General features: G+C 36.1%; 1 protein-coding gene across 2 annotated transcripts; it reads left to right on the top strand.

Moving 5' to 3' along the window:
• Positions 1-46,514: 46,514 nt before the first annotated feature.
• Positions 46,515-284,446, top strand: LOC105227319 (semaphorin-2A). Of its 2 annotated transcripts, none has more exons than XM_049452246.1 (16): positions 46,515-47,208; positions 121,451-122,704; positions 232,293-232,380; positions 239,335-239,386; positions 248,353-248,421; positions 249,078-249,182; positions 254,912-255,049; positions 256,024-256,156; positions 257,668-258,024; positions 268,316-268,544; positions 270,811-271,147; positions 271,487-271,650; positions 277,697-277,849; positions 279,023-279,131; positions 282,178-282,256; positions 283,716-284,446. In XM_049452246.1, the coding sequence occupies exons 2-15, from the start codon at positions 122,518-122,520 to the stop codon at positions 282,247-282,249; spliced, it is 2,193 nt and encodes a 730-aa protein (XP_049308203.1). In that variant the 5' UTR covers positions 46,515-47,208; positions 121,451-122,517; the 3' UTR covers positions 282,250-282,256; positions 283,716-284,446. The 2 variants fall into 2 exon arrangements, with proteins under 2 accessions (XP_049308203.1, XP_049308202.1); XM_049452245.1 differs by having other exon boundaries at positions 249,075-249,182.
• The last annotated feature ends 3,912 nt before the right edge of the window (positions 284,447-288,358 follow it).

Here is a 288,358-nt window from a genome sequence, read left to right as displayed (position 1 = left end):
ATATGACATGGTCATCTGATCATTTGCTGAACCTTATCACCTAGTTGGCAGAAAATCTACTCAATCAATTCAAAACAAATTGTTAGCATACAATCAAGTTCTAAAGCCAGTTTGGGCCTACGGAGCCTAGCTGTATAGCAAGCATTTAGCGCTTTCAAAGTAAGATACTAAGGACTTTAGATAATGCTCCTTTGGTACGTTAGATCTGCTGACCTGCACCGTGATCTAGACGTGAATTCAGTGGTAAATGAAACCTCCAAAAATTGCAAAGTCTCACGAACTGAGGCGTTAATGAGGAAGCCTCCAGACTCATCGAAACTGCTGGGCGAGAAATTCGGTTGAAAAGCAAGAAGCCTTTCGACCTAGTTAGAAAAAAAGTATTTCTCAATAAACTTTATTATTTTTATATACTACGTACAATTGCAAAATAATAAAAAAAAAGTAAATAAAGAAAAAAACCCGATCAGAACTTTATATCCGAAGGTTGTAGCGCTGTCTTAGGTAATGATCTGTGCAGCAAACTTTTTCATACAAGGACATAAAATGGATGAGGCAGTGCGTATGAGAGCTATGCTATAGTAGCCTGATATCAGCGTATCCGACAAACGAATAGGGAAGAAGAAATGTGCAAAATTTTAAACTACCTTCTAGAAAACATGAGGGGCTGGTTGGAATATATACAGACAGAGGGAAATGGATAAATCGACTTAGCTCGGCACACTGACCACTGGCATTAAAAATTTCTATAATTTTACGTTTTTGTGCGAAGCATTTATTTTGTGTTCTTTGAGGCAAAATGTTGGATATGTATTTTTTTATGTCCACTCAATATGAAAAATTTTGCAATAATCAGTTTTCAAGATTTGCGGCATTAAGCGAATTTTCCACAAGAATCTTCGAACATGTCTCGATAAACAGGGCGACGGTGGATAAAATCAACCACATATCCTCACGCATTATCAGAGAGAGAATTTGAACTCAAACTAAAAAAGGATGGATGGCGCTGGGGCACGTCATCCACATGTGGGACTATTAACAACTACATGAACTGAACAAATATGGCTGATGAAGTGGGCGACGGAATCTATTGCGCGTAGCCAGACATCAGGTGATATCTTAAGCTGACGGAATACTGCAATATCTCGCATGTGATCAGGAAAGCTGCTAATAAAGTACGAAATGATCAAATAACTTCAATCAATATATACTACATACAATAGCGAAGCGGTAATTAAAGTAATAATCTCACAGCGAATTGCGTCAGAGGTTCCGCTTAGAAGGAGGAAGCAGCAACTATGGTGGCAGTCGGAAAGTGAGTGCACACCTATTGAGTTTTGGACCATAAGTACATTCCAAAACACGAAATAGCTGATGAGATTGTTAAAACTGTCACCACCTAGATGCCAAATCAGTACAGGAAAAAGCAAATGGCTGAAAACGATACGTCATGAACGTTCCGAAAGTGCTGTCAGTGTGAGATGGAATTGCCTTAAGAGCATCTAGGTGCAATTGTGCATAAAGAAACGGAAGAAAAACAACCAAAATTTTTGCTCACACGGTCCAGAAACCGGATGTAGACTCAGCCACAATGTTTCGGGCATCAAATGCAAGCCGTTTTGGCAGTATTAACAATGACCCATGTACACAGAAGGTGCAAGGAAGAAACCTGGAAAAACTTCTCTACTTCAGTCACAAACATTTTTAGAACAATGACATCTAAATATCGTCACCTGAAGTGCGAAATATAACGTAACATCACTTTTCGGATTCTGTACAGGAGTAAATTAAACTTCCGTTTAATAAAAAGGACCACTTGAGATATTGAAACAAAATTTTCAAATCTGAACTAACATGAAACTATAAGTATATTTTAGAAAAAAAAATAAAGAAATTAAGCAAATTTTATAGTAGGTGTCTTACGTTATTTTGAATTTTCATTTCTGAAACAAAATAACGTATGATCAATCTAAATTTGTATTAAAATTAAAAATTAGAATATTAATACTTTTTTTAATTTTAAATAAAAACAGTTGCAAGTTTTTCATATTTCATGTTATTTTTATTATTAATATGTACTTATGGTACTAGAAGAAATTTAAGTATTTCAAGCTAAAAAATGAGAATAACGTTTAATTATTATTTATTAAATAACTAATTATTCAAAAGGTACATTATCATAAAAGTAATAACAGTCTGCTGGAATTAAAGCTTCTAGGTCCTGCAGATGTTGCCATTTCTTCATAGTTATTGTTAAACTGTGTAAAAGCATGGACTGCTGAATTCCCAAAAAAGCACGGGTCTGATCACTTGGATCATGGAGTCGCTAAACCGAACTCTGGCGGCTCCTTCTCTACCCATATACCGAGGGAGTTGTGGGTGGGAAGAAGCCGTTGGAGAAAAGGGTTAGTGAGCATTTTCACGGATGGGTCAAAGGTGGAGGGGTCTGCTGTCAGGAGCTGCCTATCAACTCCAGTTGATTTACTACTCCGGAGTGCAACATCCTTCAGAGAAGTGACCATGGACTCAGATAGCAGGGCGGCGATTCCAGCCTTGAACTCATTAACAATGAGAGAATTCAGAGCTGATCGAAGACCTAACCTCGCTATCAATAGCATCGAGTGTCTTTGTGATAAGAATGATATGACCAGACCAGGAATCGCAGGAAATATGAGCTAGCAAGAAGAGGCACCCTAGAACCGCTATAGGTAGAATGGGAGCGGATCTGTGCTCCCGTATCTTATTCTATTACTGAATAGCTGGGCGTCGCGAAAGCTTGGTCAGCGCTGGGCCACAATTTTTACACAAGCTCTCGTCATTGCCTATTGGCTTCTACGCAGTAAGGCTGTGAATCCTACCAGACGCCATCTGCAGAAGCTGTATGGAAGAATATTAGGTGGAAACAACTCAGCACTTCCTTCTTGGCTGTCGTGCGTTAGGGAGGTCAAGACTTAATCACTCGCGGGCGGATACCTTCAGATATCCCACCGAACTGGGAGGAAGCGTTTTGTTAATTTATAAGTTCGAACACAGGGGTTCTTCTTTTCTACGGACTCACAAAGGGCTACATATATGTATATAGTAGTCCACGTCCGATCAACCATGTAGCCTAAACTAACCAAAGCACATTGAACTTAATCACTAAAAATAAACATAAACAATAAATAAGGGCTAACTTCGATATAAAAAATAAACAAACACTCTGTTATATTATATTTACATACATGAGTGATGATACGTTATTTTGTTTAACGAAATCAAGCACTTGATGATACGTTTTTTTGAATTTTTAATATAGCTTGGGTATTTTTGATCTCAGAAGCTTAAAATTTGTGACACATATGTAATATGATATGGTGAATAGTAATCAGTAAAAAACTCAATTTTGAATTTTTTGATGATACGTTATTTTGCATTTCGGGTGACGATATATAGTAATTTGTCAAAATTCAATTTTCTTTTCAAATGTTATTTTGGTATTTTTATACATGCTGCTTCAACTAGTACACCAAAGTCTGCTTAATATCTTCGAAAGCTAGCAAAATATTTGATTATAAAATTCTTTGCAAAAATTTGCTTAAAAAAACGGAAAACGAAAATTTGAGAAATGGAAAATGAAAATTCCTCGAATACTCAAGAAACCTTTTGAAAACAAATCTATTTTTCGCAAATGCAAATAAACGTAAACTAACCCCTCCATTTACACACTAGAAGAAGGGATTCTTATGTTTACAAGTACATATGTATGTTTGTGTGTATTTGTTAGTTGTTTTGGCTTGCATGTATGATTTCAGTTTATTTGCTTCTTTGTTTGTTGTAGACTTTCGGATATTTGCTGATGTCATCGCCAAATCCAATTTTTCTTTGCAAAAGATGACCTAATCCTTGCACGAGTGGAACACATCCGGTTACTATGTGTGTATGTGTATATTAGTGAGTTGGTATGTGTGCTGCTGCCCACTCCAATTTGCAACCCTTTAACTGGAATGCAAATATATTTCAAGTGCGATAGCGTTACACATGGCTATGTACACAAGCAAGTGGGTGCCCCTTGAAGGCTGCTACAATTTCGCATGAGCAGTTGCACTCCGTACTTAAACAAAACTCTCACTTTCATCTAAAGGACATGCATAAACATATGTATATACATATACATGTTCATATACATGTCCAAATACATGTACATATACATATACATACAAACATTTATATATAAATACAAATAGTATAAACGAAGCATGCAGGACATGTGAAAGTGCTCGAGTTTATTTATGTTCTTTTGCAAACAGAAATGTTTATGTGTGCGTTTGCTTGCTTATGAGTGAGTCTGTGCACATAAAACATTTAAATTTCCTAATACAAATACAAAACAAATCGTTTTGGACATGCTCTTTCTATTTACGCACACATATACGCATACATATGACTGTGAAGATTATTGTTGTTGTTGAATTATATCTCTAATACCAAGGCGACAAGCAATAAAAATTGTTTATACAATATTCTGCTGCTTGCAAAAACAACCTGTGTTTGTTGGTATGTGTGTGATTTTATTTTTATGACATTTTTGCCTCTTGCTTTACTCTGTTCGTTTTCAGCCACTGGAAATCCTTAACGGAAGCACCTTTTGTAATTTTTGATGTGACAAGTGGGATACAAACACACACACACACAAGCTTAGACATTCGCATACAAGTAGTTATGGTGTCAAGCATGCATGTGTGTGTGTGAAAAACTTGTCCGGTCCAGACAGATCGACAGCATAGCATAGCAGACGGCAGACCTTCACTCATTTACTTGTATTACACATCACACACCTTTCTTTTTATACACAGATACACAACCATAAAATAAACTTACTTACAAACGTACGCACACATGCATAGTCTTGCATTAAACCAGTGTGTCCCAGTTCTGCATTTGCAATATTTATTTAGGCTTCTCGCTAAGGCACACACACACAGAGCTTTGATTGCATTTAAACATTTATTGCATATTTTTATTCAGAACATTTTTATGCCACATTTTTGTTGGACTTACTTCTGGTCTTTGTGGTTGGCCTGTTTCTTAATCTGTGCTTACTATTGTTTGCAAATTTCATCCAGAAGACATACATATGTATGTATGTTTATGGTATAAATTGTTTTATTTGTAGTTGCCGAAATATTTTTATAACATAAATATTTGCCAGTAAGTCAATTTTCAGATTTGTGTTGTTAATTTATTAAAAAATACTTTTCTCTTTTGAAAATAATCAATATTGTTTGTCTTGAATATATAAATTTTAGTGAAATATTTAAATTATGGAGTATCAGAGGATATATTTCTTTAATGAAATTTCAACTTAATTGGATGCCATAAAATTACCTAATATTTAGTTTTAGAAAATATTCGATCGATTTCAATAAAATATTTAAAGTCTTTTACTCCAAAAATATTTCAAATATTTTTGGTCTCCTTTCACAGTCAAAAAGATACCGTGTGTAAAATGTTTTATGTAAGGTAACACTTTATAAAGTATATACCGACAGTTAATGAAAGATTCCGATCTATCTCCTTCGCGAGCCGATAGAAGGAAGCTTTGTCCTTGATGCATTGTCAACAAAGTTTCAGTTGCCGTTGATTTTTTGAAAGTGAATCACGTTAAACGCCATGAGTGCTAAGTACGCGTCGCGCTGCGAAGCTGTGTTCCTTTGCATCCACCCTATGGGTCCTAAAATGTCGCAATCAGCGCCTGCTAAATACATATATGAGAAAGTCGAAGGCATTTGTACAGAAGTGGATACAGCGATATATAGTGGCTAAAAATGTCGATGATTTATTATACCAGATGGTGGTTCGATAGGAAAAGTGAACAAAAAAGATGAAAAAAGGATAGTGATTCGTGGAATCCTGCTTTAACACTGCGGTAAGAACAAGCAAAATTAATGGCAAAAGGTTTAGATATATCCAGCGAAACTATCCGAACCTTTCTCCATACTTATGATCTGAAATGGCGCATACAATGAAGAAGCCTCTGTTGACTGAAAAACTTGCGACAAAGCAACTCGCTTGGGCGTATGAGAATATTGATAGAGATTTTGAAAATATCATTTTTACTGATGAATATTCTATATGAGCACGTTCTGTCCTTACGCGAGCCTGGTTAACTTTCACCAATAGGCTTGTTCAGCGGACCGAAAAACATGGAATAAAGGAGCATCTTTGGGGCTGCTTCTCAAAGCAGGGATTCGGCACTTTGTACCTCTTTACTGACAACCTAAATGCAGAGAAATTGATAAAAATCTACAAAACGGCTTTACTGCCACATGACAAACGATGGTTCGTCCGGAAAAATGAAGATTGGATTCTGCAGGAGGACAACGATCCTAAACACCGCAGCAAGCCGAGTTTAAAATATTTTTTTCACAAATTTCATAATTTCTTTGTTAATAGTGTATGTTTGTAACAGTAAAGAATACTAATAAAATACTTAATTTTTTATATGAGAAAAAAAACTGTTGAGAAAAGGCTGTTTTTTATCTGAGGAAACTCATGTAACCCCTTAAACGATACGAAATAACGATAGAGACAGTGAACGCCCTAAAGGGACTGTAACCTACGAAAACATCAAAAAAGTACAGAAATGAATTTTCTATGATCGTAAGATAAAGTTGTTTGAGATAGCAGGCACTTTAGAGATATCAAACGAACTTATACATCATATCATTCATGAATTTTTTATTATGAGAAAGTGGGATCACTTTTGACTAAAAACACTGACGAGTTGATGATTCCGAACAGTGTTTGGAGATGCCAATCGTTCAAAAACGTGAAATTATCTGTTCATCGACGTGTTTGCTCAATAATACATTAATTGATGTGATATGTGGGAAGTGGCACTGTCTTGTTGAAACCAAATGCCGCCGAGTTTACGGGCTTCAATTTCAGTCATCAAATAGGCTTCATTTTTGAAGATTTTTGCTTGCGATGACCCTCATCCCCGAACAAAATTTGGTTCGAAAACGTCAGATCTTCTAGGAACTTTTCAAGAGACCTAAGAGCTAAGCTAAACTAAGCTAAGATGTCGCTTGGGAAGAACGTGCGGCTTCAGTTCTGGCACAAACTCTACTTCGTACTGTTTCAATTTAAGATCTCGACGTAAAATGCGCCAAATCGTTCTATACGTCAGTCCGAGTTGCTGCGAACGGCGCTAAGAGCCAACGGTGTTCACTTACGCTCTCTGGCACTTCAATTTGGCATAAAAATATCAGTAAAGAACTTTGGAACACGTTATTCCTTAATATTTTCAAATAACCTATTTAAACAAAACACAAGGACAGCAGCCACACAAGCTCTTTCTAAATATATACTGTTATGCAAGTACTATCAATTTGGCCAGCCATAGGCTTGAGGCCTCCAATAGTACAAAGGCGAATACGGAAATGTCCACTGTGTAAGGCTATAAAACTTCAAAAAATAAAATGTGGCAGATACAACAAACATTAAAAAGACGGACAGGATATGTAAACGTATGAATACACACATATGAGTGTGTGAACAAAGTAAGTGAAAAGGATTGCCACTAAAAGGATATGTTTATGTCGAAAGTTGGCATAAAAGTTCAAAACAACAACCAACTAACATATTTCATTTATATTTATGCAAAATTGAAAGAGGCAACAACAAAAACACACACACCCATAGGCACAACAACACTTGAACTTGAGCTGCTTAAATGAGAGATTGAATTACAGGAGCAGAGCGTGTGGCGGAGAGCACATAAAAAGCATAAAAAGCGGTGGACTTGTAAAAGGTCACCAAGGCGTGAAGTGGCCAGAGAATGAGCTACTAACAATAGAAAAAAGTGGAAAAATTGAAAAAAATTCAATGGTGAAAACTGTGCGGCAACTCAAGAGGCGCCAAGGATGCGCTTAAATTTTGTTATGGTTGTTGTTACTGCCTGCTAAGCAAGATATATGACAAACATTAACGATCTGGGCAAATGTTAACACATCTTGGCGGCCGTTACACTTTTCAAAAAGGGCTGTTGACACATTCAGTGCCCACGAACACACACACACACACAGCAGCAACGTGCATTAAGAGGCAAGTGAGGCGGCCATTTTCTGCCATTTTTAGAAAGCTTTAAATTCAAATGGGATTGGAGAAATTATTGTTTTGACATAAACAGATGAGGCGCTGAGCGCACATTAAGGGATACGCTGGCGCGCCTAGAAGTATGCTGGCTGCCGCTTATGCACATTCCACTTACGGCCACCAAACACCCGCACACACAAGCCATGTGTGTAAAGCGAGTTTTTGTCATGACTACATATGCGAGTAGTTGTTGTTGTTGCTGTTGGTGCTTTTGATGTTTGTCGACGAGTTAGGAGCGAAATTTCCATTTTTTCTAAGCGCCACGCGGTCTCCCATCCTTTAAAGTGGCAAGCGAGTTTTCAACGCAATTCATATTTAAATTTATTATTATGTCGTTAGAGTATGTTGCTTTCTGCGTGCGTGTTTTTTTTTGTGGACTTTTGATTTTTGTAAATTTTATAATGCCGCACATGCATGTGGCAGACGCGTACGGCAGTTGAAAAGGGGTGCGCAGCAGACTATGTGGCATGTTGAAGAAAACTTTGTGCAACTACAGTCGCACATGTGTGTTTCTTATATGAATTTATATAATATATTTTTACAAATACATGTATTAGACGGCAAGTCGTTGATTTTTGTAAGTGTGTGTGTGAGTATAAGCGCCTGCTATTGAAATTCCTTTTTCAAAAACTGTCTTAATATTGCTACATTTATGTGCAACATATTTTGGCAACAACGATTTTTAGTTATTTTTTTATACGGTTAGTATTACCCCAACTGTGTGAATGGTTGTTGTCTGAGTGATGGAAATTTTGAAATTAATTTTTAATATTTTCCATGTTGAAGAGGGTATTACAATGTGTTGCTTGAGTTTAGCAGCCGTATGACGGAATTAAATTAAGATTTTTCATAACAAATGCATTATTTATTGAGAAGATTTATGTCTAATACGTGTTTAATTACGAGTGATCCAAGCAGAGGTAATATCGCGTCTGAGTCGTGTCAAGCTGTCAAGTTATTTTTATTCAATATTATTTGGCATTTTATCATGAAAAGGCTTATACCCGAACAACGTTTACAAATCATTTAACTTTCTTACGAAAATTAACGTTCTATAAAGAATGGGTTTCGCGCGCTTTCTCAACTTATGGTCAGCCTAATAGGTCTACTGAGCATACATACCATTCGCAAAACCATCACCCATTCGGCAGTTATCTTTACTGGGATATTTAACTGAGCTGCTCTCCCGCTTTTTACCAGTTCGAAACACCTGTATTTTGTATAAGGAAGATTAGTTCTGGGAAAAACTCATTTTATTGATTGGTCACATTTTCGAACAATTCTTTACAGAGGGTGCCAAAACCGCCAATAGCTCTCAATATAAGCTCCTTTTGAATCAATTAGTTATAAACAAGCATACTAATTGCTTTAGACTTAATTTAAGAGGGATGTGTAAAACTCAACAGTTTTTCATGGCCATCATTTTGAGGTGAAGGTGTTAAGTTCAATTGACAGGCAGACCGCAGCAATTGCTGTGACACGCATTTTAACGCATTACAAGTACTTGGGTAAATAAACGCCTGCACTGGCTACCCAGCGAGCCAAAAGGTAAATGTTTGAGATAATTATTATGCATGTATTTTCTATACAGAAGTGTTAACAGAAACAAAGTCGTCAATATCAAATTTTTTCTGCTTATTCTGTATAATCGTAGGTTACCTTTTATATTTCGGGAATAGGCCACCTCAATGATGCAATCTGGTAACTCACAATTTTATCGTAAAGTTTGACATTTTTTTAGACATGACCGGCATTTGTGTGGCTTACACTTACTTAAAATATTCATCTCGACCAAGAAATAGAATTAAAACGATAATATTTTCGTTTGATTATTTTGTACAGGTTTCGACGTGGATTTCGTCAGCAACAGTGAGTCGATGACATTAAGCAAAGTTTTGAGGTCGTAGATCACTTAAGACGAATTTCGCGAAGGTCATCGAAAATCAGTTGTTTTTCCGTGAATTAGTCCGAAATTAAACAAAAGTCGACTGTATAGGCGTTTCTGTATCAGTCGAATCGCACAAAGATTATTGGCGCAGGAAGCCAATTGTGGCCTGTTTTTTTTTTGGAAAAACGCAGAACAGTAAATTGTGAGTGCAACACAACCAAATCAGGAAGCCCAACCGCCCAAGACGTATCACTCTTCAACACGGCAATTCGAGCTCCCAATCATCGACTGATACAACAACATTTTTGAGCACTTAAAACATCAATTTGATGAGTCATCTGCCATATTGACCTGAGTTTAAACCGAATAACTTCTTTTTATTTCTTTTTTCGGCTCCTGTGAGGGCGGCTAATGCACTTAGAGCGATTCGTCTTGTAGGGCGATGGTAAAGCGACTATCGAAAGTTAATATTTGTTTTTATTCTCTAATCCCGAAATCACCAATGTTCAAAGTTGTCTCAAAGCGCTTTAGGTGAAATATTTCATTATTTTCTTATGCTGCCCACGTTATGCATGGCTGACAAAATTTCGCTATATTGAGGTTAAAATGACGTGGACCTTATACCTTCCGGCAATCGGAACGTGATGTCGATACTTGTGGATTTTTCTGTCTATAAATATTTGTGACCACAAGGGAACTGTCATATCAAGATCCTGTCAAAGTGGGATTCTCGTCACCTTTACCGCGAAGTTCAGATCGGAACCTTTAAAAGAAGACCAGATCTAATTAGAATTAAAAGAGCTTCCTCTCTAAAAATTTTCCAACAATTTACTTCTTAGTGTTTGAAACTTTCTAGGTCTTTTATCTTGTAGTCCGAAGGAAACATGAGTATGTGAGGAATCCAGTCAAAAGGCCAAAGACTTCGAGATTTTCAATATCTCAAAACTACTTTTGCACCCGCCATTTCTGTTCGCTGGGTTTCACCACACTTATGCCTCAAGTGCTTGCATACGAACACATGGGCTTACGCATTGCAAAAAGGTGGTGAAAAACATGGAAAAAACAACTTGAAGCAACTTCATGCAACCACTAAACGTAAGCGTTGCACTTGCCACCGGGATATAAAATGCATTTTAATGCCAAATAAAAACGGAATGACACTGAAAAGCGTTTCGAATGCGTGGGGAAATAAACCGTTGCCGCCAACGCCAGGGTGCCTTAGGGTAAATGCACATTGCCGGCACGAAGAATGAGCCGCCGTTGAGCGGTATTATGGGGTATTTGGTTGCGGTGCTTAAGGTAACAAAAGACGCGTAGCGCAGAACTAAACTTAAAGCAGGCGTCAAAATGTCTACCAACGAAGTGGAACACAATAAATGCTAAACAACAAAAGCAAACAGAAAAAAAAACGGTAAATAGGTGCAGGAGTGAAGTGCTGCAACACGACCACACAATAATGCAACAGACAGTCAACAGTCACATGGCGAAACGTAGACACGACGGCGGCGGTGGCGGCAACCGCACATTTGAATGGCAAGAAATAGCAAGTGAGCGCTATAACTGTGAGCTGTGCGGTATGCAAGTTTCGCATTACCCGCAAAGGACATGCCAAGTGGAATGCCACTGTCTGTTAGATAACTGCAACGAATTGCATGCCGCTAAACTTGTTGTTGTTGTTGTACTACACACGCTTGCTGTGCCGTTAATGCCATTACTGCTTGGCACAAATGGTATGCTTGTTGTTGTTGCAGTTGGTAATCCAGCCGGCAGACAGGTTAAATACGCCACAAGGACACGCCGCATGTGTCGCCGCTGGGATGATAACTGCCACAATAAGAACTTTATGCTCGTTCGCTAGTGTGCCGGCAATGCCAAAGCCGCCGCAAACAGACTGGAAAAGCTGCTCGACGTGCTGCTCAGCACCAGAGAGGAAGAGCTGAGCGCTTGCCGGAAAAAAAGTGCAAAATCCAAACAAAAAAGTGGCAACACAAACAAAACCCGAACTACAAGATGCGTGTGGCAATACTTTGCGACAACATCTAATAGCAAAGTTTTAGAGACCGCAGCGTTGAAGAAAACACACGAAGTCGGCGGCGCTACACGATACAACGATAATGGCAATAAACAAATTGCCAATTCGGTGTTTTCGCTCGCAGCTACTTGTCTGCGGTCACATGTTCATCTGCGCTGGTATGAGTTACGCATACGTTTGTGCGCGCATGTGCTTTGTTTGAGCTTTTGTGGCGTCTCACCCGTGTAGTTGCATCTTGGAATGAAACTTTGCGGTTTATCAACATGTCATGTGTTGTTTGACTTCATGCAGAGTTTTTCGTTAACTAGCCTCATTTAATAAGAAAGAAGACAACAGCAGCTCCAAAGCAATTAAACGACGGAAAAGGTGTCGACAGAGGACAAAAGGGGTGTTAGAAGATAATAGAGGCAAAATACGAAAAAATGGGAGCGGAAGGAGAAGAGGTAGCAAAAATTGAAGATTCTTTTTTTTTTTTTTTTTAAGAGTTGCTTTATATTACCTTCCGAAAAATTTGGCAATTCAGTTATCAGACATTTTTTTTTATTTAATTTTTAATTTTATGATCATAAGAAAACATCAGTACGAAAAAATTAATTGCTCAGGGTATTTTTTTATCGGAACTACTACAAAACCTTTGTATGTATATGTTTATTAAAATTAAAACCCGATGAAACGAGCTGCCTAGGCGTAAAGCTGCAAAAGTCATGTGCAAAACGGTAGATCAGAAGTACACAAAATTTCTATTACCACTCGATAGAAGATACTGTAGAAACGTGATCGGAATACTAATTGGTCACTGCCTAGTGGCGACACACGCCCGCAGGATTGGGCAAAAAGATCGAGAAGCATGGCACCAGGGAAACGATGGATCATCTCGTATGCATTTGTCCCGCATTGGCAAGAATACACTACAAGCATCTTTGGTCCCCACGGTACGCTGGAGGAGGTATCGATAGAGAGGGCACAGCGTCTGCCAAAATTCGCGTCAAGCGCAGACATTTTAATGGATGACTGCTCACCATGGACCTAGTAACTGAACTTCATCTGGTATCGCAAAGGGCCAAAACTGGTCTGCGTGGCTTATTGGCCTACAAGATTAACTTAACATTGTAACTATATGGATTATATACATTTCCAGCCACGGTTAATTACTCTATAAATTACAACATTTTTACTTTTTTAGCTCCATTCAGTATAAAATAACAATCATAATTATGCGGGAAAATCTATAGTCATTTAGTCAAAACCATAAATTTAGTACTTTCTCGAAGAAGTCTGAGTTTCCAAAAATACCAAATTTTAATTTATGAAACACCCATTGACGCTACCCCACCATATACCATATGCGACTCAACTCTAATGTAGTCAGCAGCAATGTTCACTCTTCTTCGTAGCATAAATTCGTCTGGGTGAAATCGCACGCAGTTGATTATGAAAAGCTAGAGTTGATTCAATACTCTAGAGGGATAGGTGTACAGTTATACCCTGAACTGGGTTAATTAAGTTTACTAAGAACATGCAAATGGAAACGTCAGATAAACTGAGTCGATTTGCCCAAGCCCGTCTGCCCGTCGCTATATAAGCGAACTAGTAATTCAATTTTAAGATATCGTTTTAAATTTCGCACATGTTTTTTCCTCTCCAAGAAGCTGTTTATTTGTCGGAACCGCCGATATCGGATCACCATAGCACATAGCTGTCACATAGGGTGGGTCATCTAACGTTTTAGAATTAAATTATCTCTATTTCGACATTGGAAACGTCAAATACCATTCGGAAAGTGACAGATATTCAGTAAAAAGTCTAAAATTTACGAAATGGGTCGCTATTCACAGTTCTACAGTTCGCAGATTGGGCAGAAGATCGTTTGACCGAGGATGGTCAAAATCAAAAAATCATCTTTTCGGACGAGGCTCATTTCCACCTCGATAGTTACGTTAACAAGCAGAATTGTCGCATTTGGGGCACAGAAAACCCACACGTAATCGTCGAGAAGCCTATGCACCCAGCACGAATCATTGTATGGTGCGGATTTTGGTCTAGTGGAATCATCGGCTCATTTTTCTTTGAAAATGAAGAGGGAACCGCCGTTCGCCGTGGTGAGCGATATCGCGCAATGTTAACCGAATTTTTCTTCAAGCAAATTGAAGAGGAAGACTTGGACAACATTTGGTTCCAGCAGGATGGCGCTACGTACCATACAGCAAACGCTACACTCAATCTTTTACGCGCAATTTTTTTAAGACGGCTAATATTAAACCTAACCACTTCGGAAGGTTCGCCAAAGCTGTATCTACCGAGATATTTAAATCGCAGTTTGGCAAAAGACACTGATTCGCACTATTTCAAGTATTTTAATCCCGATGGATAACTGTTCAAATGAATAACGAATAAAATACTCAATCTTATCGAGCAAATTCCAAGATTCGAGCTAATTTGTCGCCCAAATAAGTAAAATTTTGTATTCTACTCAACACCCCACCTGCTTCTTGTTTTTTACATTCTAAATGCGCACCCGTCGTCTTTTTCTCACTTTACCGCGTTGAATGTGTCATGAAATTTGGTCGCATTGACACCTTCCGATTCCAGGAAGTAAGTAAAAGCCGAAAATACAATACACAAAGGGATCATTAACACGTGACTGTGCCACAAGCGAACACGGCAAAAAACTTACGAGCCCAAAAATGAAAACCGTGTAACAACAGCCCAACAATTGACAGTTTCAGCACACCCCCACTGCCAACTCTTCCCGCAACAGCGCATTAATTTCATATGAAGCAGCGCACCGGCGTTAACGGTAAACATAAATAAATGAAAATAAAGTAAACACTGTAAAAAAAAAAATAAATTAAATAACAACAACCAAAATGTATTGAAGGAAAGTGTCAAATTTTTACAGTTGCACTTATGCTTGCAAGTGAAATTATGGCATGCCACCAAGGAATGCCACACTCGCCCTCAAAAGTTGACAGGTAAACTTGTAGGTGTAAGTATGTATGTGTGCCTGTATTTGAATTGTATGAAACACGCCAACAATGACAGCACAAAAGGTGAGTGCGAAGTGTGAATGAAGTAGCCAAAAATTAAAACCCAACTTCACACCTTTGTAAGGTTTCATGGCAGCACTTCTCGCTTTCCTTCCTTTCCTTCGGAGGGCAAAATATTATGACAAACAGCGAGCTAAACAAAGCAACGCCTTTTGCATATACATACATACGTATACATATGTGTGTGTAGAAAGATATGGTTTGACAACTCTCACTCCATTCAGCGTCGATTTTTATTTGCGTTTATGCTTTTATGGTGTTCGTATTGCATTAATGTGATTGTGTGTTTGTGTTTATGAAAGTGCGAATTTTGTTACCTTTTATACACTCTGAGGTGGTAAAATTTTAATTACGTCGTAAAATTTGGCAATTTTTGTTGTCATACATTGTGAAATATAGTATGGAGTGCCTTCTATAAAGCTTAGTGATGAGCAAGGATAAAGTTTGTTGTTGAAAAAAACAAGGTTTTAACGCAAACAAAGTTCGAAAAGTGTTTCAAATATTTTAATTAAGCAAAATAGTATGTAAATAAAAAAATCAACACTATGTATAATCTAAGCTTCTTAAATCACTTTCTATCTTTTGAAATTATTATGACAGGTGAAAATAGAAAGCACTAATTGAATTAAATCCATATGATTTTCAGTTACCCCTAACTCCAAAAAAGAGCGTGTGTAAACTTGATAATCAGATCTCGGGTCATTAGTTTATGAGTTATATCATTTTGTGCTGAAGCAACTTTTATGTAAAAAAAATTTTGCTTTTTTAAGTGAAAAAAAGTTGAAGCAAAAACTTGGCTTAATCACGAGTTTCGGATACTTCTTCAGGGAAATAAACCATCAAGGAATTGTTAAGACGTGGTGAAACGAGTTCTGAAGACGGGAGCGAATAAAAAATATTTCATGTGCATCGCAAAATACAGACACCATGACCTTTCCAGCCGTCTGCTGCGTTTTTACACGCTTTGAAAAGTGGTTCATCGTGTGCAGTCCACTCGGAGGACTGTCAACTAGATTTCAGAGCGAAATAATGAATCCATATTTCATCCATTGTCACATTTCGATGCAAAATCTCGTGTTTGTTGCACTTAAACATCCTCAAAAACAGTCCCACAAGAGATTGTTAACTACGAAAACATCAAAAAAGTCCACAAAATCACTTCAGGTGACTGTAAAATGAAGTTGTTCGAGATAGCAGGCACTTTGAAGATATCACCACAAAGTTTACAAAATATCACCTACGAATATTTGGGTATGAGAAAGTTCCGTGCAAAGTGGGTGCCGGGTCAGCTCAGTTTTGCCCAAAACAATGACGAGTTGATGGTTTGGAACTATTTTTGAGAAAGTTTAAGTGCAAAAAACACTACATCTTGCATCGAGATGTGACAATGGATGAAATATGGCTTCATCATTTCACTTTGAAGTCTAGCTGACAGTTATCCGAGTAGACTGTACACTATGAACCACTTTTTAAAGCGTGGAAAAATGCAACGGTCGGCTGGCAAGGTCATGGTGTCTGTATTTTGCGATGCAAATGGAATAGATTTTATTCGCTACCTTGAAAAAAAAAGGAAAATCAATATAGCACAACTTTATTTGGACATTTGAAGCACAAATTCTTCGAAAATCGGCCGCATTTGAATATAAGGAAAGTGCTGTTTCACCAACACAATGCACAGGATCACAAATCAGTGATAGCGATGGCAAAAATCCATGAATTGGGCTTCAAATTGCTTCCGATTCAATTGTATTCCTCAGATCTAGCCTACAGAGACCACTTACAGTTCTCAGATCTGAAAGTAATGCTCAGTGAGAAGAATTTTTCGTCGAATGAATAGGTGATCGCCAAAATTGAAGCCGAAATTAAAGCAAAGTACTAATGTACTATAAAAATGATATGGAAGAGTAGTAGGGTCGCTATAATCAGGATATCGCCTTGAAAGGAACTAAGATGAATAAAAAAAACGAATTTTGCCAAAAACAATGTGTTTTACTATGGTAGGCCGGGGATTTTTCAATGGACCTATTCTAATAACACTATTCGAGAAATTCGGTTTTTTTCTGGGATTTTAATCAATTAATTTTTTTCTGCGAAGTTAGGCGCTAAGATTCTAATAGAGCATAAAGTCGGATCTTCGACACTCCATTGTCACAATTTGTGGAACGCTTTCTTTAAGGGTGTCTAAATTAATTGTTGGATAGTCGAAAAAGTCTTTTCGCATTTCTAATGAAACTTCTATTTATTATTTATATTTTGGCCATTTTTCCGCTAGAGACATTATTCCATCAGTGTACAACTATCCTGGTTTCTCAGCGAAAAACTATGACAAGTAATATTCACAGGCCTGTTTTGAAGCCAACTCTACTCCATTAAAGGAGTTCTGCATCAACCGAAACAAATAGGTGTCCGATGGTGCAAAGTCAGGGCTATATGGTGGATGCTTCAAAACATACCAGTCAAGCTTTTCCAGTTTTTGCCGAGTCATCAAAGATGTGTGCTGGTAGAAGACAGAGCTCTTTCTGTTGATCAGTTGTGGCCATTATTTTTTGCCTTTGCTGGCATGGCAAAACAAAAAAAAAATATCAAAAGCAGCGATATGTAGTAGGTCTCAGAATTAACGTCGGCAAAACCACTTCTACGTAGAACTTCCAACTCGATGGTATAGAACTCGAAAATGGTAAACTTGAAACGTAGTGGTACAAAAGAAGAAGAGAAGTGATACTTTAGAGGTCAATGCATTGTGCATCAGAATACTTATATTGAATGTGAGTACAATTGAAACTAAATTCTAAATATGTATATGGTACTTGAAAATATAAGTGAGAGGTAAAGTAAAGGATGATCAATCATGAATTGGACAAAAATTATATACAGTGTAAAAATAACAATTTTCTTCCAAGCCACAAGAGGACTTGTGCATTAGTCTTCCAACTTATTTAGAAATTTTAGGGTATGCTCTGATGTACTGGGAATTTAAAAGGTTAACACTAAGCTTGACTGAGAAAGTTGAAATGTTCAATAGCAGACACAAAATTTTGAATTGTTGTTCCCTAGACTACCTAGTAGTTATATTGTAACGGTACATTTTTTAATATCAATATTAAAAATTTCCTTACTCAATAAGCGAAGGGTTCTTAACTGCAATTTCTTAATCAAAATTTCAGACAAACGTAATTTAATTTGCTCCAAAAACACTTAAGTAACTTCAACAAAATTCACAACTGCCTTTAATTAATTTACTTGTAATTAAATAGAAATTTTCGGAGATTTTATTAATTCGTCTAACCGCACTTCATAAAACGGAGAAGCTGCATGGCTGCACAATGAGCACAACAAACGTCTATTCAACTGCCAAGATACACAGACATACGCACACGTATACAAGCATACAAAGATGAGCCGTTGCAGTGGCCACAGAAGTTTATTAAAACTCAGCAACCTTATGCGAAGTAAATTAAACTAATGCTTACCAGCATAAAGACGGAGTTAAGCAAACGAAAGCGGATGCATGCCACAAACACAAACAAATATACATATATATATGTATGTACATAAGGATATTTGCAAATAAGCACAGGAAGAAAGAAAAAGAAGAAGAAGAAGATTAATTTCACGAACGAGCGCTGTGAGCTTTTTATGCGCTTACCGAGATGCTACCAGTTTACAAGCGTGGAAAAAGAGTAAGCGAAGCGTCAACAACAACAATAACAACAGCTGTTACTATAGCAACAACAACAATGGATACAACAAAGACGCAGAGTTAATAAAATTTCCGCTTTATACTCACAACTGCATGCCAGTATAAGTGCGCGTTGTTGTTGTAGTTGTTGTTGTTGTTGTCGGACTCAAGTAATAGTGGTCACGTGAAAGCAACACTTAGCCAGCCAGCAGCTGCGCGTATCATAGGAGCCACAAGAAAGTTGCAGCGCAACAGAGCCACCAGCAAGCGCTCGAAGACTGAGTGCAACTGTAAGTGGCATAGCGAGAGGGAGGAGGGGGCCGTTGAGCGTCAATGAGGGTGGAAAGTGAAAAATTTAATGCGTTAATCTTGATTCTAATAAATCTTGAAGTTGTTGCCACTTTTTCACTTTGCCAACTCTCCAGTTTTTTTATGATATGCAACACTGCGCATTTGTATGTGTGTGTGTGTGCATATGTATTTGTGTAGGTAAGTAAGTGTGCGTGCACTGATAACTTTATTGGCGACGGCAGAGTCATTATGAACCGCCGCTTACCGCGCAGCTCGCTCGGCCGCAGGCACGAAAGGGTTAGAGGCTATTCGGCTACGCCACAGATAAACACACACACACACACACACACACACAAAAACGCATATACATATAAATTCAAAGTTTACATGCTTAACGGTATTAGTTTAAGCCAATTTAACTACTTGCTCGTCTGCAGAAAGTGCATTTGTTGGTTGCTTCACACACACACACACACAGCTAAAACGGCTGGTTATATGGATTTGCGGGCTGCGGGGAGCGCTCACATTCCGGGGTTAAGTGCAACGCATTAGAATTTCCCTAAAGTAATGAAAAATACCCGTAAGTTGGTTGCTTATTCTCAAAACTTTGCCGTAAGCGGTCCCAAAGCAGCGCATTTCAGACGCTCGCACGGGAATGTGTGTGTGCGTGTGTTGGTGGAAGCGTGCCGGCGTAGGGCGCAGCAATGATGCGCGATAAGGCGCTTAGGAAACGGCAAGTGAGTTGGCTGCGAAATAATTTTGTGTTTATTTTGTACGACAGACGGTAATTACACTTGACGCTTTGAGTAAACGTGCTGCACTCTTAATTCCCTCCCTCCCTCATCTTATAATGTTTTTTTTTTTTTGTTTTTGAGTAGGGGGGCAAAAGGAAAAATTAGACGATAAGTTTTGTGCAACAAAGTAAATATAAATTAGCTTATCAGGGTGACTATTGGCCAGTTTCATTAACCCTTTGGAGGCGTTTTTGAAAGCTAAAGGCTACAGAAATTGAACTTTGGTGACCAGAAATATTAATTGATTTTGACAGACATGGCCTTAATGTAGCAGAGAAAATATTTGCAAGATGTTATTATTCTGAAAAGGCCATTATTTATATTATTAATATTTTTTTGTAGAAGCATAAAAAGTTAAACTTAAGCCTTTTCCAGAGTGTCTGCAAGTAATTGCAATAGTTGTTTGAGAACTTTAAAATGTGATCTAAGCCAATGATTAAAGTACCTCCGCGCCAATTCTCGATTAACTGTTCAGAAGCCACATCAAAAAGATCAATAATACATTCTAATAAGTTCGTTAAGCTTTATTAGCGTGGCTTTCACGGACAGACGGACGTCCCTATATCTATCTCGATTAGTTTTAGGTGATACATACAACCGTTGGTGAACAAAAATATTATACTCTATAGCAACATATTGCAAGAGTATAAGAAATGTTAACTTCAGCTGGAACACAACTATAACGCTCTTAACAGTGACAGTACTCGTAGTATAAAAGCGTATAAACAGATCTGTATCTTAATTTTGTTCAACCTCTTTGCATGCCAGCTATCTAATATAGTAGTTTAATTTTAATAATATATGTTCGAAGATAGCATTGCTTTGGGTAATAATGTATGCAAACTTTCACGATTTAGATTGATCAGTTGGTATTGCAGCTATATACTATATTGTTTCGATCTGAATAACTTATTCCAAGATTGTAGCGCTATATCAGACTGTGAAGACAATTCGTGAAGTAAAAATGTTTTTAATACAAGAACTTAATTTTGATCATTGAGTTTGTTTGACAAGTATATTCTGAGGGAAAAGATACCCGCCGAAAGATGACAGATAGACTAAATCGACTCCGATCGTGACTTTTATCATTTATATATATTTTTTAAAGGGTTTCCAATATTTCTTTACTTATATAAGACAGAGATTTAGGGTAATCTTAGTTTCAATAACCTAGAAATTCATTCGAAGAAGTAAACCTTGTTTATTTATATTTATGGTAATTCTTGTAGGCAGACCGGATTCAGGCCGGCATCATAACATAGACGAAAGATCTAGTGAGTCCAATAAATGTAGGAGTAGAACAAAATGTATCCAGATTGCTCAGATTAGCCGGAATAGGAACCAGGGAAATGTACTACCACCAATCATATTCTTCTATTCATATGATATTCTGAAACAATTTTAAGGAAAAGCAATCAAGCTATTCTAATAACTGCTAAGTTCCTTTACACAATTACCATCGTGATAAAAAAAGCTCCAAAGGTCATACACCAAGTACGTGATATCGGCTAACCCAGAGGTAAATGCCAGTATATCGGATATAGTATTCTTTTTACGGAGGTACAAGATCTCGTCATAGAGATCCCCGAGACGTAACGGGATAGAGTTAACAACTAAGGATTATACCAAGTACCTGGGAGTAATTTCATACAGCAAACTGATGTGGAGGATAAATGTGTAAAAGAGAGTGAAACAGTCTAGCGCTATGCTCTACGCATATAAGAAGATGCTAGGGTTAACATATCGCTCTTCACGTGATCTTATGAATTGTTGTTACACAACGGTGGTTAAGCAAATCTCGGTTTACGGCGCGTTAATATGGTGGCCCATTGACAAATCTTGTTAAATCTTATCCAGAAAGCCGTTAGAGCAAATACAACTCGCCGTACTATACCTAACGGGAGTACAAAGAATCACTCGAACAGTTGCACTAGAAAGATTGCTTAATCTACCTTCGTTTGGTTATGCAGTCGAAAGCTTTGTAGCGAAAACAGCCATAAGATTGTCGGCGTTAGGTGAATTTTTCCCAATGAATAAAATATACCACATATGTCGCCCAAGTCAGTCAGATTAGGGATGAGGAGGGATGGTGCAGAAGCACGCGACCATTAGCGGAACTTTTAACATATACACCGACTAATCAATAATGGCTGGTGGGGTGGGTGCCTCGATCTATAGCGTAAAGCTACATCTCCAGCGATCATTCAAGCTTACGTAATACTGCAGGATCGCCAAAATCATGGGTAAGGGTGAGGGTTGTTAGCCTAGTTACTGGTCACAAATTTCTGGCACTTGCGATCCGTATGGCCATTAATAACGATGACACATGCAGGAAGTGCAGGGAAGAAGTCAAGTGAGAGTAAGAGGATCACCAACTCTACTTCTGTCCGGCCTTATGTAGAACTCGGTTTAGTTATCAAGGAACTTCGCAGTTCAAGAGACTAGTTAAAGTATCAGTATAATTTTGCCGTCTTCCTCACCTTCGTCACTGTAAACTAAAAATACTCTATGCACCTCCAATGCTTATGTATAAACAGATTATTGATTTCAATAAATCAACAGAGTTTTTTTTGATATTTTTTTTACAAAGTTTTGCCGTTGATATATGAACATTGTAGGTATCAAGTGAAATTTTCGATACGGAAGCCCACAAAAATTTCTGTCTAGATCAATACTCTTGCAACATGTTGCTACGGAATATAATAGTTTTGTTCTCATAACAGTGAAGTTTTAAAAAATCTGAATGATCGGTTTTATGGAAGATATGTGATACAGTTGTCCGGTTTGAACAATTATGACAAATGACCAATATCAAAAAATTTTATATAACCCCTAAAAATGTTCGCCTTTAAAATCGATGGCTCGAAACCTGTTTTATGCACATAGTCTCTTAGACGAAGTTGTTCAGAATGATCCCATTGACTCACTCTAAAGGGATATGTTTTTTAGATAAATTTGATAAATATTTTTTGAAAAAAAGTGTGTCTTTAGGTTAATTGAATTATCTATATTTCGACATTGGAAACGTCAAATACCATTCGGAAAGTGAGAGGTATTCAGTAAAAAGTCGAGAATTTACGAAATGGGTCGCTTTTCACTATTTTACAGTTCGCAGATTGGGCAGAAGACCGTTTGACCGAGGATGGTAAATTTTACCGAAAAATCATCTTTTCGGACGAGGCTCATTTCCACCTCGATGGTTACGTTAACAAGCAGAATTGTCACATTCGGGGCACAGAAACCAGCACGTAATCGTCGAGAAGCCAATGTATGAAGAAGGAACCGCCGTTCGCCGTGGTGAGCGATATCGCGCAAAGTTAACCGAATTTTTCTTCAAGCAAATTGAAGAGGAAGACTTGGACAACATTTGGTTCTAGCAGAATGGCGCTACGTGTCATACAGCAAACGCTACACTCAATCTTTTCGTCCTATCTTCAAAATTTAAAATTTTATATGGCCCACCCTATACTATGAAAAATGTTTCTTATTGAGAATACATGTAACCTGAAAACAAGTACTTAAAAAATTGACCCCAAGCGTTGTATCAGACTATATTTTTCTCGATATCGATAACAATTTTGTATTAAAAATATATAGCATGTTAGTCTTAGAGAGACGACAAGTGCTTCCTTTTGTATTTGTTCAACGCTTTATGATTGACATTTTAGATATAAATCAGTTACCGTCAACTTGACCCAAATTTTATGCTAATTGAGTGAAATTTTATACCATTTCTTGTATTTAAAATGCAAATATTCTCTTGGCAACTCAGAATTGTTAATTCTTATTTGGTATAATAGATATTCTGGCCATCTGCTCTATCTCAAGGCTTTATGTATGCAGGTATCGTATAAACATCGTATTCTCAATCAATCATATTGTAACCTGAGACCGTGGAATCTTGATATACTATCATCCCTTTATAAGATACTTATACTTAAAAATATATAAAGGGTTTCAAAACAACATTTGCCGCATATACTTATACACTCTCCGCCAATTAGAAATAATTACCTTAGAACAATTTCAATTCGCCACTTAACCCATAATTATTTACGCAAAGAAAAAAGCTCCAAAGCATAACAAAATAATTATTAATGCAGGCGTGCATAATAATGCATATTAGAAGTACATACTTATGTACATACAAATGCATAGTCGAAAAGCTAATTAAATTCCTTGTCCAACGAATATACGCACAAACACACACATGTACATTAAGTGGCAGAGATTTTGTAATGCGCCCTTTGTAACAATTCATTACAGTTAAGTGGCAATTTCCACATGCATTTACGTGTCTGTATGTATGCAAATGTATATTTAAGTGATTGCAATAAGTAATGCACGGACCACACGCACACACACACAGACATATGCCGGCATTTAACGCCAGTGTCGCCACCACTTCCACACACACACAGAGCGAGTTCTATTGAAAGTTCTCCCGCCGAGTGGACGCCGTGAAGGACTTTTGTGGTGGAAAACAAAATGTCAGCGTGACAGTTGTCATGGTCAAAGTTCGCTGCATACTTAACGAACGGCAACGCATTAGCCAAAGTGTCATTAGGCAGGCGAGCAGCGCAAATAAGAGTGGCCAACTGTGCAACTGTGTTTTTGTCGTTGCCGTGGCCGTCGCATGTAGGCGTTGCGGTAAGACGTTGTGTGTCATAAGGAAACGGCAGAAATAAAATTTAATTTACGTAATTTGCATGAGAAATGACGGTTGGCGTAACCCTTTTCACTTATTCATGGCCAGTTGCACGCTGGCTTCTCGCGTGCGCAGGAGGTGGGGGCTTGGACGCGTGGTGCGCTTTTGTGTGTATGCGGTAAGCAGTGAACGCCTCAAATTATGCATTGCATAATTTCTTATGTACAAATTGAAATGCAAGCTGTTTCCGTCGGCAGCCTTTTTTTATTATCTCATGCCTTGCGTTCTATTTTTAACGGTTGTCAAAACAAATTTAACAAATTTGTTATGAGCCACAAACAATGTGGTGGCGTGGCTGGAGGTGGGTACTTAAGTACTGCCACGTAAATGCATTGAGTGAGTTGTTGTTGTCTTTAAGTTTTTGGTATTAAAAGTTAGACAAGGCAGAACCATGCTGAAAGAAAATATTTGGCAGACTTATTTTGGTATTTTATATACGAATTTTTTCCAACTGATGCCATAACCTTCTTATCACATTTCCGGACACGAACTCGTTTCAAAGCCGAGCAACCAGTTCACACCACTCTTTAGCCTTTTGTTTTGATTCAGGATCATGGTGATAGACGCGAGCCTCATCCATAGTGATGAATCGATGCATAAAACCCACTTTTACCTTCTTCTCTTTCTTCATTTTTAGTTTTATGACTTTCTTCGCTTATGGTTTTTGTGGATTTCGTTTCACTCCCTGGTTATATAATATTATTCACACCATTTATTATATTTTAATACGGTACTATTGCTTTACTTTCATTTTATTTCGCATTATTTTAATTTTTTATGTTTCATCAATGTTCCGTTTCCGTTTCGTTTCGTTTCATTGCCATTTCATTTCGTTTCATACCACTTGTTCCTCAATTATAAATTATATGTATTTCTTGACGTTCCATGTATCAAAATTTTATTTCAATTACATATTGTTTCATTTCCATACCATTCCATTTCATTTTGCACCACTTGTTCCCCAATTACAAATTTTGTGTAATTTTATTATATTTTTATTTTTCATTTCACCTCCCACAATTATAATTTTGATTAACCAGAATTTATAGCATGCCATTAGGCGCTTGAGATTAATCAAATTTTAATGCGTGTGAATACATAATTTTTTGCTTAACAAAATATTTTATTACGCGCACAATTTAGCAGAATTTGTTAAATGTCAACTCCGCCTCCCACGTTTTTGCCAAACCGAAAGCGTATGTTGAATTATTTCAGCAGCGCCACGCCTCCCTCTATGAGCGCAGCATCCATTTCGCAGCCATCAAGTTGACAAAGGAATGCACATAAATTTGTTTAGCGAAACGTATATTCGCATTTAAAAATGTGCGAGTTTTACCTGCGGCAAATAAGTTGTTGCTGTAACCCCTCCCTCATTTGCCACCATTACACTGTAGCTATTGCCATTTCTTGACGGCCAACGGAAGTTAACGTCTGCCCGTTTTTCGTTTCAACAAAATGAATTTTACACATTTTCTCTCATTCGCTTTCGGCTTTTCAACGCTCCCGTTAAGTTTCGCTTGTTTAGGGTCTGCGAGTTTCACTTACTGTCGCATCACTTTCGAAATGAGTGTTATATTTCTTCATGTAAATTGGCAAAATTTACTTTCATGTACTTCGCCTTTACCGCGCTCACCCCCTCTCTCTCTTCTGCGTATAACTGTTACAAGGACATTAGCCAGAAATTTGTCATTTAGAAATGTGAAACGCAGATTTCCACCGTTTTCACGCTGCTAAAATTTATTTGTTTGCTTGATTTGTGGCAGTAATATATGAAGGTATATTTGTGTGTACCGTTATTGCCGGGACTTCATAAAAATTCTTTTTGCTCATAAACGGAAATGTATTCTAATTTGTGTGCCTTTCCGCTCGCACTTTTGTAACAAATTTCCAACATAATGACAATTTTTCTAAGACGTCGACGGTGTGTGGACTGGTTATTAAAATTTTCTGAAGGTCATTAAGTCGTTGCACAATAAAAGAGCTTAAAAGGGTTATGTTGGGTTTGGAGTGATGTGCGAAATTAAAAATGTGGCTAGGAGAGGGTCTGAGTTTCTTGAAAGAAATGGATATTAAAATCCACAACCAGAAAATCCGTGTTTAAGAGAATTATTTATTTAATTTAAGGGCATTAGCAATTCGATTTTCAATTAGTATGGGGTTATAGGATTTGTTTGACCGAAGCCATTAGAATAAACCCCAAAAATATCAAGATTTAAGATTTAATTATGCGAGTGTTCCATACACCTCAATTAATGACGCAAACATTGAAAGAATCTAAAAAACGGCGCTTGAAATCATCCCGTTAGCATCTAAGAGGTAGCATAAATGTCAATATCTCATATGGAGCGATCCAATACATTTTGCTTAACGGTTTGGATATGTAGCGTGTCAAGGTCCAATGTAGTGATCTACATCCGGCCAAGAATTTAAACTCTTTAGTATTCTCAAAAGATATTCCGGTAGTGAATTATGCTAGCCGTAACGATCCGTGTGGTATCTAAAAACTGCTATATACTTAATCATTAGATAATACAAATCTATGAAGCTCTTTAAGCCTTCCATAATTTCGTAGAGACGGCTAATGTCAGTTTCCGTCATGCCTGCTGCTTTGTCGAGGGTAAGATTACCGACATGTTTCAGCCTCAATCAAGAAGTTTAAACTTATCGACAGTGGCCAGAAAAAACTGCCACGATTGTGGCAAGATGAACGTCGCTCAAGTTAAGTAGGACAAAATCCTTTTGTTGCACATAAGCTGGTATTCGACCTGAATTATGGTCCAATAAAAAAATTATTTTAAGATGAAAATTTGTTTTAGATCTCCGAACTTTGCTCACTAGCAGCTAAAAATGGGATTGGGTGTAGCCAGGTTTATTAACTTTGAGTTTGATTAGCTTATAGCCATTATTTATTATTATTGAAATAATCCGGATTAATTCAGGACTTAATGAATATAACTCCGTTGCTGACTCCCATTTAATCAATATAACTATAAAAGGATATCCAATAAACTCTCCAAAATCCAAACGTGTCCATTAGGGAACAGTTGACCATACTTGATTTCACATTACATTAGGATCTCCTTTATCCTCTTCCGATCTAGCGCTGCCTCTATGGATCTCGTGTGAGACAAGAATGCTGTGATCGAAGACTAGCACTTGAGTAACTGCTCTTAGCAAGGTTAATTTTGTTGCAACCACTGAAGTTTTAACTAATCCCAAATTTTCAAAGTTGTATAAAAGAAGGTGAAGTAGAAAAATCCAGCTACTTTTTCCTCATTGTCCGGCTTTTGTAAAGCTGAGGTTAAAACATTTGGGCAGCCATACGAAATCTAGCTCGATAATGATGATCATGATCAAAATCGAGATGGTCACCGATTCCGATTTTCACAAGATGTTCAGTTATTGTTGACATATGGCTCTAATTTCCCCAAAAAATTGTCGAAAATTTGGACTCTTTGCTGGTATTTATTTAAGCCAGCCCTGGCGGTCACTTGTAACACTTATAACATAATGTGTAACGCTTGTCTTAAAAATAAAAGTAAATTCTTGCTCATAACATTAAATTATATGCGTTATATTTCTGATAGCAAACCTCACGTCTAAAAAGGCACCCTTTACTCTAACTAATTAAAATTACGTTAGACTCTAATTTCGAAACTCAAATATCTCATTCATTCTTATTGGACGCAATTAAATTCAAGCTTAAGCACACATAAGATCAGCACGTGTTTCATTAGTAATCTCCAATTACACTTCCTTATTAGCCCAAAATGATGTGTCTACATAATTCTGCATTGAAGTGAATACTATTCCTGCGGTTGATTTATCTTTTTCGCTACAACAAATCAATTTCCTGCCCAATATTAGCAGCATAATAATCCACAATTACACGTGGCACCACAAACCTGATAACAATACGCATATCAATGAGGCATTCCACATGTGTTCACGCACACGCTCCACGAGACACCTGACGTGGCTTGGCGTGGCGCACCAATTACGCTCCATTGCGTACAAATCGTGCGCGCAGACTTAAAATAATAAATTTCACCTATTTCAACAAATCGCTAGAAAATCATTTAAGATGCCAAATGCCGAAAAAACTTCTGCCAAAAGCAGAAAAAATCAAGGAGCGCACAGAACGCGAACACGAAGGAGCAAAAATAACAGTTATCGACAGGAATGCCAACAATGTCGACAGGCATATCCGCCAGGCATTCAAGCGTTTGCGGCAAGCTCCACACAAAATCGTGTAAAAGTCTCCGAATTCGAGAGAAAAATAAAAAAACGCGCCGAGAAAGGCTGCGAAGCAACAATTGCAAAGACGGGCTGAGGCTGAGGAGTTGGAGACAAAAACAAACGGCAAAGCAATGAAACGGTAATGATTCGGCAATGTGAAACGACGCAAAGACAAACAACGCGAAACGATTAATATTCATTCTGTGTCGCGCGTATATCACTTTTTATTTCCTAGGCGAGCAATAAACGTGCGACTGCTGTTGGAGCGGTAAGCATAAGAATGGCATAGCGCAGAAAAGTATACTAACATTTTTGATATTTGGTCAACAGTGCAAAGCTTTTAGGGATTTTTAATACATTTCGGAAATTTAACTTAAGAAAGAGCTAAAGAGAAGATACTTGTGTGTGTTTATTGTTGTCAGCCGACAAATGGAAGATTCTAAAAGTTTTTGATTGGCTTTGGAGCGCTGATATGTTTTAGAAACCGCTCTAATATGCCAGCATAATTTCTTAGCAAGACTGCCGACTGTAAAAATTTCTTAATTGATTTCGAGTTGCCTTCGCATCCGATATATTCTCCGGAATTTACCCCTCGAGCACTGACCGCCATTCACAGTAGAGCCATTAACATCTTCATCGATACCCTCTCAGCAAACAGCGTTCTTGGAGTCAAACCGCCTGCCATTGCAGACGGAGACCTCGAGTTGCCATGATAATCTAGAGTTATCCTTGCGCAACTTCGATCTGGGTACTGTAGCTGGTTCAACTCCAACTTATTCATAGTCATCTCCGATACACTAAATAGTTGTCCAGAATGCAACGAGTCTTCGCTTGGCTCTAATCACTTCTTTGCATGTCCAAAAAACCCCGCTCATCTAGCACCCTTGAAAAGCAGCCCGCTCTAATGGCCTTTATAAAGCCAGATGAAAAAATGCAGTTGAATATTAGCTATCGGCAAAGCCCGCTGAACTTATTACAAATATTCTTAGGCGTTTTATTTGTATTTCTCCTACTTAACGTGGATGTCTAAAAGAATGCCTTGATCTGGCAAATGCGACAAATTCGAAATACTGATTTGATTTTTTCTCATCTTCTTCCAAACAGCTGAGCCAGTAAAAGTTTTAATCTTACAGAATGAATTTCGATCCCACAGTGTCCAGTTAGAACTTCTAAATTCATTCAAAAGTGGTTTTCGTTGACAGCGATGAGTTCACTAGACCTCACCATTCTTACCTCCTATAAGGTTAAGAGCTTTGAACTATTTTTTTAATTGCAGTCAAGGCACTCTATTTTTTAAAAGTACAATAAAGCTTATTTAGAGTCCAACAACTCCCTCATCGAATTCATCGAGACAATTTTGATTAAACATCATATGGATAGTTAATCTTTATCTGAGTTTACTTTTTTAAAGCAATAAATGAACGATAAGGGAGCTAGATGTCAATTTCTCCAGGGCCCGGAATTCTCAGCGAAGTCAACTGCTCTGCGACAATTTAAAATGTATAAATTATCAATAAATTGATGGATCAGGGAGCAAGTTTCATACTTTCCGGATCCCAGTTTAACCTTAACGGTTCTTTTTGAAAGGTGCATAGTGCGAAATACACAAATATATATTTTTTATATTTTAAATTGATACCTCAAATAGTTTTTGATTTACAGTTTTCCAAAGTATCGCAAGGTCAATCAGCTTCCTTAGTTCATGCTTAAACTGTTTTCCTCATTTTTTTCTTTTCTAAATTTGCTTGACTTATTTTAAACTATGCGGCCCGACGCACAAAAGTATGCATCACCTAAACTCAAGTATAAAAAATAAAAATATTTTAAAGAAAACTTTTCGTTATTTTTCCAATTACTTGTGTACTCGCTAATTCGTTGCTTCGTTGATTTGTACCTTATACTGCCACGCCCAGTCGTTTCAACGCTCGCCATTACTGCTTGGTAATTGCATACCTTGCCACCAAGCATACATATCACATTACGCAGACACACTCGAGAAGCGAAGCACACAAACACGTATAGCTCACACACACACCCACACGTTCAACGTGCTTTTACGGCGCGCGCCACGCATACAAAAGCGATGACAAAAGCTGTTGTTGTGAAATTGGATTCCAGCATCTAACATCGCATTGTTATGAGAAATGAAAATTGAGAATTATTGGCAGCACGGCGATGCATTGAAGCGTCTCTATGAGCGCCAGTCAGCCAGCCAGTCGAACGGAGCCAAGTCAAGCATTGAGCCAAACGACCAGTTGCCATACGAAACCGCCTGCATCATCACTATATTCTCCGTTCACATTGTTGTTGTTGATGTTGTTGTACATTTTTGGCGTACACATGGCATTTGTGAGTGTGTGTGGGGCCTCCGGGGTACACATCCCTTCATGCATTAAACTCTCCATTACATTTCGGATTTTAACAACGTTTTCCACGGTGATGATGTTGCACAAACAAACATTTGACTTGTTGTGCTGCCAAAGCGCGTGTCCAGCACAGGTGTTGCCTTGCATTGTATTCGTATGTGCTGTGCGCGATGTCTGCCGTTATTGCTATTTTCATTATTGTTTAAAATGCTTTGCAGCTCCGTTGCTTTCCGCTTCTTTTCCTCCTCAACTCTTTGTTGCTGTTACTGCATACGTTGTTGTTGTAATGTTGGAATTGATATCTCGTTAGTTCCGTTGTTGATTTTTTTGTTGTTGTTGCATGTTGTGATGACTTAAGAAATTATCCGAATTTCAGCTGTTGAATGACGAATAGCTGGTGATGGGCGCGAGCGGAGAAGCCGTTTGAGCAATTTACAGTGGGTTGGTATGGGATAAATTTTCCATAAAAATTAGAAAATTGATGAGCAAGTGAATAATTATGGAAGAAAGTGAAACATTGCCTGAAGAAAAATTTATTTGGTAAGAAAGCTCTTGGTTGTTTCTTATCATCTGACATGGACAAAAGAAACCTTTCACGCGATTCTGCGTCTACGAATAGGAACGACTTTACTCGTATTTTAGCAGCTCGTTGAGGCCATGCTTTGTTACGGGCTTGTGTCAAATTTTGTCAGTGTGTTCAGAAAGGTTTGCCAATTCAGCAAGTCATGTGTTTTCGGGCATAGCTCGGTGGTTTGGCAAACACCGACTATATGACCCCACTTGTCAACTGGGAAAGAAGGTTCAAAATAAACACACAAAATGACGGCTGGCGTAAAGGTATGTTAGCTATGCTCAACACTCTAAACATCTATACGGATGGCTTGAAAATGGACGATGGAATTGGTGCTGAAATATATTCTCCAGAGTTAGACATAAGGCAATCTGTTAAGTGGCCGGTCTTTGCAGCCAAATCTAGAGTCAACATCTACGTAGAAAGGCAGAAACTTCGTATCGCATAACGGCCAGAAGTGTCTTGGGAAGCAGGGCAGCAGTGGAAAGTGTTGCCAGAAGTAAGCAACTTCACCTACATTGGCAACTACACCTACACCAGGCCACAAAGTCATCGAGGGCAACGAAATAGTGGACGAGTGGACGGCCAACATCTTGACAGAAGCATGGCAAAAAAATCAAAACCCGATAGAACGAGCTGCCCGGGTCCAAAACAGCAAAAGTCATGTGCAAAACGGTAGATCGGAAGTACACAAAATTCTTATTGGCAGTCGATAGAAGAGACTGTAGGAACATGATAGAAATACTGCTTGAAAATTGTCGCGTTGACAACAGAGAGAAAGAGCAGAGGGTCTCAACATTTATTATAGATCGACTCAGCATATTTTGGTTATTGTTTCTGGGTAGGAAGCGTGTCAATGATAAGCTTGTAACAAAAGTCCAGAAACTTTTTCCTTAACGTGGAAAATCCAAAATTCGTTCATTACATGCTTTTTGGCTAATTTACCATTTTTAAATAGATCAATTAGTGACAATATATAAAAAATATTATTTTGATACCAAGTTAACAGTGTTTTTTAACAGTTTTGTTCCCAGAAAATTTTTCAAACACATTGCCTTAAAGTTACCCACTGTGGCCCAATAAAATACCTCCAAATAAATACCTCCTATTTCATTTGGCTGCCATTCGTATGGGACTAAACGAATAAGCGAGAGCAGCTAAATGACTTTGGTTTCGTGTAACCCACCCAAACTGCCCCCGAGGAGTCAACACGAAAACAAAAACAAAGCCAAAAGAGTTGGAAAAGAATCGACGTCAGCTGGTGTAGCGATACCGCCTCCTCTCGTTACAACAACAATATGGCAAAGGCGAGTCAACGAAATTCACGCCATTTAAAACAACAATGAACAACGATATACGTAGAAACGCTGCTGCCCGAGAACGTGTAAAACAAGATGGACCGTCCCTCAAATTACTGCAGGGATCAAAACAAATGACTCGAAACAAAACCTAGCACAGCGAGCAAAGGCGGTAGACTAGTAGGAAATACAACAACAACTACGTACAACAACTATGAGTGCGAATATAAATACAACTGCAGCAATAACAAGTTAGCGTCAACAAAGACAATAAGCCAGTAGATAACAAAGGAGTCAGTACAATAACAAATGCAACAATATTGAAGAAGGAGACGAATATTTTAAGCCAAGGAAAGCACAGGAAAGCAAGCAAGGGCTGGCAAAGGCAAAAGATTCGTGGTGCTCCTGAAGATGAAACGTAGGAGCAACCGCAGCCTCCGAGTCCGGGTCCGTAGTCGTTGAATGAATTATAAACGATTCCTCAAACGTTTATCCGTGAGCAATAGGCTGTGCACGGGGGCGGGGGCGGCAATGATGTACCTACGTAAGCTAAGGCAAAACTGCAACAAAAACAAAAAAAATATCTGCTTTTATTTAGAGGTGTTGAGTTGAGCAGCACCTAATAGCGAAGTGGCGAGTAAGGCTAGCAGGCGGGGGTGTGCGTGTTGGTCAGATAAATGCCGCATCATTGGAAATTTATTTGTGCGCTGCGCTGCAGCTGTAATGGCTCATTTTACTTGCCGCCTGCTAAGCCAGCCAGTCTGCTCAGCCGACTAGTCAGTCACTCATTCATTTGTGCAAAGCGATTTAGTGAAGGTGTACGAAAGGCGGAGGAGAAACCAGCTGAAGATAAATGTGCTAGGCGTTTGTGTCGCTAGACAAATACAACATGAAATAGTTGGTCATCCGTAAGAGTCAAGGCGGCATAGAGCGTTGACAACAACCACTCGTTGGCGGTGGACGACAGCCAACAACTGCAAATATCATGGCTGTAATATTTATTTGCTTCGATTTGCTAGTCAAGTTGCTGCTTGTCGGTCTGCCAAAAGTGCTGTGTTGCTCGTTGTTATTGTTATTCAATTGTAGTCGTTTGTTGCTCATATATTCTGCGTTTCACGCTCGACTTTATCGTTGTTCACCACTTTGCTTTGCTTAGCCTTTCTTATTATTTATCAGCATAATCAGCTTGTGTTGGTGTATCGTTTGACTTTAGACGAATTGAATCACTTTACCTTTGACATTAGTAATGGCACATTACTTTATAAAGTAACAGAAGTTGCTATTTTGAAATAAGAAAATGTGAAAAATTTTTTGAAGTTCATAGTGCCAAAATTTTTGAAGATTTTGATAGTGTTAGTTTTAATAAGCTAATTGAAATGTCCCCAGTCTACCTTAAGAAAACATATTTTTTGGTAAAATTCGATTTTATTTATTCAATATGGTGTCAGCCGACTGTTGAAGCAGGTTCATCGGGTGCAGTCCACTTGGATGACTGTCGATTGGATTTCGTAGTGAAATGATTGAACCACATTCCGTCCACTATCACATCTCGATGCGAAAACTCTTGTGTATTACACTTGAATATTCTTAAAGACTGCTCTGAATTATCAACTCCTCATTGTTTTTGGTCAAAAGTGAGCTGGCGCGGCACCCACTTTGCACACATCTTTCTCACAGCCAAATATTGAATATATGAATGCTATGATGTACACGTTTAGTTGATATTTTTAGAGTGCCTGCTATCTTTACGGTCCTCCAAATTTATTTTATGGACGTTTTTGATGTTTTCTTTGGTAAAAAAATCTTTTGGGTGTCCACTGCGTTGTTCACAGTGGTCGCTTTACCACGTCTGAACTTAGCATACATATTCTTGAGGGTTGATTTTCCTGGGGTAGGGTTGGGAAACTCGTTATCAAGCCATGTTATTGCTCCAACTGTATATTTTTCCTTCAGAAAACTAATAAGTACATTTCAACTCGCGAAATTGCTTTTTATCAAATTGTTTCCCAATAACGAAAATTGCTTCACTCAAAATGATATAATTCATAAACTAAGGATCCGACAGCTGTCATATATCTACACGCGGTTGAAGGTTAAGACTAACTAAAAATCATATGAATTCAGTTCTATCTATGTCGTCGTATCTATGTCATGCCGGAGACATTTTAATTGAGCTGTTAGAGTTAAGAAAAATAAGTATTCCAGAAATCTCAACTAAAGTCCTAATCAATATTTTTCTCTCGTATGATTTATAACCTTATTACATTGGCGAGCCCAATAGACTTAGCTTATTTCAGGAGAAATGTTGTTATCATTAAAAAAAAGGTTCTAGTCCTTGAGAGAATTGCTTGGCTTCACTTCGAAACCCAATTAACTTGAACAGTTAAAATTTGCGTTCAAATTGAAGAGAGGCAAAACGTGAATATTGACAATGAGACCAAAATCGTCATAATGAGAAAATATGAAATCCGCGACGCCATATAGTATACCACCAACCAAGCTTCAAGTAGGAAAAGTTGTGGAGGATCATTCTTTTAACAATATGAAAATTTAACCAAACTGAAAATATGGTGAACGAATATCGCACTTTATCTACGGAAAAGGCACCCCTGTTGACTTGTTTAGAATTCTGTGTGAGGTCTTGAAGTCAACTCTATAACATTATTTTAAAAATGGAAAGGTCTACCGCTACCAAATATTGATTATAAGAGGGTTGTCTTTTAAAGGGTGATTTTTTTGAGGTTAGGATTTTCATGCATTAGTATTTGACAGATCACGTGGGATTTCAGACATGGTGTCAAAGAGAAAGATGCTCAGTATGCTTTGACATTTCATCATGAATAGACTTACTAACGAGCAACGCTTGCAAATCATTGAATTTTATTACCAAAATCAGTGTTCGGTTCGAAATGTGTTTCGCGACAAATTTTGTTCAGCGATGAGGCTCATTTCTGGTTGAATGGCTACGTAAATAAGCAAAATTGCCGCATTTGGGGTGAAGAGCAACCAGAAGCCGTTCAAGAACTGCCCATGCATCCCGAAAAATGCACTGTTTGGTGTGGTTTGTACGCTGGTGGAATCATTGGACCGTATTTTTTCAAAGATGCTGTTGGACGCAACGTTACGGTGAATGGCGATCGCTATCGTTCGATGCTAACAAACTTTTTGTTGCCAAAAATGGAAGAACTGAACTTGGTTGACATGTGGTTTCAACAAGATGGCGCTACATGCCACACAGCTCGCGATTCTATGGCCATTTTGAGGGAAAACTTCGGACAACAATTCATCTCAAGAAATGGACCCGTAAGTTGGCCACCAAGATCATGCGATTTAACGCCTTTAGACTATTTTTTGTGGGGCTACGTCAAGTCTAAAGTCTACAGAAATAAGCCAGCAACTATTCCAGCTTTGGAAGACAACATTTCCGAAGAAATTCGGGCTATTCCGGCCGAAATGCTCGAAAAAGTTGCCCAAAATTGGACTTTCCGAATGGACCACCTAAGACGCAGCCGCGGTCAACATTTAAATGAAATTATCTTCAAAAAGTAAATGTCATGAACCAATCTAACGTTTCAAATAAAGAACCGTAGATATTATGCGTTTTTTTTTTTTTAAAAAGTTATCAAGCTCTTAAAAAATCACCCTATATATTTCGGGATTAGAGCAAAATCGAATATCGTTTTATTGCTTTTGACAATATTCTTCATTAAGATCCACACTCTTTCCATGCGTTTGAACCAATTGTCGAAGCACTTTTGCCAGTGAGATTGAGGTATCTGAACGCATCAACCACATTTTCAGATGGTTGTATACCACTCAGAATTTACTGTTCTGCGATATTCTAGTGTTGACATGTCTAGTTTTTCAAAAAAAGGGCATGCAAAAGCAGACTGTTCCAGGCTGAAATTAGGTATAATCGCCAGAAATTGAATTAGTCATCGTTTCACAATTGCTGAGGTAATCCACTTCGAAGGTCGTAAAATAATAATCGTGGGAAAATGTTCGCGATTACATTCAATTTTTTTGTGAGGTGAATATTTTAAATTACTGTAAACAACACAAATAGCGCTCGTATGTCAAAACGTTCCGAGTATGTATAACATCAAAAAATGTCAAGCTTTACGTTAGTTGCCAGATTATTACACTAGGGTTACTAAATCCTGTGAAAAAAACTTTAGATACGTAGGTTATATTATAAATATTGGATAGACATTGGTTGAATTTTTAACTGGAGATAAGTACAGTTCAGTTCTGGATGATCTTTGGCGAATAACGTTTCGGAGCGGTAATAGTTTAGTCAAGCTTAGGCTTCGCAGTGTAAAAATTCTCTCCAGCGAGTCATTCATACAATTTTCTTCATGAGTATTGGCGATACAAACCTTGAGGTTAGCAAACGTACTATCAAAAACTGGTTAAGGAATGAATAACCTCGTTATTAATGGCTGCCAGTCACTTTGTGTTAAGATTAGTGTGGGTGTCTTATATGTAGAATAGAAACGGAGGTCCCTAATTCTCGTGCGTTCTACTACGGGATAACTGGACTTCGCGGGAACTTGGCCAGTGCTGGGTTACAATCCTTTTGGCCCTAGATCGATCGTAAGCGAGCTTTTTGCTCTCAGTAAGGCTAGCATCCTAGTTATGGGGGTTCTAACAGACTATAGCCTTATGCATACTGCAAAGTTGATTATTTTACCTGACGCCAGCTGCAGCAGCTGTATCGAAGAAGACAACTGGATTGGCATATCTATTCTATTTTAATTAGCACAAGGCAGTTTTCACCCAAATCAGTTATATGTTCATTTGCTTTACTTCAGATTTCTCCCATAAGCGGCACCCTAACAAATTGAAATTTAGTTAAACTCCGCAAACTCGAAGTGGCATAAGCTTTACCCACCAGGTGGCCACACTGCGAAGTGGATACAGCACTTCCAAAGTAGTCGGTGCTAGAATGTAAGTATTACAAGCAGCCAAATCGAAAGCTAATTAAATGTAATCTCTGCGACGTGTAACTATTTCCATTTGCAATGCCAGAAATTCCAGCAAACTTATTGCTACGCGCGACTCTGCAACGCAGCGCATAAATATTCAGGATTTTATTTCATGGATAAAGTAATTGGTGAGACAAATGCCATGTCTGTCATAAAGTTGCAGCGACGCGTCATGTTCCAAGCTCAAGTTAATCAATAATTAATATGCTTCGAACGCCAGTGATTGGCGGCGCTGCGTGAGGTACGTCAGGCGGATGTCTTCGTTGGCAGTGACGCGTGTGTGCCGGCGACGCGTTCATTGATTGTCAGTGGCAAGCAGTGGCTGTCACGTAGCCTAAGTAGAGTAGTTAAGAAAATTGTAGTGCCATAAATGCATGTAGACAAGCGAATATGCTCCAATCATAGTTGAGCAAACTAGTTTTCGGTGTGAGTTGAGGGGTTGTGGGTTAGCTTAGATCATTGTAATGATAAAATAATTCTAAAAATACAGGTATTAGAGCTTTAATGATTAATGGTTCGCTTTGTATGTAACACGGGTTTGAAATACTAGTAATTATTGTAGCTAGCATGGAACATAGTTGAAGCTACCGAAGCATTAATAGCTAATTTTGGAAATTTTTTATAGAAATGCATTTATTTTATTGTAATATGAAGTCACCGACAATAAGGAGCATTAGCAGAGCTTTATATATAAAAGAAACTTATTTAAAGAAAATATTGAGTGACTGAAACTACTAAAAATAATAGTCAAATGACTTAGTATGTACTATGGGATGATTTCTTTACCTTTTCCAAAAATTAATTTTCAGATTTACAGATACTTCAGATATTTTTTTTTTTTATTTTAAACATTTTCTGTGGTTTTTCAATTTTTTTAATGCAAAAAGTTAAACATCACTTACTTTGTATTTTACACTGGTTCTTTCAAATCACATCAGTTAACGCTTCATACACATTATCGACATCAAATTGCGACTTACCTAAAAAATAAATTGAATATTGATAAAATACATATATATAAATATACATATATAACTAGCTGACCTGGCGAACTTCGCCCCGCCCAATTTTTATTTTTTTGGAAGTCATAGACTCGTATAACTTTACCACAAATAATATAAACTTCAAACAACGCATTTTCATTTAATGTTTTTAATGTTTGTAGCGCCATCTACTGTAACATAGCGCACCAATACCGCTCTTAGCGCCACCAACTGGTGGATAGCTCTTTGCTAATAATAAACAAATAATTTGCAATAAATAAATAATGCGACTATAAGGAGAGTTATAAACTATCCTATCTTTCAAGTTGGACCAAACTGCACACAGTGTTAAAAATTTAATTAAAATCGGTTCAGTAGTTTAAGAGTCCATCGCAAACAAACAATGTGACACGTGATTTTTATATATTAAGATTATAGATTTTTATATTAAAAATATCTCTGAAGTAAATGTTATATACATATACGTAGTCAAATAATGCTTTCATTTTTTAAGGTAGTTGCTAAAATGTTGCTAGAATTTTCAAAACTCCCACCAACAAAATCGAAAAAAGTTCGCCAACAACTTTTAACCCAAATATTGAGTTCAACAAGGCTGCTTATAAATTGTTTAAGGCTTGCCTCAGTAAATTTGTTATATACGCAAAGCACTTTGTCGATTTGTAACTGTCCAATTATCTGTTATAGAGGGATTGTTTAGATACCGCAACGGACCGTAGTTTTAAACTGTTCAAGTGAGATGAGTCAGGATCGACCTCTTAAGGGGTTATACAATATACAGTTAAAAAGCCCAAAAAGCGATTTTTCCAAAATTTCCTGTAAAAAAAATTAAAATTCATTGTTTCAAAATTGTGTGCACATATTATGGTGAATCTTAGCTGTATTTTAAGTCATAGTAAAATATTTATTTGGAAAAGAACTACAGCTGATGTCTTGAAGCTCATTTCAAAAAATAAGTTTTGCGGTGACTACTAGATCTCTGAACTGGATCCTCTGAAATCAAAATTAAAGTAATGTTAAATCTAGTATTTAATCAAAGGAATGAGCAAACTGTAACTTAAACCCTAACAATATATATTATATATTTTGATTGTATTATTAGAAAAACACTAAAAAATTTAACTTTCGAACAAAAACTGAAAAATTTGTTTGGTGATTGTAGCGTTGCCTTGGATAAAAATCTATGTCATTAAGTTATCTTGTCGAATAAGACAGTTTTCATTTTGATCAATTGGTTGGTATGGCAGTTTTATGCAAAGAAAAGGTCGGGTGCTCAAAAACAGGAGGACAAGTTCGGGTGCTTACGCACAGACAGGCGAACAACATTCGTTGTGTTTTTACGTGTGTGCTACGACGGCTTTAATCTAAAAAGCACATGGATGATGAGGTTTAGTTTAATCGGTGCTGAAGTTTATGTAATGCAGGACGTCAGCCTTTTTTTAAGAAGTTTATTAGAAACTCTCTAAGGTATGTATATCTCATTCTGATATTACATCCAATCCTTTGAACTCCGAAGCTCATAGATATCAAAGGCCAGACAAAATTAGAAAAGGTATTCTAATATATATTTCAGGCCACCATCCCTGTCCTTTCTACATGTATCATCGGTCCTTCGACATGCATGAGATGGCAGTAAGTTTTTGGCCAGTGACTGGGCCAATAACCGTTCTACAGTCTTTTTGAGAGTATGTAAGTAAAAGAGGCTGCTTGTTTTCTTCACTTTCGCTGAACTGTCTGCCGCAGTGTATCGTTTTTAGCGACTTTCATATTTCCTGAACTGGTTCGATAGCCAACCGGATGAAACTTTATGCGATTTTTTCTTTTAAACTGACAACTGACATTGATGACATGAGATACCTTCACATACTCAGGACTCAATATTATTTATTTCTCTGCAAAGTTATATTACTTACAGATATTTAATGTCAATCTAACTTTAAAACAAAGCTGATGGCTGACAATCAGAGGGAAGAATTGGTGAGGAATATTTTGTAACAGCGATGATCGTTACAAAGTATTATCGAAATGTCGAGACAGATTATTAGAAGCTACCTGATAGAACCGCGAAACAATCGGTGGGAGCTTAAAATTTAAAAGCCCAGTATTTTTTTCAACATGAACTCCATTTCAACCCGAAAAAGCAGATCGGCCAGTATCTAGCAGAAGTTTAAGCAGCAGAATTTTACCATATGTCCGAATTTATGATATTATCTATAAACAGTTTTCTACAAACCACCTTACCTACCACGATAATTCGAATGTGTCTGCCAATAGCCGACTGAAATAAAATCAAATATTGGAAAACACGAGCACATCACTCACAATATAATAAGAATAATACCTCCCTTTCTTTTCAAACTTTTCCGAAACCCCTCAGGAGGATCATCTAAGTAAATTGTATCATTTATCGAACATCGACCGTGAACGCCATCAACATCAAATGGAAAATCGCAACACCGTTGAATGTAAAAGTTCCCACAGCTATTCGCATTGAAGCGTCACATTTTGAATGAAATGCGCGCGCGTGTGCACTTTTGTGCAAATAAAAATGTCTGTCTAACATTTCATTTGTCAGTCGGCGGCCGGTCTGGTCTAGCCGGGTTCGGCTGTTGGTGCGCTCCTGCAGTTGCATGCCACTGACGGCGATTGAAGACAGTCAAAATGTACCCCAAAGGCTTTGAAAAGACGCTATGTGCCATCACACACCTACACATACTTTCATACATGTGAGTATGCAGCTTAGTCGCGCTGCTTTGCTGCTCAAGTGCCGGAGTGAGTGCGCAGCGAAGACTTTGTGGCAATAGTGGCACGGCATTGCCAAACTTCAAAATGTGTCTGCAACAATTCATTCAAGTTGCAGACATCAACGTGGCACAACAACAAGAAAGGAAGAACAACAACAGCAACCACAATAATGCAGCGCAATGCGGTGTGTTGTATGTGAGGGAGACACGTCTAGCACTTTGCCATGAGCAGAAGGTATCTGTTGCAACATTTATTTTGTGCGAGCATACAAAAGTCGGCCGCGGTGTTTCAGTTGTCTGACGTGGGTCTCACTGCTTATCTCCTTACACCGGCTTCGCGTCGTCCAAGTTGCACTCGCACTAAAACCGACTGACTTTGTTAACCTTCTGGCTGTCTGTCTGCCTACCTAACATGTTCGTCTTTTTGTCTGTCTTCATGTCTGACGTTTTGTCTTGAAGGTTGCTCTTGCTAAGAGCGCGACTTTGTAAATGTATCTTGTACTGCTTTTCTTTATTTCTCATATCCATTTGTAAACAAAATTTATGTTGATACCATCAAATACAACTTTGTGTCTACACACACGCACACACATACCGGCATATGTGTGCGTGTTGGCAGTGTGAGTGGGCTCGAAAGCAGCACGAATTCGCAAAATAGTTGAGAAATGAGAAAAAGTTGGCAAAAGAAAATTGCATTGCAGGCATTGACATTGAGTTGTCGCTCATGTACAATGGCAATAAACTGCCAAGTCAAAGGTGTCTTGCCATCCTCCGCGAAATAGTATGTTTGACGTTTGAATAGGCTAAGTTTTAGTTTTAAATATGGTATGTGACCTGCTTGTATTGTCGGTAGGTGTGCACTAGTGATTATCACCAATGATAAAATATAACATTATTTAAGAGTAGTATATTTAAAATACCTAGCTCCTCAGTCTTTGGGGTATCCATATAAAATTTTGCACACAAATTTTTCTCACTAACAGCTCCTTCTTTGTCGGAGCCGCGGATATCGGACTTCTACAGCATTAATCTGCCATACAAACTGAACAATTGGAATCAAACATTAGTATCCAAGGCGATGATAATATCTTCGAACTTATTGCTGACCTATGAATATCTTGTTCAAATATTTGTATACCTTTTATGCTATAAGAAATGCAGCTCTGAAGCGATGTATTTACTGTAGCAAGTTTATTCTACATGCTAATGCAGAAGGTGGAAGGTGAGAAAAGAAAGTGGCGCAGTGTCTACTTCTCATTTTCAATACTTTCCCTACCTTCCACAAATAAGTTTCGTATATGAATGAATCATATATTTAAGCTGAGGTAAATATGAAGATTTTGCATACATTGTTCTCTGTTCATGACTTCTTCTTTACCGTCACTTAAGTAATTAACGTATTCATAGAATCTAAAGAGCTCTTACAACTGATTCGTAATTTATAAAGCTGCCATTTCATGGTATTGGAAGAGTTTTTAATACTCTGATTCGAGTCGCTATTTATGGACTCGTAATATGTCTAGATATCTGCCTGTCTGTATGTGGTCCAGTTTCTGTCATGCCAAATTAGTTGTGATTGCTTTATACCTTCCATAGCGTCCATAAACCAAATATGAGAATCTCCGTTTTTGTATTTACTTTTTTACCGTATATTTGTTTTAATAAGTGAGGTGTCTTAACGAAATATTTTGAATATGATTTCTTAAATAAAATATGATTCATAACTTTCTTCAGCCTCTGTATACCTAAAATGAAGATATCAGGTTGACCGAAATAACGTCTAATTTACGATATGTTCCAAAACTTCTTCTTTATTGGCGAGTTTACAGCAGCAAGGCTGTTTTCTTTCTTTCATTTTGGGGTGTGTTTTTCGTAGCGGGTCCCAAAACCAGCGCACAATCCTGCGGAGGGATGTTAAGCCTTTTCACTTTAACTCGAACTTGGTCTAAAGTCGGAAGTCGTGAGCTTGTTGTAAAATAATCGTTTCTGGCCATTCCCAAGTTCAATTCTACCCAATATCACCTATTTTCGAAATTCTCTAAAATTGAACATGAATGCCTTTCCCAATGCTACCTTCCCTTCCAGAGAAGAATGTGGAAAAGGGTGAGAGGAGCAGGCACTCAGGGCTATATATTCAGGATGGGTCTAAACTAGATAATCGAAGGCATATGGTGTCTTTTCTACAAAATTTGGTACCAAAATCACCTTCCGTCTATCAGACCACTGCAGTGTCTTCCAAGCAGAGATCACAATAGTTAAAGAAAGACTTTTTGTTCTGACAGGGACTGTGCTCACAACATGGAATATACTTATATACATATAGAGATTGTGCAGCGGCTTTCTCTAAAGTATCTTAAGTTTTCGTGAAACATATTGTCCTTATTTCTTATTGGATCTAACATACTATCTCACAACAAACCTACAACGAGTTCTAGACCACGTCACACTTCAATTAGACCCGGAAAGAAGGCAGACAGATTGGATTCTCGCTACTTACAGATATTTCATTGACAAACATGTTATAGTACAGCTGAGTTTCGATGGTGGCAATACCTGACTTGCTCAACAAGCAAGCAAACGTGGCATGATTGGAATATGGGACGCAAATGCCGACTATTAAAATTCTAAAGGAATAGCGTTAGAATTCTACTAGGATTGCTAGCAGGTTACAGTCTAATTAGCAGAACCACCATACAATGACTATTGTAGATGTTATCATGGGGTAGAAGGAGCAGCGATTATAAGTGAAAAGCTATGTAACGGATGATCCAAGTAGAGGTACTTCTTTCAATAGGCTTTCTTTGACTGATCTCGCGTGAATGGTATCAAGCTATCATGTTATATTAGTTCAGTGTTGTTCGCATTTCGTCGTGGAAAGACTTTCGCCTGAGAAAAGTTTACAAATTGTTTGACTTTATTAGGAAAATTCACGTTCTGTAAATGATGTGTTTCGCGCGCTACGCTCAACTTATGGTCAACATAATCGGCATACTGAATGTAGTAATCGCAACACTATCACACATCTTGAGACCCAGAATTCATTAATAGATAATATTCGACCAAATAGACCAGGACCAGCATGCAGGGAAGAAAAGCTGTAGCTGAGAGTATGCACGAAAACCATGGACAGTCGATTCGGCGCCGTTCACAGCAACTCGGACTGACGTATAGAACGACTTGGCGTATTTTACGTGGAAATCTTAAATTGAATTGGTTCAAATGTTTTTGGCATCACCTGTCTCAGTCGAAATGCTCGAATGAGTCATCGAAAAATGGACTCAAGGAATTGACCATCTAAGACGTGGTCGCAGCCAATATTTGAAAGAGATAATCTTCAAAAATAAATGTCAAAGAATGTTCTGCCGAATAAAAGGACTAAATTTGAAGTTTCTGAGTTTTTTCTTAAAAAAAAAATAAGACACCACGTAGTGGAACACTTTTAACATAATAACGAAGTTATGAACATCTTAGAATCACTTCAATGGATTACATCGTGTAGTAGTAAAATAGTTGCTAATTCTTTTTCTAAATAGCTTGTCTAGTTTGGACAAAAAATGGCAACTAAAGAGTGAATTTCCAGAACTCGCAATAACACCGAAACTTCGAACGCCAAACACGCACTTTACGTGCTTTTTAAAGCATGACTGTAGAAATATAACGGTATGCAAACATGCTGTTAACGTAACATCACCGCTTACCACGAAAGAGCGTGACTTAAGAGAAACGCGGTAAATGCAAAAACTCGCGCAGACGCAGTGCAATATAAACAGAGCCAAAATATAAGTGTAAACACAACGAAGACGCACGAAGGGCAGACACTAAAAGCCGGTTGAATGGCAAGCTCTTCCCAGTATTTGAGCACATAACTACATGCAGCGAAATGAGCGATTACTTGTTATAAAGAAATGATGCGTTTACAACAACAACATCATTACTATCTAAACAACGCTCTTGCAGCGAGCAGGTGATTTTGCCACTTTGCCGGCGAAATCAGGTGAGATATTCGCATCGTACGACGCTTTCCTCGCAGTCGCAATGCATGTAGTAGTCGGTAGTTCTATGCAAAAAGCAGCTAAATACTTTTCAAGCCGGTTAGCTGCCCACCGAAGCGACGAGCATTAGTGTAGCTGGCAGACGGCAAAAGGTAGCAAAGGTATTGGGTATTGGGTGTCATTCAAATTTGGCGAATGCCAACGAACCAACGAAGGTACACAAGCCGCCGAACGCCGACGACGAGTGGAGAAGTGGCAAACGGCGGCGACAGCGGCAAAGCTTGTCTGCATAGATTTAGTGGCGAGCGAGCGCAAGTGTGGCGACCGCATTGAGCGAATTTCGTTGCACTTTTGGGAGGGCAAAACCAGAAAAACCGCTCGCATGCCATTCGATTTCCTCGTACAAGGCGAGCGCTCGTTTATCTATGTACGAATGAGTATATGCATGTGTGCTTATGAATTGCTGGCTGCAATGTACGGATGCCAGTGGCGTCGCTGCTGCAACAGTGGCAGCTGTGTGAACTTGCCAAACTGGCTGCTGCCGGCGCTGCCACTGCTGCTGCGGCTACAATAGGGTCCCGCTGCACTGCCGCGGCCATTGAAGACGCCAACCAACATCGCCACCTACTGGCTTTGGTTAGCCCAGCGTTTGCGTTGGCTTGACTTGGTGGACTGGTTGGCTCGTCGGTTGCTTGCCTGCTTGGCGGGTTGGCCATGTTCGTGCGTTCGCCTGCTGCCAGAACACAAACAGTTTGTGCGGCAATTGCGAAATGGACGGTTCGTTGTTGCGGATAAACGTGTAATGGCGCGAGTTGCATTTTTTCGGCGAGTTTATGTGAAGTGCGCTTGTGGCATATTATTCTAAAATATTTATTATTCATAATTAATGAAAAAATTATTGCGCGTTCAACTGTTTAAAACGGCGAATTGCGAAAAAATTGCAAATAATATCTGCTCTTTGAACTGCAATTTCGGTTTGCTGTGAAGTTATGTTTGAGCATTGCCAGTAGAAGACAAAGCTTATGAGCTGGCCTGCGAGGCAGTAAAAATTCAAAGCTGTTTGGCAAGTTTTGTGCCATAAAATTGCATGCAGAGCATATGATATACGTTATATAAAATACAGTTGCAAGTGGCAGGATTGAAGAAAACTATAATTTTTCCACAGAAAAATAAAAAACAAAAATTTTTCATAAAATTTTTTTAACAAAAAAAAATTTAAAAAATTTTTAAATTTATTAAAATAAACTTTAAATAAAAAATATACAAAATTCCAAAAAAAATATTTGTGAGACGTTTAATTTTTTTGTGTGTGAAAATAAAAAAAAAAAACCCCAAAATAAAACTTGATTCAAGTCTACATCATATCATTTGGCAGCAACCACTTTAAAAGCGACCTACAGCATCAATCATCTCAACAGCTGTTACATTCAAAAGGTTAATTTTGCAACAAATTACAACTGCATACTTTTATATTAAGCGCTAACAAGCAACGCCTACCTTTCTACCATATATATTCTTAATCTATATACCCTTTTCACTTAACAAGCAGAATTATGAACGCCTAGGCGTTTTTGCCAACAGTGACCCCAAATAACTCACACCATTACACAAAAACACACACAAGTATATTTCAAAAACACACAGGCAAATACAATATGAACCTTTCGCGCAATCCATCTACTTCGCTGCTATGATTTTTTCTTACACACTTCTTACATCCTTTAATATGTATATATGCATGTCTAGAAGCTCCCGATTTGTCAGCACTTTTTAAGGTTTAGTTAACATTTTCCGGCTCTTCAATGATTGCTTTTATTAACGCTTACCTTTGCTGTTTGCATTTCGCAACTACCTTCAATTCCTCGCTTGGCCTTACAAGCCTTAGATTCGTTTACATTTATTAAGCTACACTTTCATACATACATCCATACATACAATCATTTGTAGATACTTTCCATGCCAGTTAGCGTTCTACCCACTCAAACTCCAATTCGTTGCTAACTTTTTGCACGCTTCCATAGTTCAGACACACTCACAAACATATAACCCTTGCTTGACTGGCAAGGTAACTTATTGCCGGTCTGGTTGTTCTGGTTGTTCGCTGGTTACTGGCTGGTTGACCGGCTGATTGTCGTTACCGTGGTTACGACAGAGTTGAAACGATTTAATAAATGTTGTTAACCCTTGAGTGCTTGGTTATATGAAACAATTTCAAAGAGTTCCCAACGTCTGCGAATAAAGTGAAAGTTAAAGGTTTCAGTTACCTTTCAGCTATGATTTTGAATACTACTTACATAACCGATTTTATAGAAATTTTGTTTTTTATTTAGTATTATACCAGAAAACTAAGCGACATAATTATTAGAAACTATGAAATGGCAAATAACAATTTTGGAATGGTTTAAAATATTTTAACTGTAATAAAAATCATTTTGCTAAGAATATATTTGGAGTCATATAAATGCGTATTTTGTAAAAAATTTAGAAAAAATAACTATCGATATAAATAAATCAAATACGAGAACTCATAAGTGAGACCTGAGATCAGTAGTAACTACTCAGTTGTGAGCATTGTCCATGTCAGCTAAGTTAAAATATAGCTTACTTAAGCGACAATTTTTCGAAAATGAGACTATTTGGCACATATATTGTGACGAAAAACACAATTCGAATTATTTATCAAAATTTATTTTGTCGCCTTCAAAGTAAACCCCACTAAATGAACTTATGCCAATTTTTTCCAGTCCTCGAAACAATTTATTGAAGCACTTTTTGGTATGATTCAGCTCATTCAGCGAATTTTGTTTTATTTCGATCGATCGAGTGAAAACGGCTTCCACGGAGCGGGAATTTCAGTTGCGGAACAAGAAAAAATTACACAGAGCGAAAGATTTTGAATACGGCGGTTGATCGATGGTATTCTTTGCGTTTTTGATTTTTAATCCGGTCACAATCGTGACTCGATGCAATCGTGTATTAAGTATCATAGTGCAAAAACCATGAATTGTTCTTCCACAATTCCGGCAGTTTTAGACGAATGTTCTCACGTAAACGCCTCAGGCAGTTATAATGCTCGCCATGAATACGTGATCGGAATTAGCATGATCAAGCATGTTCAAAGACACCTATTTACATACCCAAAATATCCACCAAAATCATTCGAACGGACTGGTAAGAGATGTCGAGCTGTCTTGCCATCTCTCTAACACTTGCCTGTTGAAGCGCAAGAAGATCGTCCAGAATGAGGCATGTCTTCAACGGTCTCTCAGCTTGAGTATTGGATAAATCTGAATCACTGTAAGCCTTTTCCAACAATCGCAATGATTTCGCACATGCAATTTGCTTACAAATACAAAATTTAAATAACAATTTCTTGATATTTTTTTATCACAATGTTTATTCAGCCAAATATTTTTAAAGAGAGGCAGCAAACAAATTGTATTATTGTAAAGGTCATTGTGATTAAAGTGCATCAATTTACAAAAGCAATTTTCACTCAAAAAAGGATAGGTGGATAGTTTTCAGCCCTTAAGCTTGACAACCAATTGACATTGATGCTCAAACCAATGAAAACGATAACGATTACTTTTTACATCAATTTACGATAATAATTATAGAAAAACTTACTCACGACAAACGAATTGAATTGAAATGTAATCGAAACCGAAGTCATCAGCTTGACTTTGAATAAATTTTTTAATGTATGGTGGAAAAACAATGCATTGTCGATATGGCTGCATTTTTTGTCACTGACATCGATATAGTAAAACCGCAAATTATATACATAAATTGATGATATCATGATTTCCAATACGTTATCTTGTTTTTGATAAAAGGATGTCCAAAAATTAACGCAAGATTGAAATTAAATACAAGGTGTCCTAAAATGAAAAATGGAACGTTACACAATAGAACTTGGCTTCCTTATTGAACAATACTTCAAAAATAAAGAAAACTTGGCGGCCAAAGTTGGAAAATTGCATTCAAAATATGGTCGATGTAGTGTTTTGACTTCATTAAGTGTGAAAAGATGTTGAATTGGTGACAAATTTAAATCTTGCGTTAATTTTTGAACACCCTGTATAAAGAAAAAATAGGAAAATAACGTTAACTTCCGTTCTAGCGAAGCGATAATACGCTTGGCAATTTATTCCAAAATTATAGTTACGATTCTTTTGTTATATAAAGCTACACATTTGCATCTTCTGACCATAATCTTTTTCTTCTACCTACTCTACCAATTACACAGTGAAATATTTGATTCGAATTTCTATAAATTTCGAAACTATTGTTAAAGAATATTTACAAACTATTTCCAAACATGATTTTGGGCAGCAAAATGAAACTGATTTATTCAGAAAACGGAAAGAATTTTTCATTTTCAATTTTCAATAAATTATTCTTGGAACACAATTACAATATATACATATCTAACTCTCTCTCTTTAATCCCAATAAAAAAAATATTTTCATTGTAATACGTTTGCTCCGTAAGTTTCAAACACCAACTACCATTTCGAGCTTTTATACTTTCTAAGGGCTTTTGCCAATATTGTGAGGTTAGTAATTTAAGACAATTTTTTCAATTACGAGTTGAAATAAGATGGAAATATAAGTTGCCTCAAAACTATTCCCTAACAAATCTTTTGAGTTTAGAGATCAATTTATAATGAAAGACTTATAAACTTTAAACCTATATTTATTCAATTTCAACCGATGCTTATAAATAATACGTCTTTTGGAAGGAAGGAATATTAATACACTTAACAACTTTCAAAATGATTAAGACACACTTTCTTTCGAATATTTAGAAATCATTATCTTCGCCAAGATTGAAGAAAACAGCGTGTTTGGTCACATGTTGACTGGTTGACGCAGTGTCGATTACAAGTGCACTTAAAGCAATACGCAAGCCTGATTAATGATACTCGTTGGCGAGGACCAAGCGTGTTACAGGGATGATTTATGAGTTGTGTAGTGATCTCATAAGCTTCATGAAACGCAAAAAAAATTGAAATAATCCTTGACAGGCCGTGGGGTTATCAGCGATTGTAGGAAAAGAGATTGTCCGTACACATATTGGTTGTGTTTAAAAGGGTTGTAAAATCGACACGACAAAACCGTGAAGGTGGTGAACTGATTGGAGATCATTAATCAAATATGAGCGCATTTAGTAGTCATTATTGGTTAAAGTTGGTTTTTTTTGCAGTATTCCAAGACTTTCATTAATGAAAGAGTTGAATGTTTTGGTAGAGCAGCATTTGTTGGACTTACTGTTACAAAATAAATAAAGAAAGCTGGAACAGGAGTTTACCAAACCCAGAAGAAGAAGAGGAGTCTTACAATAGTTTCGAAAACTTAAAATCAGATGGAAACTATTTTTTAGGAGATTAAACTATATTAGAGGACTTCTTCTATTCCCTAGTATTGACTGCGTTCCGGCTTTTAATAGTCAACTGAAATCCACAATGTAACCAATAAGAATTAACTTATTTTGTTGATAATAAAAATGTGGAACTAAATATTCTGAGAGTCTTCTTTGGAATACACCTGTAGATTACTAACCGAACTAAAAACGAAGGTTTGCACCGAAACTATAATGCGCTTTAAAAATGCAAAATGTTCCTTACAAGAACTTTGATCTTTTGTTTGTATCATTGTATCATTGCTTAGGGTCATGCCAAATTTCATGCAGATATCTCGTCAAATGAAAAAGTTTTCCAGGACTTGAATCCGATCATTCATTTTGTATGGCAGCACCAACATATGAATAGCTTCTAGGTGAGAAAGGGTCGGGTGCAAATTTCATTTCGATATCTCAAAAACTGAGGCATTAATTCGTATATGCACAGCCGACAGGCGTCTAAATCGACTTAGCTCATCACACTGATCATCTATGTTTGGACATATGTACTTATATACTTTCTAGGGTCTCTGATATTTTCTGTTGGGTGTTATAGACATCATGGTATAACAAGGGCATACCATAATAATATTGGTTGAGACTGGACTGGCTTAGACCTCAGTCGGCTTTACAGAGACCCACTAAGCATCAAGACTCAACTGCGTAATCCATACCAGTTTCTGGAATCTCTATCTAGTCCTAATTATTTTTAAAGAACTATTGCTGCAGTACCTTTTTTTCGAGAAATGTTTGGCAAGTTTTCAGAACCATCTCAGAATCAAGTCAATTCCGTCAATTACTTTATTGTCTTACGAGTTCTTTTGTTGCGCATTTTTTCACTAATATTTGGAGGGTTTCAGACAGACATTTTCTCTGATCATGCAACTCAACATAAAATGCATTTTTGTTAAAATAAAAAAATATATAAGTATACTAAAAAGAGCAAAACTTGAAAGAAGCCCTGCCTGCATCGAATTACATTATTATTCTCTATTCTTCCTCATACCGAAATAATTATCCAGTTTTGTCTTCGCCGAAATGCAGCTGCCGCACATTTTTTTCCCTTCACTCCGACTCGCTTTATACACTTGTTTGGCATAATCCGTTTACAAAATATTAAAAATAAACTACTACAAACATATTTACAAGTTCCAAGCAATCGCTAGGGACCGGAGCCGTCGAGCAAAAAATTTCACCAACACTTCTGTGGCGCGTTTTTTGTTGGCAATTTTCGGTTGTCGTCAACATTTTGCATATTTCTCATTTCAAGTCGCCAAACTGAAGTTGCTCCAACTGACCAAGCAGCCGACGACAAGCCGCAGAAGCAGAAGGCAGCCGAAGCGAGACACTAGCAAAAACAAGACTCGCTAGCACCGACTAAAGCTTGTTATGCGGCATGTTGCACGTTGCTCGCTTGGCGCACATACACAACATACGCGTTGTGCTGCGTGTGTGTGCGCGTATGAAATGAGCTGAAAGCCGGTTGCGACCAAAAGGACCACATTAAGAATTTGAACTGAGGTAAATAAATGGCAGCAAGTCGGCGGACTCTGCGGAGTAGATGAGGCAACATTATGATGTGCGGCGCAGAGTTTATAATATTTTTTTGTGTACATATAATATACATATGTGTGAGTGTGTTGCGTTTGTGTGTGAGTACCAGCAAAGAACAAGTTCAAAAGCAAGCGGCTCCAAATTTGGAGTAACAGCAAAGAGAGTGCTTAAAAAGCAGCTGCGACACAACGCTCCACTCGAGAGGCGAACAAAGCAGGAATGAACAACGTTTTGCGGTTACAATGCAGGGAATGTAAACCTACATACTGGTTTTCTTATGGTACATACATACATATAAAGATACACATGTTTGTGAGGCGATTTTGTAGGAGGTGCTGTGAAAGCGGCGAGCAGCGGCAACAGTGAATAACCAGAAAGTCGCCAAAGAACTTTCCACATACTTACTTATGCATTTACATACAGGAAAACATACACACATAGGCATATATACATACTCAGGCATACATACATACGCACATATAATACAAGCAAACATACACTCATAAAAGGCTTGTAAGCTCGGATGAGTGCCCCATCCACTGCATGGACTTTAGACGGCACTTACTTCGTTTGCTGGTACTGCTTTTTCGCAGAGATGGAGTCATCTTTTTGACCACATTTCAACGCTTTTTTCGTCTACTTCGGCGGCGTTCACTTTGCATGGCATTTTCTGGCATTGCTGGAGTTGTTGCTAATTTTTTTGCTGTTTGTTGATATTTTCTGCGATTTTTTTTTGCATATTTTCTGGCTTGTATTGTTGTTGCTGCCATGGTGAGTTGGGAGCGCAAAAACTTGACGAAATTTCAGCGCATATGAACGCTATGGTTGGAACAGAATGAAATACGAAGGCAACAACACTCAAGAATTATTCGGGATAAGACTTTTCCAAATTAATTTACTTTGGTTATGAAGTTATAAGATTATTAGAAAAAAACTTAATTCTGTGTATTCATATAGTTCCATAAGAAAGTGTTCTAAACAATTTACTAAGATACTAATTCTTTCCTTCACATTGTATGTATTATTATAGTCGTATTATCGAAATTTGACTCTAAATTTGCCGATATCGCCCAATGGTGTATGATCTTTAGAACGTTGTCCATCATGTTACTGGTTGTTTCTGGAATCTTTCACGTCACTAGTACGGCAATATTGTTTTCATAGGTTTGCGTGTTTTTCTTTACAATTTTTTGAGAAGCTTAGCGCCCGAGTAACCATAGGAGTCATGGCAGCATACCCCCCGAGAAGCTATTGTCTGAGGAATCTCGTTCCTGCGATTAGCATATACTTTGACGTGGTGCAGGGGCTAACCACAACGATAAACCGATGTCTGTGATTCTGTACAGCACTCCTAAGAAGGTTTGCCATGCTTACGATGACCAAGAGCTGTCACCACTTAATTCAGGGTGTTATGCGAATTCCGAGTTCGTTCTGAAGTATATTTTTATTTATTTATTTTAACGAAGCCTTTCCAATACCGGATCGAATTGAGAAGTAACAATGACCTTACTGCGTCAAAAGGCTTTGGCATGGTGGAGCTTTGTTTTCTTTTATTTTTGTAAGAAAAAGTCTGAGCACACTTAACCGAAAACTGTTTGAAATAATACATTTTGCAGTCTTGCGTGCAAGAACACTCAGTTGGATTCTTGCAGGCAAAAAAGTGATTCAAATGGTGTTTGACGTTCCGTTTGGGTAAAGTGCTCAATTCTGCGAAGATCGGAACACGTAAGAGTCCAAAGGTGCTAAGTGTAGCGAATATGGTCGGTGTGGCAGCACATCCCTTTCAGGTAAGAAGAACTCTTGGCGAATAATCATTCTTGTAAGATATCTCGCATTATCCTGGGGGAACATTACACCTTTTTTATTGATACATTTTTGCCCCTTCTGTTTGAGTGCATTACTCAATTTGTCCAGCTGATCACAATATATTTCAAGCTTCGAAATTAACCTTGCATATTTCATATACTTCTGAACGGTCGCGTTAGAGAAATTTAGTCTTTAAGCAATTTCTTTTGACAATTTGCATCGACCAAAGGATTTTATTTTATACACATCAGCTTCAAAAGACCTTCCTGGTGTATCTTTAAGATCGAAATTGCCAGAACGAAATTTTGCAAAGCGATTTTGACACTGGCAATTCCACAATCAAATCATCAATCATCATATTTTCGCCTTGTTTGGGCTGCATTTTTACCTTTTTGATAGCAAAAAAATAAAATAAGCATAAAACGCTCTTTTCGATATTCCATCTTCGATACTGCACCAAACAAAATTATTCCTCACCGATTATGTCAGTTGTTCAAATAAACGATAAAGCGGTTAAGTGTGAAGTTGACTGTGAAAAAGCTGAAAAAATCAGCTGTTGTCATCAAATAAAAGTACATAGTGAACGACCAACACATAGACAATTTAGTCTATAAATCTGATATCATTAATGAGCATACTTAAAACTTAACCCCATTTTTTTGGAAAATTTCTCCAAATAATGGTTGTTCAACATCTTGAGATGTCGGATGAAAACAAACCCCTTTCAAGCTCTGAGAATTTTACATCTGAAACTAGAGACTTATTTACTTCAAAAATGTCAGAAGACAGGTCTGATTATCGTTATGTTAATAAATAATCGTTAGAATCTTATCAACTTATATAAAACAACATATAACGACTAACTGAAATCACAATCGTACATACTTACATATATCGATTTTATAATATTCACAAACGAGTGTTGGTATATGAGCATAAATTAGGTTTACGTGCACAACAATGTAGCGGTGAAACCAAAAATCAACAAAATATACACAAAACAATACCCCTCCCCTCTCCAAATAATGTATTCGACCGCTGGACAGTCTTTATAATATTTAATGATGCAATTTTCACCTACATTCTTGCCGAGCACCGCCTACAAACACAATTTTCAAGCAAAGAAACACATACAGTTATGTCGCTAAGTACACGTGCATGAGTTTATGGCAGACCTTTGAGCCGATTCAATAAAAAATGCATTAGTATAATAGAGCAATATGGAGACGGTAAAAAATAATGCATAGTTAATAGCCGAAAAGGCTGAAAACTACACAACACAGTGTTGAAAATGGCGTAACGGAGATTTTAACTATCCCCACGCTCGATGGCCGAATTCGGATCAAACAGTTATTACACGAAATTAAGTAATTTGAGTCATTATTTTGAAATTAGTCCGACGCTCACACCACAAGTCGTCACAAATATCAATACATTTCGTGCATAACGGTGCATAAGAAAGTAGTAAGAGAAACGCCTAGGTGTAACATAAATACCTGCACAGACTTATACACAAACGGTGCCATACCTTTTAATGGTATAGGCGATTATTACACTAAAAATTCGTGATGGCGGACAAAGCGTCAATTTTCACCTTTAATTTTTTATGATTCTATGTATTGATTATATTTTTGGGTATAAAAGGACTCCTCAGTTGGAGAGCCAAAGCTTTGAACAGCAGAAAGCACGTCATAGAATTAATGACGTTATTATGTGTACAGTTATATAGGACTATGTACTATATACATACATATTTATTTATGGATATTTAGACGCCATTAATCACTTACTTTGAATGATAGCTACATGCTATAGTTGCTCGACCCAAACAAAAGGAAAATATTTCATCAAATAAAAAAGTTTTAGTTACAAGAACTTGATTTTGATCATTGGGTTTATAAGGTGCTTGCTAAAGTTTGGAAATAATTCTCAGAATAAGAATAGCTCTATAGATATTCCTTTAGATTTAACTTTTATGGATCAGGACCACATGATTAAAGAGAGATATGATATTATTTGATTTTTTTTTGAAAGTCATCGCTAAAATGAAGAATTTTATAGAAAATATTTGTAAGTGGCTGAGATTGTCTATAATTTGAAAGCTTCGGCCATCACATAAGAAAACAGTTAAATATTTAGTGTGAACGGTTCGAGAAATCTTTTTTAGAAAATCGAAGTACTCGCTAAAGTAATGGATAACTATTGAACATTTATATTTATGGTTTATAGAAGTATCCTTCTGAGTATTAAAAACTCCGTGACAAACTTACGAACTTTTTCCTTAATTTTTAGTACAATTATATGCCCACAATATTTTCTCAAAGTTGGTAAAGTTCCCAATGGCAACCGTGTGTAGGAGATAGAACCTTTGGAAAAGCGGCCTGTCAGGCTAAAAGTCTTACGACGGTCGGGCACTTCAATCTTTTGTCGCGTTTTTCACGAAATTAAATAAATAAAATTTTTAACAGTCCTTTTAAATATGGTGATCTCGTTATTAATCTAAGAATTTTTTTCGGTTACAACTAATTTCTTCAAACCGGTTTGTGGTAAGAATTAGACCTAAAAATCATACTATTTTGGTTGCAACTATGCCAAAAAATTATTTTCTTTTTGCAAATCCTTCGATTACTCACGACCTACACTTACATATGTACTAACCGACGATTTTTGTTTTTATTTTTTGGATTGAAAAAATTGTTAAAAAAGGAATTTTTTCGGTCGTCAAAATCTACGTAACCCCTTAATATCCTCTGTTCAGGGAGTAAAAATATAAAATATCAGAAACTTAGATCGAAAAATTATTTTGTCTCCTCTCAGTAATTAAATTCTTGACAAATCTAAGTCCCTGTTGTATTCGTTGATCTCTATTATTTATTAAAATTGGTTGAAAGACTCTAATAAGGTTAATTTTACTGAAGATGCTGTGTAAAAAAGAATTTAGAACATTTTTTCCAATGCAAAATATGAAATTTTAATATAATATATTTTGTATACATTTTTTATATTGTTATTAATATTCACTGTAATATAAATTGTACATAAAAATTAACAATTCGTCTTAAAATTTCGTTTATTCTAAGAAAATACGTACCCTACAAATAAATGTAATAACCAATACGACTCTAATCACTTTTGGGATACTCTATTGAAAGAGACAATTTTATATCATCAATTCAAATTATTTGACTCACCCTTTAGCGCTGCTATTTACATACATACATATGCATGTGTAGGAGTGTATGCGAAGTCGACTGCACACTCTCTTTGCTCTCAGTTTGCCAATTCGTAGTGCGCAAGCAGCGCTGCACCGAAGCATCATATTTTTCACTTTTGCACAAACACTGAATTTCACACTTCAGACAACAATTTATTTCATTTATATACTTATACTAATTATATTTTAATGCACTTTACTAAAAAATACAACTTATTAACACTTTATTTGACACAAAAATTACAAATTAATCACACAAACACAACTGCACACAGAAGAACCGATTGAAATCAACCAACAGCGACGCTCGCTAAAATGTAACTGAGTAGCGAAACAGCTGACATAGTAAATAGATGGGATAATTCCAATCTGTTCGGTTGAAGTCCTGGAATTATAATGAACATAGTTTTGTGACAAATCATCTGAAACGACAACCAAAATTATGCAACGAAATTAATGCTTGATTGAAATGTAAAATTTTTTTAAGGATATTAATATATGGCATAACTAGATAAATTAATAAATTAATTACTCCTTTAAGTTGAAGAGAGCTTTACTTTTCTTCTTAGAAGTACAAGCATACACATGTATATATAAAATTATAATTATTATATATTTTCCTAATGAAAGTGGTTAGCTCTTTGGCAGACGATGTGCCGACAATCTCAAATTCGACTATTCAAACCAAAATTAATTGTCATGTATTGCCTTCTCGCAGGGAATCTTTTAGATTAATAGGCGCCATAGTCACTTTTTGCCTGATTACTGAAAGATTTGTATCTTTACTTGCGCATAAACCATCACAGTGGAATACATAGAACGAGCACATAAAAATATGTAGGCTTCCAAAACGTACGGAGTGTTCTTCGGTACCAACTCATCTGCGGTCTTATTTCATTTAAACACATGTCAAGAATGTCCAAATTGTTTATTTAAAATCATCAAACGAATACAAAATTTATTTAAAAATTATTATTGAACGAATTCACAATTTATTTCAAAGAAAATTAAATTAATCTTCAAACGCCTGCTTGCGACTGCTCCGTTTGCTTGTTCACTAACGAATGCCTCTCACTCGTTAAAACTGTCTGTGACAGCTCGGCCTTTCCTGACATTTCGTCCTGCAAGGACGATTCGTCGTCTTCATCGTTGCCATCTAATTCAGGGCTCAATGTACACCATGATTTTACATGATATCCACTACAAGTGTTACAATAACGTCTTTGAGTCTGCGTTGGGTCTGGTGGGTCTTCAATGATGTATTTATCGTAGTTATTTACCTTCGTAACGATATATGGACCTTTGAATACTGGATCCAGTTTATGCGACTCGCCTGTCGCATTATGAAAATAATCGATGACCACTAAGTCCTCAATATCGTATTTTCGTGGTGGCTGATATCGTTTGTCGTAACGGGGTTTCCATTTGGTCCTCTCCGCCATGATGTTGCTCGTTGTTTCATCTCGTTTAATATCAATATCTACGTTATCTTTATCTTCATCATTCAACGTTTTTTCAATCTCGTAAATTTCTATGGGTTTCCTCCGTATTTGGATGTTACCCGATTGAATAACTAAAATACAATCTCTCTGGCATAAAATATCTCTTCCAATAAACACATCGTATGGCATAAATTCATCAGGTACCACTTGCAATTTTGTATTTATTTTACAGTCAGCTATTTTCAATTCGACATCGATATCTGTAGTGCTACAAACTGTTGCACCCCCAAAACCTCTTAGTCTCTTATTGCAAACTTTCTTAGAAACATTGGCTGGAACTTTCGACTCTGTTATGAGTGAGGTATCGCTGCCCGTATCAACAAAAGCTAAGTATTGATGACCGTTTAATTCCACGTTTGACATTAGTGGTGGATATTTATTCTCACTTACAACTGTAGCAATTGTTGGCTTGTCGGAACAACAAAACTTTGCTTCATGCCCTACCTTGTTGCATTTACTGCACCTAGCTTTACGTTGCGGCTTGGAACATTTTGCTGCGATATGCCCAAATTCATTACAATTGAAACATTTGATTAAATTCTCGCCTGCATTCGTATTTTGAGCAGAATAGTTGTTGAAACACATATGACTCTCTATATTCTTTGGCGACCATGGTAAATTTGACAAGCTCTCCAGTGAGCGCAACAAATCGTTGCACGTTGGTAAACTCATTGCCATAAGAGTTCGAGTTAAATTACTATCGTTTAACCCTCTAATAATGTACGCATTAATTGACGCTTCGTCAATCTTACCTCGTCTACCAATATTTAGCATTGCAAAATAATATTGCGTTAACGTCTCATTTACATGTTGTTTGCGCTTCAACATTTCCGTGTGCACCTCTGCTGCGCTGATTGTAAATGGGAAATCATGTTGGAATGCTTCTACGAAAGCAGACCAACACTGGAACACATTTTGTGCGTCAAGCCAATCTTTGGCGACACCTTTTAGCTTAAACTGAGCTGCTAACAACACTTCTTGCTCACACCAACTATATGCTCGTTGTAGTTGCGTTATTTTCTCTATAAATCGCTCCGCAGTTAACGTTCCTCTCAATGGGTCAAAATCAGGTAACAATCCAATGATTTCGTGGACTGTACTTTGCTTCCATTCACGTTGTGTCGTAGTTCCCAACGGTGATAACCCTATTGTCGTCGCTGTATTATTAATTCCATGTTGTTGTGGAGTCGTACACATTGCCGCCTGACCAGAAATTGTGTTATCAGATGAAATACTTACATTAGCCGGAACAGTTGTTGAACTTGTCGCTAATGTTGTATGTCCCACCTGAACTGCCACAAGATCACTCACAGACTTGGCAAGGCCCGAAATCATATCTCGCATATCGTCAATTTGCTTCTGAATAGCAGACACTTCACTGCTTTCTTCAATTTCTTCAGCATCAATTTCTTCCGATCCGTACATTTCTATCAACTGCAAAACTTTCGCCGCTTTATTACCCATAACTGTTGCACCCTGGTTTTGCAACAATTTGTTCAGTTGATCAACCCTAAGCGCATTCAATTTGATCATTTTTCCCATATTTTTTTAAGTTTTACTTTATTTTCCACAAACGTTGTCTGTTGAAATTTAATTGCCTCCGTTACGAATTGCCGTCGCTTCCGTGCTGTTTAAACTTTATTCGTCGACTTCCAAAAATTGAATAATCTGCTGCTGACAATTCTGTCTACAGTTCTTTTTCAAAATTCTCAAACGTTGTTACACTTGAAAAAAAAAAAAAAAAACTAGTTGCCTTTGTTTTTTTTTCAAAGCTTACTTCGATTACGTTGTATTCGTTTTTCCCTTTATTCGTTGGGACTTTTTCCGTTGCCCTGGACAACTCTCTGCTGCCTCTCTTTGTGATATTCTCTTCAAACACATAAAATCGTTTGCACTGAATTGTGTTCACTCTTTGCCCGTTGAAAATTTACGTTTCTCGTTGGCATTGAAATGTTTGCAGTACTCGTTGAAATTCATAATTTCTCACTGTCGTTACAAATAATTTCTTACTCTCTTCCTTGTTTATTCGCTAGTTACGCCGGCGCTCTCATCGCTTGCAAAATTATTTCCAAAAACGTATTCTTTTCCACAAATTCGTATAATTCTAGGATTTTGGAATCCCACTTCTGAGATGTCAAGAATGTCCAAATTGTTTATTTAAAATCATCAAACGAATACAAAATTTATTTAAAAATTATTATTGAACGAATTCACAATTTATTTCAAAGAAAATTAAATTAATCTTCAAACGCCTGCTTGCGACTGCTCCGTTTGCTTGTTCACTAACGAATGCCTCTCACTCGTTAAAACTGTCTGTGACACACATTTGTAGCAGTATCCTTCTAAATAGGTAAAGATTGGTAGAGTGCATATTACTTCACAAAACTATAATTTAAAGTCCTATTAATGACGGTACTAAACCTTTTTCAACTACTCGAAAGGACTGAGAGAAATTGCGACCAACATGATGTGCTTAAAATGACTTCCTTCATACCGCTTTGGAACGAAAGTGATAGAAATAGAATAAAATTTGAGGTTCTGCACCACGACCTAGGGTCTATTGTGCCCTCCTCTATATCACATGACCTCCCAGAGCCCCAGCAGCCTGAACAGATCCAGTAGTTTGCCTGGCGCCAATGAGGTGATGTGATCCCTGCTGATATATACTGAGTCCAGGGCCTTGAGCCTTTTTCCACAGATTGCTGTGCAATCTACGATTAGGTGTGCTGGTGTTTCCAGCTCCAAGTCGCAGAACCGGCAGGTAGCCCCGGAAGACCATGCCCATGTTGGACAGGTGCTTCCTGAGCTTACAGTGCCCTGTGTAGACTGCGACGAGGAGACGGAATTTCTCACGGTTCATTAATTCTTTGAACCTGGAGAGGTTATATCCTCCTAGAAGCAGCTTGGCGTGATGCATCCTTGCTGCTTGCCGCCAGTACCGCTCCTTCTTCTCTCTCTCCTCAGTGCGAAGCAGCTCCTTAAGAGTGTGGGGTCCTACTGCTATATATGGCTCTGGTCCCAACATCTTACGCTGCCGCCTTGCGTGCCATTTCGTCGGCCTTCTCATTTCCTTCTACTCCCTTGTGCCCTGGTACCCAGATTAGGTGTACCCGGTTGCGCAGGGACGAAAGTGAAATTCTGACGAACAATAATTTGGTGATTGCTTTCCATTAAATTTCTGACTAATAACCTATATTTTGCTTATGGACAAAGCTTGATCTAACGCTCTTAAAGTTAAAAAAATATGGCGTCGTTTTCTGTCCCTATCGGTCTACTTTTGTAGCGACTCTATTGAAAAATGGTTATATCATATCCAATCCCAGAAGTGAGGGGTTCGTTTTCATTCAATTCGTCTCCGTTTTACTTCAGCCTACACAAGGGCATGCCATTTTGAAACGATTGACGGATGAAAACCGAATAGAGACGAAGGTCCTGAAGGCTATACCGGAAAGAGACTATTCCGACTGTGGACGAAAGTTTGTTTTATTGGACGAGGATTATTTTGAAGTGGATGAAATTGATTTACAAGAATAAATAAAGAATTCACATTTTATAAACAAATTGACCTTACTTTTTGTACGCAGATATATTATAAAAAAGCAATATTTTAGACGTATTTTTATCAGTTCCTCGTTAGAAAACTACCCTATAACCTTTACATTTTAAGAAACTCACATATAAAAATTTAAAGTTCCTTATTTTCTAAATATTCATCATTAACGCTGACATCGCCTCAGCACATACGTATCGCCCACCGAACTAAACTCGAACTTCCGACTTCGTAACAATTAGTTCACTCATAAAAATTGCACACGAAGCACAGACTGTGTGAAACAATGAAAAGCAGTTAATAAATCTGTTATTAACTTGAAAATTGTCTAGACATTCAATGTATGTAAAGTACAAGGGCAAATAGAAATTAAAAACGCAGACACTTTACACCACATACCACAATTATATGCACACGCTGCGGGATTAAAATAGAAAGGGAAATTAACGAAGGACCGCGAGAAAAGCGAATAAAAAGTAATAAGAGGAAATTTCAAAACAAAAACCATAACCAACGAAATGTACAGGAATTTCTGCGGAAAACGACGGAATTTGTGTTGAAAGACGGCAACTTTAAATGTAGGGACGACGCTGCTGTAGAACAATGTGGGAATATGGAGAGGAAAAAACAAAAAAAGAAAAGTGATAAAGGGACGTGGGAAAACTGCTCGCAAAAGGAAGGCGAAGTAGGTTCATGAAGAAAAATAAGACCATAAGTACATATTTTAGGGTGGTTCCATGCTTCTTCTCCATATAGCAGGACTGAGATGATAAGTGACTTGTAGAGTTTGGTCTTTGTTCGTCGGAAGAGAACTTTATTTCTTAGATGGATTTTCCTTGTTTGAAGACTATCGAGACGATTTTTAACAAAAATAAATATTTATTATAATATTAGAGACTTCAAAGAGTAATTTGAGCTCTTTCCTCGGGTTAGACACCTTCATTGTGTATATGGCCTTCGACAGAATTATCAGTAATACTTGTAGATGGAGTGGGGCTGAAAAAAATTGAATATATTTAATTTTGAAGGACAGCTTTCATTTCCATTCCATATATATCTACAAATAACTCCGCAAACATCAACAAAATGGGCCAAGCAATCATAAAAAGGAACGTTTAGTTTGCTGTTTGAGGCAAGAAGAACGTAGGAAGCAACGAAATGGACCAACAATGAAAAGGGGAATAGGAAAAGCAACGGGCCAACAAACAGAACACGTTTCAGCTGTTCAACTGTACGAATACGTGAACGTGTGTGCATGCGCGTTTGCTATACAGCGGAAGTTAAGTGTACGCATACTTGATTGTTGGCGAAGGCATGGGTGGTGTATATGTATTGGTGTCGTATGGGTGTGTTTGTGTAAAAACGCAACAAAGAGCAATCATCATTATCGTTAAAAGAGGCGCTTACAAAACTAGACAAATTGCCACTTTAGAGAGCTAACGCCGACAAGCGACTGAGGCCAAGCCACAGAGGTCTCGATGCCAGCTACGAGGATAATAACAGCAAAGGCAGCAAAAGAAAAAAGAGAAACTATAATGATAGTGCTGGCGGATGTAGCAGCAGTAGAAACAACAGCAGCAGCAGTAGTAGCAGCACAAATGCCAAACACATTGTCGGCGCACAGTTTAGGGACAAATTGCCAAACACTATGCGGAGTTCAAAGTGACTGGACGCGCGCTGGTACACGTAATAGTTATAGCTGGCGAGTGGCGTTGAAAGCGCATACATAATACCAGTGGGAAAATGGACGCGACAGAAAGCATACAAAAGTATACACTCATATACTTGTATATATGTATTTATAGACGAGTGAAGTCCAGCTATTTACAAAAGTCAAGTGGAGCACCGAAAATGACGTAGATGCGGGCAGATAGAATAGCAACAGCAGCCGCTAGAGCTGAGTTAAAGCACAATTGGTCAACAGGGGAACTTAAGTTGTGGCAGCAACAGTAGAAATATAGAGAAAATAAAACGTGCGAGGTCAGTGCTGTGGCCTGTGGGGAGGTGGCAGAATATTTTGTTGAACATTAGAACACGCAAAAATCCCGAAAAGTATGCAACAAAAACATAAACGCGCAACCAAATATGAGGGCGAGCACATTTGCTGCTAGAAGAGGGGGCGGGGAGAGGACAGTTGCTGTAATTGTATGTTGCGGCCAACAATTGAGCGATTTTTTTTCTACTCACTATGCGTTGGCGGCGCTTAGGTTGCAGAAGCAAAGCCGTGCTGTTATGAGGAGCCCGCAGAAAATGGGTAAACATGGCAAAAACAGAGAGGCAAACAAAAGCCAACGTCCATACATATTTACGAAAATGGTAAAATGGTTGAAAGAAGCAACAAGCTAAAAGCACAACGACAAACGAAGTACGCGCTGCCACAAACACACTAACAGCCACGCACACACAATCTTATATACATATAGAAGAAAGAATGTGTATGTGTGTGTCTGAGCGTCTAGCAAATGCGCAAAGCCCAGCACGCTCAGCAACTTCCGGCGTCCGAGGTTAGGGACGTGCCATGCAAGTTCATTATGATGGTGAAAGCTGTTGTTGATGATTAGGCTACCCAAAAGTAGAGCAAAAAAGTCAAAGCGTAGACTTACAAGCAGTAAAGCAAACAGACTAAACCGCGAAAGAGGCGGTTAATGGGTGGCTAATATGCAGTACGAATGGCAGTGTGACCGTTATATGCCTGGTTGTATGTGTGGGTAGTGGCAGTCACCGCCATTTGTTGTAGTACGCAGTTGTGGTTGTTGTTGTTGTTGCGTTTTGGCTTTCGCCATTATGTGGGCAAAAATACAGTAATAATCATAATAATGGTGGTCAGCACATACAGCGCGGCTGGCAAAAGCAAAAACAATGAAAACAACAAAAGCTAAAAAAATTGAAAAAACGCACACATACACTCACACAAAAGTTGTAACTTAAATATGCACGAAAGTTCAAGGTTTTGTTGCGCTCGAAACAATGTCCGAAGAGTTGGTTGGAAAACTGCACAGCGCGGCCGGGCATGCTGGCATAATTGCAAACGACTGCATAAAATGTATGCAAATAAAGATAATGAGAGAATGCTGTGTAGAAAGAATCGCTCGGTGAAGAGTTTTTTTTAGAATAAATGTAAAGCTAAGGACAAAGATAAAACAATTGTTGAGCGGATTGCGTGCAACAAAAGCACAAAACACAAATTGAAGCTGTTAAAATTATGTAATTATGTCTCGAGTTGCCAACAGCGAAGCATTTTTTGTATATCTAAGCTGGACTTAAACCTAAAATACGGAGAAAAAAATATTTAAATACATTTATTTTGCCTTGAGGCATCTTATTTGAAGAAATATTTTTATCTTATGAACAAAATTATGCTCAAGGTAGTAGCGGTTATTAGTTAGAGTAACGAAACAAAGCACATTTTTACATAAAAAATATAAGAGTTGAACCAAATTAGGTCACAGGGTTGAATTTCACTTATTTTACTGTAATAACACAGTGCTTAAAACCGATATATGTATAAGTAACGGTTAAAGTACTTGTTAAATTTTTGTTTGCTTTGACAACACTTTCATATAAATTAGTTAAAACAAGTAAGGAAGGGCTAAGTTCCGGTGTCACCGAACATTTTATACTCCCGCATGATAAAGTTATAATCGAGATTTCATTATCCGTCATTTACATATTTTTTTATTTTGCTGTAAAATTAATTACAATTAAATTCTGAGAGATTTACCGATATTTTCGGTGAAAAATTAGGTTAGGTTAGGTTAGGCACTGAGTTCTTCGTGTTCGATATCAGGGACCTTGAAAAGTTATAGTCCGATCACGACAATTTTTCCACAAGGGATACCTCAGCTCAAATACCGTATTTGAGTAAAGTTTTATTCCGCTATCATCATTGGTTCCTAATGTATATACTATACAGAGAAGGCATCAGATGGAATTCAAAAGAGCGTTATATTAGAAGAAGGCGTGGTTGAGAACCGATTTCACCCATATTTAGTATATGTCATCAAGGTGTTAAAAAAATGTTATATACCGAATTTCATTGAAATCGGTCGAGTAGTTCCTGGGTTATGGTTTTTGGTCCATAAGTGGGCGACGCCACGCCCATTTTCAATTTTTAAAAAAAGCCTGGGTGCAGCTTCCTTCTGCCATTTCTTCCGTAAAATTTAGTGTTTCTGACGTTTTTTGTTAGTCGGTTAACGCGCTTTTAGTGATTTTCAACATAACCTTTGTATGGGAGGTGGGCGTGGTTATTATCCGATTTCTTCCATTTTTGAACTGTATATGGAAATGCCTGAAGGAAACGACTCTATATAGAGTTTGGTTGACAAAGCTATAGCAGTTTCCGAGATATGTACAAAAAACTTAGTAGGGGGCGGGGCCAAGCCAACTTTTTCAAAAAAATTACGTCCAAATATGCCCCTCCCTAATGCGATCCTTTAAGCTTAGTTATGGCACTTTATAGGTTTTCGGTTTTCGCCATTTTGTGGGCGTGGCAGTGAGCCCATTTTGCCCATCTTCGAACTTAACCTTCTTATGGAGCCAAGAAATACGCGTACCAAGTTTCATCTTGATATCTCAATTTTTACTCAAGTTACAGCTTGCACGGACGGACGGATTTCAACTCTACTCGTCACCCTGATCATTTTGGTATATATAACCCTATATCTGACTCTTTTAGTTTTAGGACTTACAAACAACCGTTATGTGAACAAAACTATAATACTCTCCTTAGCAACTTTCAACTTTCAGTTCCATTTCCATTTACCAGTTATAGATAAACTATGGGTTAAGTTAACCAGCAGTTAGTGTGCAAATTAGGATTTTTGTTTGCCTTGACAGAAGTTTGCTTTCAATGCAAAATAAAATAATTTTCTGGTTTCCACTTTTAATGCAACCTCCGGTTAAGTTAACCAGCGGTTTATGTCCCGGTTAATTTTTTTTTTTTACATCACTTTACATCTTAAACAAGTTAGGGCAGGTTTCATTTTCTCCGCCTTTCAATTATTAGTAAACTGTCTGTTAAGTTAACCAAAAGTTAATGTACTGGTTAACTTTTTATTTTCTTTATAGCATTCAATAAATTTAAAGATAGAGGGCAATTTGGTCACATCGTTCTTCTCTTCCGTCGGGGTGTGAGCGCAAATCAGCGATATGTTGAAGAACTTCGCCTTGGTGAGGATTATGGCTAGGCCTTCATCCACCGGAGTGAATGCCAGGAATCAGCGACGGAATCTCTCTCCCACTACGGATACCACATTGAATTTTCGCAGTGCAGTAAATGCCACAGGACCTACTTGTCTCAGTTGTTGTCCCGTCCATCGCACTTATTGGATGGCGTTGATGTCGGCCTTTACTTTTACGAGTACATCAACCAGCTCGGCAGCGGCACCTTCCTAATTAAGGAAGCTGACATCCAAGGTGCAAATCGTAAATTCTTATTTCGTTTGCCATGGTCGTTATCAAAGGATGGTTTCTCTTCCGAGTCTGTACTTTTTCATTGGGAGCCTTTTTTACGTGGCGCGTCTCAAACCTAACGCACATCACTGTGGAGGGGATATTTCGCCTTCTCACTTTACCTCGCCTTCAAACGGATGTTTTTTGGCTACCCATAGGATACTTGGTCTAATTCCCAAGTGAATGACGATCAGAAAACTTTTATCACTTGCGTGAACTTCTACACATGACCCAATCCTCACATCCTACATAAATGATAGGTGTAAATTGATGGATCAGGAGTTTTGTATCCCACCCCCCGGTTTTCTCTCTATGGCTCTGGAGCCAAGCAGGCCTTAAACAATTGAGCCCTTATTTTTACTAAACTTCTAGAGTGCAGTTAAGTCTCTCGAACTACCAAAATATACCCAGCATGGCAACTCTAGACCAAAACACTGTAATTGTAAAACCTTAAATTAAGCACAATTGAATACTGGAAAGCGCGAAAGAAAGAGCAATTAGCGATGCTAAGGAATAACCGTTATAATCGAAAGGCAAATATTATTAATTTATAATTGTTTCGTCGTATCGGCGGAAGTAATTGAAGACTACACCGTTACTTTACGCTAACAAAGCGAACAGCTGTTGCATTCCTGACAACTTTTCGAGTAATCAGTGTGTATGTATGTATGTGCATATTTAATCATTACTTTGCAATGTACTTGTTGTTGTTGCAATTTTTTGTAAGAACTTTGCCGAGTTAAACGCTTTAAAATGCGTAACGGCTTAACAGTGAAGCAGCAAAAACGCAAAAGTGTTAAGCTTTTGCGTAAGTAGCGAACGTTGTTGTTGGCAGTACATATACACACTCCTACATACATATACAACGCTTGTCATTACTTTAGCCTACGTTGGCCATGACGGCGTTTAGGTGCAATAGCGTCGGCGACAGCAATTAATGGCACAATTAAAAAGGCATTAACAACGATTAAGCCCTGTGGCGAACTGGAATTAAGTAAAGTCAGCGTCGCTGCCGCTGTCAGCGCGTATGAACGCCTCAAAGTAGACAACAATCGTTTATATTTGTATTTACTTTGGTAATTTCTTCAGTTGTGTTAGCGTTGAGAGCTTTCCTCCTTTTTTTGGGAAAGCAACGGAATGCTTTTACACAAAAACAAAGTCAGGGTACAAAAACAAAAACAAATGATAGTCGAAAGAGCTTCATGTTTAACATAATTATAGCTGTGTTTGGTGGTTAACCGCTCATAATTCGCTTTTATGGAGAGCTAAACCGCATAGCCGCATGAATTAATTTCTCTGTTGAAAGCAGAAGTATTCAATGCAACATATTAAATATTTAAGATAAGGTTTATGCTAAAGTAAAGTATATTTTAGCAAAAGGGTTAAAAATATCTAGTAACAAAACTTTGTATCTTTGAATTTGGTGTTAAAGATCTTCGAAAAAGCACAGCGCTCTTCAGATAAGCAAGAAAATTTATGAGTATTTTAAAAAAGGATTCAAATATAAAACTCAACAGAAAACGTAGTTGCGGTTGCACAAATAAAACGTTTCTATACAAGAACTTGATTTTGATCGTTCAGTTTGTATGGCAGCTATTTTGTATAGTGGTGCGATATCGGCGGTTCCGATAAACGAGTAGCTTTTTGGGAAGGAGATTTCAAAAACTGAGAAACTAGTTCGTGTATATACAGACAAACTGATATGACTAAATCAACTCAACTCGTCACGCTAATCATAAAAATATATATCTCCGACGCTTCCTTCCCACACAGATGTTGCAAACTTAATAAACTCTGTTCAGGGTATACACATTTCCACAGTCTCTACCAGCAGTTCAATTAGAGAGCTATCCAGTCTTTCCTCATTTCTAATGATAACCTCTTCATTCGACTGAAATTTTCGCCCACCTATTAACTTTTGCAAATTGCAACGCCTTCAAATGGGGCTAAATCTGAAGAATATGGTAATTAGAATAGATAGCTGCTAAATAAGCTTCGACCAATAGGGCTGAGACGACGACGGAAGCTGGAAATCGGTGCGTTGTGACGGTGATAGCATAGATTTTTCTTCGTCAAGTGAGGTTACTCGGCATAGTTGCGCTGACATTCATTGCAAATTCACTTGGGGGCAGATTCGATTTTTAGAACCCTTTATAAGTTTTTTGGTCTCTGATATGGATCCATGTTTTATCGACGATCACTAAATGATGTAAAAATGCCATTTGATTGTGTTTAAATGCCTTCGAACATTACTGTGAAGTGGTCTCACGGTTTTGTGGACCAAGACTGCTCACGCTATAGCTTCGGTTAGGTTAGGTTAAGTTAGATGGCCAATCAAAAATCGCAGAGGGACTGCTATATGTAGCCCTTGGTGAAGCCAGAGAAAAAGAAGAACTCCTGTGTTCGAACTTATAAACTAGCAAAACGCTTAGTAGCCAATACAAATTTACACAAGCGTTTAATTTCCATTCCCGCCAGTTCGGTGGGTTGTCTGAAGGTCTCCCAAGTGTTTTAGGCTTGACCTCCTAAATGCGAGGCATTCAAGAAGGAAGTATTGAAATGTTTCTACCTCGTCTTCTTTCATACAGCTTCTGCAGAAGGCGTCTGGTAATATTCCTATCCTTACAGCATGGACGCCAATAGGGAAATGGCCTGTTAAAAACCCCACAACTAGGAAGAGGCTAGCCCTACTGAGGGCAAATAGATCACTAGATCCCTTGCGATCGATCTTGGACCTAAAGCATTTTGCGACAGCGCATGCTCCGATTATAGCTCAGCACTGGCCAAGCTTTTGCGAAGCCCAGCTATCTAGTAGTAGAACACAAGAAAATATGGGAGCATCGACACACTCCCATTCTACCGATAACGGTTTAGGGTCCATGGTTTCTTGCTAGCTCAAAAGCTTTACAACTTCTTGCGATTCCGCGGTGACCTGGCACCCATACCAGTCTTATCACTAAGATACTCGATGCTATTGATAACGAGGTTAGACAATACTTGACCAGTCCGGAACGCACTGTTTATGAGTTCAACGCTGGTATCAACCGCTATTACTTTATTAGTGGATGATCACTTTTGAAGGAAAGTGCACTCCCAAAATCTTAATCTACAGACAATTTCCTAGTGATAGTAGTACTAGCGATGCGATGGGGCTGAACAATTATCATTATTTACTTTTAGAATCCTTTATTAGTTTTTTGAATACTCTCAGAACTATCATTATGACCTATATTACTAGTTCCTGCGATCGAGACTTCTGAAATCCAAAAAAAAATTTACCGTTTGACGAAAGTCCTTACCAATGCTGTGTGAGGGCTTGAAAAACACTTCAATGGTATCGAAAATTAAACAGAACTCTAAAACAATTGAATTAAATTAACGAGGTAATGACTTCTTGCTAAAACGCTTTTATTCTTCACAAGTATGTATATTTACTTTTCTATATGGTGTACATATATACCACATATGTAGCAATGGGTACATGGGTGTGATAAAACCAACTTCCTATTATTTAGCACTCAATCATTTAGCATGCAGCTTGCCATCCGCTTGCGATGATTGTGGTAATGATAAGCGCGGAAATCAATCAGTTGCGGTTTCGTTGTTTTTTCTAATGTGATAAATTTGTGCTTTAAATGTATGAGGTATAGAAGAACAAGCGTGTGAAAGCAAAGGGACGAAGATAAGTGACAGAGAGACATACAAGCTAAGATATGTGTATAATCTGCTAACATTTTTTGTTGGAGTGGGCACTATAAATGTATGAATACAAATGTGTTTTTGTAGATATAGATATATACTCTACATACATATATATATTACAAAGTGTGGCACGTCCTTTCGACTTGGCAAGGATTTCACAGGCCACACAGACGCTGGCATTACAAACAAACTATTGGTAGAAGCACAGAGCAAAGGAGTAGCTGTCAGCTGCAGCATATTCATAACCATTTTCCACATAAACATACTTCAGACATACATTTATATACATACACAATAATGTATATAAGGAAATAGGAGATGTAGCTTTACTGGCGAGCATATATGTATGACCAACTCGAGCTGCTCTTGCGACTAACTGCAGATGCAGAGAGTGGATAAAGCAATGAGTGGATATTATTATGTCATATTCAATATGTGCATAGAGCTACACCACCAACATATATTTATATAACCTCGTTTATATGCATACATACACACACACACATCCTACTGCAATATTATGCTGGCATATGACTGATGCATCGCTTTTAAATCGATATCCTCGGATGAAGGCAACGAGCGCACAAAATGCATTTCTGCAGATTTCGATGTGCCGCCTTACCTTCCATTATACACATATCCTCATGTATTTAAGTATATATGTAAGTGTGCTGGTGCGCGCTTTTGAGATACTGACCCACCGCAAAATATTGAATGACCATAGCGTTTATGGAATTAATCGCTGAGCGGCACAAGCAGCAAGGACTTACAACGTGGATATCATAGCCTTGTGAGGGAGTCAACTGGACGCTGTGGAGCAGCTGTTCGCTCAAAATGCGCATATTCACAGATACAGACATGTGTATGTCCAATGTATATGAGTGTTGGAATATGCATGCAGAAGCTTTTTGTGCGCCAACTACAAGCAATGACTTAATAAAAGCAATAAAATTTAAAATCGTTGGTAGAAAAATCTGCTGGGGAAGAGTACGATCGCGAGGTAGAGCCCTGGGATATGTAATGTCAGAGTTAGGTTTTCTTTGTACCATCTTCGCACACACCTGCACATATTCAAGTGCTCCGTCACAATATTATGAACCACAGATTTTGATAAATTTAACATCTGAGCAATCAAACTAATACTTAGTCGACGGTCTGAGTTCAAAACTTTGCGCACACAAATCACATTATAAGTCTTTGTCGAAGTCGCAAGTCTTCCAGCACAATCTTCATCAGCGACCTCTTCCCGGCCCTCCAAATAGACCTGGTGCCACTGAAGCACATCACTTCTTGAGCACTTCTCTCAGCACTCTGAACAATTCCAGGAGCTTGCCGGACGCGATAGACGTGATGTGAGCCTTGTCCACATAAATAGATCCAAGAGCCTTGAGTCCGCTTCTACAAATTGCTGGGGAGTCCAGAATCAGTTGTTTTGGAGTTTCTGGTTCCATGTCGCAAAAGCAGAAGTTTATACGAGAGGCTATGCCCATGTTAGAAAAGTATTTCTTGAGCCTGAAGTACTTAGTGTAGACCGTGACAATGAGACCGGTTTTTCTAAAGGTAGATTGGTCATAGCTCTAAACTTTGCTAGGTTGTAATCTCCCAATAGCAGCTTGGCGTGGCGCATTCCTGTTGCCTGCTACCAGTGCCGTCTCTTCCCACTCTCTTCTCCATGCAGAGCAACATCTTTATGGTGTTGCCACTGCAATACATGGTTCTGTTCCTATCATTCTGGAAGCCGCCGCAGAACGGGCTTGTTCGTTAATTTCGGGGTACCCCTTTATAACCCGGCACCCAGATCAGGTGTACACGCTTGCAAACTGATAGGCAGCTCAGCCTTCCTATACATTCCACCACTAACAGCGATTTGTATGATAAAGGGTGATTTTTTAAGAGCTTGATAACTTTTTAAAAAAAAAAAACGCATAAAATTTGCAAAATCTCATCGGTTCTTTATTTGAAACGTTAGATTGGTTCATGACATTTACTTTTTGAAGATAATTTCATTTAAATGTTGACCGCGGCTGCGTCTTAGGTGGTCCATTCGGAAAGTCCAATTTTGGGCAACTTTTTCGAGCATTTCGGCCGGAATAGCCCGAATTTCTTCGGAAATGTTGTCTTCCAAAGCTGGAATAGTTGCTGGCTTATTTCTGTAGACTTTAGACTTGACGTAGCCCCACAAAAAATAGTCTAAAGGCGTTAAATCGCATGATCTTGGTGGCCAACTTACGGGTCCATTTCTTGAGATGAATTGTTGTCCGAAGTTTTCCCTCAAAATGGCCATAGAATCGCGAGCTGTGTGGCATGTAGCGCCATCTTGTTGAAACCACATGTCAACCAAGTTCAGTTCTTCCATTTTTGGCAACAAAAAGTTTGTTAGCATCGAACGATAGCGATCGCCATTCACCGTAACGTTGCGTCCAACAGCATCTTTGAAAAAATACGGTCCAATGATTCCACCAGCGTACAAACCACACCAAACAGTGCATTTTTCGGGATGCATGGGCAGTTCTTGAACGGCTTCTGGTTGCTCTTCACCCCAAATGCGGCAATTTTGCTTATTTACGTAGCCATTCAACCAGAAATGAGCCTCATCGCTGAACAAAATTTGTCGATAAAAAAGCGGATTTTCTGCCAACTGATTTTGGTAATAAAATTCAATGATTTGCAAGCGTTGCTCGTTAGTAAGTCTATTCATGATGAAATGTCAAAGCATACTGAGCATCTTTCTCTTTGACACCATGTCTGAAATCCCACGTGATCTGTCAAATACTAATGCATGAAAATCCTAACCTCAAAAAAATCACCCGTTATTTATAGAAACCTGTAGTTTCCCTGTGGTTTATACTTTTATATACCGATGTGCTTCAACTCAGTCTTCTGCAGTCTTATGATAATAGTTACCGTGAACAGTAATCCAGTCTGACTAATATGTTATTTACGCTAGCAGATGCTTTATGTTTTACGACTTCATGGCCAGATATATATAATTTACATACATACAAGTTACCACGTGATTATGGCAAGCCACCCAGAAGTGGAAATTTGAACTAGTTGGAAAAATTACTAGTTTACGACCTTACTTTTCTGATTGAAATAAAACGAGTCAAGAAAGTATTAGTTTCTGTGTAAAAGTAACAGCTATTATTGTTCCAGGTTTCATTCAAGTAACTAAAATGTGGTCGACGATTGCATATTTTTTTATATACCTAGAGGGAAATGGGGACTAAATCATGTTCGTCTATCTTTCCGTCTTTATGCGAACGAGTTTTTCAGATTGTGAGATATCGGTCTGAAAATTTGCACACATTCTTTTCTTTCCAAGGCACTAATCATTTTTGGAACCGATATCGGTTTTCTCGACATAAAGCATTGGTTTTAAGATTTAGGAGCTGGTTGGGGTTCTACAGTCCAAAACTATTTCTCTAACAGTAGCTTGTGAAGCTTCTCAGTAGCTTATGAAGCTATTTAGTTTCCCTATAACATTCAATATAGAACTGGTGTTGCCTTTAAACTACTAGCTTCTTCCACCTACCATATACCGTATACCACAGGAATAGTTGGACTTGAGATTAATACTAGTTACAAACTAGTCTGAAAATAATCCATCTTATCACAGATCACTAACTCGACTTCCTGTGTTCAGACATATCACTTTCACACAAGTCATATCGCAACCGCAGCTCGCACTGACTTATAACCATATAAAATATATTTTTTTTCTATTTTTTTGCTTTTCTTCTTATTTTATTATCTCATTACTTCTGCTTTATTTCTACAATATTTGCTTTATTTTCACACATTCATTTTTTCCCGCTCTGGATTTTATTTTATTTGAAAAATGTGCATTAGTGGCTTAGTGGCTCATCGCAGGAACGTCAATAAGTGGTGTGGCAGCGCACGGTGGCGCCAGTAATGGCATCAATGCGAATATCTGCCAGAGACACGTCCTTACAATCGCTTGAATCGTTGTGATTGCGATTTCATTAATTTTATATGTATGTGTGTAGACGTGTACAACTCTTGGATAAATGCTCCTTCAAGTACATATGTACATATGTAAGTGTGTGTATGTGTTTGCATTTGCACTTGTGTCCTTGCCATTCACTACTTCGCTCCCTTTTTCAGTTTTGTACTTGTGTGTGTGTGTGTGTGTGTATGTGTGCATGTTCACTGCTCAAGGATATCACAATTCTAATATAAATTAAATTGTTTTATGTGGATCTGCCACTTAATCACTTTATTGTAAAATACTTTATTGCTAGCGAATGAGCAGAATGAGATTAAAATTACAGAGTGACGGAAATAAGAAGATGAAGCTTAAGTAAACAGCTGTTTTCGTGGAGCAGAAATTTATATAGGTCGACGGAAGTCGGACTTTAATATTTTATGTTTAATACGAATTACTAAAAATTTGTTTTAGCATTAAAACTTTGTTGATGATATTAAAGATTTTGAATTTTAATATTTGAAATATTATGGTACCACACCTGAGGTCTTGGATTGTTATCAATGCAGGGCAAATCACATAATTACTTCAGGGCAATAGACTGAGGAAATCATACATTTAGGAAAGAGGAGTGCAAACCAAGCACTTAAGATTAAGATTTCGTCTTTTAAATTTTGGTTAAAGAAGACTGACAGACCATGCGTCGAGGATGATGTAATGTCTAGTCTTGAGTCGACATAAGTATATTCCATGTTTTCCAATACTCAAAGAAAAGCGATGATAATTGAATATAGAATATTTTTAAATCTACTAAGTTATCTAGTGGGTCTCACTTGCGTGTACAATCAGCCTAAGCTTAAGTGCGGTCGCTTGCGGGGAGGTCTTTTGCAGCCTATCTTTCTAAGCAACAGACTTAACAACATTTCCTCCAAACCCGAATTACACAACATAGTGGTACTTTTGGAAATAAATGACTAAGACTTCAGTAAATAATTCGTGTAAATATTGCGGCTCAAACTCCATGTTATGATTGTTTTAACTTAGTTTGAAGTTTACAGCACACCCTTCCAAAAGATAATTATATACTTGTAGGTTATAACAAGATATGTTGAGTCTTCTTCTTTTTCGTTCTTGGCGTAAACAGAGCTTACGTTATTCCTTTTCGCTGTTTGGAGAGAATTGTAGATTTCAAGTGTAGCCAATCTCTCTCCACCTAGTCTTTCCAAAGAAGAGAAGGTCTTCCTCTTTTTCCCCGGCGGGTACTGCGTCGAATACTTTCAGAGCTGGAGAGTAGCGTACCCGTTGTCTCTCAATTAGCCGAACTATGTCAATGTCGTCGTATACTTTACAGCTCATCGTCTTATCGACTGAGGTATTCGACGTTGTCAAGGTGTTAAGGACCATAAATCTTCCGCAAATAATTTATCTCGAAAATTCGTAACGTCGACTCATCAGATGTTGTCATCGTCCATGCCTCTGCACCATATAGCAGAACGGGAGTAATGAGTGATTTGTTCCTCGAGAGAGGACTTTACTTCTCATTTGCCTCCTCAGTCCGAAGTAGCACAGGTTGGCAAGAGTTATTCTGCGTTTGATTTTGAGGTTGGCATTGTTGTTGGTGTTAATGCTTCGGTGTTAATACTTCGAAGTTATGACTATCAACAGAGATGTGGAAGCCAAGTCGCGACTGCGACAACTGTTTGTTTGATAACAGAGAATATTTCATCTTGCCTTCGTTCACTACCAAACCCGTTTGCTTCGCTTCTTTATCCAGTCTAGAGTAAGCAAAATTCATGGCACGGTTGTTATGCGATACTGATGGAACTTTTGGTGTTGCTTTTGCACTTTACATATCATACAAAATGTTGATTGTAACAGGGGTCTCAATTACACAACGTGTCGCCGTTTCATTGTACCGGTACCAAAAACTCCTATAAAATTTATCATAACGACCGAAGCATTGAGTCGATCATAAATTTTTTGAAGCGGCTAATGTCAGCTTCGCAAATATCTCCTGGATAGTCGAAGGTATGACTGCCGGGAAGTTTCAACCTCAGTTTAGCAAGAGCAAGTGAGGAGAAAGTGCCTAAAAGTTTCTACGTTTGGATATACTCGTAGCTTCTTATCGAGTGTTGTCTTTTCGGCCACTTTTCAGAACACTACACTTAGTGAGAGTTCCCACCTCTACCCTATTGCTGCTTTATAGTAGTATAAGGTAACCGATGCCTTCTTTACCCGCCCTTCAACAAATTTTGGGTTTCTACCATTCGTTTCTTCATCAAACAAAAGTGTTTGTCCTCTAACTAAAAATATTTGACAGAAGCAAATCTTGAAGCTTGATTTTATTTATTATTAATAAAGTACTAATTGCGCAATTAGTTAGTTTGTCAGTTAATACTGTCAATTAAATTAATTATTTTTTACATAATATGATTGAGTGAGAACATTTATAAAAGCTAATTTATTGAAGTACTCTTTATTAACCATTTAGGATCGTGTTTGGATGAGGTGTTATGAGGTAATTTATATAAAATGAGACTTAGTAACGAGAAAGTATGTTTTTAACCTACTTTCCATCAGCTTCCATCATTACTAATAGATGAGAAAAGGGTTAAATTTGACCGTAACTGAGATTGTTTATGATTTTCGTGAAATGCTTTTAATTATGCGACCATTAAGACTCAATTATGTAGGTTTTTACTTGATGGCAATTGAAATAATGATTGTTAAATTACAAATTAAAGCTGATAGTTGGTGGCATGACATTGACAGTGAAACTTGCCTCGCTTGCGCTGAGGGAAAGTTTCATAAAATCAAAAATGAAGTACATATACATGACTATATTGAATAATTCAAGCAGGCTTAAACAAAGGAAAGGTGAATAAATGCTATTACTAGCGAGGTAAGCAATGAGCAGCAAGGCTGTGGGGCAGTGGGTAGAATTTATGATGAAAAGAGCTGATTTTTCCGGCAATTATGCCGTATTTGTAGAAAATAAAAAAAGATAAAAATGCAAATATAGAGACAAACAATTATGGCGCTTCAGCTATTGAAGAGTCTACTGGTATCTACATGTGTACACATATGTACATTATTATATAGACACAGGACTGCTGACATCGCTGTTTGCGGCGGAGTGCTACTCATTACCAGCGGCTCCTTTACCCATGCACTGGAGCGTTGTTAATATGCCACAAAAGTACCTAATACCAAGCGAGAGTGCGAAAATTGCTCACACACATATATGAGCACACGTGTACATATGTAAATTATGTAGATATATTTGTATTGAAAAGTTTTTGTCTGCTGGCGACTGCTTATTGTCATACTCCATACTCCGGTTTTTTTGTTGAACTTCGGCAGCCTTTTGTTCGAGCGTGGCAAGAAAAATGCGGCAACGAGTGAGTGTGTGAGTTGGACAGACAGACACACGCAGACAAAGTAGTGAAGCACACATGCCGGTAGTCAGTCATCCAGCCCAATCATCCAGCCAGCCAGCCACTCAGTCATCGTTTCGTACTTCACATGCCAGAGCGAAAGCTTTTGTCTGCGTGCGGTTTGTTTTTAGTGTGGCGTGCGCGCACTTTCTCGCCGCAGGAGCTCCGTGCTCCGAACTCCAGCTCAGCACATGTCAAGGCTTAGCGGCAGGCCTGCGTTGTCCTGCGCGCACAACCACCCATTCCATCCCTAATGCCACCCACTTAATCCTCGGTGGCGCACAAAACACACACACACACACATACACTCACATGCTTGCGGTTTTGCATACACGCTTGATATTTTGCTAAATGAAAGTGAAATTTTTCATTCACTAATGCAAATTTAAAATAATATGAAGCGAAATGAATTGAAATGGAATAAAGTGTGATGATATGCAATGAAATGAAATGAAATGCATGAAGGGCACAGCGGCGGTGCGGAGAAAAAATAATTTCTGGCATTATTTTTCCATATGTCGCAATGTGTGTGGATGTTGTTGTTGCTGCTATTGCTGTTGTTGCCAAGCTGCCGGCGTGTTGGTCCGAAATAAATGGATTTCTATCCTTTATATTTAATCACCAGCGCGCTCATGCAATGTCAGTGGGCGTATGCACCCCTTTTTTCCTGGCTGGCGTGACGTCCAGCAGCGCCTGCCACCACCTTTCCACTACTTAAGTACTACATCCCGATATCCTTGCAGACATATGCTGCGCTTTATTCTTACTCATTTGCCTGTGTAATGTGCACACACTAAGCTCTTGCTGTTGTTATTTTTGTTTTCGTTATTTCAGTTTAGCTTTTCATGCGTGTGTGTATGTGTAAATATATATACAAGTATGTATGTGTGTGCAGACATAATTTCATGCCACAAAACACTCGTCAGCAGCTTAGCATCCCAGCCGAAGCACCTTGCTATATTTAGCCTGAAGTGCGCCTTTACACCATCCCTCGCCCCAACCACAAACACACAGTGAATCTCATTTACTTAGTCTAAAGTAAGTATTTAATACTTGTTTGTTTGTTAGCTTTTATTTTTCTTGTCAGTTTTGTGCTTATTTTGTATATGTAAGTGCTTGAGTGTGTGCATGTGCTTATAAGACCAAGTGTGTGCATGTGTGTGTGAGCTCAAGTCTGGGCGTGTGTGTGTGTGTGTCTAAGCTTGCGTTGGCATTTGTGCTGCTCATCAGCGATCATCTCAATAATCGCTTTTGCTCCGTATTGTGTTTCCTATCTCGCAAGAAGTGAAAAAACAACAACAGTCCAAAGTGAGAACATTTGCACGCTCCTCTTGAAATTAATTCAAATTTGTGTGGCGAAGATTTTATTGTTGAGTTTAATTGGATTGAAATTAAACAAACATTTGTGAGTTTTGTTGTGTTCTGAATTGTGTGATTGGGTTGCTTTGAGTTATATAAATAAAATATATGACGAGATCGCAGTCCTCAGACTCAGGGTTAAAAATGTCAAAAACGAGACTAGTTGAAGTTAAATCACATAAATCTAAAGCAATGTGAGGCAACAATATTTCTGTTTTAAACTAGCAAAATGAATGGATTTAACCGTAGGAACTTCTATTCATTGTCCTTCACTAAAAAATATCTGAAAATCTCAACTAGACGATTCCGAACAGGTCATTTGTAAAGTCCCCGACCTACCATAGTAAAACACATTTTTTGACAAAATTTGTTTTTTTATTCAACATAGTTCCGTTCAAGGGTGATACGCTAATTAGAGTGACCCTTCAAATTCTCGATATTATTTTCGTAGTACGATTGTTCTTTGCTTCAAAATAGGTCCCAATTTCTGCAATCATCTTCTCATGCGACGAAAATATCTTCCCAGCGAGGATTCTATTGAGATTTGAGAACAGGAAATAGTCATTGGGCCAGATCTGGGGAAGACGGTGGATGCGAAAGCCATTCGAAGCCCAATTCATGGATTTCTGCCACCCTTTTCAGACTGGTTGCATGGTCTTGGTGAAACAGCACTTTCTTTTTCTTCTAATCCAGCTAGTTTTCGGTGATTTCTTCTTTTAAAAGTTCCTTTCTTGTTCAAGGTAGTAACTAAAAATTGTCTAATGTGCATTCCAAGATACAGACGCCATTACCTTGCCAGCTGCCTGTTGCGTTTTTCAACGCTTTGGGGCGGATTCATCGTGTGCAGACCAGTGGTATGATTTTTGATTGGACTTCATAGTATAACAATGGAGCCATGTTCAGTCTATTGTCACATATCGACGCCAAAATCGGGACCACTTCACTTTATAGTCATCCAAAACTATTTTGTTGAATTTTTTGATGTTTTCGTCGGTTAAAACATCTTTTGGGCGTTCACTGTCTTCATTATCTTCGGTGCTCATTTCATCAGGTCTAAACCAACCCTTGATGGTTAATTTTCCAAGGGCTGTGCTCAGAAACACGTCATCAAGCCAAGTTTTTGCCTCACCTCTATTTTTTCCCTAACAAAAATATATATTTTATCAATACACGAAGTTTCGTTTTATCTATTTTTTTACAATAACAGAAGTTGTTTCACACAAAATGATATAATTTATAAATTGTTAATCCGACAGCTTTTAAATTTATACACTCGCTATTTAAGCTTAGGGCTAACTAAAAATCAAGTGGACTTAATTCTGGTAGTGTGATCTATTTGTTATTCCGGTCTTTTCAATTAACCTATTACAGTTCTATCATTATGGCCGTGGATATGATGGAAACATTCAAGCAAAATTTGCTTTATCTGTCAAGATCTTTAAATGCTAATTGAAAGTTGTCACTCCTTTGAATATGTTTCTACGACTATACAAGCAATTATATTTTTTTTGGAGCAACTTATCCTCATCTTGGAAACCCCCAAAGGTGATCTAGTCACCGATGCCCAGAGCATACTTAAATTTTGGGGGAACTTCTCCAGCCTACTGAATGGCAGTGATCGCACAACGTCAGGAGAAGGCGAACCCGACTCCCCAATCGATGACGATGGAGCAGACGTTCCATTGCCCCGACCGTGAAGAAGTTCGAATAGGAGTTACCCGCCTGAAGAACAACAACAAAGCGGCGGGGGCCGATGGATTGCCGGCTGAGCAATTCAAACACGGCGGCGAAGAGCTGATAAGGTGCACGCATCAGCTTCTTTGCAAAATATGGTCGGGCGAAAGTATGCCCAACGATTGGAATTTAAGTGTGCTATGCCCAACCCATAAAAAAGGAGAAACCACAATCTGCGCCAACTACCGTGGGATTAGCCTCCTCAACATCGCATATAAGGTTATGTCGAGCGTATTGTTTGAAAGATTAAAGCCCACCGTCAACAATCTGATTGGACTTTATCTGTTTGGTTTGGGCTGGCAAATCAACAACTGACCAGATATTCACCATGTGCCAAATCTTAGAAAATACCTGAGAAAAGAGGATCGACACACACCACCTTGTCATCGATTTCAAAGCTGCTTTCGACAGCCTGACAAAGAGCGGCCTTTATACCGAGATGTCTGAATTTGGTAACATCGCAAAACTGAATCGAGCAGGTACAATCTTTTATAAGAGTGTACAGCTGCTGGCGTAAGCCGACGATATTGACATCATCGGCCTCAACACCCGTGCCGTTAGTTCTACTTTCTGCAGACTGGACAAGGAAGCAAAATGGGTCTGGTAGTGAACTAAGGCAAAACAAAATATCTTCTGTCAAACAAACAGTCGTCGCTTTCGCGACTTGGCTCCTACGTCACTGTTAAGAGTCATAACTTTGAAGTCGTAGATAATTTCGTCTATTTTGGAACCAGTATTAACACCACCAACAATGTCAGGCTGGAAATCTAACGCAGAATAACTCTTGCCAACAGGTGCTACTTCGGACTGAGTAGGCAATTGAGAAGCAAAGTCCTTTTTCGACGAACAAAAACCAAGCTCTATAAGTCACTCATTGTTCCCATCCTGCTATATGGTGCAGAGGCATGGCCGATGACAACAACTGATGAGTCGCCGTTGCGAATTTTCTAGAGAAAGGTTCTGCGAAAGATGGACCATACATCCGCGTTAGCCACGGCGAATATCGCATTCGATGGAACGATGAGCTGTATGAGATATATGACGACATTGACATAGTTCAGCGAATTAAATGACAGCGGCTACGCAAGCTAGGACATGTTGTTTCGAATGGACGAAAACACTCCAGCTCTGAAAGTATTCGACGCAGTACCCGGCAGGGGAAGAGGAAAGACCTCTACTCCGTAAACCGGACCAACTCGTTCTCTCAAAATTCCATTTTTTTATTACCAACTTAAACTTATTTCTTTTATTATCTCAAATGGCTATTGTTATAATAATAATTTAAATAGAAACAATTTAAAGCATTTAATTTAATATCTTTATCTTATTAGTTTAATTTTTCACGAACACATACATACGTATATTCAAGTCACTTGTGTACTTTAATACTTCATTATCCCAAAAACATTGCACGGAGCTTAACATAAGCCGATGCAAAATAAAAACAGACGTTGCTTACTTGCCGAATTTGTAGTATTTAGTAGTTATGCATACATACATACATACATATTTATAAATATATATTGTAAGAAAATCAATAAGCTCTATTGATTTCTAAATTTTCGCTACCAAAAGAGGATCGTGAAGTATTAATCTTAAAGGAACTCACACGTGCCCAGCCTTTATAATCATGTTTGTTATTGTGTGGGCTTATAAGGGTGGTCATTAATTTAGAAAGTAAAATTTTACGATGTTTTTTTTAGGCTAAAAAGTTTTTTTGAGACTGATTGTTAGCCAATGATAATTTTTGTGGCGATTGGAGATGTTTAAGGTGTGCCGTAAAAGTGAAATGAGTACTCGATTAGATATATATTAGTTATACGATAAGCGATTTGTGACTGGACAAATTTTTGGAGAGTGGTGAATCGAACAGACAACTATCATAAACCATAAAAAGTGGCATAATTGACCGCCTCGGCCAAGTTAACCGTCTCCCAACCGCCTAGAGAGATTTCAAGGACAAAAAAATATTTAATACATTTTAGAAAGCTACAGGCTAAGTTTGGGTGTAAACGAACATTTCATACGCTTTGAACTTGTCACAGTCAAAGCGTTAGAAATGCCTTCAGGGGTTTGTTTTTTAGGGTCTTGGGCAAGTTTTCAACCGACTTAAAGAAATTATTGATTTTGACAGATACATTTTGACAAGTGAAAGAATCTGATGGAGTTTAAAATTGGTAATATAGAAAGTAGGCGTGGTTGTAGTCCGATTTCGTTTGTTTTCGCATAGAAATATATGTATATCATTATATACCAAATTTAATCGATATCGGTCAAATAGATCCCGAGATATATACATATGTTCATCGAAATGTGGATAGTTTCTTGGAAATCGATATAAGGGGATGTGGCACAGTAATCCCCAGATATCATTCATTTTTACAGAGTCGGTATACGTGGTTAAGTAATTTGCTCTGAACGAATTTGGATTAGTGGTTTCGGATTTGTATTCATTAAACCTCAAAGGGCCTGTGGCAGCCTGTTGCAAGAATAAAAATATTTTAAATCTTCTTGGTTAATTATAAAAAAATTTTATCCATGAACGAAATGCAAAAATACAATTTGGAGACTTTTTGACATCGCTATGAGGGCTTGCGTCTCGAAAAACCCTTTCCTTGACTTTTAAGGCACCACCCTAATGTAAACAGAAGGCTCAGCCCTGCATATTAAGCTGTTTATACGAAAACACGTACACATACATATTTACAAGCAAGTTGTTTGTTTGTTTGTGTGTACACATTTCAATGTAAGCACTTTTGCCAACAAATTTATTTAAAAAAGGATTAACTGCAGCTAAGCGACGTGCTCAAATACATGGAAAGGAATGGCAAATTGAACACTAAGGCGTCGGCGGCAGCGACTTCCTTTAGCCCGAAGCAAATAAATATGTACAAATATGTATGTGAGTGCTAGTATCAAAATACCTGTGTTTTAAAATTATATAGACTTGCGCGTATGTGTGTGTGTATGTGAGCGCTTGTTTACTTATATATATGCATGTGTATGTGTATTAGAAGCTTATAGAATTTATTTGCAAACAAACTTGTTTATGACATCCAGCAAGGACCTTTTGATCAGCAGCAAATATATACATATGTATGCTGAGCATAGCACGCTTTTGTGTGCGCGTGTGTGTGTACGTGCGCTGTAGTCGTCGTCATGCCAATGACATTTAATGAAATTGTCAAAACTCACTCATGTTTTGCTTTTCTCTCCTTTTTTATTATTTATTCGGCTGCTGCACGCCACTCCCCATCGCTGCGCGTTGCTCCCAACTCGCTGCTGAACAAAGACGAAATCAGAAAGCGTGAGAAATTCAATTTACTTTGACGTCCATCATTTCATGTCACGCTTTAAGTTTTTATTCTATTTACTGGCTTTAAGTAGCAGCAGCAGCAACAGCAACAGCAACAAGATTGTGTAGCATTTTTGATAATTTCATTTGACAGTTTAAAAACATAGCAAATAAGCTTAAAGCGTGTGCTGGCGATTAGAAAATATATTTCACTTTGTTTTTATGCTTCCTTGTGCAGCGTAAAGTCTGTCGGCTGGACAAATCCTATTAGTAGCAGCAAAGGCAAGTGGCAGTTTTTGGTAAAATTCCAAGTGAAATTTATGGCAGAGCGCTTTAATGTCACGTGTGATTATAGAAAAATTGTCTGCTTTAAAACTGTTTGAGCTGGCGAACCCTTTTTGGCAACCTCTTCAACTGACTTATGCTCAAGTATGTAATTACTTCTTTATTAGGGTTGGCAAGGCTGCCTCATACATACTTATGTATGTATATGTAAATATAGATAGAGATATGTGTTTACATTTTAATTGCTTTCACATGTCATTGTTATTTATTTCGGTGTTAATTTATTTCTTACTTCACCGGCACAGTCTTTGTTTTGCACTCAGTGAGTAAGGAAATTGTGTTAGTTACAACCACTTCGAGTTTTGCCTCCCAGTCCACCGCACATTAACACCCCTGGTCGTGTGCGACATTTGTTCATATTCACACAACAATTTTCCAACAAAAAATTTAAAATTTTACAATTTTGAATTTCTACTTTTGTTGTACAAAATGTAAGCAAACACGTAGATCTCAGACTTCTACAGTATTGCGCAAAAAAATAAATTAAAAACTAAAATTTTAAAAATTTTCTTTTTTTCATACATATACATAAATAATTTATTATTAATTATATAATTTTTATTTATACAGTATTGCGCAAAATTGATGCAATTTCAAACAAAAAACTTTATCTTTACAATTTTAGAGGTTCTAACTTTTTTGTAGATAATTTTTCATAAATTATTAATTTTTATTCTGGTACAGTCTTGTGCAAAACACATGCAATTTTTCACACAAAAGATTTAAATATTACAATTTATTTTTTTTTTATCTTTTTACAACAATTTATTATAAATTATTAAATTTTATTATGGTACAGTATTGTGCAAAACAAATGCAATTTTCCCACAAAAAAAATTTAAAATTTCTACTCATTTATTATTATAATTTTAGTTATTCTATTTTTTTTATTTTATTTTGGTACAGTATTGTGCAATAAAAGTGAAATTTTCAACACAAAAAATTTAAATTTTACAATTAAAAAATTTCCACTTTTTCCACACGTTATTTATTAAAAATGATTTAATTGTATTTTGGCATAGTATTGAGCAAAACAAATGCAATTCTTCACACTAAAAAATTTACAATTTTAAAATCTACTTTCTTATACGTAATTTTTTATAAATCACTTTATTTACAGTATTGTGCAAAACAAATGCAATTTTACTTACAAAAAATGTCTATTTTTTTATGAGCAATTTATTAAAGATCATTTAATTTTATTTTTTTACAGTACTGTGCAAAAGAAATGAAAATTTCCACAGAAAAAAAAATTCTAAAATACTTCATTTAGACGCAACTGATATATGTATAAACGTCATCCCTTGGCTTTGGATGTTAACAATGCTTACTTTAAAGGCGAAAACAGAAAAAAAGGTTGACTACTTTTTAAGATTTGTACAACTTCAAAGCTGATCGAATACGGCATCATATTTTGCACAAAACTGTTCACATTTTTATCAATAAATATACTTAAAATGTCATATACTTGTGGCATGAAAATGCTTACCCCCTCATTACGCAACACATTTACACCCATACCTACAAGCACCTTCTAGCGATTTCTATGTCCAAAAAAGCTTTAAAATTCAGTTTATGTCATATAAATATACCACACAAAGGTATATTTCGAGGTACACACTTCCAAGCGCTACCTAGTGTTCCCACCCACTATGAGAGTGACTTCAATTTCCTGTCATTCCCATTACTTACTATGTTGTGTCTTTTGACGCTTCGTTGGTTTGCCGCATTTCACATACATATGTAAACACACAAACGCCCTCTCATACATATGTATATGCCGAAACACTCTTTGGCGCAAGCACCTTGCCTACACAGGGTTGAAATTTACGCACTCGTGCGAGCGAATGTGTGTGCTCGTTTCGGTAGTTGGGAAATTATTTAGTAGTTTATCATTATTAATTCATGATTGAAAGGTTTGGTACAGCAAAAATCAATTTAATGAGAAACTTAGATTCAAGCTAGAATTCGTGTGTCGGAAACAAGAAGCTCTTTTGTGGCAACATGTCGTCGGAAAGCCTCTAAGCATGAAACTCTGTTGAGATTATATTAGTTTTCGGCCGCAATATGATGATTTGGGCACAACTAGTGGGCATAAATGAGGGTTTAAAATTAAATATTAAATTTGGTGCAGGCTTAAGGGAACATTTCCTGTATTTTGTAATAGATTTTTTAACAAAATATGCAAATAATAGCAAATGTTTTGTGCTCTCGTTAAACCAAAAAATAAAATTCATACACGCTCGCAAAAAAGACGAATCTTCGTCAAATTGGCGGCCTTTTTAAGAAATAAGTTGAACTTATCCTAATAACGGGTGATTTTTTTGAGGTTAGGATTTTCATGCATTAGTATTTGACAGATCACGTGGGATTTCAGACATGGTGTCAAAGAGAAAGATGCTCAGTATGCTTTGACATTTCATCATGAATAGACTTACTAACGAGCAACGCTTGCAAATCATTGAATTTTATTACCAAAATCAGTGTTCGGTTCGAAATGTGTTTCGCGCGCGTGTTTTGTTCAGCGATGAGGCTCATTTCTGGTTGAATGGCTACGTAAATAAGCAAAATTGCCGCATTTGGGGTGAAGAGCAACCAGAAGCCGTTCAAGAACTGCCCATGCATCCCGAAAAATGCACTGTTTGGTGTGGTTTGTACGCTGGTGGAATCATTGGACCGTATTTTTTCAAAGATGCTGTTGGACGCAACGTTACGGTGAATGGCGATCGCTATCGTTCGATGCTAACAAACTTTTTGTTGCCAAAAATGGAAGAACTGAACTTGGTTGACATGTGGTTTCAACAAGATGGCGCTACATGCCACACAGCTCGCGATTCTATGGCCATTTTGAGGGAAAACTTCGGACAACAATTCATCTCAAGAAATGGACCCGTAAGTTGGCCACCAAGATCATGCGATTTAACGCCTTTAGACTATTTTTTGTGGGGCTACGTCAAGTCTAAAGTCTACAGAAATAAGCCAGCAACTATTCCAGCTTTGGAAGACAACATTTCCGAAGAAATTCGGGCTATTCCGGCCGAAATGCTCGAAAAAGTTGCCCAAAATTGGACTTTCCGAATGGACCACCTAAGACGCAGCCGCGGTCAACATTTAAATGAAATTATCTTCAAAAAGTAAATGTCATGAACCAATCTAACGTTTCAAATAAAGAACCGATGAGATTTTGCAAATTTTATGCGTTTTTTTTTTTTTAAAAGTTATCAAGCTCTTAAAAAATCACCCTTTATATTGGTTGTTTTTGGCATTGTGTGGAGAACTACATACAGAAAATGAATATGTTTGAAGAAATTCGTTTTGAGAAAAAGGCGTTTAAATGTTAACTGATAGCACCGAATGAGCTGTTCGGATATACTTTAGCAGGATGTGGCTGAAAAACGATCTGAAATATATATTTCAAATTTAATTTAAAAAAATATCACCTAGTGTGGCTTTAAATTTCCGATTATTTGCAGCTCTCCTAAAGCTGTATCCTCAGGTTTAAATTTTAAAACATTTTCAAAGTAGTAAAAGAATTACAAAAAGCATAAAAGTTAATATTTTTTCCACACTTGCATTAAATATTATACTGCCGGAAATGTAAGAGCAAGAAAAGATTTTTATACCTCTTACATAAGTTCCACTTCTCAATAAAAGTAATTTTTCAAAATAAGCTACATAATTTGTCATAAGAATCATACTTTAAAAGGACGATACCTAAATTTGTAAAAAAAAAAAAAACAAATATAGTCTCAAAAGTTCTATTTCGTGCTTTCCACAGCAAAATTTTATTGTAAAACAATCAAACTTACTTGTCATATCCATTATTTACTTCATTAGAAATTTATTTCTTGAATTTCTAGAACAGTAAATATTTGCGTCATTTTTATTATTTTAAATTAAATATATTTTTAATTTTTATATAATAATATCCATTTCACGAACTAATTTTTAGCTATTTTATCAATAAAATAAATATAGTCACCCTTTCTTGTGAACAATTTTCAATTAGAAATTCTAAACATTTGACTCACCCATTGATTTGCTCACTTCCATATGCACATGCACGCGAGAGTAACAGAACTCTGCTGCTCGCTTTCTGCTTCGCTGATTTGAGAATTGGCTTTGCGCAGGGCAGCGCAGCTCTGCTGCCGGCTGCTCATCTTTTCACTTCACTAATACTTTACATCATATTGACATTTTTCACAACACATAGAACAAAACTGCGCACAAAAGCACTTATTTACAGAGGAGAACACAACTTTACACATTTTTACACTAATTTGCACTTTGTTTAATACACAAATCATAAATTAACTTACAAAAACACAAACTGCACAGGATAAACGTTAGAAATAAACCGTACGCGACGTTCGCTAGAAAGCAACTGAAATAGCGGAACTTCCAATGAGGTAAATGGAAGGAAGAATTGGAAAGGGATTGTGGATTAGCTAGAATATGGAAGGAGGATGATGAAAGCTTAAACTTATTTTTGGTTTAGTTCATTTTTGCAACTAAAATTATGCAGCAAATGATGACAGGGATAATTATAAGATTTATATAAGTTCTAAAAAGAAAAAAAAAGGTTTATATGAATATCAAAAAACTCTTTTATGAAGAACGTAAATCTTATGGGAGTAGTAAATACAAGAGAACGTATATCATATTCGGTAGTCGGTAAAAAGTCTTTACGTATTTCTAATCAAACTTCAATTTATTTCTTTGTACTTACATATAATGAACTTTAATGAACCAATGTGTATACCAATTTGGTCGACCACTTTTTGTCATTTTTCCTCAAGAGACATTATTTCATCAGTGTGAAACTTATCTGGTTTCTCGGCGAAAAACTGTGACAAGTATTTTTCAGAGGCTTCTCTTGAAGCCAACTTTACTTCATTAACCGAAAGAAATGGTAGTCCGATGATACAACGTTAGGGCTATATGGGTGATGCATCAAAACTTCCCAGCCAAGCTCTCCCAGTCATCATAAATCTGTCTGGTCTAGAGTTGTCCTGATGGAAGACGAAACCATCTCTGTTGATCAGATCTGGCCGTTTTTTTCAATTGCTTCTTTCAATCTCATCAGTTATTGACAGTAAAATGTAGAATCAATCGTTCTACCAGGCTGCATAACTTTTCAAGGCGTCAATCCTGACTTTGCGATCATTTGTTGAACTTCAACACTCTTGGACCATGACCTTTTTCGCACATTATTGTCATATTTGCTCAATTTTTCGTTTTCTGTTACCACTCGCTTTAGAAATAGTTCGATTTTATTTCGTTTCAGCAAAGAATCGCAGATGTTAATTCGGTCCATTAAATTTTTCATAAATAACTCATGTAGTACATCAAGCTTCTTTTTGTAGCCAGCCTTTTTTAAATGGTACAAAGCCGTTTGATGATGAATGTTAAGTTCCTTAGCGATGTCATGGCAGCTTATGTGTCGATCTTGGTCAATATTTTCAATAATTTCAACGACTTTTCCAACGATAGATTGACCAGAGCAAGGTGCATCTTCTGCATTGAAATTTCTAGTATGGAAGCGAGCGAACCATTGCTGTGCTACACGAATTCAGCGTCGTCTCCGTAAACTTCACAAATTTTATTGGTGGTTAGAGTGGCATTCTTCCCATTTTTATACAAACATTTCAAAAAATTGCGAATTTCTTCATTTTTTCACTAATTTTTGAATAGCTTTAACTTTTTTTTAACGTCCCTGAATTAAATTTTTTTTTGGTTAAAATATGGTATGACACAGTGGGTTTCTTTGCACTGGAGATATACGAAAAGACTTTATCGACTACCCAATATATTCGAAATCGATTAGAAGTCACAGCTATTGATTAAATTGCTTGGTATGAGGTTGGGATTGAATGAACATCTGTTAACTGTAGAATAAATACTAAATTTGATAAACTAATGTTTTTATTAGCTGATAGTATTATAAAATCTAATTTTTTTTTAATATTATTTTTTAATAAAATTTACATGCCATACAAATTTTCAAAATCCAAACTTCTCCTGGCTCAGTAATAATTTAAATAAACAAAAATCTCGAATATTTTCAATAGAAGCCTATAATATTTGAGTTTCGATATTCGATAAGGCCACTAGAATACATCAAAGGTGGAATAAAATTTCTTATCACTTCCATACAAATATTCGCATGCCACAATATCACCGATACAGTTGTACGAATGCTACAAAGAAACAAGTTGAACAACAACAACAACACGACACAACAACTGCTACAATAAATACACGACAAATCGATATCGTATCGAACATGTTTCTGTACAAATAAGAGTATTAGCTGGATTTCTGGCTACACATACAAGCACATACACACATATACGCAGTATAAACATATGCGACATTGCCGACAGAAAAGCAATGTTTGGACAGGATACGAATATGCTTAATTCAATACAGTCGTACAAACATGGCATATCATTAATTCAATAGACGACAGTATGCCGATTGTGATAAGGCGAGCGTTTACACGTAAGCAGTGCAAAGCATCTGCAATGCGTGTGTATGTTCGATTGTGTGTTTGCTTTGACTGCGAGCGTGAGCGTGTGCGTGAGTGTACGCACTTTCGGCTGAAGCCAGCAAATGGATTTGATAATGAATGTTAAAATTTATTGCTGATGTCGGGCGATTGATAAGCGACAAAAAGTCAGAAAACCAATGCGAACACAACCAATCCGCCGAGCGAGTCGGTGGAAGGTAAACAACGAAGGCAACTAGCTAAATAACATTGAACTCTAAAAACGCACAGACCCAAAGTAAACAACAAAGGCACGGCAGCCAGCACCTCAAATACACGCTGCTACAAAAATTAGCACGCAATGCGGCTGGGGACATACGCAGCGCTCTCTAAAGCTATTGTTGTATATGCATGTGTGTGTGTGTGTATTTTGGTCGTTGGCGTGCTGGAAACGTTCGGCTATTTGACGCGAGCAGTGTGGGCAGGATGATCATCGCGTGCATTTAGATGAATTCTCATTTATTTGATTGCCACGCTGGTCAGCCGCCCATTTTTGCTGGCTGATGATGCTGTAGCCGAAAGCCAGGATTCGCGCTCAGTACGGTTAACACTCCCTCTGGTCAATATTGGTTTATTTTAAAGTACTGTGTGTTAAATATAAACGAGATTTCGACATAGAGCAAAATTTTTAATAATATGTTATAAAAATAGCAAATCTAAGGTTTTTTAAGTGCAATGCTTGAAATCATTTCAAAATTATAAAAAAAATTCGATTCTCGAAAAAATTAACAAAAATCGTTAGATGGCGCTCTCGTCGAAAGAAACGTACGAATATATATTTCGTCCCGGTTTTGGAGTACAACTATATAATATAGCAAAATATAGAGCTGTTGTGTAAATCTGCTGGGTTTTCTGAAATAGAAGTAGAATTAATTTTTTATCGCCAAAAACTTAAGTTGTAATATATGTATAATGTTCCAGCTTTTACTCACGGTGAGCAAAATCATGAAAGGTGTTTTATTACTTTCCAGACACCATTACTCAAATTAGTTTTTGTTAACTCAAGATCCCAAGAGGTCTTATTTTCTTTACCACCTCAGCAATGTTAACCATTTCTAAGTTGTAAGTTTAGGGATTCCTAATCCTTATTGCCTTATCCTGCGGAAACTCAGTTTTAAAAGCTTTATCGTTTACCAAATAAAAGAGAAATAACTGAACAGTTTCTTTTTGACTGCCTTGACTCTGCAAGATCAACGCTAAAACATTTCGGATCTTGTAAGCTCCTTCGACCATTCCCAAGCAGCTCAAATTTAAGGCGCTGTATTCATGAGATCATATTACAGGATTACTTTTACCAACATCACAAAGTACTGTACATTGTCCAACTGCGATCTCCATTTTTTAGTTTAATGATAGAACCTTGTTTACCCCTCTGCTACTGATTATTTATAGCGATGACCAAATTAATTTGAACATGTAGACTTTTCAGAGATTTACGAACTTATAGAACCATTGTATTCTTGTTTCAACCTTCTTCGCTTCGAGCCATCTTCAGCTAAGGTTTAAATCATTTTTACATACAAAAGTAGTAAAGTATACTTCTGGTCGAAACATAATATGGATTTAAGAAATATTTTCGTTTTGATAAATTCTTGGTGCTTGAATATATATTTCATTGTATGTATTTCAGCCTTAGAAGTTTGAAACAAAAAACAAAATGTTTCTATAACCCCTGTCCTGTCTATGAACAAACTTTTATCAAAATTTTGTCAAACTTAAAAAAAAATGCACAAACCTACATATTTTGGGGAAAAGTGCCTAAAGCTGCCTTAGTGATGTGAATCGTGAGGAAGAGGTCGAAATATCACTGGAATTTTAATTCCCCGGGTAAATGATATTTCATAAAAATGTATCTTGCTAAGTTGTCCTTAATTAATATGCCGAATATAAGCGCGATCTGTCAACCAGTTTGCTTACAGTAGATGATTAAGTCTGTACACCTCACCATTGCGTAGCGTTTTTTACAATGGATAAAAATATCAAACAAGGAATTTCGTCAAGTATAAGGTGCTTCAAAATCGTCAGGCGAGTGTCGGAGAGATAACAAGAGAGCTCCACATCTCTCGCGAGTCCGTTCTAATGATTTTGGTAGATATTTTGGGTGTGAAACGCATTCTTGTTCGAATCGTCCCGATAAAGCTGATTTTTTTATTCAAAAAGATTGCCGTAAACTGGTTCGTGATCGTGCGAATTCCGATCCCACTTTGATGCAAAGCATTATAACTGCCGATGACATGCAAACAATTCAACAATCAAGAACAGACGGTTAATAAGAAGTTCTATTTGGCCGTGTTGACGGATAGAATTATGGAAGAACAATTCTTGGAGCCACGATCATGACCGAATCTAAAGCCAAAAAGAGATTTGGATCTGTGTGATTGTTCCCAATACTAAAATTGCCGCGTACTTTATCTCTAGACAGTATCAAACTTATAATCTTCCAATGCATCAACAACTTAAAATATTTATCGAAAATAATCAAAAACCTTTCACTTTTTAAACACTGTACTCTGTGTGCTTGGGACAGAGTTAACCTCTAATTTACATATAAACTCGCATTTGAGTCAAATGAATTGACTGCAGCATTACGGCTTTCACCTACAACCTCGGTTTTCAGTCAAAATTCATTGTCGCTGTTACAGCAAATTATATAAACACACACAAATAACAACAACAACAGACACATTTCACACAGTTACGATTGCGATAAGGTTAGCAAAACCGGAATCATTGCTGTTGTTGTTTTTGCTGCAGACAGTACTGATGCCGTCACTGTCACCGCGCCGACAATCGGGATTATTTCTAGTTTATTTGTTAATGGTTTATTTATTAATTCCTGCGGATTATCACATCAGACACATCAACAGCACAACGACCGATGCTGATGATCACATGGTCAGCGATAAAGCCAGCGCTGACACATTTGCATGTGTGTACATGCAGTCAAAGGAAATCCTAAAAGGCCACCGAAGAGCCCAAGAGCCGCGCCAGCAAAGGATTTCATTATCAGGGATGTCGTTGGCTGCCGCTGACGCCTTAGCGTTCCGTTTCGCTCTCGGAAGCGGATGCGTACACGCGCAATCGACGCCCAACCAAAAAGGTTTAGGTACATTGTGATAACAACAACAACAGCTCGCCCCTTCGTGGCAAATGAACCAGCGGTTGTGGGCCAATGGTCGGTGGTCGGCGGTCGGCGGTCGACGGTGTGTGACCAACGCACGATGACAATAACGGAAATGCAAAACTCATATATTATTGGCAAAGTGATTGGTGTGATTGCAACCCTGTATGCTGTCACTGTTAGCGTTGTTGTTGTTGTTGTTATTATGGTCGTATTCGTCCATCAGATAATGGACTTTCGAATTGTATTAAAATTATTTGATTTCAATTTGATGCAGCCGTACATGCTTTGCATGTGTGTGTGTAATGTTTATAGAAGCGCGTGTGTCGCGTGGCGGCAAGGGTCGGCGCAGCGCTTTTAAAGTCATTTGGAATCGCTAGATATATAACTGTTTATCCACATACATATATTATGCATTTCGTTTGTCGCGCCCACGCGTCACATTAGTGTATGACCTTATCCGTTTGATTATATGTTTGTGTGTGTGTATAATCGTCAATGTAACTGCATTGTGAAATCCCCTGTATGTTATCGGTGTTAGCAGACACATCCGTTTAATTGCGTCAAATTAGTTTTAATGCCTCAAATGTCTATCGGTGAATCTATGGTCGAACTGAAATTATGCCACACGGTTGCACGAAAAGTTTACATACATACATATGTATGTAGGTACATATCAGCTGCATATATATTTATGTATATATGTTAAATAACACCCATTTTGATAACATCTTTGTATTTTTGTGTTGTAGTTAAACTTTTAAGCCTAGGCCTTCATATGAGTCATTTGGCGCATGAAAAATATGACATTGGAACTATGAGGGAAAAATATATCCATTCTTTCTCCAATAGATGGCTTTAGATATGTATCTGTAACTCTTGTTGTATAATCACAATAATATGACGCTATATAACGTTGGAAAAACTAGTTACATCATAAAAAAAATAGACAGTTTTATGATTGCTTGACTCATTATACCTTTGGAAGAATTGAATAGCCTCAGTATAAAAAGAATATCGTTTCATGACTGTCATACAAGTTAACGTAAAAATCATAGACCGAATTTCGATCGATACATTTTTAAAGCGGATGATGAAAGGCGGATCACTGATGAAAACGTCAAGTCAAAGAGCTCATGGTTCAATAGCGGTGTGCCAGCAAAAATTGCGATCATGACTGAATTGGCGGTCAGAAAGCTGTTTCTATGTGTTTGGTAGGATTTGCAGGGAATCAACTATTATAAGTTTCCCGCTGTGGCTCTCCCAAACTCTAAATTCGAAACTGCATTGTCAACAGTTGGGTTGTCTGAAGGAAGCAATTGCCCAAACATAGAAAGCTTTAGCCATAGGAGAGGAATGGCGTTCCAACAGAACAACGCTGTGCCACACATATTGATTGTGACTCGTCAGTTGCCCCGGAAACTTTGTTGGTAGGCGCTTATGCATCTACTTTTTAGTCTGGACCTTGCGCCTAGTGATTACTATCTGCTCTTTTCTATAGCTAATGATTTTTCTGTGGAAAAATTCGCATGAAGAGAAACTGCGAAAATCGGCTGTCCTAAATTTTTGGCAATAAAGACGAGGTTTTTCACTCAGCATTCATTATTGGTTAATATTCGACAGAATAGACCACATACAGTAAGCAGTGAGGAAAATATAGCAGTCGTAGCTGGGAGTGTACACGCAGAACGTGGATCGTTCACAACAACTCGGACTGACGTTTGGAACTACTCAGCATTTTTTTCGAGATCTTAAATTGAAAGCGAACAGAATACAGCTTGTGCAAGAACTGAAGCCGCTCGACCCAGGAGACAACGCTTCGCTCTATAGCCTTTGAAAAGTTCCAAGAAGATCCGACGTTTTTGTTCAGCGATGAGGCCCATTTCTGGCTCAATTGGTGTGTTAATAAGCAAAATTGCCCAATTTAGACGAGGAGCAAACTGAAGATATTCAAGAGCTACCATTTCATCCTGAAAAAACAACGGTTTGGTGTGGTTTGTGGGTCGGGGGAATCATCGGTCATAGAACAAAATCTTGAAACAAATCGATCCCCAGCACAATATTCATCAGACCTAGACGAGATGGTCCCTTGCATCAAATTTTGATAAGACAAAAATATAACCGAAATCAAAAATACATGCAATACACAACACAACATAATATACCTTATTATAAAGGGTGATTTTTTAAGAGCTTTATAACTTTTTTTAAAAAAAAAACGCATAAAATTTGCAAAATCTCATCGGTTCTTTATTTGAAACGTTAGATTGGTTCATGACATTTACTTTTTGAAGATAATTTCATTTAAATGTTGACCGCGGCTGCGTCTTAGGTGGTCCATTCGGAAAGTCAAATTTTGGGCAACTTTTTCGAGCATTTCGGCCGGAATAGCCCGAATTTCTTCGGAAATGTTGTCTTCCAAAGCTGGAATAGTTGCTGGCTTATTTCTGTAGACTTTAGACTTGACGTAGCCCCACAAAAAATAGTCTAAAGGCGTTAAATCGCATGAACTTGGTGGCCAACTTACGGGTCCATTTCTTGAGATGAATTGTTGTCCGAAGTTTTCCCTCAAAATGGCCATAGAATCGCGAGCTGTGTGGCATGTAGCGCCATCTTGTTGAAACCACATGTCAACCAAGTTCAGTTCTTCCATTTTTGGCAACAAAAAGTTTGTTAGCATCGAACGATAGCGATCGCCATTCACCGTAACGTTGCGTCCAACAGCATCTTTGAAAAAATACGGTCCAATGATTCCACCAGCGTACAAACCACACCAAACAGTGCATTTTTCGGGATGCATGGGCAGTTCTTGAACGGCTTCTGGTTGCTCTTCACCCCAAATGCGGCAATTTTGCTTATTTACGTAGCCATTCAACCAGAAATGAGCCTCATCGCTGAACAAAATTTGTCGATAAAACACATTTCGAACCGAACACTGATTTTGGTAATAAAATTCAATGATTTGCAAGCGTTGCTCGTTAGTAAGTCTATTCATGATGAAATGTCAAAGCATTAGAATTAGAATTATTAATTGAGGTAATGCACCGCGACCTAGGGTCTATTGTGCCCTCTCCTCTATCACATGACCTCACAGAGCCCCAGCAGCCTGAACAGTTCCAGTAGTTTGCCGGGCTCAAGCGAGGTTATGTGATCCCTGCTGATATACATTGAATCCAGGGCCTTAAGCCTTTTCCCACAGATTGCTGTGCAATCCTGGATAAGGTGTGCTGGTGTCTCCTGTTCCAGGTCGCAGAACCGGCAGTTGGCACAGGAGACCATGCCCATATTGGACAGGTGCTTCCTGAGCTTGCAGTGGCCGGTGTATATTGCGACGAGGAGACGGAATTTCTCACGAGGTAGGTTAATTAGTTCTTTAAACCTGGAGAGATTGTACCCTCCCAGGAGCAGCTTAGCGTGGCGCATACCTGCTGCCTGCCGCCAGTGCCGCTCTCTATCCTCTCTTTCCTCCGTGCGGAGCAGCTCCTTAAGAGTGTGGGGTCCTACCGCTATATATGGCTCTGGTCCCAACATCTTGGATGCTGCTGCCGTGCGTGCCAGCTCGTCGGCCTTCTCATTGCCTTCTACTCCTTTGTGCCCTGGTACCCAGATTAGATGTACCCGATTGCACAGGGACAGGCGGTTTAGCCTTTCTACACATTCCTCGACTAAAAGCGATTTGGTCTCGTATGATAGGATCGCTTTTAGTGCCGCTTGACTATCACTGAGAATAGCTATGCGCTGGTTGCGATAGTTGCGGCTGAGGTTTAATTCCGCGCACTGACTGATGGCAAAAACTTCAGCCTGGAAGATACTTGGGAAGCTGCCCATGGGTATGGACAGCTTAGTACGCGGTCCCGCAATACCTGCCCCAATACCGTCCGGTGTTTTTGAGCCATCAGTGTACCACTGAATGGTACTGTCTTCCAGCAGCTTTTCCAGAGTGGAATCATTCCATTCCATCTTGCTGCCTAGGATTACTGTGAAATTCTTTTTGAGATTTATTTTCTTAGTTGTACCATCTCGCGGGAGGAGGGCTAGCGGTGTGCTCTCCGCTAGGGCGTCCATCTGTTTAGAGGACATGATCTTCCCTATTCCACAGCCTTCTGCTGACATCAGCAGCATGGTGTGCTTTGCTGATATCTTGATCACCTGATGAAGCGGTGTTAGCTCTAGCAAGACTTCCAGTGCCACGGTGGGACATGTGCGCATTGCCCCTGAAGCACAGACACATGCAAGTCTTTGCAGCTTTGACAGTCTTCCTATCACCGAAGACTGCGCAGCTTTGGAGGCCCAAGCAACCGCTCCATAGGTGACGATAGGTCTTACTATCATGGTATACAGCCATCTGATGATGCTTGGCTTGCATCCCCATGATCTGCCGGCTAGGCGTCTACAAATCATTAGCGCTCTAGTTGCCTTGGATAAAGTTAAGTCCAAATGCCTACTCCATTTTAACTGTGAGTCTAAGATGAGGCCGAGAAATTTTACCTCCTTAGACATTTCCACCTCTGTGCCTCCGATTGTAAGGGATCTCAGGCCCGGAAGAGATCTCCGCTTAGTGAATGGGATCACGGTGGTCTTCGCTGGGTTGATGTTAAGCCCTACCGTGTTGCACCATCCCTTTGCCAAGTTTAGGCCCCTTTGAACAATGTCACAGAGAGTGTTCTCAAATTTGCCTCTCGCCATTATGACGATGTCGTCCGCGTACCCTAGGCAGCGGATTCCATTGCTTGTGAGTAGCTCGAGTAATTCGTCTACAATCAGGCTCCATAGCAAAGGGGATAGCACTCCGCCCTGAGGGCAGCCCCTTGTGGTGCCAAGACGAATCCTGCTTTCTCCCACTATTGTTTCTGCTACCCTAGTGCGCAGAAGGGTTTCAATCCATCTGCGTATCGGAAGGGGTACACTCCTTCTCTCGAGTGCCTTAATCACGCTTGTATGAGATGCATTGTCGAAGGCACCCTCAATGTCAAGAAAGGCGCAGATCGCTACCTCGCCATTGGCCAGCGAATCCTGCAGGTCAGACGTGAGTTGGTACAGAGCAGTATTCGTTGATCTCCCCGCTCTGTACGCATGTTGTCTGGCATGCAGGGGTGCGACTTTTAGCGCTTCCGATCTTATGTGGTTATCTATAACTTTTTCCATCCCCTTTAGAAAGAAGGACGTAAGGCTTATGGGCCGAAATGATTTTGCTAACGAATAGTCCCTTCTTCCTATCTTGGGAATGAAAATTACTTTGGCAATTCTCCAGGGCTCGGGAATATACGACATCGCCAGGCTGTCTCTCATCAGCCCCAGCAGGTGTGGTAGGAGAATGTCGATACCTTGCTGCAAGAGGGCTGGGAAGACGCCATCCACTCCCGGTGACTTGTAGCTCGAAAAAGAGGCCAGTGCCCACCTGACTGAGTCTGCAGTGAACAGGTTCCTTGCAGTCAGCCAGTCTGAGCGATCCGGCCTACGCATGACCGAAGCTGGGGTTAGGTCAGCTTGAACTGTCTCCGGGAAGTGCGTTTGTAGGAGTGTTTCCGCTCTCTCCTCTGCACTTGTCGTATAGGTCCCGTCCTGTCTTTTAAGGGATAGTACTGTGTCCATCTTACCCTTCGACAACGCCTTGTGCAGTCTTGCTGCCTCTGGGGTCGAGGAGACGCTCTCACAGAACTTCCTGAAACTGTTTGACTTGGCAAGCCTAATCTCCTTATTGTAGATTGTTAGCTGCCGCTTGTATTCTTCCCAGCTACCCGTGCGCTTGGCTTTATTAAACAGCTTGCGCACCCTAAGTCTAAGAAATGATAGTTTACTGGACCACCAGGGGCAGATTTGTTTGCTGGTGGTCGCTTTCAGTGGACAGGCACAATGGTAGGCGTCCACAATGGATTGGTTTATGGCACTTAGTCTGCTCTCCAGCCCGACTGTGGTGGACCTACCATCCGCCTGCTCCACTCCACTTAGGTTACTACTTAGATTCTCTCTGAAGATACCCCAATTTGTATTTCTCGGGGTACGAATCGGAGGTCGGTCCCCGATAGTCACCCCCAGAACAAAGCGGATGATCCTGTGATCCGACAGTGAGGGTTCTTTGGAAACCCGCCACTGTGAGATCAGCCCAATCACGCCGTCGTTGCTCAAGGTAACATCTAGGACCTCACTCCGAACACTTGTTACGAAGGTTGGCTCACAACCTACGTTCTCTATATTAATATTGTTGCTAAGTATAAATTCTAAAAGTGACTCACCCCTCACGTTGCAGTCCGTGCTGCCCCATACTATGTCAAAGCATACTGAGCATCTTTCTCTTTGACACCATGTCTGAAATCCCACGTGATCTGTCAAATACTAATGCATGAAAATCCTAACCTCAAAAAAATCACCCGTTATATACCATAACCTTAAATTGACTACCACGAAAACCTTATAAATATTATACTAAAAAATATCTAAATCAAAGCAGTAAATATTATATGATCATCAGACAAGATACAACCTCTGTAGCAACGCCTCACTAAAAATTGGTTTGAGTAGACGTTAAGCCTTTATAATAAATGATTTCTGGAATACAGACATAAATTTATTCTTCTGACAATACGATTTCTTTAAGCATACAATATCATAACACATGTCGGTATGTAATTTCATACACACACATCTGTTACACGAAGGTGGACCTATGATTTATTGATATTTAATTTCGAGCGCTTTCACTAAGCCGAACACGAAACCTTTGGCCAAAGCGCCGCTAAAAAACTGCAATAAAACAAAATCGCACTTCACCGGCAGGAAACCTTGAAATTTATGCATCTTCATGTCGGCGAAGCGACTGGGCGGTGGGGTGATGGGCGTTGCGCCCTGACAATGACACTGACATTTCGCTTCCGCTTTGTGCTAAGCTCAACAACAATCATCAACTTGATGACGATAATAACAATAATAATAAAAGCAAACACAGGCCAAACGACAGGTGGTGGCGGAGGGGGTTGGTGAGATGGTTAGATGTCATATGCGGCGAAATTAGAAAGGAGTAGCGAGCAACAAAAAGAAAGGGAAATGATAAAAAATGCGACAAGCAAGTAAAGCGAGCGTACAAATGTTGAATGTCAGTTGGTTTTTTATGCAAATATGCACATGTACACATACATATACACTTGAGTTAATGTATCATAGTGCTTGTGTATGTGAGCGCTTGTTTTTTGAGTAGAGGAAGTCTCTAACATGCATGTCTGAAAAGGCGACGGCGCGTTGCACAAAACGTAAAATAGAAAGTCAAAGCAAACAGCTGCGTTATGCATTTGCCAATGTGTGGTTGTGTGTGTGTGAGTGTGTTGGTGATTTTGCTTATTTGCACTTGTTTGTTTTAGTATGTATTTAGTGGCATGTTTGTTTGCCAATGCATTTATGGGGGGCGTAACGCGCATAAACAAATGCAGATATGTAAATTTGCAAACCAATCCACCGGTAAGCCATACCACAGTTATGTGTGGGTGTTTGTGTATATGTGGTTGTGTGGTTGTGAGTAAATGCATCGTTATGCTTGAATGCATATTATAGGCGGCGGACACACATACATACAAACACTTCTCTACTCAATGGTTGAGTGCTCATAAATTAATAAAGTCGAAAAAGTTAACGATTGGAATAGTAACGGTAACCAAGAGAGTAAATTCATCGATATTTTTGTTTGAAGTATAATTTTTATTAGTTATTAGCTGGCAGCGAAGTAAGTACTTAGACTGAAGAATCCTTCTTAATGGGTGTCTCTAATACCCATGGACAAGAGGTATGACCTTAGTAGTAAAATGAGGGAATATAAAGATATGATATTAAGGCTCAAAGGGGAGGAAAGGAGAAGTTTTGTGGCGGAAACTAGAGATTACCCCTAGGTTCAAGTCTATAAGATCAGTAAAGGTCGTAGAAGTAAGGTATAACCTCTGTTCGAGTTAGTAATACGGTGTTATCAACATGGAGTGAGTGTGCAAGAGTGCTGCTGGATGAATTTTTTCCCAGGTCCGAGGTACAGACACCTGAAGCACAAGAGGCACCTGGCCCTTCATTAGATGATGGGGAGTTGGGGTACATCTTCGTCCTGGTTAAGTCTAAGCGTTTAATTGTTTGACCAGAGAGATGTGCAAAAGCTTATTGAAGTTCCTTCCGAAATATGTACATGGAAGCCATTTTTGATAAGTGCGTGTCAGAGAGGTACTTTCCATGTTAATGGAAAAGGGCTGGGGTGTTTCTCTCCTGAAATAACATGATCACATGATAAGTTCTTGAAAAAAAGATTCTATTGGGTCCAACCCCTGGTCACCAGCATTATTGAAGCTCAACTGGTAGTAGTTTCGGCTACGCGGTCCTTCTGGTACCGCGGCGAACAAGAGCCTTTGGAGTTCGCTCCAACGTGCTCATGGCACCATGCACTGGTTTCTCGATGAATATAGTCGTGGGTAGCTCCCGAACCCAAAGCACGGCAGAGGTTTTTGATGGGTCTCGAACCCTAGCAGAGTGGTTAATGTCTCCATTTCACATTGCTAATTTGTACATTTTCAGGGTGCTGATCAACGCATTGATTTTATCCGTTGGGCTTTTGAGCGCCGTGAGGAAAGGCAGTCGTCAGTAGGTACCCACATTAAACACACCGGACGTTGTACCCATGAACAACAGATTTTCTAAACCGTTTAGATTTAAACTTCAATTTCATTCCGCAATATTGTCTTACCTTTCAGAAAATAGTGGGATAGGGGTGAGGTGGATATGGACAAATATCTACAGTGGCGGACAAAAGTCTACATACACCCCCTGTTTTCTTCGATGTGAGAGTAAAAAAAGTTTTTAGAAAAATGTATTTATACAGTTTTATTCTAATATTTATTATAATAGCAATTAACTAAAAAAATCCATTATTTAACATAAAACAACAAATTTATGGAAGAAAAACTCAAAAATTGCTTTGACAAAAGTCTACATACAGTTCAAATCTCATACTTTGTACATTGTTATATTAACAGTAAGGTAACGTTAGACTTTTTCTTTTATTTCAATATGTTTATTGTTTGATATTTATTGAATTTAGTTGTGGTTTAAACACTTCAATAGCTATAATGGCTCCGTGAAATGAAATATCAATTGATGTAAGAAATTTGGTGATAAAAGAAAGAAAAGAAAAAAAATCATTTGGTGAAATTTCTAAAATTTTAAACTTGAGTCGAGCAACAGTACAGACAATTCTAAAAAACTTTAAAAATAATGGTTCCAACGAAAATAAACCGCGCAGTGGACCCCCAAAAAAACAATCTCGTAGATACGTCAGCCTGATTCTCAACGAAGTAGATCAAAATCCAAAAGTAAATGCTGCAAATATAGCCGAACGCATAGCGAGTACGTCACAAATGAGTATCCAACCAAGAGCAATAAAAAAAAAACTCTAAACGATAACGGATTCCACAGTAGAACACCACGGAAGAAACCTTTTATTTCTGAAAAAGGAGAAAGAAGGAAATGGATTTTTGGAAAAAAGTTTGATTTACAGATGATTCTAAATTCACTCTTTTTGGTAGTGATGAAAGTGCTAAAATTTGATGGAAAACTAACGCCACGCTTGAACCGAAGAACGTGGTATCAATTGTGAAGCTCAGTGGCGGCAGCGTAATGGTTTGGGCAGTTGTTGCGGCCTCTGAAGTTAGAAATTCGGACTTTATTGAAGGTGAAATGGACGGTTATAAGTATAAGTCTCTGTTGGAACATAATTTGAAGCCTTTGGTGGATAATTTAGGGCTCGGTTCCGGTTGGATATTTCAACAAGATAACGATCCGATGCATGCGGCGCAAATTGTCAAGGATTGGTTGCTTTATTATACTCCAAGTCAATTAAATACACCACCTCAAAGTCCAAATATGAATATTATTGAACATGTCTGGGAGGATTTTGGAGCGTAGAATTAGAAAGAACCAAATTTCTAGCTCTGCTCTACTCTAAGAGCGCATATTGGGACCTTGGAACAGTATTACATCTGCAGCGTTGACAAATTTTGCAGAATCAATGCCACGGCGTCTTCAAGCAGTTACAGATGCCAATGGGGACCCAACTAAATACTAAAACGTCTTAATAACTAGCATTTTGTAAAGTTTTTCGCACTGAACTAAGATATTTTTGTACTGTATGTAGACTTTTGTCAACACAATATTTGAGTTTTTATTCCATAAATTTGTAGTTTTATATTAATTAACGGATTTTTTAAGTTTGTTGTTATTAGAAAGAAGATTAGAATAAAACTGTATCAACACATTTTTCTAAAAAGTTTTTGTACTCTCACATCGAAGAAAACAGGGGGTGTATGTAGACTTTTGTCCGCCACTGTATATGATGTCTCCAAACTATATAATAGAGTGAAAGGCGGAATTTTTTAGCAAAATTAGATATAGTGATATTCCTGACAACTACAACTAGATTGCGATGAAGAGGGAATATATATAACATCTGCTGCTTTTAGATATTTAATCGATAAACGTGTTGTATATAAAGCTGAGTTTTTATGGCGTCAACCCCTTATCTGGTCAATAAGCTGAAAAACGAAGTTTGAATGGAATTTTGGTCACAGATGCCTATTAAAATTCAAAAGGAAAACATAAAATCCTGTCATTGACTAGAAGAAAAAGAGACTTTAGGGCGTCATTTATAAGTATGCAAGGTTTTGTATAAAAAAATAATCGCAATTATCGGACTAGGGTTTCCTGACGATGTCTTGAAAGTTCAACATATAAAGCTTTTTGTATTGATGATCTACCTCAGGAGCACAAGATAGTGTAGAGAGGGCACAATAGAGTGAGAGCATTTAGTTTGTACAATGGGCCTCCTACAGGCCTAGGTTCGTCATCAGATATCTACCATACCTACCTACCTAGCTTGCTAGATCAAGTAAATTTAAAATTATTTGAAGAATTCGGTGGCTGTCTCTGTTATCTATAACTCATAATTATAAATCCGCTTATCTTGTTTTATTATAAAAAACGTGAGTACTGTTTTCAATTATCTAAGCGAAAATAGTTCAAATATTATATTAATATGAGGATTTTTTGCATCTCAATGCTTAATTCCATTTTTATGAATAAACCTCATTTTTTGCCATCAAAACTATAAAATAAAGAGCGATAGGTGGCCCTGGTGTCAAAATTAGTCTAAATATTGTTTTTGTTCTAGTTAGATGCATGTTTAGACAGTTTGGTAAATGAAAGTACTTTATCTAAACATTTTACCTAGAAAGTCTTCATTTTTTCAGGTCTTAAAAATATGTCTAAAATATTAAATTTCGAAAATGACAGATAATACGGAATTCTGACAAGTTTAGACTCATCCCTGTTGATTTTACCATTATACAAACTTTATGCCTTATTTAATTTTAAAGCATTGCTCCAAAACTTCATTAATTTCATTCTGGTGTTAAATTTCACCTGTCCTTCATCTTTGTATTTCTTTTTGTTTACAGCACTGAATCATCTATTTTTGATGTGCTTGTACTCTTCTTCCCCTAATTATCAGTGAAACTCATCAGTCAGCATTAAGGCTGTTGGACAGCACAGTCTACTGCAGGTCGACTAACAGCCTCGGCAACTGGTTGGTTGGTCGGTGGGTCGACGGTTGCTTGTTAGTTCATCGTTTGCCTCTTAGTGGCGATTGCAATCGAGAATTTTTTTTTTTTTTTTTTGGCTTTTTCTTATTAACAAAAGTACAAATGTAAATAGCCGTAGTTGGCCGAAAATAGGCAGTAGAGCGTGCCGGCAGCGCTGAATGAATAGCGAAAGTGCAAAATGAGACTACAAAAAATATGTGCCACATAGTACATTTCTTTGTATGTATTGAGATAATATAAAAAAATCAGAGTGCTACAAAATGTTGGGAGAAATATATTTACGAATGAAAAAATATGAAAGAAATTAAATGAGAAAAAGTATGCATATAAAAAAAATAAAAAAAAAATTATTGGCTTTGTCATTTAACCTTTTTATATTTTTTTATTCAATATACATATGTATACAAATCTATGCATTCCCACTCACCCCTCTCCGCATTTGAAAGTGCTCTTCGCACATATTCAGCTTGTTATTTGATAGGCCGAATAGGCTGTGCATCAAGCAACAATGACAGCAGCACACATACACAAACACACACACAAAAGCGAAAACCTCCACTTTTCGCCCTACTAGCGCGTACCACAACCCCTCTCGCTTGTTCTGCTTGCACCACGCGCACTCGTCCCCGCATATGTCTTGGTTTGCTTGCATATGCTGGTCTGGTTGAGGTCGCGCGACCACTTTCACTTAATTTCTATTACCCGCGTTGTTATCATTTTTGTTGCGCTTCTTTCCTATTTCATTACAATATTTTTGTTTTTGTTATTCTTGTAGCTATTGTTTGTTAATTTAGCATGCCTGCTGTTTCCACCGGCAATGATTGCGGCCGCGTCGCTACCTCGCTTATGGCAACATAGTTGACGGACGGCTGTTGGTGGTGGTGGTGTAGTTGTTGTTCTTGCAGTTGTTGTCACTACTGCCAAGGGTGCTGCTATGGATGAGCACGGTGTCTCGCTGTTGCAGGGGTGGCCCATAGTTGTTTATTTTTCTCATGGCACTCATGAAAAATGGTTCACCAAAAATTAACTGCACAGGTTAATGGCATCGGGGTGTTCGCTTTTTTCCGCAATTATTCATTTATTTGTCTAGGCGTCTTTGTATGTGTGTTTGTTTGGCTGCAGCGTCACACTACATTTGCGACAAGTACACCGTTTTTCTTTTAGTTGCAGGCGAAAAAGTTTATTAGATTGCCTTTCATAGGCAGCTAATCGAATATAAATGCGGTAGGCACGCGCACACATACATACAAAGGCGAAATTATTTGTAACCAAGCCCGGAGGCGAGCAAATAGTTATTTTGCCCTGAAGTGTATTGACTATTTATTGCATCTAATTAAGTGCAACATTATTATTTGGAAGTGTATTTAATCGCAAAAGTTTTTGCTGCTTATGTGTATTTATGTGCGTCTATATTTGTATATACATATATATATGATTATTTTTGGAAAATAAATATACTAATATAACTTAAGCTTCCTGAACTACTTATTAAACGATATTTTAATATCTTTCAATTCGGAAATATGTTCGAAGTTGAACCATAATTAAGACAGCTATAAGACACCGAAACTATTGTACCCTTCACAAGTGGAAAAGATTTGATAAAAAAAAATTGAATTTAGTCTGTAAGTTTGCTATATGCTATAAAGGTCCGATCTGAGCAATTTCTTCGGAGAATGCACGATTGTATTAGGCAATAATCCATGCCAAATCTCAAATATCTCTTTAAACAAAAAATTTTTCTACAAAAGGACATGATTTTTATCGTTCAGTTTGTATAACGTGTGAAAATTCTCAGAATGCTATCTCAAAAACTAAAGAACTAACTCGCCTCATCATTTATATATACCTTGTGTAATGTCGGATTCAGAGAGGGAAATGAAGGAAATCAACCAAGCATTCAGCTCCATCTGTGATCTGTTCTGTTGATGCATTCTCCGCTGTCTATCCTCCAAGTTTTCCAACTTAAAAATGACAACAGCTGACAGCTAAAACTATTGAATTCTGATATTTTACGGCGTGTTTTTTACTGTGGGAATTTATTGAAGAAACAATAATAAGTAACTGGAAGAATAAGGAAACAGCGGGAAAAGATACGATACTCATAGCAGCCGTATGCAAATTTCAATTTATAAGTGGGATTTTTTGCCTATATGATATTCTGTCTCTAAATCATTCACTCAGCTTGATTCTTCAGAAAGAGTCGATCGACCTGGCAAAGACATCAAATATGATAGATATGCTACTTGTATGTACTGTTCGAAATCGAAGACAAAAACCTGAGGAACATTTTCGATTCATTTATTCAAGCACGAAAAAATGATGACCGAACTGAAAGTTGACGATGAAAAATCAAGAATCTGGGCAGAGGAACAAAACGCGAAAATTTTTGCGTGAGAACTTGTGAGGAATAATACATGGTCTCAGTGAAGAAATGGAAAATCCTCTTGACTACTTGATAGATAGACTCAACGGCTTTTTGTATAACGACAACGTCGCGCAAGGTTTGAAGCTCAAGGCGAACTTGATCACTGACAGTGCCATTGTTTGCCGACTACTGCATTGGAAACGTTGAAAAATGGCTGTGTAGACCTATATACCATAATTCATAGTTTTCTTTACATATTCTCCGCCGCGTGGCATGAAAACATGGCTGAGAACGAACATGTTTCAATATAGATTGATCGGCCCTGTCTACAGTATTATACATTGCGATAAAGTATTTCATCAGCACGTCTAGTAGATTTTGATATTAGAAGGTCGCTTTGCAATTTTTCCACCATGATATTAAATTGTATAAACACTACTAAATTTAATATAATAATTTTCATGTCAGGTAAATGTTCCAAAAGATCCACCTATCTAACAATGTTAAGGGTGTTCTTGTAATAGAGTGTTCTTTCCAATTTATGGCACCTCATTTATATTTCTATGTTATGCCGGTTACCTAGATCAATGTTTAAATTATTCTTCTCTACACCTAAAACTCCGTTCTGCACTTCGAAACTTTGCTCCACCGCTTTCGTAACCCTCTAAATCTATATGATGCACAAACTTAATCCTTAAGTAGGAATCTTAATAGAATTACTTATTTCACACTAAGTTTATGTGATTTATGTGCATCCTATTGCATTTCATAGAGTCGTGACTCGTTGAAAGTCGGTCAGAAGTCTCGCTCTCTATACGAGGTTGCCATTTTACCAATACAATCCTTATTTATCCAATGTAACCGGACTTCTTCTTATGCAAGTATTTTAACTTTTTGTCGTCTAAGTTAATGAAAAATCTACTGGAATCTCGGCTCGAGAAGGCTTACATGAGTAATTGTTGAATGTTTATCACTTATCCTACAAAAGCTCTGGTACGGTCTAATCTGAATGAAAACGCAAGCAGAATTTTAGCTTATGAATGCAAAGTGTGAACAGACCACTAGGTAGGGTCTAGCGCAGTCAAGTAATACATATACTTTTAAATACATATAATAAAGTGCTCGTTGTCCAAAAATTAACATTAGTATAGAAATAGACGGGATATCGTTCTTTAACGTGTGATAATTGAAGTAGAGGACCTTCCTGACAAATCGAAAGGTAGCCTGGATATCGCGGCCCTAGAGGTCTCAAGTTCCATCACTAAGTTCGAACGTTGTGCTCAGTGTATTTACCGAAATATTTACCGTTTTAGTTCTTCAATAGACATCATAAACGTTTTTTCTTACGATTAGTTAGCCTCTAATTGTAAAGGCTTGATTCTGAAATCGTTCGAAAGTAGATCGTCAAAGTTTCTAGTTTGAACTTTAGTGTTGTATTACTTAGTCGAAGAGACCGAAATCCATATCGTCGTTTTCCTCGTATACCGACTTAGGATAAATATTCCACTAACTTTCTTTCAACAGAATGGTTTTATGATGATTATTATCAAGGATCACATCAAAAACTTTAGATTACTTACATACTGTTAAGACAATATCGAATCCTCAAGTTCGTTAGACCCACTATTTATGCAATAAGACTCTTTAAGCTTACAGACTAATAAATCCTTCAGAACTTAAGTCTCGTTCAGACAATTGCAAATTTAACTTCCAGCTTCCTTACTGTATTTTATGATTTCTCGAAGCGACCAACACGTTCCTACATTTTTATTGCGCCCATTAAGCGAAATGTATATCAAATTACTACTGTTTGCAAAGCAAAATAATTTATTTACTAAAGGAAACAAACAACCCAGCGACACAACCGCCGAGCAAAAAGCAATAAATGAAGCCAAACGAAGTGCCAAGAAGTGCTGCTGTAGAGTTGAAGCACGAACTGAGCTTGATATACCCACTCATAAGGTATATTATAGACGAACGGACGACCAAGCGATGGACCGAACAGACGGCTGGCCAATGAAGTATGTAGGCAGGCAAGGCGACGAGTCAAAACTTTTGATGAATAGCCTTTTAATGGGTTTACAAAAAACTTTTTAGTGACGTCGCACGTTGCAATGCATCAAATGTTGTGCGCGGGCCGCAACACCCACAAGTCGAGCAGAGGTACCATAAGAAATCCAGAGAAAAAGTACACGAATAATAATAGTAGTAATAAGAAGGATTGCAATGCGACGAGGAGGTGATTGCAAGTTAGTTTGAGCGGGTCGAGGAGACAGATTTCTATAACAAAAACAAAGTTAGAGAGTTGAGGCTGTGTCGACGAAGAGATTGCGGTGTACAGCGGATTTGGTAGAACAAAGATTGCTGTTGTAAAATTCTTAAACAAGTTGCCGCCGCTGCCAAGTAACAAAGTTGCCACAAAGCGATAAAAATTGCATACAAATGCGCAGCATTGACGTTGAGAAAATGAGAGGCACTCACGAAGAAAGTGCAGAGCGAAATAAAAGAAATATGTATGAACAAAAAAACATACAATAGGCTAAAGTAAAAACAAGAAAGTAAGAAGAAAATAACCAGAAAACAACAAAAAAAGCAAAAGGCAATGTTGCAGGACGTGCGGTAAACAATAATCACCGGCAAGGCGAAGAAAAAGCGGCAGCTGCTCGGGCCAACAAGCTGGCTAATAGTAGCAGCTAAAGCCAAGTCCAACCAAGTCGAGCCGCCGGGGTTACGTGAGCCGGCGTATAAAGCGACAGTCGGCTTGGGAGCTGAGCAAATGAGATTGGCAGCCAAACTGCAAGTGAGCTGGCTGGCTGGCTAGCATTAGGGACTACGCAATGCTTAACTGATTGCGCTGCAGACAGATGGCCGGGTGCTGCAAGGTCTTGGCCAGTGCAACAATCAAGCGATACAAAGAAACAATCAAATAAACGTCGTGTGGCAGGGCGGCGGGAGGCAGAGTGTGAGCTGATTACGATAGCTGCTGCAACTTTGTACCGTTGTTGGCAGAATATGTATGAAATTTTTAGTATATTTGCAGCTTAAATGTACAGCGCGCCTAAATGTATGCTATACAAATGCTACTTTGTAAGTATAGCAACCTTCGTGCTGCTGCTGCAGTTAATAGCAAATGTAATTCGATGCATTCATTTAATGTTGGCAATCAGAGTGAAAGCACGTCAGTCAGCAACAGCAGCCAGGCGCGTCGCAACCGACAACCACTCCCACTGGCAATATGCTGCCGAAAAATCGAGAGCTGCTGGCGGCTTTATCAACTTCAGCAACAGCAGCCAGCAGCAAGGCGGACTTAGCAACTAAACAATGAAGCTGGCAGGATAAAAAAATATATATGTGTATATAAACAACAACAACACCGTTGTGTGCTGCACAACTGGCGGCCGGCCAGTCGCACGACGCGCAAACAGCCGACCGGCAAGGACGCGGTGTGTAAAAAGCGTGCGGCTGAAGTGAGTGTGGCGGCAGTTAAACGTGTGCACGCTGCGATAACAGGTCGTTTTTTGTGCGAGGCGCTGCTGCAGCACGACTACTGTTGCCACATACACACACACACACTCACGCCAACGTGGCATGTCCTTGCGCCACCAGTCGCCTGGTGTGGCAATCAACTGGCTGTTGGCGAACTTCTGGCATACAAATGCATGGCGTTTTGTATGCGTGTGAGTGTAAGTTTGTTTGTGTGACTGTAACTGTATGGGTGTGCATGTTTTTTGTTGTTAATCCTTGCAAACAAGTAAATGCGTTGTAAAGCAAACACGAAAAATATGTGCAGCAGGATTTGCGCAAAGTGTTGCAGCACACTTCGATGTTGTTGTTGTACTACATTGCTGTTGTTGTGGCAGCACATTATTGTTGTTGTTTTTGCAGCACATTTTTGTTCTTATTACTGTTAGTATATCCTGTGTTGCAAGGTAGCTGAGTGTGCACGCGACTCTCGTACGCTTGGCTAGCCAAGTCGGGGTTGCTTGGCTGCCTTTGAATGGTGAGCAGTTGATTGCTGAACGTTTACAGTTGCGCGAATGGCGCTAAGATGGACTTAACAACAAACATTAGTAATGAGTTGTCGTAGCGCGGCATTGCTGGCTGTCTGCCTGTCTGTTGCGCTGTCGCTCAGCATTATTTGACGTCGTTATTGTTGCATTGTTGGGGTGGTGCTGCACTGCTGCGCCTCCTGGTAGCGGTGGTGGTGGATTATCCAGGGCAACATATTAAATGCACATAATAAAGAAGTAGAATAAGGAGAAAGTCAAATTGTCGGCAAAGTGGCCGGCACGTAACTAATCAGCAACGGCGGCATAAAAAAATGTGAAACTTTTGTCGTGCGGCAGCACTCAAATGGTGGCATAAAAATATTTGCAACATATGGAATTGTTGTAGTGGAGAAATAATGCTGTGCAGGTGGTTGCTGGCGATAAGCTAAAATGTGTAACAAAGTATTTGGCGTGGCGTTTTACTTATTTAGTTTGGGTTTTTCAGTTGCTTTGTAGCAAATGACTGCATTTTCAAAGCAGTTCTTCAAGGGTATGGGAACGGTATGACGTGCTTGGAAGAAAATATGCCTTTATAGTGAATTTCTTTGTATTTTTAATTAAATAATATAGTTAATATAAAGTCTTGTACATTTTAAAGAAATTAGCCTTTAAAAATTGTTTAAAAAATGTTTTTTTTTTTTTTTTTGAGAATTGTCTTAAAGCTACATAGTTGAAAAGGGTGTACTAGTATAGAAATGTGAAAAAATCGAAATTCTCGAACACTTCATGTCTCTTCTTTTTAATATTTTCGTTCTCGTTCGAGCATTTCGACTGATAACTGGTGAATGACAAGCGTAATTTTTTGCTCCGAGGCCTCAATTGAAACAGGATTGTCTCCATAGACCTTAGACTTCTCTTATCCCAACAGGAGAAGTCTAAATGTGCAATATCACTCGTTCTTGGTGGCCAATCGACCGAGGTATTTTCTCAATAAATCCATTGTTTAATGCGGTGTGTGGTAAGTGGAGCCGTTTTGTTGAAACAAAATGTAGCTGGGCCGAGTGGAGTTTCAATTTTTGGTATCAAATAGTCGATTATCATGGCACAATAACGGTCTTCATTGACGGTTGCATATACACCGGCATCATTTTTGAAGAAATGTGAAGCGATGATGGCGACCGGTACCAAACCGTTGTTTTGCTGGCTGAAATGGATATTGGAAAGGTCGAGTGGCTTCAGTTCTTGCACAAGATTTATTTTGAACGGTTTCAATTGAAGATCTCGACGCAAAATGAGCCAAATCGTTCCATAAGTCACGTTGCAAACGTCGCCGAATTGATTCTCCGCGATCTTCGTGTATACTCTCAGCTACGGCTGCTATATTTTCTTGACACCGTGGTCCATTCGGTCTCTCTTTACAGAATGTGAATTTACGTAATAACGTTGAACGATTTGTAAACGTTGTTTTAGGCGTGAGTTTTCCGCGATGAAATGGCAAACTATACAGAACAAAAATAACATGACAGCTTGAATCGACTCTGGCGTGATCTGTCAAAAAAGGCTATTGAAAAAAGTACCCGTTATGGTGACCCCAAGAATAGAAATCATGACGATGAAGACGCGTTTCTTTCCTTTAACCGATAAGCAAGTGATAAAAGAATGGAAAAAATATTCATCTTCTTATCATAAGTACCGCCTTAAAGTGTTTCCGAATTCCCAGTCAAAAATTTTGTTGTACTGTGAAAACATGGAAAAATCAGTGAAGCGCGTTTCTTGATATGGCCCACAGCAAGCATTTCCTATTTATAGATCTCAAAAGAATTCTTGCTGGGATGAAACTTCCATCGAATCACGAAAACTGAGCGCTAATCACCAAAACTGAGATCTGTACCGAAGAAAAGGACAAATCGGCTACAAAACTGATATCAAAAAGTTTGAGGATCGCGATATTCACTTTTGATGGGAACTACATGTATTGAATAACAAAACGAATTTTGCCAAAAAAACGTATTATACAAAGTTAGGCAGGGGACTTCTCAAATTGACCTTTTAGGATTTCACCTAAAAATGGGTCCATTGCAAAATTTTTACATCTCCTCCTTCAAAGCTTTACTCCAACATTTTGGTTGAGAAATTTGATGCTTGTGACATATGAATACGTACAATGAGTTATCGCGCTTTTAGTAGCTTTCAATAAAACGTTATTTTGACAAGTCACAACGTATGAGTAAACCTAAACGGAATTCTTCTCAATAAGTTTCGGTTAAGCTAGTTTCAATGGTTTGGAAGACATGTACAATATTTCTAAAATAATGATTGATTGAAACGGCGGCAAATTTAAATTTTGGGACACCCAGTAAAAGATCGACAGTAATCGTAATGTGCGAAAAAATTTTTTGTGGACGCTTTTTTCGGACTTTTGAATATTTTCTAGCTGTGCAACATCTACGTATAATGTTCTCCAACACATTTTTCCATGATCTGAATGAGTGGAATGATGTAGGGTGTTGGAGAACAGTACTAGTAGACTTCTTTGAAAAATATTTAAGGCAAAAACAAAATGTTTTCGAGAAAAGCAATGAATCTCATGAAATATTCAAAACTTGTCTCAAGCTTTCGCTTGAAAAATGCTTAATATTTTTCAGATTTATTTTTACTTGCGAATACCTTTTATTCACGAATCACTTATATTTGCGCAAATCAAGGAAAAAATGTAAATTTTCTTACATTTCGGTTATTTTATTTTTATAGCCTTAATTGGCAGACTTTCCGTCCCAGAACAAAAAAACTCACATTTTTATTTCATTTCTATCAAATAGTTATTATAAAAAAAAATATCAGTTTAAATTTTTAAGCTTTAACAATACTCTGATTATCGTCGTACCTTTTCTTTCCACATTCTGCACAGCATTCACTTAGCCACAAGCATTTTCTCTGCCAATCGCACTGAACCATGAAATAGCATTGTGCCATTTTCTTCTAACTCCTTTAACGTTTTACTCCACGTCAAATAGATTCTTTAGCCAATTATGTGATGAGGTTAGTTGAGAATTCTCTTTTGACTGCAAATATATATATTTGTTTGTTTTTGGTTGCACTTTGTTAGAATTTTAAAACCCGCATTGAAGCAGTCAATCGACTAATTCTACACTGAAACATTGAAATATTTCTCTCTCTCACTCTGTGCGTGTGTGTTTGTGTGCGCATTAGTCTCAGTGTATATAGAGTTGTAATGAAGAAAATGTTGCGGTAAATTCTTGTAATATGCAGAGCGTGAAGGCAAGTGGCACAGAGTAGTCGAAGTTTTTACCTTATATAATGGCTTACCATATATTGAAATGCTTAAAGTATTGATGGAATTTTGCAGTAATTAGTGTGCAATTGCATGGAGTGGCAGAATTAATTTGATAGGGATTAGTAGAGGTGACAACAGTACACACAACCTCAATATACGAGTATATTGTTTTATATGAAGGATACCGAAATTTATTTTATTCGCAATTGCTGAATATAACGGGCGTAAGCAACCCTCCGTAAAATATTCGAAAAGGTAAAACTTTTTACGGGTTTTAGAGAGCAATTGCTTATATTTTGATCGGCCATTATAATACGGAAATCCTACAGAAGTTTAGCAGCATGATTTGTTGCTGTGAAAATATTCCTGATATCTTACAATTAAAAAAGTATAGTAATTTCATCGTCCTTCAAAAGAAAAAGCCTATTGGCTCCTAAGCTTCCTATAGCCTCTGGAAGTAGATGACAACGGTGCAAGTCATGATATTGAACTATAAGCGGAAATCTGAAGCTGGTGTAGAGATATCAGGCCTCGTTTCATTTTCAGATATTTCTCAGCTAATGCAGATTCTGATACAGATTTCCTGGCTAAGCCCTTTACAACTGTGGAATAGGACTATCGTGCTCTCGAGCTATGTCAAATATAGCGGAGTTATCTTTCATAAGAAACCAAGCTGGAGAAAAAACAATGAGAACAGAGCTTCTAAAGCCCTTCGAATCAGGAACTCCTGCCGATGAGCCATTGTCATTGTGGGATTTACGAACCCACATGGTCTATTTGCCCTACACAAGTGTCAACTGTCCAATACTAACATATGTTATTGTGTTGTGGTAGATGCAACGGGCCTGCTTGATTGGTATGGGCGCAATGAAAACTAAATCAACAGCGGCTCCGGAGGTAAAACTCAATATTCGGCCAATATACAGTCAAGTGAAGTACGTTGCAATACTTTCGGTCAATCGGCTCATGATTGTAGGCTATTCAGTAAGGCTCGACGTCATTACAGGCATGCAATTATACTCGAATTGTTAATGATCCAGAACTAAATTGGCAATGAAAGACAGAAAAAGACATCCAGGAGGACGATTTTCATTCTCCAGTAGATAAGAATGAAGCAATGTTTATCAACCGATGGATCAAAGGGATAAATAGAAACAAGCGGGCTTCTTTTGCAGTTATCCATACGTACAAGGTAGCTTCAAACTAAATGACTGCAATTTAGCCTTTCGGACCGAAATTCTTGACATAAAAGTGGGCGCCAAGTGGGCTTCTGCTCAAACGAGCAAGTTCATAAGCCTTCTATTGGAGAGCCAAGCAAGAATTAAGGCTATCCATAGCACCAATACTAAGTTGTTAGGTTCAACCAGTAGGCAATAACTAGTCACGCAATAGGTAACTCGGTTAATATCATCTGGGTACCCAAGTCATTGAGGAAAAAAAGGAATTGAAAAGCTGACGAGTTGACCCCTCGGGCACCGTTGGGAACACAATTCCACTAATCTTCTCCAGAACACACAGCTCCTTCAAAAGTTGTTTTAAGCAATGAACGTTTGAGGAACATATCTTGGAACACTAACAATGGAAAGAACATCACAAAGCTACTTTGTCGTAGTTGATGATGGACAATTCAAACAGCTTATATTTCTAAGCAAAAAAGAATTGGTTTATATTGTAGTGGTCAGTTCACTCACCTGAAAAATATCACCTTCAGAAGATTGCAAAAGTGGTTTCGACGGAATGCAGAGCATGTGCGATAGTTGATGAGACATTATCTTTGCGAATTCCCAGCCTTTAAACGTATGAGAAGGAAAATCTTCTACGATTCCCAATATTCCAACTTAACCACTGAGTAGCTGAGGTGGAAAAAACAGGATTTTTATGGAATCCATTAAGCTGATGAATAAGGTTTTATTTGGTTACCAACCGGAGACATAATGGGCCTAACGATGGACTAAAATCTTACGATGGTAATGAAGATATTGAAGCAATATAAACAAACGATCTAGGAGAGTGTGAAACCTCCCGAATAAAATTGATATCTTCTAGAAAAAATATAAATCTCATTTTTAATTCGTTTCAAAAAAAATTGCACAATTTCGTTGGATGGCTTGTTGTCATTTTAAGAATTATTTCACAATGCCACTCGCATAGAAATCCTTGTCTACATTGCTAAAAGAATGCAACAGTTCATGTTTACAAACATCACTTGAGCCGAATTTTTGAATTGGATTATTCGTCGTAGACAGACACTTAAACTTTATTTAAAGAAAATGTGGGTTGGAAGTTTTTAACAACTCCACGAATTGCGAGCACAGGTGGACGATTATTACAACCATAATTACGACTATTTTGATAATAAAATTCAATAATTTATAAACGTTGTTCTTACGTATATCTTTCGATGATGATTCCTATTGGTATCAAAGTAATAGCCTTGCATATTCAATTACTGTTAATTCAAATAAACTTTCGATATGAGCTGATGAATTTAAGTCTCCTTTAAGCAATTCGCGCACACCAAAATTCCACCAAAAAAATATGGTTATTGAAAAAATATGAAAAGAAATGCGAAATGCGAAATGCTGTGAAGCAACCGCAGAAAAACTAGTTTAAGTTAGCAACATATTAATCTTCTTTACCACAAGCACGAAGCCTTGACATTGTGCTACTAAATTGAAATTAATTCGGGGTTAAAATAACACACACAACTCCATGCCACCCAGCATACGAACAAGGCAAAAGGAAGCGCATTAGCGCAGATCAAGCGCTAGTTAAATACATATACACAAACACATACACACATACATAGACACATATATACAAATAAACATACAAAACCACATATCAGAGAACTTCATCCTTGCTGCTACCTCTCACATGTACAGCAACAAATTTCACATCTTCATTGAACGTCCTGACTACGTATGCATGTGTGTAGTTCGCTTGCGCTCGAAAGTGTGCTAAACGTACGGCTGCTTTACTGCTTAGCAACACCTTGACGTCACCGTACACCTTTTGCGCGCCACAAAGGAAACTCTTGTTGCCAGACGCGCTGCGCTGTCTGCCCGTTTTCCCCGTTTGTCCGCCTCTGCGACTCTCTGTCTGTTTGTTTGTGTGTTTGTTATGTTAGTCTGTATTTTTATAACGCAGCCTGTTAGTCTGTCTATATGTTAGTCTGCCTGCTAGTCTAGCAGCGCATAAGACCACTCGTCTGGCAGTTTCAATGTCTATCCGCCTGCCTTTGCTGACGTCGTTGCTTTGCAAGTCATGTGAATTGTCTGCTGGCACTCGGAACACGGCGCACGGCACTGCGGCGGATGAGTGACTTATGTCTGGCGTATAACAGCTTCAACGTTCTTCACGGCGGCACATTGTGTGCGACTGACTGAGTGAATGAATGAATGAATGGACCGAAAAAGCGAAGAAAGAAAGAGTCGCAACAAAAAATGAAAAGAAAAGAAAATGTGATTACCAAAACTAAGAGTGAATGCTGGCGCAAAATATGGCGAATAATAAAATGATGTGGAAAATTTGCAACATTGTAGCGCAGCAGGCGTGGAATAGTTGCAGCACACACACACACACACGACAGTTGTAGCAATGAAGGTGCGCTACAGGCGGCGTTGACGACAGTGAGGCAAAAAGTATATGTATGTATGTGAGTAACACGCAGATTCCCCAAAGGGTTAAGCTGGCCAGTTGACTGCGCTTTAAAGCAGCATGGACGCAGCAGACGGGATTAAAACAACTTAAATGCCTAGACCACAGCGAAAATATATATTATATTGTGTGTGTGTCGCGCACTTTTGCAAGTTTCCACACACGTTCGCACCTTAGCGCCTAAACCCGCGCCTCACGCGTCTCTACTTATGCATACACCTGCCATTTTGACGTCGGCATCTGCGTCGACATTGACTGCGCTGTCGCTCTCCTCACCATGTCTGCAGCAGCAATTGCTTCAACTGCTTAGCCTTGAAAAATTCAGCCTCTGCCACCGACTTTTCACACCAACACCACTGCGCTGCTGTGTGTTGCTATTGTTTTTGTTAGGCTCGCCAGCGCAGCTCTTGAAGGCAATCACATTGCGGAGCATTGTAGTCGCCCGGCGAGCAATGAAGTGTCTCGCAATAAAAGCGACAAGTTCAATATACGCTTGCCTTGCAAATAAATGCGAAGAAGAAGAAGCGCAAAAATAAACAGCAAAGTGCTCTGACAAATATGCAGCGAAACAAGCAATTATAGAGGAGCTGCTTGAAAGTCCTTTCGCTGCATGAGTGTAGGGATATTTTCGCATGTTTCATGAAGCATAAAAATATCCCTCGTGTATGCGCCGGCGTCAATTACAGCGTGCTCTTGCTTAAGCTCTCTCAATATATTCAACTCTCAAATTACTCTCACTTAACGTTTTCATTAAAATATTTTTTACTCTCTTTGCAGTTTGCTACACTCACGAAACGGATTGGCATGCTTGCTCAGCGCAACGTACGAAACACCTGAGCATATGGGCGAATTATAAACGAAAACTGTGAGTTCGTCTGTATTTGCCGAGTCGCTCATTTTTCGGCGGAGTTTGATGAAAGGCTACAGAACTCTGCGACAGCATAAACTCTCTGCTCTGCTCGTCGTTTTGCTTCCGCTAAATAGTCTTCACCGTTAATTTGCCGGTGTGCAAGTGCGCTCGTGAGCAACGATTCGTAAGTAAGCGAGCTGACTTTTCGCCGCAATTGTTATACTTTCAACACGGCGTTGCAGTGCCAATAAGACACTCGTTAATTTCTGTCGTATTTTCGCCGTACGCGAGTCGCGCTCGTGTGTTATTGCTGTTGTGGCGGTGTTAGTGCGCCGTTGGCACGTTTGATTAGTCGCTAGTGTGTTTATTTAATACAAATCCTGTCGCTCAGCGAACTCAGTTCGTGTTTGAATTTCGTGATGTGCGGTTATCAATTTGCGGCTGCTACGAGTCAGCAACAAAAAATCGTCTAAACGAAATATTCGTCGGTTATTGGACTTCAATGAAGGCCGAAAATACTCGTATACTTAGAAATGCGGTGATGAACGAAAATGATGTGTGGTTAAATATTTCAGAATGGAAATGATAACTCATTTGGCGTTTAGTAGTTGAAAACAGAGTTAAAAGCAATTGAGTATGCTGGCATAACTTGCAACTTGCAACATTAAGAGAAACGAAAAAAAAACAAAAGAAAACGTAAAAAAAATAAACAGTAAAGAAAAACATAATCAACGGCAAATCTTCGTCATTATTGATAAAAAAATAATATTAAACATAACAAACGCTCAAATACCAAATCAAGTGCTCAAATTATTCAGAATTTGATTGAAAATTTATAAAAAAAAAAAAATATTTTGGAAAAAGTTTAAAAATTAATATTGTGCATAAATTCAAGTGTAAAAATAGCTTAGCACAAAAATTTGTTCAAAAAATTTAATCATAAAGCAGTGCTGGTAAATTTGTGTTACCTTAAGGAAATATTTGTTTGTGAAAAATGTGCTCAAAACACAGCTGGCACAACGGTGCGGCATGCACGGCCGTGTCGCGTTTGCTCACCTCCATAATACTGTTAGCTCTTGTGGATTACGCCTATTCGGATTATGAAAATACATGGAATTTATATTATGAACAACCTTGTTGTTTGCGTACACCCAACGTGCATCACATACGACATCATAAAGGTGAGTCAAGTTGCAAGAAGTTCAAAGTTGTAGGAAGGTAGTGAAATATGGGTGTAAAAAATAGAAGTTGAGCAAAAAAAAATTGGAGACTGTAAGAGATTTTCGCTAAACACTAAGGACAATACTCCAAAAACAAGGCATAGTCATATGGCAATAGCGCGCTTCTAGGCGCAAATGCGCGAATATGCGAATTGAGCTGATGCAGCTAATTTTGCCAGCATAGCCTTTATTTTTGTTTTTTTTCTGTTTGTTAAACAAACCTTGCGGTAGGTAAGGGAGTTTACATGCCAATCAAGGTGTTAGATATGTAGTGGAAGCTTGAAAAATTTTGGTTTGTGAAATGTGATTATTAAAAGTTTTATTTTATTTTCTTTAAAAAGGAATGAAATGTTTCAAACAAGTATAGTTTAGTTCATTAAATTTTGCATATGAAAGTTACCAGCTTATACTAGGTCATAGTTATAGTTATATTATTTTAAAACCAAACGAGAATTTTGTTTTATATAATTTTATAATAAGAAAAATATACTTTCAAGACTTAACATGGTTGAAAATAAAACACAGTTAAAATTATATTTTTTTCTTCGTGCTGGTAGCTATGTAGATTTTGAAGAACATATTAGTAGTCCATCTTAAATAGAGCAGCTGTTGTGATTATTACTGTGATTTGGTGAAATTATTGTATTTAATAATAAAAAAAAATAAAAATATTTTTTATACGACCATAGAAAGTAGTAGCCACGAAATTGTTGTAGATATAGTCACCGACAATAGTAAAAATTATTATATATTTTTAATTCAGAATTGATATAACCATAGGTTTAGGCTAGATTAAGAGGTCGATCCGAACAAAGATCTCTCTTAGATAGCTTATTACTAATCATAGGGATACTACAAATTAATTTGGCATCTTGTAGGAAGAGTTTACTTAAGTCTATCTTTATAGGCAGAGCTGCATATATCGATAGTTAAAGCACCATTACAGTGTCTTATGTTTTAATTCAATGGAATTTATGGAAGAACACTCTTAAGAGTATTTTACATTTTTTTATTAAAAAAAGTTAATAAGCTGAGCGCTTTAATCCATTAGTAAGCAGGCAAAAATTAAGTAAGTTTAGAACCTTAGATGCCACTTTTATGTTTTTACATAATTTATAAGGAGTTATCTTCTAATTTAAAAAAAAATTTCCTCCAAAGCATCTGCTTGGTACTGGATATCCCATAACGTCACCTAAAATACAAAATAAGGTTTCATAACTTTACAAGTCAAGAAAAAACGATGTAAAAGAAACCACTCATATTGAACAAAATGTGAGTTTTCTTTGTAAAATAGTTACATATTGGTTATATCTGAGAGCAGAAGGTGAAAATTTTATGCCACATGTATGTCAGATGCATTCTGAATCATAAGCAATAAAAACTCAATTTCGAATTTTTTGCTGATAGGTTGTTTTGCATTTTAAGTGAGTAAATATTATATATATGTGTCATCCCAACCAAAGTTACCGTTAAAACGTTTTTTCCGTGTTCTTTGAGACAAACATAGTGAACATGTTCTTTCTTATTTTCGTATTCCATTGTAAAAATAACTAGCTGGCCTAATATTGACGAGTTCTTCCCAACTTGCCAATAAGATATACTTTGAATTTATTCCATTTTTTTATAAAAAAAAAGGGTACATTCCCATAAAAAAACAAATTTTTCTTTCTCTTTGTTTCAGTGTGGAATAAATTTTGCAAAGATAGTAGTACTTCAATTTTGGTCGTCTTAACATCACCGTCCTACCGTCAATGTTTCGGATGTCTAAACTGTTTAGAAAATTTACGTACTATAAAATTATTTTAAAAGTGTTTTTTTTGCCATTCCATTATACAGCTTAAAGTAAGAGTAATCACTTTCATGCATATTTTAAATAATAAGTGTTTAGTTCTTCTGAATTCATACCTATATAATATATATTGTAAGAAGATTTGACGTATTCAAGGCCAATCGTTTCTACGTCAGAAATTTCATGAATAAGTAGACATATTATAAATTTGAAGTTTAGATAGTGAAGCCTACTGACTAAGTGCTAATTTTTTGTATGAACTATAGTAAAGAAATATAATACATATGCGAGTGAGTTCAGAGCACTCCTTTTCAGTACTGGCATAAGTTAACCATTTTACGAGCCATTGCTATACGAAAAACAAAGTTAAGATAAGTCAAGATAATTGCTCTGCAGTTTTAAAAAATCAAGAAACTGTATGTTAAGTTTTTTGAAATTGAATTTGCTGTTAGAAGAAAAAATTTGAATATTGGAAAAGTTAAATAAATCATTATGTCATTGGCTAATGTAGTATTTTTTCATACCCAGGTGATTTCAGATGACAATGGTCTGTATTTAAAAAGAAAAAAAGCTATAATACCTTTCAAAACAAAAAAAAAAAATGCAATGTGAAAACTTGATTTTGATCGTTCAGTTTGTATGTAAGCTATATGCTATAGTGGTTTATTCTGAATAATTTCTACGGAAATTATGCCATTGCTTTGAAAATAATCCATGAAAATTTCGTGAAGATTTCTTGTGAAACAAAAAAGTCTTCTATACAAGGACTGGGTTTTATTGAACAGTTTGCATAACAACTATATGGTAAAGTGGCTCGGTTCGGTTCGATTCGGATTTCTTTTCCAGAACACAAATCAAGAAGTAATTAAGAAAACGAGATAAAATTTTCCAATATTAATTTCTTTAAAGTGTGCCATTTTATGATCAAAAATGTACCAAATCCAAGTAAAACTGTTCAAGCCTTTAGGTACCGAATATGTGAGCCCCATTATCTGTAGTTGACGTTTGACCGAAAACATCGTTCAATGTATGCGATATACAATTAAAATTCAGTGGAAATCCTCTTCTGATAATAATTCTGTGCATCAAAAATTAGTTGAATTCTTCTTTGAGCTACCATATACTTTAAAAAAAGATTTTCGAATTTCTGGCGGGCTTTATACTGGATAAATCGGTCAATTTTTCTAATATCTCAATGAAAACTACCGAACATGTTTTACACATAACAGTATATATTTGCGCCTAAATAAATAAAATGGAGCGAAAGCCCCAGAGTAGTCATACGACTATTACCAGAACAGGTACCTCAATGAAACCCAGACAAAATTTTGTTAGTATTTGGCATCACAATAGTTATTAGTTAAAATCGATCGATAAAGCCTCAACTCCCACATATTACATATCGTCACTTAAAATATGAAACAACGTATCATCAAACAGATCGAAAATGAATTTTTTTATTGCTTACTATTCATTAAAGTATCTTACATATATGTCCCATACAATTTTCAGCTTCCGTTTTCAGATCTGAGTGTTTTCAATCTGAGTGTTTTTTATTATAATACATCATTTTTCCTGTCAACTTATGAAAAGTGATTTTACGTTATTTTGCATTTTAGGTGACGATAAATGATTTTCCTTTTTATATTATACCTCATGTCGAATATGTATGTCGGGCAATGTATAAGTTATATATGTATACTTAAAATGCTTAGATTCCGATCCTCTGATTGAGATTTTATGCCTTAATATATTTCCCTGGCTTTGATTCCTTTAAGTTGTAAGAGTATAAAAGTTTGAATCCACCCGAACTTAGCCTTCCTTACTTGTTTAAATTTATTAACTCGCATTTTAGTTCTTAAAAAGCAATCAGTCACTCTGCAAAAGTTTTTGAGGCAAAATTTACCTTTTGTGTTCTACTAATTTCTACAAATTTCAAATAATTGTGGTCCACAACCTTTCATGCAAAATTATCTCAAAACCGCAAGAACTACTTGTATAGTAAGTATATAAATGTAAAATAACGTATCATCAAAAAAAACCGAAATTGAGACTTTTTATTGCTTGCGGTTCTCTACATCATGTTATAAATATATAGCATTATATTTTCAGGTACTGCTGACAGAAATAACCAATATATAACCATAGATAGTGTAGCTTGCCAATAGTGACAGAATTTTTCCAAGCCGTCAAGTAGTTTCTGAGCCAATTTATATCAAACAAAAACAATCAAATATTTACTTTTTATACTAGTATAGTATATATACCGTTTATGTGCTCCCAAACGAAGTCAAAACCTTTAAAAGAGTTTTTTTAATGTGAGGAGGATAGTAATAAGAACGGAGAAATCCATTGTTTGTCAAAGATTTCTGCGGAAACAGTTAATATGTGCATCTTTTAGATCATAAAAATAAAAAAACACTACAATTAAATCTTTATGACCAAAAATTATTGGATAACTGAAAGCGAGGGTCTCCATCGGTATAACAAACTACCATAATTCAATTCTTATACATATATCCCTGACTTATTTACCGTAGCACTTTTCTACTTCCATCTCTATTTTAAATTGATTTTTTGTATCTTATAGTCCTTGCTGGAACCAGAGCTCCTTAATAAACCAAAGGATTTAAATTTTTCTTCTATCTACACTATCTAGTATTACCCTAGAAAGTACTCTTTCTGTTCTGCTTGCCAATTCTGTTTCAATTTGCACAAATCTTTTGTTTAGCATTTGCTTAAGCAGTTTGTTGGTCTTACAATTTGAGGCGAATATATTTTTATCGTAAGCGTTTTTCTTTTCAATTTTGCCAAAATTTATCTTTGTTGTTCGGTTTCAGCGCTTATTGGCATTGTTCATTGTGCAATTCAGCTCGAAACACAGCGTGTGCGCCAGCTCAGTGTAAATCGCTTAGCAAAATTATTTTACTTTAAGCCGCTTTTGCTATTATTTCTATGGCATTGTTTTCCACGCCCACATTTCGGCAACGCGTTGCCCTGACAACACGCACAGCTGCTGGCGCTGCCTCTGCCTCTGCGTCGCCCAAATACTCGTTCATTCGTCCTTCTACTTTCTTTGTGCGGTTTAGTGTTTCATTTGTCTTTCGAAATTGTTTCTCATCTTGTAGTTCGCTGTTGTTGTTCATGTATTTCTATTTAGCCGCAATGCTTTTCTTTCGCCTTTTACAAGTTTCACCCATTCACCCCACCTGCTCCACGTGCTTCGCAATCTTTTACCGCTCGCTTACTGGCCCTCTTGCTGCGCGCAGCGCTTGTCTTGAAACAACTATTGCTTTAGACGATTTTGGCTGCCTAGTAAAGGCTAACAACAAGCACAACAACAACCTGCAGCTTCAGTTGTAAGTTGTTGCAGGTTTATTGAGTTCTTGCACAGTTTTACTATCAACTTTTTGACCAGTTTTCTTGCTTTCTTCGCCCAGTCTGCGCTTCGTGTGCGCACCTCGTGTGCGTCTTCGTTAGTGCTGACTGGCTACAAAATTAAAAAGTTTTTGTTTGTTCTGATTTTTTGAATTTTTCTTGCCTCAGCATAGACATTCATATTCTTATATTCTTTCTTGCTGCTTTTCCTCCTTTGGTTATATACATAATTGGACTTTGAAGTTTTCGCTATTAGGGTCTAATTAGTTTTCAAGTGTTGTTTTTATGGACTCAAAGTTTCCGATTTTTTTTGTGCTCTTGCCACAAGACGCGCCTTTCATTTCTTTGCTGCAGCAGCGCGTCGTGATGCACAAAGTTGCTAAGATTTCCGGCTGTTGATAAGTTGAAAGTTGAGATTTCTTATTTTTTGGGGTTAATTTTGCAATTTATTCGCTGGCATTTTCGCTTTCGCTCGGCAGGTCCGCGCGATGCTTGCCCGTTTGGCTGGCCATCATCATTGACTCCTCTAATTATGTTTCAGTTAATATTGAAAATATACTTTTTTGCGCTGTTATGTAAATATGTGTGTGTGTCTGCGTGCCTTTAGTTTTGTTCAACCCTTTGGCATGCCTTTTGAGGCGCAGATTTGTCAAGGAATTTGCTTTCTTCGGAAGTAGCTATTAAGAGCGTAAAGGAATGAGTGTAAAGAATGAGTAGTGTTCGTGGGTTATTCAGAGTATAATTAAGCAAATTCTTGAAATGGAAACTTCTTTCAGGCTTTTGCTTTTACAAATGTTGCGAAGGCAGGAATTTTTAATTGACAGTTCGCTTGAAATGTTGCTAGCTGTACAAAATTTAATTCAAAAGAAATTTTTTATTAGGTTTTGTATAGATAATATAATATTGACTAAAAAACTAAGTAAAGTTGATTATTTTATTTTTAAATTATTTTCATATCTGTAGATAATAAAAAAAATAGGGCTGATAAGTAATTTATTTTTTTTGTCGAGAAAAAAAGTTGTGCTTTAATGCTTGGCTTTTGAAAAAATATTACTTAACCAATCAACATTCCTTCCCGATATTAAATTAAACCATTTTCAAAATCTGAATTCTTCAGTTTAGAAGCTTTAATTTTTAAAATGGCATGCTTTTAAGACTTTCTTTGTGTTTGAAGAGAAAACGAAACCAAACCTATTTCCAACTCAAGATTCTCCCACGGAACCACTAGATAAGGTATTACTTCGTAGGAGTGACAAGACATTTTCCGTCTCCTCTGTGGCATGGAAGAACTGACGCCTATTCTGCTGAACTGTCTTGGTAAAAAAGGGTCTATATCTTGATTTTGATTGGGAAATTTATATGACAGCTTGTCTAGTGGTGCAAAATCGGCGAAAGCTTTTGGTGAGAAAAGGACGTGTACGAAATTTCAGACCGATATCTCAAAAAAATGATAGACTATATACAAACAATCAAATGGATATGGCTAAATTCGACGTTTCCTTTGGATATCATGGCAAGCTTAGTATACTCCGTTCAGAGTATAATTAAGTACCGAGTTTTAAGGGGTCAGTTTAAATCTTGTTTCTTTGACATTTTTTTATTTCATAGAATTTTTTACAATTTTTTCTACAATTGAACTTTTGAGGTATATTATGAGGTATACGTGGAGTACATAAACAGATTTTTTCGGAATTTTATTATGACATCTGTCGGAGAAATGGCTGGGTGAATGAGATGTTTTTTCACTGGCGGATACGATTTCTCATGTCTGGTACACAAAACCCAATTTATTCTTGAAAAGTACGTGAATGGTTATTGTCCTTATTAGAGTCATGAAAAAATGTTGTTAAATAAAAAAGTAATTAATGTTATTTTTTTTTTTAATTCTTTTCCATATTTTTTTACATAAATTTTGTCATAGCATTGTCAATAAATTATAAAAAATTATGAATCTAGTAGGGACGATAGGTAGTCGTTTTGTGAACATTTAAAAAAATTAAGCAAATCAGTTGAGTAGTTCGACCGGAATCATGTCCAGTTTAAAAAAGTCTGTTTTGAGAAAAACGCGTTTAAAGTTTGAGGTGTGCACCGAACGTTGAGCGGTATTATTATTTTTGTTCATAGTAAATGTAAGACATGTACGCTACAGGGAGTTTATAAAAAATTTGTTTAGTCTTAAAAAAAAAACATTTCTCTACGAAAGACAGCAGAGAAGTATTGCGCATAGGTTAGAGGAAGTGATATCACAAGGTTGCATCGCAAGTCCTCCAGTCTGATTAAAAAACTACAAAGTTTTTTTCAATTTGCTACTCTCTTACATTGGCGAGTATAAAACAGCGTTTATTTCAACAATTTATTGTTTGAAATTTCCGCTTTGTTCTTACAACCAATAACACTATTTAGGTTGGCTTATTATTAATATGTGAAAAGTTGGAAATAGATATTTTTTAGATATAGATATAGATAGATATAGATATAGATATAGATATAGATAGAGATACTATTTTATTTATAGATTATTTTATAGATATAGATATAGAGATAATATAGATATAGATATAGTATATATATATTCTGACAAATAATAAGATATGTATTAATATTTTGATTAACTTTCATTCGATGTTAAATTAAAAAATTATTGTTTCAAAGCTTTCATTTTAATCGCATGATTTTTAGACTTTCTTTATTTTTCAATATACACCAAAAAAATAATTCGAAAAACAAAAAAATGGTATTACTTCAAAGCGCAGTGAAAAAACTTTCATCCATCTCACCCGATTAAAAAAAATAATTTTCCTCGGTATCGAAAAAATGGTATAAGTAGCTTGGTTTTGATTTATACCTTATCTATACTTTTATTTTTCGACTTCTACTTTCTACCAATATTCAATAAAAATATAAAAATCTAATTAAAATTGAAAACAAATTCAATTAAAAAACCTTAAACAAACTAAAAATTGTTAAAAAGAACAATGCTTTAAAATAATTTAAAAACTTTTTCTGAACGCCGCAAAGTATGCAACAAAAATTAAGCAGCAAAAAATAGCAATAATATTATTAAAGCCATAATTAATTGCCCTACATCAGCAACTATCCGAACAGCATAACTAGTTGCTACTTAACAGCTAAGCAATATACACACGCACACATCCATACACACACAACTGCCAGCAAGTGTGCTTGTTTACATGTGCGTGTGCGCTGGAGCGCCATTACAGCACACTTGTGCCACAAATTGGCGGTATGCAGGTGTGCAGAACTGGAGCGCGAGTAAAACTTTCGCATAGCAGATGTTAATCACCTTAATAAATGTGCTGTATAACAGTGAGCTATGAGTTGGCGCGCAATAAAAACAAACCTAACGGTATAATATGAAAAACTGCAGATAGAAAATAAATGAGTGCAAAGCAGCAACACCACACAACTACACAGACAGCGTCGACTAATGACTGACTACATGTCGATTTGGCAGACGCCCCAGAGAATCGGAAAATTAAGTAGCAGCAAATGATAGAACAAAAAATAAATTAAAGAAAAAACATTAAAAAATGTTAAAAAACGGTAAATTAAAATTGCAGTAAAAAATAAATAAAAAGAATAAGCGAGTGAAATAGCACTCGACAGCAATGGATAGTGGAGCGAGCGAACAGCGCGCGCGCTCCGCGGCCTTCGCAGGTGCCTGGCTGTTGGCTGTTAGCTCTTGGCTGTTGGCCGTTAGCGTAATAAGCGCTTACGTTAACTACATAGTAGCGCAGCCGTATTGCCGTGAGTGGAAGTTGGCACGCTATGCTCATGCTGGCGCATCAAACTTGGACAAACTTTGGGTTTTTATGCGACTTTTCAGTGCAATTACAGCTTAAATTGTTGGTTAATTACGCGTTCACGTTTATTTTCGTGTGTGTGTGTGTGTGTAAATTTGTGTGCGTGTATGTGTGAGTTACCCGCTACCCGCCCATTTGCTACACTTTAGCGTATTTTTTATTTACTTTTTTATTTCTTTTTCATGTTCTTTTGCTGTTTTTTTGGCCTGTGCCACTAGCGAGCGTCGCACACACACACACGCATACTTGCAATACACACGCACAGCCATTAAACTACTTTGTATGCAATTGTGTGTGCGTTTTTGTGTAAGCAGTTGCGGTTCGTTGTTGAAGTTTGCTGCCGGCGGTCGCCGCACTCAAGCGCTTCTGTTGCTGCCGCTGACGTCGCCATGTTTCGTTGGCGTTTTAATTGCTGCTGGTGCTGCTGGTCCATAAGAACAACACAAGCAATAAAAAACCTAACTTAAGCATATTTACTTGTATACCATGTATATGTATATTTTTGTACATCACCACCTGCGCGCACGCTACAGTGCCGCAAATACTCGCTCCTTCGCGTGCGGTGGCACTCAGCTTTTCGCTCAGCAAAGTTTCCCAACCCAACCGAGAGAGTTGCTGTGGCGCTTTGTATATTGCCACTTACGCGGCGTGGCATGCCAGTCAGTCTTGCAGCCAGCACCTGGTCGTTGTCCGCGGCAGGTAAAAGTTTTTTATTGAAAACTTTTGCGTTTCCTTTTTTTTCGGTGGCATCGTTCGCCGCTGGTAGTTAACTCTTTGCGTTCGTTTATTCATTTTTTTTTGTAATTTTTGGGTTACTCACGCAGTGGCTGTGGCGGCGGCGACGTGACTTACTACAAGAAATGAACACAACTATTTAGTAATGAAATTGCCGTGTCCAAGGTGCAAGTGAAATTGTTCTGCAGATAACAGTGGCGCGTAACTGAAGAAATATTAGAAAAAATTGGTTGGTAAATAGTTTTAGAAAGGAAAGAGCGTTACTTAGTCAGATTTATTTGTCCATTCATATTTATATGCGTATTCCTTTTGATCAAAAGTGACCCGGACTGACCAAAAGTGAATGCTTTTATGTATTGTGTTATACATTACTGCCTTCAAAATTTCAATTTATTATAAACAATTAAAAAAACTTTCCGGAAAAGCATATTATATAACAGTACTTACGTCGCTTATCAATAGCGCCATCTGGGTTTTCATGCTAGTATTTATTATTAATACAATTTTTATCTCGAATCAGTCCCTCACTTTTTGACATATCGATCACACATTCTCTTCACCACAAGAAGCCGCTCATTTGTCGGAACATCCGATTTTGGACCACTATAGAATGTAACTGCCATACAAACTCAAGTCCTTGTAGGGAAAACTATCTAATTCGACATGTCATCGTTACAAAATTTGGTATATAATATTATATAAGATATTGCAACACCTCTGAAGACATTGTTCTGATCGGACAACTATAACACAGAGCTGTTATACTGTCTGGTTCATCAACCCATTCACTTGTATGGAAAACTCTTTATTTTTACATAACAGATTTTTATCCATTTACGTTAGGTTAGGTTAATATGGTAGGCCTTTAAGCCACCTATAGATGAATTTGGTCTTTTGCAATACCAGATGGAGTTCAGCTGCTAAGTTCAAGAGGAGTAGTCATCCTTTAGGATACCTGTGCTTGATGCGAATTTTAACAGAGTCTATTAAGTCTCTTTTTGGGATATCTTTGACGAAAAGTAATGTAATTTCTTTATATTTGTTACTAGGAACTAACAAGTCATTCAATTCTCTTATCTAATAATCCAAGGATACAATTAGAAGCGACTACCTACCGATTGCACGAATAATTATCAAAAAAAGAGTCTTAATGTTTCTTCTTCTCTAGTATAGTATAAAGTGGAATTGTGGCACAAGAAAAATCAACGAATTATTGCTGATTTATGAAGATTTTTGTCAAGTAATGCAGTGGCAATCTTGACAAATATAAAGAGAAAGCGAGCAGCGCTTTTCCCCACACGTATAACGTGTGACGTAACGTAAACAGAAACAGAAACAGAAAATAATGTAAACAGACCAAGCCGATATTTGGTTTTTTTGTTGCCTATAAATTTTTGATATAAGCCGCGGACACAGAAATTTAAAACACTCAGGAGTTTTTAGATAAAGGCAGTTGGTTTCTTTGATTATCGTAAGGGATCGGTTCCTCAGTGAGACTACTACATATTTCACTGGTCAAACGAAAGTTTTTTATTCCATTATTGAACATGAAGCACTAACATCTTAAGGAATGTTAACGATCATTTTTTCTCAATATTCTAGCAATTTACAGCTTTTGCCATCTGGTCATACCGATTCAGTTATCAAGAAACGAGTTTTCTCGTGATGACACAGCAAGAAAAATGTTGATAAATTGCCAATTTCGATCTGCTTTGCCAAATGAACTGAATGGGGGTGTAAATTTTTCTGACCTATCTCCATTTTTACAGTTCCTCACATTAGTTTAGGACCGTATTCTTCCGAACCTCAAATTTGAGTTCGGAAAAGCTTTCCAAATCTTCAACTAACCATTTACTTTGCTTAATAGCCATTCGAACACCAAACACTGTACAACTCTGCTGAGCACACCTTCACTTATATACAAAATATATATGTATAAACACATTTTTGTCTACTTTTACAATTTGCGCCACCTCACCTTTCGCCCTGGTCGCCGCACTAAGTTATAAGGCAAACATTTGTCTTGAGTTTATCGTTCTCGCACCCGTTGCAGAGCAATTTTGAAATAACGATATCACCTTGTTGCTGTTGTTGTGTACTCGCTTCTTATTACACTTGTTATGCCAGGGCTTGTTTTGTGTTGTTGCTGTTTTTGTTGCTGGCGATACATTTTGTACACATTGTATGCGTTCACAGCGACGCCGAGTGCGTGCCGCAGCCGCAAAATATCGCCAGCCAGCGTCGGCGCTGTGTACGTGCGTCTACGCGTTTATATATGTATGTATGTAAGTAATACATAGGTTTTGGCGGTTTTGGAAAAGTTTTTATCCTTCTTTGCAGTAGCGCTTAGCTTTATGTCCCTACGCAGCAACACTTTGCCACCTTTTTCAAGGTTTACTTGTTGTTTGGCGAATTTGTTTTGTTTGTTCGGCCGGTCGGGCGATCGGCTCGTCGGTCGTCTGCGCGGTCGGTTGGGGTTTTAAAGTTTTTCTGCGCTTTTCGTGGCCTTTTTTGGCTTATTTATTTTTATTTTTTCTTTTTCAGCTAGTTTTTATTATTGTTCATCGAGTTTACTTATATACTTTTTATGTGTTGCTTGTTGTTGCCTCGTCGGCGTGGGTTCCACCGCTTGGCCCCGACCTAAGATTGGCTATTAAAGTTTTGCTTGTTTTTCTTTAATTAACAGCGTAAACATTTTAATATTTTTTCACTTTCCGTCTGCCCCGCGCTGTTGCTTCGGACGCGCTTATTGCCGGAGGATATTCTTTTTAAGGTCTTGCAACACGCTTGAATGGTTTGGGTGGCTTTTAATACATTTGCTTTTGGCTTATTTTTATGGAAATTCGTTGTTGTCATTATTGTTGTTGTTCGTTAAAGTAATCTTATACTGAGAACGCTCAAGTCAGTGCAGCCCACAATTTTAATTCCCACACTCTTTTTTAAGAGATTTCCTTTAACTTAAATTTCGGTTGAAAATATTTTCTTCAGCTTTCAATATAGACCTGCTTTGTTGTTGTGGTTTTTCTTGGTCAGCTGGTATTTTGGGTTTTGTCTTGCGGTTTCTTTTCTAACCAACATTTACTTTAATAACCTTTCCACGCACACATATCGAGGCAAAAACTTGTTTTGTACCCGCTGTGCTCTCCACAGTCTCGGGTCAACCGCGCCTAGGGAGCTATTTCCGTTTTTCGTTAGTGTGATTTTTTCTTCTCATTTTCGCATTTTTCATTTCAGTTAACCAATATTAGCCAACATCGTTTGTTTATAGCATAGTTGTCCGTTTTTGGCGTTGTTTGATAACACTCTTTGCTTGTTGTTGTTGCTTTCGTCTACTAGCTGCATTGTCGGGTTTCTTTATTTAGTGTCGTGGCGTGTGTAATTAACACAAATACCGACATGGCAATTAAGTGTTAAGGATATTAAGAGTACAAGATTTTTTCGACTCTCCTTGCCACTAACTTTGCTATTGTTTTTGTTAATTTTAAGTCTGTGCGCGGTTTAATGTTTTAAGTTTCAGACAGCGTCTTCGAACAACTGGGGATTTAATTTTATTTCAGTTTAATGTCTTCTCTTTTAAGAAGTTTACGAAATTAGTATATTTTTTTGTGTATAGAAATTAATGAGACTGGGGAGAAGACGAGTGGATAGAGCTGGGGTATAAAATATACACATAATTACTACGATGTCTCATTTCAAAAATAAATTTAAGATTAGAGACGATCAAATAACTTGTTAAGTTCAATTATTTAAGCTAAAATGATTTTTTTGTAAAAAAGAGGTTGCCACCTGTTCAAAAATTTAAAATATTTGTTCGTCATTTAAAATACATATGACGTTTTTTTTATTAAAATTTAGATGTTGAATAATATTTTCTACAATTTTTTTTTTCAAAGAGTTGCCACTTTTGCCAATTTACATAAGTGTAAAAAAAGTTTATAAAAACAATGTATATAAAACTATGTTCAATTAAAAAGTAATATCGAGATTAAAAAGCTCTGATATCAAATATCTGCTGACAATTTTTTGAATAGAGTTGCCATATAACAAAATCTTTATTTACCTGTAAGAGTTACAGATTTTAACACTGTTCTACTTTAATCAGGTAAAATAATAAACTCTTAATATATACATACATACATACCTACGCACAAATTGTAGTTACATAACTATTTTATAATTTTGACATCAAACTATTTAATGAAAGAGTTGCCAACGGTTCATGAATAATATTTTGAAAAATAACGAAAATAAGTAACACAAAGAGGGTTATGTATGGAAATTATTTAAAAAAATTTATAAATAAAAATAATTTTATCAGAGTTGCCACCTAAAAAAAATTATTTACTGTAATTACTTGCTTCTATGTTACTTATGTTATGATATATAACTAAAAATGAAAATTTAAAAAACAAAAATTTTTAAAGGGTGGCAACCTCCCTTTTATATATCCTTTTATGCATCTTTACAAAATATAATCGAAGAAAAGTTAGTAACACAAAGTGGGTTACACCTTATTATTTAATTATTTAAAACAAAGCAGAAATAAAAGTTATTTTATGAGAGTTGCCACCTAAAAAAATTATTTACCGCAATAACTTGCTTCTATGGTACTTATGTTATGATAAATAACTGGAAAATGAAAATTAAAAAAAACAAAAATTTTTAAAGGGTGGCAACCTCCCTTTTTTATGTATCTTTTTCAAAATGTAATCGAAGAAAGTTAGTATTGTCTTAAAAATAATTTCGCTCCAGCTGAGAAATTTGTATATTTCATTATTAGCAACTTGTCTTTGGAAATAATGTTGCCACTTAAATACTTAAAAAGAAAATTGAATATAATATTATTATATAACGATATGGGTGCAATCATGTCGATACATTTACAGTTTGAGTAAGCAAACATAAAAAACGCATACGCATAATGCTGCATAATTAAAGCTATACTGATAGAGTTGCCACATGTTTCACCAATAAATAGTTCAACGTTTATCAGGGAAGCATTTTTTCAAATTTTAAATTTAAAATAAATAAAAACTATTTTCATGTAGCTTGAAAAAAAATTGTGGAACGAAGTTGCCATCTAACAAAAAATAAACATAAAATATCAAAAAAAAAAAATAAAAATTTTTCAAAAAACTATACGCCTGTTTTAATACCTTAAATTAAAACAATTTTTTTACAACAAGGAAAACAATAAACATCTCTTTCAAGTCACAGCCTTTTCACCCGTCACTTTTGGTCGCAAGCAACTCTTGAACATATTTGTTTTCATTAATTAAATATCTCACCGCCTCCAGTCAACCTCTAAGAGATATATCACTTTTCAGCACGCCTCGAGCTGGCATGAGCGTTTAGTAAGCGATAACGTGCGAATGGCCAGTGGATTATTTTCGCTTATCTTAAATGCCATTTGTGTTGCTAACAACAACAAAAGCAACAAAGAAATGGCAAAAATCGCTTCAAGAGAAAATATACTTAATGTGTTGTAGGCACTACCAGTGTCGTTTAACGACTTTTTCATAAACAACAACACCAAAGCAATGCATCACTAAAGACGCCTGTTCCAAGCGAGGCGGCCAAATGTTTGCATACACAAAGGCGCACGGCCGAATTGATAGCAATGAGTGTACAGACATTAACCGCAATTTATTTGCACTGATTGTATTTGGCATATATCTGAATGTGGGCATGCACATTGGTACGCGTGTGTATGTGTGCGTGTGAGAACGGTATACACACATAATTCTTGGAGAAATTATTACTCAAACGACCGCGCACATATGCGGCGTGCTTGGCAACAATAGCTGCAAGATGCTGACTATGCACACACATACATACATATATTTGCTTCTGTATGCCTCTACTGCTGCAATTGGTGTTTGTTTTATATAATGAAGAAATATTATTGCCATAATGTGCAAATGTGCTGATAAATATATGAAACAACTGGCATGTATGGTGGCCTACAGAGACGGTTTTGCTTACACCAGCCTATGTGTGTATAAATAAGTTTCGGTCCACTATTAATGTGCCAACGGCTTTCGTTACACACCACGATTTGTAGGTGTGTGCGGCAAATGGCTGAATTATGTTGGCCTGGTAGGACATTAGCGCGCCTGGCGGTAGGCTACGGCTTTGTTAGGCTATATAGTAGTATGTATGTGAGTCCATGACCAGTGGTTTACGCATACAACAGTATATTTGCAAGTATATACTCATGGCTGTGAATATTTGACTATAATAATGTGCCTATCGATTTGCTCTCCATCGTTATTCGTGAAAGGAAATTAGGTCATCAGGCAATGGGAAATGCCAGTTTTCCGACTTGCTTACTTAATTTATATTGCCACGCGATTATTAAAACTTAAAAAGTTAAGCAAGAGTTAATTATGAAACAGACGATTTCGCTGTTCAGAAGTGGAGGCAATGAAATATTGTATATGAAAAATTATAATTAATTAAAAAGAGAAGGTTATGTGTAGAAAGAGGAGATTAGATGTATATTAAAATAATGTTTCCTATTCCATAATATATAACAAAAAAATATAAAAAAAAATTAAAAACAAAAAGATAAGTTAAATTGTTTAACAGATTGTCGTTATATGTTAAATAGGTTTTTAAAAAAGAAAAATTAAATTATGTGGCAACACTCATACCAAACTTTGCAAAATTTTCACCAAAAGTAGTAATTTTTGCACATTTATATTGTAACATATTAAATATGTTAATTAAAAAAAAATTATGTGGCAACTCTAGTAAAAAAACTTTGCGATACTAATGGCAAAACAGCATATTAACTAGTTATAGCATAATACATGCTTTAGGTACTTTTCACTTTAGATTTAAGTGGCAACACTGCCACTAAAAATTAGATAATTTTTAGGTGGCAACACTGTTTAGTTATATTTTTTTTAGACACCTTCTAGTAAAAACTGGCGACATATTTTCGCATAATTTTTTACAAGTGGCATCCCTATCTTTTGCATATTCAACTCTTTTTATTTTTTCCTAAATTTTTATCCAAGAACTAAAAATATCTACTTTACAAAAGTTTTCTCAATATCATCAATTTTATTTAACTGGCAATCTTCAAACATTTAATCTCGAAACAACATTTCATATAAATTTTCACACACGCATGGCAATGACAATGACAACATGTCCTTGAAAATCAGAAAGATATTGCATTTATATCTTTTTTCTTAAACCTGTAAAACACTCACTAAGAACAGTAATAACGGAAGCAACAAGAAAACACAAACACAATAAAAACATTAATACAGACATTAAACAAGCAAGGTGACACAAAGCCCTAGCTCGAGGCGTCTACGCAGCCAAGAGGCACTCATAAGTACAATCACCTACAAGTTGAAGGTAAATGAGCGCGCATACATATACATATATATGTGTATGCATATGTGTGAGTGAGTAACGGCGTCGCCTGTATGCAATATTCAACTGCAGACAACTCAGCGTGACATTTCGTGCGCAGACTGTAGAGAGCGGAGAACGGAGATTATATTTGTAACATCAAAGGATATAAATACATATGTATATAAATATACAGACATCTGCAAGTATGTATATACTAAGCTTTAGCTTTATGCGCGTCATAAGTAAATGAAAATTTGTTTTTAAGTATATTTTAGCTAAACGAAATGATAGCAAAATTGACAATTTTCAAAGTAGTACATACATATGTATATGTATATATATTTGCGAATGTTCGTACCTACATTCCATACACACATATATATTCATATATATATATAACTTCATTGACAACATCAGCTTATTCCATTCACCTACATCTCAGCGCGCAAAGACCAGCACGCACTCCACCAGTAGCCAGCTTTTAGGCGCTCCCCAACGCAGTGTTTCTCGGGTGAATCCGTCAGACAGTTTGTATATGTATTTCTGCTGACTGCGTCGCCGCAGGCAATCAAAAGTAACCTGCGCCAGACTTCACTAAACAAAGTGGGTGCGGCAATCAAACGCACAAACAAACACAACTAAAGTTTATTTATATAAAATTATATGTGAAAAGATTCAGCGGAGCATGCACGTGCTCACTTAGTAAAATATAAAAAGCGCCTAAAATAAAACAAAGCTGTAAAAGCAATAACAATCGAGGTGACAAAAATAGCAAGGAACAAAAAAAGCATAAAAAGAGGGAGCTTTTGTTTTTATTGCGATGTTTGTTCACCAGAGGAAAATAAACAAAAACCAAATAATGTGAGGGAAGAATCAAGGCAACTTATTTGAAAAAATACTAGAAAGGAATAAAACAACAAGCAGGGAGCGGAAACATTTGTGCACAATGTAAAAGCTGCAGAGTAACAAAGACAAAAAATAATAACAATAAATCAAATACCATGCATTTAGAATTTGTGTACTACATTTTAGTAAAAAAGGAGTTTTTTATAAAAGAAGTTATAGAAAAATTTTAAATTTCATAAAATAATTTCTAAAAAAATATCTTTAATTTAAATTTAAAAAAAAGTTAATAATTATCGCAATTAATTAATTAATCACAACAAAAACAATTTAGAACAATATTACTATAATTTTTTATTAATATAATTTGGCATAAACAAATACCGACTAAAAAAGGATTGCCATTAATCTGAAAAAAAATTATAGGCGAATATAATATAATTTAAAATATGAAATCGCAATAAAATAAGATAAAAAGAAAGTTTAAAAACAACACTGAAAATAATGAAGTTGCCACCTAACGAAAAAAATCAAAAAAAGGTTTACTTTTAACTTGAACCTTGAATGTACAAATATAACAGCTTAAATGTATAAATTGCTCAGTTGTGCAACGAACAAAAAGCTATATTTACATATATATTTTAAAGGGTTGCCAACTACTCCTATATAATTTTAGGTAGTAAATTCCTTTAAAAGTTTAAGGATAAAAGTAAAACTGTAGAGCTTCAGTAGACTTGACTATAAAAAATGCAAAAGTGTTGTCACCTGGCTAAAAAAATTAAAAGCTGAAATAAAACGAGTTTTTTTTTTGATAAAAATTATAATCTTGGGCCTGGTTGTCACGTATCGAAGCAAAAAAGTTAAGAAATTTTACTTGAAACTTGAATTGCGACCAAATTTTACAAATTTTGGGCCAAATATTACAAAATTGTGTGATTAAAAACTAACTCTACTTATAAGGTATCCTTTATAGGGTTGCCAACTAACCATGTAAACATGCTTTAAAGATTTTGTTTAAAAGATTTATAATAAAAGTGAAAGAGTAAAGGTTCAAGTAAATTAACAATTTCTATAGCCTTGCCACCTAAAATATTTTGTTATACACAATTAAAGGGTTTTCCCCTTTTATATACAATTTAACTTAATTTTTAGAGACATTAAACCAAAAAATTCTAAAGACTTCCTAAATAAGACCAAATCAGGTGGTAATATATTGCAGGTAGAGACAAAGAAAGAAAATGTCTCAAGTTTGTCACAAAAAGTCTATACAGCATCTACCAATAGCAATTACGTGATTTTGACAGCTCGTGGCGGCCATGTTTGTTTATAGATTTGTGTAAAATTTCGTCAGTATATTCAATAAGTTTTGCCATTTTATCATGTCGAGTTTCACTTAGGTACAACTTTTGAAAATTGTTCAATATTATTACGTAAATTCACGTTTTCCGAGACACAAATTCCCGTTAATCGAAAAATCATCTTTTCAGTTGAAGTCAATTTTCGGGTTAATGGCTAATCTCAACAAACAAAATTGTCGCTTTTAGCATGAGTCAAATGGTGGTGTGGTTCAGCAAACTAATTTTATTCCCGTAAATTGACTATTTAGCGTGGATTGTGATATGGATGCATTCTCGTGTCTTGTTCCCTTCGAAATTAAGCATAAAATTCCGTGACCATCGCGAGTGTTTTAGCGCGATGCTGACCGATTTTTTTTCTACAAATTTTATGAAATATATGGAGGCGATCTCAATTTCAAACCCAAGGTCTCACGCCTAAAGTTTGGCGAATCGTCAATGCGTTCTCTTGGTGAAACAACACTTTTTCACATTTTTTTCAAAAGCTGCCATTTTTCCGCGATTTCGTTCTTCATGTATAGTCGTTGTTGATGATCCCTCAGTTTTTCAAGATAGTCAATAAAAATTCTTCCCTTCGCATCCAAAAAATACTGACGCCATCACCTTGATAACCGAATGTTGCGTTTTTATACGGTTTGTAGCGGGTTCATTGTGTGAAGTTCATTCGGATGAGCGCCAGTTGGACGTCGGAGTGAAATGTTGGAGCCTTGCTTCATCCATTCTCACATATCGTTGCAAAAGCTCGTTTTATTATGCTTGAACCTCTTCGAAAGGTACTCCGAATCATCAACTCGTCTTTGTTTTTGGTTAAAAGTTAGCTTAAGCGGCACCCCCAGAGAGTTTCTTATATCCAAATATTCATGAATTATATGATGTGCAAATGCAGTTGATGTTTTAAGAGTGCCTGCTATCTCGAATAACCGCACCTTACGGCCATTCGAAATTATTTTTTGAACTTTTTTGATATTTCCATAGGTAACAACTTCTTTTGGGCGTTGACTGCGTCGTTTTCGGTGCTTATTTCATCTGAAAATAGTACGTCTACTCATACAAGGTGCGTTCCAAAGTAAACAGGACTACAAAAAAAGGACAAATGTTTTTTTTCGGCAAAATCAATTTATAGTCTCCTCCTGCTTCAGTACAGCTTTTTGCATGCCAAAAACATGTCGAACGAGTGTTCGCCAGTATGCCAGTGCAAGCCTTTGAATGGCCTCTCTGCATAACGTTTTCCTTTCATGAGCAAATGCATTTTTCCGAAAAAGAAGAAGTCTCACGGTGCCATATCAGGTGAATACGGGAGTGGTTAATGGTTAAAATGTGATTTTTGGTCAAATAATTGGTCACAAGCGTCGATCGATCTGAGCTATCGATTTTTTGGAGATGTTCAATTCCATTTCCATGAATCTCAATGATGATTTCGGCTGATATGTACACATAATATTTGACCAATGAGCTTGCACTTAGGAATCGGCTGATTTTCAGCGTTTATCGGTAAATTGTAAAACATAAAACTGGAAATCAAGAACAAAACTCCAACGTGCGCGCTTTGTAGTCTGCGGGTGCTGAGTACATGAATTAAAAAATCATAAGTTCATTGTAATACTTTTTTTGTTCGAATTGAAGTTAACTGCAAATACTGTATTATTAATAACTGTATTGCGTGCCTTGCTAACGGAACAATCAACATATGTACACACACATACATATATACAAATAACTACATAAGTAACTGTAATAATAACGATTACAACTATTGACCGCACAACAGCTGTTGACTGCGTGCCGCGGCCAAGCCAACACGAGCGTAATGTCTTCATCGCGGCGGCGGCGATTGGCGAAGCGGCAGCGGAGATCGCGTGCGAATGTTTACACAGGGCAATTGATTAAAAATACACAGATAGATGCGAAATGCAACACTGGATTACCTCAATATACATACATATAATGCACACACGCTAAGTATATGCGTAAATATTTATCAAATATTATATGCGCGAAGGACATACAGGCGCGGGATTATGAATGTGTACATAAATATTTTACGTGCTATGAGATCTGAGCTTAAAATCACATAACACGGCGCATTGTGCGGCATGAAAAATGACGAAAAGCGCAGCAGCAAACAATAAGAGACACCAAAGGTGAAAGCTATGCAGTTTATGTCTGTAAATATGCATGTATTGGTGCATTAAAGCGGCGTCAGCGACGAAGGTGCTTGCGTAGCTTATCTGTGTTATTAACATCGCAGCGCGTTAAAATGCTGCGGTCAGCAATAAACAAGTCATTAATGTATGTATGTAATGAGGAAACCAACAACAAAAGGCGCTGTGTAGGCATGTGTGTGTGGTGAGTGGACGGAAACGCCTGCAAGTATGCTACGCCATATTACAATACATAGTTAATTCAATTATCAGTTAATATTTTATGATTACGTTTACACAAACAACAAATACTATACAAAGCAACAAAGGCAACACATACAACAACAACAATATAAGTAACAACACCATTACAAACAACAAACACAGCGCGCAAATAAACAAACAAGCTGAAAGCCAGGCAAACAATGCAAATAAACACAGTAAACGAGCAACAACAACTACAACACACACACGCATGTATGTACACTTTAACAATAATAATGTTAATATTAAATGTAACTATTTAAGCTGCCAACAACAGCAGCGTGTTGCGTATCGCGTATATGGGCGGAAGTGAATGGAAATGCCAACGTCAAGCCTCTGCAAGAATGCCATTTATTATAAATGCATTTCGATAAATTGCCCAGCTGACTGTGTGGGTGGGTGTTTGTGCATGCAAGCGGGGCAAATAGCTATTAAAATGCGCACACCGAATTGTAGCAAGCTGGTCTAGTAAGAAATGGAAAGGAAAAATATCCCAAAAATTACAAAAAAACTCAAAGAAAATCTTCGAAAACTTTTAACAAACACAAGGGTTACTTCAGTAGAAAAGGGGCCGCCGAAAAGGCGAGTCAATGCCAGTCAAAACATTAGCGACCCCAAGGGAAGCAAACAGCAAGGCGCACTGCTTCAACGCCAGCGCTGTATTACAGCTATAAGCCTGTGCTGCGCTAATGTTTTGCTGGCAGCGCACATGAAGGGGGAATTCAGCCAGCGCGCTTTGGGGGCGAACTGTTGTCGAGCGCACAAAACTACTTGAGCAAATTAAAGAAAAATAGCTTGGGCAGCTAGAGAGCGTTGTTAGATCAAAGGCGTCGTTTACTAACTCTTCTTAGATATGAGCGAGGGGTGTGTACAAGCTGACACACAACGCCCTCCTTGCTAGTGCGTGCTATGTAACGGTAATGCATGGTGTGAGTGGACATGAAAATATGTTCGATGTTCGTTCGATTTTCAGCTTTCGCTTCGATTCAATTGCATTATTGTGTGGTTGTGGTTCAGTACTTCAAAAATTAAATGAACATACATATTTCTATCCCACACTGATAGGTGAGCGCCCAGGGTATACCCAGTGAGGTAATTATAAAGGATTGGAAATTATGTAATTCAAATTTTGCTGAAATTACTACCTTGAAGGGCTCAAGTCTATCTTAAAAGATTTTATAATCACTATTCTTTCCATTTTTTTCATATTTTTCGGCTCAAAATAAGCGTCTGGTCATAAATCGGTCCGAAGAATTTAGTACGGAGTCGGCGGTTGGAAAAATCGCTGCTTTGGTCCATACAGAAAGACTTGCATAAATGCAAATACTTGGGAATGTATTATATTTGGCATTATTCTGGGCATAAACCAATCATAATTTGTGAATAAATTATCTAATGCCGATTTCGCAAACTAATCCGGTTATCTTACTATAAAAATCATTTAAATGCTATGCAATAATTGAAAATAACCATGCACATATTTCTAAGTACTTTTAATATTCCATAATTAAATCTTCTAATTTAAAATCTTTAAATGTGGCAACACTTTTGGCAATAAAATTTGGTTATAGGTCTTATTTAACTAATTTAGCGAGGTGCAGTTGTTTTGAAAATTTTAATTATAAAACAGGTGGCAACCCATTTCAAAAATTATTTTTTCTATATTGCAAAAATTCCAATTTTTAATTTTTTGCCTCAATTCCAAGAAATTATAATTTTATTTTGCCCAAAAATTTTTTGCGGGTGGCAACACTCAGAAAAATATGGCGAACGAAAATCATTCTTTGCTCTGTTTAGTTTTACTATAATTTTTTATTTATATGTAGTTTTATTATTTATTTTGCAATTTAATTTTTTTTAAATACAAATATGTGGCAACATTTTTCCAAAATATTTTGACTGGATTGGAAAAATTCCAATTTTTAATATTTCGCACGAATTCCATTTATGTCACAAAATGTTTTTTTTTTTTAATTTTTAAGGGGTGGCAACTCTGAGAAAAATGGCATATGAAAATCATGCTTTACTTTGTTTACATTAACTGCCAAACTGTAATATGCATGTAAATTATTTATTTTGGAATTTATTTTTGTAAAAAAATTCAAACAGGTGGCAACCCTGATTTATTATTATATTATTATTTTAAGCTATCTTAAAACACCTTAATTGTAGCGTAATTTCATTTTTTAATTTTTTTTTAACATCGAAATTTCCAAAAGGTGGCAACCTTCTTATATTGTTTTTAACTACATAGTATATGCTGCAAATAAAAAACTATACATTTATTAAAAACGGTTTAGCTTGCAGGAACTAGTCTTAGTGAATTTCTTAAAAACATTAATGCAGAGTATTTGGCTCACTGGGTTAAACCTGCGCCGTCTAACATTGACCATTCGCGTGTTTTCCTTATATTTCATACAGTTTCACCAACCCAGAAAGTTTGCACAAAAGAAAGTGGATAAAGTGGAGTTTTCCAATAACGTTAATACATACACACAATCACATACACCCACACATACACAAACCCATCGGCCGAGTAAAATAAAATTGGTTTTCTCCATAACTGCCCATCGACTATTTTCATTATTTCCTTATTTAGAACATACCAACGGTCATACATAAATTAGTTTACATGCCTGAAAACTTACATTGCGTGTTTGAGTAAGTGTGTTTATATGAATTTGTATGTATGTGTGTGTGTGTTTAGGCTGCAGCACATTCTCACCCACGCACTCGGCCGTTACTTATTCACTTATTTCATTTGTCTTGGCGCATTTTACGAATTGTTTTCCAAATACTTCAGCCACACACCGGCCAAACAATGGACGCCCGGACGGACGCACTGACTAGTCGACTTATAAATACTCACTTAAGTGCATAAGTATGTGCTTATGTATGAGTGTATGTGTTGGTGCAAAAACTGAATAATATATTGGTAAAATATTTGGCTGGTATGTGGAGCGCGATGTGTGGCATGCAACGCCTCGCAGCGCACGCTTACGACTGAGCAACGCATGTCCGCTCGCTGAGGGTTGTTCAGGCGCTGAGGACGCATCTTTGCTGCTTATGAACATCTATTTATTTGGAGTCATCGAATATCTCTTTCACTATTCGATTTCGATTTCGCTTTTATTGTTGTTGTTGTTTACGTGCAGTGTTTGAATAATTTGCAGCAGCTTGCGAAAGTTAAATTGGTTTGTTGAATTTTATGCGTTTTTCGTCACTACAAGCCGGTGTTGCCATCCCTCAAACTATCTACGCACACACTCATACATACATGTATGCATGCATGTCATATGTAGCCACCCCCTGCAGACGAATTATCATGCAGCACTAAAACAATCTTGACATTTTTCTGGTATTTTTCACATACTTCACATCTCTCCTGCTCCACTCTTTCTTTGCTCGTCCTGTAGTTATTTAGTGGGTGGAGGCAGTGTGTGGGCAGTTGGCATAAAACGTATTGCAATAAATGCAATTTGTGGGCGCTCGGTTGGGTGGTGCTCCATCCATTTAACTTATTTCGTTTGTATTTTTATTGCGGTGTGGTCTGATGAGCCCTTCAGCCCTTCTTTGTTATGTTTTACCTGAGTTGTGGTGTTGCATAGAAATTACCTGTTAAATATCAAATTAACAGTTGGACAATGTACGAAAGGTGTCATGTGAGGGGATTTTTTGGTTTTACTTAGTCATGAAGGGTATTGGGGGTATTGGAGCTGCATTAAACTTATTGCTTAAACAAAATTTAAGTCCTTATTTTATTCAGTGCAATGTAAAGGTATTCCAATATTTTATGAGAGTCAGTGATAACTGAGCAATAAGCAGTTTATTTTTCTTTTCAGGTGTATGCATATTTTTGTGTTTTGTCATCTCTAAATTTCTGGGAACTGAAGAGTCTAATGTACATTTTTCAGTAAAAAAAAGAATTGAATAAAAAAATTTCATGACCGAAAAAAAATTTGTTTCATAAAAATGTATCTCTTGCTTACAAAAAGTAGCTCGATAAAAATGAACTTATTTCCCATTGAAAAGCTGAGCAAAAATCTTAAACATTAGACCGGGTTATTTATTTCGTAAGAAATGCAGGCCTTACCGTCTGTTGTGATCATTATATATGTATGACATGATCTTAGTTTAATAGCTGATAGCCCTCACCATTGCTATAACACGAGCATTACCTCAAAATTTATGTCGTACCTTTCAAATTAATACCTCTGGGCCCCAATAAACGTATGCCAACGTTTTGCAAATCCTCGGAACAGTTGTTAAGGTCAATTTCCATATAATATTGTATAAAAAAGCTGTCTCCAAATTTAAGCAAGCAAAATTCCCTTTGGAAAGTCCAAAATTCCATGAAACCAACAATTATCTCCAACATGCATATACGACACTTGGGTGAAAATTGGGCTCTAAGTGACGAAGAAGAGGCTAATGGTTTTGAAAATCACCTAGAAAAGGTACTTCAATCTAGTTGCCCAAAGAACAACTTTAAGCTATCCAGCTTATCCAACACAGCTAACCCAACAGTCGCTGGAGTCTTTTAAGACTTCACGTTCTGAAATTATTAGAATCATAGAAGAGCTTAATCCAAAAAAGTCGACAGGACATAATAATATTAGCCCAGAAATACTAATTGAAGTACCAAATAATGCTGTAGAGCTGCTCACTTTGCTCTTCAATTCATTGATTAAAGATTCAAAACATTCTATCTTTAGAATTGTATAAAATATTGGAGTCTTTCTTAAAAAATAGACAATTTATGGCAAAAGTGGAAGATTTCATATCTGAAGAACGACAGATAAGGGCTGGTGTATCACAGGGCAGTGTTTAAGGTCCAACTCTATACATCATATAAGTATACAGCAGATCTTCCAACAGCTTAGAATGTATTGATCTCAACTTTTGCGGATGACACAGCTGAGCCACATATTAGCATCAAGCTGACAGCTGAGCTGAGTTCTCTCGAAGAATGGCTAGCCAACTGGCGTATAAATGTGAAGGAACAAAAGTGTAAACAAGTTACATTTTCGCTAAGACCAAAATATGGCCGGCAGTAAAAATGAACAATATTTTAGTACCCTAAGCTAATGAAGTAACTTTAACATATACTTAGTAACAGTCATAAAGCCGATTTGGATGCGTGGCTTTCAACTCTGGGATACGACCTGCGCAACTAATATTCATTGAATAATGGTATTCCACGAATAACGAAATAGATATCTAAACCCTGAGATCCCCGAAAACCATTGGCTAATGCTTTAGTACATTTCTGCGATCAATCACGCCTTAAACGAAGAGATATGATTACGTACTAAAGAGCAACGAATCACCAAAACAGTTCAATCACTAGCTTGTCTACTTGTTAAGCATACTTAATATTTTATAACTTACTGTTCTTAAAAAAAGTGGTTCAATGAATAAAGAAAAATTGAAAAAAATATTCGCCGAAAATCTCCGAAAATTTTAATTTACACCAGAAAATAGTCTCGAAAATGTGAGTATAGCCTGTAAAGCCGGTTAAAAACGATCATCAAATTAGGACTTTAGTTTATAATAATAACTGAATAATATCTAAAAATAATCAAACTTTCACGTTAGAAGACCTGTTCGAACATTATTGTTAAGTGGTGTAAGCTTTCTGTACATTTGGGTTTATTAGATTTAAAATTGTAGAAACAAAATCTGTGGGTTCAACAGTTAACTGCACATGACCCAATAATGCTTTTCCACTCATAAGGAAAATTTATTTTTCAAATATATATTGACAGTGCAGTTGATTTAAAATGGGTCAAAAAGTTGTTATCAAATTTCAAATAAAGTAAAAAATGTTTTTTATACTATTTATAGTCGCTTTATAGAAAACAAGATTTAGTGATGTGATTATATTACTCGCTATGCGCACCTATGAGGAAAATTCACTGTAATCACCTTATCACTTTAACACAAAATAACTATAATTATGTGCAAAAAAGTAAAAAATAAAATTAAAATATTTAAAAAATTATATGCTGATTGGGTTAAGCGCTTCTGAGTCGCACTTGATAAAAAGTGTGATAAAAATAAAAATATATAGAGGTAACAGTTAGCCGATGATGTCAAATGGAAAAATGTTTGATATTATATTTTTTACCCTGTTTTTAAAAAAGTTAAGTTAAACTAAAAAAGCAGATACTTCGTATTATCTTTCACAGTCAGCATTTGACCATTGAAATGCAGCATAATTTTTTCGTGCGAAATTATTTAATATATATTATATATATATATATATATGGCTATATATAGGCTTTTTTACCAAAACAAATTCACTAAAATAAATCAAGCACCTTTTTCACACACAAAATGAAACTGCCAGTATTTTTCAAATAAATTAATTAAAGCGATTTTACTCAAATGTTCCACTGCGACTGCGTAAACTGAAGTTTTTACCACATTTAAATTCACCTGTCTACGTTAAAAAGTATAAATAAAACATGCTCACAATAAATTATGTTAAGTACCTGTTATCTGGTTGATGAAATACTGCCGTTATATATCGCTTGTTGCCGCGTGTATTTCATTAATTTGCGACAAGCTGAAATAAATTAAAATAAACGTAATCAATGGCAAATTGACATATAAATATTTTAAACTTTATCTTTTTATGAAGAAATTTATGGGAAAATTTAAATTCTTCATAAGAAGGTAGAAAATTAAAATTTGAATATTGGTGGAAATTTTGTTAATTGTTTGACTGTAATCATGATATATTAAGATCACGTTTGTTCCTTAATTATGATTAATAAGTGGCAACTCTATTTACAAATATTTCGTAATACCAGATTTGATAGTCTAATAACTCGCGGAGGCTCTTAGGTCAACATTACGCCCATTGTGCCCGTGCGAGGTAACCATTTAAGCCTTATGCAGTAACTCTGTAAGCAATTTAGGGGGATTGTCAAGTCGTTTGTCATGAATAGCATGTTCAATATTGACTTCAAAAGCTTGAAGACAGTCTGGTTTATTGCTAAAGACCAATGACTCAAATAGCCCCACAAGAAGTACTCTAATGGCGATAAATGCCAACTTCTTTGGGGCCATTCAATGCACAATTTCTTGAAATAATCGCATGTCCAAACTTTTCTCACAACCGTTCGGTTCTTTCACGTACTATGTGGTACGTAGCTCCATTAGTTTGGAAATTCACGATATTTACGGTGGTCCAATGGCTTCAGTTCTTGAGTCAGAACAATTTTATACGAATGCAAGCCAAAATCTTTTCTCAAGATCCGCCAGGCTGTGGTTTAAGACGGTTCCAATTCTTGAGAACGTCTTGGAATCGATAAATTGCGGTCTTCAGCAACATTTGCCTGAACGGCAGCAATATTTTCATTACTTCGAGCTGTTTTTTGTCTCACTATTATGGAAGGAAAATGTATGCTCAACAATTCGATGAATATCGCGCACAGGTGGAGGATAATTACGACCATAAAAGGGCAAAAATGCAAGAAAAAATGCTATTGGATAACGATTATTTTTATGTAACGGTGCTATCTCTGTAACACTTGCCTCATGATTTTTAAGAACCATATTTTTCACTTTTTTGGTATTTTCTTCAGATGAAGAGGCCGAAGGCCGTCCAGAACGAGGCATGTCTTCAACGAGCTTACCATCGGCATTTATTTGTACCTCTCCATTGGTTTTATATTTATTAAAGACCTTGCAATCGACTTCAGCTAATATCAAACAATTTTGAGAACAAAGAAATGCTTATAAACGGAACATTCTGTTATAATATTATTAATTTTTAGTGATTAGAAAACTTTGTGTTATAAACATTGTCATGTAGAGTTCGCAGAAATTATGTTCTAAATATTTCTATAAAAGAAATAGTTTCTGCTAATTTAAGAAGCAAACAACTTTTTTTTGAAAAATAAAAGAAAATCGCAAAACACCAAAAACCGCCAATAATCAGGAATCATAGGAGTTGAAACTTTTTAAATATTTACACCACAAACAAGCAACTTTTTACCGGCTTACTCGCCTAAAGTGTAGTAAAGCAATACAGAAATAAATTGAAAACCGCCTGAGAGCAAACTTTTTACGCCAAACATTCATATCTGTAGATGTGTGTGTGCAAAAAGCCAATGGCCGCTTATAACACCAGTGCCCTAGCTAACTTGTGTAGACCCTTGTAAGCCAACGTGGCGAAAAAGCCGACAAACAATAGTCAGGCGCAGACACATACATTCAAAGCTATATAGTATATGGTGACTAGCACTCACACATACATATAACAAACATATATGCATATAGGAATACATATTTTCACACACATACAAGTATATTACATCTGCATGTTAATGGCAGCATGTGGCAGACATGGCAGCTTATAAATATTTTTCACTTTATTGTTTTTGCCACACAACAAATACACAGATGAATCAATAAGCACTGTTCTAAGTGGCAACAACAACAAAACCGACGGCATAGGATCTAATAACAAACGCCTAAGTCAATGTTAGCGCCTAAAGGATGCAAAGGATTTGTGGAGAGTAGCTGAAACTGTTTATGTGGCACAAACACAAGCATAAATATGCATGTGTATGTGTGCGATGTGGTGTAATCAAACAAAAATACGGAAGCATATATAAATATCTATACATGCGCATGTGTGTGTGTGGGTAGCTTGAATATATTGTGTAAAGCTGCCTTCTACACACATTTACCTTCGTACGTATTGTTGAGTTTGGTTGTGTTTGAATATATAATTGCCAATATTAAATATGTATAGGTGCGTAGGTGTGTGTGCTAGGGCTGCTGCTTCAATTTGTTTGTTGAAAATATAGAAATTAAGCCCAACAACTTCATAGCTTCCGTCGGCCAATCGGTTGCCACATGAAGAATACAAATATAAATATCTACAAACTCACACACATATACATTTAAGCATTGTCCTACACATGCATATTATTCAACACTTGAATATTGTTTTACACATACATACATATGAACTCCTACAGCCACTTGCTTTTACAGCAACTAATTTAGTTGCTCCTCACTTTGCCTTTTGCCTTCTGTGTGCTGCGTGTTGCGTCTTCTTTCACTGTTTGCCTGCCTTTGCAATTATTTATTATATGTTTAGGTAGCTCACACATTAATGTGTGGGCTTTTGTTTTCCCGTTATTATTTATTATAAATGAATTTCTGGTTTAGCCATTTGTATTGAAAGAAGCACAAGCAAACAGACACCTACACACATACATCTTCAAATTATACCTATATTCTTGCCTAGTATATACCGCATATCCTCTCTAGCCTTGAAAGTGATTTCCTCCAAGTCTACACCCTCGCTGCACGCCAACTCAGTGGGACCTTAGTTAGTCTGTCGGCCCATACAACGTCTTATTCATTTGCGATTTAATAAAATTAATGCTGGCGCTAGTTGGCTTTTCATTTTCCACATCCGAATAGGCTTAAGGCAGTACAAAAACAACAAATGGCAGAGTAAATAAAACAAAATCGAACATGTAGGCTGCCAGTGTAAGCCCAAAAGGGCAACGGTGTAAATCAACTAAACGTGTAAAACAATCGAACGCCAGAAATCCACAAAAAGCCAAGTTAGGGAAAAACAAACTGCACGTGAAGTTGTTGTATAGGTCAATCGATATTCCTCACACCATTGCTGACCATTCAAAGGCGTTGCGGTGTATTCAAAGTATGCGCGCGCGTCATGCGAGAAGTGTGAGGTTATGTCCAAGTGTTTGCGGCTGTGTGAGTGTTAGCTTATGTTCATGTCCACGGGCCACAAATGTGTGGAATTTAATGAATGAATGGCAGCAAATGAGGTGGATAAGTTAACACAATCGTATTTATGTCTTATATACACATACATATATTGTATATGTATGTATGTAAGCTTCTACATTTATGGAAAAAATCATTAGCAAGAGATAAATATGCACACTTACTTATATCCATATATGTACTATATATACCTTTAATTGTACCCATCTTTGCTTCTGTGTTCTTTTAGTAATTCTCACCCACTGCTTTTAATATATGCTTGTAGGTGTGTTCATTGTTTGGCCACAAACGATTTCCATTATTATTAAAGTTTCTAGCAAATTGCTGACTTCCGCCTGATTTTATTCTTTTATATTTTCTTTTTGTTTTGACTTTTTGCCCTTTATGAGTATTACTCTTTTAGTAATGATGTGTCAATGTTGGAAAACTTTCACTAGTTCTATTTCCTGCCCCATACTTAACGTTTTATGGGTGTGGATCTGAGTGTGGGTGTGGATTTTCGACCTTCATGGTGTCATAGTGTGCTTATTATGTTAATTAGCAATATTTTCGTATATAAATTTTTTTAATATAATAACTAAAATTACTTTGAAGGCGACAAAACAAATGTTGATAACTTAAATATTTTGCGTTTTATTTACAATTTCCGGGTACTTTTGCGTCAAAATATTCATAGTTCTTGAATATAATATTATACTTTATACGTAAATGTATGTGACTGAACCATCCAAAATCTTCCTTCAAGCGTTTACCGAAATCTAGCTGAAAGTCTATTCTAAAGAGTTTATTTTTATATGGTATATTGTGTGATAAGTTTGTTTTTTATAAGGGGCCGCGGCCATACTACCGCTTAAATGGTATAATGTACAGATCTCTTAAATCGCTGAAGCTAATTCAACCAAACTTGTTGGGAAGAAGTCTTGCCCACTTCGCACAACACAACTAAGATTGTGCGTAACAGCGCTATAGAAGCAGCTGCAAAAATTAGATAATGGGCATGGCACCAAATTAAGGTGAAATGTTATACCTTAGGAGCTACCGAACGTCGGACACCCTTTTCGCTATGGTCTGACCCCGTGGAAACAGCACATTTCCTGGACCTATCGTTGGATGACTTCGTTGACAACTTATCTAGTCCTTACCCTCCTAACTGGGATTAGGTACCCAGTACCCCTACAATAGCAACAACAATCAATCTGTAAATTACAGTATTGAAATTCGGGGAGAATATTTTTATGGTAACAGCATGCCTTTGGATAAAAAATGGGTTAAATCGTGCCAATACTCGTACCTCCCTTAATGTCCATATCCTACATAATATTAATACATATTTTATAGCTCCCTCCGGCTGATTTTATACTGCATTTATCGGTCAATATGTCAAAAATCTTAAATAAATTCGGAATGAATGTCTCTCGAATAAAACTTTTTGCCTCTGATTGTATACCCTTGCTTACATATTATCTTAAAATTTTTACTTTTGGACTTCCCTATTACATTTATTTTGTCTTTTTTTGGTAGAAAAATAAGTATTGTTCTACGGGGATTTTAAATCCATGCAGGTTATGGATGTGGAAAAAGATCTAAGTATAGATAAATTTGTTATTAAGGAGAAAATTCGTTGTAAGGAGAGGAAAATATATTTACAATTTTAAGAAATTTAATTACCAGTGTCCTGGAAGATAATTATAAAGAACAGGCGAAATGAGCAAAGTGCCCCGCAAGATCATAATCCAACAAAAACAACGAACAACTGATTCTAAAAAGTGTTTAAGTGCTCTCTAATGGGAATAAAGCCGAGCTCCATCATTTCCCCCTGGAGTCCAATCGACAGTCATTGTAGTGGACTGCACATTATGAACCGGTTCTCAGTCGTGGAAAAACAAAAAATGCGGCTTGAAAGGTTATGACATCAGTCTTTTGGGATGCACGTGATATAATACCTACTCAACGACTGATTACTGAGCTAGTTATAATCTATTTCACTGCGTATTTTGTTTGCAGTTCTTTTCTTCTATTCCAAAAATTTAGCAATTGTATTATTTTTAAGAAGACTCTGTTTAAAATGGTACGCATATATTCAAATGATTCCTACAAATACGAATTTTGAAAAAACGCTAATGTTTTGAAATATAATTTTTGTATTTATGAGTTGTATTAAACTTTGACATAAAGAGATAAAAGGTATCCTATGTCCTTACCCTGGTTCTAAGCTACCTCTCTACCAATTTTCAAGAAAATTATATGTCCTTACCCTGGTTCTAAGCTACCTCTCTACCAATTTTCAAGAAAATCGGTTCAGTCGCTCATGAGATATAAATGGTGTAACTAACAACAACTTTCTTTTATATATATAGATAATATTTTGAGCTGCTATATACTATATACATATTTCATGAAAATAGTCTTTATTGCAAGAAAAAATTAAAAAATTAATAAAATGTTTGAACGACGTAAGATTTTCTGCCGAACCGCGACTACTGCATAAATAACGGAGAATTTCCATGGATATGCGTAACTGACAGCGAAAAATTCACGAAACGTAGACAGTGATATTTCTAGTATAGTTGCAGTGAAAACAAAAACCGACGAAGTAAATATGCTATCGAACAAATAAAACTATCGAAAAGCCATTTATTTGTTTCCCATAAAGAGGACAACTACACAAAAGCTGAGCAACTCACCAATAGCACAAGTTAGTGGTGACTATCTGTATGCATGTGTATGAGTATATAACTGTGAATAGTTTACTACATTGTTTGGATAATGCGCTAATAAAATATGAATCATGCCAAACGCGCTGATACACATGCATAATTTAGCGAGCAAATTCCGTGAGACCACACAATACTACGCACACGCACTGACATCCATAGGTCTGTGTGCGTTAGACAATTCGTAGAATTATTGGCGTAAATACTGCTAAGGATTCATATGTATTTAACATGAAAATTTTATGAATCCAATTGCGTTTAGCAACTGGAAGCATTTTCACTAATAAAAGTAACAAAGGAAAATGGTGGAGCGAGGTGGACTTGAGTAGGGGTTAAATGACGTTTATTATATATTTATGCACATTTCTAATGCATAGTAAATAGAGAGTTTCATAGAAACTTTTGCAGGAAAATAGTATTATTTAACAATGAAATATTTATTATTAATGAAATATCTTCTTTTCTATTTACAGGTAAGCAAACGATTTATTGTTCTTGATGACGTTGAATTTGGTGTGAAAATTGCAATCATTGTGAGTATGAACACTTTTTTATGTTGTTTATGAGAGGCGCAAGGCAAACCTTGCTTGAAAAGGAAAAATAAATATTTTATAGAAAATGCTAGCAAGCGCCTTATGGTATGCTTCATGGAAATTTATTTTATGTTAACCCATAAAAGTAGGAATAATTTAGTGGTATGCTATATAATATAAAACAAGCAAGTCGGTATTTTTAATGCGCCTAATGGTATGTTATATGTATGTATTATATATTAAAAAATACAAGTAAGCGCCTAAGAGTATGCTTTATGTACCAATACTATTATGTTGTCATTATTATAATTTCATTTATCAAATAAAATAAAATTTTTATATTTTTGACACGAAAAACAAGACTGCTTTCCAAAAGCTACTAAAATAGTTGATTTCCCAAAGTTCTGTTTTTCATTCAGAAAAAAAATTTATATTTTATGCTAAAAAATTATTTCACGCCACACCGAAGTTCTCCAAATCTTACTTATTTCAATAAATTTCTCCATTAACCAAAAGCAACTGACGAAATCATCATAATTCACTCGCAATATAACGACTTCATTCCAGCGCACAGCCTTGCCAATAAACTCGGCAGGACCAGAAGTTATTTAGGAAATGGTCATAAAATTTAGCACACCGCTGTGCGTAGGCTGTATACCACACATAAGCTGTAAGGTCAACAGAAAATGTCAGAAAAATGTGTAGAAAATTGCAATACAATTTGTAACGCCTAAAAGCAGGCAAGATAATACAGGCAAACTCTCATACACCCTGTTTCAGGTCCTCACGCTTGCTAAATATATACATATAATTCGCTACTCTTGAGTATTAAGAAGCATTTCAAGTTTTCTGCCACCAACTGAAGATTATTCCCCGCTTGTGTTGTCCCCTCAAGGGTATACATGTAGCAGATGTACTCGAAGGAACTCGTAGTGACGCATGAAATTGCATACAAAGCCACATGTTTTTGTGCGCATTTAACTGTAATAACGTCTAAAATTATGCAATAAAATTCGTTGCAGTAGCTTAAGCGTGAAAGAGTCGAGTAAAAATACTGTAGCATACATGCAGGCGCAAATAGTATCAAATGCTTATATGGCTGTGTCTGTATACCCGCACACCCTCCCTTCGACTATGCCAGATTGCACATAAAACCGCTAATTTAAAAATGAAAATTCTTGCATGAAACTAAAATGCTGTTACTTGGAGTTGGAGGGTGGTTAGATGGAAGATGGGTGCATAAATTTAATGTTGCATATGCCAGGCAGGGCTACCAAGGAAATGTGGCACACATGACGCATCATAAGACGTCAACTTTAATATTTTCCTACTCGGAAAATGAAATTGCGTAATTTTACACACATTAAATTGCAAATAACAGCGTTCTGTAGCATAATTTTGAGTGCGGAACGAAGATTTTAACACGATAATGCATACTTCTAGGCCGAAGTAGCGTAAATTGTGGTCGACATGGGCACAGTGTAATGCAACAGCTTGAAGTCAGAATATATAAAGTTTTAAAGAAAAAATATTGCAAAGCATAATTTTAGGTGTATTTCCTTTCAAGTATTTCCTTTCAACCCTTAAATTGCAGGCACAAAAATCTTACCTGCAAAAAATGTATACCCCCCAAACATTAATATTGCCATCAACTACACATGTCACAGGGCGCATCGAAATATTCGGACACCTAAAAAAATTGAAAGTATCACATTTCGAATGCGCCCGAATGACGCTTCAAATCTTTTTAAATCTTAAAGCAGCGGACACTACCAAGTCAGCTGTAGCCGGCAAGTTGACGGCAATCAATAACATGCGTCAATTGCGGCCACTTTCTTAAAGCTCAGCACACCAACATGCCGATGCGCCTTAATTTAGGCACCCTTTTTTGCTATTTACCGTCCATGCGGCAATAAGCCAAGATGCCACACTGGGTGTTGAACTTTTATAGGCGGTGTTATAACAAATACATGCATAAATGTGTACATAAATTTATAAATATTTCTCAGTGACGCGTCAGCGGCTGTTTGCAGGGCAGCCACGCAGAGAGAGGGGGCTTAATAAAAGAATTTGTAAGAAAATTTAAACGAATTTCCGCTAGACTGCGTTGGTGCGTTCTTTTAAAGTTAACTAACACACAGCGCAAATAAATTGGCTTATACGCGCCCAGGCAAATCTGGTCGTTCGCTTTGTTTGCCGACACCGCGGCTATTTAGTTAAAACGGAAATATGTTACCGGATGTATGGGCGGTGAAAATATGACACGATAAATAATAGCGGTAATTTAAAAAATTAGGTGATATTTCGTGGGAGTTTTTTGAGTTGCTTTCTGCGTAAATGAATGGCTTCATTTGGTTTGAAGTGAAATTTAGTTTTTTGAGCTTTTTAATGAGGTGGCGGCGGTAAATGTTAGACGAGATGTAGACCAGTCTATATTTTCTAAAAAAAAAAATTTCTAAAATTTTACAAAAAAATGAGTTTGAAAGGTAAAGGGAAGAGATTTATAAAAACTAAAAATTATATAGTATTTTTAACGGAACATGAAAAGAAAGGTCTTTAGAAAGCAAGGAGGCTAGAAGACTCACAGTAAGACCGTTAGAGATATGTTCTTATCACAATTAAATAATAATTGCTTTTGCTTTTAGAAAAGATCTTCAGCAGTTACTTTTTATCTTATGAATACATTGTTTATTTAATGTATACTTTTTATTTTAAGTTAATAGTTCATCATTTTTTAAACACATATTTGATCGTCAATAATTAGCATATTTACTAACTTAAAAAAACTGTTGCCTACATTTAGGGATTTTTTAGCGAGGGCACGCACCTTTCTTTATAACTCAGTCCATAGAAACATGATATTTGCTTTAAAAAATATATATTGATTTACTTTAGTAAATTGAGACCAAATATAATATTAGATGTATTTTAGCAAAGTCACGTACCTACTGTAAAATCAAACATAAAATTAGTGCTGTGGAATTTTTTGTCTTGTGATCGCAACTAATATACCTCATAAAAATTGAAAGTCAATTCAAGTCTTCTCTATCATCGAAAATATATTTGAGAGTCCCTTAACAAAATAATCATGAATTGAAAATAATTTATGAATTTAGCTATTTGTTTTGATTTTTTAAAGAATATTTTCAAGATCTTAAATACACAAAAAAAGCATTTCAAGGCTTATCAGTTTACTTTTGTTGATAAAAAGTATTTTTAAACAAATTAGAATGGTACTAAAGGGACATGTTAGCACAAATGACATGGCCTAAAACTATAGGACCAATAATTCAAGACCTATTAATTTTCAAAACAATTGAATGCAAACTTTCAGTACATTTCTAAATTTTCTCGAGTTGTTGCCTACGCTTAGGGTTTTTTTTTAGCAAAGTCGCACACCTAAAGAAAATAAAAATAATAATTCCTGCAATATTTAGCAAAAACCACGGTATACTAAGAAAACATTTTCAAGACTTTAGAAACACAACAGAAGCATTTCAAGCTCTCTCAGTCTACTCTTTTCAGTAAAAAATTCTTAGCACAGTTGATGCTACTTCAAAAGAGACTTGACAGAATATACTGTACCTTCCCTGAGTTTATACCCACACACTTGAAAAGCATTTCACTTTTATTTCATTGCAAATCAATAATCAGTGTGCCATTTAAAGGAATGTGTAAAGCACCTCCAGCTTCACCGCACTTCACCTTCCTGCCACAGCAACACCGCAATATAGCCATTTGTTCATTTCTAATCCGCTTTTCCATTTTCCGCACCCGCAAATCTCATGCCCAACTCATTTTTGTGACAAGAAAAGCAAACTCTAATAAAATTCTACGCACATTTTTCGTTTAGCAAAAGCGGCAAATGTCTTTAAGATTGTCTACGCACACTTACGCACGCACGCACAAGTCCACACACAACGACGTGTCACTGCAACAAAAGAAACCTGAATTAAACGTAGCAGCTAAATAAGAATACCAAGTAGAAGAAAAAGGAATTAAAACCAAACAAATAAGTTTTTTTTTGCCTTCATTCTATTTGTGCTTTGTTGAAAAGCACAAGCTGTAAAGTTTATATGTGTGCGTGTGCTGAGGAGAATTGTTGTCGACACTTGAATTGCGTTTGGCTTTCCGAGTGCGTGTCTATGGCTCCTAAAAGCACACCACATTTCCGCCAGCAACGCGTTCCATGCCGACAAGCTGCCACACACTTGAACAATCGTCTTGCGCTCAACTGCTTCGACATCCGTCGTCGTCCGTCTCGCTGCCGACGTCGCCTCACCTGAGCGCCGGCATATCTTCAAGCCACGATAGCGCTCGCAACTATGTACACACAATGTATTGTGGTATATAACTAAACTATATTATACCGTTGCGTACATGACGCTTATATTGTTGCTGTTGGTGTTTGTGCTTTATGGCATGCTACTTCAAGCATTGCTGTTGTGGCAATAGCAGCGAGCAGCTGTAGTTTGTCGTGTGTTGAAGGATTTTGTTCGCACCGCTGCAGATATGACACGCACGCACCAGCTAACTTTTAAGCTTGTACGCCTAAATGTATGCCAGTGAAATACTTCCGCTTTGTAGGCAAGCAAAAGAATGCTTATCTTAAGAAGTGTGTATGTACATACTAAGAGCAGATAAAATATGTGCCAGCCGCCGAGTTTTGTATATATACATATAGCTATATGTACATATATGTATGTATATCTATATACACGGAAATATTTATGTGTGCGTCCGTTTATATTCTGAGAAGAAGAAGAGCAAAAACTCACTAATAATTGGTATGTTTTAGAACAAATTTAAAAACAAAATATAAAAATCTTTAGAAAAGCTACAGAATTTTTAAAAAAGTAAAGAAAATCAGAAAAACGACAGGAAAAGTGAAGTCAAAGGGTCAACATTTCGGTTGGTCGCTCAGCCAAAGAGCTTTTATAATCAATATACTATTAAAAAACTTTAAGAAAATAGTTAAGAAAAAAAATAGTCTTATTATAAAATTTTTCGAAATTAATTTTCGAAAATTCGAATTTTCAAAAACTTTAGAAAAAATAGTTTTAAAATCATTCCCGTTACATATCTAATCTTATAATCACAAACTAATAATTTTTTTCGAAATCTTCAACTTTAAAAATTTTTCTAAATTTAAAATTAAATTTCTTCCAGTGTATTTGTGTTGAGACTTCAAACATGTCTTCTTCTTTACTAATTTCCTAACAAAACATATAAAATTTCATATATAGATCTCCCTTTAATCGCCTCAAAATGTGCGTGCTACAAAATGTTAGCATACTTTTAGGTGTAAATACATTCTTAGCTCATACTAAGCAGCGAAGTATTTAAGCAAAGCGAAAGTTGAAGCAAAAGTCGATGGCAAATGGCTGCACGCATACAGCGTACTTGAAAGAAAAAGTTGAGTTAACTATACAAGAAGATAAAACACACACACACACATATGTAGAAGCATACATACATGCTTCCATGCAACTGTAATCCCACGCCTGTATGTAGCAGCGCGCGTGTGCACATATTAATGCAAATGTAAATTTGTCTGTAACCATGCGTGAATGGAACAGTAAATGCGAAGTTAGCGGTATATATCACATATATTTTTGTGTGCATCTCTGTATGTGTGCGAAGAAAACTTAAAGTTGCCTTTTGTCACGGAATTCTGACACAAAACTTTAAGCGCCAAGTTGTTGAAAGGCAAATATAAGTTGATTGAGGACTGGCTGGAAATGAAGGGTTTGATTAGGGTGTGTAGGAAAAATGTGGAAATGTTTGGAGGGAATGTGAAAGTTTATTGAAGTCAAACAGTAAATTATCGATAAATTTAAACGTGGTAGCAGATTTTTGATGAAATAAACTGATTTATTGCAGGGAATGATGCGAAAAATATATGCGCCAATTAAAAAATAAATGAATGAAATTCAGAAGTTATTAAAGTAATCTTTCTAATAGAAAAAATGAAAAAAGTACAAATAACAAAGAAATCGGTTCTATACGATATATATATATAAGGAATTATAACTTATTTTAATAAAATATTGATCGATAATATTGTGGAGTGTAGTCAACCCATATTGAATTGCAGTTCCCCGTAGAGAAATGGAGACCAAAGCTCATTATGCAAGTGTCAGCCCTAAGGTATGCTTTTAATTATATAAATTATAAATTTGAAGGTATTTCACCTTTTTAGAGTATTATCGGGCAGAGACCCATGTTACTAATAATAATAATAAGATGAATTAGCTTAGTTTTCCTTTACGAAGAAAATCAACAGACATAAACGATCATTCGGTTTGACTGCTTCGCCAAAATGTATGCTTGTAATTTTGAATAACGGAGTTTGGTGAGAATGTAATTTTTCGATAGACTAGGTTACAAAAGGGATATTTCTGTTTTTAATTTGGAACTCCGGGATTTTGTGAGAATCGATAGGAGCTCTTTTAAAATAAACGACAGTAAACGACATAAGAAACATCAATATATACAATAGCCAAACGACAGTTAAGGCAACAAAGTACTTAGAGGTAATAAATATAATGACAGAAGAACGCGTTCCGCGAAACGAAAAAGATAGTGAGATTGCCAAAAGTCCCTGATTGCCTAAACGCTAAAAACAATACATAGTGAACTTTCCAAAACGGCTGACGGATCAGGGCGAGATGGAGTGCCTGACGAACGCGCAGGATCGCCAATTACATATGTATGCTAGTGAGCGGGAAAAAAATACGCATGTTTTTTACTCCGACGGTCGCAAAAAGACTGCAGGATGGTTGTTGGCTTAGTGACATCGCATACGAGCCGTATGGGGATTATTAACCAAGACTCTTTTAAAATATAAGGGAAGTAGACATGATATAGATGATGCCTCTGCCTCTGCCAGCCAGTGTAATCTAACCTAACCTATCGAGAGAAGACTCGGAAGGGAGAGAAGGTAGTCTTAAGTAAACCAAAGCCTCTTAAATATAAATTTGGAAAATTTAACCATCTTATCGAAAACTTTAACCGTTTTACCAGAAAATTTAGCCATTTTACCGGAAAATATAACCATTTTAGTATATTTTTGAGCAACTAACAAAGCACATGTATCGGTTAAAGAAACATGTTACTAAAAATGGATTTAAAATATTTTATTTATTTATTATTTATTATATTAAACACAAGTAAATATACGCCAAAGAAAATTTTGAAATTCAGTTTCTCGAGACCACACAAATCTAGCCTTACAACGACTTAAAACTTTCTCAACAGGTCATCCACATTTCGTTTTCTTCAATATTTCCTTCAAATTGACTGAACCAGCATTTGAAAGGTCTAAGAAAATTGAAAGACGTGCTGTAAATATGAAAATGGCAGACGACCAAGGATTTGAAACTTTTCAAAGATGACACAAAAACCCACAAACACACACATGTAAGCGCGTGCAAAGAGTTGTATGCGCGTGTGTTAGTAAAAACACGTGAGCGTGTGTTACGTGCTCAGAAATGCTTGAATGTAAAATGAAATTGTAAGTTTTTCTCGTGAATAGAGTGGAATTAGCGCAATGCAATTTGCGATTTCCTGCAGGAAAAAGGCCAAAACGAAATAAAATTTCCACAACTATTTGCTAATAGGCTGCACGCGAATTCCGGTGACGAAAAAATAACTAAAAAATACTAAAAGTTATTAAATATTTTTTTTTCAAGTATCAAAATATGGAGGCTATAAGAAATTAATACAAAAATATAAAAAAGGTCCTTGACGTAGTATAAAGAAGCACATCTGCTGCCATATACAAGTATATTCATCATCTCACCGCTTTAATGCTCACCAAATTACAAAATTCTTTGAATACCAAAATTATATTCACCTTTGAACTGCAAAAAGAGTCCCACACATGTTTTTAGCTATTGTCTGGCTAATAAACCTGAAATTTATAACACACGCAACTAAGACACCGCCCTGCCACCGAGTTACATCCCCTACACTTAGCGCAGTCATAAAAAATCACTTATGTAGTAACACACCCAATACAACCAACTTCAAGGCACTTTTTAAGTCGCCGCACAGACGACACGCCATGACAAACAGCAGTGCCGTTGCGGACATACAACATAGGAAAGACCTATACATATACATATCCATACATATGTGCATCTACATACGCATATATTCAAGGAAATATTTAAAAAGGCATTGTCATAAATCAGTCCGCATGCATGCGCAGCACCAACTAACCGGTTAAGTGTAAGGCAAAGTGGTAGTTGTGTTCATAGCATGACAACTGACAGCTGACGCCTGAAATTAGGCAACATAAAAATTTGTCTATGCGCATAAAAAGTGAAAATAAGCGGCTGAAATTGCTTTTTATGATGCACCAACACGCTTAATTTATATGCTGAAGCCAATGTGTTTATGAGTGTGTATGTGTGAGTGCTTTCGAGTCATAAAAGAATTAAAGAAATCAAAAAATTGCATGAGTGAAAGCACATAAAAGCAAAGTACACGACAATGAAAAGAAACGAGGTTGTAAATATGTGCGAAGATTAGATAGTGCGAACAGTGGTAGGGCGTTCCGAATAAAAAATGGAGCTCAGATAGTAATTCGTACTCGTAATTGAAGCTTTTGTAATTTGCATGCAATTATGTGGAAGTGCTTGGCTGGCTAATAGATGGAAGAGAGATAGAAAAATATAAATGACCAGCGCATATACACAGAATGGAAATGAGATCGTAGATGCGACAAAAGGAAAATATATCTACCAGGAAAATGTGTTATTGAAAATGATAATATATGATATCAGGAAATTTGAAATAATTATTTTTTTCGAAGATTGGTTGTAAAAAATGTTCAATTTTTGAAAAAAAAAACCCTTTTCAGAGCTTTCTCATAAAAATACCAAGTTTTATAGAGTTATTAAATAAAATTTTAATTTTGTTATTTTCAGACATGTGGCGGCTCTGTTAAGGTCCTGTAATAATTTAGTTTTCAATAATATTAAGTGTGGCAACACTGTTTTTAGTTAAACTCAAATTCAGGCAACAAAGCTGATAAATGTATAAATTATATAGCCAAATTGTAGAAAAAGGAGGAAATTTAAAAAAAAATATATACACATACATATATTACTTTTCGGGTGGCAACACTGTAAAACAATATTTTTAAAATACAGTTCAAACTTTTTAAGTACCTCTTCTTGCTTTATACGTAAACAATTGATATATTTTTAAAAATGAAATAAGTGTGGCAACTCTGTTTCTCGTTAAACTCAAATTCAGGCAATAAAGGTCATTATTATAAATTCTGTAGCCAAACTATGGAAAAAGGGGAAATTTTAAAAAATAAATATTACTTTTCGGGTGGCAACACCGTAAACTAGTATTTTCCAAACGTATTTAATGCTTGTTTAAATATCTTTCCTTGATACATATGTAAACGAGTAATATGTAAAATGTATTCGTTAGATAAATCTGTACATGTGGCAACCCTATTAAGTTTTCACAAATGCTAGGAATATAAATCGTTAAGTTCATAAGCTATTTCAAATGAACACAAAATCCGAACAATGTTGTGTTATTCGCTTTTAAAAAAATTTCTGTTATCTTCAAGTATAAATTACGAACATGTACATATATACATACATATGTATATATGTATATATTGTAGTACACCTAACCACCATTAAGTCTTATCCACTAAACCTCTATATTTCTGCATACATTCTTTCAACATTCCGCGCCAATTAAAGCATACCAATATTAGCATTTAAACTAAGTCAAATACTCGCCGCCTTAAGCTACCACCACATATACACACGTACATACATACGTAGGTGCACACGCCAGCATCAGCGGCTTCATTTAGACAGCTGTACATTGTGATGCCATCAATTTCATGTTGAACTATTCCACTTTAAGCACACACAATAGTGAAATGATAACTGTAAACAAATACAAGTAGCTGGCGGGTATGGGTCGAGGTTGTTTGGCTGCCATTGCGTATGAGTTACGCCGATATGCGTGTGTGAAAAAGTGACGGTGGTAAGCATAATAAGCCCCTCAGCAAGTGGGTAATTAAAATACAACTAATTTGCGTAGAAAATTACAACTTAAGCAGTAACAATTTTAATTACCACCAACCGAGATATTTGCACAGGTTCAAGCAAATAGCGGTGAGTGACATTACTGCTCGGCAAGTTGTGCGGTTGAAGGCAGATGTGTTATGAGTAGACAGTAGCGTAACTCTTGTGTGTTGGAAATTTATGTATGCGAGTATGTAGGTGCCGATAAAGTTCTAGTGGCTTGCTGATTTCTAGAAATGTGTTATTGCAACTATATATGTATATACACATGCACAGGCATTTATTTATCTAGGCATCAACTTAATTACCACACATTTATTATGCGGCAAGTATTGCTGTCGTTCCTTTGTATTTTACACTTGCTTTTTGCATATTTTTTAAGCATTTGCTTATGCATTTCGCAACCCTTTAGAATTGTGCTGCATTCTAAATCACAAACTAACACTTACGCCCAGCTTATAGGGTAACCAAGGTACTTGCAGTTGTTTAATAATCTAACTTTAGCCATTACTACAGCACATCGAAGACTTGCAAGCCCTTCGCTGTTAGGACAGGCGAGTGACAGCTGTGCAGTAAACATGAATTCATAAATATTATCGTTATGCAACTATTAACTTTGACAGTTTGTTGTCTGATTTCATTACAGTTGTGTCGTTAGTTGCTTTGTCTTTCCTTGCACACTGTCGGTTATCAGTCGGTCGTTGTGCGTAAGGCATGTGACCTACTTTCTACCCTTCTTCAGGCTTCTCATATATATATAACTGCTGCATTTTCGCTCTACCCTCTCATCGACTTTTCGGTTAGTTTGCATGCCATCACTGCAGCTGCTTTCTCCTGGCGATCAGTGAGTGGCGCCGACATTTCCGCGTGCATGGCTTTTGATGGCCTGCAGCAAAAGTTCAGTTGATTTTTTCCACAGAACTTTTCACTAATTCCCTTTTATTATGCATTTTTCATTTGCAGCCTCTTTTATTAATATGAATTGCTTAAAATGCTGATGGGTAAGTAATAATAAATAAATGGAATGAAAAATACAGTGGCTTTCTTGTCAAGAACATGCGTAAAATATGAATATTTTCTTACATTTTTTGCGGCATAAGCGTTCTTCTCGATATGTACTCGAGCAAATGCTCACTAAAGGGATGTTAGGAGCTGACTATCATAAATAAATTTTATAAAGAATGAAAAATAATAAGGAATATTATTATATTACAGTATTTTGCTTACGACTTATGTATAGAAAAAGTTTTCATAGAGTTTAGAACGAGCTTATGACTGCTTAAGAGACCGCCAAGACCATCCGCAGCCCGAGTTGTAGTGCAAAATAGTTTGCATGAAGAGTTATAATATTTTTCATATTCAAATGGGCAACAATTTTAGTACTGCTTTGTGTAAAGAGAAAGGATACTCTTACTTAAGAACTAAACTACATATTAAAATTTCATAGTTTCAAAAAAAACTGTCATGATTTGAAAATGTTAAGCCAAGGTAGGGCTGCCAAATTTTAAAATTACATTATTCGTAGAGTTGCCAACTAACTAAAATTATTTATTTTATTGTTTGGCGGATATATAAAAGAAAATTTTCACTGTATGGAAATTTTTTATAAGGCAGGGTCTAAAAAATAAATATTTACAGCGTTACCACCTAATTAAAATTAATTATTTTAAAATTAGGAAGGATTCATTTAAAAAAGTCGTCATTGTTTGAAAATTTTAAGTTAACTTAGGGTTGCCAACTTTTAATATTTTCATAGAGTTGGCACTTAATTAATTTTTTTATTGCATTCTTATGGCGGATATATCTTTGACAATTTTCATTGCTTGGAAATTTTTCGTAAGGCAGAATTGCCAACTTTGAAAATTATATTTTCATAGAGTTGCCACCAAATTAAAATAAACTATTTCAAACCTTGGGAAGCTTTATTTAAAAAAATTAGCACTGCTTTTAAATATTGAGTAAGGCCAACCAACTTATAGAAAAATATTTTCATAGAGTTGCTAACAAATCAAAAATAATTATTTTGAAATTTGCTAGAACACATTTAAGAACTCTGTCGTTGATTGGAAAAGTTGTTTAGAGCAAGGTTCCCCACTTTTAAAAAAATATTTCAACAGAGTTGCCACCTAATTAAAATTAATTATTTTGAAGCTGAGAAGAAGAAAATTAGGATTTTTTGTTTTTAAACTCATGCTTTCTTATTTTGTTATATTTTGAAATTAAAAATAAAAATACGTTACTTATCTTTGTCCCACTGTATTATAATAAAACATGACAAGCCAAAAATGATAAAAATAAAAGCAAGTAAAAAAAATCAGCAAGTATTCCAATTAAACGCCGTCGGCCATTGATTTAACCAACCGAGAATTGTTTACTTTCTTTTCTTAATGCCTGCATAGCTGCATGTGTAATAACGCAGCGCCTGGCGGTATGCAACAATGGCGGCAATTTCATGCCTGTACATATCGACATATGATGCTTGAAGAAAAAATCACTACACAGGCACATATAGACGCGTATAATGCGCAAAAAGCACGGACTTAGCGCGCATGCATGCCGTTAAGCAGCTTGACAGCTGCATATAGCGGTACTTTTTTCACATTTTTACTTTAATTTTTATTTTTTGCTTTGCAGCGCCTCAATCTACTTTACCATATATTCAGCGAGCTATTCAATTTGCATTGCAAATGCTGGAGTATTCATATATTTTCATGCCAGGCCAATTCATTTAAGTTTGTAGCCAGTAGGAATGGTTGTAGGTGAAGGTTGGAACGTCCACAACGAGAGCGTGTTGGTAATAGTTTTATATGAAGGACAAATAGTCAATGCTGACTAAGTGAAACAGATCTTTCATTAAAATCTATTAGTAGAAACTAAGTTCTCATATAAATAAATTTTAAAAATATTATTGGAAAAACTCTTTCGATCGCATTCAACATCGCTTTCCTTCCATAATTTTAATTTTCATTTCGAACCTCAAAACGCCACACAAGTATATCTTACGTCGCTGAAACTTGGAAGGTAAAACAAATAAATTTCTTCCAAATTTTTCTCACAGGGATGCTTCCGTATACTCAACCTTACACACAACACACACTAATGTTTAAAAAACTAGCGGAAAACGCATGTACAGTTGCGAGCATTGAAACAGTAGTGCCTATTGGCCAAGAGAGTTTTGCTTTAAATTTTGTTTATTTTATGATATTGCCTTCGATCATTATTTTAGTTATATTCTCTGAAGTATAGCGGTCCTGTTATTCACAACAATAAGTGTGCAACACTTACCGTTACTTTTTTAAAGCCAATTTTATTGGGATATCTGTTTTTATGAGCGAGCAATAAAAATAGTAGGGAACGGTGACCTGATTACAAACAGATAATTTTTACTAAAAAAAATTTAATTTTATCACACAAAAAGTAAGTTTCCTAATCTTTTATATATTATTCAATGCAAAAAGCAAAACAAATATCACTTTGTCCCTTTTATTGGGCCGGGGGAAGCCCTGTACTGAAGAAAAACGAGAATGGATTCAATCTGTCATAAACAACGCGTTGCAACGGTAAATCCTACAAGGGAGTGGAAAGGCTTGTAGGGTGTTAAGCCACAACGATTCGCAATGCAATTATTTACAAATAAAAGACTCGACCTAGAATGTCAGCTATGGAGATTCGGAATGAACTTAACCTGGTCTGCGGTGCTCATACAGTGAGAAGACCTTCACGAGAACATAATTTATATGCCCGCAGTCCTCGAAAAGTACCGTTACTAAAAAAAAAAAAAATCATGTAGCAAGACGTCGTAAATTCGCCAAAGGACACCTGAATTGGCCGATTGAGAAATGGCGCAGCATCTTGTGGACAGACGTGTCGAAAGTGTTTCTATACGGCGGTAAAGGGTCCTGTCAGTGTCTAAGACGCTCTCCTAATACGGAGTACGACCCCAGATTCAGCACAAAAACTTTGAAGCATGGCGGTTTGAATATCATGGTTTGGGCTGTTTATCTTACTTGTCAAATTTTTTTGTGTAGTCCCAATTTACAAGATTACTGGCATAATATCCGATACTTATAGTGGATATAATGCAGCATATTATTATGATACTATTTGCTGAAGAAGACATGCCGCTGAAAAGGATATTTCAGCAGGATAATGGTCCGAAGCACACCAGTAGGGTGGCAAAATAGTGGTTTCGGGTCAATGGAGTTAAGATCATGGATAGGCCAGCTCAATCCCCTGGCCTCAATCCTATTGAAAACCGTTGGGCAGATGTCAAGAAAGCCGTGTGGAAGGATAAACACATAAACAACAACGAATTGTGGACCGTAGTGCAGCAATCATGGCAGAGCATACCACTGAAAAGATGCTACAGTCTCGTAAATTCTCTGAAGAAGCGATGTATTGCTGTTATCAAAAATCATGGCCATGCTATCAAGTACTAAGATTTCCTATAGACGAAACTTGCAAAAATCCTCAGTATTTTTTTAAAAAAATTTTTAGTACTTTACTACTATTTTACTGCTCCCCAAAATTTTCATACATAAATACATCTTTGTAAATAAACATATCTTGTACATATTCAAATTTAAATATTTTTAGTGGTAAACATAGCCAGGTAAATATGATCCACTTTCGCATTTCAATGGATGTTAAAATTATTTGGCATGTTACATAACTCACAGATATGTAAAGCTCTAACACCCACTACTATTTCAATGCTCGCAGCTGTATATGTAATTAAATTTGCATGCGAAATACACTTAATGAATTTACAAAGGATATTGTTTCACTTAAATTTCTCCTCTTTATATTTTTTTGCCAATTTCTTTTCACTTTTTTCGTTGGTGAATTTCCAAAGGCGCCATATTCATTTTACTTTTATTTTTCTCATTTCATTTTCACATAAAATTACGCGTTTCGAACAATCACTTTTAACCGACTCGCCACTGTTATTATTGTTGTTATTTTTCATTTTCATTATTTCCATTATCAGCAACTTTTCGTTTTTATATTTTTGTATACTTTTATTACACAGTGTAGTTGACTGCTGTTTTGTGCGTATACATATATGTGGGTACATATGTGAATGTGTGTGTAAGTTACGTTGAATGGCTTTGTCTTTAAAATGCATTGTTGGGTAATTTAAAAACAACAATTGCTTCATTAAAGGCGCGTTGTAATTTATATCGCATAATAAGGCCAATATACAGGACGAACGCGTGAATGCGTTGGGCAAAAATATGTCAAGTTATTTTTATTATTTCAGAAGCTATAAGTGAAAGTGATAATAATGGCTTCTTGGCGGATATATGTAGTAGAAGGCGAGTGTGAAGAATTCTTAAATTCAACAGTTTTATTGTAAAAAATACATAAAAAAATGTATTCTTTAAGAATCGACGAACATTTTACAAAAGGCGTATATTTAATGCAGTTTTGTAAAAAAATGAACGTAAAATATTTTTATAGGGTTGCCACCTAAATAAAAAATTAATATTAATTTTTTCAGAAATGATAAACTCAAAATGCCATTTTGTAAAAAATAATCGTAAAATATTTTTAAAGTGTTGCCACCTTGTTAAAAAACTTAAAATTAATTTTCGGTGAAACGATAAACTCAAAATACCAAATTTTAAATGTTTTTCAACAAATTGTTATGGTTTGAAATTTTTGAAATAAAAACAGGTTGGCAACTTTAAGAAGATGTATAGATACATATGTACATGTTTATTTGAAACATAACGAGTGTCATATTAATAAGAAATTTTCATGCTTTCAGAAAGCATTTTAAGATGTAGTTGCAGAAAGAGTAACTTGCATAATAATAATAAAACAATAAAAAATTTAAAAGTGTTAAAACAATGCTGCCACATATTTCGCTAAAAAATTTGTTATTTAAAAATTAAAAAAAAAAAACAAAGAGTGAATATTTAGTGGAATTTTATTTAAAAAAATTCCTGAAAATATTTTTATGGAGTTGCCACCTTATTAAATAAAATTATTTATATTTCAGGTCATAATAAACCAAAAAGACTAAATTCTTAAAATTTTTCAGGAAATCGTTTTTTTAACGCGGAATTGAAGAGGGTTGCCAACCTTTTTAAATTTTTAAAGAATATTTTGTTAAAACAAAACGAGTATCAAAATTATAAGATATTTTCTCGCTTTAAGAGGGCATATAATTTTTGATTTTAGCAAAAATAACTGCTATTCAAAAATTTATTGAAGAATGTTTGACATTTTTTTAGAAATTCTAAGTTTTCGGAATCACTCTAAAGACTTTATATGATGTTTTACTAGAACAACTACTAATTTCTATAAATTCAATGTTTTATTGTTGTTGTTTGGTATTTAATACTGATGACTGCTGAAACAAATAACTAAGGATATTACGGCGCTTTAATATCAATTTCACTTTTACTTTTTCAACAATATTTTTTCGTACTACTTTCGCTATTACTTTTGTCTGCGCCAGTCTGGCCATTGCGTTTTTGGGAGTAATTAATCGCACGGATGTAGTCGCAATCTTCAAATCATAATCACTAACTAAAATAAACACACAATGCTTAATGTGCGATAAAACCGGCCAAAAAAGTGAGTAAATAAAGTCAAACACGCAAGCCGACCAGGGCAAAAACCGCTGTCAAAACCAGATATACGACAACAACAATGTGAACAACAACCAACAGCACGGAGCTGAAAGTCAAAATGGAGGCAATGAATTTGTAATTCCGCTCATCATTAATTAAATAGGAAAATAACAAGGAGAGTACGGGAGAGCAGGCAACTAAAAATATTCCTCGGTATAAAACAAAAAACCGGATTCAACACGGTAGGTGAGGTGGGAGAGCTGGAATTGTTTAGTTGGTGTGTTAAAGGAGAGTAAAAATAGGCATAGAAAGTACTTAATAATAACAACAACTATAACAATGTGACAGTGAGTCAAAGCAATAAGCGAGATAGTTTGCTGGCGGCAAGTAAACAACGGAAAGTAAACATGTAGAGGCGAGAAATTAAACCAGAGTTACAGGAAAGATAGTGAAAGTGAAACAGAATTGCAGAAGCGAGAGTGAGACATCGTTATACGAAAGAGAGTAGAAATATGTTCAGACGAGGACACTTTTTGTGAGCCAAATCAGGTTTGGAGATGAAGAGACGATGAAGAAATTCGTGCTGATCCTGCTCTCTTGTGAAAATTTTAATTTTGTTATATATTTTTAGTGTGAAAAAAAATTTACTCACTCAAGTTGTCGCACTCGTCTTGCTTGTGAACATTGTGGGTAACGCCAAAAGAAAAATTGCGAATGATGAGCGAAAAAAGTGTGCTCCTCTGAACGCAGTCTAAGGGAGAGACAAACTTATACGTAAAAGGAGAGGTGGATAGAGAAAAGCAGTGTGTTTATAGACTAAATTCTAGGATAGGTGAGTGGAAGTTATGGATAGGCTGCATGTGTTGAAATATGCCACAACATCACTCAACCTGAGCGCAAAAGGCTACACCGACGGCCAGTGACACACGGATGACAGTGAAAGTTGGCTGAAGCAATCAACTTGGAAATAAATGAGACAAAGTCACTCAGCGTATGCACATAAAATGACAGCCAGTCCATTCTCCGAGTAACTACTAAGGAGTAAATGAGCTCAGAGGTGTACGGGAAGGTGCTAAGACACGGAAGATGTATGGCAAGCAGTGGTACAAATAAATACGATAGATTAAGGTAGTTTGTTAGCAGGCGACAGTAAATTTGCGCAATTTTCAACACTCAACGTGCCGCAAAAACGCAAAGAATGCGAGGAGAAGTAAAGCGATTAAGCAAAAATAGCAAACGGGGCGCGGGTAATGCCCACAGAGACCGAGCAAACCTGGTCAAACTCATTTAAATGCTAATAATGACGTTGACTATTTTTCTACTGTCAACGAGAGTATTTTCTTAGCTCGCCTCACATTCACGTTCTGCGTGAGATTTATTTGTATATGTTTTGCTTGCTATTTATTTTATTTATTTTTATTTTCTGCCTTATTCGTTTGACTGAATTCCTCCCCAGAGTGCAGTCTATGCTGCGTGCTTGCAATAGCGGTGAAAGGCTGTGCACACGCACACTAATGAATATGTCTCTGTTTGCATAATAATATATGTAAATTTTTATATATGTATAGCACGTATGTATATGTGTGTTGTGGCGTTTATTTATTTATTTTTACCCACCCGCTGGGGTCATTGCACGTCTATGCGACCACTCGACTAGGCAGACAACCGGAAAAAATAGACACTCAGGCAGACAGTGTGGCAAAATATTGTTGTTTTTGTTGGCAGACATCAGTTAGGTGGGTAGCATGACGTTAGGCGCAAGCCTATGACGCGTCAGTGCCGTGATATTGTCTCAAAACCACGTTGACTTTTCATATATTTAGAAATGCCACTGATTTTTCTAGTTTTTTTACGCTTTTCTGACTTTCCACACATTTGTTGCTTATTTATTTTTATTTTTGTTTACTATTTTTTGTTCTTTCTTTTGCATACTTCTGCGCTTTCATCAGTTTGCTGTCTGGTGTTTACTCTACCTTGGTTAGTGGTCTCCCCCACAGGCACTTAGAAAATATCTTAATCCAATAAACGGCTGTACCGTTGCGTGTCTGCAGCACGCACCACAGGGACTAAAAGCGAATTAAATCAACTTCGTGCTGCTTGTGTGTGTATGTGGGTGCCAGGCGGTTGTTGTGCGTATAAATCACTTAACAAGCTCGGGGGCCAGCGTATGCGCACCTAATTAGTTAGTGAGTCGTGTAAAGGTTAGGGCGCAGACAGCTGCGTAATCTAAGTTTGTTTACTTAGGATTCGAAAGTGAAGGCGTTTTATTTATTTTGCTTAAGCTTAGGTGATTGCTGTGTAGGAGCGTAAAAATATGGAATTTTGGCTTTAGGTTTTCATGTTTTCGGAATAATACCAGTTTTTGTGGTTTGAAATTTTGTCTACGCCTTGGGGGCAAATTCAAGTTTTATAATGTTGATTTTATTAATTTAAGATCATATTTTTTTTGTTTTTTTATATTGGTGATTAAGTCTGATGAAACTAGTAGCTAATATTTAAGACCTTAAATTGTGATAGTTGACATTTGTTGCAAGTAAGTTTAAGGAGACTGAAAAGATAAGAGTATATAATGACAGAGTCTGCAGTACCACTGTTTTGGAAACAGATTTACAGTGAGCATTACAAACCTTTACTGCAAGAAACCAAAAAAACTTATTAAACATGTATGGCTAATTTACCCTTCAAGTTAGACTTAAGCTAATTTAGTAACAGCCGTTTTCGTTTCAGCTATTTTGGAGCGCTACTTTCTTGTCAAACATTTTACATATGTCAACAACAAGTAGGCTAGGTTATATGTTAGTTACCCAGTATATAAGTTAATTACCCACGAGATCACGAATAATGCCACTGGACTGTTAGTTACGCTTGTCTGCTATAGCTCATATACAAAACTCCTAGGTGTGAATTAAAAAACTGTCTTTTATAGACAAAACGCCTAGTTTCAGAAATTTATTGAGAACACTAATATAAATACCAGCCGTTTCGCTGGGTAAAAGCATGGCAACCGAGTTTTTTTCAATCTTCATTGCAACTTTGAAAAGTTACGTCTACCAAAATATTTAGCCTCACCGCGTTAGTACAAACGGGACAATGTCCAGTCAGAATAGCTATAATTGCGTCACTGTGCGCTGCGCTGTGAGTGTAGCAGTTGGGTATATAATGCTTCATTCTGGGACAGAGGCTTTCGCAACTCTACAAGTTCTGACTGTTGACAAACGCTTGCTGAGTTCGCGCGATGCCTAAAGATCCAGCGCCAGAAGACAAGAGAACCATTGCTAGTTTACAACCTCGTAGAAATTTGGTATGGGTACCTTTTCAGCCGATACAGCTATGGCGAGCTAATACATAATGCTACTGCTAGTGCGGTTATGTACTCTGTACTGCAGTTCTAGTATTGGAGGGAATGCATAGCTTCCTAAAAGAAGTCGCACGTCGGAGGAGTACATCTGTTGCTACCTTAATGGCTGCAACTTCTGCTTGAAAGACACTACAGTGGTCTGGCAGTCTGAAACAAAAATTGGATGAGAGCTCCCTAAAATAAGACTGTCTCTCTAATTTTCTCCTAATTAAATAAAAAATCTGCTTAAAAACTCTGGCACTAAAGAAGATAATAACGCAGGGTTCCACCGGAAGTTTTTTCAATCTATTTGAACAGCTGAGAAAGTTTGCTCGATTCGTTGCTCTCTAACATTTTTTAGAATGCGGTTTCAACTCCCTATTATATGAATTTTGTATTTTAATAGCTTAAATATAAGCTCTTTTGATTACATCCACGTTTTAGATCTCATCGTTTGTTTGAAAATATGACTAAACTTATGTTAGATAGTGTAAATAAAAATGCCTGTGACCTATCTGCGTAATATATCCTAAAAATCAACGACTGATCTTTTGCTTTATCCAATCTACAAATTTTTTAAATAATGCACGGGCGTAGACGAGATAAATCATTTGAGAGAATTCACAGTTTATTTCAAAGACATATACTCGTAGCTCTCTCCTGGTTAAAATGAGTTCAACAACGTAACATTTTAGCTCACTTATATATATAAAGCAGGATGCCTAAAAACCAAAGAATGAATCTAAATTTCGTTAGATTTTAATCCACTTTCTGACAGCAAACAAATAATCATAAATATATTTAAACAATACAAACGTCAACTTCGGCAGCTCCGAAGCCATAATACCCTTAACCTATAATATAGAAAGGTATACAAAATCTTTACCTTAATTTTGATCGTTTGTAAGGCAGCTATACTATGCGACAGCGGTCCGATTTGAAGGAAATAACAAAAATTGTAACTTTGTCTTGAAAAATATTCTACACTACATTTGGTGAATATAAAGGATGATTTTTTTAAGAGCTTGATAACTTTTTTAAAAAAAAAAACACGCATAAAATTTGCAAAATCTCATCGGTTCTTTATTTGAAACGTTAGATTGGGTCATGACATTTACTTTTTGAAGATAATTTCATTTAAATGTTGACCGCGGCTGCGTCTTAGGTGGTCCATTCGGAAAGTCCAATTTTGGGCAACTTTTTCGAGCATTTCGGCCGGAATAGCCCGAATTTCTTCGGAAATGTTGTCTTCCAAAGCTGGAATAGTTGCTGGCTTATTTCTGTAGACTTTAGACTTGACGTAGCCCCACAAAAAAATAGTCTAAAGGCGTTAAATCGCATGATCTTGGTGGCCAACTTACGGGTCCATTTCTTGAGATGAATTGTTGTCCGAAGTTTTCCCTCAAAATGGCCATAGAATCGCGAGCTGTGTGCATGTAGCGCCATCTTGTTGAAACACATGTCAACCAAGTTCAGTTCTTCCATTTTGGCAACAAAAAGTTTGTTAGCATCGAACGATAGCGATCGCCATTCACCGTAACGTTGCGTCCAACAGCATCTTTGAAAAAATACGGTCCAATGATTCCACCAGCGTACAAAACCACACCAAACAGTGCATTTTTTCGGGATGCATGGGCAGTTCTTGAACGGCCTTCTGGTTGCTCTTCACCCCAAATGCGGCAATTTTGCTTATTTACGTAGCCATTCAACCAGAAATGAGCCTCATCGCTGAACAAAAATTTGGTCGATAAAAAAGCGGATTTTCACATTTCGAACCGAACACTGATTTTGGTAATAAATCAATGATTTGCAAGCGTTGCTCGTTAGTAAGTCTATTCATGATGAAATGTCAAAGCATACTGAGCATCTTTCTCTTTGACACCATGTCTGAAATCCCACGTGATCTGTCAAATACTAAGCATGAAAATCCTAACCTCAAAAAAATCACCCGTTACATTGACAAATAAAACTATTTCATTACAAGAATTGGATTTGATCAGTCAGCTTGTATTCCTCTTTCTAAACAATATGTTTGGAGCTAAAAAAATCCATATCAAATTCATGAAGATATCTTGTCAAAGGAAAGCTTTTCCTTACATGGCCATGATTTCGATCCTTCACTTTGTATGACAGCTATATGCTGCAGTGAGCCGATATCAGCTGTTTCGACAAATAAGCATAATACATATACGGCGGTGTGTCGTCGGTTCCTACAATGCAGTAGCTTTTTAGGAAAAAAAGGACGTGTGCAAAAAATCAGATCGATATCTCAAAATCTGAATCTTTAGTTTGCATGTATGCAGATAGATATTACATGGCTAAATTTACTCAGATTGAAACGCTGATCTATTTATGAACAAAAAAAGGTACAAAAAAAATTACTCTGTATATTCAAAAGGTTACATTAATATTATCCGTATCCATATTTAAGAAATAAATTCGGAAAAAAGTATTTTTTATCTTGAAGCCTTAACCCTTAACAGTGTTACAAACTTCATGGAAAACTTAACACATCCTGTTCAAGGTACAAAATAATATATACATATCCTTAAAAATATATGATACTCGAAAATATTTGAAAAATCGTTGCTTTAAACAATTTAAATTCTAAAACCAACATAAAATTTGAAGTAGAAAATTTTCCAACAAATCTTATGCAAATTCCTTAAGTACTTGCACTAATCCCTCCTGCCCAAACAGCTGCGGAGTATTAATGCACGCGAGCAAAATCACACATGCACATAAGTACCTGAGCCAACACATACAAGTAATGCGCTACAAAAGCTTGCAATTGTCGCCATCAACGAAGATGTACACGTAAAATATTGTAAATACCACACACACACATACACCCACACAAAAGCATATGCTGGTGAGCGCATGAATGTTGCATAACACGTTGCTGCACGAAGGCGCATAATTGAATATTCCATGGAGCGCCTAAAATCACACTATAATTTCACACACCAACAACGCGGCGCATGCATGTAAATAGCGTAGCGCAAATAGTGTTCATGCAGCGTGCTGGAGCGCTAGTAATGGCTGCCAGCTCGGTCGGCTGTCTGCAACACTGCCGCCTGCAAATGCCGACGAACGGTGCATGCATGCGCGCCATTTAAATGCCAATGCTGCTCATTTCAAATTCCTCTGACACATTTTTCCCCAAGCTGCAACAACAACAATGGTAACGCGGCAACAACAATGGTTTGGCGAAAAATTCAAAAAATCTACGACAGCGAAATATTACAGGCAGTAGAGGAATGTACCGTTAGAGGTATAATGTACCGTTATGTGTATAATGTACCGTTATATGTATAACGTATCGTTATATGTATAATCTACCGTTATATGTAGGTATAATCCTGGCAGTGCCAACAATAACAAAATATTTAAGCGCGTATGGCATAGCAAATCTAAGTGTATACGTGAGTGTGTGTGTGTGCTTATATGTGTATGTGCGATAATGTGCCCAGAAAAGTAGGCGCAAACGTTTCACATGACAAAATGTGTTGAACGGAAGACACAGTGAACAAATCAAGACACTACAGGAAATGACAGCATCGGCGTCGCGTCAATGTTTACATGTGTATGTGCGGGTAGAAGCATGTATGTGCAAGAGCAGCGCTGTGGCATAGTAATGTCGCTGGTAATCGCGAAATCGCAGCAGCCGTCAACGACTGCTGTCTAACTGCCAAGCGTGCGCACGTGCTGGTGTGGACACCACTACATATATGTAGTCATATATATTCATACATTCATATAAATATATATGTACATGTACATATTAACTTTAATACATACATATATCCAACTGAGTCAACGTCGAGCGCCACCGGAAGCTCCTGCGACAAGTCAGCTGTGGCAGTTCAAACGTTTGGCAGTAATGGCGTCAACAGGCACACACGCCTCACAGTGAGCAGGCAAGTGGCAAAGCAAAAACAAAACCAAAGTTATATCAAAAATCGACGACATTGCTTGGCTGTTGCTGCCAGCGTCTATCTTCGCGCAATTTGCCAGCTTTTGTCAATGTCACGTGCATGAAACGTTGTCGATTTCTGCCACAGCAATAGACTTCGTTGTTGGTGTTGCTGTGTTGCGGAAAAAATTGAGTCTTCCCGCGACAGCAATCTGCCATCATATTTACCTGCCAATAGTTGTATATTAAGTGGGGATAAATTAACTTTTATATATGCATTAGGGTTTATTGGCAACTCTATGTGTGTAAATATGTATGCCTTCGTGTATGCTATGAAAGTTGCTTGGCAATTTTCGCGCAAATATGCTGATAAGGCATTTATTGTGGTGTTTTTGTACGAAAAATAAAAATAAGGGATTGAAAGTTTTTGTATATGCGTCAATCTGAGTTCAGGTATTCTTTTAATGTGTGGTTTCAAATATATACATATGAATGTTCTTGTATGAATATTTAGTAGAAGATTATAAATAGATTTTTTTTTAAGCAAAAGGAAAAACTAAATGTAGAAAATATGACATATCGTCAGGAAAATCTACTCATCTACATAAAAGGAACTTTCTAAAGTAACAGGACTTAAAAAAACAAAAATGCCTTTTTCGGCAAAATCAATTTATTTTAATCAAAATAGTCTCCTTTTGCTTCACTACAGCTTTTTGCACGATCCAAAAGCATGTCGAACGAGTGTTTTAGCTGGTTGGCCTGTATGGCCGCCAGTATGTCGGTGCAAGTCTTTTTTGAATGGCCTCTACGTTTGCATTACCCTCTCCTTTCATGAGCAAATGCATTTTTCCGCAAATGAAGAAGTCGCTTGGTGCCATATCAGGTGAATATGTAGAGTGGTTAATGGTTAAAATGTGATTTTTGGTCAAATAATCGACCTTCGAATGTTGAATTCTGAGCAATTTTTGGTCATCAGTCAATTTGTGCGGAACAAACCGTTCACACACCTTTTGTAAGCCCAAATGTTCGGTCAAAATGCGATAAATCAATGTTTGGTGTTCAATTCCATTTCCATGAATTTCAATTATGATTTCGGCTGATTTTTGATGAATTCACGCGCAGTTTCGATGGAATTTCCGGTGATCACGGATTTTGATTGGCCCACATGTTGATTGTCATTTATGTCCTCACGACCACTTTGAAAACGTTGAAATCACTCGTGCACTCTGCTACGAAATAGGAAATCATGGCCATAAACTTGGTTTACTAATTTTAAAACAGAATTTAATGTTGGCTCTTTGTTCGAAGCTCATTTTCGCACCAATCAATGAAATGTCAGGAAATTGTCACTGGATAATCGATACAGATAGCAGAGAGGGGGCGCTAGATTAAAAAAGTCCTGTTTACTTTAGAACGCACCTTGTATGTATACATGTCCAAGGGTATATTTCTGTAACCATATGATTTTCAACAATAAATAAATTAGTAAAGAAATAAATAAATTCAATTCATGACCATGCACTTAGCCTAATTTTGAGGATAAGTTATTGCCATTATGTTTTAAAGATGATTGCGGGCAAGTGACCGTCACGGCTGGCTGGAATAAATTCTAGCAGAGAAGCTCATTTTTGACTATATATTGCAGCAATTGACTTCGCCTAACGCAAAAAAAAATACTCCAACCGTGTCGTGACCATAGGCCCACGACACGAGAAAACGCCCTCGCCAAAACTTTCCTTCCCTAAATTGACATGCTGTATGGCATATGCTGCCATCTTGTTGAATCAATAGTCATTCACATCAAGATCCTCCGATTCAGGCACGAAAATGTCATTGCTAATAGCTCTATAACGTTCTTTACTATAACATTATGACCAGTTTCACTTTTGAAGAAATATGGCTCACTGACTTCCACTGCCCCTAGAACACACCACACTGTGACATTTTGCGAAGAACGAGAAGATATCTCGTTGAATGAAAAAGTTTTCGAGCACTTCATTCTGACTGCCATCAGTTTGTATGGCAGGTCCGACATCGGCGGTTCCGACAAATGAGCAACTTCTTGGGGAAAAGTTAAGTGTCATACATTTCAGAGCAATATCTTTAAAACTAGTTCGGATATACATATACAAACAGAATTTCCTATGTTTCCTTTTGGGTGTTAGTAACTAATAAACTTTATATAGCTTACTTAGTGTATGAACATTTGGGAGCCCAACGTAGTGGGAAGCCAACACTATTGTATTTAAGTTTTCCTGGAGTCACTTACACTAGCGTTTGAAATTAATAGTTAAAAGCATTTCATAGGAAATATGTATATATGTGATAATTTATTTCTAACACAACTTTCAGTTACACGGAATGGAAAACTTAATTATATATTCGAACAAATTCGTGCGGGATCGCTGGTGATCCAAAGTTACGTAGAGAGCGTTCTTTCCACCGGTAAGGTGGTGTGACACTTGGCCCCGCTGTCGAAACAAAAGTATGAATTTCCAAATCGCACAGGATCAGTGTTTATCGAAGTAGCCCGGTGGTTACTGAAGTGCCGGTCTTGATGTAGCGCATCGGCCTATTAACGACTCTAATTAACGCACTAAGGGTCGGTGAAGAGGTGTTAACGCGGCGCAGTGTATATGTGAATATCTCGTAAAACGAATGTATGAGTTGAAGCGAACTGCAGGCGACGAATGTGTGTCACGAATGGATCGAATGTTGATATCGAATTGTGTAATGTTTTCCCTCTGCCCATCCTTTTTGTTAAGTGGGTTTGCTGGTGTGGTGAGTTATGCTGTAGTGTCATCAGTTGTGGTGAATGGCTATGTAGCATTAGGATGCGCCAGTTTTACCGAGTAGAGGGGGTGGATGCTTAACTCATTTAAACAGTGTATAAAAATCGAGCTTGAATTGCCAATAAATTTTCCAAAACGAATTTTCAAAATCAAAAAGTACTATATATCCTAATGCAATTAGAGGGGATTGATTTACAGGGTGTCAAAAAAAAAACTGAAAAGTCGTGTCTATGGGAAATGCGGATAATTATGAACAATTTTTGAACCGTTTTCGAGGCAGCGATTTTTAAGCCGAAAATTTTTAGATATCATAAGAATTTGTTCGTCAGTTTTCGAAATATCGGAATGAAAGTTGGTACGTAAGTGAATTTTGATACTCTATTAATTATTTGTCGGAATCAGTTAGATCGAAAAACTATATCATATAGTTCTCATACAAACGATTATACGGATTTTTTAAACTTCGGCTTAAAACTCGCTGGCTCCAGACCTACTTAGACAAAGTTGTTGAGAATGAACCGCGGATCATTACCGTATACTCTATTTTATAAAAAAAAAATTGTCTCGCTCTAATGGACATGCTATGGATTATCTTATCAGCTATCTCTCGATCTTCAACAAATGCTTTCTGCATTCACTTTAAAAGGAAAACCTATACTGTAAAATAGAAGAATAATTCTTTACATAAATTTTAATTTTTTTTTTTAAGCTATTGTAAATATAATTCCAATATTTCGAGCGCAAAATCCACTTCGACCTCAAATTTTTTCCACCAAACTCATTTTTAATTTCCCCAAAACACAACCAATAATTTTCTATCTTCCACCGTCGATTTGCTTTCTAACTTCAAATAACTGGAATCACAAATGAAATTAGCCTGATAAATCAGATGAAATCTTTTTGTGTGCAAACGGGAAATACTCGCAGTACTTTCCCAGAAAATAAACTCACTTTATCTGCGCAAAATATTCATAGTCCATGTGGGCGATTACAAATCGCTGTGACAAATCCACACACACACGTACTAGTACATAGATACAGCAGACTCATCAAAGCACACACACGCCATCAAAGATCTCATGCAAATCGCCAGTTAGTTGCTCTATATATACATAGCTACGTGTGTATGTGCGAGTGAATGTAGCATAAATCTAGGTAAACTACAGTGGCTACGAAAAAGCTGCAACGCTTGACTACACCAACCTGCATAAGCTTGGCTGACTTGATTTGCTGCTGAGTTGGCATACTGAATATGCAACTTCATTTCAATTTTTCTGCTTTTGTCGAATTTGTCCTTTTTTGCACGTTACACATGCACAGTTATCCTGTCAACCAAACGCAAGCATACAATGTATGCAAGAGTGTTTGTGTCTGTGTGTGTGTTCGTGTGTGAGTGTGTCGCCTTTATCCACTGCCATCGCTCAGAGTTTTTATGCTGTAGTTGGCATTTAGTTAGTTGCCACTGCTTTCGCTCATTGTTGTTGTTATGCTTGCTAGCGTTGTTGTTGTTGTTATTCTTGTTGTCGTTGCTGCACTGCTACAATGTCAGTTAATAAATTTCACTTGCATATGCATGTGTATGTAAATTTGGACGTAATTGGAAAAAACGAAAATTTCTCTTATCACATGTGAGAGCAAAGCTCTTGTTGTTGTTGGAGCGTAGCATGTGGCATGCGGCAGGACGTAGTGCACGCCGTTGAAGTGCGCTGCAACGTGCAAAACGTCAACAGATAGCCAAGGCAGATAGCGGTGCGCGGCGGTGGTGAGGGTGGTGGTGCTACAATGATAACAACAAATGCAACAACAAAGAAGCAGGTGTGCTTTTGTATGTGTGTGTATATGTATGTGTGTGTTAGTGCATTGTGCCGTTAGTTTGAGTTCTTCTGCAGCTAGTTCTTCGAGCTAAATGAACTTAATGCTCATTCCGTTGAATCTGCTGTATTACACGCTCGCTTTTCACTGAAGCTTTGCCATCAATATACACTCACACATGCATACATGTGTGTGTTTTTTCAGTTTCTGCTATCATTTTGCATGTTTTACTTTGGCGCTGTGAAAGTAATATGCATAAATTTGTTGTATTAAAAATTCATGTATGCTAAGCTAGTGAGCGTGTTTTCTTTCTCATCATTTACCGTAACGTTTTTCAGAGTAAAGCGCGAAACAAAAATAAAACTCTAGCGCTTGTTATTAGATTTTCATTAAGATTATGCAAAGCTTTGAATTTTTATTTTGGCGATGTGTTTGCGTACTTAAATTACACAAAAGTGTATGACTAAAAGATTTTTTATCTAGCAGATTTGAATTTCTTCTGGATTTTCATTATAATATCGGTTTCGTCTGCTCTTTAACGCGAAATTAACTTATTATACCCTGAATAGGGTTGTCACTTTTGGATGAGGATTTACTCTAGACCAGAAAGGAGAAAAGTTGTAGTAGGGGAGGATCCTCTATCAATACCAAAGCGTCCAAAACACCCTACGAAGTAGCAGCGAGGGTGTAATCTAATGATCTTGGCAGCTCTTTCTCAATTTATCTTCTAAACCATACTGCGACTTAGGGGCGGGCGTATAGACCAATGATCTTGGCCCAGCCAGCACCTTCCAGGCGAAATAACTAGGCATAGAGAAGATACATATGTTAAGTTCAATTAAATAACTATAGAAACATACAGAAAGCAGCCATACATACGGATTTGGCATTGAGATTGATTGTAGTGCCTAAAATTATCCCAAAAACCAAAAAAAAATTTATTACTGCAATGGATGAATACTGAGAATAATCACAGGCATAGGGAGTAAAATTTTAATTGTTGACGGCTTCTAAATAAATAAGTCGTTTTTCGGAGAAAAAAATTATGACAAAGAGAGGCTAGAATAAATTGTAGTTATCGTGAAAAATTGAAATTCGAAAAATAAAAAATTCCTTTTATCATGTCCTCACAAATTTAGTTTAAAAGGTCGTGTGAACATTTCAAGTTGTAGTTCGGTCCAGCAGTCTCGATGAAAACTGCTTCACCATCTCGGAAAACAGCGCTTAGAGAGAAAGGGGTTTAATTGGAAGCTGATTACAAAAAAATTTAATTTTTTTACAAATCAACCAATATATCCGAAACTATATGCCGACTTAAAAATTTTAAAGAATATAAATATCTATACATTCGTTATAAATATTCAAAAAACAATCGATTTTTGTAAACTTTAAAGTGTACATAACCGCTCAACGCCTATCAGATGCCACATGAGCTCACCTGGAGCATTCTAGCCCTGCCTCAGATTACTTATCTGAACTTGAATACAAATAAACAAACGACATCTCATGCAATCATTCTGAAGTTGTTGCTACATTCTCAAAAACATCTCGAAAATAAATAAAATTTGTTTCGATGAGGGTAAATGGAAATTAAGGGAATTAGTTAACAATATGTTTGTGAAACGACCGAGTAATTGACAGAACTACACCATGAACTATTCCGCGACTCAAAGCGTAGCTCGTTGGAAAGGGAGGAGCAAGATGGAAACAAATGTCCATTCTGAAGCCCTCGAAATTACCAATATTTCCCAAACATACCCTTATCCAAATACCAGAGGATTGACACAACAAATACATTAGATATGAATTATATCGTGCATTAATCCAAATTTGTATACCGAAAATCATTATTTCATGCCTAGGTCAAAAATTTTACACCTCCTGTAAAATTATCTTCCATATGAATAAATGTGTGAATTATAAAAAAAAAACATATGTTTTACTACTGTTCTTTATTTTGTCCATTCTTTTCCATTGTAATGCTTTTAATAAATCTTAAAAACATCTTAAGCGTTTATATAAAATATACGAAAATTCCTCACTCTAATATGTATACCCATATCATTTTACATTTTCTCCATCTATAAACAACGCCACATAAAATTTAGCCCGCTTTGAACCTATTTTATTTCCGCTATCGAAATTTATGCGAAATCTGACAAATGATTTGCTGTGTAGTCTTTCTAGTGGAAGGGAATCTGATGCGCAACATGCCAACATTTGACAGGTCTATTCAAACAGATGCTGATTAAATTGAAATTTTGCAAGCTGTCATTGAATAGAGGACATTATGAAAACTTCTGTCTAGAAAATTTTCACGCTGTTGCACAAATAAAAGTAGGCCAAGGTAATCGAAAGCATGCAACAGAGAAAAATATCTCGTCTTAATACATATTTAAGCAATTTTAAATTCAGGAAATTATTGATACGCCTTACTGTAACACCTGGTATATGAAAATATGTGAAGACCTTGAACTGAAACATTGATGCATACTCGTATAAGGATGGAATCTTCAAAATTTCCTCTTTTTAATGCCGTTTAAAGGCACACAATTTAATATAAAATTTAATTCACCCCGTTTTATTAAAAATTTTCGAATATTATAATGTAGTAGCTAGCAAAAAATTAACAAATATATTATAAATTTGATTAATACTAAATTTGGATTGAATTTGTGAAAATCCTTAATATTTGTATGTGCCTATTAGCGCGCGTTGATTTACGAGGGCCCACAAAAACGTCAAAATCGCTTAACTGGGATATGTTCCAAGAATCATTCTGAACAACGTTGCCTAAGAGACTATGGGTCTAAAACCAGTTTGCAAAACGAAATTTTACTATTCAGTTTTTAAGCTATCTCAACTGTGATCAGTTGTCAGAATCAGACAAAGTGGACAGCTATATCACATACAACCGATTGTTCTATCCGCTGTTCCTATTTTTAAACTATAATCGTCGAAATCACATGCACAGGGAATGAGACTTTGATGGAGATTTTAGAAATGCCAATCCTGTCTCAGATTTTTATGATATTAAAGGATGATGTATCATAAGTATAAAGGCATGATGATAAACTACTTCATGGTCTTTGAAATTTTATCCATGGATCAAAAGTAATTCTGATTTCGATAAGATGATTCAGCCTACAGAGAAGATCTCAGAGGTTGAATTTAATGCTAATAAAGTTGAACGAAGCCTCATTTAGGAATTATAGCACTTGAAACAATTTTTTCATAAGGAGTCTACTAAATAGTACTTAAACATCTCAAATAGTTTATGAAGTTGAAACTTTCTTTTCAAACTCATTTTTTTCTCATATGGCGTCTATTAAGTGGGTCACGCTGTAATTAAAAATCTCAAAATAGACTAGAAAATAGGAATCGGAGAATTCTTCACATCACAAATTCAAGATATATGTGACCTCCGAATAGGATCTTTCAGGAAATATTTCCGCTTAGATAGTAAAGTTTACATAGCATTGTTAATGATAAGGTAAATAGTAGTAAGAGTATAATTTATTACATATACGTAAAGTCAGCGTCTCATAAGTCTAATAATTTCAAAAGACTCTTAAAACTGTTAGAAGATACTTCCCAACTCGGCTCTAGCAAGATACTCGAACCAGTTAAAATTAAATTTATAGACAGAGAGAGAGATGGGGAGCGAGAAAGTGAAGAAAAAAAGAGTCCGAGAGTGAAGAAAGATAGCAAATGAAGAAATGAAGAAAGAGAGAGAGAATGACTGAAGAAAAGAGATAGAGTAACAGCGAGGTCTATAAGTGAAAATATAGTCTTCAGCATCCATGCTTAATGGTAGCTCTTTCTAATAATGTATCCGAGAGAAAGCTTATACGCTTATCGTACTTATTAAATTTTTCAGTTTCTCCAACATAAATTCTCTAGATTTGATACCAGACAAAATGAAACTGATATATAAATTGAATAGCCATTGATTTTCAAGTTTAAGTTTTATACGTAAACTTTTTCTTTGAATAAGCTTAGAAAAACAGAGGTAAACTTCTGTTGATATAGACATAAACGGACTACTTTCATGATCGATGCAGGCCACAGAGCCGAAATCTTCGTAAGATCATCAGAAATGTTGGAAAAAGTAATGAAGAATGTTTCAATGAGTTCTAGGGCTTTGGGCAATGAAGAAAGTTAATTTAATTGGCTTCAGAAATAGAATCAAATAAATGTTGCAATTTTATATAAACAAAAATTTTGAGGTATAATAGATCATATCTTATATTAAGTTTCATATATATTTCGAAAATCTTACAATTTTAAAATGCTTTATGCTTCCAACAAACTGCATACAACACAAATCAAATACTACACGAAATAAATAAAGCTTTAAAATTACAATATGCTGTATCCAGAATTTCCTTTACTAAAAGTTTCACTAAACGCAAAACGAAGCATTGACGTCTCCATTGGCTTTTATATTTTGCCAATTTTTCACCAAATAACCAGCAATTTGGCAAAGTTGTAGAAGCATAATAAATATAGAGATCATAGCACTATAACGATTACCCCTACTCATGAATAAATAGAAGAACAAGAAGAACGCAGAGCACGCGCCGCCATGCAAAAATCCAAGGTAACAAATTCTGTATAGAGAGCCGAGCTACCAGCATTAGTGCAATCAATAAATCAAATTTGACACAGTTTTGGCAGCATAAAAGCATCTGTTCCGATCCTAAATATATCTCAAATCCTTTATTTTTTGTTATTTTTGCCATACTCCTGCATGTGAGCCGGCTGCCAGTCACTCAACTATTGGCACAAGACTTTATTTAAGCATAAAATGCATGATTTACTCCAATTTGTGGGGTGTCAGTATATAAACAGCAGGTGAGCCGACACCAGCATGTTGTTGCAATGATTGATTTTTCTTCTTGCCTCTTGTTGTTGTTGTCTTTCATTGAACTTGCCCAATTTGTTGCTATTTCATGTATGCTAAACTTTCAATTTATCACTCACTCAGCTGTTTGACTTTTAAATATGTTATGAGCATACATACACACATACATGTAGAAATTCAGTTGCGTGTGTGTGCAGCATAAGCACGTGTGTGCCCTTAAGTGTGCGTGTATGGTCTCTGCGAGTGAAATTTTCTTGAAGGATTCCAAATTGTGTGTCACACAAAATATTTGCCGAAAGAGGAGTGTGTGGCATGGCAGCAGTGTGTGCCTGCAATATTTCAATATATAGTAAATATTTAAATGGCTTTGCTTGGGTAGTGAAACTGTCAAGTTAAACTGACATTCAATTTCGTACCTGCCGTTACGGCACGGAAAACTAACATGCGTATATACTCGTATATGTACGAAAAATCGAGGATTTTCTGGCAAAAATTTTCTCAGATATACGTGTTGACATATCTACGTTATATGTATATAACATACTTTAATATGGAAGAACTTATTCAAAAGTCTTAATGCATAATACGCATAAGCTTATATACTAGAAGATTTTATATATGTACATTTATTTCGGAATGCAGTTTTATAAAATTGATGCTTGCATTACACTGTAAGCATCCCAGTAGGAAATAGAAATGAATTTTCAATAATTGTAGTTTAATTTTCTTTTATAAAAGTAAACTCTCTGAAATTTTCACTAAAATTTTATTTTTTTTTTAAAGTCTCCCCAAAATCCAATTTTCTTTTTTTTTCTTCGTCCAAGTTCTAGGTTAAGATTTTAGCTAAAACACGTAATTTTTTGCTTTAGATGATTCTGTAAGGACTTATCCTGCCAATGCGGACGCATCTTTCTTCCGAGGTGTCAACGGAAATGTCATGACAATGGCCGAGTTTAAAATATTTTTTCGAAAAATTTCAGAATTTCTTTTTTAGTAGTGAATGTTTGTAACTATAAAAGATTCAAAAAAATGTTTAATTTTTTATATGAGAAAAAAGTTGTTGAAAAAATTCTAAAAAAGATAAAAAAAAACTTGACCGAGGAGACCCATGTAACCCCTTAACTGACATTTACATATGTCCCTCAGAGAGATTGTAAATATATTGAGAACATTTTCCTAACCAACGTATTGTTCGACCCGAGAAAATAAGAAGTCCATAAAATTATAATAAAGTAAATGATTTTCTTGAATGAAAATGAGTTCTTATTTCCTCTCCGATATGTGGGCAAATAGAAAAAAATATAACTAACTGCCGGGAGCTCATAAATGTGCTTTCTTTTATAAATTTTTTTGAAAATCAAATATGACGAAATATCAATTTTGCTTTTAATTTTTCTCTCCGGGTATCTCAACACGGCCACACTGAAATGCCCTCAGTTGCAAGTGCCAACACATTCATACAGGCACACTTTTCCCTTATCTCGGTCTCTATATTATATTTACGGCCATTGAATGGCAATTTTTGAATATTTGTGACTTCACTCCTATTCTGCTACACTCCCTTTTTCCTGCCACTCTACCTTTTTCTTGCCACTCTCCATTTTCCTGATCACTCTTCCTTTTCCCTGCCGCTCGTACGCGCATTCATCTGCCACATGTGCCAACTTAAAAGCCAAACATAAATCCTTCAAAACAACACTTCACACAGCACATGTATGCATGTATTTGTGTGGTGTACGGTACTTGTCGTGTTGTTGGCAGCCAAGTTTGCCTGTCGTTGAAGGATGTGGCGGCAAGTTTGCATTTTACTTACTTGCCAGCGCTCGCATTCTGACAAGTGAGTTTGGCAAGTCTGTCATTGCCTGCTTGCTGTCACACTTCAGCTCACTCATACACACATATACTATACATAAAAATACACATCCACTTATATATGCTTGTATGCATGTGTAAAATTTTCGTATTTATTCGGAAGAAAGTTAAATTTTTCAAAGCCAACAGCACTTCCTTGGTTCAGCATGTTTTTTTGTATTCGTTGTTGTTGTTGCTATTGCGGAAGTGACATCATTGCATACTTGTAAAAAGGAAATTTTCAGCATATTAAGCAGTTCAAAGGTTAGACACGCTTAAAGCGACGACCAGCAGCAGTGAAAAGCTGTTGAAAGTCGCATTTGGCCGTCAGAAGCTTGGCTTCCGAAAGAAAAGTAAAAATAAAATATTTTTTTTAAATATGTATGTGCCACCACAAGAAATTTTAGAGACGCGGCTGGACAAAAATAAAAATAATAAAAAAATTCAAATTCCTCCAAAAGCTTGTAAAACCGTTGAAGCGCAGCGTTGCTTTGGCCAAAATGCATTATTTTCGATCAGCATCTGTGGCTGTGCGTTTCCTTATTTTTTCTTCTTTTACGTCTTTACAAAATCTCTACTACTATTTTTTCTCATTCACATTTGGCATGACGTAGGTGTCTAGACACTCTAATGTTTCCTGCCAACTTGTCAGCTGCGCTACCAAACGCACTGCTGGTCGTTTGTCGTCTTAGCCTCTTTTAGCCTAAGCTCCAGCGCGTGAAAATGTATGCGTCAGCATAGTCAGACGGACATGCAGTAACGACGCGGCGTCTGTGTGCACGCATAGACTCCGCTGCGTCTTTCTTTGGCTTATGGGCTAAGTATTCTTAGAATTTGCGTTTTGATTTTTTTTCACAGTTTTTCTGCCAACAAATGGAAATGTGCTACATCGTCCGTTACAATATAAAATCACAAAATGGAAGTAAATCTCTTCAACACTTCCGTTGCAAGTCTTCTCTTAATCTTTTTTTGCTTATTTTGCGATTCTCGCCTGCATCCATTTGCACTTGTTGGAAAGCGAAAATGGTGAAGATTTTTTTGTTGGGCAAACAGAGTGCATCTTGACCTTAAATTTATGATGTTTGTAGTTGCTTTTGCAGTTTTGGTAGAAATAAAAGTTTTAAAAAGCTTTTAAAGCTTCCATTAAAGCTTTAGGTTAAATTTTAATGCAAACTTGTTATCAAAAATTGTAAATTTTGGCCCTACTTATTTTAATTTTAAATAAATAATTTACAAACAATGCATAGATAATGCATTCTCTGGTCAGGATAGCGTAACGCAAACCTCAGTTTTTGAGTGCAAGAAGCTGCTTTCGGTCCATGCTCTTGAAGTTAATGCCAGTGACATCAATTCAATAGTGATGCATGGATTGAAATAAAGAGACAATTCAACACACTTCACGGTTTAAAATTAAGATATATACTGGCTGGCTGTCTCTTAATTTACTCAATTAGCAAACCCGTGCTTGCTTATAGTTGTTTATTGCCTTAATTATGAAACTGTCTGACGCGTCTTTAGAATAATTTTTCTTTAAAACCTTATAATGACTTTTCTTTCAATAAAAAAACAAAGCTAAGTGCGCTAGCTTCATTGAATTTAACACGAAATCTTCAGAAACTTACTTGTTGTTAAACCGTCTAGGACTCATATTTGACTGAAAAGAGACACCGCACATGCCACTTTCACTCATCTTAGTCTAAGCTTCGATAGTAGACCGAGTCTACCTATATCGAATAGGCATTATGATTAACTGATGCGTAAATAATAAACCTAAAGCAGAAGTTTTACTGAAAAACACGAGTCGGAGTCGATTATCTTAAATCTACCATTTTACTATGAAAGATTCACATTCTTAATTATATGACTTCATGCGATCAGCGATTAAAATCCGATTGTTTTCTTGTTTTCGCCCATTAATTTCGGCAACAAATCAGAGTTGCATTCATAACTTGGCTCAATTAACATACTCTTTATTATTAACTGCTCAATTAACAAGTGAAATTATAAATAAAGTTCAATTTAGAGTTTAATTGAGAACTTGATACTTAGATAGATAAATTAGAAAAATAGGCGAGAATTGCACCGCGATCTTAGGAGTACAGTGAGGTCTCCTAAGCTGGTGTTTCCAGCTCCCTTTTGCTGAATCGGCAATTTACACAAGCAGCTAAGCCCATGTTGTATAAGTGTTTCTTCTGCTTGCAGTGGCCAGTGTTGAATGCGACAAGTAGTCCGATTTTTCCTAGGGAGGTTGATTACATATTAAAACCTGCTGAGGTTGCAACCCCCCATTACCAACTTAATACTTGGTCAATTAGCAATATTTTTTAATATTTTTCTGGTATTAAGAGAATGTACGAAATATTTTCAGGCACTGGAGTAGCACAGCGTTCCGTTAGTGTCGGATTAGGAAAAAATATCAAAGACTTGATCGCTTCGTCTTCTTTAACACTCCTAACCTTTTTTTTCTATTTGAGACTTTAGGTACATTCTTGGACAAATTCCTCATAATTTTCTAATACCACAAGCAGTGAAGTATTCTGCTTATACATGTTCCCTGTTTTCAAACTTTATTGTTATGAGGGAATCGAATCATAAAATATATTATAATATTGCAGAAAATATATTTTACTGAATTTTATAATAATTTATACTTGAATTAAAATAAAATGATGTTATAGCAGCGAAAAGTATGGATGTTTCTTGAATTCAAAGAATTACAGCTATAAATTTTATGAGGAAAGAATAACTTATTTACCACAGAAATAAATGATTTATGTCAGAGGGTTTGTTATCGCAGGTTAATCTATTTACTGCTCGATTACAGACTCTAGCCGCATCGAAGACAGCTTATATTGCATTACTCATGGAATTAAAGACTTAATACTCATTTTCATATATATTTCTGTAATTATTCCATATCTTAATGTTAAAGTATTTTAAAACCTTTAATAGGATAGTAGATGATAGAGTGTGATAAAACGTTGTGTATATGTGCTAAAGTTTCAAAATTTCAACTACTAAGACAACTATTCAAGTGGTTGTGATTCAAATAGCTCCACTAACTCCATTTATTAGCACTTTTTTCGACTTCGAAAAAATATCACTAAGCGCAACTGAATTAATCGACGTTTTAACAGCTTAAGGTACAAATCTAGTGCATGTGTATGGCCATAAGGTACGTTCGAAATACATATAGGACTATAAAAAATTGCACTTTCGCAGAAAAAATGTCAGCACATCTTTAACACTGCCATAAACTGCACTTGAGCGATAACTTAGACACACTGCAGCTGAGGCAACAAAATCAGCAGCTAAAGCTCGTTTGCAGCTCAACAGAGTTATCTTAGTTGACCATATAAATTGCTTAGTATACCTAATGATATCTAAGCCACAAGCACACACATTCACTTTGCTTACTGTCTTTCGCACTTAATGCCTTTACTTTTTCCTGCTTTTGTGCATTCCATTTTGCAGCGAAATCCTTTTTGACTTTCATGTGAGCGTAATTTTTCTAGGCTTTGTTTTTTGCAATTGTTCTCACACGCAGTAGTTCACAGTACCAGTAAGCTCACATACTATATATAAATGTGTGTGTGTGTTCTGCTTTGTGTGCGTGTGCTTTGAGCAGCCTTAAGCTAAGTTTATCCCGAAATGAATGTCCAATATTTAACATTTGAAAACAGCTGCAGCAAATGTCTACGAAGCATAGCAAGTCACTGCCAGCAGCAGATATTGCCAGCAAACGCTTCATACGAACAGCTGCAGCGGCGGTATGTTGTGTAACACATTTCCATATTTCCGGCTGCAGCTGGCCTAATGCTCTTTTTACTACATTTGCGCTTTTTGTGCTCTTCTTCTACGCTATTTTTGTTGTTTTTCTACGCTTTTCTCCTTGCCGTTCCTTTGCTTTGCTGCTTTTTTCGAGTGAATTACTTCCGAGTACAGACTGTAATGGAGCATTACTCCAATTTAAATTACATGGAAAACTTTAAGTTCTTCAAACAACGCCGAAGCTTTGTGTGCTCACATATATATTTATATATATGTATATGTAAATATGTATGCGTTTGTGTGTGTATGTTCAAAGAAGAATGTAGCTGAGTGTGGCATAAGAAACTGCAGCACTAACCTACTCTGCCATATTAATGCATACTTATAAACGGTTAGAGGCAAGTCGGCACGATTTTCAGACATTAAGGTACTCCAGCAGACTATATTTGTAGGTTATGGGTAATGAAATTGTTTTGCATAGAAGGCAATGGCTCTTAGTGACAACTTCAAAAAATATATACATACAATATAATATCAACGATTTTGAAAAGCAATTTTATCTAATGGACTGCTAAGGATTTATGTGAAAGGATCTCTTGACTTTAAGCTTGGAGAACAGTTTTGAAAAAAAAGCGACCAATAGTAAATATCGGCTTTTATTCTTAGCATAGTTCTTACTCCTTTATTATACCATGAACAATCTATATTAAGTTTGTCATGATGCTTGGAATACCCATAAGGAAGCTTAGAAGAACGTATAAAATATATACATATTTAAATGTTCACCACGACGAGATGACTCAATTTACCCCGTCCTTTTCTCCTGAATAACCTGCTCATTTGTCACTGATATCAGATCACTACAGCATATCACTGCTATACAAACTGAACGATACAACTCAAGTCCTGTATGGAAAAAAAAACGTAGGAGATCATTTTTTAGAGCACCTAAGTTCCTACAAAAACCAAGAAACGATATATTTTTTGAAGTAGTTGGAAGCGAAGTACAAATTTTTCTATCTGATAATATGAGAAATGGAAAACTCTTGATTGGAGTACCTTCCCGTGTCAATTAAGAGCATATACTTGGTGAGCCGTTCTTAGAGGTGTCTATCAACCAAATTTTCAGAGTACGAAGCGGTAAAACAAAGTTCATTTCTTTGACCCACCATAATGTATATGCATATAAAATACCCTATATCGGACATAGGTCACCAAACCACCTTACACTGCCTACATACACATATTTAGGGACATATGGCTAGTATGTCAGCCATAAAAGCATGAGCTTTTGCAAGTTGCTTTAGGCAAACCAAATGTTATGTAGCTCGAAAACTCACTGGTATAAAAAAAAAAATTAGGTGAAACAACAACACAAAAATGTGTAAAGAAAGCAACGCCACAAAAAAGTCATCGAGGACACGACTGCAACACGCAACCTGAGGGACTCTGGAGCCACCGACCAATGTCGTTTGTGCACACATTAAGCGCTTAGAATTTGTGTTGAGCACGTTTACAACTTAGGTGTGGATTTACTGTAGCTACTGAAGCTACATAAATATTGGTCAGGAGGTGGCTAGAGCTGGCAGCACAGAGAATTCCAGGAGTGCCAGTTGAGCCGAGAGCTACAAGAAACAATTTCACTTTATACCAGAATATTTTTATTTTCTTTTGTTCGCTTTCGCAACGAAGAATTGTGTTTAAAAATACCAGACATAGCAGCTGTTGTTAGAAAAAAGCAGAAAAATTCAGAAGACAACAAAAAAAATTAAAGTAAGTTACCGAGCAAACAACAATAAAAATAACTATTCACTTCAGCTTGCAGCTGCCAGAAATGAAGTTATAAACAACAAGAGCGAAGGCAGGACAGCAGCAGCAGCGCACAGGTGTTGCCAGCAGCAGGACATTATAAAATTGCTGCAACAAAAGCAATAAAACTTGACGAATGCAGAAAAGAAAAGTTACTGCAAAAATAGAGTTACAAATGAGACTAATATAGCAATTCTAGAAAGACGAGACTTTGAGAGAGGGTGGCGACGTAGCAATTTCATGGCAATAAGAGGCTGTGCCTGGTACAATGACGTAAGCAGGTGTAGTGCACAGAATGTTGTAGAAGTTGTCAATTGCCGGCAACAAACAACTCTGCTGCAGAAAGTGTGCCAGAGAAGTGGACAGAAAGCAGTTATAAAGTCACTCTTCTTTACTTGTTTATTTGTTTACTTGTGAGTATTAAAATTTGGACGCATTTTTTGAGGTTATGGTGTATTATATACAATTTTTTATCAATATAGTGCGCGGCAAGGAAAAGGTGAAAGTTTAGGAGGAAGAGTCTTAAACTTAAACTTAAAATTAAACCTAAACTTAAACTTAAAACATAAAACTTAACACTTAAAAGTTAAAACTTAACACTTAAAACTTAAAACTTAATACTTAAAACTTAAAGCTTAAAGCTTAAAACTTAATACTTAAAACTTAAAACTTAAAATTCAAAACTTAAAACTTAAAACTTAAAACTTAAAATTCAAAACTTAAAACTTAAAACTTAAAACTTAAAACTTAAAACTTAAAACTTAAAACTTAAAACTTAAAACTTAAAACTTAAAACTTAAAACTTAAAACTTAAAACTTAAAACTTAAAACTTAAAACTTAAAACTTAAAACTTAAAACTTAAAAGTTAAAACTTAAAACTTAAAACTTAAAACTTAAAGTCTGATTACTTAATAGCATTGCAAAACTTTCCCTGCTCATTTAGAGAGCACATCACAGTGGTCACTCTCGGCATTCACCATTTAATCGTAGCATACTTGCGGATTCTTAAAACAATACAAATATAACAATAGTTGAACAAACTAAAAATAAAATTCAATGCGAAAATAAAACAACGCTCAACCAGCGCATTCTCAATGGCTATTATATCTATTTTTTCATTGTGCTCATTTCAGTGTTCATTGCTCCACTGACTTTAGCTAGCCACACACCTCAATACTCCGCAGTGGATGCGCCACTGCATTGCGAAGCACCCCTTGCGCGCTTTTATCTGCGCCACTGAGCCACCCGGTGCCATATTATGTTGACCTATTCACTAACGATTCATGTCTATTTATCTAATACCCATTTATATGTGTGCGAGTGTGTATGTGTGTAGGTGTGTGTGAATGCAAGTCGACTGACCAAGCGACTGCACAGCCATCCAACCGCCATTCATGCCATAGCAATTGGGTAGCTATCTTAAATATTTGATTAAATCCCAGGTAAGCATATAATAACAAAGCATTACAAAAACAATAACAACAAAATAAATAACAACAGCAAGCAGCGCAAGTGCAATGCGAGTATCCGGCAACAATGGCGAGCAAAACGGTAAAACAAAATATAAATAAGTAAATAGGAAAATAGCAAAAGCGAGTAGAAATCGCAATAGCATAAGCTTGGAATAAAAATAGAGAAAATATAAAAATAAATATGGTAGAGAGAATACATAAACTAGTACGTCTATATAGTCGGCTAAAGGAGCTCATTGCTGTTGGCGTATAAAAGCCACCAGCAGAGCACAGTTAGCCTGACGCTGCGGGCGAGTGTTTATGCTTCTAAATGTGTATGTATGCGTGTGTGTGTATAGTATGGTGACATAGCTGTGGTGTAGGTGATGGCCGCATTGATGCCGATCAAAATGTTGAATGGATAAACAGGCGTTTGCCAACGACCTAAACAGCAGCAACGGCAGTAGCAATGGAAATAGCCAACAAAAGCGCTTCAAGTAGAAATAGCATACTTATGGGATGAAAGCCACTGCGGCGTTGAAGTGTGTGTGTGTATGTGTGAGTGCATATTGAAAGTGTAGGTAATTGTATAGATTGGTTTACGAGCTTGTTATTCTACCTTTTTTACTCTTTTTATTCTATTTTTTTATTTTGTGCAGACTGTCTATAGCGGTTTGCAAATGTGTTGGTAGATACACGGTGGAAAAGGTACCATAGCAGGGTATTTCTGAATATTTTAATGAAGAATAATAGCTAAAAAATTTAGAAAATGTCAAAGCAAGTACTAAGTACATATGTAAAAATATTTTTGAGAAAATTGTAATTAAAAAAAAATTAGTTTATTAAAAATTTTATTTATTTTAATTAAAATAATTATTTTTTTTTTTATTAAAAATTATTTTCCTTTAATGCAAAATATTCAGCAACAAAAAATATGTTTAAAAAAGCTGTAATTTAAAAAACAAAAAATAATAATTTTAATTAATTAAAAATTTAATTAATTTTAATTTTTTTGTAAAAATAAAAATTAATAATTAATATTAAAAGAACTAAAATAAATTAAATTTTTAACTAAAATTAAAATTTAAATAAAATTATTATTTTTTGTTTCTTTAATTACAACTTTTTTAAAAATATTTTTATGTGCTGAATTTTGCAATAAAGAAAAATAATTTTTTTATAAAAAAATAATTTTAATTAAAATAAATTAAATTTTAATTAATCAAAAAGTAATTTTTTGAATAAAAAATGATTTAATTAATTAAGATTCCATAACTTTTACAAATATCGGATTGTAACCATATCATATATACTTACATGCTCAATTAATAATTTTTTTTATTTTCTCTTTCTAGGTAAGCCCAAAATCCAAAATACTGACCAATTCTATAAAATTTTTATGTAAGTATAAATATATTGTCAAAAAACATTAACTCTTTAAGGGAAGATAAATAAATATCTATAAACAAAGCACAGCAAAAGCGCGGTAAAAGCAACACTGTTTTCAAGAAAATCCGAATGTTTTCCATATTTGATTCATTGAAGACGCTTTTAAGCCTTTTACAAAAGTGAAGGCTAAAAATTTAGTTAAATTTGGTCCAGAAAAGTCAATCAAGAGCAAAATTAGGCAAACCTTCTTGTTAATCGAGTCATAAGTCTTGTTTTCATGAAAATTTGGGAGAAAGAATAAAAAAATTTTATAAGTGGATCCAGCGGACACGAGGCAATTTATATCAGTTTCTGCAGAAATCCTTAAATTCAAGGGATGTTCGTTTCAAAAAAATCGCAGAAAAATTAGAGACTTTGGACAGTTCTGGAAAGTTTAAGGTATAAAACGAAATAAAATAGTAGGTATAGTATCCTAGATTTTCGAGAAAAAAAAAAACAGTCAAGCAACTCAAGACTATTTGAATCTATTCTAATGTTATAGAGGTCAATTGGAATTTGTTTGCAATAATTTAAAACCACCAATAATCATTCAAAAAGAAGGCGAAAGCTCAACAATTGATACCCTATGATAGAAATTCAAAGCACAGAACTCTATCCAATATTTATCACTTGCTTCCAATAGCCTGAAGTGGCTCGACTTTGGTACAACACACTTTACTCTCCCGAAAGCGTAAAGAATCTGGCCTCAACAATAATGTATACTCAAAGAAAGTCCAATTTCAAGATTAATATAAAAAAAATCATTTTAGGCTAGTGCAAGACTTTAAAAATGATAAAAAATAAATGCACAGTAGAATGAAATACGTAGGAAACGAATGATAAAACAACAAACGTTAAGGGTAAAATAAATTATGGACGTTCTTGGTCGTGGAAAGGCGAAGTAGCATCGTGGCTGAATTTTTAAGGGTTAGGAATGGTTTATCCCGATTTCCGGCAAAACTACGAGTCCCATAGAAAAAGGTTATATGGCAATATTGTAGGTTATAAAATGGTCTATAACCCTTGTATATAAACTTTCGTCACATAACCTCAAAATCTATATGAAAAGTTCACATAACCAAAATTCTTGGGTTTTTTATTTTGATCTTGTAGCAAAAAAAATTTATTTCACGAAATTTGTTGTTTCTTATGTCCCAAAAACAATATATTTTTTGTTATTTAAAAGTAGAAATAAAAAAGTCGTGGCGAGCATAAATCTAAACGATCTTAAAACTTATCAAATATAAAGCTTAAGAAATTAAGAAGGTTCATAGCGAGACAAAATTCAACACACAAGGCCACATGTTACAAAAATAGTTGATAGTCCCACACCATTTATATAAATATTTTCGATATTTTTAAGATTAATATAGTAGTCAAGCATTCCTGGAATTGAATTAGCTATTTACGTACGTTACTCTAGAGGCTCTGTAGCTGCCACTCTCACAGCCTTCAACCAGTAAAGTGTCACTGAAATCGTCACGTGGAAGTCGTATATCTTCGGCGCATATTGTGTACATTTCAAATTCGCATAGGGCATGTGGCAACAAAACGATTACGATTAGAGTCTTGCATCAAAAGCATATAAAATAATAGTATGAATTAAGCGAAATTAAAAAAATAGCTCAAATTGAAAGCAAAATGTTGAAAACATTTAATAAAATATATTATGAGATATACAAAAAATAAAAATTTTTCCCACAAATAAACAAGTACTAACCCAATCTTTTGAAAGCACCTTCATTATTTATATGCTAAAAAAGAATCTGACAAATATCAAATATTATACTAATAATATCCGCGCTCTAACTATCTATTCGAATTCTGCTGTCGGTAATTCACCAAAACCCACAATTTCTAACCGTTCTCCAAATACAAAAATTCTCAACCACCCTATATAAAATCTCCACACATGAGAAATGATTTGCAGCCTACACGTGCTTATTCAACTCCCAATACAATAACAACACAAGCGTTTCCAGCGCGAATAGCAACCAAAATTTTATTAAAAGCACGAGTAGCCCAAAAAAAAAAAAATAACAACAAGAACCGAGATGAATGGCATTCGGTCTTTAGGGAAATTAGCACACCTGACATACACGATTGCATTGATGAGCCCACGAGCATACATAGCGGCATATGTGGGTTTATTTGTGTGTGGGATATGTAGGTGTGTGTATGTGTGGGATTTGTTTAGATTCCTGTATGCTGCTAATGCTTGTTTGCCTCCAGAGTATTGCCGCTGTTTGACAGGCATTCCCATAGACTTTTCTATTTCAACGTTTGGAGAAAGAGCCGCAAATAAACACACGGAAAGGTATGGCGAGGAAAAATCGCAACCACATTTGAGATAGAAAATAAATGCTTCGGTTATTTCTTGATTTAATTTGGCGCTTTCATTGGGAATTGAATGTTTTGCTTACTTATTTATTTTTGGCAACTCTTGTTCCAATTTATTTATATATTTTTTTACTTTTGGAAGATAAATATATGTTTAGAGGAAGTATATAAGTAGATGATGTATGAAAAAGGTTTGATTTGAAGAAGTTCGCTGAATAAATATTTGTAAATTATTTAAACTCGCAATTGGAAATTTGTATGTACATATATATTGAATTCATTTTCTCGAAATTGATACAATTAAAAAAAAATAAATAAAACAAAAAAATGTTAACTTAAAGCTGTAGTACGCTTCACAGTTGCATTTCGATTACACAAAGAGTATAAAAATTTTTTTTCCGAAGTTTCATCGGTCAGTTTATATGGTAGCTATATGATATATGCTGTTTAAATTGAACAATATAATCGGACAATATAGGAATGTTTTCAGCAATGATCTGTACCAAATTTCGTCAAGGTACCTTATCAAATAAAAAAGTTTTCCTTATGAGGACTTGTCTGGATCATTCAGTTTGTATGGCAGCTATATGCTATAGTTGTTCAAAATCGATGGTGACGAGAACTAAGTAGCTTCTTGATGAGTAAAAGACGTGTGCAAAATTTTAGGTCGATATCTCAATAATGGGAATGGGTGCTACCAAATTCGAAGCATACTTTTGGGCGGTAAAGAGTGAAAGCACCAATTTGAGCAATATTGAGCAGATATTGAAACACAAATTGTGTATTAGACTTATGTATGCAAATCTGAACATGTATTTGGATAAATATGTGTGTATATACACACAACCAACTGCATGTTGCTTTTGGCCTGCAGCGGCCTCTAATTTAAGTCAATCACATACACCATTTGCCTATTGCCATTGCCAATTGTCCCAATCAAGTCAAAGTCCGATTGTTCAGCTGTCAAATTCCGCAAGCGTTGCAATTGGCGTCATCGCTGTCTCTCGCCTTGCCTCTGCATCTGCCACTGCCCCTGCCAGCGCTGTGAGTACCAATTAAATTGACGCCAACACATGACGTGCGACTTTATGCTTACAGTATTGTTATTGTTGTTTTGTTTGTTGTTGGTTAATTGCCACATAGTACATAACATATATACAAATATATATTGTAGCCATTTGATTGTGTGTTTCCGTTTAAACGCTTGCCTTCGCCTTGCTTTTTAGCTGCTTTAGACATTCCAACAAAGCTTAACACCAAAATGCCAGCGAAATTGTTGTATGCGCTGCACTTGCAATATTGTCTTGCTATTCGCTGACAACTTAATTTACTTGGCTGTCGCTTTTGTTGCTGCCGACGCCGCTAAATAGCCAGCGCAGCGGCAACAACAATAGCATACACAATATGGGCGACAGCAGCATGTTTTTGATGGTGGTGTAAATGTGTGTTTGTGTGCATGTTTGTGTCTGCAACAGCGCCTTGTCTAATGCAATTTAAATTAAATTCTATTTAATTTTCGCAAATTCGTTAAAATGCCGCATAGCAAGTTGCAAGCGACAGCGTGGCAAGCAGAAGAAAGTGACAGAGAAGACGCTAAACTAACTAGGAAGCAGCAATGAAAGAATGTCGGCGAATCCGTAAAGTCATTAAAATCGTACATTTGCACTTTCGGTTTAATTGAATCAGACAATGTCAGGCCAATGGTGCAAGAAAACCGTCGCAAAGCAGGCGACAACAAATAAAAATGTCGGAAAAATCGTCTTAAATTGGATTTCAAGCGTGAATAATTAAGTTTAAGTAAACCATGAAACCATAATTTTTTCAAGTAGTTGGAAGCAAGATACAAAATTTTCCATTTGATAATAAGAAAAAAAAACAGAAAACTGTACATCATGGCTTTTCCCGCTACAATTAAGAGCGTGTATTTGGATAGATTTTAGAGTAAAGTTGTCTAAGACCAATTTTTTCGAGTACCAAAAAAAAATATCTTTTTTACCCACCTTAAAGTGATCTAGTGACTGATACCCACAGCATACGGAAATTATGTAGGGAACATTTCTCCAGTCTGCTGAATCGCAGTGGAAGCTTAACACCAGGAAGTGGTTAACTCGATTATCCAATCGACGACGATGGTCGGACGTTCCATTGCTCGACTATGAAGAAATTCAAATAGCAATCACCCGTCTGAAGAACAAAAAACAGAAGAACTGATAAGGAGCATGCATCAGCTTCCTCGTAGAATATGATCGGACGAAAGCATGCTCGACGATTGGAGTTTAAGTGTGCTTTGCCCAATCCACAAAACGAGAAACACCACCATCTGCGCCAGCTACCGTGGGATAAGGCTCCTCAAAATCTCATACAAGATTCTATCGAGCGTTCTGTGTGAAAGATTAAAACCCACTGTCAACAAACTGATTGGAGCTTATCAGTGTGTAAAATAATCGTTTCCGTCCACCCTCAAGCGATTGGCAATCAGAGAACTTTGTATTCCTTTGTATAGAGTAATGTATAAATATATCAGAAATAGTTAATAATATTTAAATATTTTGATACGCTGTATATTAAGACTGCCACAAAGTTTGTAACACGCACTAGAAACATGATACTTAGACGTGACGAGCTGAGCTGGTTTAGCCAACTCCGTTTGTCTGTATATAAGAGAACTAGTCGCTTAGTTTTTGAGATATCAATCTGAAATTTTGCACACGTTCTTTTCTCTCCAAGAAGCTGCTTATTTGTCGGATTCGCCGATATGAGACCACTATAGCATATAGCTGCTCTACAAACTGAGCGATCGGAATAGAGTGCTTGTATAGAAAACATTTTCATTTGTCGAGATATCTTTGAGAAATTTGGCATGGCTTATTGCATCAGGTAAGGGAAAAATCCCCTTTGAAATTGTTGAGATCGGATCGCTATAGCATATGCGTTCCATACAAACTGAACGAACAAAATCAAGTGCTTGCATGGAGAACTTTTTCACGTGACGAGATATTATCACGAAATTCAGTATGCCTTATTGCCTATGGAAGTTTTTCAATATTTGAAAAAATTGTTAAGATCGGTTTAGTATATCCTATAGCTGCCATATAAACTGAATGATCAAATTAAGTTCTTGTATGGAAAGCTTTTTCATTTGACAAGATATCTTCAGAAATTTTGGCATGCAATATTGTGCCTAGAAACTCTATAATATTTCAAGAAATTTTCAAGATTGGCCAACTATATTATAAAGCTGCCATACAAACTGAACGATCAAAATCAAGTGCTTATATGAAAACCACTTTATTTGTGAAGAGCACTCTGGCTAATGTTTTTAATTATTCTTATTAAATATAATAATAACTGTGAATACTCGCTGAAGATCATTTCTGAAAGAATTATCTTCAATCACTTAAAAGCACTTCAAATGGAATTAACGCAAAAGTATAACAAAAATCCCCAAAGAAAATTAATACTAATATTTGTGCTTGCAAAATCTGAAATAAATCCCCATTTAATATGCACTCACAGTCGTGCAACGCAACGCACAGCAGCGCAACACAATGTGGCATGTACATTACAGCTTATTTGCGCATTTGTCTGCGAATGCGAAGACAAATTTAAAATAAAGCATTTATTAATCTACTACAAACAAAGCGCGCTGTTGTTGTGCTGCTCCGCCGCCGTGTGGCGCCTGAATTAGTTATTACAGTTGTTGGGCATTTGTTTTGTTGTCACAGGCGGCGCTGTGCTGGCGCTATTTGCACGCAAATTAAATGAGATTTCGGCGAATATTTTTCATTTCACCAGCGCTCAGCTGTGTCCCGCCTCGTGCTCTCCTTTTGCGCGCTTATAAAATATGTTTTGGCTAAACGCTTCGCTTCGTAAACAAAATTTGTATGTGTTTGAAATTAAAGCAGGTTGCTGCAGCAACAATTTACCCGCTTAAGCAGTGAGAATATTTCATATTTTATTTATTTTGTTTGTTTTATGCTTTCGTTGTAGCTTGTCGTTGGCTTTTTACGCTTTAATGAAAGTGACATCGAAACGACAGCCGAAGCTTTTCACCTTGAAACAGCGCGTCGTGCAACTGTTTGCCGCACACTTGTGGCCCTGACTGTACCAATGCCTGTGTCAGCTGCTGCAACCGCGCCGCCCCTGCGCTGCCTTTTCCAGCAGCTTCACCTTTGCTCCATTAATATTTACCTTTCATTTATTACTTTCATATTATTTTCCAACTTTCACGGGTTTTCTCTCTAAGTTTGAGATTTTTGCTTGATTTTGCTGTTGTTGTAGTTGTTGAATTTTCATAAGAAGTTGATGGACTAAGTAAAAAGTTTGCTTCATCCAATCTGCAGGTTTTCGGCGCATTGCAGGTGATGTGGGGGAAGAGTGTGTGCGGGTCAGTGGAATTTGCTTCTTCGTTCGCTAAATCTCTGTAGATTTTAATACCAATTCTTTAGCTGCTGTCATATGCATTGTGCCACACACCCCGCACCGGAAAGTGACAGTGGCAAGTGTGCGCACTGGTGACAGCTGACTGTTGTGCCGCTTCCTGTGTGTCTTGGCGACTTGAAGTTGGCTGCTGTTGGTTCCACTTCGGCTTCTACCTCTTCTTATCTCTCTATCCTTCTGTGTATGGAAGTTTCTGGGGAAAACAAGCAGCTTCTTAGCCATCTTTTATGCGCTGTGCGCTATTTGTCTCAATAAGTTGTGTTCCGCCTTCTAATGCTCGTGCGAGCATTCTTCTTCATAGCTCTTGTTGGTGTCTGCTTGGCAAGCTTTTTAAGTCAGCATTAAAGTTGTCAACTGTTCTACTCTTCGTGGAAACTAACTTTGCGCGCCACTCTCGTGCACACACTCCACCTCTGTGCGAGGCTTTGGTTTATTTATGAGCGCACCTGATTTTTTCTTATTTTTCCTCCATTCCTATCTTCTTTTTCGATCTGCTTTATTTCCATTTTCTTAAACGCTCAAGTATTGTAGCAAGTGCTCCCACTTGGTTTATCACCAAAGCCAAAGCCAAATAATGCTAGAATTGTAGCAGTAGAAGTAAAAGAAGAAGAAGAGTCGGCGAGTGAGAGAGAGAGAGAGAGAAATGGCTGCAAAGCTGTTATAAACACCTGAAGTTATTATTTCATTGTCACCTGCTCGGGCACTGATTGCATTCGTGGCAAATGCTTGGCGTTAAATCAAGCTGTTTGCATATGGCTACACACATGTATACCATATACACATATATACCGCATACATGTGCATATATGCGTGTGTTGGTATTAAGTTGGCTTATCCATCGCTGTGTCCTTGCGAGCACATCCTGCTCGAGCTGCGCTAAGCCATTGGCTATGTTGGCTTTTCACACACAATTCTCTGCACCAACACTTATATACGTATATTTATATGGTTGTATAAATACTTATAATTCAGCAAATACTTGTGGGCCAGTACTGCTGCTGCTTTTTAAGATTTTCTTGCTGTGTCTTAAGATATTATTTTATATTTATTTAAACACCTTAAGCTGTTGTTCAAATCTATTTCGCCGTTGCACTTGCTATATTATTTTCTACAGCTTTGTTGAAGTTAGTAGAAGAGTTATCTTGAAGCTTGCATCATAAAAGCAGATTTGCTTGGTTAAATATATATTCCTATTACGTAGGAAGCAATGAAGTCTGGTGAGTTCTGTTGAAAGAAGAGAATTCTTCAAGTCTCACAGGCAGTGGCTAGTAAAAAGTGTATATTAACAGAGTAAAACTAGTGAGTTCGAATCATAAACCAAAAATACATATATGGATACCTTGAAGGACTTTGAAGTGCAAAAAGTGCATTTTTTTCAAATAATTTCCACTCTGAAGCTGTCTTATGAGTATTACAATCTCCGTGGCAAACTGAATATACCCTGTTCAGAGTATAAAAGAACTGATAACTCCATGATGTGATTTTTTGGCTTTATTAATCAATAATTTCATAGCATTGTGTGTTTCAAGTAAACTTTGGATATATAGTATATCTAAGACTTAATGTTATTTAAAGTATTAGCACGTACATAGTTCCGATGTGTGTTTCATTTTCGTGGACTCCCTACTGCACACTACAATCCAAGCTGATGTATTTTCATGATAATGTCCTGAAATTTAAGTTTCTAGCTCAAAAAGAATTATCTAACGTAACAAAGCTAGATTCGCCGTTCTTATTCACTTAACGTAAGATCATTAGATATTGCCATATCGGTTCATCGTTACTTATCTCCATTAGGCTTTTTGTAAATAGATTCTACGTCGGTATTGTGATAGACCTGGACACTCGCAGAGGCAGTTGTGTAACCGTTTCCTTTCTCTCTTCGATTATTGATAAATGACCACTGCCCCCGTTGTGGTAGCTGTAAGTCTATATCTACTCTTCCTGAATCTATTTAATAAATACTTCGTTTGTGTTGTCATATTTTGGCCATATCGTTTTCGGTATCTTCCATTTGGCATTGATTTTGATATGTTCGGAGCTATATTTTTCAAGTGCGTATTTAGCGTCCGGACTTGAACAACTCGTCGGTTTATTCATTGTAGAAAACGTTTCGATGACCGGCAACCCAAATCTCTTTTCCAACTACCTATCTCCTTGATTTTTATAGCAGTAATGCTGGTTTTTTCCTTATAAAAACGTGTATGGGCAGTTGCTAGTTGCTGTTAGATCATATTAAGCGCATCAGTCCAACATGACTCCCGATAAGTACTGAATCGAACCCTTTCTTATTCCATTAAATTTTCTGATACAAGTATTACATAGTTTTTTTTTTTAATATTAGTTAATGACAGTATTCCATATGTAAATATATTAGGTTTTAGGCCCCACTTCGTGCTCAATATTCTCTTGCACATGTAGTATGCCACATACGAGTAAGCTTTTTTGATTCTTTCTCAATATGCATTTTCCAGCTCAGCTTGGTATCGATCTCGATCCCTACACATTTTACCGTGTGAAACAGCGAAATTGTAGTAGCACCGCGGGAGAAAAAATGAAATTGGTTCCGTTCCAGTTTTGTTTTACTAGTCCGTTCTTGGCTACTCATAAGTGAAACCTTCATAAGGCTATTTCCATAATGTCACTGCTTGTGGATGGAAATAGCTCTGATACCATTAACACAGTCTGTATGCTGCATATGTTACTGCTTTTACTACTCCGCCGTCGAGTAGTATTTCCGCATAACGACTCCGGATGAAGCTGGTATATAACCGATTTATACTAGTATACTTTGCTTATAATAGTTATTTTTTCGATTAATCCCCCAGAGAATTTTCGGAATAGGGAAAATCTAAAAATTCCTCAATATGTGTACATCGGAGGCATTGTTGGCGATTTTTTTAATTTAAGTAAAATCAAATTTTGGATTCCGCTTTCTTACCGGGAAAAGGTATTTTAGAAGTCAGAAACTTCCAATGAAAATGTGGTTTCCGATATTAAATGGCATTTGTGGAAAAAGATAATAAACCACATAACTCGTGACTAAAAAAATCTGTTATTTAAAAAATCCTATGTTTGAAAATAATTGAAAACTGGTCAAAAATACTGTTAGAGCGCAAAATAGAAGCATTTTAACTATCTATAAACTACATTTTTGATGAAAAAAGTATTTTCTATACGAATCTTATTTAATAACTACCTATTGAAGCACTCATACTTGATTTAATAAAGCAATTTCATTCACATGCACTGACTGAAAATTCAAATTTGCCACATATACAAAATACACAAAATATAAGCGCCACAAAAAAGCTTGAATACACCAACGAAAGTAAGCCGATAATTAATTATTGCTTGCATAAGCATATGAATACAATTTGTTTACTCATTTAAGTGGGGGAGTGTAAAATTTAAGGACCACAGCAGCCAAACCCAACCACAAGCACGCCACTCAACCAACCAGTTGAGTTTGGAACCAAAAGTAAAACAAAAGAAATAAATAAAATTAAAACAACAAACTTAAAAACTACAACACACAGCAGAAATGAAAGAGCAGCGCATACTTTTTTATATAAGCCGCATAAGAGTGTGAGTGTATGCGTATGAGTGTGTGTGTGTAGAGATTGCGTTGTATTGAAATACGCGTATGCAAAAGAAAGATAAGAAAAGCCACTAACACACTTAAATAAGTGAATGTATATATACATTAACACACACACAAATGCGGAGACAAGGTAACCGCAAGATACACCGTTAAACAAGTAAATAAATGAATAAACGAAGAATACAATGGCGCATATAAACAAATTGAAAATGAAAACCAGCAAGTGTGGCATGATGAAAGAGCCACAGCCGAAGAACAAGTAGAGATAGATAGCGGCAGATGAGGGCACGTACAGTTGTTGTTGTTGTTGTTGCTGTTGCTGTTGTTGGTAGTGCACACCGCTGCGTGATATAAACAAATGGCGTATGGACGCGTATTGCCTTAAATGCCAGCAATTGAATACGACTTTCTTCATTGCTTTTATTTCTTGCTACCGCAATAAAGCAGCTGGTGCCGTTACACAGCAACAGCAGTAAAACACACACAAACAAAAACACACATTTATATGTATGTGCAAATATACATGTATATGTAAAAGCGCGCATTGGAATTGCCTACTTCAGCAATGGTTTTCAAACAAACGCCGCCATTGTCTTGGTGTTATGGGTGGCTGCTCTGCTGCTGTTGCTGTTGCTGTTGCGCTCACCATGCCTTCAACCAATATCACAGCAATCACCATGCATGCTTCATAAGTTCCAATGAGTGCTTTAAGTGGCGCTCGGTAGCATTCCATTTCCACGCCAATGCATCGGGGCGTTGTTAGGCAGAGATAGCGTCGGTGGCGGTTGTTGGTGGCGGGGCAACGCCATAAAACAAATGATGCAAATTCATTTTCTTACCTGTGCCCAGTCGGTGGCGCTTGAGTTAGCATCTTCCACCATCCCTTTAGAGAGTTGGCCAAAAAGCGAGGCACTTCAGTTGCGCGAATGTCTATGTAAGCAGAAAATTTTTACTTAGCTGGCAGCTTTATTTCTTTTTTTTAGCGTGTTTTGGGTGGCACATATACACATACATCTACAACATACACATACACTTATCTACCTGCGCATATATAGTATATCTACACGCCAACATTCTCTAAACGCTTGCTAGCATGAGTCTGCAGTTTTTTTTAGCGTTTTTGTTGCTAGTGTATACGCGCGTTGGTGGCTGCTTTTGTATTTGAAAGTTAAGAATACGTGAAAGCACAAATTTAATGCTTGAAAAATTCGCATAAATGGATTTACGAGATTTAATTTTTTGTAAAAGCCACTACTACCGCCAGCCAGCGTTTTCCCCCAAACCCTATACAGCTGCGCTCGCTGAAGTTGTGGTGGAGGTCTTGGTTGATGATTTTGAAATGTTCATTCATTTATTTACACAAGCAATCAAACTTTTAGCTCGGAGTAAAGAAAAAGATGAAGATGATACAAAAAAATTACTGCATACTTTTAGGTAGATAATTTTTTTAGAAACGTACTATATTATTTTAAAATTTAAATAATTTTTTTATAATCTTTCAATAGGAGGATAAATATTATTTAGTTCCTTTTACCGAAGTAACAATTAAAAAATTTGGAAAAAACTAAGCTTACTTTTAGGCTAACGTTTTTTAAAACGATTTTGAAACATATTCTTCTATGCATAATTTATTAATTAAAGTTTAAATTTTCATTTAATTTTTTTATCAAAATTTCAAGAAAAACTTTTGAAAAAAGTTAGCATACTTTTGCGCTGAAAATTATTTTGAATGACTTGAAAATTTAAGATTTCAAATTTAAATTTATTTTTTATATAATTTTTTTATACGCATTTTGGAAATATGCTTTTTTTGTTCCCAAATTCCAATAAAAATTAAAAATTAGCATACACATAAGTTGTTTAGAAATCTTTTACAACACATTATTTTGATTTAAATTTATTTGTTGTTTATTATTTCCGTAAGTATAATAATAATACAAGTGATTTTTTTTTTATCCAAATGCCAAATGAAAAAGTGATCAAAAAATTTAGCATACTTTTTGGCTGAAATTTTAAAAAGGATTTAAAAATACTTTTCTCACATAGAAATTAATTTTCTGATGATTATTTTGACACGTTTTCTGAAAAACATATAATTTTTTACCCAAACTGCAAGCAAAAAATTAAAAAAAGCTCAGCATACTTTCAGGCAAAAAATTTTATTTTAAATACACATTTATTTTTTAACATATGAAATACATCCGATCTTATACCAACATAAGGTAAATAAGTTTTGACCTCAAATTCAGAAATCAAAATAGTTTTTGAAAAATGGAAATGAAAAAAAAATTGTATATTTTTAGGCTAATTAAAACTATGTAAACTTCATAAATAACAAATTTGTCTAAAAAGAGACAGTTGGGTTGTCTCATATCATGATTTTTCTTCACTTTTTGGCTCATACTTTCCACATTGCCTTTAACCAAACAACCAAAATCTACCCAAATTCGAAGCATCCGCCTCCTCTCAGCTTCCAATCATCCTTAATTTCCATTTTGCCCCATTCTCCACTAACTTAATACACTTTCTTCTCGTCCATCAGCCACGCGTAACCACTTCACCTGCCAGTCAACCGCTCACCGAAACCATTATACGCTCGGATAATCGGTTTAATGGCGACTTCTAATGTCGGCCACTTAGCTTTTTTCAACACTTGCTGACAGCTGGAAAGTGGCCGGTCAGCTTTTTCCCCACTCTTCGCGTATAAAATCGCTTGTTTTGTTCTTTTTTATTCATTTTTTTTTGGGCGTATGCAAATATTAAGTAAAATGTAAATCTGGAGTGCTTGAATGCGAAAGCACAGATAAATATTTTGAAATGTTAGCCGACAGCTCCAAGTGTGCCTATTATGATGTTGTAATGGACAATTCCTGATTGCGCTCTTGCATTTATTAAGATAAATGAGCAGGCGATTTTTTTGCATTTACTTAAGTGACGAAGGGGAGCAGGTGGAGCAGAAAATTATAAAATGGGTTTAAAAGTCAAAAACTCTTATCAGCAAAGTCAAGATGCGTTGTTTTTTGAAATAGGTTAGTGCTTAAACAGTAATTTATACTCTTAAATGTACACACATATGTATATATTAAAGCAGGTTAAACACACTTGTTTTTTGCTTTCGTCCTGCTCGTGGTCATTCGGCTTTCAGCACTTTCAGCACTAATTCAGCTAAGGAAAATGATAGCTGAATAAAGCGCTGAATGCTAATTTTAAACTATTAAGCTTGCTGAATAAAGTGCTGAATGATTAAGAAGCTTAAATACCTGTCACCTACTTAACAAAAACAATGCTGAAGTAATTGAAATTAGTTTATAGAGATGTTAGAGAATCTGAATTCTATTTCTTGAAATGTTTTGTACGAGTCTCACCAGTGGTAACGATGGTAAAACATTAGAGAGACCATATGGTAGTACTTATCTTCTCTAAAAGCTTTCAAAAAGACTATGATTGCTATTGAGATAAGGCTTTGCTTACAAAATACAAGTACTTGAATACTCTTCTTATCAATTACGGTTCTCTAAATATTTATTTAATTTTTAGTACTTTGACAACTAAGCGATTGCTTGCTCTATATTTTCTAACCTCAATTTTTCATTCTCCAAAGTCAATAGAGAAGATAAATGAAGCTGCCATATGAAGGACCACTTTTCAATTTTAACTAGTCCAAACAATTAGTTTTTCCTTCGTTTAAACTTTTTTCTTTTATACTGAAAATATACTTGCAACATATTGTGGCGCATGAACTTAAACAAAACATATTTGAGGAAATATTTTACCAAACTAGTCTTCTAATTGCAATTTGTGCACAAATATAGACACTTAAGCAGCTTAATAGACATATTTAAATTCATATAAGAGTCTTTAAGTAGAAAAATATTGTCTACAAATACAATTTGGCATGAAGCAACCAGAGTATAACAATTATTACTGAACGAGCTGAAATACATAACCCAACACACAAGTTTGACATAGAAATGCATAATTTCAACATAATTTACTGCAGATTTGCATTTTCAAGCATCCATACACACACACACACGCACACACATAAACACTCTAGTGCCTTTGAAAGTGCATATTTTCCAGCAAGAAATTCGTTGTAATCATTGCAGCCATCAAAGTCGGTCAAGTAGATACTAAGCATAAGATAGGCGACATATGATTTTGTAATCATTACATTTTATGCATGTGTGCATGTGTAAGAGTGGCTGTGTGCGTGATAGTATAGAATTCACCGAAGAAGCGTGCATGTGTGAGGACCTTGCTTTACTTTTGAGTTGGATAATTTAGGCCAACGGCAAGTAAGTAGGCCTAACGGCATATGTTATGCGACTTAAATGTTGCACAATGTGTTTACGCTATGCCACTTCAAAGCTGGCATGCACCAGCACACATACAAACCAAATGAGGCACCAATTTGTGGCGAAATCAAAGGAGTGAGCGGAGTTTACGCATTGGTGAGAAGCATAGGTTGAAATATGCTTGTTGTATTCTAACTGTTGCAAGAAGCAGCTTACTCCACACAAGCATGCAACACTGCTAATCACACTTGCAACTCAACTGAATACTCAACGCAACTGTTGCAGCAAATTGTAGTTGCTGTTGTGTGAAAGTCTTTGTCGCTTGTCATAAATAAACGCAACTGTATCAATCTAACGGCACATGAGTACACAAATGTATGTATATACACATATATATATAGTATATATGTGCATATATATATTTACATACATACATACTAATTATAACGACTTCACAATGGTATTTTCTGCTCTGTAAGCAGATTTTGTAACGACATGGCGTATACGTAACATATTATTATATGCGGATATGGCAAAATTATATACATATTTTTATGTAGTTGTACCGTTACAAGGCTAGTGCGTGTCCGACATTTGTTGGCAGTCATTCGTACATACATTTGCAGGAACTTTTAGCTTGACATGATAATAATTACAATTATATAAAGTGTGGCAGGCACACGTTGCAAGCATAAAAGCAATACAAATTCAGTTGGGAGTCGGCATGTTGTACAATTGTGGATATTATTTGAATATATATTGCTCTTTGCATTATATATCTACTGTTAAATATATACATTTACTGTCATATACAAGGAACTCCTTAGTTGGTCAGCAGATTGGCCTGCTTTCGTGCTAATAATCAAGATACAGGAAAATGAGCTTTGTCCTGTGTACACTAACGGAAATTCTTACATTTCACAGCGCATTCAAATAATGGAAATTTACGGTTAATGTGGCATTTATTTCAAAAGCTTTCATATACAAGTGTACCTTTATATAGACATGCTTACATAGTAATATATTCATTTAAACAAATATGCTTTGCATATAAAGCAAGCTGTGTGTTTTGCAGCACGTGTCATATTATTAACATAATTAGTGGTATTTTACAAACGGAATTTTCTGTGATATTTGTTGAAATGAGAACGTTGGTGATTGATCCAATTTACTTGATAATTTTTATTGACTTTGTTAAGTAATAAATATTAGTTGTGATATCAGGATCTTTAAATAGTGTTTTAAAATTTATTTGCGTCTGAAAGTATATTCTATATGATATATATAATATATAAGCTGCCTCTTTCAGGTAAGGAAAGGTATAGCTGTCAAAGGATTTCTTGTAATCGACTCTTGTGTTTGACATTTAATTCAAAATTACTGTTTTTGGTGTAAGAACAGTCTCAAGATGACCAAGATTTTATTGGTCGATATTTTTTTAACAGAGTCAAAAGCTAGCAATCATCAATGATAAGCGCTACAGACCAATTACTGACGAGTTTTGGGTTGCCTAAATTTTGCTCAATTTATTTATTCTATCGAATATCAGAAAATTTGTGTTCATCTACCGTTAAAAAATGTCTTTGGCAACATATCATTCGAACGCTCATAGGTCTTTCATAAAATGCTACTGGCTAGATTATCGTATAGGTAATGTCTTAGTTTAACACTACTCATGTTACATTTAACTATAATCAAACAGGCGGTTACTGACAGAGGAGGGAAAATGAATAGCTGTTTTTAAAGGTTTACCATCCTATATTCATATTTTTATATAAAGAGATACCTTTCAACAGCTGATATTTCCTTTATTACTTTATTCATCCTACAATACTTATCTAAACGTTCCAGCAGCAATTGCGTACAATATATATGCGAATACCCAAAAACTGACCCCATCAAAACCCAGCTTTACTATTTCAAATTCAAGAAAGTCGCTTGCATTTATGCTTCTGAAACTTTTCATCACAGCTTCCTTCTGGTTCAGTTGACTACCACTTTTATTGGCAAGTGTGACTATAAGTGCTCACACAGCCAGTTGAGGTCGAGTGTGCATGTGTTTGTACAAAAAATTATTTTAATATTCATTCTTCTGCGCTGTCAGTCAGACTGTCTTCGACCATTGATCATCTTTTTACTTACTTTCATCCATGCATTCCTTCGCACACTTGACATTTTTCCACCATTTCTAATATCGAGAGACTTTCGTGTCGCTCCGCAATCACCAACTCACATATTTTATTCATTTTACAGCTTGTGCTCGTGCGCTTTATATGCTTGACCTTTTCTACCCGAGACGTGGTGGCTGCACAGCTGTCACTAGCGCCACGCGGCGTGTGACACTAAAGCAATACCAATTTTGGAGTAGTCAGGACACTTTAGCATCAATCAAATTTCATGTACTCTGCATATAAATAACTCATTTTTGATTTCCTCCAGTCACATATTCTTTACTTGCTCTTTTTTGGTTTTTTAGAAAAGTATGTAATGAATTATATAATATATAGACGGTATATGCAATTTTTATATGTTTAACTGCTTGGCTTGACCTTCGCCTTAGTGGCTTGTTTGGTTGGCGCTTGCCACTGGCTGTGACTGCTTGAGCGCCATAAAGTGTGCTTCAGATTTTCGATTACTTTACTACTTGTTTGAGTCGGCAATCAGTGTGAGAAAATCATTTGTCATTTCCATGTACGGCCACTTGCTAAGTTTGTGGAGAATTAAAGTGCGAAAGAAAATGTGGAATTTATTTCATCTCGGTTGAGTAAAATAATATCATAATAATTGTAAGGGGTAAAAACTAAAGATTTAGGACAAAAGACTATATTAAAGACTAACGGCAAAGAATTAAAGAAAAATTGTCGAAAACAGAAAAAAGCAAACACAAATAGAGTTTTTATTAAAACCCCAAAGCTCAGAGAACCAAGAAGTAAGAAAGACTGCTAAGTGAAGTCCAAGTCCAGTCAAGATTTCTAATTGCATAACTAAGATCTAGCAACTTGTCATTAAACATACCCATTAAAACTTCAAGTTTGCCGGGATATCGAGAATAAGGCTACTACTTTAAATTCAGCCAAACTAATTTTATCTATTTGAAGATTACATTTTTTTATTTCTTCAAAAGCCGCCACACCATATAAGAACACTTGCCGCTTAAATTGCTATTCAAATTTTACACGCTGCTTTTATTATGAACTCTCCACGATGCTTTTGACTTGCCAGCAACTTTCTCGGTGTGTGAAGATATTATCTCGGTGGTGTGATACATAAAAATCAACATTTGGTTTTATCTGAAAATTTCCACAAATGCGCGACGCCATTTGCACCAAGCGATACAAGACACACATACATACATACGCAACGGCAGGCACGCACAGTTCGAGTCACTGCTTCGGCTTAGAGCGTTTTGCAGCTTATAGAATTTAATTGCCCATAAAAATTGAGTAGAGCCACATCCGCCGGGCGTGTTTTCGAAGGCGTTAGAGTTCACCGATTTGCCGATGAAGTGGCAAAGCAGCCAAGTAGCGTGGCAAGTGGCAAGCAGAAATGGCAAGTGTGTCCGGGATATGGTCGTAAATTTTTGTGCGACACATTTTACGCTTCGTAATGTTGACACAAACCGCATTTAAAGTGGTCGTGTGGATGAGAGAGTGTTGGTGCGTGCGTGGAAGTGGTGAAGTTGGTGTGGCAACGAGTATCGGAAGTGTTAGTTAATTTTTTTTCAACCTCGTAGAGTTAATGAAATGGCTAAAAGTTGGGGCATATTGTTGTTGGTATATACTTCGAAGTGCCCCAATTAGAAGCTTGAGGCTGAGCTATATGCAGCTAATTTCGGTCTCAAGGTATCGGTTGCTTCTGTTTAGGTTAGTTGTCACCTTTGACTAACCGAAAGGCACATAAAATTTAAATTTATTTATACTAACACTAAATTTGACCTTTATTCAAGCAAATTATAACTGAATTGCGATTTTTCAGTTCATTGTAAATGTGCGAAATTGTACGAAATTCAGTAAAAAAATACCTAAAATAGGTTCTGCATTATAAATAAGTTCAAAGAAATGTGAAGAAATATGCAATAGGGGTAAATTTATTGACATATCCCACAAGCAAACGCTGGTTGAAAGCCTACATGAAAGCCTACATGAAAGCTCACATGAAACTCACATGAAAGCTCACATAAAAACCCACATTTCAATTCAGTCAAACATATTTGCTCGCTTTATTTTGCATAAATTTTAGATGAAATTTTTTTTTGCCAAACGCAATCTCTACACGAAAACGAAAAAGAGCCAGAAATTGAAGAGGGACACAGCACCGACAGTCAAATAACATTTGAGTCGGGTTGCGCGGCCTGTCAAATAACGCACGCGGCAGGCGAGCCAAGCCGACAGCCAGCGAGTCAGCATATGTTAACGCATCGTTGACAGACAATAATGACGTTAAAACGCACAGCATTTTCATTTCCCATACAGCTAGCTAACTGCTTCGCATAATGCGCATTTTTATGTGTGACTGTATGTGTGTGTGAGCATATGTGTGTACATGACCCTAAGTTTATTTGAATTTTTGAATATAGGCTTCGTTTGGCGCTTGGAATTTGCATTTCTAGGTCGCCCTTTGCGTCGATGCTGGCAGTAATATCTTCATTTTTGCCAATTTTCGGTATTTTTTGTTTTTTCTTTTTCACCTTTTTTTGTAATTTAATATGTGGTGTTGTTAGTGGAAGCATGTTAAAGTGAAGAATATATATTTTCAATGTCAATTTTTTCTCGTAGTAAAACTATTTGAAGCACTTTAGTATAACAGATAGAGAATATGCTACGAAATTGCGTAACGCAACAAAATAGCGTCACGCTCAGAGTATGACATTCTGTTCACAGCGAAGACTGAAACTGCCATGAATATTTATTTTTGTTCGAGTGATATTATCTTAATACTGAAGTCAAAAAATTGCTTGGAGTTGCCACCTTAATATAAAAAAATTAAAGTCAAAATTTTAATGTTGCTGCAAATCAGAGAAAATTTTACTTTATCCTTATAAACCGCATAGTGTCGAAAAAACTTTCGAAACTATTTTTTGCGGAGTTGCCACCTATTTGAAAATTTTAATTCACTCAAGTTAGTAAACTCAACGGATCACAAAGATAGGCTTGTGTCAAAGCGAACTTTCGAAGCAAATTTTTGTGGAGTTGCCACCCTTTTGCTAATCTTAATTTTTTAAATTTTGTAAACTTAAGGAATCATGACAATAGGGTCGTGTCAAAGTGAAAAAGTTTAATAAAGCTTTCAGTTAAAAATCATGTTTTGTGAAGACTTGCCATATTATATAATTTTATAATAAAAGTAAATTATAAAATTACTATTTAAATTTGGTAATCATCAAGTTTGGTCACATCTTAATTTACTACAAAATTCTTCTGACCTACAGTGAACTGTAGGAAGTCCCAATCTACTGGCTCTCAGCACAGGCAAACTCACCGCTATTACAAGTGTCTAACTGAACATTTCCCACTAGGTCCACACGTTATACTAAGTATTTTGCCAGAAGTTCTTTGCCAAAGCTGTATGGAGTAAAGCAAGTGGAATCACTCAAAAATCAGGTAAATTTCTCCTCTATCGCCCGGTTTTTCCAGACTGAGACTGAAACATCTTATCTTTGTCGAACTTACGGAAATTGCTAGGATTAACCACTTCGCTATATTTGTGTAAGCTTAAAATGCTTCTTGGATCCTGGAGGATCTACTGATTTAGGTAACACAACGTTACGTGTTTCAAAACTTTCACAATTGAAATAATTTATTTGAGGTGTTGCCAGATGTTAAGATTTAGTAATTTATTAAAAAAATAAAATAGAAAAAATATTATGAGCATAAGTTTTAAAAGGTTTATGTATAGGTTAGTTTTGAAAAGTGTTGCCACCTATTTCAATAATTCTAATAATTCATATTTCGTATAAGGCAGTATAAATATTTAATAAACTATATTTCAATAAACCAACAAATTGTTTCAGATCATTTTCAGTTTAAATATTTTTGTGTGCGGTGTTGCCAGATGTTTACATTTGCAAAGCAAAGCAAAGCATGAATAAAATACATATTATATTATGATTATACGTTTTAGAAAGGAGGGTTAATTTTGTAAAAGGTTGCCACCTATTTAAATAATTTTAATAATTTAATTCGTACAAAGAGCTGCCAGCTGTATAAATTTTATATAAATTTTAATTCAATAAAACAATTAAAATTTTAAATAAATATGTTTTACATCACTCACAATTGAAATTTTTTTTTGGTGTTGCCAGACGTTAACATTTAGTAATTTATTAAAATAATAAAATGAAAAAAATATTACCAAATGAGTACATGTTAAGTAAATATTTCTGTATGTGTCAGTTTTGATAAGGGTTGCCACCTATTTAGAGAAATGCAACATTTAATAACTGCTTCAAATAAAAGATAAATGGGCGGGCTCTATTTGGTATTATCGCTCATTAAAAAAAGAAGATTATTATGATTTCAAAAATAGCGATGTGTCAGCTAACCTCGAAAATGTATATGTGAAAAATTTAGTAGATAATACATATTTAATCTCAGATGCACCGTATATCTTAATGCTCTTCTTGAATGATTTTCAGACTTTCAAAATTGATACAATTTTCTATTTTATTTATAAAGCAAAAACTAAACAAAATTAAACCGTTGGAGCAATATTTTTTTTCTTTTATTTAAAGATAATAAGGATCTTTTTTAAGAAAAATCACTTCAGCAGTTGTCTATAATTCATATTTTCCCGCAAATAAAGTTATCAAATCGTCGCCTAGTATCCTATTCATACTTATATATTTGTAAGGTTAATATACATGACAGTATACTCGTACATATTAACTCATGCACATAACAAAATATGCAAAAAATGTGAAAAAGCAGCCAACACATCTTGGACTCTTCATAAGTGGTCCTACACATTTAAGAACCTTCACGCTTTGTACGCACGTTTAAACGCAAGTGGCATATTTTTTCTAGCTATTGGTTCGTTCCGGGCCAGCACACACGATTTAGCTCGCCGCTGCTGACGCTCTGACAGGCGAAACAGCCTTTTCGCCCTCACATACTGCTTCGATATTCTTTCTTGTATAAATTAAGTGGTATGGTGTGTATATGTGTGTGAGTGTGAAAAAAAGAATTTTAGCCTTTTTCGCTCGACTGGAACAATAGAAATGAAATACAAATAGAAAAGGCATAAGAAAAAGTGCGAGAAAAAATAAAGAATGCCAACAAATATTCTTTTTTATATAGAATCTCGCATGAAAAAGCAGAAAAAAGAAAAAATAAAAGGCCAGAATCGTTTGTTATGCTTATGCTATAATCTCACATATGTATATATCTATATGTATATGCTCCTAATGCTAATACGATTTAAGTGAATTTGTTGAAGTGGGATTTAGTGGGGCAGGATAATTGAATGTTAAGCTTGACAGCTAAAGTGTGAATTTTTGCTTTGACAGACGTGTTTAGAAATTTAATATATTTAGAGGTAGCATCAATTGTATTTTACTCTTCTTCACATATGTATTTGTGCTATTTATTTAGGTATTCAAAATTGTGAATAATATATGCATGTTTAAGGTATAGCTGAATGTTACGTATACGCCATGTAAGCACTGTACATATTTAACATTTTATTCAGATGCGAAACAAATATTGAATGGGTATAGCAGTGACTTTAAAGCATTCGAAGGCAAATTACTGATTCATTTTTAATGCTTAAAATGAAAACTAAATTTAAATAAAATGAATTTAATTTAATTTAATTTAATTTAATTTAAATGAAAAGAAATTTAATTTAAAAGGATTTTTTTCCGCCAAAACGAGAAAAATTAACTTTAAATTAGCATTGGCCATATTATTAATGTTTTAATTAATAATTTAATTCGATTAATGAAGACATTGTCTTAGCTTAAACCTTCTGGAATTGGCTTAGCCTATACTAGAAATCCAAAAAGTCTAAATTCCGACTTCCTTAGAAGAAAACAATAACACTAATCAACGAGTCTGAAGCAAATATTTGCGATTTATGACAATAATGTTTCTGGGGTATTTTTGGTGTCCTGATTTCAATTTTTTTTTTTTTTTTGTTGAAATACATGCTCCATAAAGCCTCAAAGAAGGAAATAAGCTCTTTGTTGCCTTATCACAAGAATAAGCTTTCAAAGTTAGGCATTGAGGGCTCTTGCTTAGTTCAATCCACAAACAATTTGTTGACAATCTATGTACAATACACATAGCTAGTCCAACAAGCGATATAAAAAAATATATTCAGCGAAAAATGGAAAAATCAGCTATCAATAAATCTACTTGGCATTATATTTGACTTTCTGAATACATTAATGCTAGCATCGTGTGTCCTAATAAAATAATTTTTTGTTTAATAAAACTTCGGTATCCTGTCTAAAAGTTTTAAATTAGTTTAGTTGTATTTTTTATATTTTTCGGTAAGAAAATACTTGATAAATATTGCTATTTTCTACAAAACATTCCAAAAATAACAAAATTTAAAAACAATCCACCTCTTAACCTCTTCAATTAACATTTTCTATTACTATCAGCATTCCATATCAATATGCCCAATACGCTCTTTTAACTATTTACTGCAAACTTAAACACAACTTTAATTTTTAATTTACTTAACTTTTTGTAAAAATAATTCTTACGTTTTTTTTTTCGCCGCCATAAATTTTTAATCAAATTTTAATGTTGCTGCGGCTTACGCTTTTCATATTTTGGTCAATAATATATTATATAAATAGGGAAAAAAAACTTTTGCACAGCTTTTTATGCCAAATAATTATTATGTTTTCACCGCTATCACTAAAAACTTCCGAGCCATTGCTATGTTTGTGTACATAAACGCCGCCGCCGACCTGCCGCCAGCTTGTATAAATTGCGGTCGCTCAAAGCAATGCGGTAGCGTGTGTGAGGGAGGGAATGGAAGAGCAAAAGAATCGCGTATAATTTAGCTATTATATAGTACATATACAACTACACTATATACATAACAGCATTTTTCCATTAAGCATTAAAATTTTGTTTTATTAACTTCCTTTCTGTGCAGCTGCCTTTATGTCCGTCAACATTTCCATTTGTACGCTTGTTAGTAATTTGGACTTTGTTTGCTTTTTATTAGCTGGCGTTAGTGGCGCTGCATCCTGCTGCCTGCTGCCCGCTGCCCGCTGTGTATGCAATGACATTTTGGCCAGTTGGCAACTAATTTGCATAAGGGTCAATATTTAAATAGGCAAATTGGCTGACTTTGGCATTACTGCTATGCTATGTGCCGTTACAGTTGGCATTGTCAACTTTAATGTATATACATACATATCTATGTATTTGGATATAAATAGAGTTTGACTTTTTTGTGCGCTACGCAGTTGGCACGGCAATGAGCCGACAAATTGTTTTGCAAATATTGAAGCATGACTTAAATCAAAATGTTTAGCATGTATTTTCAATTTAAAATGCGCCGAACTGGCATTGTGTGTATATTTAATAAAATTTCGGACGGGTTTGTGGTAGTTATGTGATGAGGCATATGGCGAAAAAATATTTTTTGCTTTGGAAAACATTTTGTTTAAGCAAAGCAGTGTGGAAAAGTAGATATTCGGTATTGGAGATCTCATTTAGAATGAATTTGTCAAAAGTGTTAGGTCAGGGTTCATAAAATTCAAAATTAAAAAAAAAAAAAATTAATTATATTACCTCAAATTAAAATTTAGGGCTATAAAAATGATATTTTATAAGAAAGATAATTAAAATAAATTATTTCCAGTCTTATTCCCTGTAAAGCTGAAACTTTCGGATTGGTCATGTTTGGTAAAAAATGCAAAAGGATCTTTTTCGAAGCTGTATTTTCAGTTTGACGGTACTTGTTGAGTATAGATATACTCTCTTAACTTGAAATTTAAACAATTGTTTCATAGCAAAATTAATTGTTTTTTCAAATAAAGAAGTTTCCATACCAGAACTTGACTTTCATTGTTCAATTTCAATCACAGCTTTATGATATAATAGGCGGATCTAGAAAATTTCGTCAGATATTTTATTTAGATATCTCAATGCACCTCGAACAATAATTCCAGCCAAAGTTTGGTAAGATATATGTATATATATATTCGAATAAAAAAGTTTGTCATACAAGAACTTGATTTCGATAGTTCAGTTCACATGAGAGCTATATGTTATAGTGATCCGATTTGAACAGTTTCTTCAGATATTATATCATTGACTTAAAGAATAATGCATGCCAAATTTAGTGAAAATATATCGTCACATAAAAAAGTTTTCCATACAAGGACATGATTTCGATTGTTCAGTTTGTATGGCGGCTATATCTTTTTGTGATCCGATATCGGCGGTTTCGACAAATCAATAGCTTCTTGAAGATAAAAAGACGTATGCAAAATTTCAGAGCGATATCTCAATAATTTAGGGACTAGTTCGCGCATAAACAGACGGAGTTGGCTAAATCGATTCAACTCGTTATGCTGCTCTGGCTGCTACTTACATTAAACAATAAATATAATTACGTATATAAAGATACAGACATCCGTACATTACTATTTCGCCTCATATACCATATATTTCGTTTGTCATCATCTGATCAAATTTGGCCCGGACTAAAGAAGTATACATTTTAACATAATTTAACACACTATATCTCTATAAAAACCTATCAAATTGGTTTCTTTTGAGCCAATACAAGCATGTTACTATATTTCCGTGCACTTCTTATAAGCTTCGGCTGGGATGGCCTTAAGTACGAGTATCTTCAGTGAATTTAATTTTTTGATTTCGTCCTTTTTTGGAAAGTCATGCGATAGACAATTGGGAAAGTTTCGAAGTCATGTTCATGAACCCAACTCTAGTCGGTGAAAATAAAGAGTTTCATGAATATAGGCTTGCCCAGGCGTTCTATTGTGATCTTTAATCGTAATCGTTTTCGCAAAAGATTCCAGTTTGCATTGACACGCTTCATACCTAAAACTTTAACCAAAATTTTTAGTGTCAGTCAACAAGAGATGTCGAGAAGATGTGCTGCCTCTCTGATATCATGTCAACGATTTTCAAATATTATTTATTTAAATTATCTTGTTAGACGCTAGTTGTCATAGTTCTATAGAGGAGGGTGTGATAAAAATATTCAGGCACATTCTCACCCATTGTAAGCAAAGCTATGAATGGAACATCTCGGTAGTCTTACCTACGGCGACCAAGAAGGGTTGGGCGAAACTTACATTAGCCGTCTTAACAAATTTGTAATAGGAGCTTTTTAGGTACCACAATGGACCGGTGTTCTAAGCTGTCCAAGTGAGATCCCTCTTAGGATCGATCCTTAACCATCCAAAACCTTAACAAACCTTCCTTTGCTTGTTCGATATTGTTATCATTAACAGACAAGTATGGACGACTCGCATGAGACAAGTTTGCGATAACCTACACAGAATGCTTTGTCAAATACAGAATGTCAAATAACTTTGTTAGAAATTAATAAGATTCCTCAGAGCACAACTCCGGACATATGGAGATAATTAATTTTCTATTCGGTTATTTTTATCTATTCGGTTTACATGATAGTTCAGGTCTAATTTGATATTATTTTGTTTCAAAGAACAGGAATTTTTAAAATCAGTTTCGGCCGGAGGCTCTTTTTTAAGAGATATGAAAAAGAAGATTTGCGCAGTAGTCAGCCATTTCGTACAAAAAGTCAATATATATTTTATGTGGAAGTATATTCTTTATATATTTTTTAGGAAACCTGAAAACAAAAACCAAAAAAAAAGCAATTTCGTTAGCTTTTTAATTACTCTCAGTATAAGAGTTTTGGTATCTGGACTGGCCTGACTTCTTATCAAATTAAAAAAATCGTATATTTTATGCCTCAAAAATGCTCGATACATATCAAAGAGTTCAATAATAAACTACAGACCTTAATTTTCGCTTTGGCCTCGTAAAGAATAATTTTAATAAACCAACTCTAAATTTTTACAATATAATAATATTTTTTATTATCTTAAATGTTTTTTTCTACTTCAAAGTGATTAAAAAAATATTTTTGTATATAGCGGCGAATATAAAATGTTCATAAATCTGTTATAACTGTAAACATAATGGCTTTAAACACTAGTCCTTACTGCTTATGATAGAAGAAGAATATTCTTTGTTCCCGTACCAACGTCAAAAGCAGCAAAATATTGTGCTATATACTCTACTTAGATTGATGAGTATGTACATATAAATATGCACAACGCTGTATACCTAAGTATGGCGCTCTATTTATCACTCATTGCTATGCAAATCACTTCTAAGACTAATACTATTATTATGATGTTGCTATTATTATTGCTAGACGCGGTGTGAGAACTGCCAACGTATATATGTATGTATCTGTGCCAAGTAAGCTTTGTTGTTGCAGCTGACGCTTTTGTTATTGTATGCTTAGCATTTTTTATTGCTATTGAAGTTCTTAAAGCTATTTGTTAGAGTTTTTTTTCCATTTTTAGTGCTTTCAGTTGACTTTTTGTATTTACATAGTTTTGTTGTCGTTGCTGATTTTGTCGCTGTGGCTTTATTTGCTGTTTTACTCTTTTATTGCTTCATTTTCTATTCTTCCTGTTGATATTCCTTTTACAATTGCTTTCCCCACATTTATATATATATGTGTGTGTGTGTGTTTGGCAGTGTCTTGTCTTTACGTTGGAAATTGTCGTAATACAGACAGCATAATGCTTTGCCTCACTTGTCGTAGCATACTTACAGGCGTGCTGTGACACAATTTGCTGCTACTTTGCATTTTAAGCTGTTTTGCTTGCGCTGTGGATTTTGCATTTAGATGGGTGTTGGTATGTGTGTGTGTGCGCGAAATTTTAAGTGATTTTTTGCGTTGCTTTCTCTTCTTATATTTCTTCTTCTTCTTATATTTTATTAGTATTTCACTGATTTCGAGAAATCGGCGTTAAATTTATTTTTCTTGGCATTCTTTTTGGCGCGCAACGCATTTTTGTGAATTTCAATTGCACACTGACCGTGTTGTTTATTTTATTATTTTTATTTTTCGGTTTTATTGCTGTTCTGCTGTGCTTAGCGTAGGGTCCTGATGCTTTTGCTCCGCTGATTACCGCTAGTTTCCCTCTTTTGCTGATTTTTTTCCTCCGCGCGCCTACTTTATTCTACATTTCGCTTATCTTTCGCATTCCCTAACACTTTTGCTCGCTCTTTTTGTTTGTTTACTGCTGTACTCATGTCCATTAACATGCTCCTAAGTGCTTTTGTTGAGATGGTACTTAAATTTATTCCGCCCAAAGTGGCGCGAGCACCCCTTGGATCGACTTGTCAACGCGCTAGGTCTTAGTGTTTTCATAACTGCGTGATTTTCTTTAATTTTCTCACAAAATTCGCGCACAATTTGTGGACGGAAATATTTTTTATATAATTACGTATTTTAGTTTTCAGCTCATTATGATTTTTATACCCTGAACGGAGAATATAAAGTCTGAACCGAAGTTGTAAAACCCAGAGGGAAGTCTCAGGGACCCTCTACAGTATGTATCTACAATAACATATTTATATCCATACATAAGTAATCAGCATAACGAGCTGAGTGTATTAGGGTGAATCAGCCTGCCATTTCGATGTCCTGTCTGCATATGCGCGAACGAATCCACGCAGTTTATGAGATACTTAACTGAAATTTTGCACACATCCATTTTACTTCAAATTGCTGCTTATTTGGCAAAATCGCCGATAACGAACAACCATAGCTATAGCTGGTGTGCAACCTGATCTATCAAAATCAAGTCCTTGTATGGAAAACTTTTATATTCGACAAGATATCTGCACGAAATTTGGCATAAATAAGTTTTTAAGACACAGCTTCATTCTACGAAAAATTTATTCAGATCGGACTACTATAGCATAACGCTGCCATACAAACTGATCGAAGAAATTCAAGTCCTTGTATGGAAAACTTTTTTATTTCCGAGATATAATATAATATTTGGCACAGATTATTATTTAAGACAATTACGTAATTCCTGAGAAAATTGTTCAGATCGGATCACTGTAGCGCCTAGCTGTCATATAAACCGATTCATCAGGACCCAGCTGTTGTATGAAAAACTTTTATATTCGATCAAATATCTGCACGAAATTTGGCATAAATTATTTACTAATGCAAAGCTTCAATCTTCGAAAAATTTGTGCAGATCGGATTGCCATAGCATATAGCTGTCATATACCCAGAACGATCAAAATCAAGAAAACACTCGTTTTGTACCAATTTATGCTTTAAAAACTTCATCTATGAAGGGCATAAACGTTTTTTTTTTGTTCTTATTCACCGTTTTCTTCTACTTACTAATTGCTATGACTTAACTAACCGAATTCATTGCCAAAATATTAGCTCTTCGTAGCTTTTGTTGAGACCCCAAAAATTAGCGCAAATTTATAGCAATAACTTTGCCTAATTGCCATTGTCATTGAGCGCTATAATTTCAGTCAAGTTTTTTTAGTTCTCTTTTGTTTTTATTTACTGTTATGCCGTTGGTGTTGCTTTGGGCGTCATCAAGTGACGAGTTAATATGCCTCAAAATGTCACGTGCAACTAACTGTCGGCGCAGCGGCACACCAGCACTTGCCATAAATATGCATGCAAATGCCCACACCAACAAGAGCGGCTTAGGTACTCACGAGCAACCATAAATTGGGAGTGTCAGGCACCTAGGCTCACTCACAGCGCCGACCTCTTCACCAACACACACACACCCATTAGGCACATGTATGTGTGTGTAAGCTGGACGTGCCGTGCGTACGTGGTGTGATTAAAATTTACAACATACACTTCACTTATTTGCAAAAACACACGCGCATGTGCACACACACTCACACATGCACGCACGCAAATACAATATAAGCTTGCAGCCCCCTGCAGTTAGTGAAATTGCCTTGTCAACGCAAAACTGCCTACTCTTCACATTTTGTTTAATGCAACACATACATACTTACATGCGTGTGTGTGTATATATTAAGGCTGTCATATATACTTGCATGTGTGAGTGTCCGGCTGTTGACCATGGCCATGCTGCCGCGGTCATGGATAATGGTCACCGACTGTTTTACAGCATGAGCCATAATAAATACAAAAACAACAACATGCATAGTGTTTGTAAATGGCATTTATGTCGAAAGTGACACTGATGCCAATTTGTGTGTGTGCATGTGCCTGTATGTGTGCAGTTGCCAGCAGCCACTGGCTGTGTAACCCTGTGAATTATGCCACGAAATTAGCCTGCAGTCAGCACAATTAGTGAAGGAATTTATCGCTCGTAATGAGCGGGGCGAAAAAACGTAAATATAAATGGAGCAGAAGGAGCAGGAAACAAACATTTTTTTATCAATGTACAGTTAAGGTTGTGTTCTTTTATGATAGCCTCAGTATATAAAATATAAAGGTGTTAAATTAATAGTTTTCGTGCAACGTTTCATTATATACTACATTTATTGAATATTGATTTATATACTCGAATTGAAAGAATCGGATGGAATTTATAATTGTATTATATGGGAACTAGGCGTGGTTGCAGTTCAGCTTCACTTTTTTTTCACACTTTATCATAAGAGGGAGTTCAATATCGCAATTTGGTTCATATCGGTGGAAGTTTTTGAACAGTACCGTTATATGGAGAGTGAGCGGGGTTATTACTCGATTTCAGCTATTTTAGTTGTTATAGCTTAAGTGGTTTAGAAGATATATACATTAGGGTGTTCTTTCATTGAACTATTAATTTTTCTCAGTCCCGTCACCAAATTTCCTTGGAAATGCCCTAAAAAAATTCCCTGAAAATTTTAGTTCTTAATATTAACTTAAGAACTGGACCAAGCCCTGTAAAAATTTTCCATAGAAAATATACTACAATTGTTAGTCTTTATCTTTAAATTCCTACAGATCAGAGGTATTTTATGGCATCGCTTTGACTTTAGACGCATATTTCTCAGAATTGTTCACTCTACAAAAGTGCCCAGTGCAACAAAGTCGTAACTCACACCGGCGAGGTAGTACGGGGCTCTAAACCCGATTTTTCCAAGAATTTCGCATTTTTTTGTATATATCTCGTAAATGACAGGAGCTATAGAAAAAATTTAAATGACAAATTTGTAGGAAATTTTATTTGCTATAAAAAAGATCGAAGGTCAAAATCATTATCATTAATACTTCTCGAGTTATTCAGTTTTTTAAGTAAGGCTGTAGGCAATTTTCATAGATTTTTTAATGCATACCATCTATAAAAATTCTCTAAAGCCTTTCTCAAAAAGCCGAATATCTCGAGAAGTATTAAATATATACTGTATTCAAAATAAATTTTTCATACATATTTTCTTAATTTTTGCTTGCAGATCCTGTGAAAGATTTCAGTTGTGGCGCGCTTTACTACAAAACCTTTTACTTTGATGAGGATAACAATGCGCTCTATGTGGGAGCCATGTAAGTATTATGAGAAATATATTAATGATGCTTAATAATTTATTAAATTGTATGAATACAATTAAGATCTATCGTAAGAATAAATGTGATTTGTGTAGTCAGCTTTAAAACAAAAAAAGGTCACAGCGAGCAAACATCCGGCTGACTAAAAGGTCACTCAAAATCATGCTAAATGTAATGGCGTATTAAGGCCTTTTCGGACAAGGCAAACGTAAACATGCTACTCATTAACCAGAAGTTTAACCGATCTATAAGAGATAATCATGTGCTATCTCTTTAATATAAACATGACAATTTTGAAACGCTGTTTCATTAATTTATTCGATATTATCGTCTTTAACAGAAGCGTATGGGCAACTCACAAAAGGCAAGTGCAACTCAAATACTTGGATCTAGAAAATTTAAAGCCAACTCCTTATTCGATTTTTTCCGTGATGAAAAGCGCCAGACACACTTTTCGTGTCATAAATACATATTAAATGTTACAGGCAAGAAACACAGGTTGCAAGTAACTAGAAACTCTGTTATCAAATCGGCCTTCGTAGCTTTTATGGATTAGTCCGGGCCAATTTTGATCGCATAGTAGACTCTGTTTAAAATATTTATAGACCCTTAAATGCAACCCGGTGAAATTTTACACTTACATAAAACCCAAGTGGCAGAGAACTAATTTTTTGTTTATCAATTCGGCTTGCATATAGCTGATATAGGCTAGTCCGGTTCAAATTTGATCAAATAGTAGACCCTGCATAAAATATATACATACACTAAAATGAACCTTGGTTATTATTATCAGTTGCTCTTGTGAATATATTTATTTGCAGCGATAGATTCTTAAAGATCGAGTCTCGATTGGTCGTGCGAGCCAGCTAGTAAAACCATTTTAATATTTCTCAATAACTTTTCATTGTAAATAATTACAAAAAAGGTTTAAATCTCTTCTTAAATTTAAAAAATTTTGCAAGGTAACTTAATCGCATAGTTTGAAGCAGACACTTTCTACTTTAAGAGAACTTATTTATCCAGTGCTCAGAAGAAATCCTCACTTTTCTAATTTTGAAACATTGAACTCTTCAAATATACTGAATAGGTTCCTCCACTTAAATCAGACAATCACTCTCTACACAACCATGCATTGGTCACAAATAGCCCCCACCTCCGCCTACATAATTTAGCGAACCGCGCGTGTTACCCTTTACGCATATTTCAGCCTCAACGGACACAAAATGGCGCACAGACCAATTTCCGAAAAAATTTGAAATTTGTCCATCAGCTGCGCTCCAACCCCACATTAATTTTTCAACAACGAGGCCGCCCCCCAAACCACACCCCACTCATAATCACTCGGCTCTATTGAATTATGAAATATGCGTTCGCTTTGTGTGCGAAATGTGCGCAACCTCACAAATTTTTGAACAGTTTCGAATTTCACAACAGCACTCTCTGCTCCACGGCTGTGCTACGCTGGTCCATTGCGGCGTATAGAAGTATTTGAAGGAAGTAATTAATTGCAGCCTAACAAGCACCAAAAGCTCGAGGCAACGAGGCGATGTGGCTCTAAAGTGGAACCTTGCCACAAGCAGCCAAACTAAGTGCCGCACCAACTACTATTGTACAGTTATAGTATGCAAACACACGCACACAACTCTAATATAAGGCTATAAAAACAGTATTAACAAAAACAGCAACAACTACTTCAAGTCATAAACGAATTGATAATGAGTGGAAAAATGATGGCGATTTTGCTTTGGCAGCTCAGCGTTTGTTGTTGCATTGTACCCATCACGGCGTGGCGCTACGGGAAACAGTTTAGTTGCGCCTGTGGGCGCTCTCATTGTTCGTGAACTGTTTTGTATGCTTGCCTAGGTGCCGTTATATTTATCGTCGCTTGTGCTTAGTACAAGTGTCTAACAGAGAATCGATTGCAGCGCGACAGTGCCAATGCGACACTTCGTTAGTTGTCAGTGGACGATGAATAGGCTGTTTTGATTTCCGCCACTCAATTATGAATTATTAAACATAATGAGTCGGATTACTTTGTAAAGTACATTCATAGCCACGCAGCTGGGTTTTTGTTGGATAGTGTTTTGTTTTATAAGAGCGATGAGTGTTACGTGATATGGCGTTAGAAAGATAAAATTTCTTGCCAAGCAAACCTCCCAGACAGCTTTGTGATTGCTTAAGTCAGTATTGTTTGAACTCGTATCAAAGATTGACAGCAGGAAAGAGAAAATAGCCATAGTTTGCAGTTATTCTTGATAAAGTATAGTGGCTGACAATTTGAGCAGTGTTTATGATTCTGATACTCTAGGAGTCGATCATAGTATTATCACTGCAAACGGTTTCCATAGAAGATCGAGGGCACAGAAAGTTTTAAGGGAATGGAAGGGAACCATTTACTAAGAACTGCTCCTCTGTTGCCAAATGATGGGGGCTAGTACTCTTATCAATTGCGCCGTCTGAAGTAAGCAATCGGTCAGTATCGACCTGCTTTGGATAATAGGAGAGGAATTGGGTTCCATCAGGGCAACGCCAGGCCACACACAACGATAGCGCTTCGACAGAAGCTCCAGGAGCTTGATTGAGATGTTCTTATATAACCGCCTTATAGTCCGGGTCATGAACCAAATGATTTTCATTGAATAATGATTGAACCAAATTTTGCTGTTGAAAATTCTGCTCCTGGAAAAGCTTGTGAAAGTCGACTGCCCCAATTTGTTGCGATTAGAGACTTTCTATCAAGGGCATTATGAAGTTATCAATTTAATGGTTCAACCGATTCCCAAATAGATAAAACTAAAGAAAATCTTTACACGTATTCGACACACAAAATCTTTTTTCACTCAAGTATAGAAGTATCGATTTCATATAGTACATTTTTAATACATTGTAAATTGTACTTAGAAGATCTACACATTTCTTTCTGCCGAAATATTAAGATTTAGTGCAGCGCCAACAACACCGTTCCAATGACTGCCCTGCGCAACTTTAACCAACTTGCAGCCATTTGTTCAACTGCTGGCACTAACATATATTATGTAATCTTCGCTGCCTATATAAAAGATATAGTGTATATTCAAAGACATGCAGCGCCATCCTATACTCCACCGATTTTATAGCCACTCTTTTCAATGCCAGCGACTACTTAAAGCAGAGCATCAGCGAAATGAAGATTAATGGTTGCAGTTGGGGAACAATTTAACCGCATTATGCCCTCAAGTATAAAGTATGAATGTACACAGCAAAGAGACCAAAAATTATGTAAGAAGAGGAGCAAGTAATAGGCGGGTGTGTTTGGAAGAGGAAGCACGAAACTGGTGTGAAAAGTGTGAAAAGTGTGGAATGTATATGGCATAACAACTGCGACTCCCACGCGAGCGACAAAACGGTAAATGTGCCACGGCGGCAGCGCTTGCCTTGAGAGTATGAAACTTTCTAAAGGCTAGGCTTTTTAGGCACGTGGAAAATTTTTGATGTAGAATTTTCGATGCCTTTAAGTTTTTTTTATTTATTTTATACCGAGCTTGCCATAATGTTTGGAACACATAGAAGAGAAGGTAGGAGTATATACATAAATTATCAGCGAGAGTCTATCCGTCAGTATATAAGCGAACTAGCCCTCTGTATTTGAGATATCATTCTGAAATTTTGCACAAGTCTTTTTCCTCATAAGAAGCTGGTTATTTGTCAGAATCGCTGATATCGGACTACTATAGCATAAAGCTGCCATACAAACTGAACGGTCAAAATCAAGTTCTTGTATGGAAAACTTTTTAATTTGACAAGATATCTTTACGAAATTGGACACAGGTTATTTTCAGTAGTCATGCTACAATATCTGAAGAAATTTTTCCGATCGGATCACTATATTATACAGCTGTCATACAAAATGAATAATCAAAATTAAGTCCTAGTATGAAAAACTTTTTTATTTGACAAGTTATCTGCACGAAATTTTACATAAATTGTTTTCCAAAGCAACTTTATAAGATCTGAAAACATTTTTCCGATCGAACCACTCTAACATATAGCTGTCATACAAACCGAAACGATGAAATTCAAGTTCTTGCATTGAAACTTCTTTATTTGTGAAGCGTATTCCAGCTACGGTGGAATTTAAGTTTTTTCTTCCTTTAAATATTATTTACAGTAATACTTCTTAATTTTTCATGGTCATATTTATTATGTAATTTAAATTAATAACGCTTGAAAATGAATTTACAATAGACCTACTTTAAAATGGCGCGAAAAATGTTTAATTTATCGGGCAAAACGCCCGCTATTGTCTACTCGTATTTATTGTGTGCGCTAACCTTCCAGCATTTGTTAAGTGAAAAGTTGTGAATTAAAAAGTTTTCAACTTGACCGTTACTGAACCGTTTGGTCGTAAATCAGTTCGGTCGGCTGGCAGCTTGGCTGGCCTATCTCGTATTGTGTGGCGCTATTGTGTGTTGCAAGTGTGTGTGCGTGTGCACATAAGTGTTAATTGTTCACTGCTTGCATGTGTATGTGTGCGTTGTACGCTTTATGCGCGCGTGAGTTATGGCATTCTGGTGCTTTTCTTCCCACTTTCGAGTATATGTATAAGAGATATGCGAGTGCTTGTGTGCTCAACTTGACCGCCAGCAATAATTCTCGAAACAATACCACCAAAACTATATAATGTTGCTGACGGCCTTTGCAACTTATACCCCTTGCTAACTTTCGTTTGTCCTTAAACATCCGTTATTTGCTATTTGTTGTCATTCGTTGTTTGTTGTGCATAAAATATTGCCAAGCATTTCCTTGCTCTTATTGCCCCAAACAGGATGTGTGTTGAGTTAGATCAATGTTTAAGTCTGCTAATTGCTTTAATGCTTAGCAGAGGCCTTGAAAGATTATTGCAAATGAGTTTTACTGCTGAAACTTGTATTTATTATAAGAGTAGTGGTTAAATTTGTTCTAAAGATATCGCCCATTAACAGAAGCTGAGACTGTGACAATAAAATATTTGGTGATATTTGAGGAATTTAAGTGCGATGAATAAGTCTCTTGCAAAAGAAAGACTTTTTGTTCAAATAAATCTCTTTTTTCGATACAAGCGAATAAAAGCATTCTTAGCAAGCTTGGTATGGTAAATCTTCTCAAGAAAAACTTGGTTTAGAGAACAAAAAGCATTGATTTACTAACGATAGACATAGAATACCAATGAGTATATTGATTGAAGTTCAGCTATGTACCACACTCATGGAAAGAGGTTAGGGTAGTTTTCATACCGAAGATAGGTAGAAGCAACCCAACCTACTCAAAAGACCTTAGGCCAATAAGCGTAACTTCTTTCCAGCTGAAAACGCAAGAAAAGATCTTGGTCGCACATTAGGGCCGTAGTGCCTCCTAGAAGTGTGTCCAAGGCGTAGCTCGCATATACGAAGGTAAGACCAGTAGAGACTGCACTTCATACATTAATATTTAATATTGAAAGGCTCTTGAATATAAAGAGTATGCTCTAGGAGGATTCCTGGACATCTCCGGAACCTTCAATAACGTCTCTACGGAATCTATTCTGAATAGTATCTAGTTAATAGGTGTTCTGGCCGTTATACAACACTGCATCAGAAGTCTTTTGAGCTCTAGATGGATGAAAGCAGAATGGAATGGCGCTAAAATGACTAAGTAAGACTGTAGAGGTACTCCCAAAGGTGGAGTGCTATCTCCGCTTCTATGGACATTAGTGGTGAATAAACTGCTAAGGAACTTTGACAGCAAAATTCCTAGGATAGTTATAGGAAGGGATAGGTTGACATTGCCATCTTAATTAAGGGTAGATGTCTACAGACCATTATCAAAATTATGATCACTACTCTCAGTACAGTCCAGAACTGAGCACCGCAAGCGGGTACCAGAAGTGTCTTGGGAAGCAGGGCAGCAGTGGAAAGTGTTGCCAGAAGTAAGCAACTTCACTTCTACTGGGTGCTAGGCCGCAAAGGCATCGAGTACAAAGAAATAGTGGACGAGGTTGCCAGGCATGGTAAAGAAAATCAAAACCCGATGGAACGAGCTACCTGGGTGCAAAACTGCAAAAGTCATGTGCAAAACGATAGATCGGAAGTACACAAAATTCCTATTGGCACTCGATAGAAGAGACTGTAGGAACATGATCGGAATACTAACTGGTCAGGTGCTGCCGCAAGTGAAAAAACGTGCCATATTTGGTTTTGTCACATAAAAACGACGATTTCGATATTAGCGATAACACATGTGAAGGAAAGAAGTGATACGAATCACTCGCCAACCATTTCAAAGCAACTACAATCGCTGGGAATGATTCAGAAGAAGGCTTGTGACTCAATACCAAGAGTGGTTTGAAAAAGTGATCTTTTGCATGAAAACTCTCGGCCTCACGTTTCCAAAGCCTGCTGGAAACACTTAGATGTGAAGTCCTACCCCACTCGTCATATTTCGCAGTTATTACCCCGTCCGATTACTGTTTATTCCGTTGGATGGCTTATAGCCTGGCTCAGAACGATACTATTCAAAAGACGACATCGAAAAATGGCTTTATCCTTAGATAGCATAACAGTTGTTATTAGCTATGAGCAATACTTCGAATAATTCATTTGTAACTATTTCTTTACAATTAAATTGCATTTTCATAAAAATAGTCAGAACTTAGTTTCACACCTATGTAATATCATCATAAAAATTCGACTGAATAAGTAGAATCCATTGTATTTGTTGGAACAGTTCTTACAAACAACGCTGAGAGTGACTTGTTGGGTGAATGGAACTTTATATACCTTTGTTTCTTGAAGTCAGTGATGAAACTTACTCTAGTTAGAATCGTCTAAAGTTTTTTATATCTTTTTTTCCCAGAAATTTCGAAAATAGAAGTATAATATGTATATTCTTTTTTATAAAAACTTTTCATAAGATATTTCCATTTAAAAATAATGTTAAATTTTCCTTACTTTACAGGGATCGGATATTTCGCTTGAATCTGCAGAATATAAGTCAATCAATTTGTGAGGTAAGTACACCAAAGCAATTTCTGTATGAAAACATACTAAAGAACTTCAAGAAATAAACACACATAAATAAATAATATAAAAAGTTGCAAGCTCAAGCAAGAGTAAAGTAAAATATCATAGCAACGCTTCTGCAAATGTGCTCCCAAAGCGAGCAATGAAACAACAACGCTATGAGGCAGCTCTGGGCACTTTCAGCTAAGCAAAAGCCAAAACGGGAAGTGAATCAAACGGCGCGACTAAAGAAGACATTTCAGTAGAAACACAAAACAAAAAAAAATAAATTTTGACAAAAAGAAATTGGAAAAATACGTATACACACGCACAAACATAGGCAGCTTGGACGCAGAAGTAGTAAGCGAGTCTTTAAAGAAATCGCAATAGCGAAAGGGTTTCTAGTTGATTTCAAAAAGAAATCCAAAGTGAGGAGAAAGGCGGTTCTCAAAGGCCAACGAGTTCAATGGTTATTTGCAGCATATGCTTGGCTTGACTTTCGAGTTGTTTCGCCGCAAAAGGCAACTGAAGTCGGAAATGCAAACAGAAAGTGCTGGCGACTAAGCAGCAGCTAGCAACAAAATAGCAAAACAACTGCAACAACTACATATAACTACAAAACAACTGCAACAACTACAACAAAGCAAACTACAAAAAAGCATTTCAAAGTGAAAATGTCAGTAGCAGAGCAACGTTAGTCGCCTATTTGACGCAGAGCTGTGGATTTCCTCGAAGCTCACGAAATCGAAATGTCTGTCCGCTTCTAGCGCAGAGCAAGCTAAAAAGACAGGTGGATTTCACTCTCTGCTCACACATACATAAGTGTACATATGTGGCTTGTCTTCTGCGTGTTTGCACTGCTGGCAGACGACAACATATGCTCTTGTGTTGTCAACAGTGCGTATACGTAACTTGTAAGATGTAGGGGGAAAGATAGCTGCGTACAGATATACATACAGATGTCAATTTGGTTCGTGGATTTCTATGTATGTGTTTCTGTGTTCAAGCGTGCTGCAAGATGCACAGTTTTTTTGTTGCATGTTGCAAGTTGCGTGCTACATTGCTTAATCATTAAATGCAGCGTTTGCTGTTGTTGTAGTTTACTGTATCAACGTGACAGCTGCCATTGCTTTGCAGTTGTCGGCTTTGAAAGCAGTTATCTGTTGATTTAAAGGCGTCTATTGATTTTTAACTTTCGTCTAATCTCTCACTTGAATTTCGGGTATATCAAAGTTTTAGATTTAGCTCTAAACTTAAATTTTTTAAACCAGTTCTATATATAATTTATTTTGCCAAGATTAAATTATTAAAGAATTTAGCCTACATTCTTTAAATGCTTCTCCTCCCATTCATGCCACAAATAAACTTTATTTACCAAGAAAAAATCGTATTATGTTAAGCAAGAGTAATCTCGATCAAGGCTTCAAGCAACAAACTAACTTTATAAGGTTGCATAAGCATACGATTTTTATGTATATATATGTGTGTGTGTGTGTGTGTAAAGAAAAATTCAAATATTCAATAAATACTTTCCTTTATTCAAATCGTGCTACAATTTCCAACAAACACACACACACACACATGCAAGTATACACAGCTGAATTAACTGCCATGCATAGTGGCACGTACCGGCAATGCGCACCAGCAAAAGCAACAATTGAAAAATGCTAAACAACAATTTATGGAAAAATAACAACAAAGCAGCTAAAATAACAAGCGTGTGACCAAAACAAAAAAAAAAGTTCGAAAGAGCAGCGACTCTGCTAATACAAGTATAAGCGCTGCCATACACACATACACTAATATAAAATGTACTCATATACATACATAAAATGAAATGGTTGCATAAAGCGATTGGTAAAAGCTTCGAACGCTATTGAATGCGCCGCCATTTAAAATGTCATTTAGTATTTTGCTCACGTTACACGCTTGTTTATTTAATTCGATTTTTCGTTGGCGCTACCCGCAACCCTGACCCCCAAATTTCTAAAGGCTATGCGGCGCAGCAGCAAAGCAACAAACGAAAATCATTGCTGTGTTGTTCTTTGGCGCGGCAGTTAGGTATGTGGGCGTGGGGGGCGAGCTAGCTACCCGACTTGTGCTTAGCGGTACCAGACACCAGCGGCAGCGTATTGAATACAAAATACAAAATTGCAAATCGAAATTTTTCTTTTGAGGCTACTAAGCATATATACATATATATATATATATATATATATATTTATATATTTGTGTATGTATTTTTAAAATGTGTACTACATTTTTGCAATGAATATGCATTTTCGCCTGTATTTGTGGCACTCTTTGGTCGCTTTTTATTTATTCTTGCTGTTTTCCTTACTTTAGTAGTATGTGTGCCGGTAAAAAGTCGCTTTGGAAATGCCATTTATTGCTTGTGCTACGTGCATACATTTTCTATATTTGTTGTTGTTATTGTTCATTTTTCGTTCGGCACGTTTTTAAAAATTTTATTATGCAAGCAAGAAAATTGATTTTGCTTCGGTGACTAAACGGAAAAATAAAAGTAAAATAATTATTCAGTGTTGGCAATGATGGCAAGTTCTGTGAGTTGCGAAAAATTAGCAAATATTAAGACAGGTATTTGAGTTTAAAAATTAATATTATGCCACATTTTGTGTTTTATACATTTGTAGTACATATGTATGATACTTTTGCTTCAGCTATTTGTATGAAAGGGTGGACTTTTCCATAAGCTATATAATAAACTTAGAGATATTCTTTTGAAACTTCGTAGAGTCAATCTGATTGAGATGAATATAATTAACAAACACATGTATGGCAATATCTCGGCTGATAAATGACATCCCCAAATTAATTTTTCGCAAAAGTATGTATAAATCTAATAAATATAACAAAAATGACTTACCGATCAATTATTGGGAAAAGAACCAGTCAAAAGCTGAAATTTAAAAAAATACCATTTATGAATATATTTTTCATATGCAATCTAAAATTTAAATTTTTCTGGAAGTTATAATTTAATTATAATTACTACAGCCTTAGCTTATGAACTTGATAAGTAATACTTTGGTTCTGCTAAGATATAACCATATATATACCATAAATATAACTAGTTTTAAATAAGAAATTTTTAAAATTTTCAATAAATTATTTTTTTATTTTTTTTTTTACTAATGATGTATTGAAAAACATGCTTAAGGTAATACTTATTTAAATAGTAGTTTTTCCCTTGAATTGCTAATAAATTTTAATTTAAAAAAGTTCGTTCAGGTGATTTGGTTCCGTCAAATTAGCAGCTTCTCGAGAAGAAAGGGTCATCTCAAAAACTGGTATCTGCATATTGTCAATTTCACCCGAAACGAACTGCAGGACTGAATGACCACCTCTTCTGATACATATATTTCAGTGAGCGCATTTAGCATCAATTCGAACAAATAGCAGGCAGAAAGAGCAAGGTACAGGCTACAAGCCTGATAAGCCAAAACTTCCCAGCCAAAATTTTTTAAATAGGCTTAAACGGTCTTTAAGCATGAGGAAAATTGTTATGATCGAAAGTTATTGCCTCGTGTCTAGGCGTTTTTCGTCTACCGTTCATTTCAATTTTGGGAAGTGTTGTCGGTTGCGTTACTCATTTATGGCTTGTGCTTTTTTAGAGGCTCAAATTACCGCACTTTCTTTCTGCTACCACCAAATACAAAGCATTAGCTTGGCGTTATGCATTTGGCTGGCGAAACCTGGCCATCACATATGTATGACTGTTTAGTATTATTGTAATGGATCCATTTCTCATAACAAGGCGGTCATCTTTGCAACTTCTTTGTGTAGAATTCAAGCAGCATTTCGGACATGCGGAGCCGTCCTTCAACGTCTCTTAGCATCAATTCGTATGGGTCTTAACTTCCATGAATATATCTTGCTGATCGAAAACACTTTGAAATGGCTGTTTGAGCGACTCCCAAAGATTACAGCAGCTCTTCTTTTGTTTCGTAAAAATTTCGTTGGAGTAATACTTTTAGTTTCTCATCTTCAAACTTTTTCACCTGGTCTTCGTCTTCCAAGGCAAAATCACTACTTTCAAATTGTGCAAAACACTCTTGACACGTTCGCTCAGCCACCTTAACATCCATTAAAATACGCAGACTTTCGGCTAAGGCTTTCTTCACATTAATGTAATGAAGAAGAAATATGCGCAATACACTTTTTCATGAGCACAAACCGCCATATATTTGAGTGAAAAAAATTGTTGTATCTTTGCAAAGAAAAAGCCTCCTACATAATTTAGTAGCCTATTGGGTACGATCTTTAATCTTTAGGTCTTTCTATTTGGCCTATATCTGCAGTTTATTCCCAAAAACGAGAAGAAGAAGACCTGCATGCCATAAATCCGAACTAGTCCCTAAGTTTTTGAGACATCGTTCGGAAAATTTGAACCCATTTTTTCTGCCCAAGAAGCTGTTCATTTATTTGTTTGTGATTTAAGGCCAACATAGCATACATCTCCCACACAAACTGAACTATGCCAATAAACTGCTTGTATGGGAAGCTTTTTCATTTGACGAGATATCTTTACGAAATTTGGTATGAGATACTAAATCCTAGGCAACGATGTATTGCCCGAAGAAACTATTTAGATTAAGTCACTAAAGCAAAAAACCGAAGTTTTTATTGTTTTTAACTTCTCTTCAGAAAGTTTTCAAAATTTGACTGATAATAATTCATAATTGGAATTCAAAAATTCAGTTATATAACATAATACTATATTCTCTCTCATCTTTTGCGCGCCAATGGTGCAACAAAACCTGCAATATACCTAAAATAGCATAAACTAAAATTTTCTCTTATCCTTCAACAATTTGTAATCAAATTTACATTTGCCCCGGAGAGGCCAACAGCATTAAAAAAAACGAGAAACACCTTTAAGCCATAATTTATGCCACAAAATACGCTTAAAAGTACAAAGTGCAAATGCATTTGAATGCAAAATGCACAAATTGCCCGGAAGCACACAAGCTACGACCTTACAACGGTTACGCCCATCAGCATTTATTTATGCCGCTCTTGCTCTCGCTCTCGCATTTTGTTCACAGAATTTGCATACGCCGGTGCCTGCCCTTCACTCACCGCACTCCTGCAACGGCCATCGATGCTTTAATGTATATAAATTGTTGCAGAAAATCGGAAGGGAAGAAAACTCGTGTGTTTAAGTAACTGACCGAAATTACTCGCAGAGGAGCAGGAGTGGCACAGGAAGTATGTAGGCCTCTTAACTCTTGCAAATAACGGCGCTGCCAGCTGTCGCCTCGAACGCACGTTAATACTTTAATACATCTATACATTTGTGCTTTATATATTAAGACTTGTTTGCTGTTGTTTTTGCTTTTGCAGTGCATTTTCATTACGTGGCTTCTGCTGCCTCGAGTTTGCTGATTTCTGATTTTTCCGATTTCTTTCTTCCTTTGCTGAACGCTTATTACTTGGCGCTTGACTGCCTATGCATTTTCGATTGCTTGCCGACCAATTGAGTCGCCATTTCATTTGCTCATTTCCACACTTATTTCTTCGATTTTTTTGTTTGTGTATCGACTACGCTGGTCTCTGAGCTGCGTTACTGGCCGCTGACGCCAATCGGTTGGCAATATTTTTCCCACCATTACGGACCATTATCGCATTTGGGTAAGCGAGCAGGAGTTTAAAGTGAGATGAAGTAGAAGAAGTTGAAAGGACAGAGCAAGAAAATGTATGTTGATGGAGGGAGAAGTAGTAGAAAGAGGAAAGAAGAAGCAAAACAGAGGGAAGAAGTAGCAAAAACGAGCAAAAAAAGTGTACTAAGAGGATATTGGCTTCGAGAAAAGTGTAAGGAAAACTTCATATATGTGTGTAGGAGTGCACTCACTACAGTCTAATGACTTCGTCTTCAACTATCAATATCCTTTTCCGTTTTTAGTTCAAGTTCAGCTTTTATTACTTTTTCATTTGCCACATTTCAGTTTGAGTTTTTTCCTTAACTCGCTTTGCAACGCGCCAGTGCCTCGCACAATTTGTTCTTGCAGTTTTTGCCATGCTCTCTGTCTTTAACTGCAAGTTCTTACTACTTTAGCTCAGCAGACGCTCCAACACATCTAGCCTGCATGTGCGTACGTGTGTATGTGTGTGCTGCATCTTTCATCTTGCTCCTCGATAGCACTCAACTTTTTCATTTCTGTAAGTTTTTTTTTGCCTTGTCCATCCGTTCGAGTTTTTCTTTCACTGCTCCAGCAGTTTGGTATTAAGCCGCGCGATAAGTGCGAGCTAGTAGAGATACTAACGCTCAAGTGCTGAATTGAAGTGGGCGTACGAGCGTCGAGAAGATATCCTCCATTGCACTTGAGTATCTGCTCCACTAAGTATATATCCTTTATACAAACACACACACATATACAGGCGGCACTCATCCAAGTTGCGGCAGACTTCAAATACTGAATGGCAGACAGGAAAGCATGCAAGTAGTGCTAAATAAACACACAATAAGTAACGACTGTCCATATTCACATGACTTACGCACATACATATGTATATGTATGAGTGTGCGTGTTCTGCTAAGACCCTGATGTTTTGTATAATATTTGTTAAACATTTTTTTTTGCGCGTGTGTGGCTACAACAGTTTTTATTGAGTCATGCCAATATATGGGCTAACGGAATTGACTACCACAACATGAGAAAGTGTGTCGAGTGTCCGTCTGTCTGTCCCTACGCTGGCTTATGCAGCTTTAAGTAGACGTGCGTTATGAATTTTCATATAATATGAATTTGTAGTTATAGAAAAATATTTGTATGATTTGGATAAGGCCGTAGATGTGCTACTAAAGTGTGGGTTGGCATAGTAAATAAGTAATACTTTAATAGAAATGTAGGCAACAGCTGTGATATGCTCACTCTTCCAGAACATTGACTACAAGCTCACATTTCATACTTATATTCGTGGAAATTATTTCAGTAACGTTAAAGCCAAGTGTACTAAGGTAGGTCAGTTGCTTTGTATTAAAGTATACAATAGAAAAATCACGGTTGAAATATGAACTTATGACTCGATATAGACATTAGTATGATTTGACCTGGTTTTTCTTACTTTAACTTACAATATCAGACAGTCTTAAATTCTAGACTGTGTACTGATTATAAGGGTATTCATCCGGCTTCCCAAAAATTAACTACATTTGGCTTACACGCGCCGTAAGCAGGATCAATTCAACCACTATAAAAAGGAGAGTTACATTAAAAGGAGTAGACAACACTGCGTGCTGGACGTGGTCTATTCGGTCGAATATTATTCAATAATGAATGCTGGGTCTCAAGATGGGTGATGGTAATGCGAATAGTATGATCAATAGTCCAATTATGTTGACCAAAAGTTGAGTCCTTACAGAACGTGAATTTTCGTAAACGCTGGCAGTTTGACATGACTCACGCATGATCTGTGAAGAAAAAGCTATTGAATAAAGTACCTCCACTCGGATCAGCCGTTAATATGTAATCACTGCTTTGATTATAATGCTGCTGTGGAATTTTACATAGCTTAGGTTAGATTAAATGGTTCGTCATCATAGAGAACTTGCTTGGCTATCTTATAGTGCTGGTCCTTTGTAGTACTAGAACTTCTAAACAAATTTATTATAAAAATAATCATTAATCGAAAAGGCGATTTGAAACATTCACAAATTTGTTGTGATAGTCGACGTTAAACTGGACAATTGAGGAGATAGTGCTTGGATGTTTCCACCTCACTTTCTTCTGTACAACTTTTACATTCTGCGTCTGACTGGATTTTGAGCACTACAGCATATATGCTTACTGTGTATTCAGGAGATATCCTGGTTTCTACTCTAGGCAAGAAGGATCTCGAAGACGCATAGGAGGTGGTGGACGAGCAAATTGTGCGAGGTCCAGTGCTAGAGCCCAAGATGACAACGGAGATCCGCCTCGTACCTTTATGATGTGAGCGGGGTCCCGTTTTGCTAGACCACTGACCTTGCAATTTTCAGAAAACGCTAACATCGCCGCTCTGCTGTTGCGATGAATGTTCACCGTATGGAATGACAAAAGCGTACTAAATACAGCTTGTGCAAAAACTGAAGGCGCACGACCTTTCCAAGCAAACCAAATTTTGTTTATGAGTATGTCAACAAGCAAAATTGCCGCATTTGGAGGAAAGAACAACCTGAAGAGATTCAAGAGCTGCCATTTCATTCAGAAAAAACAACGGTTTGGTGGGGTTTATGGGCCGGTGGAATCATCGGTCCATATTTCTTCAAAAATGATGCCGGTGAGAACGTAACCGTCAATGGCAACCGATATCGCGCCGTGATAATCGACTATTTGATACCTGAAATTTAAGCTCGTGATCTCGGCGACACTTGGTTTAAAAACACGGCGCCACTGTTCACATATCGCATCAATCAATGGATTTATTGAAAGAACACTTCGGTGAACAGATAATTTCTCATTTTGGCCCGATCGATCGGCCAACAAGATCGTATGAAATCACACCGTTAGTATTTTTCATGAGAAGATATGTAAGGTCTAAAGTCTATGCGGACAATCCCGCTTCGATTCAAACTTTGGAACAAAATGTCACGGGTGTTATTCGCCAGTTAACAGTCGAAATGCTTGAACGTGTCATCGAAAATTAGAAAATTACGCTCAACAGATGAACCATCTGAGACGTAGCCGTGGCCAAAATTTAAAAGAGATAATCTTCAAAAAATAAATGCCAAAAATGTTCTTTCGAATGATAAGAAACATTCCCCATTAAATTTAAATTTCCTGTGTTATTTCTTTAAAGATATATACATATTATTTAGGAAAAAGAGTTATTGCTTCAGATTGCTCTTATATGAAGTGGATTTTTCTTTATTTAAAACGTCAGACTAAACTTTCACACAATTTTTTTTTTAATTATAGAATAACCTAGCAATAAATTTAATAAACTCTTTCAACCTCTTCTCTATTTGCAGCGTGATGTGCTCATATTGGAACCATCCGGTTCAGATATACTCAGTTGTGTTTCTAAAGGCAAACGAGAGGTATGTTGACGAATGCTAAACACCATTTAAACTAATACTATGAACGGAAACCATACAAAAAAACTAAACAAATAAAATAATTAAATATAATAAACATAACAATGTAGACCTTTATCACGAAAAAACCTAAAATTGTTAACAATTTAAATTTCAAACGCATGTAAAACATAAAACCCATTATAAAACAACAACATTTGCATACATTTATTTATTTACCCAACTAACCACTTACATATGTAGTTTACATAACAACTCTCTAAACAAAAGAACACAAGTGTATGAAACAAAAACTGAAAAACTTTCAAAATTAACAACAAAAACAATTCAATAAATTTTTCACACATTTTGGCAATTAAAATTTAACTGGAAATTTTTAACAAATATGCAATTGTGTTTTTTCTCTCTCTCTCCCCCCCGCATAATTCATAAACGTTATATTTTCCTACTTTATTTGTGTTTTTGCTATTGTTGTTTTCACAATTTCTTTGCTTTGTGTGTGTGCTTTAACTTTCATTTTTGGTGCAACGAAAATAAAATAATACGTAAAACACAAAAACAATACAAACAATATGACCAACAACAACTGTAAATGATGTGGACAACAACAACAACGACAAACACACACACACCCATGAACGACAACTTTCTTCAAGAAGGTGGAATGCCGCAATCACATACGCGTCATACAACCGATGGAGTCCGGCTCGCGTCTCTATGTGTGCGGCACGAATGCGCACAATCCGAAGGACTACGTGATAAATGTGAGTATAGATAATGGGCCAAACATTAATTGTCTGCATAGTTGTATATATGTATACATAGTATATATGTTATGCTGGGTCAGACAAAGAATATTTTTTTCGCTTGGTACTCAAAAAAATAGGCTCTTAAACATCTGTACGAAAATCCCTCTAAATATGAGCTCCTATTTGTAAGCGGAAGATCCTCTCCCTTGAAGTTTTCTAATTTTTTCTTATCGTCAGATATTCATATATCGCTTCCAACTACTTGAAAAGATAACTCCTTGCATAGATTAGAATTGAATGCTCTACAAAAATTTCTTTTAGATTTCTCATAATATTTTTCGATATAGTAGATAAGCGTTAATGAGATATCCCTCTTCAAAATTCAGAGAAATAACAAAAAACAATTAAAAACAGCTAAGGAAGAATCTTAGTTCGGGTATAACCCAACATTTCACACTATTTGCAAGGGATAAAGCCAAGGAAGTACCTTTAGGTACATAAGGCCTTTTTAGTCATATGGAGTCAAGGGCGAGTTTTCACCCGACTTTTTCCACTCTGAACACAAACATGTACCGTCATAAGAAAACCACATTCACTCAATTGTATTGAGGTAACTCACATATTGGCCTATATAAGTATGTACATACTATATATACGGTATAAAGTCAACTGGAAGTTAGAATATCGCTGTATTAAGTAAATGGGGTTCAAGGAAGTATTGACCGGATTCAACCCATTTTTGACACACAGATATACCATTGCCAGGAAATAATTATCACTGAATTTCAATTATAAATCTCACACATTGACCGATATTTTCGGTAAAAACTCAACTATAGATACTGTGTTCCCCTTATTCGGTACCTTAGAACTTGAACAGTATTGGTTCCCTTTAGAAAATTTTTAGTCGTAAGGAGACACATCTCAAAAGCACTATTCTTGCGAATTTGTATTTTGATATATTAACTGATTCTTGATTTGTATACTGAAAAGTGAACGTTTCTAATGGAATTTAAAATTGTTTTATATAGGAAGTAGACGTGGTTGTTGACCGATTTCACACATTTTCACAATGTAAGATACAAATGACATAAGAATATAATGCACCAAATTTGGTTAAAATCGGTTCGACGGGTATCGAGATATGAGATTTCACCTAAAAGTAAGCGGTTCCACGCCCACCGTCCGGTTTTGACATCGAGTAGTATAAAGTCCCTTCAGTCACCACCACTGAGTTAAAAGTTAATATCTCTGTCATATATCGTTTTTGATTTAATGCGCTTTTAGTATTTTTTAACAGTACCGTTATATGGAGAGTGGGCGGGGTTATCAACCGATTTCATGAACTTTCGTACTGCCTGTAGAAGTTCTGATAATAATTGCACCAGACGAATTCGATTGTTGTAACTTAAGTGGTTTGGGAGATATATACATTAGAGGGCGAGGCCACGCCCATTTTTTCAAAATTTTTTTAAGAAAAAAAGTAAAAAATCTTTAAGAGGATATTTTGCCGTTACAGTTAAGATTTCTTACTTGTAGATATTTTTATAAAGGAGTCTAAGAACCTATTTTCCAGACAAAAAATATTTTTTTTTGATCCACCCTAATATAGAATGTATATGTACATAAATAAGTATGTATATAGTATCTATTTAGTTATAAGTATGCTTAAATATATATAACTGAGCAATTTAAGAATCCACTTGTTTGACATTGTTTGGTTGTTTTTGTTGTTGTGTACCAATAATATACACATACATATGTATATATATCTAGAGGAATGTAGGGAATCGCATACAATTTAGGCCAGGCGCTTTGTTGTTATTTTATGGCGCTAGCAGTTGACTTTGTGTAGCCACAACTGCCCAATATATTTGTCAACAACCATACGTTTACACAGAGGCACTTGTAGGTATTTAGCTAACGGTACGTGGCATTGTCGGGGTACATTTGTACATTGATTTCATTTGTTTGGCATTGTTGCCGCAGTGGCATGTGCGCTTTTGGCCGTTTTGTTGGCAAACTAATATGCGGTGCGGTCGAAAATGCTAACACACACACACCGCTCCCGCTGCTCATACATACTTGCCGCTTATCAAACAAGCCCGCCATGCTTATCGAAAATGTACACACATATGTATGGACAACTACTCGTTACCGTATTTCGGGCAGCAGTGTGTGGTGTGTGTAATAAATGAGCACAAATAAACCTGGATTAGTTTGTTGCGCCGCAAAGCAAGGTCGCAAATACACACACATATGCATACAACGCTCTCACACTTCGCTAGTTTCGACATAAGTGCACATGTGTGTGTGTTGTTTGCGTGTGTGTAAAGCTCGAAGATTAGTTGGGCGGTCAGGACCGTGGCAATGTTTAGCATTAAATTAAAGTCACTATGTGGCAAATGTCTTCGATTTAATTGCGTTGAGGAAATTTATTTAATGCTCCTTAGCTTAATTCACACATACATCGGTACACATGTGTGTAATGAAAATCTGTGAATTCGTAACAGTTTTAGTTGCTTAATTTATAGCAAAAACGATTCGGTATGCGCTCAGCTATTTGTGGAATGGTGCAAATTTCATTGTGGAATTTCTAAAATTTTTTCAAGAGTTATAAATTTATTTTAAAATTGTTTTTGGAAATTTTCATTTTAAATTTTTGTTTAAAGTAGAGAAGAAATTTAGAAAGTGCAGAGACTTGTTGAATAAAATATAATTTTTCAAAGCAAGAAACGTAGAACTCTCTTGGAAACATTTTCACCGGTTTAAACAAGAAGCTTCGTCAAGGTTATTGAAATTAGTATTATTGAGTATATAATATTGCCAACGACGTACATTTGCAAGCTTAAGAAAAAAAAAAATTTAAGAAAACCTTAAAATATTCCAAGAGAGGCCGATTTACTGCAAAATATTTTCCAATGTAACCAGTTTAACCTGTGACATAGAACCGATTTGGCAACCACTTTAAGAACCACTTTTAATTGGATGGCCAACACAACTAGCATATCATGAAAGCATCCCTTCAGCAGTTTAAATGCCATGCAATGAATCTTTTTAGCTATTAGAAAGTTATGCTGGATCCATGTGTTGTTAAAAATGGTTAACATTTATTATGCTATCTGTTACCTAAGCTAAAATTCTCGAACATTTCCTGGTGAAGAGCTGTTCAGAAGTGGTTTCTAAATTGAGGAGTTAGGCAAGTCTAGAGCCCTTAAATACGTTCTAAGCTTGACTATTTATTCTGAGTAAGAAAAAACAAACAAATTTGTCTCTTTAAGACTTTCTTAAATCTTGGTAAAAAAATATATTTTTTGAACGTTTTCTAAACGATGGACAAAAGTAAACACCCCTAAACACCCAACTCAAATTGAAAGAAATTTCATAAAAAAGTATAAACATATTGCGAAAATAGCGGAATATTTGTGTTATTCTAGAGAAAGGGTAAAGAAATATATGTAAAACCTTTGAAAATTTGCTTTGTAAAAAATGGACAAAAACAACACCCAACGACGATAGACAAATAGTACGGATGAGCGAATTCACCTTTCGTTTTTGACGTCAAGCGAAATTAGAGCACAAATGAGATATTGTATTAGCATAGTGTACGTGTATCAGCACAGACAGTCCTGGGAAACTTCCTAAACGCATCAAAACAGAACATTAAGAATAATAAGATTAAGTCCTGGAATCTAGTGGAATGAAGTGATGAATCCAATTTTAATGGACCCTATGTCAGGCGACCACCACTACAAGAGTTAAACCCACGATATACAAAAAATCGTGAAACATGGTGGATCGATAGTTAATATTGAGGTATTATCCAAATGTTTACGCTAGCTAATCTTCGAATGGCATCGTGGTCCCATTTCGAAGGTGCATTTTTGAGCACAACTCTTTAAAGTTTTATTTGAACCACAGAGTGGCTTCGAAAATACATCGGTTTAGGCATACGAAAATTTGATTTTCTACTATTATACATACCAATTAAATAATGTTTTTAGGACTATAAAGTGTACTTCCAGCCAAACAAGAGTAATCGATTTTTTGAAAATCATAGACTGGCCTAAAAATTGCGCTTGTTCTAATTGCTTTGCACGCGCTTAGATTAGGTTAGGTTAGATGGCTGATGAAAGATCGCACGTGGACTGCTATATGTAGTCCATAGAAAAGAAGAACTCCTGTGTTCGAACTTATAATTTAGCAAAAGGCTTAGTAGCTAATACAAATTTTCACAGGCGTTTATTTTCCGTTCTCGCCAGCTCGGTGGCATGTCTGAAGGTATACGCTCCCAAGTGTTTAAGTCTTGACCTCCTAAACGAGGGACAATGAAGAAAGAAGTGTTAAGTTGTTTCCACTTCAACTTCTTCTATACAGTTTCTGCGGATGACGTCTGGTAGGATTGCCAAACTTACTGCGTGGACGTCAATAGAGCAATGGTCTTTTAAAAGCCAACAACTAGTGAAATGTTAGCTTTACTGAAGGCAAAGAGATGACTAGATCTCTTGCTATCGACCCTGGGCCGAAAGGCTTTTGAGACTACGCATATACCAATGGTGGCCCAGTCAAGCTTCTATGAAAACCAGCTATCTAGTAGTAGAATACAAAAGGATAGGGGAGCAGCAACTCGTTCCCATTCTACAGATAGCTGTTCTAGGGTGCTTCAGCGGTACATTACATTAACAAACTTTAAATAGGTACAACCCAATCAGCTTAGACAAGAATAAAGAACTTTTCTTACAAGAACTTTATTTTGATAGCTCAGTTTGTATGGCAGCTAAATGATATAGTGGAGCGATCGAGAAAATTTCTTCAGATATTACAGCGTTGCTTTGGGTAATAATTTTTGTAAAATTTCATTTCATTTCAATTTTCCCATAAAAGAACTTAATTTTGAAAGTTCAGTTCGTAGGGCAGCTATATGCTATAGCGGTTCGATATCAGGTATTCTTCTCAGGAAGAAAATTTTGTGTGCAAAACTTCAGAGCGAAAACTCAAAAACTAAGCGACTACCGCGTGATAGACGGATATGGCTAAGTCAGCTCAGTTCGTCACGCTGATAGTTATGTACATATACATATATCGGATAGTGTTCCGATGATTTCTTCTGGATGTTAAAAACTACGTGGCTAATTAAATATACTCTGTTCAGGATATAAATATATTTTTTAAGCTTGGTCTCAATAGGTTAATTCATATAATTATAGTAAGATTGCTTCTTTAAGCAAGATCTATTGAGCCCTACCAATCAAATGAGCAAAAAACTTTAATAAAATGTTAAAGAAATTTTAATAGGTGCAATTGATAATAAAAATGTCTGCTTATAACACTCCTAAATTTAGGTCGAGCTGATATTTTTCCAGGACCCTCCCCCAACCTTGTTATTCTGCATATAAACCATCCCTCATCAATGCGTAATTGCCACTGTCAGTTGCGTTAACCTCTAATTTCCACAAGCAGTTAAGGAAATAAGTAAAAATACAACAAAAAACAACAACAAGAACAACCGAACTTTCAGCAAAACAACGCAAACGAGTGTTTACCTTTTCGCCACCTTTACGTCTATTTGTATTCCTTACACCAACTAATGCGTTTACTTTGTTTTTCATTGCCGATGTGTTGTGCTGCTGGTTGAATGCCTTCACCAAAACTCAACGACAACAACTCAACAACGTTGAAATTGCTGACGACGATATGGCGCTCCATACACGCACGTATATTTATCCATATTATTTGGCCCGCAGGCGAACTTAACACATTTACCCAGATCGGAATACGTGCCGGGCATCGGTTTAGGCATTGGCAAGTGTCCCTACGATCCCGCCGATAACTCCACAGCAGTTTATGTGGAGAAAGGCAATGCCTTCGGATTACCAGCACTGGTAAGTTAAGGCAAAGAAATAAAATAACGGAGGAAAAAGGTAGAAAGAAAATAAGAAGCTGCGAAATTGGGAGCCAAAAAAATGTGTGTAGTTCTTTTTGTAAGTACAACAAACATGCTGTAGGTTACTGCTGGTATGTATGTATGGTATGCTGTATGCGCGCTTATTACCAGCCAACTTTAATGCCAACAACAATAAAATTTACGAAAATGCCATTAAAGTGGAAGCGTAAGTAAAGAAAACCACGAAAAGTGGCGCAAAGAAAAAATGTGAAAAGAAAAAAATGTCAATTGTGTAATAAAATTTGCTAAAGAAGGCCAACACAAAATGCGGCTTTGGCCATGTCCTTTACAGCTGCGGCAATGGCCGCCATTTCCGGCGCATAGCCCGTCGCAACGCACCGCACCGCACGATTTTAAAATGTGTCAAGAAATGTACGAGCGAATTAAATTATACGCCCACAAAGAACGGAAGTGCAAAAGGTAGAAAGCCAACCGAACCAACTTTCTTTCCTATCAACCAACTTTTTTCACCGACCAACTTTCTTTTCTACCAACAACACCGCTACTGTCGTGGCCATGACTACCACGACACGTTCAAGGAACAAAAGCAGTGTAATCAGCAAAGAAAGCATTGAAAAGCGGCAAATTCTGTGAAAATAAAATCAGCTAAAGCACAATAATACTATTGACATGGCCGCAATGGCGAATTCGAGTTCGAATTCTGCCAAAATGGCGCGCTAATTTTACACTTTACTGCCTGGCCCTGACACCGGCGTGGGCCAAGTCGTCGACGACAGCATTCCGCGCATTTTCTTTCAACCTTTTTCCTTTGAATTTTATTAGATTTTTTGTGTTTTTTTTTTTTTGCTTAAACTATTATTGTATTAGCACTAATGCGCCTGTTTTTTCTGCTTGCTCGCTTGCGTCTCTTCCCCTTACCACTTTCCCGCTCGCTCTCGTCTACGTTTGCAGTATTCCGGCACAAATGCTGAATTTACCAAGGCTGATTCGGTTATATTCCGTTCGGATTTGTATAATTTCACATCCGGTCGGAAGGAGCACAATTTCAAACGCACCGTGAAATATGATTCCAAATGGCTTGATAGTGAGTATAAATATAACTTTGTATATATATTGAAAATGTATATTTATTCGTTCTTTTTAGCGTTTATTTTTTTTTTTTAGCTTCTTAGTTTACTGTTTAATGGGTTAGAAGTTATAGTTGAATAGATGGCATTAGGTGTTGCCGTAATTTACTAGACCATTATCATTGGCAGTAAAATGGTGTGGCAAGGTGTGAAGGTTTAAAGAAATAGTAAAAATTTAAAGAGGAAGAAGAAATGGTTAAGAATTGAAGAAGATATTAGCACAAATTTGAAGAAGCCATAAGGTATGGTTAAGGTTTGAAGAATGTATGTTTTGTTTTGATTTATATAAAAATGTTGGCACAGATGAAGTAGGTCATTCAAAAAGACTACAGGTCAGGTTTACTTCACACAAAAATTGTCCGGCTTTCCATACAATCGAACGTGGTATAGTCAGTTATGTATTATAGATATATAGAAAAATTATGATTCACGGCTTTCGCTTTCGGTACATAACTAAATAATACAGAATATTAAGGGGAACTATTTCTTGGAACTTATACAGCATTAGCGGTTAAGTTCACGGCTATACAAAAATAATTATTTTTATAGAATTTATCTAAAAATCTGCGCCTCATAATGTTACTACATACTGTTACTGCATATTTTTTGGCGAAAGCTACTTCGAACTACAAATTTCATTTGCTTTGTCACAAAACCTCGTACTTCTCAAACGGTTAATGTTACTATTTTTATGTATTATTATGTTACTAACGCCAAATTTTATATTGTAGAATCTTTTTAAGTAAGTTTTCAGTTCTTAAAAGAATATTATCGAAGTGGATATCTTTTTTGTATGGCAAATATATTACACTCCAATGGGCTATTAAACTTTCTATCGATGTATGTATAGTCGACCTTATAAATTTTCTGGTACTTATCTTTTAATGTTCAAAAGAAAATATCACCAAAAAGTAAGGTATAAAAGGCTTTCAGGAAGAATATACATATGTACCATATATTTGCAGTAAAACTGGTTATCCTTTGAATTCGTTATAATATATGTTTTTCCGATAGCGTAAAGCAATAAACGTCCTACGATCATAAGTAATCATAGAAGAGATTATTCCTACGTATATTTTTTATTGTGAAAATAGGCTTAGATATACATTAGCGATTACTTTTGTATAGACTCCAAAGCGATATAGAGACATTGGATAGTTTATATATCTTGCTCGCTATAGAAAAATCGGTTATATAAAATGGGAGAAAGCTACGATATTTTTCAAAACGGATCATTTGAGTATGAAATTGGTTAAATTTTATATTCGGAAATTGAACGGGAATACACTTAATGTAGGATAAAGCTTGATATAGAGAATTGAATCATATAATATGTCTGAAGAAAACAAATAATTGAATTATAAAGTCATTATATGAAAGAAAAGCACATGTTTAGAAATTTAAAAGACTATCTTCCACTTATTATAACTTTCTCACATAAAATTTCTTACTTCTCTCTCTCATTTAGAACCCAATTTCGTTGGATCCTTCGATGTGGGCGAATATGTCTACTTCTTTTTCCGCGAACACGCTGTCGAGTACATCAATTGCGGCAAGGCGATCTACTCACGCATCGCACGTGTCTGTAAGAACGATCGTGGCGGCAAATATATGATCAGCCAAAATTGGGCGACCTACCTGAAGGCACGCATCAATTGCAGCATCTCCAGCGAATTTCCATTTTACTTCAATGAAATACAATCGGTTTATAAAATGCCAAACGATGACACCAAATTCTATGCCACCTTCACGACGAACACACACGGCATTGTCGGCTCGGCGGTGTGCAGCTACGACATACGCGACATCAATGCGGCCTTCGAAGGTGAGTGGCGCTATAGTTAAGGGGAGTGGGTGGTAATGGGAGGTGCAAAAAAAAAACAGCGTATGATGCGAATGTGTGGTGGGAGTGGCGCAAATGCGGTGTCTGTTGCCGACAGCAATCTTTCGTTTTTCACATGCTCGTATCCGTGAAGTTTTTTATTTGCAATTTCGTTGTTTTTTTTTTGATATTTTTTCTGTGTACGCTTAGATTTATTGCACCGGCAATTATTCCTGCCTTTCCAGTGCGCTTGAATTGATAGCGTCGGCGAGCTGTGCGCTCAAGCGTATGCTTGTTTGAGTGCCTGTGTGTGTGTATAAATGTTTATATGTTTGCTGGATTTAGAGGTAAGAAAGCGTATATGGATATGTACCGCGCTCTGACTGCCAATATTAAGGCATTCGTATGCATACATATGTATGTATGTACATATGTATATACACACAAAGGAATTTGGTATCATATATACTCAAGTTTATATCTGGCTGAAATTGCATTAGGAGAATTGATAGGATTCCTAAGCGAATTAAAAAGGTATTGGAGATAAATTTAAGGCGTGTGAGATGATATTTTTTTATTGAAATTAAAAATACTCCGTCACGTTAGTGAAGTTTAGCTGAAGATTTTCAAACGCGAAATGTCAGAAAAGCAAATTGAAAATTTAAGTGATAGATGTTGTGATATATTGATATTGATATCTTGAGACTTAATAAAAATCATATGTATATGGTATTAGTTTATTAGATTAAAATTGGATTTATGAATTCGGCATATAGGAACATTAATAAAAAATCAAGAACAATAAGCTCTGTAATATAGGACCAGGGCTCCTATTCTGTATCTCGATTCGTAAATGCATTCTATTCGAAATTCGGATCTACTTTATAATTATGTGAAAATTGTACCACTCTGTGCCAGAAAAAATTTCGTTTTTGCTTTCTACAACTCAAAAGCTAACGAATGTTTTATTCGAAAATTTACTTGAAAATCCGAAAATCGAGTTACAGAATATAAAAATCCGAATTCGAGTAATTTTTTTTTCGAATCGAGTTACAGAATAGGCTCCAGATCTCGCTCTTAAATTTCGCCTGATTTCTTTTATTATTTTTTTTTTATAGCCACAACCAGGTTCAAAGTGGTTCAAGTTTTTTTGGAAAGACCTAAAGTGTGTAGGTTTGGATATAGACGCTATAAGCCAATGTCTTGCACTAAGATCAATTGAACATGGAACTGATGAAACTTCAAAATTACATAAATATTTTCGGTTTTAGAAAATATGTGTTTCGGATTCCCTTGAACCCGTAGCCGCTCTCCGGAAAAAGGGACTCAGAGGAAGGAGATCTTTCTGTTTAATATTATCTTCAGTCGTTAAACCAAAACAAAATTATTATTACTATAATTTTTGACAAATTGGCGACTACCAAAAAATGCTTTTATTCATAACAGTAATTCCGAGACGTTTAAAAATTCAAAATTATATACTCGTATAATATCACATCTAAAAAAACTTGTGAAAATCTGGACTTAATCGGTTTAGGAGATATTTTGCTCTGAAAAAACAGCGTTACGAGAAAATCGCGTTTAAAAATTTGGGTGCCTGGTCGATCGCTCAGAAACATCCTTATGAATAAACTTAAAATTTTGAGAGAATAGTCTCAGATATGTATATGTAAAATCCATACATTAAAAAATGGACATTTTGAAATTCATAAGTGGATATAACGCTTTAAAAAAATTTTTTAAATTTTTATGCAAGTCATTGAAAGACATCTAAAAAATATTGCTCGATTTCAAAATCGTATTTTCACTTTGGATGATCCTGTAGGAGTTATCCAATTCAACGCGGGCGCATTTTTTCCGAAGTCACAGGAAATGGCATCGCAATGGCCGAGTTTAAAATATTTTTTCCCAAAAATTTCAGAATTTCTTTGTTAATAGTACATAATTGTAACAATAAAAAATTCTGATAAAATATTTCATTTTTCATATTAAAAAAAATTGTTGAAATTATTATGTTTTTACCCGAGGAAACCATGTAATCGCTTAAGAAAAGACAAATGAACATGCAAATTCATTTTGAAAATTTTTTTATCATTGCTACCATTCAGGTTTTAAACCACCAACTTGTAACCAATAGCAAAGAAATTCCACATATTTGGCATATTTGCATATAAAAAATTTGGAAAAACGTGCAGTACTCAAATGTTATATCGCTTCAAAAAAAAGCAATTACCTTAATTTTGTACCAACTAGTCATAGATGTTACACAAAACATTATAACTTAACCGGGAGATAGGTAACATACTTCAATTGAAACACAAACATAAAAGCTAAATTATTCTTAAAAAAACTCCTTCATTCTTTCCAAAGCACATTTTGAATATATAATTAAATTAAATCTGCAACACTTGATACTTGCTTCATTTATTATTGATTGATTGAATTCCTTTATTTAAATTTATTTGTATGATTTTTATTTATTTTTAAAGTAAATATATTTTTCTTTTTAATATAATAGTAATATTCATATAATCTGCTTTTTTTTGAACTATTTTATCAATAAACTACTTCATTACTTTATATATGTATGTATACGCAAAATATTTATTTATTATTAATATTAACTATTTCATCACCCTTTATTATAAGCAATTTTCATTTAAAAAATCAAATCATCTGACTCACCCATTTCTTTGCTCACTTCCCTATGCACATGCACGCGAGAGTAATGAAACTCTGCTGCTCGCTCTCTGTGTCGCTGATTTGCGAATTGTCTTTGCGCAGGGCAGCGCAGCTCTGCTGCCGGCTGCACATCATTTCACTTCACTAACACTACACACTGTATTGACATTTTTCAGAACACTTAGAACAAAACTGCACACAAAAGCACTTATTTACAAAAGAGAAAACAACTTTACACATTTTTACACTAATTTGCACTTTATTTAACACACAAATCATAAATTAACTTATAAAAATACAAACTGCACAGGATAAACGTTAGAAATAAACCGTACACTACGTTCGCTAGAAAGCAACTGAAATAGCGGAACTTCCAATGCAGTAAATGGTAGAAAGAATTGGAAAGGGATTATGGATTAGCTAGAATATGGAAGGAGAATGATGAAAGCTTAAATTTATTTTTGTTTTAGTTCATTTTTGCAACTAAAAATATGCAGCAGAATATGATAAGGCTAGTAATAAGATTTAGACAAGTTATATAAAGAAAAAAAAAACGGTATACATTAATATCAGAGAACGCTTTTATAAAGAACGTAAATCTGATGGGAGAGCGTAGTAATTAAATACATGAGGAACATATAAAATGATATGAGTTTTGGAGTAAAATTACACAAAAGTGATTGTTTTTGGCATTTTTTTAACATACCATATAAAAAAATATTTAGAATTTAGCAAATTTATAAAAAAAATTTTAACACAAAACGATACCACAATATCAAAAAAAGTATTGTTTATCCGGAAATGATTCTAGATAATTCTGTTAACTTCCACCGACTTGTACAATTTCGCATTCGAATTAGTGATGAGTACTTAGTTGCGATGTGTTATATTCTGCTATATTCAGGTAGGTAGGTAGGAGTGCTGCCCCTTCCGGCTCGGCACGGTAGTAAATCTCGCCTCGGAGTCGTCTGCAGAGGCTTCTGAATTTGTTCACTTGTCTACTTTTTCGTTGCTGAAAGTCCATGAATGGAAACTCAAATAACGAACAAGTGAAGTTGACCAGCCAATAACCTTAAAGCCTTCCTACATTTGTTGACAACGCTGGAATTAATTTTTGGCTACAAGAAAGCCAGCAATGCCGACTGAGTTTCTGCTTTTATGGTAGATTTCTCTATCTTACCATAGTTTTACTGTAGAACTCGAAAAAACTTCTCTTTTCCTAGCACTTCCGCTTGGAAGAACCTACTTAGCTGAGTTTGGTAGACGAATAGAGAGAGATATATCAAGAAGATCCAAAGTCCGCATTGCACCCATTCGCACTGATTAAGACACTCCTACCTTGCAAAACCTTTAGTCTTGATGTTATTGTCTCTTAGAAGTAACTGTCGAAATCCAACGTTGGAAAGTTATGGGTTGGTCTATTCATATTTATTTTGAGCTACATCAGAATATTGATATGTCCATAACTTTTCCTGTTCAAACCATCAACCTTCTTTATGCTGGATCACACTTCATTTCTAAGTTCCTTCGTTAAAAAAAATGTTATAAATACAGAAACTTCAATTTTAATGGGGAATGTTTATTATCATTCGAAAGAACATTCATTGTCCGCATAAACTTTGAAGATTATACTTTGCATACGTCCCCACAGGAAAAAGTCCGATTTTCGATGACTCGATGACCATTCACAAAAAGTGAAATTATCTGCTCACCGAAGTGTTCTCTCAATAAATCCATTGATTGATGCGATGTGTGGGAAGAGACTTGTTGAAATCAAAAGTCACCGAGATCACGAGCTTCGATTTCTTGTATCAATTATTCAGTCAACAAAGCGCGATAACGGTAGCCATTGACGGCTACGTTCTTACGGGCATCATTTTTAAAAAAATATGGACAGATGATTACAACGACCACTTTTTTTCTGGATAAAATTGTAGCTTTGGATTCTGTTCAGCTTGCTCCAATTTTGGTTACTTACGTACCCATTGAGTCAGAAATGGGCCTCTTCACAGAACAAAATTTGGCTCGGAAACATCAGCTTGACACGACACACTCGTTATCTGTTCAAAAAAAAGGCTATTGAAAAGTGTACCTCTACTTGCATCACCCGGTAGGTGGTCTTTATTAAAAATATTGCTGAAGACTTTTCATTAAAAATAATGTCATTATCCTCAGATGTATTTATTAATTAATCATTTAACTTCGTAAATGTATTTGAACAAAAATTCAATAAAAAAATTAATCGATTGGCTCTAGAATATTCCAGATTGGTAGTGAACACTACCAAAATGTGCTACTTTTTTGTATTTTTAATTAACAAAAACTATTTTTCGTGAAAAATATTTCCGTTATTGGAATTTACAAATTGCAGGTAAATAGCGCTACAAATACATTCTCATATATTCGTGTATATGTATGTATATAAATAAATATGTGTGTATTAATATGAATTTATCGCTCGCTCATTTGGAAAGCAAATCTGTGTGCTGTTGCGACAAAATCGCTCTTATTTGCAATCGAAATGCAAATAGCTGCAAAGAAACATTCTAGCAAATAGCCAATTTCTCGCATTCTAGAGAGTCGATGCAAAATTCATATTTCCATTTTGCATATTTGCCACGGAGCAGTAAAATGTGCACGGAAAAATGCATACGCGAAAATTATTATCTCATAACTGCAACATAACGGTAAAGTAGGGCAGTTGCAAGCACTTTTTATACATGCCACAAGCAAACACAAACATACATACATGCATATGCGGACATGAGTACATGAATAGTTAGCGCCAAATAAGCAACAACACAGCGCAGCGGCCATTCACACCCGAAACAGTAGCGAAGGTGGCCGGAGAAAGTGCTGCATTGCGGTTTGTGGCTTGTTTTACTGCCAATTTAAATATTTTAAATGCAAAACGAGATTTTCCAAATGCTTTACTTGGCAAAAGCGTTGCACTTTTTCTTATTTACAATTGGTTTTGTTGTTGTTAGCACCGAATTTATATGCTGTGAAAAGGTTTATTTGAACGTATTTATTTTTTGCGCACACATACCAGCGCAATACACCGACACAGGTCTATATGCGCGTGTGTTATTTATATGAACACCTTGTTTGCATATTTTTGATGTTCACTATCTGTCGGTTTTTCTAGTGTGTAGTGTGTGGTATCTTTTTATGACGTGTGCCAAATATTTTGTTGCTTGCAATCGCTAACGGTAAACAGCGTGCAAAAAGTGCTGACATTGTCACCGTTGAAGCGCATAGCGTAAAACTCGTTACGCGCCGGGCATAGTTGTTGTTATTGCTAGTGGTTTTATTATTGTTATTTTGTTGCACATATTGTTGTTTTTGTTGTTATTATATTGTTGTCATTTCGTTGGGCATATTGTTGCTGATTTTATTGAACACATTTTTGTTGTTGTTGATTTTTAGCATTCGTTGATGTTGTTGTTATTTTATTGAACACATTTTTATTGTTGTTGTTGATTCTTTGTATTCTTTGATGTTGTTGTTATTTCGTTGAGCACGTTTTTGTTGCTATTTTGTGGTACGCTTTGTTGTTGTTGTTCTTGTTGTTTTTATTTTATTGCTTGCATTTTCCGCGTTGTTTTTGTTGCACAAATTTTTGTTTTTGCTGTTATTCTATTTTTGCATATATTCTTGTTATTGTAATTTTTTGTATACATGTTTTTGTTGTTGTTGTACATTTTTTGTTCAAATATGTTTTTGATGTTAAAATGTTGTTGCATATATATTTTTGTTGTTGTGACAATTTTGTTGCCTCCATTTTTGTTGTTTTTGCATTTATGTTGCACACGTTTTAGTAGTTGTTGTTGTTTTTGTTTTCCTGCACACGTTGCATACCATCATTTTTCGTATTCACTGAGCATTGCCATTCACGTGACTTAATGTGCGTGACAGAAACGCCAAACCGAAAGCCATTTCCTGCGCTGAGGCACTTTTGGTGGCAAGGGGATCGCAGCACGCAGTGGCAGGTTAGCATACGTGCGCCAAACTGCATTTTTCCAAGTGTTTTGATGGGGGCAAAAGAGGAAGAAAAACACTAAACTACAACAACAACAAAATATATACAGCAACAACAGAATAACAGCAAAGGAAAAATTAGAACAACACATGTGTGGCAACAACAACAACATATACGTTAGCTGCCAATGTGCATTTTTCTGTGCGTATTTCCATCCGCTCTCCTTTGCACTCATTCGCCGCAAGACAAAGCGCGAAATCAAGACACCTTTGCATATATTTTCGCTTCAGAGGCATACCTGCAAAAATGCAAGTACCGTTATTGCGCTGCCTGTATGCTGCTCCCCGGTGTAAATGGCTGGCTGCTGATTTTTCAAATCTTACAACTTCCGCTATATTTCCTTGCGTATTTCTCATTTCTTGTTGTCGGTGTCAACACTTTTGTGTTATAGCATTTTGTAATGGCGGCAAGACCACGTACCACTTGCCACATTTGCGTGGCTTCGCGCCACTGCATGCTTCAATGCATAACACATTAATTTTTTGCACACACTTTGCGGGAATCATTTCCGTTTCCGTTACTTTTAGTTACATGCATGCAATTTGCTGCTGTTGTTTTGTTTTCTAATTCTTAACGACATTGCAATTTCTAAATGGTGTTCACGCTGCAGTCAGAAGACTTCAGAGCATTTATATGGGTCCTGTTTTAATTTACTCCATAGTGGGAAGAAATGGTTTTCTTTTAATTTTCTGGCTCATACATATTAATATTTTTTTTAAGTTCAAATTGTAAATAATAACAATATCTCCACTGGTTTCAATTGCCTGTTTGATCTTTGTTCAGTAATATTTTACTGAAAATTTGTCCCCAGACCTCTAACACTACTCACAAGCTTTTAGAATTATTTCATTGTCTAATGCTCATTATTAACAATAACAAAAAATATTCATTTGAGGTTAGACATGTTTGTAAAGTAACTTGTATTTATAATGATATTTACTGGAGCTTTTAAGATGGTCTTGAACAAAATTTCTCAACTTCGATCGATTAAAAAAGTTCCACTGGTTCTTAGCACTGAAAGCAAAATCAAGCTTTTAATTAATCAGGCGCGAACTAAAGAGCTGTAAAATACTTTCCTAGTGAAGGGGTTTCTGTAAAATTATTCGTATAAAGCTAACCGGTTTGAGATATCACAGTTTTTATCCTTAGGATTGTATAGAATATTAGAAATTTTTCAAATAAATAAGAAGCATAGTGGGATGAAGCCCATTAGATACTAAAAAGAACATAATATAAATTAAAGGAAAATAAATCGCGGGCAATCTGAATTCAGGAAAAAAAATGAGACGGGTGTGGTTAAACGATATTGGTTGAAATTTGTCGATAAACTCATGAAGAATGCGGTGCATTGTCGGGGTGCAAAAAGCAAGAGTCTTCGGCGCATAATTCCGGCATCTTTTCACGAATATCTTCGCGCAAACGACGCTTAACACTCATATAGTATTCCTTGTTGATAGTTTGGCTTGAAAGGAATTTGGAGTGTACCACACCTCTGCTTTGACGTGGTTTTCGGCTTCCGAGCACCTTTGCCACCAAAAAGTTGATTCCGAACTCAAAATTTAATGGAACATCTTTGTTGATTAATTTCATTCATCGTACAAGTCGCCGAATGCACTTTATGCGCTTCAGAAAGTCAAGCGTATACTAAACAGACCCCAGAGGTCACTGACAGTCATACCAACCCAGAAAAAATTGGTTTTCGCGCGAAATCAAAATTAAAGAGTCTTACTATTCTTGTTCATAATAGTATATATAATATATAAATGATCAGGATGACAAAATGAGTTGAAATCCGGCAGATTGTTTGTAAGTCGGTAAGTGCAAGCTATAACTTGAGTAAAATGAGATGCTATGAAAAGCCTTTAATATAGTCGGGATTACAATTGGACGATAGGCATGACACCACCCAATTTGAGGTGACCGATTTCAACAATATTTGGTATGTGATATTCCTCTGACATATTTATCTTACAAATTGAAATGGGCAAAATCAAACTACAGCCACGCCTGCTTTCCATATTACACTATTTTACATTCCATTTGAAACTTTTACTTTCCAGTATACGCGTTAAGAATCAATTTGTATATTAATATAAGGATAAAACTTTGCACGAATGGTGCCTTTGAAGTGTGTGGCCTTACAACTAAAAATTGCGTAAATCAAACCAAAACTGTTCAAGCCACTAGGTAGTAGAATATGTGGACCCAGTTCTTATATATAGTCGACTTTTTACCGAAAATATTGGTCAATGTGTTAGATACAAGTAAATAATTTAAATTCAGAGAGAATATTTTTGTGATAGTAGTGCTATATGTGTCTGTGTACTACTAATTAGTTAAATCCGGTGAATACCTTATTTTTTTCAACGCGAAAAATAAAATTTCTCATGTATTCTTGAAGAAAAATAAGGACTTAAATGAAACACCCCAATATACACATCGTCAATTAAAATGCAAATTAAAATATCATAAAAGCAAATCAAAATGTATACCACTTAAATATATTGCATACATATACTATCTACAAAATGTTCAGTCTCTGCCATTATATATGTACATGTAGTCAAGTTATAACCGAATTTAAATTTTTCTTTTTCAATATTAAGACTCCATTTTTTATCGCTTTTTTCTTCTCCTGAAAACTTATAAAATATGATGTTAAGTTATTTTACATTCTAGGCGAGTATATACTCTATATAATCCCATTTATAGTTCGATTATTAGTTGCTGGATCCTCCTCCAAACAAATCTTTAATTATTTGCCCTCCAAAAAGGGGCCTTTTTTAACATCTTCGTTAATTTATTCTATAATGGAACAGTTTTCAGTTGCATAATTTTATTTTATGTAGATACGAGTATAGTATGAAAGATATTGGCGATTTCTTTGCCTTCTGTTTAGTGCTGGATACCCACAACATTCAACATTTCTCACATAACAACTATCTTTATAAATAAGACGAATCGCTTTCGCTGTAAAAACTACTGTAAAGACAATTTTTTTAAACGATTATGTACGGGTTCTCTAAACGTATTAACCCAAAGTGCAAATTATCTTTTCATTATTTACAACACAGAAGCAATGAAAACTGTACGCACAAGATGTACAAAAAAAATCCAGAAAAAAGAGCTGAATGCTTCGGAATTGTTTTTTTTATTTATAGAGAATTTGCAACTTTGCCAGAAAGTTTTGTTGGTTTGTAAGCACAATGATGAAAAAAAAAGTTTTACATAACCAAAGTAATTAATGGAAAACTCATTATCTCTGTGAGCGAATAACAGAAAACTGAGTAATGAATAGAATACTTAAACAAAAAATTAGAGCTAAAATGAAAAGAGTCATATATCTTCTTTTGATTGAGTATTAACAAAAAACCGTTGTAATTTATATACTATAGCATTAATTACAGATTAATTTTTTAATTTGGTTTATTTCAAAATTGGAATAATGCACTTAAACGCGCTGTTTCACTCTCATTACTATATATTTAAAAAAAACGTAATAATAAACCTTGACGTTCCGCAAACAAACAACTTTTAATCAATTTAAATATTTCGCTCATTTCTTTACAGGCAAATTCAAAGAGCAAGCAACCTCCAACTCTGCCTGGCTGCCAGTGCTGAACTCCAAAGTGCCGGAACCACGACCGGGCACATGCATCAACGACACGGGAGCGCTGCCAGATTCGGTGTTGAATTTCATACGCAAACATCCGTTAATGGACAAGGCGGTCGATCATGAGTTCGGCAATCCGGTCTTCTACAAACGGGATATCATACTCACCAAACTGGTGGTGGATAAGTAAGTGCAAATATTTAGCAAAAACTTGAAATTTAAAACAAATAAAGGAAGCACATACTCCCAAGTAAATATATACATACTTGTATATACATATATATATATATAATTTGTGTGTCTATGTATGTATTTGTGCGACTTTGCTGTATGTTGTTAAGCAGAAGTGCGCAAAAAACTGCTTAAAGCAGCTTTGTAGTCAGCAAATGCAAGCGCATAATCTCACTGCAGTCTTTCGTACGCCGCACGCCATGGCGTATGAGCAAAATAAAGGAGTTAGCACAGTGGCGCTAACGCTGCCAAAAATTGTTTAAAAAGCTGTTAATGTGCGCGCTAATGCTTGTAGTTGTTTTTTATCGCCATTTTTATTCTCTTTGTGGCTTTATTTTACTTTTTATGCGCTAAATTCTGCCAGTATTCATGCTGTCAACTTTTTCTGTGCGGTTCGCCGCTGTCTCGTAAGCTGGCAGTAATACTTGCTGTACATTAGAATTGTGTAGTAGTTGTTGTCAGTTTAGCAAAGGGTGGGTCATAAAAATAAATTTTAGTAGTTATTTTTTAAGCTTTTGGTACATTAAGTAAACCTCCTCTTTTTTTGTTAAAATAAGTACATATTTTTTTTTTGTGCTTCACTGGGCCCCTATTAGACTTGACAGATTTTTACGTCCTTCTGGATTTTTGGGTTTGGTGGGGAATATAATGAACTTGAAGTTAAGAGGAGTATTTAGCGGTTGATTCTGGGTTAACTGAAGTTTAATATAAAAAAAAAATTATGAAAGTTGTTAGCCTGCTGATGGGATCTAATTTGCCCAAAAGCAGCTCTTTGTTAGGCATAGCTTCCGACTTATGTTGAATATATCGACAATGTATTTAGAGAAGTGGATAATTGCAACAAAACTATCATACAAGCAGACGACCATATTTACGTTCCTACCCTTTCTTTCAGTTAGTGTAAGGCATCTCAGACTTTAGGCACCTTGTAGTAAAAAATTGCCAAGCGATATGATTATTCAGTCATCAGAATATTGAACCCATTGAATCAGTGCTTCCAAGAAAACTTTTTTTATTTAAAAACTTTCTTCATCACTAAAGCTGTCAATTAAAAGACAAAATATCATCTCAGCATGGATTATTAGTCAAAGCATTGCTACGATCTCGTCTTAATTTTTTTTACATCGGACTATATAGCATGTGGCTGCCATACAAACTTTTTCCTTTGTGAAGTGAAGTACAGATAAAATTTTACATATCTCTAGGAATTTCCTAGAGGGATAGCTGTCAAACCTGGTGTCATAGTAAACATATGCCTTTCACATTTATGCTCAGTTTATTTCAATGAAATTCCAACGAAGCAAGGTTTAAAAATCGCAGAAACTGAGTTTGAAATTTCACCCGATATTTTCAAGAATTCTACACATATTAGCGATTAAGCAGATTTCATATGTAATGAGTACGTAAATAAAGAGTGATCCATTTCATGGTTTCCTACTTTTTTGAGGAAAAAAACACAGAAACTTCAATTTCAAAGTTGGTCGAGGAAATGTCTCAGTTGTTCATCCGTTGAGTCCAATTTTTGCTGACTCGTTCGAGCATTTCTACTGGTAACTGGCGAATGACATGCGTGATGTTTTACTCCAAGGGCTAAATCGAAGCGTAATTGTTCGCATATACCTTAGACTTTTCTACTCACCGAAGTGATCTCCCAATAAATCCATTGATTGATGCGCCATAAACCAAAATATATACCTTTTTATTAATTCTACTATATTTTCCCCGAAAAATATTTTTTTACCCAAAAAAACACAACCTTCATTAGCCACATATTAAAATTAATTTTCTTAATTAGTCTTACTCATTAGTCCTACCTACGTGAGCAGTTTAAGGTTTTAATCAAGTCATATAATGATGTTAAAGTACTGCACCAAAAATAATTTGGCTTGAACTTTTCCGTTGTAACTGGGTCAAAGCCAACAATTTATCGTCACTGCATAGGAACAATTTGCGTAAAATATTTTAATTATGCGCCAACATGCAGAGTGGTGTAAAAACCAGCACCGAGAGCACCAAAATAACTACAACAGCAAAAAACAGCAACATCAAAAAACAAGAACAGCAAAGCCAAACAACAGTAAAATAAACAAAAAAAAAGCAAGTGACACCGAAAATGTCATTACAACCTTCAATAGTTCATTTTATCTCCACAGCGTACACAGCTCAATAAATTTCTCACGTCTCTCTTACCTTTTTTTCTTCCTGCAACGCTCGCACACAGAATTCGCATCGATAAACTAAATCAAGAGTATCTCGTATACTTCGTCGGCACCAGCACCGGACTCATTTACAAAATCGTTCAATTCATACGCTACGGTCAGCGCTTCTCGAATCTGCTGGACGTACTGCAGGTGGCCGACAATGAGCCGATACGCGAGATGGGTTTGAGTCAGAAGACGGGCTCGCTGTACTTGGCGCTGGAACACAGTGTAAAGCAAATCGATTTGGCGATGTGCGCCCGCCGCTACGACTCGTGTTTCCGCTGTGTGGCCGATCCATACTGCGGCTGGGACAAGGACGCCAGCACCTGCAAGCCATACCAGCTGGGATTGCTGCAGGTGAGTCAAATGAAGTGGAAAGCAAAAAATAAACAAAATGAAAATAAGCGAAAAAAAGAAAAAGTCGCTTGAATGCGGCTGCTGCTGCTGTTGGTGTCAAGGCAAATATGCCATTCAATGCCTAAATCAACATTTCACTTGACACTTTTACACTTTTGCATGCTTTCATTCAATCAGCATTTCGGTTTTACATTTTCATTATCTGCCAGCGCATCCCCACTTTTTGGTGGAAACACAATTTTTTCAGCATTTGCAATCAATAACATTAATTTTATCTTTTGGTTGTTTTCTCTTACTCTTCTTGCTTCTCTCGGGCGTGTTGGCATTTGCCTGTCGCAGGATGTTGCCAATGAGACTTCCGGTATTTGTGACACGAGCGTTTTGAAAAAACGCATCACCGCATCCTACGGCCAGACGCTGCATCTGTCGTGTTTCGTCAAAATCCCCGAGGTGCTGAGGCAGAAGTCGGTACGCTGGTATCACCACTCGACGGAGCGAGGACGGTAAGTACACGGCAATTTTTGGTATTTAAAGTGTGGCAAAGGAAGTATGATGAGCGGAAAAAGATATTTTATGGTAAAACTTAAGTAAGAAACTAAATTTTAAAGATTAACATAATTCAGAGAAAACTTATTTAAAGAATACGAGTAAATGAAAAATTCGCTAAGACACGTTGCAGATTGATTGGTTTTCGATTCTTTTTCTAAGAAATTTGAGGAAACTTAGACATAACCTCAAACGTGCAATAGATGCCAGTACATATTGATATCCCAGGGAACTGTAAGGCCGATGAACTAGCCAGAAGAGGCACCATAGCTGGCGCCGGAAAGACTCCGAAAAGAAGGGAACTTGTATACTTTTGGCTAGGTACATATATTTTTTCGACAAATACTGTATGTTATAAACATAGATGAGTCTTGATGAAATCAATTCCTGACTCGCTCAATAAGCAGCCAAATGTGGAATGAATAGATCAGGATTCGAAAAGAGTGAAAAAATGTACATAAGAAATAAAGTAGGGATGCTAACAGATCACTGTCTAATTGGTAGACATGGCATTAGACTAGGAGCGTCTTATAACCACTATTGTAGAAGCTGTAAGGGGACAGAAGTGGAGGAGAGTATCGAGTATCGCCTATGTGATTGCAAATCTTTATATAGGAATAGATTTGCAGTTGTCGGTGGAGAGTTCCTTGACAACGTCTGGGAGGTTGCACAGATAAAGCTTGACGTACTGATGAACTTCTTCAGAAGTACGGTTTCAGAGAGAAGCCAAAGTGCTTTCTAAAGGCCTGGGTGCGTCATGAGACAACAGCTCTACCTACCTATCAATACATTACTTCAACTTTTCAAAACCAAAAAACTATTACTTTTGAATATAAGTATTGGGATATACTCGTATAATCAAAAATAATCAATTTGAAAGTTGTCATAGCCTTAAAAAAATATAAAAGTATTCAGGAGGTCTATGTCTTAAGTATACTTAGTTTGAAGACACTATGTCAGAACTTCATAAAGCTCTATGAAATGAACCTCTCGTTTCAATTTATTTTTAAATAGTTTGAATTCTAATTCAAGTTGTGAGTTATATTTTCGTTTCTGTCATCCATGCATATTCAGCAATCGATTTTCGTAATTTTACCTACGTCATGACTTGATCCTCGTTAAATCAATATTGTTGACTTTGTAGGAATAAGAAAAATCTGATTGGACTAAAATTTGGATTCTTCTCGGTTAGGTTAGATTCAGATAGGATGAATGACTTATAGAGTTGGGTCTTTGTTCGTCGACAGAGGACTTTACTTCTCAATTGTCTACTCAGTCTGATGTAACATCTGTTGGAAAGAGTTATTTTGCAATGGATTTTGAGGCTGACATTGTTGTTGGTGTTAATGCTGGTACGAAGGTAAACGAAATTATCTACGACTTCGAAGTTATGGCACTGGCATGCGAGCCAAGACACGAATGTGATGACAGGAGATATTTCGTTTTGTTCGTTTTCACAACCAGACCCATATGCTTTGCTCTTTATCCAGTCTGGAGAAAGAAGAACAAATGGCGCAGTTTTTGAGAACAACGATATCATTATCATCGGCATACAGCAGCAGCTGTACACACTTATAGAAGATTGTACCTTCTATTTTAGATCTACAGCTCGTGTTGTTGAATAACTCGACCGGCACTCCATCGACCTTGGGTCGGGTTCACCATCTCCTGGTATTATGCTTTCACTGCCATTCAGCAAGCTGGCGAACTCTCCACAATTTCAGTATGAAATTTATTCTCTGGGCTTAAATGATGCCAAGAGCATGCTTTCGAATGACAGTATTTAATGTCAACACTGCGCCCTACCTGTATTTTCGTAAGAAAATGAAACAACCGGTGGAAACGCATCTCGGAGGATATTGGCTCGATATGGCTGTCCTCAAATGCATGAAGCGAACCGTATACAAAACATTCGGGAAAGTAATGGAAACAGGACATGTGGTCAAAAAAGAATGGGACACTTATTTTTGGAGCCAAATAAATTGTAAAATTCCATTCTAAATAAGTATAAAACCTGAAAGTAAATAGATTATCCAAGTTTGACCAGGAATTTCCGGTGTCACAAAATATCAACGCTGATTTTTTTTTACAAAATTTTGTAAACTTTGACTTACTTTATCAATATTTAAAAACTAGAAAACTTGCCTCTTTGTTAAGCGCTCCAAAAGCACAGTACTTTTCATACGCAATCTTCCCCCAACGCTTAACGAAAACTCGCGCGGCAATGCCAAGCTGTTAAATCATAATAATTTTCAGCTCGAACAGCCGTTGACGCTATTAAAAGTGCATAAAGGGCGTAGTTTGTAATTGACACCAGAGCTGCGCGTTCCCAATGCTAGCAGCGGCAGCGATGTATGCGCTATAAAAGTGATACAAATTGTCACCCTAAAAGTATGCAATAAGAAAGCGCGCTTTCTCGAAAATTTCTGCGCATTCATAACTTTTTAATAAACGCAGCAACTGTTAAGAAATTTTTTAATATGCTCATGATATGCTGCTAAACTTCACACACACACACTCACACAAATATGCTTTGAAATGGTTACAGTTGCGCACGGACACCCCTTCCAGCAAGTGAACTAATACACTGTTGCAACCCTCGCACTTTTAGCCGACAATTTTAAATTGAGTTTATCAATAAAAAAAAGTTGGCTGCTATTAAGGGTGCGAGGTCGCTGGCGTGGGGGACACCTGTTTATATGCCTGCACGCCATAAAGTATGCAACATGGATATACATTATAGAATTTATTTCTGAGTTAACCAAAGAAAAAAAAAAATACTTCAAATGACTTTGGTGTTATGGGTCCTCTGAGACGACAGTTGTGCAACAAAGACAAAGCTCTGTTATATCTCCCAAAGTGGCAGAAGGCGTTAAGTATAAACACTGCAACGCAATTGTAATGCTGTAGCCGCGTTTTGGGCGCGCAGCGAAAATTTGTTGCCATCAAAGAGAAAACTTCATTTCGTTTGGCGTGTCATCAGCCACCGCGGAAATGTGCGATATTTTAGCTTCTTGATGGGTGCTAGAGAAGTATAGATTTCAAACTCGAATCGAGAGCATAAACGGCAATAGAAGCGTTGCCAATGCACAAAGTGTGCCGAACGCCAAGCGAAAGTCAGTTCAATCGCCTCTAAATGTTAGTACACAAATGGTGTGGGTAACAAAACGAAGAATGTAGAAATAAGTAGCAAAAAATTGCCCCACAACTGCTGTCTACGCAGCGGTAAATTGACACTTCACGTTGCTGAAGTCTGCTTTTTGGCGTATTTACTTATGTATATGCGAGCAAAAGTCGCTGGCTAGACGCATTTTCCGATTTCCGAAATGTTGCGCAAAGCGAAGAAGCATTTTTATGCGGTTTAAGCGCCGACCAGACCCGCACGCCACACCTTTCAATGATTGTCGCCGAGTTTGTATTAGCTCTTGCGCTTAGCGGGGGCATTTCAAAGACGTTCGTGGCCATATATTTTAAGGTTATGGTTTCATTTGATGGAAAAACTTTTTATCTAAGTTGCCATCACATTGGCATTTGTAAAAGCATTGTCAGCCAGCGTGTGGGGTTTCGAAGCAGCGCAAAGTTTTCAATTTTCCCATTGACTTTTTCTCTTTTGCCTTCGTGCGCTTACAACTTTTATTTCATTTGTGTGTTTTCGGTCTGTTCGACTGCGTAAATTTATTGTGTGTGTCGCGCGGAAGTAGAGTTGAACGCATTTCAATGCACAGAGTGCACGCTTGAGCAGACGCTTGAAGTTTGTTGACACAACTTAGCGAAAATTTGCAGACAAACTCAGATTTGATGCACAGCGTTTGACAAAAGTAAAAATTGATTTCAATGATTAAAATTAGAGGGGTTTTGCTGATGTGTGTATGTATGAGAATGTAGTTGACAGCGCCGAGTTAAGAGTGCCAGCGTGACGAAAAGCATTCTAAAAAATTGGTTAGTAGACACTTCCAAGATAGGCTCTCGAAGTATTGTAACGTGAAAGTTCTTCATATTTTCGCAAAAAAATTTGTATTTTCTTCCATACTTTTGGAAATCCGTTGGTACAATATATAAAACTTAAGAGGTGTTTAAAACCATTACAAAAGTATTGAAAAATAGGGTTCCATTACATAAACTTTATGGGTCAACCTGCCGATGCAGTGTAGTATTTAGGGCTCGTCTTTCGGATGGCATTGATAGCTTTTAAGTGGTTGCCTATGAGCCATTGGCAAAAGATGAGGCCTCTCACCGAAAGTAGTGTTCAAGCTCAATCACACCATAGTTATGTCCTCTTAAGTGTGGTATTTATGGGGTCTTCCATCACATGATTAGCCAAGGAAGCTCGGAGCGTTCAAAAAATGGCACTTTGTAGCATGTGGGTGCACTGTGGTCTACTCCAACCATAACACTTAATGTCATTTTGCATATAGCACCCATAGATATCGCCAGAAGGTATATGGCCACGAATGTTGCTAAAAGAATCATGTTTCAATAAAATATCTGAATATTCGTAAACCTTCATAAGCTTTAACTTTAAAAAGGATCGGCGATACGAGCCTTGTGCTCGCTAATCGTGTATTCAGGCATTGTTAAGAAATACCTAACCTCGCTACTTATGGTGTCGTTTCAACTACCCTAGCTGCTCTTCTCCTGTGCTCTATTACTAGATAGCTGGGCTTCGCAGGAGTTTGGCGAGCTCTGGGCTATCGTCGGTTCAGGCGCTATCACAACATTATTTTGGTCCAAGTTAGATCGTAAGAGTGAGTTCTTTGACCTAAATAACGCTCGGCTGTCCCTAGTTGTGGGATTCTAATATGCCGTTGTCACTATCGACGTATATTTTTTACCGTTGAAAATAATACCGGGTGCCAGCTGCAGAAACTGTATATAAGAATACAAGGCAGAAACATTATATCACTTCCTTCTTGATTGTCAAGGGTTTGGGAGATCAAGGATTAAACGGTTGGAAGCGGACTCCCACCAGTCCGAAATTAGACGTCTGAACAAATTTGCATTGGTATTGCCGCTTTGCTGACTTATAATATCGAGTACAGTGGTTCTTGTTTTATAGCTTCCTCAAAGGAATCCATATAGTGGTCCAAGTGCGCTTTCGGGATTAGCCATCAAACCGAAAGTAACCTAAAACTCTACATTTTGACACTCATAAAACAAGCATTCTTTCAAGCTAACAATATATCGAAATAAAGTTAAAAAAAAGATGAACACTATAAAAAATTTCGTGAGCCCGTTTTCAAAAATAATTTCTATACGTTACCTAAGTTTTTTTTTAATTTTAAATTAAGAAGATCACACTGACGGCAACTTTAATATATTTTTGAAATAGTTGGCACCCCTGCCTTAAAATTATTTTCTTTTAACAGCTTTCTAAAACTGCTTCAGTCAGCCCGTAATGAATAAAAAATTAGCAAAAACGTAATATATTGCAATTTTCAGGTAGAAAATCGGCAGTAATCGATTTTTTTCTCTCACACAATAATAATTTCTAGCGCGTAATATTGTATTAATATTGCTAATAAAACGTTAATGTAAAAAATCCATTTATTTTTGGTTAAAAAAAAACTTATTTTAAATTTAATCATTGCCAGCGACATTCAAAAATAATGCTTTTTCATCCTAAATGTAGGCAACGATTAAATTAAAAATTAAAGAAGCTTTTTTTAGAAATGAAAACGTATGATCAAATAAATAATCTTCCTTATTATTTGAATTTTTTTATAAACTACTGATATTTGTTAGGATTTTTTAAAACATACATAAATTTCCAATACTCACCCCTAAATATTTTATTGTTGAAGCAATAGTTGACAGGCGAATGTTCTCCATCATTGCTACAAACGAAAAATATGCTTATACATAGTCGACTTTTGTAAGCTACTTTTTTCTTGTTGACAAAACTTTCGCACAAATAAGCGAAACTAATAAAAGTTACGGTTATACCCATAAATGTCAATATTTGGTAAAAATTTTACAAAAACTTTCGACGCTATTTATTTGCAGCTACGAAATAAACTACAGTCCCGCCAAGTACATTGAAACCTCAGAGGGTGGCTTGGTGATTATATCGGTGAATGAAGGTGATGGCGGACGATATGACAGTTACCTGGACGGAACGCTGCTCTGCAGTTACAGTGTCAATGTGGATGCGCACAGGTAAGTGGCGAAAGTAAAAAACATTATAATAAGAAATGAAATGAAGAAGCAAGTGGAAAATGCAAAAGCAAATGTGCGTAACTTTCACTTACAACTTTGAATATTTTTAGAAAATTACATAAATTAATTAATTTATGATTTAAATTTGACATAACAACCGTTATAAAGTGCGAAATACAACACAGAGTTTATTTATAAAATCATTACAGTGTAAACTTGTTAGCAGTTAGGGCTCCTGCAGGTGTGCTTTCAGCTGTAACATACCTACAGGCGCTGCAGGTGCTTTCCTTCATACTTCAAAGCCATTGCGTAGCGAAATTTTGTCGTTTATGAATAAGCAACAAGCGCTAGATTGTTGCGCACACATACATAGATATGTATATTTACACACACATATACACACAGCCAGGGTGCTGCCGTCACCCCTGCCTTTATGCTTTAATTAAAATTCAATTTTACGTTTGTGACAAGCTGCTATTAGTTGTTGCTGCTTTCATTTTCATTACAATTTCCAGTTTTCGTTTTACATTTTACGCTTTCATTTACGATTTGCACACACACATACACACACACGCCAAGTTCCACGTGCAATTATGAACGCCCATCCTTCCGCGCGCTTAATTTCCGTTTCCTTTTCAATCTGCTCAGCGAATGAGCATTGAATGCGTTAGTATTCACAGCATTTCATTTCATTCAACATTCAACCATGCCTGCGCACCTCAGCAGCTGCTTTAATCTTTTGCGCGTTTTCTATGTGGCACGTCTGTCCGCGATTTGTAACGCTGTCGATGCCACCCGTCGCGCGCGCATGCTGAAATACCTTAAGCGCATACACAAACACACACATATTTGCAAGCGCATTTTCACACTTTCACTCCCGTCTTCGCTTCCTATTCGTCTTACGTCTTTGCAGCGTTGTTGTTAACGTCTGTTAATTTATTTGCCAGCAATTATTCGTTAATTCCCTTTACACCGTCGCCAGCTACTTCATTGCTGCACAAGTGGCGGGAACATCCATTTTGTGGCAATTATTTCGCTGCGTCATTTCATTTCGTTCGCGTGTCTTTTAAATGTTTTTAATAAAATTTTACGTTCTCACCTTTACACTGCCTCGTCGCAACTGTATTTTTTTGATTTTTTTTTAAATTTTTATTCTATTTTTCTTTCTTGCAGATGTACGCCGCCTAACAAGAAGAACGATTACCAGAAAATCTATTCGCATTGGTGCAATGAATTCGAGAAATACAAATCGGCCATGAAGCAGTGGCAGGCCAAACAAGATGTAAGTTGTTCAACAATCCATTTTTTATTAAAAGGAATCCAAAAGTTTTTATAGTCCAGAAAGTAAAAACAAAAAAATTTCTTAATTTTTTTTATATGGCAGAAATTATGGACGTAATTTTTTCAAATATGGCAACACCCAGTTTTTTTAACTTGATTGTACTCTAAAATATTCTTCAATTCCTTCTGAGCGATTGTTCCTCTTTTACAAGACTCACAAAGTACTTATTGAACAAAAAGCATATTTATAACAGGTCAACTGAAAAGTCTCCAACCTAACACAGTAAAATACATTGTTTTGCAAAATTCCTCTTTTTCAACATGGTTCCCTTCAAGTTGACACCCTGATTATGACGACCCTCCAACAGTTAGATACCATTTTTGTAGTCGGATTTGTTCTTTGCTTCAAAATAGGCCCCAATTCGAGCGATCAACTCGATCATTCGACGAAAATTTCTTCCCATCGAGTATACTTTTGAATTCTGAGAGCAAAAAATAGTCGCTGGGGGCCAGATCTAGAGAATATGTTGGTTAAGGAAGCAATTCGAAGCCCATTTCCCGGATACCATACAATAACTCTCTGCAGTATTCGCTGTAGTAGTTCTTCCTTATTCAAAAAAGTCAATAAGAATTATTCCATGCGAAGCTCAAAGACAGACGTCTTAACCGTGCCAACCGGAGTTTTGGAGTGGGATCGTCGTGGACACTTCACTCGGTTGACCGTCGATTAGACTTCGCAGTGAAGTGGTGGAGCCATGTTTCATCCATTGTTACATATTGGCATAAAAATTCGGTTTATTAAGATTTAATATCTTATTATCGCTTAGTTCAGCTTTGAGTCTAGATCCAATGTTAATATAACAAAAATTTCATAGTTCAGCATTAAACCTTTAGAAGCTATATTTTCTTTAGCTGTCAACGTAAATGCAGTTAAAGTAAATGGGAACGCCTGCTAAGTTAAACATTATGGTTGAAACAGCTCTAGCCTACAATAATTCAGCACTGATCAATACTCTGAAATGATATTTTGAAAATCATTCATAGACTAAGTAGTAAGTTTGAATAGATTCGGTTAATCTGGTGGGTTAATAAGCCATGCATAGTCCAGTTTTGGTGATTAGACGAGTGTTTGAACAAGTCCAGTGGTTTCATTAACCATGACTCATGCAATGTCTTATACTGTGTGGTTCCCCAAAAGCTTAAGTGGTTGCCTTGTCAATGCAAGATATGCATAAAAGATGCTCTATTGTTTTCTTGACGCTTTGGTTTTGAAATATCATGCAGTATTTTCGAACTGTCAGCTCCGTTCTACAGACGTGCACTGCTAATGGACTGTGGACAGTGAACATACCAATCATGTTCTTAAAGTTTATTTTACCGCGTATCAGTATGTTTATCATGTATTTCTGATCTACCACTTTACATGTGACTTGTTGCAGTTTTGGTTTTCAGTGGTTCGTTCCATCGCATAATCTCCTTATTTCCCATGCTCTTGTCTAGATAGACTACCAATGTCTGTAATAATTTCAAATGGCAGCCGAACACTTGACACTCTCATTATCTCATTTCCATCGGACCTTTAAGACACTTTCCACTACTGCCCAGCGTACCAAACAACTTTTGGACGATTTGCAAAACGAGGTTATTGTCTTCATTGTTGCTTGGCTCCACTTAGATGTTGACTTTAAAGTTGCCTGTTGTTGGCTTAGAGTCTATATCTGCCGTGTTCTCAATAGCAAAGATGGGAAAATGCTGCACTGGTTCGGTACTTTAAAAGTCTCCTTATGCCTAACTCCCACTATAATTGTTTAGTGTGTTGAATGTAGCTCCATACTTTTAAGTCAACCAATTTTTTCCTTTCTTTTCTTTGAATTTGCGATTGAGTAAAGGGTGGGAGAATGATAAGGAATTCTGGAGAAAAACCATTACAATAAGAAAATGTAAGAATTAGTATCATAGCTTTATAGATTGAACCACACTGACCTACAAAAAAGTGGTCAATATTTGGAAGCGCAATTTCGAAAATCATTCTTTCTATTAAGTAAGCGAAAAACTATCCATTGGTGTCATGTTCTACTTAATAAGCAGAGAGAAAGCGTTCACCAAAGATTCCAGAAGTGGGAACAAAAGAGTACTTAAGTATAAAAATTCTGCGTCATTTTGTTCTTTATCATTACCCATTCAAACCACATGAACAGCAGGGTTTTTTTTCAATCACTAACCTACTTTACCTCATAACTCGAGCCACTGTGGCACATGGCAATCTCAGTAACTAAAATGAACCTGCAAGAACCGGACCTGGGTCCAAAGTATTTTTCATTACCGAATATTTGGATTGAAATAAATCGAAATAGTATACCAGACATTCTCTGCTGCCATATTTATATGTACACAAACCACCCCCCTACCACACCACCAACGAATCGAAAACCGTTATACGTTTGTAGAACACAAAATTTACGCGCTTGAAATTTAATTGCGTGAAATTTAACGTTGCTAATTGTTTTAATTAATTTTTTATGTTGCTCAGGATCGAACGAACAGCGGCTAGTAGTCGCAGCCAGCAGCCGAACACATTTCAGGGAGGCAGACCAAGCGTTTTCGGCCGTACATAATCGTAATTATACGCTTTATGACCTCAAACGCCTTAATGTAGGCAATGTTTTGAGAGTACGCATAGTTGATTGTGTGTTCTTGCTTGTTTATTTGTTTTCTTGGGCGTGAACATTGACAGGTGTTGCCAACGCGTTCTAGTAATTTCCAAAATAGAATTGAATTTCCTTGTTTTCGCGGCGTCGCATTACGTAATGTAGACGCCACAGCATCCATAAAAAACATGATTAACGATTTGGCGCTGCCGGCGTGTGTCAGTGCGCATAAAATTCATAGCATTTTGGAATTTATGTGTTTTCATTATTATTTTCGGCGTGTTTAACTTATTTAGCATTTCGGTGGTTGGCGCTCGGTTAACAAGCGGAAAATTTAATTGTAAATTTTTGATTTATTTGAATATTTTTGATTTTGAAATTCTTTTCTGTCTCTTCTAGCAATGCAATATGAAGGAGAAGGCGAGCGCAAAGCATACGAATGATGTCTATAGTAATGAACCTGTGGTCTGACCGCCAGGTGAGAGATATTTATGAATTTGTTAAAAGTGCTTTTATAACGTATTTTTTAGAAAATATATTAGAGGCTAGAAAAATTTCGATTATTTTGGAGACATAACTTTCATTCTTTGTTTTTTGAAAATCCAAACCATTTTAGAAAGCTATATTACGGTATTGTGTGTTAATTTTTTTTATTTTTTTTATATACTTATACTTATACTTATACTTATACTTATACTTATACTTATACTTATACTTATACTTATACTTATACTTATACTTATACTTATACTTATACTTATACTTATACTTATACTTATACTTATACTTATACTTATACTTATTCTTATACTTATACTTATACTTCTTTTCCAAACTTTAAGATCAACTTGTTATCCAATTTTGATACCTGGTCCAGTCGTTGAACTGCAAAGCTGTGTCTACGAACATGAAAACGAGTTCTAGATAAGGCTGGTCAGAAGCCTACTTCTTTGCCTTGCCAGTGCCCATACGGCCCGACCGTGATGCTAGGCAGTAGTATTCTGTCATTCGGCTAACAATTATTATTCAGTCCTTTTGAGACAGTCTAAGTAAAAGCGTGCCTTTCGGAAATTTCAAAATGTGTCGATTTGAATGACATATTTGTTACACCTTTGCCAATCTCTTCAGCTATTTCGTTTTTCTGTTTTTAATCAACTTCAAAGACTTCTGCCTGAAAGATACTGCAGTTCTTTGAAAACTTGAAATATCGCCTAGGATTCACCTCCGAGCAATAAAATCCGGTGAGCTCCAAAGGCCATATTTGATCTGTGTGTGCAGATGTCGTAATTTCTTCTAGCGAGTCACACGCTCTAGTGTCAACCATCCCCTTCTGGTGTGACTTGAAATCTTCACTCCCAACTAATCTGCAACATCACGTGATCTTTTTTATTCACAAACCCTCCGCTTATTGAGCTATGCCCAAAGAACCCTATGGAGATTTTACCTAACGCTCCCAAGTTGTACCTGATTTTCTGTAGCGCTCTCTACACTGCAATGTTGATTGGAGGTAGGTAGAATACCCTTTCTAGTACAGAAGTTGGAATGATTCTTGGCGCTGCTGCTACGTAGAGGCCACTGTATTCGTTCCAATGGCTTTTTGTATGAGATTTTACGCTCCACTTGTATAACAGCAATGTATGAGGCCAGGTTATATACCCTAGCCAAGCATCTTCTTATGTGCATAGAGAGCATCACTGACATTTTTGTCTCTCTCCTCCACATTGATTTGCCTTCCACAATTGCTCCCCGGGTACTTAGTGTACTCCTAAATTGTTTACTCAACCCCGTTGATCCTGGCAGTTTTCATGTCGGTATTTTGTACGTCCTTTTCGATTATAAATGTTTAAGCTTATAAAAAATATTATTGAGACACAAATAAAATACCAATTTATTATTAAAAACTAAATATTTTTATTATTTTTTCACTTCACTTGCAGGTAGCGCGACAAACCACTAAAGACTGAACTTTTTAAACTTTTGAAAGACAATATTTTCGTATTTTAACAGTTTTAATTTGCTAAAAATTCTTGTAACTAAATTGTTCTACAGTTAAAAAGTATATAAAACCACATAAAAATTAAATAGAAAATCACACGGAAATTGTACAGCAACAAAAAGAAGCAAATAATATATAGAAACGAACACGGTTAAAGAAAGTGAAACATCAAAGGCCTACCGGAAAGAAGTTCACAAGCTTAAAAAATACAGCAAATGTATAACAGTGGGTCAAGTGGTGAAGAGCATTAACACATGCAGCAGCATGGACACACACAGACACACCCACACATACCGCAACACACGCGAGACAGTTTGAGTCGGAGGAGGACGACAACAGTAAAGTTACTAACAAAGAGATCCTGCCAGCAATAAATATACGAAAAATAAGCAACAAATAAATAAGCGAAACAAAAAACAAAAAAAGCAACCACAGAAGGTTTTAATAGAAGCGATAATGTAAAAAAGAAACCGTGAAAGAAATAACAATAACAACCATATAAATATAGCGATAACGAGACATAAATAGAAAGTAAAGAAGAAAAGAAAAAAAAACGAAACTAGACACATATACAACAGCATTTATATACACAAACAAAGATAAACATATACATATGTATGCAAACATGCCTGCCTGCCTAAAAGTATGCTAAGTGACAGTGTGAATTCAGCTAACGAAAGCATCAAAACCACCTAAGAAAAATAAAAAAACGACAACAAAAATCATACACGAACAGAACACCATAAAATAAGAGACAAAAATAAAAAAACAACAACAAAAACACAAAAAATATTAAAGAACGAGAATTGCAAGAATTTTTTAAAATTTATTAAATTTAATTACTAGAAAATACAACACTTAAAAAGAAAAAAAAAATTAAACAAACATCAAGCACATGTTAAAGGCGCTTGCGTAATTTTAGGCAAAATCACATCTAAATATAATAACTAAGATTTGTAAATTAGCTATAGGTGGTTAGCAATTGTAATTGTTTCACAGAAATAAAGTAATTTAAGCGACGCTAAGTAAAATGCAAGCGCTGCCGATGAAAATGCAAAAAAGTGAAGGAAAATTTTCAAAAAGTTAAAAAAAAAACACGTGGCAGCGTCAACTTGCTGATAGATTTAAGCGGGACTTATTGCATAGACCTACTGCTGGAGCTGTTAGCATTGCTAAGTTAAAAATATAATGAAGTGAATAGAGCTTGTTTTGCGTTTTTAGCGAGTTTAGCTGGTAAGACACTTTGATTTTTGCATTTTTTTATAAAGTGTAAATAGTTATAGAGACTCTTTTTTTTGAATTTATTATAATTTTCTCAAATGGTATACATATGTCAGAAAGCCTGCCTATACATACATACATACATAGTTGTAGCAATTGCAAGAAATAATGTGTATGTGTCCGTTTTTAACGCTTCAAATAGTACGTTGTGTATGTATTTGTAAGTAAACATATTATTAGCGTTGTTTAATATTGAAACACTGTAAATATTTGTAATATATGAATAAAGTATTAAAAATATTAAATAAATAATAATGTAGTATATTTAATCATTGTTTATATTCGCTTGTGTTATACGCATTTTACGCAAAACAAACGCGCTTGAAAGTGTTGAGACTTTTATGAAGCATACAGGTGAGTGCTGAGGAGAGAATTTACTTATTTATTAATTAATGTAATTTTTACTTCGTTTTTGAATATTAGTTATTTTTTTAATTTTTTAAACCTCTTCATAATTATACTTATAAATTATTATAATAAAAAAATAATATTAAACTAAATTGATATTCAAATAATTATTCATTATAATTAATAATTTCCAATTTTCTTGATGATTTAAAATTATTTTTTAATGATTAATTAATTGCTATAATAATTTGTTTTCAAACTTGCTTGAAAATTTTAAATTATGACTAATTTTTTTAATTAATTAATAATTTAATGATTTTTTCTTAATAAATTAATGAATTTTTATGTAAAAAAATTTTTCTGTTATTAATTACTTAATTAAATTTTCTTAATTTTTAAGATTAATTTTCAGTTTTTTTTCTAATTTATTTATTATTTTTTTTAATGGAAATCACTAATTAGTTAAATTTAGAATTAAAATTATTTTAATTATTTTTTTAACATTTCTAATTAAATTCTCTTAATTTTTAAGGTTAGTTTACAGTTTTTTTAATTTATTTATTATTTTTTTAATAGAAATTACTAATTAGTTAAATTTAGAATTAAAATAATTTTAATCAATTTTTTTTTGAACATTTTTAATTAAATTTTCTTAATTTTTAAAATTACTTTCTCATTTTTTTTAATTAATTTACTTTTTTTTTAAATAATAACTTTAATGTAAATTACTAATTAGTTAAATTTAGAATTAAAATCATTTTATTTAATTTTTTTTGAACATTTTTAATTCATAAAAATTAACTGTTGTATATTGCTTTATATGTACATATTAATGCTTTTGTATCATTTGTTATAATAAATGCACTTTTTTACTCAAAATTGCATATTTCTTATTAACTTTAATAAAATATTTAATTTTTTTAAAGTACTTTATTAATTTTAATTAGTTAGTATGCTAATTTTTTTTCTAAATTTTTTTGTAATTTACTCCATTAATTTTAAAATTATAAATATTTTTTTGTTATAATTAAACATTTTAACATTTATAAAAAAATATTTGTGTAAAAATAGTTGCTATCGTTAATTATTATAATTTAAGCGTCTTCACACGTGTGAAAATTTTTAATTTAAGTTATGTGATTATTAAATAATTTTAATATGATGATTTTAAAATTAATACAAAAAATAATAATTTTAATTTTAATTATATACTGAATAATTAATTTTAATTTAATAATTAATTTTTTTAATTAATTAATAAATTTTTCTTAAAAATTATTGCTATATTTAATTATTATCATTATGTTTTCTTAATGTGTTTGGAAATATTTAATTTTTATTTATTAATTTTTATTTAAATTAATTAGTTTTAATATAAAAAGGTAGTTATAATAATTATTTTTGTGTTTTAAAAAATTTTAGTTTATTTTAATTTTAACGTAATAATTATTTTTTTAATTAACTAATTACTTCTATTTTAAAATTAAACTTTTTTTAAATTATTTAATAGACTTTTTTCTAAACTATTCCCATTATTAATCATTAAAGTTAAATTTTTAAAAATTTATTTGAAAATGTGATATTTAAATTAAGTATTAAATTAACTAATTTTGTGTCTGAAATTTTTTTACTATGTTTTATATAAAATATTAAAATATAATATACTGATAAATTAATTTTAACTCATTAATTATTTATTTAATTATAACATAACAATTAATTATTGTACTTTGATTCTTATTTAAAAAATAAATACTTTTCAAATTTTTGGACTTAAGTTGGTTAATAACTAAATTGATTAAGTATATTAATTAAATAATTATCTTTTTATATGAAAAAAAACGATGCTTTTCAAACACATATCCACCGTTATAAATACAATATACATTGTTTATATTCACAGAATTTTTTTACATTTTCAAACAAAGTCGTATTTATTTATAATTAAACGTAAAAATTACAGCAAGCTAAGTCAAAGCTTAAGCTAAGCACATATCGAATCGTAGAAGATTAAAATGACAGCAAGCCATAATACCAGAAAAACAAAGATTTCGCTGATTGATCTCTTATAGACTTTTATAATCATTTTTGGACTTCTTTGTATTTCTGATTTCGGATTTTCTCTCTGTACTTAGCCTTAGTCTCGTATTGGTTTTTATAAAACCAGATGTCTGCCTTGTTGGACCAAAAACTTTATAAAATTGCTATTATAAAAATTATTGTTGGTGAAAGTACACAGTGGAAATAGCAGTGTTTCATTCTCTATATCCAGAAGTTTGGAAAACATCGAAATAAGAAACACAAATCTAAAGAAAAATCGGCAAGAAATCAACAAAAGTTCATCACACATTGAAACATACATGGTTTATTTCTATTGTTGTACTATATGTACATTTAATTATACACTCTTTTCAAAATACATAATCAATAAAATTTGCATTCCTCAAAACATTTTTCAATATTTTTATTTTTTTGTATTTTTTAATTATTTTATTAATTTTCCTAGCCTTACATTGTAACTCTTCATGAAAGCCTCAAAACTTTTATACAAATATATGTAATATAGTCTTAATAATGGCGCTTTGTTTTCCTAATGTTCATGAAAAGCAATAATATTGATCGGATAATATATCTAAATATAACTATAGTTACAAATACAGCAACAAGAACAACAATGAGAAATCAATGTGAATTTTACCTGCTAATAGTGAGATATATATATATATATATAGTTATATACATACATACTTAATATATATAATATTATGAATAGAGTATTGAAATACAATTTTAAGCAAATTTTTCATAATAATTACAAATAACTGTAGTAAATGCAAAAACAAAAATGGATTAGTATATTATTGTAAAAACAGTTAGTGACTACATAATGAAAATTTGTGTTGCTATGAATATTTTCATATTTTCTTTCAATATCATATTAAAGTTTTTCAGTAT

This window comes from Bactrocera dorsalis, chromosome 3 (genome assembly GCF_023373825.1).
Source record: "Bactrocera dorsalis isolate Fly_Bdor chromosome 3, ASM2337382v1, whole genome shotgun sequence".
Classification (NCBI taxonomy): Eukaryota; Metazoa; Arthropoda; class Insecta; order Diptera; family Tephritidae; genus Bactrocera; species Bactrocera dorsalis.
The sequence above is the reverse complement of the archived record's forward strand: the minus strand, read 5'-3'. Positions and strand labels throughout refer to the sequence as shown.

Bases quoted from the DNA above. Each gene is read 5' to 3' on its own strand.
- LOC105227319 (XM_049452245.1), top strand. From the start codon at position 122,518: ATGTGCTCAAAACACAGCTGGCACAACGGTGCGGCATGCACGGCCGTG. The intron at 122,705-232,292 runs GTGAGTCAAGTT...TTTTGCTTGCAG, and splicing joins TCACATACGACATCATAAAG to ATCCTGTGAAAGATTTCAGT. The intron at 248,422-249,074 runs GTATGTTGACGA...ACTTTCTTCAAG, and splicing joins TTTCTAAAGGCAAACGAGAG to AAGGTGGAATGCCGCAATCA.